The sequence below is a fragment of the Salvelinus namaycush genome, chromosome 4, assembly GCF_016432855.1.
Source record: "Salvelinus namaycush isolate Seneca chromosome 4, SaNama_1.0, whole genome shotgun sequence".
Lineage (NCBI taxonomy): Eukaryota > Metazoa > Chordata > Actinopteri > Salmoniformes > Salmonidae > Salvelinus > Salvelinus namaycush.
This window is the reverse complement of record NC_052310.1, coordinates 24,975,110-25,263,467: the sequence shown is the minus strand read 5'-3', so window position 1 is coordinate 25,263,467 and position 288,358 is coordinate 24,975,110. Positions and strand designations below refer to the sequence as shown.

The following is a 288,358-nucleotide window of genomic DNA, read 5'->3' as shown; positions in this document are numbered from 1 at the left end:
ATGTCCATTACTTATGTCTAAGTAGCTACTTTTGCTAGCATGTTTAGTGCACATGTCCAAACCCTCGCGCAGATGCAGGCAAACTCGGACGAAAACTTCAAAAAGTTATATAACAGGTCGAATAAACTGGTCAAACTAAGTAGAAAATCAATCTTCAAGATGTTGTTATCATATATATCCAATAACGTTCCAACCGGAGCATTCCTTCATGTCTGTAGAAGTTATGGAACGCAAGGCGATATCATGAGGAAAGCGCGTGACCAGGAACTGGCATTCTGCCAGACCAATGACTGAAACACCTCCAATCCGGCCCCACATCACAGTAGATGCTTCATTCCACGTTCTACAGACTGTTGACATCTAGTGGAAGGCGTAGGAAGTGCAAACAGATCCATATCTTACAGGGAATTGAATCGTCGATGAGTTGAACATTGACCAGTCTCAGAATTCTCACTTCCTGTTTGGATTTTTTCTCAGGTTTTTGCCTGCCATATGAGTTCTGTTATACTCACAGACATCATTCAAACAGTTTTAGAAATTTCAGAGTGTTTTATATCCAATAGTAATAATAATATGCATATAATAGCATCTGGGACAGAGTAGGAGGCAGTTCACTATGGGCACGCAATTCATCCAAAAGTGAAAATGCTGCCCCCTATCATAAAGAAGTTAAAGACAAAAATTAGCATTGCCAAAAGGCATGTGGGAGACTCCCGAAACATATGGAAGAAGGTACTCTGGTCAGATGGGACTAAAATTGAGCTTTTTGGCCATCAAGGAAAACGCTATGCCTGGCGCATACCCAACACCTCTCATCACCCCGAGAACACCATTCCCACAGTGAAGCATGGTAGTGGCAGCATCATTCTGTGGAGATGTTTTTCATCGGCAAGGACTGGGAAACTGGTCAGAATTGAAGGAATGATGGATGGGGTTAAATACAGGGAATTTCTTGAGGGAAACCTGTTTCAGTCTTCCAGAGATTTGAGCTGGGATGGAGGTTCACCTTCCAGCAGGACAATGACCCTAAGCATACTGCTAAAGCAACACGTGAGTGGTTTGAGGGGAAACATTTAAATGTTTTGGAATGGCCTAGTCAAAGCCCAGACCTCAATCAAATTGAGAATCTGTGGTATGACTTAAAGATTCCTGTACACCAGCGCAACCCATCCAACTTGAAGGAGCTGGAGCAGTTTTGCCTTGAAGAATTGGCAAAAATCCCAGTGGCTAGATGTGCCAAGCTTATAGAGACATACCCCAAGAGACTTTCAAGCTGTAATTGCTGAAAAAGGTGGCTCTTCAAAGTATTGACTTTGGGGGGGTGAATAGTTATGCACGCTAAAGTTTTCCGTTTTTTTTAATTATTTCTTGTTTGTTTCACCCCAAAAAATGTTTAGCATCTTCAAAGTGGTAGGCATGTTGTGTAAATCAAATTATACAAACCCCACAAAAATAAATTTTATTCCAGGTTGTAAGGCAACAAAATAGGAAAAATGCCAAGGGGGTTGAATACTTTCACAAGCCACTGTTACACCACATTTAATCATGGCAAGGCAACTGGAAACATGGCCGAATACAAACAGTGTAGTTATTTCCTCCGTAAGGCAATCAAACAAGCAAAGCATCAGTATAGAGACAAAGTGGAGTTGCAATTCAACGGCTCAAATACGAGACATATGTGGCAGGGTCTACAACAATCACAGATTACAAAAAGAAAACCAGCCCCATCGCAGACATCGACGTCTTACTCCCAGACAAATTAAACAACTTTGCACGCTTTGAGGACAATACAGTGCCACCGACACGGCCCGCTACCAAAGACTGTGGGCTCTCCTTCTCCTTGGCGGATGTGAGTAAAACATTTAAACGAGTTAACCCTCGCAAGGTTGCCGGCCCAGATGGCATCCCTAGCCACATCCTCAGACTATGCGCAGACCAGCTGGCTGGTGTGTTTACGGACATATTCAATCAATCTCTATTCCAGTCTGCTGTCCCCACATGCTTCAAGATGGGAACCATTGTTCCTGTACCCAAGAAAGCTAAGGTAACTGAACTAAATGTCTATCGCCCTATAGGGCTCACTTCCGTCATCCTGAAGTGCTTTGAGAGACTAGTCAAGGATCATATCACCTCCACCCTACCTGTCACCCTAGACCCACTCCAATTTGCTTACCGCCCAATAGGTCCACAGACGATGCAACCGCCATCACGCTGCACACTGCCCTATCCCATCTGGACAAGAGGAATACCTATGTAAGAATCGACTACAGCTCAGCATTCAACACCATAGTACCCTCCAAACTCATCATTAAGCTTGAGACCCTGGGTCTCGACCCCACCCTGTGCAACTAGGTCCTGGACTTCCTGATGGGCCACCCCCAGGTGGTGAAGGTAGGAAACAACATCTCCACTCCACTGATCCTCAACACTGGGGCCCCACAGGTTTGCTTTCTCAGCCCTCTCCTGTACTTCCTGTTCACCCACGACTGCGTGTCCATGCACGCCTCCAACTCAATCATCAAGTTTGCAGATGACACTACAGTGGTAGGTTTGATTACCAACAACGACGAGACAGACTACAGGGAGGAGGTGAGGGCTCTCGGAGTGTGGTGTCAGGAAAATAACCTCTCACTCAATGTCAGCAAAACAAAAGAGATGATTGTGGACTTCAGGAAACAGCGAAGGGAGCACCCCCCTATCCACATCGATGGGACAGCAGTGGAGAAGGTTTGTCGGTGTACATATCACGGACAAACTGAAATGGTCCACGCACACAGTGTGGTGATGAAGGCGCATCAGCACCTCTTCAACCTCAGGAGGCTGAAAAAATGTGGCTTGTCACCGAAAACCCTCACTAACTTTTACAGGTGCACAATTGCGAACATTCTGTCGGTCTGTATCACCTCCTGGTACTGCAACTGCACCGCCCACAACCGCAGGGCTCCCCAGAGGGTGGTGCAGTCTGCACAACGCATCACCGGAGGCAAACTAGCTGCCCTCCAGGACAACAGCAACACCCGATGTCACAGAAAGGCAAAAAAGATCATCAAGGACAATAACCACCCGAGCCACTACCTGTTCACCCCACTTACATCCAGAAGGCGAGGTCAGTACAGGTGCATCAAAGCTGGGACAGAGATTGAAAAACAGCTTCTATCTCAAGGCCATCATTGTTAAACAGCCGCCACTAGCACAGAGAGGTGGCTGACTACCAAAAGACTTGAAATCATTGGCCACTTTAATAAATGGAAGACTAGTCACTTTAATAATGCCACTTTTAAGAATGTTTACATATCTCGCATTACTTATCTCATATGTATATACTGTATCCTTTACTATCTATTGCGTCTTAGCCTCTCTGTCACTGCTCATCCATATATTTAATACTTATATATCCTCATCCCATTCCTTTACTAAATTGTGTGTGTTAGGTTTTGTTGTGGAATTTGTTAGATATTAGGTTTGTTTTGGAATTGTTAGATATAACCTGTTAGATACTGCTGCACTGTCGGATCTAGAAGCATAAGCATTTCGCTACACTCGCAATAACATCTGCTAACCATGTGTGTGACCAATAAAAGTTGATTTGATATATTAATATGGGCAATTTTCAGCTTTTTCCTGGGTAGCTTATATAACAGAGATAGACATAATATGGAAAAGAGCAAACAAAACAAGAGAGAAAAATATACATTAATCAGTTCATGTGTGTAAGTATGTGTGTGTTGCGGGGTTGAAGCTACAACCCATAGGCTTGGCTGTCTCAACACTTCCCAGCTTTTGGGAGGGAGGGTAGACAATGAGCCTGTCATAGCGGATGTAAAGCAATGTCCCCATGCGCTCTGGCATCTTTCATGGCTGGAATAAGTGCTTTCCTCTTCTGGCACACAGCTTCAGGATGATCCTTGTTGAGGAAGATATACTCTACGTTCCTCTCAAGTTCTTGGCTCTTTCCAGAACAGCTACCTTGACCTTGAACCTCAGGAACTTGACCAATATTGGCCTGGGCCTGTCACCTGGGCCAGTGGTGGGTTTTCCAGTCCTGTGGGCGAACTCCAACTCAATCTTCCTGTGGCCCATCTTCAGTTTCACCGAGATAATTTCCCTCACTTTGTCCTCAGACTCCGTCCAGGTCTCATGTGGAGATTCTGCAATTTTGTTTACAACCATGTTGTTCCGCCTTGATTGTCCCTCGATCTGATTTCCCTCGTTGTTATCATGGATTCACATACAGAAGTTATGTCCTCTCTCAATGACTTACAGATTGCGGCATCTTGCCTGTCTCCAGTTTAAACTCATCGAACTGACCCAAGGAGAACTGCAAACTGTTCTTTAGGTCCTGGACCTCTGGTCAGGTTGTCCATTCTTCTATTAGTTGACTCCACCAGGATTTGGACAAAACACTTGAATCTATTTTCTTGTTGTTGTAACAACTGCTTGTAGAAATATTTTTGTTTGTTTAAAAGATCCTTCAGCGTAGGTTACGCTGTTACTACTATCAGTTCCAGACAGGGCAGGTCGCAGGGAAAATAGAAAACAACAAGTATCTAGACAGCCACAAGCCCGGGAATATCCGTGGTCCCAGCCACAATGTCTAACCGCGTTGCCGGCTGCGTTCAAGCCCTCAAGAAAACCCTGCTAGCTTGATAGGCAGCTATGCCAAACAGCTCCTCAGATCCCACCCTTGGTCGGCAGGATCACTGGACAAATAGTAGCGGTCCGAGCAACTGATGCCAACCTCGTCGCGGGATCCAAACTCAAAATGTTTAGTATCCATTTCTACTGTGTTACAATTTAATTATAATCCATCAATGGTCACTGTAATATACAGTAAACTAGTGTTTTTCAACTCTTCTAGCTGGCATAATATGGGCTGTTATGCTTTGCAATGTTAATGACAATAGATTAGTGATCTACTAGTGGTACACATGACAAAATGTTTACCATCCATTTAAATGTGTTAAAATTGTATTATTATCACTCAAATTTAAATTGTAATAGGACAGAACAAGTATTATTCAAATGGTGTAGCTGGCAAATACAGACATGTTATGCTTTGCAATTGTATTGAGAATGTATTAGTGATCTACTATTGGCAGACGTGAAAAAAAACATTACCATCCATTTCTGCTGTGTTAAAATTGAATTTACTGTAATATACAGTAAACTAGTTCTTCCAATCTTGTAGCTGGCAAAATATGGGCATTTTATATTTTGAAATTATGAATGATATACTGGTGGTGCACGTGAATTTTTACCATCCATTTTTACTGTGTTCAAATTGAATTATAACCCCCCCAAAATCACTGTAATATACAGTAAACTATTTTTTTCCAATGTTGTAGCTGGCATATAATGGGCATATTATACATTGCAATTTTAATGACAATGGATTAGTGATCTACTAGTAGCACATGTTTACCATCCCTTTTTATTGTGTTAAAATGTATTTACAAATCCCTCAAAGCTCACTATATTAGGACAAAACAAGTATACTTCCAATGTTGTAGCTGGCATAATATGGGCATGTTATGCTTTGCAATGTTAACTCCAATACTGTATCAACCATTGTGTTACACAGCTTTTGTAGCTGGTTATGAATGTCTCAAATAACTCAGATTAATATCGGTCATTATCTTAATTTCCTGACTTTGAGACAATTACATTTCTATTTTCATTTGTTATGAATAAGGTAATGGTAGGTATGTTTTTCTTATTTAGTCATTTACTTTTATTTTTCAGTCAGTCTCGAGGCATGATCATGAACAGCATCTTAAAATACATCTTTGAAAATATATTTTATGAAACAGCATATTTCATAAATTAATGAACACAAGATTTCTTCAGAATAGGTCAACTTAAGTCAATTTTTTTCAGCTTTTACATTGCCATTGACTGTTCGATGGGCCATGGCTTATAAAATAATTTTTTTTATGCATTTTCACACACACACGAATACTTATTTATAGTATTTATTCTGTTCCTCCTTTCCCTTTACAATTAGAAATTGTAGACTTTTGTCTATAGCGTTTGTGCAGTGATGTCCTCTGATTTATTGAGCTGTGATGTCCTCTGACTGATATAACACTAACTACAGTAAGGTGAAACATTTTGGTCATAAAGTCTATCTTCTTCAAGGTCTTTATTTCAAAACCCCCCGAGCTTAGGTGAAAAATCTGTGGATGTGACCTTGAGCAAGGCATTTAACCCTAATTGCTCTGGATAAGAATGACTAAAATCTCAAATGTTATTAGTGATACCAGGACCTAGACAATTACGTGGTACCAACAGAAGGCTGGAGGTAGCCCAAGTTTTATGACAACACAAGAGCAATTGGGTTGTCAAGCAGGTTCACATATTCTGGATCTGGCTATACTGAGTATCTGCACATTATTGGATTCGAGGCTGAAGATGAGGCAGTCTATAGCTGCACTTGTCATACCTGGGTCACTGGCATACACCCAGTGCCACAATTGCATGAGCAGCTTGTACAAAAACCTAACTCCATTCAAAGCAGGAGAAACCTTCAAAGCTGTTGCTCATCACTACTGTCATTTCCACCACTTTCATCAAACTGACCAGACATTTATAATTTTAAATCAACATACACCAATGTGTCAATCATGTACATTTATCTAAAATATAATATTGATATGCATCTACATTATAATTCTCAACACCTGCATGCTAAAACAAGGGCCGGGATGATACCAATATTGAGATACACGGTAGAGAAGGGAAGTGTTATTTTTTTCATGATGTCTCTTTTAATTGTATGTGAGGGGACCTCTAATGAGGAATGCTGTATTGCAATCAGCATTTATTAACTTGCCTCTATTTGCTATTTCAACAACTAAAGCCATTCTGCCAAGTTTTTAAAGCAGACATTTACCATAAAATCACAAATCATGTTATATGTAAATCCCAGAGAGAAAGAGAGAGTGTTAAAGACTGGAGTGGGAGAATATGGGTCACTTGGACTGTACGTGGACATGCTTAAATCCACTGACAATAGCCGGCTGGGTTCACTGAAGACAGCAATGCTGCTAGTGTTTGGCGTTCTCTTGTGTAGCGATCGATTGCTACTGCCTGAGTCGTCTGATGTAAAGATGGATGCCTTCCGATATAGGTAAATAAAAAAACATTTATGGACTGGCATGTATCTAATTGTTGTGATCGTCAAGGCTAAAGGGAGCTACAACCGTGAAGTGATATTTTTCTTGTGACACTGTATCGAGTTTTTAAAACGATCAGCAGCAGTGCACTAAGCAAACCATAGCGTGCTTCGCAGTAATCTGTTTCTTGAAGTAACATTCAAAGTCTTACAATTGCTTCCGATTGCACCATATGTTAGGTTGATGATACATTTATTTCCAGTATTTTTTGTTATTTTCTGTAAATAATCACAAAATATCCCCCGTCTCTTTCTGCTAATCTGAAATCGACACGAATGCAATGGTGTCTATCTGCGTTATTTTCAATTGTGCATACTGGACAATGTTATGCCCCATAGTAGGGGCCGAGGACTTCTGTATGATTTTTAAAAAAGAATATAAGGAAAACATTTATTCAATGCTGTTCTGTACACGATATATGATGCAAAGCAGGAAACGTAGCATGTCGTTATCTGATTTGTACGACAAACAACGAATAATCCAATTATTTTTTGTCATAAATGACAGGTTATAAACGTGAATAGCCTAGATAACACTTTTTAATATAATTCATTGTGCATTTAGTTGTGTCACCCTTTGTTACAATGTTTCATTGCTTGTTGTTGCTCCCCACACTCCTTACCATGACTCATTAAAATATAGTTTACATTGTAAATGTAATGTATGAAGATTAAATTATGTGTTATGATATGTGTCTTCTCTCCTGTCTGGTCTAGCCCCGTCTTGGCCAATGCATGCTGCTTTACAGCATGAACACAGAAGTGTGGGCTCATCTTCTAATTCTGGCAAATGAAAATGGATGAGATTTCGATGTCCAGCCTGGACAACAGCAAGCTGGAGGTAAATATAGTAGTAGGTTTGGTTTAGTCCTGTGTGGACTATACATGAGGGTATCGTTTTTTCACCCACACATTTAATTTTAGTCTTAGACAAAGGCTTAAACATTTGGACTGTGTGTCATTTGGACTGCAGCTATGGCTGATGTGTAACCTGGCCAGCGCAATTCAGCTTGACTGTTTGGCCCTAGTGTGAATCCGTTCTGTAGCCAACTCTTCTCACAGTATCATTCCATAGAAAGGCTATATCCTGGTTCTATATAATAATGCTGTGGTGGTTGGCAGGGCGTAGCTCAGGACATCCTTTCTGACCTGGTGGAGGATGCTTGTCTGGGCCTGTGCTTTGAGGTACACCGGGCCGTTAAGCAGGGCTACTTTTTCCTGGAAGACACGGACCAAGAAACCATGAGGGACTTTGGTATGTATTTCTACTTTCTACTCACCTATTTTTTAAAATTATTGTTTAACAATGGTTAAGATAAAGACGTGTACAGAAGATATCATTCCACAATTCTTAATTTGCTAACTACACCACCATACAATGATTGCAATATATAATATATACCTTTACTATGTAAAGTGCTTTGAACTACAATTTTTCTTTCTCTTTATTTTTTGCATGAGTAGAAATTGTGGACCAGCCAGGAGTGGATGTGTTCGGGCAGGTGTACAACCAGTGGAAGAACAAGGAGTGTGTCTGTCCCAACTGCAGCCGGAGCATCGCTGCGTCGCGCTTCGCCCCTCACTTGGAGAAATGCCTGGGCATGGGGCGCAATAGCAGCCGCATAGCCAACCGCAGGTTAGCCACCTACCCGCCCTGCACAACTGAAACAATTGGCATGTTCCAGACCGTCCACAAAGAAGTCGCACTATGCAAATTAACCAATTATTTAATGCTATGTCATCTACATTGCAGTTGGGCAATACATGTACAGTTGAAGTCGGAAGTTTACATACACTTAGGTTGGAGTCATTAAAACTAGTTTTTCAACCGCTCCACAAATTTCTTGTTAACAAACTATAGTTTTGGCAAGTCGGTTAGGACATCTACTTTATGCATGACACAAGTCATTTTTCCAACAATTGTTTACAGACAGATTATTTCACTTATAATTCACTGTATTACAATTGCGGTGGGTCAGAAGTTTACATACACTAAGTTGACTGTCTTTTAAACAGCTTGGAACATTCCAGAAAATTATGTCATGGCTTTAGAAGCTTCTGATAGGCTAATTGACATAATTTGAGTCAATTGGAGGTGTACCTGTGGATGTATTTCAAGGCCTACCTTCAAACTCAGTGCCTCTTTGTTTGACATCATGGAAAAATCAGAAGAAATCAGCCAAGACCTCAGAAAAAAGGTGGAGACCTCCACAAGTCTGGTTCATCCTTGGGAGCAATTTCCAAACGCCTGAAGGTACCATGTTCATCTGTACAAACAATAGTACGCAAGTATAAACACCATGGGACCACGCAGCCGTCATACCGCTCAGGAAGGAGACATGTTCTGTCTCCTAGAGATGAACGTACTTTGGTGTGAAAAGTGCGAATCAATCCCAGAACAACAGCACAGACCTTGTGAAGATGCTGGAGGAAACGGGTACAAAAGTATCTATATCCACAGTAAAACAAGTCCTATATCGACATAACCTGAAAGGTCGCTCTGCAAAGAAGAAGCCACTGCTCCAAAACCACCATAAAAAAGCCAGACTACGGTTTGCAGCTGCACATGGGGACAAAGATTATACTTTTTGGAGAAATTTCCTCTGGTCTGATGAATCAAAAATAGAACTGTTTGGCCATAAGGACCATCGTTATGTTTGGAGGAAAAAGGGGGAGGCTTGCAAGCTGAAGAACACCATCCCAACCGTGAAGCACGGGGGTGGCAGCATCATGTTGTGGGGGTGCTTTGCTGCAGGAGGGACTGGTGCACTTCACAAAATAGATGGCATCATGAGGAGGAATATTATGTGGATATATTGAAGCAACTTCTCAAGACATCAGTCAGGAAGTTAAAGCTTGGTCGCAAATGGGTCTTCCAAATGGATAATGACCCCAAGCATACTTGCAAAATGGCTTAAGGAGAACAAAGTCAAGGTATTGGGGTGGCCATCACAAAGCCATGACCTCAATCCTATAAAAAATGTGTGGGCAGCACTGAAAAAACATGTGTGAGCAAGGAGGCCTACAATAAACCTGACTCAGTTACACCAGCTCTGTCAGGAGGAATGGGCCAAAATTCACCCAACTTATTGTGGAAGGCTACCCAAAACATTTGACCCAAGTTAAACAATTTTAAAGACAATGCTACCAAATACTAATTGAGTGTATGTAAACTTTTGACCCACTGGGAATGTGATGAAAGAAGTAAAAGCTGAAATAAATCATTCTCTCAACTATTATTCTGACATTTCACATTCTTAAAATAAAGTGTGGATCCTAACTGACCTAAGACAGGGAATTTTTTTACGAGGATTAAATGTCAGGAATTGTGATACTGAGTTTAAATGTATTTGGCGAAGGTGTATGTAAACTTCCGTCTTCAACTGTATGTCATATTGATGCGGTTAAAGGGGTGGCTGAACTCACTAATTTTGCCTCCCTTTTCCACATCCTTGTTATGAAATGCTAGAAGCCATGACTGAAGCAACGAGAGTTTGAAGTGGGAGTGTTATGTTCGCTAATAGCCTGGTGTTGTGTGTTCCTCTTTACTGATCCTAAACAGCAACCATACTTTACGAGATGGATGGCTTTAGCAACCACATGACGCAGCATGACAACGTGATTGGTCAAGAATCCTAAACCCTGAGCATTTCTTCCTTTCTAGAATACCTTTGATACTTGTGTTTATGATGCTAATGTTATCTCACGAATGTGAGGATGTTTGAGTTGGGGGGAAAAACAAGCCGTTTATAAAGACCAAGTCTCGTTCTTTCAACATAACATTGGCAACTATGTATTGTTTCATGTAAACAAGACTGAGGCGCTGCGTGCTAATGGGTATTTCTGTTGTCTGTAAAGAAATGGGCAGGCTGTAGGTTGATTCTGCTGCACTCAGCTCAGCTGCTTCTCCGTGCATGACAAATCTCCTTAGGCGTTACCATCCCCTTTTAGTGGGCAAGACTGGGCATGATTGAAATCAAAAACCAAATCATAAATATCCAAGGATTTAGGAATTTATGTCATAGTTTTGGAAGATATTGACTTAATGACCAAAATGATCCTATTTACACTTTGTATTACATTTTGGCACTAGAATAAATGTTTCTGACTAATGTCGATGCCTCATAGGCCGTTTTCAACCAGACAAGTATTTTTGTTTTGGTTGAGCTAACCTTTAAACACAGCTACCCTAAAACCAGTTGACATTGCAGTGCAGACAGCAATGTAATGAAGTTAAGACTGGAGTTGCTGCCTCGAATACCCAAGCCGACAAGGTGAAACATCTGATGTGCCCTTGAACAAAGCACTTAACCCTCATTTGCTTCAGTGGCGCTGTACTATTATGGCCGACCCTGTAAAACAACACATTTCACTGCATCTATCTGGTGTATGTGACAATAAAACATCTTTAAAAATATATGTTTTACCCTTTCCTCATACCACAACAGGGTATTATTATTTTCTAATCAAATATAGTTTGCACACTTTTAATTAAACTGTAGCCTTACTTTCTCAAGCAATCCTGAAGGAAGGATTCTTTCAAGTACTTTGCTTTAGCCTGCCTGGAGTAACAGATGGGCGGGGTTTGCCGTTTTGAGACTATTCTATTGGTCCATAAAACCACACAAGCTCAATTAAGCGCAGATTAAGTATTGGAAATGATTTCAAATAGTATTTTGAACCCAGGTCTGGCCATAAATCAATGGATCACTGACTGTCATTTCTTCCCCACACAGAATAGTCACCGGCAACAACACTAACAATAAATCAGAGAGCGACCAGGAGGATAATGATGACGTCAATGATAACGACTGGTCCTATGGGGCGGAAAAGAAAGGTAAAGGACTGGCTTTCACCCTCCTTTTCAAGGTGATCTGGGTCCTGTTTAGTAGGCAGAAAACAAGAGCAAACGTTGTGAAACAGAAAGGTACTACATGATCTTATCCAATAAGAACAGAGGTTAAATCAAATCACATTTTATTTGTCACGTGCTGAATACAATCAAATGCTTACTTACAAGCCCTTAACCAACTATGCAATTTTAAGAAAAAATACGTGTTAAGAAAGTATTTACTAAATAAACTGAAGTAAACAATAAATACATAAAAATTATAATGAAGAAAATAAGAAAATATAAAAAATAAATAAAGAGAAACAATAAAATGACAGTAACGAGGCTATATACAGGGGGTACCGACAGGGTTGGGTAGGTTACTTTCTAAATGTAATCCGTTAGTTACTAGTTACCTGTTCAAAATTGTAATCAGTAACATAACTTTTGGGTTACTCAAACTCAGTAACGTAATCTGATTACATTCCATTACTATTAGATTACTTTCTCCTTAAAAGGCATTAGAAGACAAAAATGTATGTTAGCAATTGAACAACAGCTATTGTAGGATAAATCAATGTTAAAGTTTACATAGCTGGCCATATATGGATGTAAAATTTTACTTTAAGGGTTGGTTATGTAGGCTTCTTCTAACCCATCACTTTCTACTACATATAATAATATGATTCAATTATATCTTTACATTAAAAACCAAAGTCTATCAGAATTCCAGTCATTCCAATAAATGTTTTACCCTTTGATCTTCAAGAATAGGACTTGGAAGTATAGATTAGCCAAATTGTTTTACCTGAGCATAACCCCAAAACTAAGGACTTATTAGCCAGCCCTACTCTGTTTCTGATTTTGTTGTCATGGAGGACTGATTGGGCTCATTGATTCGAGTTGAAAAATAAATGCTGCGCTCATGGAATGGCATACTTTGAGTGCTACTGAAAAGTGCTATTTACATGTGAAAAAGGAATGCCATATGCTGCATTTGCTATAGGCCTATTGTTTACCTTTTTGTTGGTAAGACTTTGATATCTTGATAATCTATAACTGTTTAAACGGTAAATCCACAGATGAAACAATAACAAAAAGGCTACCCCACCTCGGTTTTGGTAAAAAGCTGAGGGATGGGCCTGGAGAAATGTAACCACTCAGATTAATAGACAGAGCTATGGATGTAAGGACTGACCATCCATGTTATCAACATGTTTTAACCATGTTGTGAGGATATACAGTGTTTGTTTACATTTACAATGTTTACAAACGATGGAGAAAAACAAGCTTATATTTATATTTTGGGTTCTCGTGGAGTGTGGCAGTTGAACTAACTCATGAGGCATTTATAAATGATATTCTTCAAGAATCAATGGATATTGTAACGGTTTCTCTCCTGCTCTACGTCTGAAGAGGAGGAGTAGGGATCAGACCAAAATGCAGCGTGTTGTGAAGACATGATGAATATTTATTAAAGCAAAGACGAACACGAAAAAACTGGGCTATGTAGGCGAACCGGGGACACCATGCGTAAGGCTGGTGCCATGTCATGACATCCGGCTCAATACTCAATCTAGCCCTGCCAGTGCGGGGAGGTGGAATAACCGGCACCGGGCTAAGCACACGTACAGGAGACACCGTGCGCTTTCCCGCATAACACGGTGTCTGCCCGTACTCTCGCTCTCCACGGTAAGCTCGGGGAGTTGGCGCAGGTCTCCTACCTGACTTCGCCACACTCCCTTGTAGCCCCCCCAAGAAATGTTTGGGCTTGACTCACAGTCTTCCGTGCTAGCCGCGTACCCTCATAACGCCGGTTCCTCTCTCCTAATTGCCTCCAGCTGTTCCCATGGGAGGCGATCTTTACCAGCCAGGATCTCCTCCCATGTGTAGCAACCCTTGCCATCCAAAACATCCTCCCATGTTCATTCCTCCTTCGTGCGCTGTTGCTTTCTCCCACGCCGCTTGGTCCTTGGTTGGTGGGTAATTCTGTAACGGTTTCTCTCCTGCTCTACGTCTGAAGAGGAGGAGTAGGGATCAGACCAAAATGCAGCGTGTTGTGAAGACATGATGAATATTTATTAAAGCAAAGACGAACACGAAAAAACACTTGGAAAATTACAAAACAACAAAACGACGTAGACAGACCTGAACATGTGAACTTACATAAACACGAAGAACGCACGAACAGGAACAGACTAACCAAACGAACGAAAACGAAACAGTCCCGTGTGGTGCGACAGACACAGGAACAATCACCCACAAACAGTGAGAACAGCCTACCTTAATATGGTTCTCAATCAGAGGAAACGTAAAACACCTGTCCCTGATTGAGAACCATATCAAGCCAATAGACAAATAACCTAAACATAGAAACACATAACATAGAATGCCCACCCCAACTCACGCCCTGACCAACTAAACACATACAAAAACAAGGAAAACAGGTCAGGAACGTGACAGATATAACATGCTTTCTGAATTTAAAAGTAATCCTCGACGTAATCATCTAGTTTTTAAAAAGTAGCTGTAATCTGATTACAATATTTTTTATGGTAAAGTAACAGATTACAATTAAACATTTTTTAAAATCTTTTACTCCCCAACCCTGGCAACCGGTACAGAGTCAATGTGCGGGGGCACAGGTAGCCATTTGATTAGCTGTTCAGGACGCTTATGGCTTGGGGGTAGAAGCTGTTAAGAAGCCTTTTGGACCTGGACTTGGCTCTACGGTACCGCTTGCCATGCGGTAGCAGAGAGAACAGTCTATGACTTGGGAGTCTTTGGCAATTTTTAGGGCCTTCTGACACCGCCTGGTATAGAGGTCCTGGATGGCAGGAAGCTTTGCCCCAGTGATTTACTGGGCCGTACGCACTACCCTCTAGTGCCAGTTGCCATACCAGGCAGTGATGCAACCAGTCAGGATGCTCTTGATGGTGCAGCTGTATAACTTTTTGAGGATCTGAGGACCCATGCCAAATCTTTTCAGTCTCCTGAGTGGGAATAGGTTTTGTTTGCCCTCTGCCCTTGGTGTGTTTGGACCATGACAGTTCGTTAGTGATGGGAACACCAAGGAACTTGAAGCTCTCAACCTTTTCCACTACAACCCCGTCAATAAGAATGGGGGCGTGCTCGGCTCTCCTTTTCCTGTCGTCCACGATCATCTCCTTTGTTTTGATCACGTTGAGGGAGAGGTTTTTATTAGAGGTCGACCGATTATAATTTTCCACGCTGATACCGATTATTGGGGGACCAAAAAAAGCCGATACTGATTAATCGGACGATTTTTATATATATATGTGTGTGATATTGACAATTACAAAAATACTGAATGAACAATGAACACTTATTTTAACTAAATATAATACATAAATAAAATCAATTTAGTCTCAAATAAATAATGAAACATGTTCAATTTGGTTTAAATAATGCAAAAATACAGTGTTGGAGAAGAAAGTAAAACTAATGTTTAAGTTCCTTGCTCAGAACATGAGAACATATGAAAGCTGATGGTTCCTTTTAACATGAGTCTTCAATATTCCCATTTAAGAAGTTTTAGGTTGTCATTGTTATAGGCATTATGACGTGTCGACTATTTCTCTCTATACCATTTGTATTTCATATACCTTTGACTATTGGATGTTCTTATAGGCACTTTAGTATTGCCAGCCTAATCTCGGGAGTTGATAGGCTTGAAGTCATAAACAGCGCTGTGCCTCAAGTATTGCTAAGAGCTGCTGGCAAATGCAGTAAAATGCTGTTTGAATAAATGCTTACGAGCCTGCTGCTGACTGAGCGGTGGTAGGTAAACTGCTCTATCAAATATCAAATCATAGACTTAATTATAATATAATAAACACACAGCAAAATGAGCCTTTGGTCATTTATATGGTAAAATCCAGAAACTATCATTTCGAAAACAAAGCGTTTATTCTTTTGGTGAAATACGGAACTGTTCCGTATTTTATCGAACGGGTGGCAACCCTAAGTCTAAATATTGCAGTTACATTGCACAACCTTCAATGTTATGTCATAATTATGTAAAATTCTGGCAAATTAATTACGGTCTTTGTTAGGAAGAAATGGTCTTCACACAGTAACGAGCCAGGCGGCCCAAACTGCTGCATATACCCTGACTCTGCTTGCACAGAACGCAAGAGAAGTGACAATTTCTCTAGTTAATATTGCCTACTAACATGCATTTCTTTTAACTAAATATGCAGGTTTAAAAAAATATACTTCTGTGTATTGATTTTAAGAAAGGCATTGATGTTTATGGCTAGTTACTTTTGTGCAACGATTGTGCTTTTGTTAAATCATCACCCGTTTGGCGAAATTGAAGTAGGCTGTGATTCGATGATAAATTAACAGTCACCGCATTCATTATATGCAAAGCAGACAAGCTAGTTAACCTAGTAAAATCATCAACCATGTGTAGTTAACTAGTGATTATGTTAGGATTGATTGTTTTTTATAAGTTTAATGTTAGCTAGCAACTTACCTTGGCTCCTTGCAGCCACAGGTCCTCTTGATGCTGCACTCGTGTAACAGGTGGTCAGCCTGCCACGCAGTCTCCTCGTGGATTGCAATGTAATCGTCGTCCAAAAAGGCAGATTCTTCTGAAAACTTGAAATCGACCCTAATTAATCGGTCGACCTCTAGTTGTTATGCTGGAACCACACGGCCAGGTCTCTGACCTCCTCCCTATAGGCTGTCTCATCGTTGTCGGTGAAGTTAATGATGGTGTTGGAGTCGTGCTTGGCCATGCAGTCATGGGTGAACAGGGAGTAAAGGAGGGGACTGAGCATGTACCCCTGAGGGGCCCCCGTGTTGAGGATCAGTGTGGCATATGTGTTAATACTTACCCTTACCATCTGGGGGCGGCCTGTCAGGAAGTCCAGGATCCAGTTGCAGAGGGAGTTGTTTAGTCCCAGGGTCCTTAACTTAGTGATCCAATGAATAGCATTCTCACGTAGGTGTTCATTTTGTCCGGGTGGGAAAGGGCAATGTGGAGTGCAATAGAGATTGCGTCATCTGTTGATCTGTTGGGGCGGTATGCAAATTGGAGTGGGTCTAGGATTTCTGGGATAATGGTGTTGATGTGAGCCATGACCAGCCTTTCAAAGCACTTCATGACTACAGATGTGAGTGCTATGGGTCGGTAGTCATTTAGGCAGGTTACCTTGGTGTTCTTGGGCACAGGGACTATGGTGGTCTGCTTGAAACATGTTGTATTACAGACTCGGTCAGGGACAGGTTGAAAATGTCAGTGAAGAGACTTGCCAGTTGGTCAGCGCATGCTCAGAGTACACGCCCTGGTAATCCGTCTGGCCCTGTGTAACGGATGTGAAATGGCTAGCTAGTTAGCGGGTACGCGCTAATAGCGTTTCAATCAGTTACGTCACTTGCTCTGAAACCTAGAAGTAGTGGTTCCCCTTGCTCTGCAAGGGCCGCGGCCTTTGTGGAGCGATGGGTAACGATGCTTCGTGGGTAACGATGCTTCGTGGGTGACTGTTGTTGATGTGTGCAGAAGGTCCCTGGTTCGCGCCCGTGTCGGGGCGAGGGGACGGTCTAAAGTTAAACTGTTACACCTGCAGCCTTGTGAATGTTGACCTGTTTAAAGGTCTTACTCACATCGGCTATGGAGAGCGTGATCACAGTCATCCGGAACAGCTGGTGCTCTCCTGAATGCTTCAGTGTTGCTTGCCCAGATGCGCGCCTATAGAAATAATTTAGCTCGTCTGGTAGGCTCGTATCACTGGGCAGCTCACGGCTGTGCTTGCCTTTTGTAGTCCGTAATAGTTTGCAAGCCCTGCCACTTCCGACGAGCATCGGAGCCAGTGTAGTAGGATTCAATGTTAGTCCTGTATTGATGCTTTGCCTGTTTGATGGTTCATCGTTGGGCATCTGCGTCATCTGACAACTTCCGTATTGAGCGAGTCACTGGTACTTCCTTCTTTAGTTTTTGCTTGCTTATTATTTTCCATTGCAAAACGTTTTCCTACAGTGTGCCCTACTAAACACAACCCTGGTGACTGACAGTTATATAAAATGTATCTACTCATAAGAGAAGACAAATGGAAATTAGAATCCTATAATGGTGAATACCAGTAGTCAATCTCTACATTAATTTGAACTGAAACAGAGTTTACTTCAACTGTGTGCACATGCATCCAAAATGTAGTTGTACATGTTTGATCTAGTAGTTAAGAAATATTCTTTGAAGTGTTATCAATGTGCTTGGTTCTCTTTTGTATTTGTACATTATGATATCTTGTAAATCATTGAAAATTATGTCCAAGTGTCTTATAAAATGCTCTCATTTTTGCAGCGAAGAAGAGAAAATCAGATAAGGTATTTGCACTTTCCTTGAAACCACAATGAAATATTTTCTGTAATAACATAGTTTTGCCACTAGTTGATCATTCTGCTTTTCTTGATGCTTTATCTGAATAGAATCCAGTGCCACAGCTGAATTTCAAGTGAGAAATCGAAGGGAGAATGTTGATTGGCACTTGGGGTTTGTGTAGTTGTAACCAATCTAATAAAATTACTACAGGAAAGCACGACCAAAACAAACCATAAAAATAAAGTTATCTTAATATGTTCGTAAAGTTTCCAACAGTATGCAGCATGATCCTGAAAGGCGACGAGACCAAATTTTGATTTCTTCAATTTTAATGCTTGTTGTGATTGTCAAGCTTTCTGTTAAACAGAACATATTATTTTTATCGAATAAGACAATTAAATTACATATTTCTTATAGTTTTGTGTAAACTCTTTAAAACATATGTGTATATATATATATATTCCTTTTTTTATTGTAGAATCCAAACTCACCCAGGAGATCCAAATCATTTAAACATAAGAGTGGTAAGTTATCATCATTAGTCTGTAACTACTAAATGCATGGTAATTGTGACAAATGGGGCGATTGCTTTAGGCCTCATTCTTTGGATAGGCCTAATACACACTCTGGCATTAATTCAATAGTATGACAGTGTTATGACAAAGGATATACTGTATGCAAGTTGTCCCTGAGACGCTCTACCCTAGTTCTAGGTCATTGAGAATGAGAGATTAAGTAAGGTGTGGACTGTGGCGCATATGAAATATAAGTTTTAGGTCAGATGTTTTGCAGTTGCGCTGTGCACCTCAGAAGATATTGCTATTTTATATGAAGGTGGTTCCAGAGATCATTTGACGAGTGTAACTAAAATAAAAACCTCCTGGAACGTCCCCATAATCATAATTTCACAGCCACAGTATAATTTGCTTGGAGTGGAGAATGGAGATGACTTTGATAAATAGAGTCAGTCTGTCTCCACAGGTATGATGGGCCCCAGACGGCGTATGGACAACCAGGAGAGCCCACGCATGCTGATGAAAGATGAGGCCTTCCCTCAGTGACAGACACACAGGAAGACCATTCAGAGTCCACCCTGGCTCCTTTTGTTTTTCAATGGACCGTGACAGATGTGTAGTAGACTATTTCTAAATGGGTCGTGTTCATTAAGCACCACACTGAACAAAACTGACTGATACAGGGAGGTAGTGACTGAACTTCTCCAATAAGAAATGCTTGTTTGTTTTTTCCATTGTGAAACGTTTTAAAATGTTTTGTTACTGTGTGCCCTAATGAACACAACACTGCTGAAGCAGTCCAGAGACCCCCTGCACAGTGTGTCTCCTCCGTTTTTTTCCCCCCTCACCGAATCGTTGCACCAATAATCATTATTTTATATCATACATTATTTTATCGATAGGTAGCTCTTGGCTGGCATCTTTATGAAATATTGTGTTAGAATCTGTCAATGCACAGACAAGGAGTGAGGTCGTACAGTGGCTAGGCAGAGGCAGTCGAGGTCAGAGCAATGGATACCAAGGACCATTTGATTATGCACTGACATTTTGATGATATTATCAGTCAAGAAGTCTTTTCAACTATCATTTTTTTGACAAGAACATAATTATGGACAAATGGACAGTTAAAATCAGAAGTCACACAACTTACAGACAATAATAATTAATGGTTTGTCATTTTATTACTCCATATTCACAATGTCAACATCATGATTCTCCTACTGATGAGTATGCTGAAAGGACTCCCGTCACTTGTCATTCACCTGTGGAAATAGGTTTTGAAATAAACTGCAAACTCCTTGCAGTAGAACATGGGTTAATCTGTTTCATTGTAGATGAGTAGTTAGTTAGGCTTGTTTTCTAGCATTCAAAACATTCTTTATTATTTGTTTACATTGTAAAGGGTTATATGTGTCCTCAGTGTTGTGATAGTGTAAATATTTAAATAGTTGAAATGCTGCTATCATGGCTTTGTATTTGTTCATCTGTCAAGTAATAAACGATTGTCATCTGTCGATGTGTAATATTTGAACTGCGAGTATAGGAATTAAAATTATGTTTGGCTTGATGTGGGCTGATGCATACATCTGGGGAGGGGGGGTTGCAACAAAGTCAAGTTTTAGTAAACACTTTTCTGTTCAATGAACCTGAACATACCCTAAGCCTTCCCAGCCTTTAGTGCACTCAGTCGTGAGCAGGGGAGGCTGTTGATTGCCTGTTGTGGAAATTCAACTTTTTGGTGTGTGCCCAAAGTGATGTAGCTAGTAGGGCTTTTAGCTTGCTATGTGTTTTTGAAAATGTCTTGATTTTAAAGCCTATAGACTCAGACATTGTATTTGGCGTGAGGTTTGACATTGTAGCCTTCAGTCTCAGAGTAAAGTATCTTTGCTACAGTCGGAACAGTGACAAATAAAACCCATTCCCCCCATTCTTGCAGAAAGGGAGCTTTCAAAAGTTTCAGCTGTAGAGATAGGACTCATCTTTGTATCTGTGCCATTATAGCATCTGCATGGGCAGTGCCATTGAGGTGATCTCCATTTTGAAGTAGTCTATTTTATTCTTCACGATTGGCTGATCCCTTCTGATGACTGGGTTGGACATGACTCCAACAGGAGGGATCAGCCAATGAAGTTGGAAGTCTCACCCAGTTGACTAAATTAAAATAGTGGAAGCCCTCAATGGCGCTGCCCATGCTAACATAGCCTTTTGACCACTAGAGGCCTCTATCATCCTCTATGGTTTCAGCCAATCTGGCAACAACTAGCTAGTAGGAGGCGGCACTGGCAGTTGACACGGCGCACACACTTCTATCTTCAGACATTGGACAGACTCTTCAACATGCTCTTGTGACCATTAATATAAATTGGCCTGACAAATTCAACTATTTGGGGAGGGGATGATACAAATATACCACTTTGTAGGAAGGAGTAAAGCGACCGTCGGGCATCACTCGCAAATAAACACCCCGGAACTGGTTAGCTAGCTAACGTTAGTAACGTTACGCTCAGTTGGCTAGCTTTTTAGTGGCAATGTTTACTAGCTACACAACTGTCAACACGCGTGGAGAATAAACGTTTGGCCTGTGTACAATCAGCAAGACAGCTTGTTCTCAACACCGAAAACTTCACGGCGACCTACCACCACTTGTAGCTCCGAAAATGGCTTCAAGAGGGGGCTTTCCGGCTACTCAGATGAACCCCAGTGTTAACCCCATGAACGCTGGACATGCAGGCGGTGGAATGAGGATGCCAGGGATCCAACAGAATTCGGGTTTCCGAGCCATGAATGCCACTCCTCAGTACCATCAGGTAACTTGTCGAGAGGTTTCCCCTCGGCTAACTTGTAACTAATTGCATATCATTTACCGTGATAACGTTGCTTTATTGGCTAAAATATGGCAAGTAATATTACTTAGTGACAAGTTAAGCAACGTTACTGTATAACGTTATCATGTTACAAAAACAGTGTTGGGTTAGGCTAACTACTAGCTAGTAAAGTTAGCTAGACAATGCTGTAAGTGTCAGACAAGTGGCATTGCAGCTACTGTAGTTAGAAAATTAATTAGCGTTTCCTATTAATCTGTGGTATATTGACTTTTAATTTAATCTGGCAACTTCCGCATTTCAAGAAAGTGAAAAACTGACCGCGGCGTGAGTAGTTGATCATACCTATGTGAAGCTAGCCACAATAGTGTAATTTGCGGCTCGCCTTCAAAATAAACGTCCCCCTTTGAAAGTGATTCAAACGGATACAAATAGTGGAATAATGCCGTTTTTGGACTCGATAATGCTTAACAAAGTCGGAATGTTAAATAAATTCAACAAAAGACAATGAGTTAATTTTACACAAGTACAAATCTGTTAATTGCACTAACTGTGTTATACTTTATAATTGCATTAGGGCATACTCACGTGCACTGTACAGCCTAACCTATGGATGTTATACCTATGAAATGGGGTATCAGCCTACTCAGTCATACTCAAATAATAGCGTCTTATCTCTTATTGTGTGACTGTTAAAAACTGCTGTACAGTGCAATATGAATGTCCAATAGACTGATTGGAAGGGTGATCCCCTTCCATTCGAAATCCCACGGTAAGAGCTTATATTTGTGTGAACTCTATACAGTTGTGTTGTGTGAAACCCCATTTAATGGGTGCACAGTCCATAGGTTAGGCTTTACACTGCATGTAAATATGCCCCAATGCAATTCTAAAGTCTAATACATCCACAGTGTGATTTCAAATGAACTAATTGTCTTTTGTTTAATTTATATAAAAATATTCTAGCCTTATCTAGTCCAAATATGGCATGATATCACTATTTTCTATCCGTTTGAATTACTTTCAATTGGAGACTTTTATTTTAAAGGCCAACCGCAAATTAAACGATTGTGGATAATCCTTATTATGGCTAGCTTCATACAGCTAATCATACATCACGTGGTTGCTTGCTGGCTACTGTCAGTTGTTGGAAAACAAAGTTTGCAAATTAACAGGCAGCCGAAATGCAAGCTTTTTCATCACCGCCGTATGCATGACTATATGTAGCTAGTTCATGCATAATGTGTTAGGCTACGTAAACTTGTATTACTAATACATGGTTCCTCTTTGAAAGATATCATAACAAACATTGATCACTTTAGTGAGGAAGAAAGTTGTCAGTTTGCCATAAATGTAACCCCTTTCTGTCCCCCTGTGCTTTTAATTTCCAGCACCCTGGTATGCCACCCAACAGGGGGATCCCGATGGGGCCAATTGGGGGCCCTGGACCCTCTTATGGGGGCGGGAACATGCCCTTACGCATAGGAATGGGGCAATCAGCCATGGACGCCTCCCGAAAGCGATTCCTTCAACAACAACCGCAGGGGGGGCTGGGAGGCCCAAGGCGTGGGTGAGTTAGGGGGTGGGTTGGGTGGACTGTCTGGGGGGCACACAGTCTGTTTTTAAAAGGGGACATCAGGGTTGTTGTAGTGGTGGTGGGGTTTGTGGGGCACCATTGCACAGCATATTGATTAACCATGACTGAGGATTATGGCTGTACACAAATATATTTGGTCTTGCCAGACATTGGCCTTGTCTGAAATCTGTCATGCCTACTACTTACTTACTAAAACTACACACTATTTACTAATTGAACTACATACTATTTAGAACATACTGCTTAGTAAAAATGAATGCAGTAAGCAACAAATATCAACATACTAGGCTCACCCATCCTGAGAATGCATCATCTAATGTGAAATTGCGCTGATTCCCGCCATTCGTTCATTTGGGTACAACGTGTGCCCTTATCTCATTATCAGCTGTTGTCACACACACACGTGAGTCTGGAAATACTCTTTTATTCCTCAAAAATGTGCAGCGAATTCTACTAGATGAAAAGCCAAAAGGAAAATAACATCCTGGAATTTTAAGCATACTCGCTTTTCGAAATTTCACATACCTAAAAGGCCTACTATTTAGAAAGCTAGTATGATTATTCGGACACGGCTATTGTCTATACCAGGTTATCGTTCTTGGTGAATTCTCAGGCACAGTTATTTTTGAATGAATGATGCAGTTTGAATGCTGAATACTTCATGTCATGAAGACATGCAACCTAACTGCACTACTGTCAATGATAATGCATCTGGTAACCACAACTAATAGAGCACCATGTGATCCCCCACAAACAAGTACAAGCCCTTTATGACCATTAAGTGTACACCACAGTACTAGAAGTCAGCCGTGTGGTGGTACATTAATGACACACAAGACAGACGGTCACGGTCTTTTGGGATCCTTCCAGGGTCTTTGATAGTGACGGTGGTGTAGGGACACTACTGAAAGACTCTTTTGTACCCCTGTCCTCTCAGTCAGTGTTCTGTCTGTTGCTCCACACAATCTGCTGCACAGAGGAGTTAAAAACAAAGAAGACGTCCCATGACCACTGCCAGACAGAGCCACGTGGACAAGGGCATCTTTTTTTTTTTTTTTTTTACCTCAAAATGGAATGAGGTCATCTGCTTGTAAATGTTTGGGAGGATGGATTTCTGGTGGTTATTTCTATCATTTTGATTTACCGCAAGGGTCTTGTGTTTTTGAATGTAGTTTTCAAAATATACTGAACAAAAATGTAGATGCAACAATTTCAACGATTTTACTTAATACTACAGTTCATATAAGGAAATCGGTCAGTTGAAATACATTTAGGCCCTAATCTATTGATTTCACATGCCTGGGCAGGGGTGCAGCAATGGGTGGGACTGGGAGGGCATAGGCCCACCCACTGGGGAGCCAGGCCCAGGGAATTAGAATATGTTTTACCCCACACAAAAGGGCTTTTGTTACCGACAGAAATACTCCTCAGTTTCATCAGCGGTTTGGGTGGCTGGTCTCAGACGATCCCGCAGGGGAAAAAGCCGGTGTGGAGGTCCTGGGCTGGCGTAGTTACACGTGGTCTGCAGTTGAGGTCGGTTGGACGTACTGCCAAATTCTCTAAAATAACATTGGAGGCGGCTTATGGTAAAGAAATGAACATTCAATTCTCTGGCAACAGCTCTAGTGTTTAATCAGCTTCTTGATATGCCACACTTGTCAGGTGGATGGATTTTCTTGGCAAAGGAGAAATGCTCACTAATAGGGTTCTGGACAAATTTGTTCACATTTTTGCCAAATAAGCTTTTTGTGCATATGGAACATTTCTAGGATCTTTTATTTCAGCTCATGAAACATGGGACCAACACTTTACATGTTGCGTTTTATATTTTTACTCAGTATATATTAGATCCTTGGCACTTGATTAGCGAGTCGAACCAAGGGCTGACAGTGAAAGTCCCTGAATAATTGGATTTACTTTTAAGCAAGGTGGAGCTAGTTTAATTCGATCAAAGAAAACAAAAGCTTTTGTTGATTAAATTGTGATAAGTGTTAGCCTTTGGGTCCAAAGAGTTGTGAGCCTGAACAGGCATCAGGGTCATATTCAGTAGGCACGAAGCGGAAGAAAACATATTGAAACGTGGCGGTACCATCTGAAGTCGTCCAATAAGAAATGTTGCAAAACATTTTGGTACGTTTTACCTGAAGGAACACATCCCAATCCTCTAGCTTTTCCCTGTGTGGAATAGTGTAGCTATCATCATAAAGGTGTTTCTGTTTAAATAGCCAACATTCTAATTGCCTTACAATATGCCATTAAAGATGCGTGAAGATCTAACTCTTTGTCTCGATTTGTGTTTTTGCAGCAAAAGGCGCAGGATGGCCGACAAGGTGCTACCACAGAGGGTGAGTATAAACGTTGCCCCCTTGAAAAATAATAGTTTGATCTAAAACCATAGATATGCTTACAGTATATGGCTCTGGATCGATCCATTTATTCCCGAATGGGGAGGAAGACCCCATATCCCCCACATATTGAATCCTCCTTGTTCCAGATCCGAGACCTGGTTCCAGAGTCTGAGGCCTATATGGACCTGCTGGCCTTTGAGAGGAAGCTGGACCAGACCATCGCCCGCAAACGCATGGAGATCCAGGAAGCCATCAAAAAGCCCATTACGGTACAGCTCAAACTCATTTGTATGTATGGTATTGTAAGATAATAATCATACATTGATCAATTAACACAATTTGGTCTTCCAGTGTTTCCCTTAGATTCCTCTTCAGTCAGTATACAAAGGCTCCCAAAGCGAAATCCAGGGCAACATCCAGTTTATGTCAAATTATTTTAGTCTGTCTAGATCTGCAAAAATTATTTTAGATATGTCAGGCAAGAGAACTAGGAAGGGTGGCCTCCCCAACAGTGGTATAGGTATGGGAAACACTTTCTTTGTAAGGTTGTGATGTGTGCTCTTGTTTACCTCTCCCTCTCAGCAAAAGCGAAAGTTGAGGATCTACATATCCAACACCTACACACCCGGCAAGCCAGAAGGCGAAGAGGCAGAAAAAGTGTCATCCTGGGAACTAAGGGTGGAGGGAAAACTCCTTGAGGATGTAAGTGACCCAACTGTGTCTGTTTATCTGACGCCAGTGGTAGCTAGCCTAAAACTTGTGACGTCACCCACCTAAAACCACACAAGACAAATGAAGTCATATTTCTAGCCAAAGCTTAGTCGTAAGTCACAAGCCAGTAGGTATTGGTCGTCATCCACCATGTAGGGAAACATTTTTTTAAAGCGGAGGAAACGATACCTGAATAAAACTGCATCCATAGAGCTTGTTTGTTATACTCGTATAACAGCATGTTATTTTTGCGATGTACAATCAACACCATATGTAGTTGGACAGAACCTAAAATTTGGCTCTATGCTCCAGCGTTTTGGGTTTTGAGATGTTTCATGAGGCGACAGTACAAAATGTCACCTTTTCATTCGAGGGGATTTTCATACAAACTGTTTTACAGTTTAGAAATGAAAGCACTTTATACAGTGCCTTCGGAAAGTATTCAGACATTTTTAATTACCTTACAGCCTTATTCTGAAATTGATTAATTCAAAAATCCTCTGCAATCTACACACAATACCCCAAAATGACAAAGGGAAAACAGGCACAGATCTGTGGAAGGGTACCAAAACATTTGTGCAGCATTGAAGTTCCAAAGAACACCGTGCCCTCCATCATTCTTAAATGGAAGAAGTTTGGAACCACCAAGTCTCTTCCTAGAGCTGGCTGCCTGGCCAAACTGAGAAATCGGGGAGAAGGGCCTTGGTCAGGGAGGTGACCAAGAACCGAATGGTCACTCTGACAGAGCTCCAGAGTTCCTCTGTGGAGATGGGAGAACTTTCCAGAAGGACAACCATCTCTGCAGCACTCCACCAATCAGGCCTTTATGGTAGAGTGGCCAGATGGAAGCCACTCCTCAGTAAAAGGCACATGACAGCCCACTTGGAGTTTCCTAAAAGGCACCTAAAGACTCTGACCATGAGAAACAAGATTCTCTGGTCTGATGATAACAAGATTGAACTCTTTGGCATGAATGCCAAGCGTCATGTCTGGAGGAAAACGGGAGACTAGTCTGGATCAAGGGAAAGCTGAACGGAGCAAAGTCCAAAGAGATTATTGATGAAAACCTCCTCCTGAGGGCTCAGGACCTCAGACTGGGGCGAACGTTCACCTTCCAACGTGACAACGACCCTAAGCACACAGCCAAGACAATGCAGTGGCTTTGGGACAAGTCTCTGAATTTCCTTGAGTGGTCCAGCCAGAGCCTGGACTTGAACCTGATTGAATATCTCTGGAAAGACCTGAAAATAGCTGTGCAGCAACGCTCCCCATCCAACCTGACAGGATCTGCAGAGAAGAATGGGAGAAACCCCAAATACAGGTGTGCCAAGCTTGTAGCTTCATACCGAAGAAGACGCAAGGCTGTAATCGCTGCCAAAGGTGCTTCAACAAAGTACTGTGTAAAGGGTCTGAATACTTATGCAAGTGTGGTATTTAATTTTTTTAATTATAAATTAGCAAACATTTCCTGCCCTGTTCTTCCTTTGTCATTATGGGTTATCGTGTGTAGATACTGTATAGAAAAACAATTGAATCAATTTTAGAATAAGGCTGTAACATAACAAAATGTGGAAAAAGTCAAGGTCTGAATTCTTTCCGAATGCACTGTATATCTAGTCCCCCCCATTTGACGAAGTCGTAATTATTTGGGAAAATTCATTTTAGTAGTAAAAAATTGAGTATTTGTACCCATGTTCCTAGCACGCAATGAGTACGTCAAGCTTCTGACTCGACAAACTCGATTTAGGTTTGTGTTTTGAGTTATGTTTTGCCCAATAGGAGCAGAATATTGATTGATGACCAGAGTAATTTTCTTTCTAAATGAGTAGATAAGATGTTTCTGAACACCTTTTAAATAAACCTTGATAATGCCATGATTAAGAAAAATCATGATGACTGAGGTTGGCCTACAACAAACCATGCTAACCTCTCACCATTACAATAACAGGGGAGGTAAGCATTTTTCAGTGGGTATGGTCTTTGTGCCTCTACATTTCTCACTCATCATGATTCATTAATGACTTTCCATAATCATGGTAGAATCCACATTAATTTAGGAGTGTCCAGAAACATCTTCTATTCTTACTAACAATAAAAGTAACTTCAAAATGACACTACATTATTCACCATTCTGTTCCTACTGGGCAAAACATTATCTGAAACGCAACCAAAACAAACTATAAAAAAAGGAGTTATTTAACTAGGCAAGTCAGTTAAGAACAAATTCTTATTTACAATGACGGCCTACCAAAAGACAAAAGGCCTCCTGTGGGGACGGGGGGCTGGGACACAGCATGGTAGCGACACAGCATGGTAGCGACACATGACAACAACATGGTAGCAGCACAAAACATGGTACACACATTATTGGCCACAGACAACAGCACAAAGGGCAAGAAGGTAGAGACAACAAGACATCACGCGAAGCAGCCACAACTGTCAGTTAGTGTCCACGATTGAGTCTTTGAGTGAAGAGCTGGAGATAAAACTGTCCAGTTTGGTTTGCAGCTCGTTCCAGTCACTAGCTGCAGCAAACTGAAAAGATGAGCGACCCAGGGATGTGTGCGCTTTGGAAAATCTTTAGCAGAATGTGGATGGCAGAATGGGTGTTGTATGTGGAGGATGAGTGCTGCAGTAGATATCTCAGGTAGGGGTTAGTTGATAGTAATTTAACATTTGTTGATAGTTAATTGAGCAACTATAGACCATCTACAGATGGACTATCCAAATAGTGTCACTGAATGTTCTGTTGGAAATATTGTTTGTATAGGAGGCTGCAGCGATTAGACAGAAATGGGAAAATTGGAGCCACCCATTAAAGCTGCAGCCATGATCAAAAACCATTAACTGTTATAACTGTTGTAATACATACATTTTAGAAAATATGTTCCAGCTTTATTTTAGTGCGTATGACCTCTCTCTCGCTTATCTCCGTTACATTCAGAACATAGTGTATGTTACAACTTTATTTGGAGTGGATATCAAATCTCCACTACAAATGCATCCAAGTTTGTAGAGACACAAGCTTTATGTAGTCATTAACCACATTTCCTTACAACCATTTCATGCAGATGATTTGCCTGACGCATAAAAAAAATAAAAAGTAATGACAGGTCATTTGACCAGGAAATTTGGTAGATCATTTTGTTGTTGGTGAAATGGATTATGCGACATTTGCGGTGGATATGCTTTTATGCACAAATATTGATGTTAAAACCATCTCGCTGGGAAACTCAGGGTCGTGCGATTTTAAAATGGGGAGTTGCAGAGTTTATAGGCTGAAATAAGTTTTAAAGTTCATAAGTTTATGACTTATGGTGGATAAAGTGCACGGTAATGAGCTTTATGCAAATGTCCAATAAATATCGATACTACGTCGTCATGCACAGCTGTTTATCTGCAAAAAGTCAGTTTGATGGAAACCAATTTGCCTATTTTTCTTTACATACAGAATTTAGAATATTCACATGAAAATCTGTCGCCAATTGTATGGAACCCTGGCTACAGTGTATAAGGAATATGGTACCAAATACTAAACTTTTCACATTATCAGTGAATTCGACCTAATACTTATTACTTTGTATGGGGGGGAGATTAGTACATAAAGTGCCTTCATTTCTAAATGGTAATAGGAAACATTTGATCTCAAATCCAAAATGCTGGAGCATAGAGCCAAATTCAATTTTTTTTACTTAACTGTCCAAATACGTGTGGTGTTGAGTATGCTCAGAAATATTGTTTTCGCCCCCACCATTTCATCTGAATCTAATGCCCCTTTTTTACAATTTACTACCTGAGCCTGTCTCTAAAAATATTTTAGGCACTTAACTTCAGCGTTCTCCAATTCTGTTGGCCTGTGTCCTTGGCTTACACTACCCAGCCAGATGTTTTTTCCGTTTTTCTCTCATGTTCCTCTTTTCTCCGAAACAAGGAATTGAAACCATGGCTCGTTCTTTCTGCTACGTGCCATGAGTCGACATGCACGCTTCATACTTCTCATCTTCCAGCTGACAGTCATTGACTGCATCCCAAACGGCTCCCTATATAGTGAACTACTTTTAACCAGAGACCTATGGTAGTAGTGCACTATATATGGCATATGGTGCCATTTGGAACGCATGCGATGACTGGCTTGGCTGCAGCCACATTAAAAAGGGGGGGATTTATTTCTTGTTTTCCATTGCTTCAGTGGTTAGAGTGTGTGTAGGAAGGAGAGAGGGAAGGGGTGAGAGGGGACATGTTGCGCAAAAAGTAATTGGCAGGGGTGAGTTTTGTTGGGGGGGTGTAAACTTAGCCAACTTCTCCCAGAATGTTAGGTTTTCGCCAGCCACAGCCCCCTAATGTGGTAGGTACCAAACAATGCAGCTGTAGCAAAACACTGTAAAACAAAAAATACCTGTGTGAATGATTTTGTTTTCTATTCTTTCCGCACATGCTATTCCTAGCCTGGGAAACAGAAGAGGAAGTTTTCGTCTTTCTTTAAGAGTCTGGTCATTGAGCTCGACAAGGAACTGTATGGACCTGATAACCACTTGGTAGAGGTATGAAGGACACCAATACATACTTTGTCAACTACATTGACAACGTTTTTAGAATAGTACCCCTGAACAAGCGTTCAAATTGCCATTACTGTTCAATTGGTCAGACAAGCCTGGGTAATGAAAGGCTTACCGTAATGAAACTCCAATATAATAACACATGTAGCAGACAGCCATGTTGATCCTACAAATGGTGTGGAGGGATGGTTATGTAGAGAACGGATTGCATGAAGAAAATCTCAATAAAACCCACACTAAAGAAGAATAGATGTTAGTGTGCTGTTTTTGCACCTTGTCAAGTTCTTTTGGACACACAACGGAAAATGTTTTGCATCGGAAAAGATAATTAGTTTCTTATTGGACAAGTGCAGTTAGACCCTCCCTGTTTGTCCGTTTTCTACCATTTGGTGCCTAATGAACATGATTCTGGGTTATATTCAATAGGCACAAAACAAGCTGAATGTGGAGGGAGTTGCTAAACTTGTCCAATAAACAATTGTTTTGAATTTGGTTTGCAAAATGTCTTGCACTAATTAATATGACCCACAGTTCTAAACTCTCTTTGTATTCTCTCAGTGGCACAGGATGCCCACCACCCAGGAGACAGACGGCTTCCAGGTGAAGAGACCAGGGGACGTGAGCGTGAAATGCACCCTCCTCCTAATGCTGGACCACCAGGTATACACACACACACACCAGTGTATATTTTGTGCACTTAAATTTGATTTAGTCTATTAAGTCTTAGTCACATTTGTCATTTGAATAATGATTTAGTCTAGTTATTGTCAAAATGGCAGTTGGCCATTTTAGTCTACTATACATGCCTTTCATTTTAGTCACATCACATTTGTATTGCCTCATTAACCTATAGTAAACATAAATCACTGACTTCGATGTGCACAAACATCCATAGCCTTGTCCTACCAACATTTTTCTGCATAACATCCTATTCTCTTCCCAAAAAGAGAAATATGACATATACAGTACCAGTCCAAAGTTTGGACACACCTACTCATTCAAGGGTTTTTCTTTATTTTGACTATTTTCAACATTGTAGAATAATAGTGAAGACATCAAAACTATGAAATTACACATATGGAATCATGTAGTAACCAAAAAAGTGTTAATCAAAATATATTTTAGATTCTTCAAAGTAGCCACACTTTGCCTTTATGACAGCTTTGCACGCTCTTGGCATTCTCTCAACCAGCTTCACCTGGGATGCTTTTCCAACAGTCTCGAAGGAGTTCCCACATATGCTGAGCACTTGTTGGCTGCTTTTCCTTCACTCTGCTGTCCAACTCATCCCAAACCATCTCAGTTGGGTTGAGGTCGGGTGATTGTGGAGGTCAGGTCATCTGAAGCAGCATTCCATCACTCTCCTTGGTCAAATAGCCCTTACACAGCCTAGATGTGTGTTGGGTCATTGTCTTATATATATATTTTTTTACCTATTGTCCAGGCAGGGGAGGGTCATGTAATTGATGAAATGTTGATATTTCTCAGTGTTTCAGATTTAGTTGCTCATGAGGCTATATATCGATGTGTGCCGATGCCGCCCCTCATCTCTGATTCTCCACTGGGTGCTCAATATCAAGTGTGCCTATAGGCTAATTAGTGTGGTCTCAATCAAGTGATCCATAGCTTATAGGCTACAAAGTGCATGCTCAGAGGGACAGAGCAGAGTTATATTTCTAAGATTGCTGCTGGGATGGTGTAAATAAAACTAGGCTGCATTATACACGGCAATGGATATTCCAACCCTGAGCCCCAGCCTGCTCTGCTATTGCAGATCCAACACTTTTTTTGTGTGTGTGCTGCTTAACCAATGACTGTGCTGTTTAGGGCTACAGTGGCAGTTCAGGAGGAGAGTCAAAGGTTTCTTCCTAAAATCATTTTCGATTAGGCCAAGTCCAAAACATTCACTAACAATCTGTTAAGTTTTGAGAAGGAGAGCACGGAGATGAGGAGGACCGGAGGTCAACTTTGATAGCGTGCTACTGCTATACTTGATTTTATTAAAAACAATATGTTATTGACCTCCCAATAAGCTAGTTTCTTTGACGTTCAGAGGCCGACTTTGCTTGGGAAGTAATCTAATTCTGTCACTATGGATTGATTTAAGCTATTCACCCAGACAGCTTTTTGGGAAACACTTGTGACCTCTGATTGGGTTAAGCCACCGAAGAACAGTAGCCAGCAGTTAAAGCTTACGTTTATCTGTGTAGGTAGGCCTACCTTCTGGGGTGGAAAGGTAAGCCTAACTTTTGAAAGTACCATGCTCAGATTCATAATGACGTCTCAGATTAAATTAACTGCGGACAAGACACACGCTGATTTGGCATTGGGGAAATATGATAATATGAACACAGGCCTATATCTCTGTCCATTTCTTAGCCTGTAATTTTGTGTGGTATTAAAAAGATATTCAACTAATATGTAAAGTTACATAGAATTGCATGAAATGTTTATAGAAGACAAAAATTCTCGGGCCTGCAAATACGATGATCGATTCAGGCAATGCTTTTACTCTAAAGGAGATCTTTCCTCCCCTACTCTTGTCCATGGTGGTATGTGAACCCACAACCTTTTGGGCCGCAGCCCTGTGCGCTATAAAAATGCTTACAGGATGAAGAACCGTTTGTAAAACGGCATATCCAAGTCTCTGGTCTGTCCAAGAAGTGAGAGTATGTTCTCTGCTATCCACTTTGTTATAATTATTATTTTAGGTATAGGGGAGGGTTTAGGCCATTTTGCATTGTTCTACATAGAACTATGCTATCTGAAAGTTCCAAAACATTGTGTCCTGCTGAACAAGCCCTAGGCAGTTTACACTGCTGCTACTACTATAGTATCTATGCATAGTGACTTTACCCCTACCTACATGTACAAATGTCTTCAACTAACCTTTACCCCCACACATTGACTTGGTACCGGTTCCCCCGTATATAGTTTCATTATTTAGTTACAAAATAAAAAAATATCTACTTTAGTTTATATTTTTCTTAACTGCATTGTTGGTTAAGGGCTTGTAAGTAAGCATTTCACGGTAAGGTCTACACTTGTTGTATTCCGCGCATTTGACGAATAAAATTCTTAGATTTAAAGTTGGCTAATAAGAACATGACTGAACAAGGTGTAGCCTAAACAAATGGTTAACGGTCCAGTCCGCAAGAAGCATAGTCTTTGAACTGTCCCGCGCTATGCTTTATGAATATAAATGCGACCCGCCAGTGCGCTTGGGAAAGAAAACGCAACCGTACTATTGGTCATATCTTTTGAACGGTAAGGGCTAGAATCAGGCGGTGATCTGAGGAAAAGAGGGAGACTTGGCTACAGAACCTGGCTATGAAATGCAGTGGGGAATGTGGGAGGGTTGAGCGAGACTACACATTCAAAGCCAGCCTACTTTTCTATACTCAAGGGGGAGAAAAACTTAGCTAGACTGTTAACTATTAAACTCAATGCTGCTATTGTTTTTATTTCGTAAAGCAGCTTGTTTCCTAACCAGTCAAAGGGTAGCTAAATAAAGGCTGGTGGTGACTGGTTAGCTATGGGGAAGCAAGAGTATGATCAGAGGCGGCGCCAGAGCAGAGCCTGTCTGCCCACACTCATCCCTTGCTCCCCCGCAGCTCACCAGCTCTAGGCTGTGTGTAGAGTATCCTTCCCACTGTTGAACAGAGCGGTGCATCTGTGCTGCTAATATTAATTGTGCTTATCACTGAAAAGATCTCAATCTCTCCAAAAACTAAGTTAATACTGACACACAGACGTGTAATACGGCATGGTAACACATAGACATTACAGTACCAATAAACCAGAGTAGCTATGGTGAAATGTCACATGCGATCACAGGGTGACAATTTTGTTCATAAAATTGTGATGTATGTTTGACTGTTATTACTACGTAGTCACTCAGACGTTATCAGGGTCATGTTTGCCCGCAGCATACCACCCTGTATCCCATTACTGGTTCAACTCTGAACCTAAGCAGTGTCGGTCCTGGTAGGTCCCTGGATGGGAGACCAGATGCTGCTGGAAGTGGTGTTGAAGGGCTTCTGGTCTAAGGAGATCCAAATCGCCCAGGAGAGTGAAGGGGACATTGCCCTACGTAGTGTGCCATCTTTCGGATGGGACTTTAAATGGGTGTCCTGACTCACTGTGGTCATTAAAAATCCCATGGCATTACCGTAAGAGTAGGGGTGTTAACCCCGTTGTCATGGCTAAATTCCCAACCTGGCCCAATTCCATCATGGCCACCTAATCATCCCCCCCATTCCTAATTGGCAGATCACTCCTCACCTCTCCAACTGAATGCTGATGTGTGGTGAGCGTTCTGACACATAAATGGTCGCCGTGCATCACCCAGGTGGGTGCTACACATTGGTGGTGGATGAGGTGAGTTTCCCCCTACTACGTAAAGCACTTTGAGTACCTCAGTTGGTAGAAAAGTGCTATATAAATCCAATCAATAATTATTATTATTAATTAGGCACCAAACCAAAGAAAACTGACTGAAACAGGGAGGGACTAACTGTCCAGTAAGAAACACACATTTTTGTTTTCCGTTGCAAAATGTTTTAAAAGATTTTCCGTTGCTTTCCGTAATGAACATGATCCTGATAATAGATATGGGGGAAGGTCAACTGAAGGATGCATGGCAGATGTGTGACTGTCAGCCCTTTCGCAATATGTATTTCATTTTAGGGAAGTGGAGGCGTGCCAATTTTAAAAGCCAAACTGGCATTACCACATTTGAAGTATTATACTTCCAAACACGTGTTTTTAATATCTGCATGTTGATTTTGAGGGTTGAATAGTGATGTTTAAATTTCCAGTAACCCACAGAGACGACGTGATGGGAAAGTGTGTTTATCTGTTCTCCAATTGGCTATGTTGGCCTAAAGCCTTCATCTCCCTCTTCCTTTTCTCCTCTGCATTTTTCCTTCTCCCCTCCCTCCTTTACCTCTTCTTTCACCACCTCCTCTTCACACAGCCCCCACAGTACAAGCTGGACCCAAGACTGGCCAGGCTGCTAGGTGTACACACCCAGACACGGGCTAGCATCATGCAGGCGCTGTGGCTCTACATCAAGAACAACAAGCTGCAGGACAGCCACGAGAAGGAGTACATCAACTGCAACCGCTACTTCAGACAGGTGCTGGCCCTTAATGCTTAAAGGGATGACTTACTTATTCATGATGGCACCTAGTGGCGCAAAGGGCCTCGCGTCTTAAAGGGATAATTCATCTCAATTGAACATTGTCAGTGTTGACTTTGGATGTTCGCCAATGTTTTTTGAGGCCTGCAGAATTATCTTAATGTAGATATAGTATGATCAACAAACCACACAGTCCTAAATAGATTACAGCTCAAATGTAGACTTTTGTGGGATAAAAACAATAACAAAATGTGTTTTTTGGGGGGGTAAACTGTAATTTAAACATTACTTGTCATGTAGCCTTAGAGAGCAATTGTGAAAGCTCTCAACCATTTGTCAACTTAACTTGACATAAATACAACACAAACATGTAGAAATACCAGCAAACAAAAAGTAACTCCACAATGAATGAAACTCCTACGTAGAGCCCATTTAGGTTGGTGGAATGTGTGTGATAACAGTTGTCCTAAAGCAGGGATTTTCAAACCTCTCCGCGGTGACCTCCAGCCGTTAGCACACCTGGTTCAACTTGTCATCAAGCCCTTGACTACTGGGAATACAGATATGCATCAGTTTCTCACAGATACCTTTAAAAAAAAAAGCGGTCTAAGGCACTGCATCGCCGTGCATGGGGCATCACTACAGACCCGGGTTCGATCCCAGGCTGTGTCACAGACGACCGGGAGACCCATGAGGCGGGACACAATTGGTCGAGCGTCGCCGAGTTAGGGGAGGGTTTTGACAACCGGCATGTCCTAGCGACTCCTTGTGGTGGGCTGGGCGCCTGCAAGTGAACTTTGGTCGCTAGTTGTTCAGTGTTTCCTCCGACACATTGGTGTGGCTGGCTTCCGGGTTAAGCGAGCAGTGTGGCTTGGCAGGTTCGTGTTTCGAGGGACGCATAGCTCTCGACTTTCACCTCTCCTGAGTCCGTACGGGAGTTGCAGCGATGGGACAAGACTAAATACCAAGTGGATATCATGAAAAAGGAGTAAAAAATAACCACTCAGTATCTGGTGTGACCACCATTTTCCTCATGCAGCGCAACATCTCCTTTGCATTTGATTGTTGATTATGGCCTGTGGAATGTTGTCCCACTCCTATTCAATGGCTATGCAAAGTTGCTGGATATTGGCGGGAACTGGAACACGCTGTCTTACACGTCGATCCAGAGCATCACAAACATGCTCAATGGGTGACATGTCTGAGTATGCAGGCATTGGAAGAACTGGGAAGTTTTCAGCTTCCAGGAATTGTGTACAGATCCTTGCGACATGGGGTCGTGCATTATCATGTTGAAACATGAAACTGTCCTAAAGCACAGGTATCAAACTCTTTCCATGGAGGGCTGAGTGTCTGCGGGTTTTCACTCCTGCCTTGTACTTGAATGATCAATTATGGTCCCTGATCAGTTCGGAACATAATTGCACACAAATTAAGAAAATAACAAAACATCAAACTCTGCTTTCCATGGAATGAGTTTGACACCTCTGTCCTAAAGGATTTATTTTTTGTAAATCAAAAATAAGCTTTACTTAAACGGTTAACTATCCCTTTAACTTGTCTGAACTGCAGATTTTAGGCTGCACACGTATGCGGTTCTCTGAGATTCCCATGAAGCTGGCTGGCCTGCTGCAGCATCCTGACCCAATCATCATCAATCACATGATCAGGTGTGTATGAGTGGCTAATAACCAATCCCAAATCGACACTTACCCCTTGTGCTTGTATAGATCTGAGCGGAATGGATGGGAATATGCCAGAGATCTCAAACTTGCGGCCCACAAGCTGCTTTCTTGTTGTGGCCCCCATACTGATATCTAATACCTGTTGGAATCCGGCCCTATTGGAAGTGTTCCTAAACCCATGTTCATACACTGCTCAAAAAAATAAAGGGAACACTTAAACAACACAATGTAACTCCAAGTCAATCACACTTCTGTGAAATCAAACTGTCCACTTAGGAAGCAACACTGATTGACAATAAATTTCACATGCTGTTGTGCAAATGGAATAGACAAAAAGTGGAAATTATAGGCAATTAACAAGACACAATGCACATTTGTGGCCTGCTGGAGGTCATTTTGCAGGGCTCTGGCAGTGCTCCTCCTTGCACAAAGGCGGAGGTAGCGGTCCTGCTGCTGGGTTGTTGCCCTCCTACGGCCTCCTCCACATCTCCTGATGTACTGGCCTGTCTCCTGGTAGCGCCTCCATGCTCTGGACACTACGCTGACAGACACAGCAAACCTTCTTGCCACAGCTCGCATTGATGTGCCATCCTGGATGAGCTGTACTACCTGAGCCACTTGTGTGGGTTGTAGACTCCGTCCCATGCTACCACTAGAGTGAAAGCACCGCCAGCATTCAAAAGTGACCAAAACATCAGCCAGGAAGCATAGGAACTGAGAAGTGGTCTGTGGTCACCACCTGCAGAACCACTCCTTTATTGGGGGGTGTCTTGCTAATTGCCTATAATTTCCACCTTTTGTCTATTCCATTTGCACAACAGCATGTGAAATGTATTGTCAATCAGTGTTGCTTCCTAAGTGGACAGTTTGATTTCACAGAAGTGTGATTGACTTGGAGTTACATTGTGTTGTTTAAGTGTTCCCTTTATTTTTTTGAGCAGTGTAGTTTATTACTATAGCTTAGTAATATCAGTCAGACTAAAGTCTGGGATACCATTTCTTACATCTGTATTTAGTCATTTAATGTACTGTAACTTTTTGAAAGGGATTTTTCTATGTTCATCCCTTAAAACCGATCACGACTGTCTTAATACGTCTCTGTTCTATTCTCGCCACTCTGTAGCGTGGACCCGAACGACCAGAAGAAGACGGCGTGCTACGACATTGACGTGGAGGTGGACGATCCTCTGAAGGCCCAGATGAATAGTTTCCTGTCCTCAACTACCAATCAGCAGGAGATCGCCGCCCTGGAGATGAAGGTCGATTTGAATTGAATAAACTTTATTGATCCTTAGAGGTCTGGAACCCTGACCACTATAATGTCCGAATGTTTCAGACCCTTGCTTTAAGTCAGTGGGTTCTTTTGGCAATAACCCTTTCTTTTGAGTGGCTGCAGCCTGCAGTGTTTGCTTGTTTTCATTGAGTGACTAATAAAACTTCCATGACGGAACTAGTGAGTAGATATTTTCGTAAAATGGGAGCGCCTCTGTTGCTCAGGTCTTAGTTTGAAGTGCAATGTTTGAGCATCTGCCCATTTCTCTTATTAGGTGATGGATGAAGAAGTCATTGAATCAGCATGGCTAGTGCTTAGCCTGGTCCCAGATAGGATTGTGCTGTATAGCCAAGACAGTTGGCAAGACGGCATAAACAGAACTGGGTCCAGGCTTATTAGGGCTGGCCTTTCCAACTATAAAAACATGCAGCTCTTCATGTCATTTCTAGTATCTCATCAGGCATGTCCTCACTCGACTCTTCTCAGATCCACGAGACCATTGAGTCCATCAACCAGCTGAAGACCCAGCGAGACTTCATGTTGAGCTTCAGCAACAACCCGCAGGACTTCATCCAGGACTGGCTCAAGTCCCAGAGTCGAGACCTCAAGGTACTGACTGACTGTAAATAGCTTGGCATCAAGGGCTGCATTCCATTCCAAAATGCTGCTCCCTTCCCTCTCTCTCTTTGGTTCTTTCCGCACACTTCCATAGCCAAATATTTTCACAATGTAAATCCAATGGCTTGTGCATCTGTCCTACTTAATAGAATGTATGTATAGGAATCCAATGCCTTGAATGTAATGTACACAAAAGCATATCCTCTTCTCATGTTGTATAGAGGAGATTGAGATGGTGGACCAAGTTATTGAAATATTGTACACTTACCTGTAAATGTATTGTTGTTTTTCAGTTGATGACGGACGTGGCAGGTAACCCAGAGGAGGAGAGGAGGACTGAGTTTTACCAGGCCCCCTGGGTACCAGAAGCTGTAGGCCGATACGTCTACTCTAAGGTAGGCATCCAGCACCATCGGATGGGTGATGGGTCGCAATATTTTTCATTAGGGCTATATTTGTTGGATCCATGCAGTACACTCTGTATTGGTCTATCACTAAAAGGGAACAAGGTTGACACACCTGTATGAATACTTTTAGGATGTTTTATATAGGTAGGGCTGGTCGACGTTTATAAAGAAATGCTTACCATGCCATTTCACTGTTAAAGGAATAGTTCACCCAAATTACACATTGATTATTTCCTTACCCAGTAAGCGGTCTATGGACAAGGTATGACTGCAATCCATGCTTTGGTTTCATTTCCCTGGCACTGTTTCCAAAAATGCAAACGTTTTAGCATTTGTGCCACATCCCATTCAAGTCATGGTACCTACAGTGGGGCAAAAAAGTATTTAGTCAGCCACCAATTGTGCAAGTTCTCCCACTTAAAAAGATGAGAGAGGCCTGTAATTTTAATCATAGGTACACTTCAACTATGACATACAAAATGAGAAAAAAAAATCCAGAAAATCACATTGTAGGACTTTTAATGAATTTATTTGCAAATTATGGTGGAAAATAAGTATTTGGTCACCTACAAACAAGCAAGATTTCTGGCTCTCACAGACCTGTAACTTCTTCTTTGAGGCTCCTCTGTCCTCCACTCGTTACCTGTATTAATGGCACCTGTTTGAACTTGTTATCAGTATAAAAGACACCTGTCCACAACCTCAAACAGTCACACTCCAAACTCCACTATGGCCAAGACCAAAGAGCTGTCAAATGACACCAGAAACAAAATTGTAGACCTGCACCAGGCTGGGAAGACTGAATCTGCAATAGGTAAGCAGCTTGGTTTGAAGAAATCAACTGTGGGAGCAATTATTAGGAAATGGAAGACATACAAGACCACTGATAATCTCCCTCGATCTGGGGCTCCACGCAAGATCTCACCCCGTGGGGTCAAAATGATCACAAGAACGGTGAGCAAAAATCCCAGAACCACACGGGGGGACCTAGTGAATGACCTGCAGAGAGCTGGGACCAAAGTAACAAAGCCTACCATCAGTAACACACTACGCCGCCAGGGACTCAAATCCTGCAGTGCCAGACGTGTCCCCCTGCTTAAGCCAGTACATGTCCAGGCCCGTCTGAAGTTTGCTAGAGAGCATTTGGATGATCCAGAAGAAGATTGGGAGAATGTCAGATGAAACCAAAATATAACTTTTTGGTAAAAACTCAACTCGTCGTGTTTGGAGGACAAGGAATGCTGAGTTGCATCCAAAGAACACCATACCTACTGTGAAGCATGGGGGTGGAAACATCATGCTTTGGGGCTGTTTTTCTGCAAAGGGACCAGGACGACTGATCCGTGTAAAGGAAAGAATGAATGGGGCCATGTATCGTGAGATTTTGAGTGAAAACCTCCTTCCATGAGCAAGGGCATTGAAGATGAAACGTGGCTGGGTCTTTCAGCATGACAATGATCCCAAACACACCGCCCGGGCAATGAAGGAGTGGCTTCGTAAGAAGCATTTCAAGGTCCTGGAGTGGCCTAGCCAGTCTCCAGATCTCAACCCCATAGGAAATCTTTGGAGGGAGTTGAAAGTCCGTGTTGCCCAGCAACAGCCCCAAAACATCACTGCTCTAGAGGAGATCTGCATGGAGGAATGGGCCAAAATACCAGCAACAGTGTGTGAAAACCTTGTGAAGACTTACAGAAAACGTTTGACCTCTGTCATTGCCAACAAAGGGTATATAACAAAGTATTGAGAAACTTTTATTGACCAAATACTTATTTTCCACCATAATTTGCAAATAAATTCATAACAAATCCTACAATGTGATTTTCTGGATTTTTTTTTTTCTCATTTTGTCTGTCATAGTTGAAGTGTACCTATGATGAAAATTACAGGCCTCTCATCTTTTTAAGTGGGAGAACTTGCACAATTGGTGGCTGACTAAATACTTTTTTGCCCCACTGTATATTAGCGTTTTTCATATCCAAAAGTATCTCAAATTGAATTATGACTCAAAGTTGCTTAGATGATTTCGAAATGATGATACCGATATTAGCGTTTTTCGCACATCATTTTGAAATCATCTCAGCGACTTTGTTGAGCGTCACAATTTAATTTTAGATACTTATGGAGGATTTGGATATGAAAAAATGCTAATATCAATACCATGACTTGAATGTGATTTGTGTCACGAATGCTAAAATGTTAGCATTTAGAAACCGTACCAAGGAAACTAAACCAAAGCATGGATTTATGTCATACCTTGGCCATAGACTGTTAACAGGGTAAGTAAACCAATGTCATTTTTTAATTTGGGTGAACTATCCCTTTAAAAATATACACATTTCTGTGTCTTAGGTGCAGCAGAGAAGACAGGAGTTGGAGCAGGTGCTGGGAATTCGACTCACCTGAGTCCTTATGGGGCGTAGCACCCCAATCCACTAAAACAAAACAAGGCAAATTTTAAGATTGTCTTAAACTCCCAGTTTTACATGAATCATATCCAAAACACAACCACAGAACTGGAATCAGCTTCCATCAATTCGCAATGCCTTTTTCAACCACTTTGTAATAGCATATGTTTATATACGTTATTCTACAACTATTGCAGCTAATGTGTCTTTCAATCACAAAGCCTTATGTCCTTATGGGAACGGTTTGGTGCCATGGTTTCAGCAGGGTAAAGGCTTTTGAGTACTTGGCTGGTATCTGTTAGTAGCATTTTTTTTTTTACTTTGAGACCAAAGTAATGATTTACATGGTCTTGCTTATAGTCTCGTCTTTCTCCACATTACGAGGGATACTGTTTGACAGCCAGCTGATTCAAATATTTGCCTTATAATATTGCAAGATGTACAAATGAGTTTGTAGCTTTCTTCCCACGTTGGCTTATGATGTCTTAACTTGAGTCAAAACAGCTAGACAGTACCAAAGCTTATGTGCCATTTTTTGTGTGTTTTTACCATAGTTTTTCAAAGCTATGGAGATGATTGGTTAGGGAAAGTACCTAAAGCCTAGTAGCCTTTACACAAACAAAGCTTGTTAGAAATACAGAATAATATCCTAGAATCCATGTTTGGACAGGACACTCAGGAAATCGTAGTGCTGGTAAATCATGGTTAGGGGCTGTTCTATTCGCTAGGAAAGGAGCCCACTTTGTCCAGCTGTTGCAGTCAATTTGGATTTGTGTTTCTCTGTTTACATGCTGTTTTGATTGGTTGTTAGGGTATTTCACTGTCTGAATTCCAAGGGGGGGGAAGATTGGCAGTTTGGGTGGGTGCAAGGGGGTCTCCCTAAAAGGAATACTTTGGGATTTTGGCAATGAAGCTCTACTTCCCCAGAGTCAGATGAACTCATTCATACCGTTTGTCTCTGCATCCAGTATAAGGAAGTTAGGTAGTATCGCGAGCCAGTGATAACTAGCGTTAGCGAAGTGACTGTAAGTCTATGGTATCTACTAGCATGCTAATAGTTTCCATATACTTCCAGGCATTGCGCTAACGCTAGTTAGCAACTTCCAAACTGCACGCAGGAACATAACAGGGTATCCACAAGTTCATCTGACTCTGGGGAAGTAGATAAAGGGCTTCATTGCCAAAATCCTGAAGTATCCCTTTAACTTAATTTAGGAAGTCTGAAACTGTTATTTGAATTAATAGGAATCCAAACCATAGTAGTACTTCACAATGTGCATATGGTTGTCCACCATTGTATTTTCATGTAAGTCTTAAAGGGATAATCCACCACACATTCCTATGATTAACAGTTAAATAACACTATGTGAAGAAACATAATGCCAGTCAATATCAGCATGTGAAGTAGCTAGCTAGCTGTAAAATCACCTAGAGAAACTGCACTGTCAATTTAGGAGTCTTAAACAGAGTTAACTTGCAGTTCGTCTCTGCCCAGAGCTTCATACAGTCATTGGCTCACAGCAAGTGCAGAGCTTTCCCACAGACACACAGGGTGCATTGTGATATGGTACTTGAAGGAGAAACTGGGTCGAATAATTTGGTACACTGTTTAGATTGAGCACATCTAAGCAAAATATGTACTTTGTGATGACTGTATAAATGGATGGATGTGTTCAAGAGAAGTATGTCCATACCATCTATTGGCAGATTTGGCGAACTGGAGTGCAGGTAATTGTTTTAAAAGCACTATTAAATGTAATGGGGGATAACACTATCTCCAGTGACAAGAACCATGTAGCAATGATACGTTCCTACACGATTTTCACAGACTGACCTCTTAGGAGTTAAATCATGGGCCCATTTTTATTTTACCCACTGATAGAACAGGCTTTCCCCAAATTTACAGGTTTTACATGACTTTAATTTCTGGGGTTGGATTATCCCTTTAATCTATACTGAACAAAAATGTAAACACAACATGTAACAATTTCAAAGATTTTATTGAGTTAGTTCATATAAGGAAATTAGTCCATTTAAATAAATAAATTAGGCCCTAATCTATAGATTTCACATGACTGGGCAGGGGTGCAGCCACCCACTGTCGAGCCAGGCCCAGCCAATCAGAATGAGTTTTTCCCCACTAAAGGGCTTTATTACAGATGATCCTGCAGATGAAGAAGCTGCATGTGGCGTTCCTGGGCTGGCGTGGTTACACGAGGCCGGTTGGATGTACTGCCAAATTATCTATAAAAAAGATTACATTCCTGCACTCAGCACGCTCCCTCAACTCGAGACATCTGTGGCATTGTGTGACAACTGCACATTTTAAAGTGGTTTTTTATTGTACCCTGCACAAGGTGCACCTGTGTAATGATCATGCTGTTTAATCAGCTTCTTGATTTGCCACACCTGTCAGATGGATGGATTATCTTGACAAAGGAAAAATGCTCACTAACCTGGATGTGCAGAAACTGAGAGAAATCTGCTTTTTGTGTGTGTACAGGACTTTTTTTTCAAGCTCATGAAACACTTGCTGCGTTTAAAAAAAAAAATTGTTCAGTGTAGCTTGAATGTTTTATATGCAGGTTTTTACTTTAGGAAAATGTCTAAATGCCTATGAATGTTCCAAAAATCAGATTTTTGTCAGTGCCAAAATTGTTCTTGTGAAAGAGAGCAGTTACGCTGTGCCTGTTCTGCTTGATTTTCTACGACATCTTTGTAGAAGTTTGCATGTTTTGTATCCTCAATCGAAAGCTTTTATACAAATATACTCGGGGTGCCTTTGGAATATTTCGTAAAATAAATATACTTGAAACATTTCTACGTATTTATTTGGACAGTAAACCTTACACATTTTTGGTCTCTATTCTCCAGCATTTTGGATTTGAGATGTTTTATGAGGCGACAGTACAGAATGTCACTTTTTTATTTATTTGAGTGCGTGTTCATACATCTGTTTTACGTTTTAGAAATGCAAGAACTCTGTATATAGTCCCCCATTTTGAAGGTGTCATAAGTATTTGGACAAATTCACTTTAATGTATTAAAGTAGTCAAGTGAAGTATTTGGTCCCATATTCCTAGCATGCAGTGACATCAAGCTTGTGACTCCACAAACTTATTGGCTGCATTTTAAGTTTGTGTTGGTTGGGTTTCCGATTGTGCTGTGCCATTTAGAAATGAATGGTAAATATATTGTCATTTTGTAATCACTTATTATAAATATGTTTCTGAACACTAATACATTAATGTGGATACTACCATGATCATGACTAAATCGTGAATGAGTGAGAAAGTTTTACATTGGCACAAAGATCATACCCCCAAAACATTCTAAGCTCTCAGAATTACCAATAATGGGAGGTTTGAATTTTTGATACTTTTGGTCATGTAGTGTATGTGGACACCTGCTCGTCGAATATCTCATTCCAAAATCATGGGCATTAATATGGAGTTGGTCCTCCCTTTTGCTGCTATAACAGCCTCCACCTCTTCTGGGAAGGCTTTCCACTAGATGTTGGAACATTACAGCAGGGACTTGCTCCCGTTCAGCCAGAAGCGCATTAGTGAGGTCATGCACTGATGTTGGGCGATTAGGCCTGGTTCGCAGTCGGCATTCCAATTCATCCCAAAGGTATTCGATGGGGTTGAGGTCAGGACTCTGCAGCCCAGTCAAGTTCTTCCACACAGATCTCGACAAATCATTTCTGTATGGACCTCGCTTGTGCTGAAACAGGAAAGTGCCTTGCCCAAGCTGTTACCACAAAGTTGGAAGCAAAGAATCTAGAATGTCATTGTATACTGTTGCATTAAGATCTTCCTTCACTGGAACTAAGGGGTCTAGCCCGAACCATAAAAAACAGCCCCAGACCATTATTCCTCTTCCACCAAACTTTAGTTGGCAATCTGCATTGGGGTAGGTAGTTTTTTCCTTGCATCTGCCAAACTCAGATTCGTCTGTTGGACTGCCAGATGGTGAAGTGTGATTCATCACTCCAAAGAACTCGTTTCCACTGCTCTAGAGTCGAATGGTGGCAAGCTTTATACCACTCCAGCTGGCACTTCGGCATTGCACACGGTGATCTTAGGCTTGTGTGCGGCTGCTCGGCCATGGAAACCCATTTCATGAAGCTCCCGACAAACAGTTAGTGTTGATATTGCTTTGAGGCAGTTTGGAACTCAGGAGTGAGTGTTGCAACCGAGGACAAACTATTTTTACGTGCTTCAGCACTCGACAGTCCCTTTCTGTGAGCTTGTGTGGGTTACCACTTCATGGCTGAGCCATTGTTGCTCCTCAACGTTTCTCTTCACAATAACAGCACTTACAGTTGACCGGGACAGCTCTAGCAGGGCAGAAATGTTATGAACTGACTAGTTGAAAAGGTAGCATCCTATGACAGTGCCACGTTAAGTCACTGAGCTCTTCTGTAAGGCCGTTCTACTGCCAATGTTTGTCTATGGAGATTGCATGGTCAATTTTATACACCCATCAGCAACGGGTGTGGCTGAAATAGCCGAATCCACTAATTTGAAGACGTGTCCACATACTTTCTTGTGAATATATAGTGTATTTTTGCCTCTATCTTTCTCACTGGTCCTAGATCTGTTTGTACAGCAAACTCATATTGTCATTGCTAAACTTTAGCATGACAATGAACTTAAAGAAGTTTACTTTTTTACAACCAAATCGGAATTTTTGATGTGAATGGCATGTTGTAGAAGTATCCAATCTGTTGTTTTTTTGTTGTTGCTAGTTCACTTGCTTTTACTACACTTACCCCAACCAGCGATTTACTTTCTCATTCTGCCGTATGAGTGTGTAACCGATGTGAAATGGCTAGCTAGTTAGCGGGGTGCGCGCTAATAGCATTTCAATCGGTAACGTCACTCGCTCTGAGACCTTGCAGAGCAAGGGGAACAACTACTTCAAGGGCCGCGGCTTTTGTGGCGCGATGGGTAACGATGCTTCGAGGGTGGCTGTTGATGTGTGCAGAGGGTCCCTGGTTCGAGCCCAGGTAGGGGCGAGGAGAGAGACGGAAGCAATACTGTTACAACTGCTCAAATAAAACATTAACGAAAGTCATTTTAGAAATGGAAAGTACAGTGATGCAGGTCTTTCAGATGTTGTACATGTGAAATTGTCTCATTCCGAACTTTATCCACATTGTTAAATTCCATTTTGTGCGACTTGCCGATAAAGTTAATAACACAATTTCATGTGTACCACATATGCACCACTATACTGATAGTGTTCCCGTTTCTAAAAGGATGTATTTGGTTGTTTTTAATGCTTTTGTTTGTTTTTTTTCAAGCCCCCATACTGTAGAAGGAGGATGAGGAAGTATATTGTCGGTTGGTGTAAGTTTATCAAAAACATGTGAAATTGCAAAAAAAGTGTCTGAACACTTCCATAACATGCCATTTACATCCAAAATACAGATTTGTTTGTAAAAAAAAAAAAAATGGTTAACCTTTTAAATGTGTTGATTATACATCACAAACGAATCTGGGACCAGGCTATGTTTTAAGCTATACAGAGGAGGCTTAAGAGCTGGCCTCTCGTGCAAGCCCAATGTGTTCGTGTTCAGGCTGGTTAAGAAGCCTGTTGCCGTTTACAGAAAAGGATTGCTTAAACCGGTATGACTGGTCTTTCCTGTTTATTACTCTCCAATAACGGCCAAACTAACTACACATGTATGTCCTTGTGTGCTGCTAGGAGTTGGCTTGAACAAACTTGTGTTGGAATAGACAAGCCAGTCTGTTTAACTTATAAGTCGAAGAACATATACTCAATGCCAGTCTCTTTGAAATGCATTCAAAACTTAAATAATGATTTATCATATACACTGAGTGTACAAAATATTAGGAAAACCTTCCTAATACTGAGTTACACACCCTTTTGCTCTCAGAATTCAATTTGTCAGGGTTTGGACTCTACAAGGTGTCAAAAGCATTCCACAGGGATATTGGTCCTTGTTGACTTGAATGCTTCCCACGGTTGTGTCAAGTTGGCTGGGTGTCCTTTGGGTGGTGGACCATTCTTGATACACGCGGGAAACTGTTGAGTGTGAAAAGCCCAGCAGTGTTGCAGTTATTGACACACTCAAACCGGTGTGCCTGGCACCTACTCTATACCCCGTTCAATGGCACTTAAATGTTTTGTCTTGCCAATTCACCCTCAATGGCACACATACACATGTCTCAAGGCTTACAACTCTTTCAATAACCTGTCTCTTCCCCTTCATCTACACTGATTGAAGTAGATTTAACAGGTGACATCAATAAGGGATCATAGCTTTCACCTGGATTGACCTGATCAGTCTGTTATGGAAAGAGCAGGTGTTGCTAATGTTTTGTACACTCAGTGTATGTATATTGCACTGTATTGATATAGCTAATATGGTACATCAGGCCCACTCCAAGGACCATGCAAATTGATTTTACAGTCTTCAACAAATTTGGCTGGCACAGCTTCTCGAAATAGTTATGGTATTTGCAACAATGACAGAAAAAGATCATACACTTGCTTTTAATATTATATTATTACCTTCATTTCAGTTTAGTGTTTGACTGTACTACACCTCCAGTACAGCAGGCGGCAGTAAGCTCCAATTTTAATTATAAAACATTTACTGAAGAAGAGATTTGTATTTCGGAAGAACGCTTTCGTCCAACGGAAGTTTTGATTTTTAAGATGGCGCTGGACGGAATGGACCATAATGTAAGTGATTTTTTTTGTCCTTACTTTATTATGAATTGTTCACACTTGGGGGAATGTTGTAGATACGGCATTGAATAGAGACACTTAACATTGTGTTCTGTGAAGTTGGTACTTGTCAGAAGTTGATATAACCGTTTTGAAGAGACCAAAACAGTTGTCAAAATAGAGAATCCTGACTGTTTGCTGTCTCATTGTAAACTAACGTTAGCTAGCTAGTGATCTACTTTTAGCAAGCTAGAAAGCTAGCTAACGTTAACTAATCTAATTGATCGTTTGCTTCAGTGACATTACTTATTTGTGGCTATAAATGACTCCGCATAAGTTAAGTAAAATTAACAAAAGTATTGCTACCTAGCTATTACGCCTAACGCTTTAGCTTCTTTAGTAAAGATACTTTTAAATACTTTATGTTTTGTAGCTAGCTGACGTTAACTGCGTGTATTAACCATGTCAGTTAACTGTAGTACATATTTAGCCGGCTATATTTCCTAGAGGTGTATTTGGGAAATGTTAGGTTAGTTTCGGGTTTTGCTATATAATTAGGCCTGTACAGCTAGCTACAACGTTAGCCACCATGATGTTAGCTAATTAGCCAGCAAGCTAACATTAGCTAGCTACGTTGTTTACTTGACAACTTTACAACAAAGTTAAAGGATCTCACTGTTATTGCATGTCTGACTGTGTTTTGCAGATGGAGATGGAGGACAGTAAAGGTGGTTCTGGTCTCAGGCAATACTATCTGTCTAAAATCGAAGAGTTACAGGTAAGCAAACACAGATTTTCGTTAAATTTACTGTTAGCTAAACCTTGTCTATTGACACCATAGTGACACTGCTAATATCCTTTGTCAAGATTAGAAGTATCTGGTCTTTCTGCTTCCAGTTGACAGTGAATGACAAAAGTCAGAATCTCAGACGTCTACAGGCTCAGAGGAATGAACTCAATGCAAAAGGTAGGAATGATTGTTAGCTATCCAGCACTTTTTAATTGAAAAAAAGAAGAGCTGAACTTCAAACAGTGTAGCTAGCTAGTACTTAATTGTGACAACTTAATTGTAGCAGTAATTGTGGCTTATAAAATGTAAATGTTGTCAGACTAAGTAAATTGAAGGCACTCAAACAAAAAGGCACTCAGAAACATGCACTTTATGAATTGGCAGTCATTGTTCAAATCTATTTGCTTTGTCCCTAGTGCGTCTCCTTCGTGAGGAGCTGCAGTTGCTACAGGAGCAAGGTTCATATGTTGGAGAGGTGGTGAGGGCCATGGACAAAAAGAAAGTGCTGGTCAAGGTGTGTAGAGTATCCTTGTTTTGCGGAAATGTAGGCCTAACAAATTTTTACAGTTGTATACTGTAGTTGCATCTAGATGACACTGACAGTTTACTACTGTAACTACTTAATTGTCTCCAGGTCCATCCAGAGGGGAAATTTGTGGTGGATGTGGATAAGAACATTGACATCAATGATGTAAGTATGGACACGTTGTTGATATTTGACCCCAATGTGATGAGAACTTAATGTTTATATGTACAAAGGTACATGTACATCTGTGTACAGACAGATTAGTAACACACAACCAATAATTGAACTATAGTATTTGTTTTTGTCAAATTGGTTTGAGTGTTAAGGGAACAAAATTCAGTTGAATAACAAATATCCCCATCCAATTCAGGTGGCTGGACAGAAAGAAAAAACATAACACAACTGAAATTAGGAATAAATGCAACATACTTCCTCATGATTCAGGACTGTATCACACTAATTTACCCCGCTGCCCATTCCTACCAGGTGACTCCAAATTGCCGTGTGGCGCTGCGCAACGACAGCTACACCCTGCACAAGATCCTGCCCAACAAGGTGGACCCGCTGGTCTCACTCATGATGGTGGAGAAGGTACCTGACTCCACCTACGAGATGATTGGTGGCCTGGACAAGCAGATCAAGGAGATCAAGGAAGTGATCGAGCTGCCAGTCAAGCACCCAGAGCTCTTCGAGGCTCTCGGCATTGCACAGCCCAAGGTGGGTGGCCCTTTATTGGGTTATTGGTTAATTCACAGGTCATATCAACTGTATATGTTACCCAGTACGCACTATGAGCTTTGAAGGTGAACTCAAACAATTGCTTTTTGCATTTGAGTTGACCTTGTACTGTCTTAAAGGATACAACACTCCCAAAATCAAATGTTTGTCAGACTTTTTCATACCGTGTTGGTTGTCCTAAGGTATTGTTCTGTCAATGCCACACAGCATTTATCACATATTAACCTCAGTACTATTGATTCCCAGAAGGAACAGAAAAAAGTGACACCAGTTAATTCTAGTACAATTATACTAAAATACATCATGACATTTGAGATGCACTCTGTCATGTTTTGGGATGTCTAGCCTCCCTTGTGTGTCTCACCACCAGGGTGTGCTGCTGTACGGACCCCCAGGCACAGGGAAGACCCTGCTGGCCAGAGCCGTGGCCCACCACACCGACTGCACCTTTATCAGGGTTTCTGGCTCGGAGCTGGTGCAGAAGTTTATTGGAGAGGGTGAGTCATCAATGATCATTGTCAGCCATTTTGGTAACCGTTCGACAGGTTTCCCAAGTGTCTAGTAATTCCGTAATGTCGGGATTTCCAGAATCAGGGAGATATTTTGCTGCTTCCGTTCTCCAAACAGCCTGCTGTTTAGCCAGCTCCAGCACGTTTAAGCCCATTTCAGTCCATTTTCATGGAGCACTGAGTGATAGTGGGCTAAATGTTTCTCACCATGCAGTTGGTAAAACAAAAGTTGTTATTTGTTTTTCACTAACATCACACTGCTGGCTGTAACTTTGCTCTATCTTCCCCATCCCAGGTGCCCGCATGGTGCGCGAGCTGTTCGTCATGGCCCGCGAGCATGCGCCCTCTATCATCTTCATGGACGAGATTGACTCGATCGGCTCGTCACGTCTGGAGGGGGGCAGCGGGGGCGACAGCGAGGTGCAGAGGACCATGCTGGAGCTGCTGAACCAGCTGGATGGCTTCGAGGCCACCAAGAACATCAAAGTGGGTGACACGTACATACACACAGATACATCACTGTCGTCTTATGCTTTATGTGGCCTAATCTACAATAACACGATCACTCTATATAACACCACACACCCTCTCTGCCCCTTTACTTAATGTGTATCCTATTCCTCTGCTATAACACACTTGGCACCGCTTCTCTCCGCTGATTGATTTCTGTCACTCTCCTGTCGGTACTGTCTGACAACACTTTCTTTCTACGCTCATCATCAGTCACACTATAGCTACTCTATTGTCCTCTACTCACTGTCCTCCCACCCACTCTAGCCCTCTGCAACCTATCAATCTGTATTTGCATGTTCTCTGATGCTATAAACAGACAGAACTAGTTTTTTTTAATGAAGATGATTATATAGAAATGAGCAATAAATGCAGATAAAGAATATATTTCACCTCTAAATAAGAACAAAATAGTAAGAGTATTATACAGGGATGCAAACTCGTCTTTTTTCGGCTATATTCGCCGTGTTGATTTCAGAATAGGGGAATGGCCAAAAGTGTATCAGCCAATGAGCAAAATAAGAGGGGCACAAATAATCTTCTCCCTGTGTAATCACTAACATTACCTTCTCTGGCGGCTGTGTCATCGCACACTCCACGTAACAAACTTTGTTCCTGACTGGGCAATTTGCAATGCAACTCGAGATAAGCAACCTGTGTTCTAAGTAACGCTTTGGTTGTAGTTGATCAGAAGCACATTATAGTTGCATCTGTTTCAATAGCGCAAATTATTACACAAATCCAATTTATATAGCCCTTCGTACATCAACTGATCTCAGTGCTGTACAGAAACCCAGCCTAAAACCCCAAACAGCAAGCAATGCAGGTGTAGAAGCACGGTGGCTAGGAAAAACTCCCTAGAAAGGCCAAAATCTAGGAAGAAACCTAGAGAGGAACCAGGCTATGAGGGGTGGCCAGTCCTCTTCTGGCTGTGCCGGGTAGAGATTAATACAGAACATGGCCAAGATGTTCAAATGTTCATAAATGACCAGCATGGTCAAATAATAATAATCACAGTAGTTATCGAGGGTGCAGCAAGTCAGCACCTCAGGAGTAAATGTCAGTTGGCTTTTCATAGCTGATCATTAAGAGTATCTCTACCGCTCCTGCAGTCTCTAGAGAGTTGAAAACAGCAGGTCTGGGACAGGTAGCACGTCCGGTGAACAGGTCAGGGTTCCATAGCCGCAGGCAGAACAGTTGAATCTGGAGCAACAGCAAGGCCAGGTGGACTGGGGACAGCAAGGAGTCATGTCAGGTAGTCCTGACGCATGGTCCTAGGGCTCAGGTCCTCCTCCGAGAGAGAGAGAATTAGAGAGGGCATACTTAAATTCACACAGGATACCGGATAAGATAGGAGAAGTACTCCAGATATAACAAACTGACCCTAGCCCCCCGACACATTAACTACTGCAGCATAAATACTGGAGGCTGAAACAGGAGGGGTCAGGAGACACTGTGGCCCCATCCGATGATACCCCCGGACAGGGCCAAACATGAAGGTTATAACCCCACCCACTTTGCCAAAGCACAGCCCCCACACCACTAGAGGGATATCTTCAACCACCAACTTACCATCCTGAGACAAGGCCGAGTATAGCCCACAAAGATCTCCGCCACGGCACAAACCAAGGGGGGGCGCCAACCCAGACAGGAAGATCACGTCAGTGACTCAACCCACTCAAGTGACGCACCCCTCCTAGGGACGGAGTGTATGACACACACCGTTATAATAGATAAAGCAGATCGCATTCATAATTTTTCTCGTTAGATAATTTTTTATTATGAAGCTTACCGGTACTCAATATTTTCTCAAGAGGTTTGAGCCAGCCATGTGTGTTTTTTTATAAAGAAGCACAAAAAGCAAAATGGGAGCTTTGTGAGGTGAGTTCTCTCAGCAGTGCAACTTAAGTGAGGGGACACAAGTTACACTGTTTGCCAGCAATATATATTATAACTTAATTTAACTATCTAAGATGTGCCAAATCAATTTTCTCCAGCTGAGTTTTTGCTAATATTAGCTAAGTGGCTAACGTTAGCTTGCAAGATCAAGCATCTTCGTAACAGCAGCAGAGACAATCCCCTCCTGGATTAAGATATTTGTTTTTGTGTGTGCTGCAAACTGCGTTTTGAGATACTTGCATAATTTTATGAGCTGGGTTGTCTCATAGTATTAAATGTTTGCATGCGCTCATTAGTGTTTACCTAGCATCTGCTAATTCCTTAGTACGCTATATTTACAGAAGTATGTGGACACACCTTCAAATTAGTGGATTTGGCTATTTCAGCCACACCCGTTGTTGACGTGTATAAAATTGAGCACACCGCCATGCAATCTCCGTAGACAAACATTGGCAGTAGAATGGCCTTACTGAAGATCCCAGTGACTTTCAATGTGGCACCGTCATAGGATGCCACCTTTCCAACAAGTCAGTTCATAACATTTCTGCCCTGCTAGACCTGCCCCGGACAACTAAGTGCTGTTATTGTGAAGTGGAAACGTCTAGGAGCAACAACGGCCACATAAGCTCACAGAATGGGACTGCCGAGTGCTGAAGCGTGCCGTGCGTAAATATCTTCTGTACTCTGTTGCAACAATCACTAGAGTCCCAAACTGCCTCTGGAAGCAACGTCAGCACAAGAACTGTTCGTCGTAAGCTTCATGAAATGGGTTTCCATGGCCGAGCAGCCGCACACAAGCCTGAGATCATCATGCGCAATGCCAGGCATCGGCTGGAGTGGTGTAAAGCTCGCCGCCATTGGACTCTGGAGCAGTGGAAAAGCGTTCTCTGGGGTGATTAATCACACTTCACCATCTGGCAGTCCGACTGATAAATGTTTGTTTGTCGGATGCCAGGAGAACACTATCTGCCCCAATGCATAGTGCCAACTAAAGTTTGGAGGAAGGATAATGGTCTGGGGCTGTTTTTCATCACTGGAAATCTTAATGCTACAGCATACAATGACATTCTAGACGATTCTGTGCTTTCAACTTCGTGGCAACAGTTTGGGGAAGGCCCTTACCTGTTTCCCCATCGAACACCTTGGGATGAATTGGAACGCCGACTACAAGCCAAGCCTAATCTCCCAACATCAGTGCCCGACCTCACTAATGCTCTTGTGGCCGAATGGAAGCAGGTCCCTGCAGCAGTGCTCCAACATCTAGTGGAAAGACTTCCCAGAAGAGTGGAGGCTGCTATATCAGCAAAGCTGGACCAACTCCATATTAATGCCCATGATTTTGGAATGAGATGTTCGACGAGCAAGTGTCCACATACTTTTGGTCAAGTAGTGTACTTGTTAGCGTTTTGTCATTCTGGTAAGTAACTTTTTTTAGGCTTTTAAAAATAGCGCCCCTTATGCACTACCGGTAATACCGTATATCCTGGGATGGCCCATGCACAGTATGAAGGTATTGACATCTGGATACTGCCCAACCATACTTTTTAAGAGGCTAGTGTAATATTTAACATGTTCAGCTACTTAAGACGTTGGCGCGAATCTAGGTGTTGCCTTTTTAGAAATCAAGAAATTTAACAACTAAGGAATAATAATCTCATTGATTTCCCAAACTCAGGTCTGGTCTTTCGTGGCTGCTTTGCAAAGCGTTCTCGGAAGTATCGTGATGTTGGACCTCTGGGTTTAGAAACTCTTTGGTATAGTTTAAACAACATTACTGATTTTAATGTTTTCAAAATGAATATTTTAATGACTAAAAGCAATTGTGTCCATGTTGAGCACTTCAGTGTTTTTACCTCTTCTGAGGCTGCTGACGCACTGGCTCCAAACTGATGTCCACATCTATCTGGGGCAGATAGACGGGGAGACGTTGATCGTGAGACACTGTCAGCCAGCTGGTAAAGGCAGGGCACCATAGCGCCTCCCACAGCCTCGGACCCGTCAGCGTGGTTCCTCTCTAGGACGCTGGAGGGTGGAGGTGGACCGTATGTACAGTGCCTGTCAAAAGTTTGACCACCCACTCATTCAAGGGTCTATTTGTACTATTTTCCATATTGTAGAACTATGAAATAACACATGGAATCATGTAGTAACCAAAAAAGTCAAAATTTATTTGCGATTCTTCAAATAGCAACCCTTTGCTTTGATGACAGCTTTGCACACAATTCAAGGCAAAGGGTGGCTACTTTGAATAATATAAAATATATTTAGATTTAACACTTTTGGTTAAATGATTCAATATGTTTTGATTTCTTCACTCTCCTACAATGTAGAAAATGGTAATATAAAGAAAAACCCTTGAATAAGTAGGTGTCCAAACTTTTGACTGGTACTGTATGTACGGAGAGAGAGTAGTCCAACACCACACAGTATGACAGTCAGACCCTTAACTCTAGCAAATGGAAAATAGTTTGAGGGGCTCTAACAGCACAGTTGTATAGTACGGTGACATGACTCTACCTCGGCCATGAGAAGAGTTGCCCAGTTTGGTGAAGAACATGTTGGAGCTCGGCCTGGGGACGCTCCATCTAGAGGAGCGCTCTCCCTCACCCCTTCCCTGCCTCACCTTGTCGTCTCCCTGATCAAGAGCAAGTGCCCTCAGCCTGGTGACCATGGGCGTTGTGGGGTGCCTGGTCTCCACGCTGGGTCTCACGGTGGCAGCGGGGCCGAACCTGTAGTTTGACCTGGCAGACCAGTGGCGCAACATTGGAGGTGACTTCGCCCTCTCCACGCTGCTGCATGGCAATAGGCTGGAAGACCCAGTGGTGCTTTTGTAAACAGGAGCAAGTGAAGAGGGAAGAGACTCCTGGGAGGAGGTGGAACAAAGCTCTACCTTCTTTCACACTGTTGCCTGGTCAGCTAGCAACGTTTCCCAAGGGAGAGGCTTGCACCCTTCACAGTAGTCAACCTCATGCCTGGAGGAGCTACACTACTGAGGCAGTACTTCTCCATGGTTTGTGAAGAATTTAAATGAAGCTGCTCTTAGATTTTAGGATAAATATTTCAATCATTTATATATTTTTTTATTGAAATTCCATAAATTTTGAAGGATACAAATTCAAATGTTACAAAAATCTATACAGACCCCCTGACCCCTGGGGGTCAGCCTTGCACTACCCTGTGCTCTGTCCAGCTCGATGGGGCTCCTGTGCTTCCTGTAATCGCTGCCAAAAGTGCTTCAACAAAGTACTGAGTAAAGGTTCTGAATACTTATGTAAATGTGATATTTCTGTTTTTATTTTAATAATTTAGCAAAAATGTCGACCCCGACAACCCCCCCACCCCTCACTAAACCACATCTCTTCACTCTTATCAGTGCCTGCCACGTGATTTCCTTTACTCAATACGTTCCACCTACAGATAACCATTAACTTCTGGTGTAGAAACTAGACTGGTACTCAATATTCCAATAGAATACCTGATAATTAACAATATTTCAAGTTTAGAACTCATCACTCTCATGCAACTCTCATCACATCTCATACTTGTCTCTATTTTTCTGCTGCTTTGAATGATGCCCAGGTCCACATTGACTGCTAGCCAGTTACATTGCTAACTATTGTTTTCACTATATACTTGGATTTCAAAGGTTTCCATTTCTAGAGAGAACCTCTAAACAAAATGCACAGAAACTTGCACAATTGTAAATGCAAGGCTACTCGACTATAGTAATCAAAGTCATTGTGATTGAACTAACTAGCATATTTATTTATAGCTAGCATACTACATACTAGCATATTCTATTTATAGAACACATTTTTGGTCTAGAGTAGCTGGGAATCATTTCTGTGTTCAGGCATGTTAATTCCCTAAACCCTTTCTGTCCAATGTTCTTGCAATTTACAACCTACCTTTCTAACACTGCAATTATATTTTCGAACCCTTTACGTGAAGTAATGTATTGAACATGTTTTTTAAAGGTGATCACATAGGGTTAGCCTAACATGCTAACATATAGAAAAGTGCATACCGAAGAAGTCTATATGGAAAAGGCTGAATAAGACCAAAAGGACTAATACTGTGTTTGTGCTTTCTCAGGTCATCATGGCCACCAACCGTATTGACATCCTGGACTCTGCCCTGCTCCGGCCCGGCCGCATCGACAGGAAAATAGAGTTCCCACCTCCCAATGAAGAGGTCAGTACTGTTCCAGCATGTTTTTTTAGCCCCTCAAATATTATGATAAAACAAATATGAATAATATACAACTAGTAGAAATCTGCCTTTGGGCCGGGATTCTATCCGTCAGCTATGCACCTTTTTTAAAGGGAATGTTTGTTAAACCTCATTCACGGTAAACGTTGCATATGTCGTGTCAATCAGAAATTACCTTTAAATGCTGTGTGATATGAAGCAGATTCTTTGCTGATCGGAAAAAAATCGATAGTTACATATCGGGATATGATTTTTTACGATATCTTATGGTTTTGAAAATAGTGCAATATTATTTTTACTCTAGTTGGCTGTACCTGCACCAAAACGCCAGTATTTTTCCTTCATGGTTGTTCTCCATCTTTTTTAAAATCTGGAGGCAATTTGTTTTCAGCTCTTTTATTTCCATTACCGTTCAAAACTCGTTTCTTCATTGCTCTCTTGTACCTCTGCAGCAGACATATGATGAGCAATATGTTTGGTACATTGAATCGCAAAATCTGTATCTAATCGCAATACATAACATATCTTAACCTAATTATCGTGATCATATCTAATAGTGAGATCCCTTGCATTTTCCAGCCCTATTAGAATTTCATCAGGAATATAAAGTGTTGTATTCTGGCACCATTTTTTTTACAATTTTTTTTTTAAGTAAGATTTATTTTTTTAAATAAAGGATTTATACCATTGAGTCTAGTCCAGCATCCTCACTCTCTCCTCACGCACTGAAATGTGTGTGTGCGTTGACACTCGTTCAGTTTCATGTGAGCAGCTTGCTGCTACAGTGTCGTAATTCTAGCCCCGTCCCATTTATTTCTGCTCCACAGGCTCGTTTGGACATCCTGAAGATCCACTCAAGGAAGATGAACCTGACGCGTGGTATTAACCTGAGGAAGATTGCAGAGCTGATGCCAGGAGCCTCCGGGGCTGAGGTTAAGGTGAGAGACTGAGACACACGGTTTGGAATGGGGCCAACCATATGAAGGCTACCACAGGGCTGAGACACTTTGGAACGGGGTTCAGAGTATGAGGGCTAGTAAGGGAAGTATTTTAGCCTCTACCCATTAGGCCTGTGGTTCTCACTTTTTGACCCACTACCCCCCAAAAAGGAGTGCTTCGAAGCTCGAGACCCCTCCCGCAATCCCTGCACCAATGAAGCCTGTCATTACATGCATAAACGATGACGCATTTACAGAAATAAACTACATTTTACACCTGCATTTTGAGCTCAAGGCCATTCATGTTACAGTGCATGAATTGCTTTGAAAGTATTCAGACCCTTTGAGTTTTTTCACATTTTGTTACGTTCCAGCCTTATTCTGAAATGGACTAAAGTAATTTTCCCTCATCAATCTACACACAATATCTCATAAAAACAAAGCGAAAACAGTTTTTTTATGTTTGCACTTTTATTAAAAATAGTTACCTTATTTACATAAGTATTCAGACCCTTTGCTATAATATTCTAAATTGAGCTCAAGTGCATCCTGTTTCCATTGATCATCCTTGATGTTTCTACAACTTGATTGGAGTCCACTTGATGTGGAAAGGCACACACCTGTCTATGTAAGGTCCCAGAGTTGACAGTGCAGGCCAGAGCATAAACCAAGCCATGAGGTCGAAGGAATTGACCGTAGAGCTCCGAGACAGGATTGTGTCGGAACAGATCTGGGGGAGAGTACCAAAACATTTCTGCAGCATTAAAGGTCCCCAAGAACACAATGGCCTCCATCATTCTTAAATGGATGAAGTTTGGAACCAAAATTCAGAAGGCACTTGCACATCTGAGCAAACTTTTTGCAGGTGCATGGCAACAGTTGAACAAGATGAATGAAAAAGGAAACCGCACACTGCTCTTGATAGTATCACTGATCTTTTATAAGCTTACGTATCGGCCTCACGGACTTCGTCAGAGCTCTGAGCTCTTTTGTTGTTTTTCCCAAAAATTCTATTATGGGGTATTGTGTGTAGATTGATAACTAAAAAAAGCAATTTAGTCCATTTTAGAATAAAACGTAACAACATTTTGAAAAAGTCAAGGTGTCTGAATACTTTCCGAATGCATTGTATAATCACAAGTGCTTTATTTGCTTCAAAATGTTAAGCTAACAATGGGTAGGCCTATGCTTTTTGCAATTATCTTTAAAAAAAGTTTGGCCTATTGCCCTCATACACCACCATTTGAGTCTTGGTTTTAGCTTAATAGCCTACCTCCGTGTCAGTGGATGTCTATTTAAAGAGTTCATGGTGGTTGGAGGAAGTGACCAACAAATCTATGGATATAGCAGTCTATAGTCTAATTGTCTGTCAAACAGGTAGGCCTACCTCTTTTTTTTTCTTAAATAGAAGAAATCGTCTCCAACACATCTCTCTTGTTGTTAGTGAAGTCTAATTAAAATGAAGACTGTTGAAATGAATTATGCCTACTCGGATTTGACCACTTTCAGCACCATGAGCTGTCTATTTTCGGTTGATTGTGCCACGGCTGCTGCTTCAAGTTTCAGCACCACAATCTAAGTTACTCATCTGGCTTATTGTGAGGTCATTTTTAAATGACTACCCGATCTCTCGCTCTCTCTGTACCCGACACATATACTGTAAGATCTGTTAATTGAGCAGATTAAACCTCAAAGACCAGGGGAGGTTTTCCTATGGTTCGCAAACAAGGGCACCTATTGGTAGATGGGAAGAAAAAAGGCATTTAATATCCCTTTGAGCCCGGTGACGTGATTAATTACGCTTTGGATGGTGTATCAATACACCCAGTCACTACAAAGATAGAGGCACCCTTCCTAAATCGGTTGCCAGAGAAGGAAACAGCTCAGGGATTTCACCATCAGGTCAATGGGGATTTTTTAAATGGTTAGAGTTTAATGGCTGTGTTGGGAGGTTACTGAGGCTACGTCAACATTGTAATTACTCCACAATATCAACAAATGGCAGAGTGAAAATATGTAAACTTGTACAGAATAAAAATATTCCAGAACATGCATCGTGTTTGCAATAGGGCACTGAAGTAATGCTGCAAAAAATGTGGCAAAGAAACTGACTTTTCCTCCCCAATACAAAGTTTTGTTTTGGGCAAATCGAACACGAGTACCATTCATATATTCAAGATTGATGGTGGCTGCATCATGTTAGGGGTATACTTATCATCGTCAAGGACCAGGGAGTTTATTTAGGATAATAATAAATGGAATAGAGCTAAGCACAGGCAATATCCTAGAGGAAAACCTGTCCACTCTTCACCAGACACTAGGAGACAAATTTACCTTTCAGCAGGACAATAACCTAAAATGCCAAATATACATTGGAGTTGCTTACCAAGACAACGTTGAATGTTCCTGAGTGGCTCTGTATTTTCTGCTGACTTGCCCCACCACAGAAAGCACTGAGCTAGGCTGAAACACCTGCATTTTGGAGCTGCCTTACCCAATAAAGCAAAAAAGAGACCATGTTTGTATGCGGCTTTATTAACTCAATGATATACACTGCTCCAAAAAATAAAGGGTGACACTAAAATAACACATGCTAGATCTGAATGAATGAACTATTCTTATTAAATACTTTTTTCTTTACATAGTTGAATGTGCTGACAACAAAATCACACACAAATTATCAATGGAAATAAAATGTATCAACCCATGGAGGTCTGGATTTGGAGTCACACTCAAAATTAAAGTGGAAAACCACACTACAGGCTGATCCAACTTTGATGTAATGTCCTTAAAACAAGTCAAAATGAGGCTCAGTAGTCTGTATGACCTCCCTACAACGCCTGGGCATGCTCCTGATGAGGTGGCGGATGGTCTCCTGAGGGATCTCTCGGTACCTAATGGCAGTCAGGCTACCTCTGGCGAGCCCATGGAGGGCTGTGCGGCCCCCCAAAGAAATGCCACCCCACACCATGACTGACCCACCGCCAAACCGGTCATGCTGGAGGATGTTGCAGGCAGCAGAACGTTCTCCACGGCGTCTCCAGACTGTCACGTCTGTCACATGTGCTCAGTGTGAACCTGCTTTCATCTGTGAAGAGCACAGGGCGCCAGTGGCGAATTTGCCAATCTTGGTGTTCTCTGGCAAATGCCAAATGTCTTGCACGGTGTTGGGCTGTAAGCACAACCCCCACCTGTGGACGTCGGGTCCTCATACCACCCTCATGGAGTCTGTTTCTGACCGTTTGAGCAGACACATGCACATTTGTGGCCTGCTGGAGGTCATTTTGCTGGGCTCTGGCAGTGCTCCTCCTGCTCCTTCTTGAACAAAGGCGGAGGTAGCGGTCCTGCTGCTGGGTTGTTGGCCTCCTCCACGTCTCCTGATGTACTGGCCTGTCTCCTGGTAGCGCCTCCATGCTCTGGACACTACGCTGACAGACACAGCAAACCTTCTTGCCACAGCTCACATTGATGTGCCATCCTGGATGAGCTGCACTACCTGAGCCACTTGTGTGGGTTGTAGACTCCGTCTCATGCTACCACTAGAGTGAGAGCACCGCCAGCATTCAAAAGTGACCAAAACATCAGCCAGGAAGCATAGGAACTGAGAAGTGGTCTGTGGTCACCACCTGCAGAATCACTCCTTTATTGGGGGTGTCTTGCTAATTGCCTATAATTTCCACCTTTTGTCTATTCCATTTGCACAACAGCATGTGAAATTTATTGTCAATCAGTGTTGCTTCCTAAGTGGACAGTTTGATTTCACAGAAGTGTGATTGACTTGGAGTTACATTGTGTTGTTTAAGTGTTCCCTTTATTTTTTTGAGCAGTGTATTTTAAATTCTTCAAAGTAGCCACCCTTTGCCTTGAGTTTTTTTTGCACGCTCTTGGCATTCTGTCAACCAACTTCATAAGGAATGCTTTTCCAACAGTCTCGAAGGAGTTCCCACATATGCTGAGCACTTGTTGGCTGCTTTTCCTTCACTCTGCGGTCCAACTCATCCCAAACCTTCTCAATTGGGTTATCACTCTCCTTGGTGAAAGAGCCCTTACTCAGCCTGGAGGTGTGTTTTGGGTCATTGACCCAAAGCGCAAATCCGATGGGGTGGCGTATTGCTGTGGAAGTCATGCTAATTAAGTGTGCCTTATTCTAATTAAATCAGACAGTGTCACCAGCAAAGAATCATCACACCCACCTCCATGCTTCACGGTGGGAACTACACATGCGTTCACCTACTCTGCGTCTCATAAAGACACAGCGGTTGGAACCAAAAATCTCAGATTTGGACTCCAGACCAAAGGACTGATTTCCACCAGTCTTAATGTCCATTGCTCATGTTTCTTGGCCCAAGCCAGTGTCCTTTTAGTAGTGGTTTCTTTGCAGCAATGAAGGCCTGAATTCATGCAGTCTCCTCTGAACAGTTAATTAATGTTGATGTGTTTGTTACTTGAACTCTGCAGCCCAAATAAATGCTTCAATCTGAGGTGCAGTTAATTCCAATGAACTTACCCTCTGCAGCAGAGGTAACTCTGGGTCTTCCTTTCCTGTGGCGGTCCTCAGAGCCAGTTTCATCATAGCGCTTGATGGTTTTTGCGACTGCACTTGAGGATTGACTGACCTTCATGTCTTAAAGTAATGATGTACAGTCTTTTCTTTTTGCTTATTTGAGCTGTTCTTGTCGTAATATTGGACTTGTTCTTTTACCAAATAGGGCTATCTTCTGTATACCGGCCCTACCATGTCACAACACAACTGACTGGCTCAAACGCATTAAAAAGGAAAAATTCCACACAGTAACTTTTAACCAGGCACACCAGTTAATTGAAATGAATTCCAGGTGACTTCCTCATGAAGCTGGTTGAGAGAATGCTTGGTGTGCAAAGCTGTCATCAAGGCAAAGGGTGGCTACTTTGAAGAATCTCAAATATAAAATATATTTTGTTTAACACTTTAGTGGTTACTACATGATTCCATGTGTTATTTCATAGTTTTGATGTATTCACTATTCTACAATGTAGAAAAACAAAAACCCTGGAATGAGGTGTGTCCAAACGTTTGACTGGTACTGCACACAAACCATGTCTCAATTGTATCAAGTCTTAATCATTCTTTAACCTGTCTCTGCCCCTTCATCTATACTGATTTGAAGTGGATTTAACAGTGACATAAATAATCATAGCTTTCACCTGGTCAGTCTTTCATGGAAAGTGCAAGTGTTCCTAATGTTTTGTATTCTCTGTATATTAGTGTTTTTTATTTTTATTGCTATCTATTTTGTGTAGATCGTTGACAAATGATGACAATTTAAATCCGTCTTTATCCGACTTTTTGTAACACAACAAAATGTGAAAAAAATCTAGGGGTGTGAATACTGTATATGGACAATACAAACATGTACTCTGTTTTTGCCAGGCAAAACCGGAGAAGATGAAATGAGTGCTTGCTGGTCAACAGTCAAGACGCTCAACTTTTAGTTTTTGAAGCACAGATTCAGTAATTTTAAGACTAGTATTTGGTGCAACACCATAGGCCTATGTTAGTAACCAGATCAAATTGGCAAAGGTATATCAAATACAAATGGTGTAGCCTATTATGTGTATGAATATATTCAGTTTCACACTCACGAACCCCCCCCCCCCCCCCCCCCCCCCAAAACCTTCTGGGTCGGACCCCCAGTTTGGGAACCACTGCCTTATCCTGGAACCTCCCCTAGCCTAGGAATTTGTGACCCTGTTTTTGGAGTGCCTTAGTGTTCGACCACTGTGGGTCTTAATGACTTTGTCACTGTAGGCCATTGTGTTATTTCACCATGGTAAAACCTGTATTTGTTTCTGTTCCCTCTTACGTCTCAGGGTGTGTGCACAGAGTCTGGGATGTACGCCCTCAGGGAGAGGAGAGTGCACGTCAACCAGGAGGACTTTGAGATGGCTGTTGCCAAGGTTAGTCTTCTGTCCTGTTTATCTGTCTCTCTCACTGTCCATCACTCTCCAAGTGACGGTTTTACCTTATTCCTCTTATCCCCACATTCCTTATATATCGTTACTAACTAGTGTTGATCAGAGATTAGGTGTACATTCTTATATCTATACTGTTCTCAGATCTGTTTGTCTTTCCAACTACTGTGGTCATGCCAAAACTGACATGACAACAACTATATAAGAGTTGACTATACACAGCTCAAACAGATTTGGGTCAGACAAACTTACATCTATCTTATCATTAAAATGGACAGACAAATCCTTTTCCCCTTGATTTGTTTCATTTTGCTTATCACTGATAATAAAATAAAATGTTATTTGTCACATGCTTACTTATGGGCCCTTCCCAACAATGCAAAGAGAAAGAAAATAGAGAAATAATAGTAAAGTAAAACGTGCAATATAAGTAATAGATACACAATGAGTAACGCTGTGTACAAGGGTTAATAGTACTGAGTTGATGTGCAGGGCTAGGAGATAATTGAGGTAGGCACACAATATATACAATAGTATGTGGACACCTCTTCAAAACAGTGGATTCTGCCATTTCAGCCACACCCATTGCTGACAGGTGTATAAAATTGAGCACAGTCATGCAATCTCCATAGACAAACATTGTCAGTAGAATGGCCTTACTGAAGCACTCAGTGACTTTCAACGTGGCACTGTCATAAGATGCAACTTTTCCAACAAGTCAGTTTGTCAAATTTCTGCCCTGCTAGAGATTTCCCGGTCAACTAAGTGTTATTGTGAAATGGAAATGTCTAGGAGCAACAATGGCTCAGCCGCGAAGTGGTAGGCCACACAAGCTCACAGAACAGGACCGCCGAGTGCTGAAGCACATAAAAAAGCCTAAGATCACCATGCGCAATGCCAAGTGTCAGCTGGAGTGATGTAAAGCTCACCGCCATTGCGCTCTGGAGCAGTGGAAACGCCTTCTCTGGATTATGAATCATGCTTAACCATCTGGCAGTCTGACGGATGAATATGGGTTTGGCGGATGTCAGAAGAACGCTACCTGCGCCAATGCATAGTGCCAAGAGGAATGATGTTCTTGGACTGTCATGGTTCAGGCTAGGCCCCTTAGTTCCAGTGAAGGGAGACGCAACAGCATGCAATGACATTCTAGAGGACTCTGCGCGTCCAACTTTGTGGCAGCAGTTTGGGCAAGGCCCTTTCCTGTTCCAGCATCACAATACCCCTGTGTCCAAAGCGAGGTCCATACAGAAAAGGTTTGTCAAGATTGGTGTGGAAGAACTTGACTGGCCTGCACAGAGCCCTGACCTCAACTCCATCGAGCACCTTTGGGATAAATTGGAACGACAACTGCGAGCCAAGCCTAATCGCCCAACCTCACTAAATGCACTTGTGGCTGAATCGAAGTCAACGCAGCAATTTTCCAACTACTAGTGGAAAGCCTTCCCAGAAGAGTGGCGGCTATTGTAGCAGCAAATGCCCATGATTTTGGAACAAGATGTTCGGCGAGCAGGTGTCCACATCATTTTAGTTATGCAGTGTATGTACCGTGCATTCGGGAAAAGTATTCAGAACCCATGACTTTATCCTCCATTTTGTTACGTTACAACCTTATTCTAAAATTAAATTGTTTTTTCATCATCAATCTACACACACTACCCCATCATGACAAAGCAAAAACAGGTTTTTAGACATTTTTGCAAAGTTATTAAAAATAAAAAGCTGATATGACATTTACATACAGTTGAAGTCGGAAGTTTACATACACCTAGGTTGGAGTCATTGACTCGTTTTTCAACCACTAGTTTTGGCAAGTCGGTTAGGACGTCTTTGTGCATGACAAGTACTTTTTCCAACAATTGTTTACAGACATATTATTTCACGTATAATTCACTGTATCACAATTCCAGTGGGTCAGAAGTTTACATACACTAAGTTGACTGTGCCTTTAAACAGCTTGGAAAATTCCAGAAAATGTTGTCATGGCTTTAGAAGCTTCTGATAGACATCATTTGAGTCAATTGGAGGTGTTCCTGTGGATGTATTTCAAGGCCTACCTTCAAACTCAGTGCCTCTTTCCTTGACATCATGGGAAAATCGAAAGAAATCAGGCAAGACCTCATCAAAAAATTGTAGACCTCCGCAAGTCTGGTTCATCCTTGGGAGCAATTTCCAAACGCCTGAAGGTACCACATTCATCTGTACAAACAATGGTACGCAAGCATAAACACCATGGGACCACACAGCCGTCATACTGCTCAGGAAGGAGATGCGTTCTGTCTCCTAGAGATGAACGTACTTTGGTGCGAAAAGTGCAAATCAATCTCAGAACAACGGCAAAGGACCTTGTGAAGATGCTGGAGGAAACAGGTACAAAAGTATCTATATCCACACTATAACAAGTCCTATATCGACATAACCTGAAAGGCCGCTCAGCAAGGAAGAAGCCACTGCTCCAAAACTGCCATTAAAAAAGCAAGACTACGGTTTGCAACAACACATGGGGACAAAGATCATACTTTTTGGATAAATGTCCTCTGGTCAGAGGAAACACAAATAGAACTGTTTTGGCATAATGACCATTATGTTTGGAGGAAAAGGGGGAGGCTTGCAAGCCAAAAAACACCATCCCAACCGTGAAGCACGAGGGTGGCAGCATCATGTTCTGGGGGTGCTTTGCTGCAGGAGGGACTGGTGCACTTCACAAAATAGATGGCATCATAATGGAGGAAAATTGTGGATATATTGAAGCAACATCTCAAGACACCAGTCAGGAAGTTAAAGCTTGGTCTCAAATCGGTCTTCCAAATGGACAATGACCCCAAGCATACTTCCAAAGTTGTTGCAAAATGGCTTAAGGACAACAAAGTCAAGGTATTGGAGTGGCCATCACAAAGCCCTGACTTCAATCCTATAGAAAATTTGTGGGCAGAACTGAAAAAGCGTGTGTGAGCAAGGAGGCCTACGAACCTGACTCAGTTACACCAGCACTGTCTGGAGGAATGGGCCAAAATTCACCCAACTTATTGTGGGAAGCTTGTTGAAGGCTAGCCGAAACGCTTGACCTAAGTTAAACAATTTAAAGGCAATGCTACCAAATTTTTATTGAGTGTAAACTTCTGACAACAACTAAGTATTCATACCCTTCACTTTTAAGCACCTTTGGCAGCGATTACAGCCTCAAGTCTTCTTGGGGCGACGCTGTAAGCTTGTAACTCCTGTATTTGGAGAACCTCTCAAACTCGGTCAGGTTGGATTTCAGGTCTCTCCAGAGGTGTTTGATCGGGTCCGGGCTTTTGCAGGGTCACTCAAGGACATTGAAACTTGTCCCTAAGCCACTCCTGTCCGTTGAAGTTCACAAAGCAAATATTGCATTCAACAATTTATGACCTGCAACATGGTCAAGCAAGTGAAGGTTTTCGATAGGCGTTGTCGTGCCCTCTTCATGACTGTTGGGATGTTTGGACCATGATTTTTCATTAGTGATGTGGAAATGAGGAACTTGAAGCTCTCGGCCTGCTCCATTACAGCCCCGTCGACGTGTTGTCTTGGCTGTGTGCTTAGTGTCGTTGTCCTGTTGGAAGGTGATCCTTTGCCCCATTCTGAGATCCTGAGTGCTCTGGAGCAAATTTTCATCAAGGATCTCTCTGTACTTTGCTCCATCTTCCCCTCGATCCTGACTAGTCTCCCTGTCCCTGCTGTTGAAAAACATCCCCACAGTATGATGCTGCCATCACCATGCTTCACCGTAGGGATGGTGCCAGGTTTCCTCTAGATGTGACGCTTGGCATTAAGGCCAAAGAGTTCAATCTTTAAAAAAAAAAAAAATTCACCTTTATTTAACCAGGTTGGCCAGTTGAGAACAGGTTCTCATTTACAACTGCGACCTGGCCAAGATGAAGCAAACCAGTGCGACAAAAAACAACACATAGGATAAACAAAAGTACAGTCAATAACACAATAGAAAAATCTATATACAGTGTGCAAATGGAGTAAGGAGGTAAGGCAATAAATATGCCATAGTAGTGAAGCAATTAACTTAACCTCTAATTCCTCCCAAACCCGGATCCGGGAGCACCCCCATCAGTAAAAAAGCTGACTAGCATAGCATAGCCTAGCATAGCGTCACAAGTAAATACTAGCATCTAAATATCATTAAATCACAAGTCCAAGACACCAGATGAAAGATACACATCTTGTGAATCCAGCCATTTCTGATTTTTAAAATGTTTTACAGGGAAGACACAATATGTAAATCTATTAGCTAACCACGTTAGCAAAAGACACCACTTTTTTTACTCCATTTTTTTTACTGCATCAGTAGCTATCACAAATTCGACCAAATAAAGATATAAATAGCCACTAACCAAGAAACAACTTCATCAGATGACAGTCTGATAACATTTATTGTATAGCATATGTTTTGTTAGAAAAATGTGCATATTTCAGGTATAAATCATAGTTTACCATTGCAGCCACCATCACAACTCTCACCAAAGCGACTAGAATAACTACAGAGAGCAACGTGAATTACCTAAATACTCATCATAAAACATTTCTGAAAAATACACAGCGTACAGCAAATGAAAGACAAACATCTTGTGAATCCAGCCAATATTTCAGATTTAAGTGTTTTACAGCAAAAACACAATATAGCATTATATTAGCTTACCACAATAGCCAGAAACACAACACCATTTACCAGCAGCAAAGGTTAGCGATCGTAACAAGCAAGCAAAAGATATATAATTTGACTAACCTTCATAAACTTCTTCAGATGACAGTCCTGTAACATCATATTACACAATGCATATAGGGTTTGTTCGAAAATGTGCATATGTAGCGGCACAAATCGTGGTTATACAATGTGAGTAGTGGCCAAACTGCAAGCAATCTGTCCGGCGCCATCTTGGAGAGGCACCTAATCTAATCGAAAACTATTCATAAACTTGACTAAAAAATACAGGTTGGACAGCAAATGAAAGATACATTAGTTCTTAATGCAACTGCTGTGTTAGATTTTTAAAATTAACGTTACTGCGCATACAGCGTGCGCTAAAGCGAGACCGCACCGAAATTCATGGCGGAAATATTGTTTAACATTTGTCAACATAAATACGAATTAACAGCATAAAGACTTCTTACTATTTGACGAGCTTCCATCAGAATCTTGGGCAAGGTGTCCTTTCTCCAGAACAATCGTCTTTTGGTTGAAAGATGTCCTCTTCTCTTGTAGAAATAGCAGCTAACGCTAGCTATGTGCAGGAGAGGTGTCCAACTCGTGATAGCGCGTCACAAAGAAATCCCAGAAAATCGCAATAAACTGATATAAACTGCTATAAGTCGGTTTAAATTAACTAACTTATGAAGTTTTTAAGACAAAAATCAAATTAAATCAGAGCCGGAGATATAGAACTGCTAAAACGAAAGCTTTTCAGGACGCCATTGTGATGTCCCTCCTGCGCCAGGCGCCCCGTTGAAAAGGTCGGACCTTCCGTTCCACGGGCATTTATAGTGCCCCAGATGGTGCAATCCACTCCATTCAAATTCTCACCGCTTACTGACATCTAGAGGAAGGCGTATGCAGTGCATGTAGCCCCATAGCTTACATGGGAATTTATAAACTGACCCCAGAACAGAGACCTCGATTTCAGAAATCTCACTCCTTGACAGGAAGTGTGCTGCAGAATGAGTTCTGTTTCACTCAGAGAAATAATTCAAACGGTTTTAGAAACTAGTGTTTTCTATCCAATAGTAATAATAATATGCATATTGTACGAGCAAGAATTGAGTACGAGGCAGTTTAATTTGGGAACAAATTTTTACAAAGTCGAAATGGCGCCCCCCTATTGACAAGATTAACAAACTAACATGGATGTGCAGATGATGATGTGCAAGTAGAAATACTGGTGTGCAAAAAAGTAAATAAAATCAATATGGGGATGAGGTAGGTAGTTGGGTGTGCTAGTAACCAGAGAATCTTGTTTCTCATGGTCTGAGTCTTTAGGTGCCTTTTGACAAACTCTAACACGAAACCCAAATCGGCTGCGCCCGTACGCTATCGTGCATAAATTTATTTTGTCCCCCCACACCAAACGCGATCACGAGACGCAGGTTAAAATACCAAAACAAACTCTGAACCAATTACATAAAATTTGGGGACAGGTCGAAAAGCATTAAACATGTATGGCAATTTAGCTAGTTTGCACTGGCTAGCTAATTTGTCCTGGGATATAAACATTGAGTTATTTTACCTGAAATGCACAAGGTCTTCTACTCCGACAATTAATCCACACATAAAACGGCCAACCGAATCGTTTCTAGTCATCTCTCCTCCTTCCAGGCTTTTTCATCTTTGAACTTATATGGTGATTGGCATCTACACTTTTACCACGACAACCGGCAAAACATTTCGTCTTTCAATCACCCACGTGGGTATAACCAATGAGGAAGTGGCACGTGGGTACCTGCTTCTATAAACCAATGAGATGGGAGAGGCAGGACTTTCAGCGCGATCTGCGTCAGAAATAGAAAGCAGTTCTATTTTAGCCCTTGGCAACGCAGACGCTCGTTGGCGCACGTGAGCAGTGTGGGTGCAATAATTGAATAACATGGATTTCTAAATTTATTTTGCGGCGCACGCAATGTGTCCGGTCTGGTCAGCATGTAAGCGGGCTGTTGTGCCTTTTACTGAGGAGTGGCTTCTGTTTGACCACTCGACCATAAAGGCCTGATTTGGGTGAGTGCTACAGAGATGGTTGTCCTTCTGGAAGGTTCTGAACTTTGGGTGGCCTTTGGGTTCTTGGTCACCTCCCTGACCAAGGCCCTTCTCCACAGATTTCTCAGTTTGGCTGGGCGGCCAGCTCTAGGAAGAGTCTTGGTGGTTCCAAACTTCTTCCATTTAAGAATGATGGAGGCCACTGTGTTCTTGGGGACCTTCAATGCTGCAGACATTTTTTGGTGTCCTTCCCCAGATCAGTGCCTCGACAATCCGGTCTCGGAGCTCTACAGACAAATCCTTCGACCTCATGGCTTGGTTTTTGCTCTGACATGCACTGTCAACTGTGGGACTTGATATAGGCAGGTGTGCATTTCCAAATCATGTCCAATCAATTGAATTTACCACATTTGGACTCCAATCAAGTTGTACAAACATCTCAAGGATGATCAATGGAAACAGGACACACCTGAGCTCAATTTCAAGTCTTATAGCAAAGGGTCTGAATACTTATTATGTAAATAAGGTATTTCTATCTTTTTTTGCAAACAAAATGAAAACCAGTTTTCACTTTGTCATTATCAGCTATTGTGTGTAGATTGAGAAAATATTTTAATCATTTTAGAATAAGGCTGTAACATAACAAAATGTAAAGGTCTGACTACATTCCGAATACATTGCCAGTCAAAAGTTTGGACACCTACTCATTCAAGGATTTTTTTTATTTTTACTATTTTCTTTATTGTAGAGTAATAGTGAAGACACAACTATGAAATATCACAAATGGAATCTTGTAGTAACCAAAAAAGTGTTGAACACATTCAAATATATTTTATATTTGAGATTCTTCATATTAGCATCCCTTTGCCTTGATGACAGCGTTGCACACTCAACCAGCTTCATGAGGTAGTCACCTGGATTTCATTTCAGTTAACAGGTGTGCCTTGTTAAAAGTTTATTTGGGATTTATTTTGTTCTTAATGCGTTTGAGCCAATCAGTTTTGTTGTGACAAGGTGGGGGGGGTATACAGAAGATAGCCCTATTTGGTAAAAGACCAAGTCCATATTATGGCGAGAACAGCTAAAATAAGCAAAGCGAAACAACAGTCCATTACTTTAAGACATGGTCAGTCAATACGGATTTTTCTTTAAAGAACTTTGAAAGTTTCTTCAAGTGCAGTCGCATAAACCATCAAGCGCTATGATGAAACTGGCTCTCATGAGGACCGCCATAGGAATGGAAGACCCAGAGTTAACTCTAATGAACTTATCCTATGCAGCAGAGTTACCAGCCTCAGAAATTGCAGTCGAAATAAATGCTTCAGAGTTCAAGTAACAGACATCTCAACATCAACTGTTCAGATGAGACTGCGTGACTCAGGCCTTCATGGTCGAAATGCAGCAAAGAAACCACTACTAAAGGAAACAAATAAGAAGAGACTTGCTTGGCTCAAGAAACACGAGCAATTGACATTAGACCAGTGGACATCTGTCCTTTGTTCTGATGAGTCCAAATTTGAGATTTTTGGTTCCAAAGACATCAAAAAGACAAGTCACAGAGTAGCGGAATAAGTTATAAAAAAATAAACATAAGTTTGTTTCCTCAACAGCGGAGAGCAACACCTGTCCGTTGAAGTTCACAAAGCAAATATTGCATTCAACAATTTATGACCTGCAACATGGTCAAGCAAGTGAATGTTTTCGATAGGCGTTGTCGTGCCCTCTTCATGACTGTTGGGATGTTTGGACCATGATTTTTCATTAGTGATGTGGAAATGAGGAACTTGAAGCTCTCGGCCTGCTCCATTACAGCCCCGTCGACGTGAATGGGGGCGTGCTCAGCTCTCCGTTTCCTGTAGTCTACGATCAGTTCCATTGTCTTGCCGATGTTGAGGGAGAGGTTGTTGTCCTGGCACCACACTGCCTACCCTGACCACCTGGGGAAGTCCCATCAGGTCCCAGGGTTCTTAGCTTAGTGATGAGCTTGCAGGGCATTGTGGTGTTGAACGCTGAGCTGTAGTCAATGAACAGCATTCTCATGTAGTGTTCCTTTTTGACCAAGTAGGAAAGGGAAGTGTGGAGTGCAAGAAGGATTGTGTCATTTGTGGATCTGTTGGGGGCAGTATGCGAATTGGAGTGTGTCTGTGGTGTCTGGGATGATGGTGTGAGAATGTCTCCTTATAAGGTAAATGATCACTGGCTAATGACCCCTATCCTTTGTGTCTTTCCAGGTGATGCAGAAGGACAGCGAGAAGAACATGTCCATTAAGAAACTCTGGAAGTAGAACTTTGGGATTTTTTGGACCCCAACACAGATATTTACCCGCAAAGTCACACATGTATATTTTTCTTCTTTTGTTTAGGGTTGGTTTATAATTGTTACCTAGTTCATTCTAGTTCATTCTAAAATAAATTGTCTCCCCACTGAGAAACAAGTCCCCCATTTTTATTAAATTTGTTCTGCTGTAGCCTGGTTCTAGATCTGTTGTGCTGTATACCTAACAAGACCATAGGGGGTTGGCTATACAGCACAAACTGATCTGGGACAAGGCTACCTCTCCTGAGTCTTGAATATAATAGGTATTGTGTATTTTTTCGTAAGTCAAGACCAGAGGGGTATACTACAAACAGGATCAATGAGTTGACCAGCTGACTTTGATAAACAACCAGTGACGGTATGTGGGTAAAATAACTGAGGAAGCCAAGCCAGTAAAAAAGACATTATAACCTATGTTCTGATAATTGCGTTGTTTGCTCTATAACCCATTCGTTCATATGCCACCGTGATATTCAATAAGGCAAAGACATCAAAAAGACAAGTCACACAGTGGCGGAATAAATTAAACTACACATACGTTTGTTTCCTCACGAAACCGGAGAGAAACACCTGTCCGTTGAACTCCACAAAGCAAATATTGCATTCAACAATTTATGACCTGCAACATGGTCAAGCAAGAATGTTTGACAGTTTACTAAAACTCATTTAGAAACACGGAGTTACCGCAAATCAGCACAAAGACAACAGGAGCTCTGCCTCTGCGGTTCCAGCACCATTTTAACTTAAGAATGTAAACATCACATCAAGGCTATATATGCTTAGTTTAATAAACTGAAAAAAAGATATCAATGTTGCTAAGTATTATGTGGGTGTCCATGGTATGTTTGTGTAAGTTAAATATATATAATTAAAAAGTAGACTAGTTGAATGCCAATGCCATCATGTTGGCAAAACGAGCTATGACTGTCATACAGTACACTTTTAGTTTTTGTTGTCATAGGTTACCTAGCGAAGTTAACCTGAGCCTACTTAGCGACATCTAGGCTACTTATTGAATTTCAATTGTCTCAGGCCAGTGGCACAACATGTTCATTTATTGTTAGATCAGAATCACTATCATAATCATTGGCCTGTACAGAGAATTAAGTCAACCACAAGTCCAAAACCCCATCTCCATCCATGGTTTGGGAAGTTTTTCAGAAAATGTATTTTTCTTAGGAAGTGATTTAATTGGTCTGAAGCCAAATCCAAACTGGCCCCCCTTGGGTGTTTTTCTGCACCAGATCAGCTCAAAGCTGATTGGCTAATTATTACATTTTTTTTTTAATCAAGGGAGGCCAAATGCTGCAGCTGCAGCAGCAACATGTTATACTCTTTTTGTCCAGACAACATCAGATACATGGGCTACACATACTGAGACAGAGGCGGCGTCTCCCTCGCTCAGATGATTTCTCCGGTGAGATTCAGCAACGTGCGAATTTAATTGTAGTATACCTTTAAGGAAGGCCAAGTAAGCTCTGTTTATACCTGGTGTTAACGTGTCCTGATTTTGCCCGCATTTTTAGATGGGTATAGACAAGGTCTTCCTGACTACCACCCGGGGGTATCAGATCAGGTCTTTGCCAATAAACCTCAGAATTGAGCTGCCTGTGTATACACAGCCACCCTGAGAACCCAATTCTGATTATATTTTCATATCCACATTTTTTTCTTCTAACTTTTGTGACCCATGTCAGATTTAAGCATTCACACTGATGTAGCCTCCAAAGTAACACACAGATGCAATGCTCATTTCCTGTCACCGTTCCTTGAAATTGTGGTATTTATGCTAATGACAGGTCATGTTAAAACAAAACAAAACGAGTAAAAAAAAATTTGTGACTAGACTGAGGTCCCATATCCATCATCAGAATTGTATCAGGATTAAGATCCACATATGGATGTGGTTATAAATCTGAACTCAAGACCAGATTCCATGTGGTGTTTTGCTGTTTATCCATTAGGTAAAAGCTCAGATGGGTAGCAGATTGACAAAACATCTAAATTGGGAGACATTTTAATACCATGTGTAGACGTGGCAAACCTTGAACAGAAACCCTATTAAAACCATGCACCCTTTGTCCTGATCTTGTCTACATTCTGATTGTGACCATATTTTGTCAGATGCTAACATATGGAATTGTTGTAAGATGGTCATGCCAAGTATAATTTAGCTATTTGATTTGGAATTGTAAGACTCAAAGTATAAAAAATATTTCAACAATTTAAATTAATTTTGGCGTTACTGCTATTAGCCCATACAAACGCATTGAATAATATTCACTACATGGAACAACATAGTCAACAACAAATTCTAAAGGAAGTTTGTTCTGAAGTGTCTATCCTATATTTGAGTGAGATAAGAATGATCAGGAAAGTACACTGAACAAAAAATATAAGCGCAACATGTAAAGTGTTGGTCCCGTGTTTCAAATTTTCCATGCGCACAAAAAGCTCAAATATTGTGCGCAAATTTGTTTACATCACTCTTAGTGAGCATTTCTCCTTTGCCAAGATAATCCATCCACCTGACAGGTGTTGCATATCAAGAAGCTGATTAAACAGCATGATTATTACACAGGTGCACCTTTTGCTTGGGACACAATGCCACAGAGGTCTCACATTTTGAGGGAGTGTGCAATTGGCACGATGAATGCAGGAAATGTCCACCTGAGCTGTTGCTAGAGAATTGAATGTTAATTTCTCTACCATAAGCTGCCTCCAATGTCATTTTAGACAATCGCATGTAGCAAGGATCTGTACACAACCTGGAAGCTGAATGATGGTGCCGGAGAGAATGGCTGCCGTTTTACGGTCTCCTAACCGATGGTGCTATTGTGTTTTTTTTCTCATGTTATTTGTAACTTTTATTTGTACATAATGTTTATGCCACTGTCTCTTATGACTGAAAAGAGCTTCTGGAAATCAGGACAGCGATTGCTCACCTCGTATTGAAAGACGATTTTTTTCTTTAATGAGTCGGATGACAGGGATTTACTCCAGACACCCGACAAGGCCCTCATCCCCATCATTTGCAGGAGAACGAGATATCGAGGACGAAGGTCGGGTGCCTTGTAAGGATCCGGTGGCGAGTGGGTAATTTGCCTTTACCATCGGTCCTATTAGTCAACGTACAATCATTGGATAATAAAATAGACGAACTACAAGCACGTATATCCTACCAACGGGACATTAAAAATTGTAATATCTTATGTTTCACCGAGTTGTGGCTGAACGATGACATGAATAACATACAGCTGGCACTATCGGCAGGAAAGAGCAGTAGCCTCTGGTAAGACAAGGGGTGGCGGTCTATGTATATTTGTATGTATATTATAGCTGGTGAACTATCTAAGAAAGTCTCAAGGTTTTGCTCGCCTGAGGTAGAGTATCTCATGATAACCTGTAGACCACACTATTTACCAAGCGAGTTTTCATATATATTAGTTGCTGTCTATTTACCACCACAAACCAATGCTGGCACTTTAATGCAGGATAACTTTAAATCTGTTTAACCAACCAGAGGAAAAATAAACTCTTGACCATCTATACTCCACACACAGAGACTCATACAAAACTCTCCCTCTCCCTCAATTTGGGAAATCTAAATCTGACCATAATCCTATCCTGATTCCTGCTTACAAGCAAAACTAAGGCAGAAAGCACCAGTGACTCAGTCAATAAATAAAAGTGGTCAGGTGAAACAGATGCTAAGCTACAGGACTGTTTTGCTAACACAGACTGGAATATGTTCTGGGATTCTTCTGATGGCATTGATGAGTACACCAGATCAGTCACTGGCTTCATCAATAAGTGCATCGAGGACGTCGTCCCCACAGTGACTGTATGCACATACCTCAACCAGAAGCCATGGATTACAGGCAACATCCCCACTGAGCTAAAGGGTAGAGCTGCAGCTTTCAAGGAGCGGAAGTTTATAAGAAATCCCGCTATGCCCTCCGACAAACCATCAAACAGGCCAAGCTTCAATACAGGGCTAAGATTGAATCGTACTCCACCGGCTCCGACACTTGTCGGATGTGGCAGGGCTTGCAAACTACAAACGAAAGCACAATCACGAGCTGCCCAGTGTCACGAGCTGCCCAGTGACATGAGCCTGCTAGATGAGCTAAATTACTTCTATGCTCGCTTCGAGGCAAGTAACACTGAAACATGCAGGAGAGCATCAGCTGTTCTGGATGACTGATCGCGCAATCCGTAGCCGATGTAAGACCTTTTAAACAGGTCAACAGTCACAAGGCCACATGGCCAGACGGATTACCAGGAAGTGTACTCCGAGCATGCCATGACCAAATGGCAAATGTCTTCACTGACATTTTCAACCTCTCCCTGACTGAGTCTGTAATACCAACATGTTTCAAGCAGATCACCATAGCCCCTGTGCCCAAGAAACTCTAAGGTAACCTGCCTAAATGACTACCGACGAGTAGCACTCACGTCTGTAGCCATGAAGTGCATTTGAAAGGTTGGTTATGGCCCATATCAACACCATTATCCCAGAAACCCTAGACCCACATCAATTTGCATACCGCCCCAACAGATCCACAGATTATGCAATCTCTATTTCACTCCACACTGCCCTTTCCCACCTGGACAAAAGGAACACCTATGTGAGAATGCTATTCATTAACTACAGCTCAGCGTTCAACACCATAGTGCCTCAAAGCTCATCAATAAGCTAAGGACACTGGTACTAAACACCTCTCTCTGCAACAGTGTTATGGGAATTTTATGGATAATGACTAAATTATGTATACATTTAACGTATAATTATAACTAACAGAATTATATCCTGTCTGATGAATCATGTTTGTACATAAGAAAGGGGGACTGTTAGCAGACAAGGAACTGTGTCAGACATCTTGTGACCACTGTGGAACTGATAACAGAGAAGGAAACCTTGGGCTTGTAGTAGATTGTACAACAGGTGGCAGGCAATATATGAGGAGGACTTGTAAACTATATTATCATTGTATTAGAGGAGGAGAGACATTTATGACGAAATGAGAGGTATATAAACCAATGTACATGTAATGATTGGCAGAACGTTCCGTAAATAAACATTTGACTATTGTAGATTGGGCCTCTGTCTGTTTTTATTTCTATCAGTATCCTACAAATCCTGATATAGCAGACTGAGTAGTTTAATTGAATTGGTTAAAGAACATGAGAACTTAATTCTCTTATCAAACAGGATCCTGGTTTTCCTGCTGGGCAGCCCCGAGGTGGTAAGGGTCAGTAACGACACATCCGCCACGCTGATCCTCAACTCGGGTGCGTGCTCAGTCCCCTCCTGTACTCCCTGTTCACTCATGACGGCATGGCCAGGCACGACTCCACCACCACCATTAAGTTTGCTGATGACACAATAGTGGTAGGCCTGATCACCGACAACGATGAGACAGCCTATAGGGAGGAGGTCAGAGACCTGGCGGTGTGGTGCCAGGACAACAACCTCTCCCGCAACGTGATCAAGACAAAGGAGATGATTGTGGACTACAGGCAAGGAGGACAGAGCACTCCCCCATTCTCATGGGTGGGGCTGTAGTGGAACAGGTTGGGAGCTTCAGGTTCCTTGGCGTCCACATCACCAACAAACTATCATGGTCCATGCACACCAAGACAGTCGTGAAGAGGGCAGAACAAAACCTATTCCCCCTCAGAAGACTGAAAAGATTTGGCGTGGGTCCTCAGATCCTTAATGTTCTACAGCTGCACCATCGAGAGCATCCTGACTGGTTGCAGCACTTCCTGGTATGGCAACTGCTCGGCATACAGAGGGTACTGAGTACGGCCCGGTACATCACTGGGGCCAAGCTTCCTGCCATCCAGGACCTCTATACCAGGCGGTGTCAGAGGAAGGCCCTAAAAATTGTCAGTCACCCTAGTCATAGACTGTCCTCTCTGCTACCACACGGCAAGCGGTACCAGAGAGCCAAGTCTAGGTCCAAAAGGCTTCTAAACAGCTTCTATCCCCAAGCCATAAGACTCCTGAACAGCTAATCAAATGGCTACCCAGACTAATTGCATTGCCCCCCCTCTTTTACACTGCTGCTTTTCTCTGTTTATTGTCTACGCATAGTCACATTAACTCTACATACATGTACATATTACCTCGACTAACTCTGTACCGGTACCCCCTGTATATAGCCTCGCTGTTATTTTACTGCTGCTCTTTAATTCTTTGTTACTTTTATTTCTTATGTTTTCCTTATCTATTTTTTACTTAACACATTTTTTCTTAGCTGCATTGTTGGTTAAGGGCTTGTAAGTAAGCATTTCACTGTAAGGTTGTATTCGGCACATGTGACAAATTTGATTTGAAAATGTTCCAATTCTTCCATGGCCTGCATTCTCACCAGACGTGTCACCCATTGAGCGTGTTTGAGATGCTCTGGATCGACATTTACGACAGCATGTTCCAGTTCCCGCCAATATTCAGCAACTTCGCACAGCCATTGAAGAGGAGTTGGACAACATCTCCTTCGCATAGAGTTAATCAGGCTGTTGATTGTGGCCTGGGTCGTGCTGCATAAGACAAATGGTGGTCAGACCAAATACTGACTGGTTTTCTGATCCATGCCCCTACATTTTTTAAGGTATCTGTGACCAACAGATGCATTTCTGTAATCCCAGTCGTGAAATCCATAGATTAGGGCTTAATGAATTTATTTCAATTGATTGATTTCCTGCTATGGACTGTATCTCAGTATAATCTTTTGTTGCAGGTTGCGTTTAATATTGTTCAGTATATCTATCCCCTTATTTTAGGCACTAAACTATCTCCATATACTTCCATTCATTTTTTTAAATGGTACTGGGGAATATCTTTAAGTATTTTGGGTAAGGTTGGAAAACAAAAGTCACATTGGGATTCAAACTATCGACCTTGTGTATCACATACAGTATTCAACACCAATCAGCCTGTAACTAACCCTTAGTAAACTTTTGGATTTTTTTTGTTGACCAGATACAATGCTATTTTACTGTAAACAAATTGACAACAGACTTTCAGCACGCCTATATGGAAGGACATTTAACAATCACTGCACTTACACAAATTACAGGGTTCAGGGCAGCACGGCTGGCCCTTAAATGTACACAGAGAGCTAACATTAATCATATGCATGTAAATCTCTCATGGCTCAAAGTGGAGGAGAAATGTCCGGGAACTGGCAGGTGCCTTGGTGGAAGAGTGGGGTAACATCTCACAGCAAGAACTGGCAAATCTGGTGCAGTCCATGAGGAGGAGATGCATTGCAGTACTTAACGCAGCTGGTGGCCACACCAGATACTGACTGTTACTTTTGATTTTGACCCCCCTTTTGTTCAGGGACACATTATTCCATTAGTCACGTCTGTGGAACTTGTTCAGTTTATGTCTCAGTTGTTGAATCTTTTTTTTCTTATTTTTTTACTGAGTTTAACGCACAGCTTGGAAACCCATGCATATACATGCCACCAAAGGTCTCTTCACAATCCTCAAGAACAGAACATGGGAGACGCACAGTGCTACATGGAACTCTATTCCACATCAGGTAACTGATGCAAGCAGTAGAATCAGATTTATAAAACAGATAAAAATACACCTTATGGAACAGCGGGGACTGAAGAGACACACACACGGGGACAGACACATGATAAGGCATGCACTCAACACACACGTACACATGAATTTTGTATTGTAGATATGTGATAGTAGAGTAGTGACCTGAGGGAACACAATGTGTTGTGAAAACTGATATGGAATATGTCATGCAATTTTTAAAATTGTATATAACTGCTTCAATGTTACTGGACCCCAGGAAGAATAACTGCTGCCAAGTGGATCCTTAATAAATACAAATACCACCAGGGGCTGGCCCTGTATAGCCGTAACAGAAATGTTTGTGACCTTATTTGACCTTTTTATGCTGCTTTTGAGACACGGTTCAATCCCAGTTTGAGGCAATACTTGTTGAGTAATATTAATGATAAACCTTTTTTACTACACTCCAGTAAAGAAGGCCAAGATATTTTACAATGTATTTACATATTTACAGACTGTGTGTGTGCATGCTTTTCTGCTTCATTAAAATCTGAGGTCTGGAACTCCCTCCAGGTCATCTCTCTCTCCATTCCTTGGCCTTGGTTGCCTGATGACTCACCCTAAATTTTAATCGCTACATACATTCATTGTGGAGAACAAACGCCAGTTTGGCCAGAGCGATGTGGATGGTTTCCAGGGAATGGCCTTGGTACATAAAAAATAATTTTGCAGGACAATAAACATACAGTTGAAGTCGGAAGTTTACATACACTTCGGTTGGAGTCATTAAAACTCATTTTTCAACCACTCAACAAATTTCTTGTTAACAAAGTAGTTTTGGCAAGTCGGTTAGGGCATCTACTTTGTGCATGACACAAGTCATTTTTCCAACAATTGTTTACAGACAGATTATTTCACTTATAATTAATTGTATCACAATTCCAGTGGGTCAGAAGTTTACATACGCTAAGTTGACTGTGCCTTTAAACAGCTTGGAAAATTCCAGAAAATGATGTCATGGCTTTAGAAGCCTCTGATAGGCAAATTTTTTAATTTCACCTTTATTTAACCAGGTAAGCTAGTTGAGAACAAGTTCTCATTTACAACTGCGACCTGGCCAAGATAAAGCAAAGCAGTGCGACACAAACAACAACAGAGCGTTACACATGGAATAAACAAGCATACAGTCAATAACACAATAGAGAAAAAAAAGAAAGTCTATATACAGTGTGTGCAAATGGCGTGAGGAGGTAAGGCAATAAATAGGCCATAGTAGCGAAGTAATTACAATTTAGCAAATTAACACTGGAGTGATAGATGAGCAGATGGTGATGTGCAAGTAGAAATACTGGTGTGCAAAAGAGCAGAAAAGTAAATAAAAACAATATGGGGATGAGGTAGGTAGATTGGGTGGGCTATTTACAGATGGGCTATGTACAGCTGCAGCGATCTGTTAGCTGCTCAGATAGCTGATGTTTAAAGTTAGTGAGTGAAATATAAGTCTCCAGCTAACAGATCGAGTCTCCTTCTAATTGACATCATTTGAGTCAATTGGAGGTGTACCTGAGGATGTATTCCGATGCCTACCTTCAAACTTTGCTTGAAATCATGGGAAAATCAAAAGAAATCAGCCAAGACCTCAGAAAAATAATTGTAGACCTCCACAAGTCTGGTTCATTCTTGGGAGCAATTTCCAATCGCCTGAAGGTACCACGTTCATCTGTACAAACAATAGAACGCAAGTATAAACACCATGGAACCACGCAGCCGTCAAACCGCTCAGGAAGGAGACTCGTTCTGTCTCCTAGAGATGAACGTACTTTGGTGCGAAAAGTGCAAATGAATCCCAGAACAACAGCAAAGAACCTTGTGAAGATGCTGGAGGAAACAGGTACAAAAGTATCTATATCCACAGTAAAACGAGTCCTATATCGACATAACCTGAAAGGCCGCTCAGTAAGGAAAAAGCCACTGCTCCAAAACCGCCATAAAAAAGCCAGACTACGGTTTGCAGCTGCACATGGGGACAAAGATTGTCCTTTTTGGAGAAATATCTTCTGGTCTGATGAAACAAAAATAGAACTGTTTGGCCATAATGACCATCGTTATGTTTGGATGGAAAAGGGGGAGGCTTGCAAGCCGAAGAACACCATCCCAACCGTGAAGCACGAGGGTGGCAGCATCATGTTCTGGGGGTGCTTTGCTGCAGGAGGGACTGGTGCACTTCACAAAATAAATGGCAACATGAGGGAGGAAAATTATGTGGATATATTGAAGCAACATCTCAAGACATCAGTCAGGAAGTTAAAGCTTGGTCGCGAATGGGTCTTCCAAATGGACAATGACCCCAAGCATACTTCCAAAGTTGTGGCAAAATGGCTTAAGGACAACAAAGTCAAGGTATTGGAGTGGCCATCACAAAGCCCTGACCTCAATCCTATAGAAAATTTGAGGGCAGAACTGAAAAAGCATGTGCGAGCAAGGAGGCCTACGAACCTGACTCAGTTACACCAGCTCTGTCAGGAGGAATGCAACAAAATTCACCCAACTTATTGTGGGAAGCTTGCGGAAGGGTACCCGAAACGTTTGACCCAAGTTAAACAATTTAAAGTCAATGCTACCAAATACTAATTGAGTGTATGTGAACTTCTGATCCACTGGGAATGTGAAGAAAGAAATAAAAGCTGAAATAAATCATTTTCTCTACTATTATTCTGACATTTCACATTCTTAAAATAAAGTAGTGAACCTAACTGACTTCAGACAGGGAATTTTTATTAGGGTTAAATGTCAGGAATTGTGAAACTGAGACTTTGATTTCCTACTTCATGATGCCATCTATTTTGTGAAGTGCACCAGGCCCTCCTGCAGCAAAACTTCCGACTTCAACTGTAGGTGCCTGCCACTTCTGGGAACCCTGTACATATGTGAGGGCAGCTCCAGAAGACAAAACCTGCACACACAGAGGGTTGCAGGTTTGCCAACTTCCTTTTGGTCATTCATTTTAATCAGATAAATATCCAATAAACCAAACTGTTGCTTAACTGTGAATGTACTTTGTTGCACACAATCCTCAAATAAAACGTAGCATAAACATAAAATAAACAAATGTATTTACATTGGGTCTGATATGTGAGAGAGGGAGGCATGTTTTTCAGGCGTAGATATCTCCAATCCTAAAATAAAATGTAGCATACATAAAATAAACAAGTAATTACAATGTATTTACATTGGGGATCGTGAAAGTGTGTGTGTGTGTATGAGAGACAGAGGGAGTGTGTGCATGTTGTGTTTCATTTTTCCTTATCAGCCACGCATCTCTGCTTGGTCAGTCTTGATAGGCCCAGTGTTCGCACTACTAAGTGAGGCTGTCGGGCAGTGGTGGAGTGCATGGCAGATCTGAAAGAGAGATGCACAAAGTGACAGTAAGTAATCAGCTCAACAACATGTTTGCGTGTGCACTCCTGTTGGTGTGAGTGAGCATATGTGTATATAATATAATTCTGAATGACCTGTATCCATCTGGGAATCCTTAAAAGTTTCTCCCTTCATGGCCAGTGTGTTAGGAACTGGTGCAGCCGGTAAATTAAATACCACAGCAGAGGACTGCTGTGACTGCAGATCTGACAATAATCATACAACTAAACAGAGAATGAGTATAAGGCCTAGATTCAATCAGATCAAGCGTTAACCGCCGACACCCGCATAGCTGATGTTTTGCCAGTGTCTGAGGTGTGACTGTGTTGGATCTGTCAAATCATCGGTAAGCAGCCGCTTTTGATCATTGTCACGAAGCCACACCCATCCTACTCGAGCTACAAGTTCAGAACGAGGACGTGTAGGCTACACAGAAATAATGACTCAAATTCAAAATCATTAAATGAAATGAGGATTTCTATCAGCCTAATCAAAGTGTAGATTACATCTCACATTCCGGTGTTTAAACTTGTAAACAGGACTGCATTAGATTTCTGTTAATGCGACTTTAAGTATAATGCCAGGAGCCGCTTTTGGATTTGACAGCTCTAACACAGTTCCACCTCAGACCCCGCCAAAACAACCGCTATGCTGATGTCGGCTAAAGCGGATGTGATTAAATAGAGGGAGCGTATGCATGTGTGTGTTAATTATCTGTATCACCTTTTGCGGCCAGTGTAGCAGGTGCAGGGGTAGACTACTGCAGCTGTGAAGGCTGTGGTTGAACCAATAGGGATGTCAGATCTAGCATAGAAAGGCACCATTTTCTGAAGTTAAAATAATTACACAACAAAACAGAGTGAGTGAGTGTGTGTGATAATTACCTGGACCACATCACACTGCTTCAGGTGTACAAGCCTCTGGAAGTTTCAGCGTGCCTCTTCAACAACCACGCCGTCAATGTGAGCAAGACAAAGGAGCTGATCGTGGACTACAGAGGGTAATGCGAACGGCCCAGTACATCCCTGGGGCCAAGCGTCCTGCCATCAAGGACCTCTATACTAGGCGTTCAGAGGAAGGTCCAAAAAATGGTCAAAGACTCCAGTCACCCAAGTCATAGACTGTTCTCTCTGCTACCGCATGGCAAGCGGTAACGGAACTCCAAGTCTAGGTCCAAAAGGCTCCTTAACATCTTCTACCCCCCGAGCCATAAGAATTCTGAACAATTAATCAAATGGCCACCCAGACTATTTGCATTGACACCCTAGAAACTCTCTAGAAAGACAGGAACCTAGTAAGAAACCTAGAGAGGAGCCAGGCTCTGAGGGGTGGCCAGTCTACTGGCTGTGCTGGTGGAGATTATAAAATAGTACAGCCATTTACACCAGATTGATCTTCAAGACATTTCAACATTCATAGATGACCAGCAGGGTCAAATAATAATCACAGTTGTCTCTTCATAGCTGAGCATTTAGAAGTTGAGACAGCAGGTCCGGTAGAGAGAGACAGGATCAAACAGCAGGTCTGGGACAAGGTAGCACTTCCGGTGAGTCCTGAGCAGGCCAGGGTTCCATAGCCGCAGACAGAAACAGGATCAGCAGCACGACGAGGTGGACTGGGGACAGGGATAACCAAGAGTCATCAGGCCAAGTAGTCCTGAGGCATGGTCCTCGGGCTCAGGTCCTGCATCCTTTATTTAATTTGTGTAGACTAAGCCCTAGAGGTTTTGTAATTTAGCGTACTTGTCAATCCAGATCTGAACAATTGATATCCTTTTTCACACAGTTGTGCATGCTTCAGTGTTGCTTGCCTCGAAGCGAGCATAAAAAGGCATTTAGTCCATCTGGTAGGCTTACGTCACTGGGCAGCTCGCAGCTGGGTTTCGCTTTGTAGTCCATAATAGTTTGCCCTGCCACATCAGACGAGCGTCAGAGCCGGTGTAGTAGCATTCATTCTTAGTCCTGTATTGATGCTTTGCCTGTGGGGACGACATCATTAATGCACTTATTAATGAAGCCCGAGACTGAGGTGGTATACTCCTCAATGCCATTGGATGAATCCCGGAACATAGTCCAGACTGTGCTAGCAAAACAGTCCTGTAGCGTAGCATCCGCGTCATCTGACCACTTCCGTATTGAGCGAATAGAGGGCGAGGGAGATCTTTGTTCGCGTCTAGTAAAGAGTAAAGATGGTCTTGAGGTTTGTTTTCTGGTTACACATGTGACATGCTGGTAGAAATTAGGTAAAACTGATTTACATTTGCCTGCATTAAAGTCCCCGGCCACTAGGAGTGCCACTTCTGGATGAGCATTTACTTGTTTGCTTATGGCCTTATACAGCTCATTGAGTGCGGTCTTAGTGCCAGCATCGGTTTGTGGTGGTAAATAGACAGCTACGAAAAATATAGATCTCTCTTGGTAGGTAGTGTGGTCTACAGCTTTTCATGAGGTACTCTACCTCAGGCGAGCAATACCTCCAGACTTCCTTAATATTAGACATTGCGCACCAGCTGTTATTGCCAACTGGACACACACCAACACTCCTCATCTTACCACTTCTGTGACTCTTGCTGGGCGAAGAAATATGCACCTCTTCCAGTTTACAGTGTTCCCCATGCGAAATCAGACTGACTAATGCCACAAAACCAACCAGTGGCCAGAATTATATTACACCCGGTTTTGTTAAGAAACCCCATAGACAATGCATGGGAAATGGTTTAGGAGCCTACCTCCCTGCCAGCCTTGTCTTTATTTTACACTCACCCGTAAACTCCACCCACTGAGCTTTCATCAAACCAATAAATTTGACCTGCCCTGGGTGCGGAGTTGCCCTCAGAGCATAACTGAATGAGCTAAACCCCTCTGGGCAGAATTCCAGGGCTCTTTCTCAATTATTCTTTCCTCAATTTCTTGTCCTCTCCTGGTGTAACCACGGCTAGAAGGACATTGAAGAGTGAGGCCAAATCAACAGGGTCACCTTGTATCTTTAAGGAAGAGATTTTATTGAATTCCATTTGAGAGATTTATCACAAGCACACAGTCCTCAGTATTATTTTGCATTCAATGAGTAATCATAATTGATCATTCATAATGAAATCCTATCTCCATCTTGCCCACATCTGTTATGTATCATTGAAAACCAATATTTGTACTGCATTCTGTTTGATGTTCAGTACTTACTAGACTAATCTACTGTACACATTCTAGATTATTATAGGATGCATGGCTCTGATAAATAGTATACATTTTCAAGACCATTACTCTCACATGCAAGTATTATATGCTTTTTCATGGTTGTTGCCACATTGCCATATAGGAGTATTATGCTCTACTATAGATCAAGATGGCGTAGGCCTACTCACAATACAGGCGAATGCTCAGTAGGAGTGTGTGGATGCATTAAGTTATTGAGCTTATTTTGGCAGATTTCTGTGGAGTCTCTGAGGCTACAATATGTTACCCTTCCATTTGGGACTTACAGTATCTTAGCCTACTGATCAACAACATTTGATTACTATGCTTTCGTTCAGCCAGTATCCACAAGTCCCCATTGCGCATAGCCTCTATTAAAGATGAAGTAAACAGGACAAGCTCATACAATGAGGATGAATGAATAATACAAATGTTTAAACTGTCCACAATTCAGCAATGCAAAATAGACTGGATCTTGAGGTGACCACAGCCAATACTTCTGATCCAACGTGTAAAGGCAACGACAAGTCTCTTAAGAGTCCGTCAAGAGCCAGGCAACCCAAACTGCTTCAAATGATTCCACTGTATTCACTTGAGTCACCACCGGTAGCCGTTGTCCTAGTGGAATGGTCCCATTCCCAAGTTCCCTCTTTGTCCTCCACTCATCTCAATAGCAGTTTGCCACCACCAACACCATCACTCTGGCAGTGGTAGTCTCTCGTGACTGTTAACATAAGCGCATCTGAGATTTGGTTCTGGCCTGTGAGATTATGGTAGTGGTTGAACACAATGGCAGTAAAACACTTAAAAGTTCAAACCCATTCCCATTATCTCAACGTCACCCGCTAGTTTCTAATGGCATGGTTTTAATTGTATTATATGCAATAGCCCCTCTGTAGCGCCAGGGAGTGTATGCTAGGTGGTTCGGACCCAGCAAATAGGCACCCAGTGAACCTCCGTCTCAACCCTCTGCAAGATATCCCGGAGTTCTACACAGACACTGGCCAAGTCCTCCTTCACTAGTACCCGGTCCACCAGGTGGCCGTAGCGCTCGTCCATCAGCACGGCCGACTGCCTCATTTCCTGAAGGTCCTCCTCCTAACCATGGGGCAGAGAGAATGGAGAGAGATTCGGGACTATCAGATGTTTTAACAGCATTGGTTTTACTGTAGCTACATACCTATGTATTATCAATAGGATGTGACTGCCATCCATACGAGGTTGGGTGTGTCCATAGGGTGAGTTTGTCTTAAAGGTGTAGGTTGTCTATAGGATTGGTGGGTTGTCTATAGCATTGTTGTATTGATAGGGTGAATGTGTTTGTTTTTAAATGTATATTATGGTCTTCAGTCTGTAGTGTGTCTGGGGAAAAGGTTATGCCTAAGTGTGTGGCTATGTGTGTGGTTTTTCCTGGTTATGCAACCTGATCAGGAAAAACTCCTGTCCCTAGTGTGTGTGTGTGTGTGTGTGTGTGTGTGTGTGTGTGTGTGTGTGTGTGTGTGTGTGTGTGTAAGTGGAACTCACAGTGATGCCTACACTGAGTGACGAAGAGGAGCCGTGACGTTTGCAGTGGCTCTCATGGATACGAGGCTTCACAAATATGACATAAGGCTTAAACTCAGATGTCCATAGGACCTTCAGTGCCTGATGGAGAACAGAACACATTCCTCATCATGATGGTCATCCTGGATGGCACAATACACATGGTTCGGGTTGACCTCAAATGGTTTACACAGAAATAGCATAAGACACATGCACGTTGTGCCATAGTCACAAACTTCTGTTACGTAACGTATCAACACTGCAAGTAATAGCTTTGTTTTTCATTCAGTCGATTGTGTACATGTCACTGTACTTACAATATTTATGTGAATCTGTTGGTTGAGGTCAGTAGACGAGGGTGGAGTAAGGAAAAGGGGAGGACCGTTCCATTCCAGCCATTACAATGAGCCCATCGTCCCCATTTTTCCCTCCACTGGCTGATATACATACATACCTCTGGTTGTACATCCACCAAGCAAATCTTATTTCGATCCAGCACACTGCGGATGGCCTCCAGACTGGTGCCATAGAAGTTATCCTTGTACTCCCCATACTCTATAAAACTGAACAAACAAAACATAGCCTAACACAATGCAGTAGAAACAACATTTCTTTATTATTGATAAATACAAAGGGCCTCTATTCAATCTGTATCGCTGCGTCACAGATTCCGCAATAGAAATGTTAAGGTAATTTCCGATTGAGCCGGCATATGCAACCGTGAATGCAGTCTCAGCTAACGCGGGAACATTGCCTTTAAATTTCAATCAGGATTTAACGCTGAACTTCCGCAGATTGAATTGAGCCCAATATCTATCTTCACAACTTTCCTTTATTTCTTTTTTAAAATGATTAGCTAATCTATATAATGTTAGAAGTATGAACTAACATGTTGCTCTGAATGTCAGCCTCAAAGGCCTGTTTAGTGATGAAGTTGTACTCCACTCCCTCCCTCTCGTGACTCTTCTTGGCTCTAGTGGTGTCTAGGGTGGAAAGGAAATTCACAGATACAATACCAAGAATAACATGGACACAATGCCACTTACTCTGTGTGTGTGCGTCTGCGAGCGAAATGTAGTCGTGTGTGTGTGAGTGTGTGAGTGTGTGAGTGTGTGAGTGTGTGAGTGAGTGAGTGAGTGAGTGTGTGAGTGTGTGAGTGTGTGAGTGTGTGTGTGTGTGAGTGAGTGAGTGAGTGAGTGAGTGAGTGAGTGAGTGAGTGAGTGAGTGAGTGAGTGAGTGAGTGAGTGAGTGAGTGAGTGAGTGAGTGAGTGAGTGTGAGAGAGTGAGAGAGTGAGACTCACGCGGTACAGCCACACCAAAGTGGCAGGGATTCTCAGCAATCACCTTCTGTTTGAGCTCATTAATTCTGGCCCCAAGGGAACCTGTGGCCAGACAGACAATGATAGAACACCTTGTTTACCAACCGCCTGAACACTTGTCGTCAAGTCTACATTACATAGGCAGACATGTTTATAGTGCAGGTCAGTAGAGGCCAGTCCAGGTAGGAAGGACCCCCCTTGTAAATGAGACTCTCATGAAACAGGACTACCTTTCTAAATGTCTCTATAAGGGAGTGTGATAATGTCAGTAGCGGTCGGTGCCGTTTAAGATGAGGGATGGCGATTATTGTTTTATGAGCATGGCCTTATTTCTATTACAGCATATTGGATAACTGTCATTCATATTCCATTCACCCAGTTCAAAGTAACATCGCTAGGTTTAGGCTACTACATGATACTCAAATTTTCCCTATACCCATCATGAGGATGCTACAACCTAGTCTATGAATGAAAGTTTACAATGTAGGTGCAGAGGTCGAGAGCAAAATGTGAGTAATCAAGGTGACAGAGACACATTCAATACCGCTTTGCACAATCTTGCCTGTATCTAACTGATCTAGGGTGTAAACATTTGTCCAACAGTTGCAAACGAGAGTTTCTATTTGAGAAATTCAGGTATGTTTATCCCCGTTTGATTCTGTTCAGGGAAAGTTTTTCAACAGAATCAGCTGAAGGAATAGAACCCTGATCACACACAAACACCGTTCACTTTCATAGCAGCCATGTACAAACAGCATAATCACATAATTCCTTCTCGCATCTACGTGCTCCTCCTTTCACCTTTTCCCTTCGCTTGTGGACTTCAGTGCACAACAAATCAGCTGTCTGTGACCAGGTGAAAACACTGTTCCAAGCCAAACCTTCATATCATAACCGCTAACCGCTACACACAGCCTACATCATTGTCACCATATTCACTAACATCATAGTCAACATAGCTACTAGACCTATCGCGTTAGTTAACCCGCTACCATCATGCAGTACAATGTACAGTCAAATGCTTACATTGACTTGGAAAAGTTCCAGTGTTGGATAGCCATAACCAGCTAGCTAACATAGCATCTCTTTCTCTTCAAGCCGGGTGTTTGAGTAGGCTAAACTAGCTAGCTGCATTCACAAGCTAAGTGAAAGTGAAAAAAAATATGACATCGCTCTCTCTTTTGCTCTCTCGCTTCTCCTTCATTTTTGAAGAGTTCAAAACTGTTCAACTATTGTCTTTCTCTCTCTTTGAGTCAACTACTCACCACATATTATGAACTGCAGCAGTTAGCTAGCTGTAGCTTATGCTTTCAGTACTGATCCTGTGATTGTGTGGACAACATATCAGTTCATGCTGCAAGAGCTCTGATAGGTTGGAAGATGTCCTCTGGCAGTTGTCATAATTACTGTGTAAGTCTATGGAAGAGGGTGAGAACCATGAGCCTCCTAGGTTTTGTATTGAAGTCAATATACCCTGAGGTGGACGGAAACTAGCAGTCCTCCGGCTACACTATGGTGCTACACTACAGAGTGCTGTTTAGGCTACTGTAGACCTTCATTGCAAAACTGTGTGTTTTAATAAATTATTTGGTGACATTTGAATATTTTTAGTATAGTTTTATCTAAAAAGGATAACTTTTGTAATGTAACTATTTTTATTTTTATGAAATTCACTGTGGAGGATGGTCCTCCCCTTCCTACTCTGAGGAGCCTCCATTGGGTAATGTATATTTTTGATCAATTGTTGTAGATATTAATAATGCTTTCAATGACAAGCACACACAATTCAACCGATCAGCTAAGGTTCCTCAATAAAACAATGGCAGTATATATTCAGTACCAGTCAAACGTTTGGACGCACCTACTCATTCCAGGGTTTTTCTTTATTTTTACTATTTTCTACATTGTAGAATAATAGTGAATACATCAAAACTATTAAATAACACATATGGAATCATGTATTAACCAAAAAAGTGTTAAACAAATCAAAATATATTTCATATTTGAGATTCTTCAAAGTAGCTACTCTTTGCTTTGATGACAGCTTTGCATACTCTTGGCATTATCTCAACCAGCTTCATGAGGTAGTCACTTGGAATGCATTTCAATTCACAAGTGTGCCTTGTTAAAAGTTAATTTGTGGAATTTCTTTCCCTCTTAATGTGTTTCAGCCAATCAGTTGTGTTGTGGCAAGGTAGGGGTGGTATACAGAAGATAGCCCTATTTGGTAAAAGACCAAGTCTATATTATGGCAAGAACAGCTCAAATAAGCAAAAAGAAACGACAGTCCATCATTACTTTAAGACATGAAGGTCAGTCAATCTTCAAGTGCAGTCACAAAAACCATCAAGCGCTATGATGAAATTGGCTCTCATGAGGACCGCCACAGGAAAGGAAGCCCAGAGGCCTTTATGGTCGAATTGCTGCAAAGACATCAATAAGAAGAAAATACTTGCTTGGGCCAAGAAACACGAGCAATGGACATTAGACCGGTGGAAATCTGTCCTTTGGTCTGATGAATCCAAATTTGAGATTTTTGGTTCCAACCGACGTGTCTTTGTGAGACGCAGAGTAGGTAAACGGATTATCTCCGCATGTGTGGTTCCCACCGTGAAGCATGGAGGAGGAGGTGTGATGGTGCTTTGCTGGTGACTCTGTCATGATTTATTTAGAATTCAAGTGTTAACCAGCTTACCACACGTAACCAGCATGGCTACCACAACATTCTGCAGTGATACGCCATCCCATCTATTTTGCACTTAGTGGGACTATAATTTGTTTTTCTACAGGACAGTGACCCAAAACACATCTCCTGGCTCATGAAGCTGAAGCTGAGATAATGCCAAAAGAGTGTGCAAAAAACTGTCATCAAGGCAAAGGGTGGCTACTTTGAAGAATATAAAATGTATTTTGTTTAACACTTTTTTGGTTACTACATGATTCCATATGTGTTACTTCATAGTTTTGATGTCTTCACTATTATTCTACAATGTAGAAAATAGTAAAAATAAAGAAAAACCCTTGAATGAGTAGGTGTGTCCAAACTTTTGACTGGTATTGTATATATAGAGAGTATATTTTTAACACAACTAGCTAACATTATGGATTGGTAAATTCAGAAATCCTAAATCTCATACCTGTAGTTCAATATATCCCAAAACCATAGTCTGCTTGACACTAATAACCTACAGAGCCCTCATGTCCTTTACCTATCAGCACCACTAGGCGAGGCCTCTCGCTGGGGCGGGGCTGGTAGCGTGTCACTTCCTCATAGATTAGGAAGTCCAGCAGGGCCGAGTCTGGAGTGTGAGGCTCTCCCGGGGACCCCTGTCGATCTTTTCTACTCAGACAGAAACTTCTGCGTAGACCAGCTGAGGTAACAGTCACACGAAAAGACAGACAAATATGAGGGACAGACAGATACAAAATGCAAGAAAGAGCACTTAACACTTTAGTCTGGGTGCCTAAAATGAACACTTAAACCTTTTTGCTGTGTACCTGACTGTTTTTTAAATTAAATAACACAACATTGATGATTCATAATTTGCGAAAGCAGAGACAAAGTAGCACTCAGGCTAACTTCACAGTATAATTTAGAGAGAAGCTTTTTTCAGAAAAGGCTTCCAATCACAAAACGTTAGTTGCCTGATCAAAGGGCTCCAGATAAAATGATCAATTTCACCCTCCCCACAAAAAAATATGGAAGGAAAAAGCAACATAACACACACACTACGACGTGAATAAAAGTCTGTAACGGTACCTGAGTAAAAATCCAAGGAAAAAGCATGGCCACAGGAAGCAGGGGTCGCTTTACTCTTATTGGGAAAAACTACAACTAGCATTAGACCACTACTCAACCAGCCCCAGTGTTTGATATGGTGCAGCAAAGGAGCAGATCAGCTTGGTTGAGTTAGCCATGAGTCCAACGCAAGGCCTCTTTAAAGGCAAGCACCAATAGACAAAAACACAAGAAGCACCTATAGTGAGGCGCAAACACCAAGCACCACAAAAGTTCACAGCAATGGCGCTCAACAAAAGGCCACAGAGCATACTGAAAGTAGACAAGAAGCATACCATGCTAATAGCACTAACACATTGCTAACAGTTTGTTGAATTGGATGTGGATTTCTTTCCCCCATAGGAGCACAACTTTAATTCAACCAACCACAATTGAAAAGGAATTGATCCAACTCTGTTCCGGAAACCAAAAAGGAGGTGGCAAAAGTGTTCAGCAGCATTAAGCCACAGTAAGACACTTCTAACATAGTATGAAAGGTGGATCCTGTATTAGCAATTAGCAAAGCAGTAGAGATACTAGCTAGAAAGGTGGATGTGGGTTTGAGGACCGGGGAGTGCAGCAAAGTTGTCATATAGGCCACGTTCGAGGCCACCCACATTGCAGGTAACCACTTCAATATGATAATGTAATCTGACGCACGACTGCAATGGATATGATGTAGTATTCAATCATTGGTTAACGTGTGCAGTGCGACTGCTTTGCAGGCGGTCTGGAACATGGCCATAGTCACAATGAAGGGAAAGGTCAAGGTGAAGGAGATGTGGTGTGAGGGAGATCTTGTAAACCTTCACTTAAAACTCTCAAAAAGGGACTAGAGCTACATTGTAAAGACCTCATCAGGGTAAATAATGGTGTCGTAATGCATTAATTTGAACAAAATGTGTTTCAACAGCCCACATCGACCTTTCAGTGAGTGGATTAGCTTGGCCGCGAGGCTAGGTAAAGCTTAGCTTTAGCGTTGGTGGGCTAGAAATGAAGCGTGTTGGCGAGTGGAGCTTAGTCCGTGATGCCCTCACCTATGTCTTGTCCACTCTGAGAGCCCTCACTGTCACAGTCTGCTGTAGGGAGGCAAGCAGGGAGAGAAGACAGGGTGAGAGGGGGAGGGTAAGGAGGGAAGGGGTGTGTGGACTGTGGAGGTTTCTGAAGAGTCCAGGAGGTGAGCTAGGGTGGTAAAGCAAAGCAGGCAGGTGTGTTACAAGTATTGGGTCAAGGAAGGTAGGGTACGTAGGCAAAGAAAATAACATTCGACAAGTGTCTGTATGTGTGTGTGTGGGGCTCTCCACCTACCTTTTTCAGCCGGATCATCTGAGGTGAGCAGTAAAGGGGGGGAAATGAACACAACTCAAACAGGCAGTGCCCACATGATAAGTCATGCATTTTTGTCAAGGTACAGATAACATTAGAACATATCAAAATGTAAGACCTCCCAGTCAACACTCAGACAGATAAACATATAAGAGAGGACAGTTATATTAGCCTTTGTTTGCCCACCTACAGATTTGTTGTCACATTTGCTTCGGAATTGGATAAAAAGATGAACCATTGGAGGATCATTTTCAAATCCCTCCTCTCTTTTGATATCCTTTATCTTTTTTTCTATTTCTCTACATAAAGTATAAGAATTTCTAGAATGCAAATAATACAATGCAGACAAAACTGTTTTTATTACTAATGGTGTGAAATATAAGTGATCATTGGGAATCAGTGTATTGAGGGAGCTTACATGTGGGTGTTTTCGGTGACACAGGCGCCTGGTAAGTGCCCATCTTTATTCTGTATTTAAGACGCCTGGGAGAGGTGTAGATGGGATAAAAATCCCACAAAGTTAAAGGAGACTCAGCAATTTGACATCATACACAGCGAGGTGACTTCCAGTTTACAGAAAATCAACAATAACAAAATTCTAATCTGCCAAGACTAACACTACTGGCTCTTCCCAATATCATTGGCAATTATATCCCAACAGTGTTTGGAAAATGCAGAATACTCATACAAATCTATTTCTCAAATTAAAGGTAAATTCAGCAATATGACATCATATACAGCAGGGGCCTTAAGTAAGTTGTCCTTGAGGCATGTCCATTATTCTGTAGTCTTTAAGGTTTAAACCATTCTAAAAAATTCAGTCTTGCCTACCTCTCCTGAAACTGTGTAGAGGGGATTAGGGCGGCCCTCAGGTTGCTGTCGCCCACTCTCTTGGCCTGCCACCAGGTGGCATCGTCCTGGCTCACCACCTGCAGGATGTCCCCCCGCTTGAAAGGAAGTCCCGCCTCCTGGCAGGGCGTGGCCTTGTCCTCAAAGGGGGTGTAGTCAAACAGGGCCCTCAGGTAGACCTAGTACAGGAAGAGCTGGTTCAAATCATGACAGGGGTGCATAGACATTCTAAAGAGAAGAATAGGTCCATCTCTCACCACAATTAAAATATGTCTTATTTGAACTTACATTTAAGGGATGCCTTACAAGCCTCTATGGGTTTTCTACCCCTCTTTTCGTTTGCCTTTTAAACTCTCATCATATTGTTTTGTACTTTCTTGTGTGCCAATAAATAAATAGCATGAGCTGGCACACACCCAGAGAAAATGATTTTGTGTAGAGGTGCTGACTATATAAACTCCCAGTAATTTATTGGGTAAAGCACCAATGTTTCGGCATCACTGTGCCTTCAAGTTGGTGTTTTACCCAATAAATTACTGGGAGTTTGTATATCTTTATTTATTTTTATAGCTGCCAATACATAAATAAAAGCATAACATTCTGGCCATCAATGGCCTTCATAACGATTTGACTGTCAATGGACTATGAACATTCCTCAAAATGTTCATAGTACATAGAAGTATGCATTGTAATTCTATGGCTGGATACTCTCATAACAAATCAGGGTTGTGTTCAGCAGGGAGAAAACATTTTCACACTACCTGAACTGGGGCAATAAGAATGTAATGTTTTGGTGTTCCTCCTCACCTTGCTCTCCTTCAGCCTGTCTTCCTCTGCAATGGCAGGGATGATCTTCAAAGTGATGGAGCCTTGTGACTGGGACTGGTTAAATAAAAGTCAAAAGGATAAAGCATGAGGCTAACATTACCTTGATAATCAATTACTGCAGTTCATTGTCTTCAATGAAAACAATGATAGCCTGTATAGTAGCTAGATTAGAGAGCAAAGCATTACACCTACCAGAATCTGACTGATCTCATCTGGTCTTTTGTGAATGATCAAGTTTCCGTTGACCTCTCGAAGTTCATCTCCCACATGCACCAGACCTTGAGGGAGGGAGGGAGGGAGGGAGGGAGGGAGGGAGGGAGGGAGGGAGGCAGACAGACAGACAGGCAGACAGGCAGACAGACAGACAGACAGACAGACAGGCAGACAGGCAGACAGGCAGACAGACAGACAGACAGACAGACAGACAGACAGACAGACAGACAGACAGGCAGACAGGCAGACATACATACATACATACATACATACATACATACATACATACAGGAAACAACACAAGCAGTACCAGTCAGTCAAACACCAACATGTGCATTTACTTTCTAAAATATATGAGCTAAACCAAACACAGACAGCGTCAATAACATTTCCATGGCAATGGCAGTGACCAGCTTTGACTGCAACCCCGCTCAGTAATAATCTGCAAAATGCAATCTTGTGGCACACGCCTAATCGCAAGGATTTGATGTCTAGTCTATATACAGTAGTGACTAGTTTTATTTCTGTGAGGCCATGACATATAATCCCTTCTCCTATCAGCATTTCAATATTTGTTCAACTTCAAATTTGGGTATAAATCGGAAGTTCTTCCTTCTCTGTCTTCAGAATGTCGTGGTTGAGAGAGATGGATTTGCTGCCTTGAGTCATCCAGTTGACTTAAACCAAGAAGTTTGACTTTTGAGGTGAGGACTTTATGACCATGAATAACCTTCATTATGTTGTAATAGGTTGGGATGCTGTCCAATAGATAGGCTTGAGTTGAGTAAAGTGGAACTGTAGTTTCAGCCAGGTCTCATAGAATAGACCTAACATAGTACATTTAAATCCGGCACACTCAAATTAGTATGATATGATGCGTTTGGTATTGTTAGGTTCTAAATGAACCGTGTAAAAACTCACGGACGATTATTAAAGCTCAAACCAAGTTTATACACCCAAAGGGTCAGACAGCTGAACAGACCAAGACATGTTCCCACTAGCACAAGTATATAAACCCTAATTTGGGTGAAATCTCCTCCTTCCCTCTAAACATTACATATTTATTGCTAGGCAGGAAGTTAAGTGATGGGGGTAATAAACTCCCTTAATCTGACCTGACCTCGGCCCACACTCCTCACTAATCCACAGCTCTCCACCCTTATCAGTAACCGCAACCATGTGATTGCCTTTCCTTTACTCAGTACATTCCAAGCCCATGGCTCATATCCAACCTTAATTGACTCCACCATACACATTCCTCCTACAGATAATCATTAACTTTTGGTGTCGAAACCAGACTGTGGCCCTTCTCATTTCCATAGGATACCTGATGATTAACAGTATTTCAAGTTTAGAAGTCAGAACCCATCAGTATGGTTACAGAAGACAGAAGGTTACTTAAGGCTGGTTGGTCAGGATGGGTGGGCGTATAACGCGAACGTCTAGCAACCCAAAGGTTCCGTGTTTGAATCTCCACACAGACAACTTAAGCATTTTAGCAACTTTGGAACTACTTAGCATGTTAGCTAACCCTTTAACTCCTAACTCCGTAACCTAACTCCTAACCCTAACCTTAACCCTAGCTAACGTTAGCACTAGCCACCTAGCTAATGTTAGCCACAACAAAATGGAATTAGTAACATATCATACTTTTTGCAAATTCGTTACAAATTGTACGAATTGCAATTCGTAACATATCATACGAATTGTAATTCGTAGCTCATCATAGGATGGACATCCACACATTAATACATACCATACGAAATACTAATACGAATCACACTAATTGGAGTGTCTCGGATTTATATTTACTATGTTACGTCTACCCCTGAGTCCAGGTTGGTAGTTTATGAGGGTGGGTATGAATGTGGATGAAAAATGGAGGAGGTAGGGTACTTTGGTGGTGTCGGTACGGGGAAGGATCTAAGATATGGTTGGTACAGTACCAAATGAGCGGTAGGGCATTGTTGTGGGAGTGAGGGTTTGTGCTGTGTGTGTGTACACGTGCTTACACATGCTGCTCTCTTACCACTGCGGTCCGCAGCCCCTCCCCTCATGATCCTGGCCACTATTACAGCCCCTGTCACCTCATCTCTGCGGATGGTCGCCCCCTGGAAAATGTCAACAGGTGATGCTCTTAATTATAGCTCCCAGACACTTAACTATGTCACAGACACTTAACTAGCTCGCAGACACTTAACTAGCTCACAGAAGACAATCGCAAAACATGACACCTACCTACTTATAGCCTTTCAAATTCTAAATGGTTGAGTATGGTTGTGCATATTATATTTTAAATGTACCACTGGCCTCTCAAAATGAATTGCCATGAAATGAGGGTCAGAATCTCATGCACCCACAATAAAGTATTGTAACGTATATTGTAAGCTAACGTAAATTGTACTGCATATTGTATCATATCACATCATATCCTATCAAGACTCACCAGGGGCTCCTTGTTCTTCACCAACCGGACGATCTTCACAGACTCTTCCTCCAGCTCGTCGTCCACTTCGTCTGGCAGCGGGGGCAGCACGGGGTCAAAGTTCTTCTGGGCCACCGTGTCATGGGCTGCCAGGATAGCCTATAGGTCAGAGAGAGACAGACCATAGTGAGATGGGACACATCCTAAACAATGACGATGATAATAAATATTTTGTTTCCACTAAAACTGAGTGGGACAGACAATCCGTTGATTCAATGAGCAAGGCACGGAAAGAGAGAAAGGATGAAAGAGAGGCACAAAGAAATTGAGACTGAAGAACCTTGAGAAGAGATTGAAAGAGAGAGACAAAATCCCCCCAGGCTATTGTGCAAACGAGCGTGTATAATGAAGATATTACTATACTAATGTCATGAGCTGTGATTTCTTCCCTAGCTGTTAGACATAAAAAGCCATTAAATTGAGCATAATGACCTTGATTAATGTGACTGAAGAGGACTGTCTGTGGTTGCCTCCGAAATGGCACCCTATTCCCTATGTAGTGCACTACCTTTTCACAATATGTAAGGAATAGGGTGCCATTTGGGACTCAGCCTGTGTCTGTAAAAAGGCTGAGTGCTTGCTTTTGATGATGTTGAAGAGATAAAAAACAAGAAAGAAAGAAAGAAAGAAAGAGAGAGAGAGAGAGAGAGAGAGAGAGAGAGAGAGAGAGAGAGAGAGAGAGAGAGAGAGAGAGAGAGAGAGAGAGAGAGAGAGAGAGAGAGAGAGAGAGCGAGAGAGAGAGAGAGAGAGAGAGAGAGAGAGAGAGAGGAGAGAGAGAGAGGCGCGCGTGTGTGTGTGTGTGTGAGGCGAGAGAGAGACGCACAAGCGTGTGTGTGTGTGTGTGAGACATGTGTACCTTGAGATGAGGAGCACTCAGAAGCAGAAGCAGTTCCCTCTCATCACCTTCCATCGGTCCATTCTGAATCTCCTCAGCCAACTGTCAACCAGGGCATTAGGATGTCATCATAAGTAGGCCTAAGACATATTGCTGGTGACTCAACACAACTGAATCTATCTTCCTCCATCTTCACTGACATTTATTAACTGGGTAGGTGAGAGCAAAGTTCCAGGAGGCATCCACCATATCTTCTTCACCTGCCCTGTGTTTTCAACTCAGTGGGTGTACTTACATCCTCTGCCAGACAGGAGGCGCTGTGGAGAACTGGAGTAGGGCTCTGCCGCTCATACTGCCGCAACTTCTCATGGATCTGTGGTACAACACATCAGAGGCTGGTGGGAGGAGCTATAGGAGGACAGGCTCATAGTAATGGCTGAAATGGTATCAAACACATCAAGCATATGGAAACCACGTTTGACTTTGTTCCGTTAATTAAATTCCAGACATTACAACGAGCCCGTCCTCCTATACCTCCTCCCACCAGCCTTCTCTGCAACACACATAGTATGAAGATCAAATTCAGCCTGCTTTGCCTATAAGACCTGAATACTTAAGTTAGCTCCCAGAGCCTAGGCTATACAGCATTAACACAACTTTGAACCCAGTGGGTTACATAAGGGGGACACATCTTTAGGGTTGTACCTTCATCAGATACGCCAGGCTCTTCTCGCTGAAGACATCCTTGAGGAACACCAGGTCTTCTTTGTGTTTGGCATCAGGGTGGAGCTGAGAGGTGAGAAGGGCCAGAGTCTCATGCAACCCTACAGTGAGAAAAGCATGATCCCATTACAGGGCAACAGTGGTGGAAAAAGTACCCAATTGTCATACTTGAGTAAAAGTAAAGATACCTTTAATAGAAAATGACTCAAGTAAAAGTAAAAGTCACCCAGTAAAATTCTACTTGAGTTAAAGTCTAAAAGTATTTGGTTTAAAATATACTTAAGTATCAAAAGTAAAAGTATAAATCATTTCAAATTCCTTATATTAAGCAAACCAGACGGCAACATTTTCTTGTTTTTTTTAATTTACGGATAGCCAGGGCCATACTCCAACATTCAGACATAATTTACAAACGAAGCATGTGTGTTTAGTGAGTACGCCGAATCAAAGGCAGTAGGGATGACAAGGGATGTTCTCTTGATAAGTGTGTGAATTAAACAATTTCTCGTGTCCCGCTAAGCATTCAAAATGTAACGAGTACTTTTGGATGTCAAGGAAAATGTATGGAGTAAAAAGTATAATATTTTCTTAAGGAATGTAGTGAAGTAAAAGTAAAAGTTGTCAAATATATAAATAGTAAAGTAAAGTACAGATACCCCAAAAAACTACTTAAGTCAAAATACTTTAAAGTACTACTTAAGTCTTTTACACCACTGCAGGACAAGCACACTACCTCCTCTGCCATCAAGGTTAAAACCTCTTGGCAGAGGCTGTACTACCTTATAGGCCTTTTCATATTGCATGCTGTAGCCCAGTGCTAACGACAATTAATATTCAAATTAAGGGACAACAGAACTCTGTGATTGGCTGGGCCCAAAATGCTGGTACTAAGAAGAGCACTCTTAGCTCCCAAGTGGCAGGGGGCTCCCGAGTGGCGCAGCGGTCTATGGAACAACATCTCAGTGTAAGAGGTGACACTACAGTCACTGGTTTAAATCCAGGCTGAATCACATCCAGCCGGGATTGGGCAGCGCACAATTGGCCCAGCGTCGTCCGGGTTTGGCTGGGGTAGGCCGTCATTGTAAATAAGAATTTGTTCTTAACTGACTTGCCAAGTTAAATTAAAAATAAAAATAATGTAGTAACATGAACATTATACATGAGTCTTAGCCATGTGTCTGCCCTTACCTGTGCTTCCAGAGAGGTGAGGCATGGCTTCAATCATTTAGAAGCTGGAAGGGCCAGCTAGTGTAGAATCAGGATGGACAGAAAAGGAAGATAGAATTGCTGGAGCTTCTTTCTCTGCCTCCTTTTTCTTATTATCCAGATTTATACTGTAGGATGTCAATCCTACAGGAAATAAAACAACAACAACAAAACAAACGGCTAGTTCTTCTTTATTTAATTAAATTAGATTTTACATACAAAATCAAAAGGTATCCATCTCAAATTAGTCTTCATGCAAAACAGAACATAGATCACTTGATAAAAAAAAACTTAGGGGCTTTCAAATGCAAGCCCTGCTGCTCTCGAATGTGTCTCTCTTAACCTCTTAAATGTAACTAAATGTAATCGAAAATGTAATCTACGTAAACCCCAAAAGTAATTATTGAGCCATTAACAATAGTATTGTTGCATACTCCAAGAAAGGTTAAAATCTCACCTTTCTGGTAAAAAAAAAAAGTTAAAAATTGCTGAGGTGTAGTCATTTTTGAGGACCCAAGCTCAAGTACACCGTACAAACATGATGAAAATATGAAATATTTTATATGATGCATTTCCTACTCAACAAAACTGTATGAATTAGGCTTGAAATGACTTTTTTTCTAAATATAGTATAATTAATTTATAAAACGACTAACTATAATATTTCACCTTCCTGTAAAATACATAATTTGTATATTTAGTGTGCATACTTTCTCAAGTTCTCTCTTGATCAAAAAGTCTGCCCCCATCGCTGTGAACCTCTCACAGAACTCAAGCTTGGCTTCCTGAACTTGTTAGGAACTCGCCTTTCATCTCATATTAATCTTGTCCGTCTATGACAAATGACTGACATGTATGTAGTTCTGTCCTTGAGCTGTTCTTGTCTATTAATGTTCTGTATTATGTCATGTTTTATGTGGACCCCAGGAAGAGTAGCTGCTGCTTTCGCAACAGCTAATGGGGAACCTAATAAAATACCTAAAATAACAAATACTAAACGTGTTTGTTTCAAATCTATGAATTATTTTAGATTACTGGCTATAAATCGATCCACAGTGCTACAGTGATGAAACCACTCTCTCCTGATGTGTTATGATGTAAGGATTCCAGGCATAAGTGGCGACAGGTAGCCTAGTGGTTAGATCGTTGGACCAGTAACCAAAAGTTTGCTAGATTGAATCCCTGAGCTGACAAGGTAAAAACATGTCGTTCTACCCCTGAACAAGGCAGTTAACCCACTGTTCCTAGGCCGTCGTAAATAAGAATTTGTTGTTAGTAAAAAAATTATAATATTTGTTGTTAGTGGCAATGAGGTAGGTTTCAGCCAGGAATTGATGGACAGTTGGAAGAGCAAATTAAATGGTAGGAGGGACATCCCAGCTTCAAGTGGTGTCAGATTTCATATTCTGCTTCACACAGGCAGAAGATACATACTCGTGTCCATGAGAATCAGGGCTACTGCTCAACGCACATATCGATTTATAAGCGAAAATGACGATGGGAACCGGTACTCGACCACGCAGGTCCCCAAAATAGGGGACTTTACAAGCAGTTTAAAAAAAATCTTAATACTAAGAGTTAAAGGTCCAATGCAGTTGTTTTTATTTATTTTTATCTAAATATCTAAATAATTTCTGGGTAACAATTTCTTAAGCAAGAATTTTCTAGGACTTTCTGGGAGTGGTCTGAGTGGGGAGGGGGAAACTGAAAATTAGATGTTATTTGCAGAGAGGTTTGGAACTCTCTTATTGGTCTAATTTACTGCATGGTGATGTCACCATGGAAGGCCAAAACTCCATCCCACCAAAGCAGGCTGAAATGTCAGGTAGTCTTTGTTAGACAGCTCTTACACTAAAAGGGCATTATCATTATTTTCACAATTTCACAGTGTTATTTCACCCCAAGTGTGGAAATACATAAAATCACATTTTTGACTGCACTGGGCCTTTAATGTGCTGTGTTCAGTTTCTTGATGAAGTGGGGCCAGCAGAGCTGATCGGGAATGGGAAAACTTTCACACCTGTGCACCAATATGGCTGACTGTGGAGTCATGGGAAGTGTAGTGTGGGTTTTCTAAAAGGGAGAGGACAGCATTTCCCTAAGGCTGCACCTGTTGACACTATAGCCTACATAGTTATGGACTTATGATTGAAATGGACATACCAATTAAAATACTGTATAGTACTCACTTCTCATCCCTCACAGGCATAGGCGCACAATAGCTCTGTTTCGAATGCCACACGAGCATACTACTTAGAATTAAATAATGTCTTGTGCATGCATCCAAAATAGTATGCTAATATAGACATTGGAGCGTAGCCATTTCCTCATGCGTGACATAGTCAACCTGAGAAATAAGTGTGGGAGGTCAGGAAACCCGTACCACCTTCTTTCATGGAAACGTCAGTCCATGCTCCATCATACAGCCTGCAGTGATTGACACTAACTGTGTGTGTGTGTGTGAGAGAGACACACCACCCTGTGCTGAACCAAAAAAAGCAGTTGGAAACGAGACAAAAAACTGTTACTATTCCCTGTTACGTATACGGTTGACCTTTCTTATCTGTTAATTATATTTCATTTATTTATTTGATCATTAAAAGTACATTAAAAGGCTCTGGTTTACTACGGTATACCTAAAAAAATACATTATTGAGGACAATATACATTAAAGAACAAAAGCTTATTTCCATTGTGGTCCTCTAAATACCAAATTGCCCCATTAACGTTTTTGGCTGATTTGTATGTGTTATCTATCCTTGGTAATCATGTAATCCTATAGATCGTGTAATCCATCGTGTAATCCTATAGATGGTGCTGAAATAATCTGTAGAAAACGACACCACGGCATCTTTTCCCACCATGGAAAATGACTCACAGATAACAGAAGGGCGCTCTGTGTGTGTATGTATGTATGTATGTATGTATGTATGTATGTATGTATGTATGTGTGTGTGTGTGTGTTTGAAAGAGGGAGAGAGATTGTGTTTGTGTGTGTGACTGAAGGTGTGTGTGTGTGTAACCTGCATTACATGATTATCCCGTAATATAAACAAAAGCACGCATCAATCTTCTCCATTAACTTACAAACCCAAACAACATAATCATACAAATGAAAAGTTGAATCCAAACAACATGATGATTGCATGCCTGCACCATACACTGCATCTTACTTTATCTTCCCTGGAAAAACTAACTGTGTGTGTGTGTGTGTGTGTGTGTTACCCATAAGTTAAGTAACATAGCTTGCATGCTAACATGAAATACAGTAATGAAAGTTTAGAGAATGTTATGGCTAGTGTCTACCAATTGGGGTCAGATTCCTTTTAAATTCAGAAGGTAAACTGCCATTTCTCAATGCTTCTCAATGAGAACATTTTGAATTTGAGTTGAATTCCTGAAATGACTGAATTGAAATGGCATTGACCCTAACCATGGTACCTAATTGTTCACCCCGCTCCCACCTAGGAGGAGGAGACAGTACAGGTGCATCAAAACTGGGACCGAGAGTTTGATAAGCAGCTTATAACTTCAGGCCATCATACTGTTAAACAGCCACCACTAGCCGGCCTCCGCCCAGTTCCCTGCCCTGAACCTTAGTCACTTTAACTAGCCGGCTACCCCCCCGGTGATCTACCCTGCACTTTAGAGACTGCTTTGCGCTGAGTTGCAGTTCATATAAGTCAGTCAGTCAATTTAAATAAATAAATTAGATCCTAATCTACAGATTTCACATGACTTGGCAGGGGTGCAGCCATGGGTGGGCCTGCGAGGTCATAGGCCCCACCCCCCCTTAGACAATCCCACAGGTGACAAAGCCGGATGTGGTGCTGGCGTGGTTACATGTGGTCTGCGTTTGCGAGTCCGGTTGGATGTACTGCCAAATTCTCTAAAACAACGTTGGAGGCAGCTTATGGTAGAAAAATGTACATTCAATTCTCTGGCAACAGCTCTGGTGGACATTCCTGTAGTCAGCATGCCAATTGCACGCTCCCTCGAAACTTGAGACATCTGTGGCATTGTGTTGTGTGACAAAACTGCACATTTTAAAGTGGCCTTTTATTGTCCCCAGCACAATGCGCACCTATGTAATGATCATGCTGTTTAATCAGCTTCTTGATATGCCACACCTGTCAGGTGGATTATCTTGGCAATGGATAAATGCTCACTAACAGGGATATAAATACATTGATGCACAACATTTGAGAGAAATAAGGTTTCTGTGCATATGGAAAATTTTGGGGATTTTCTATTTCAGCTCATGAAACTTGGGACCAACACTTTACGTGTTGCGTTTATATTTTTTTCTTCAGTGTACACTGTATATACACAGTTATACAGTGCATTCAGAAAGTATTCAGACACCTTTACTTTTTCCACATTGTGTTACGTTACAGCCTTATTCTAAAATTAATTACATTGATGAGGGGGAGAACAATCTGCACACAATACACCATAATGACAAAGCAAAACCCATTTTTTCCCAGAAATGTTTGCATATTTATAAAAATAAATCAACGGAAACATCACATTTGCATAAGTATTCCGACTCTTTACTCAGTACTTTGTTTAAGCACCTTTGGCAGTGATTACAGCCCTGAGTCTTCTTGGGTATCATGATAAAAGCTTGGCACAACTGTTTTTGGGGTGTTTCTCCCATTCTTCTCTGCAGATCCTCTCAAACTCTGTCAGGTTGGATTGGGAGTATCGCTGCACAACTATTTTCAGGTCTCTCCAGAGATGTTCGACCGGGCTCAAGTCCGGGCTCTGGCTGGGCCACTCAAGGGCATTCAGAGACATTCCGAAACCACTCCTGCTTTGTTTTGCATGTGTGCTTATGGTTGTTGTCCTGTTGACAGGTGAACCTTTGACCCAGTCTGAGGTCCTGAGCGCTCTTGAGCAGGTTTTCATCAAGGATCTTTCTGTACTTTGCTCCATTCATCTTCCACTCGATCCTGACTAGTCTCCCAGTCCCTGCCACTGAAAAACATCCCCACAGAATGATGCTGCCACCACCATGCTTCACCTTAGGGACGGTGCCAGGTTTCCTCCAGACGTGATGCTTGGCATTAATGCCAAAGTGTTCAATCTTGGTTTCATCAGACCAGAGAATCTTGTTTCTCCTTTACGTGCCTTTTGGCAAACTCCAAGCGGGCTGTCATGTGCCTTTTACCGAGGAGTGGCTTCCTTCTGGTCACTCTACCATAAAGGCCTGATTGGTGGAGTGCTGCAGAGATGGTTGTCCTTCTGGAAGGTTCTCCCATCTCCACAGAGGAACTCCGGAGCTCTGTCAAAGTGACCATCGGGTTCTTGTTCACCTCCCTGACCAAGGCCCTTCATCCCCAATTGCTCAGTTTGGCCAGGCGGCCAGCTCTAGGAAGAGCCTTGGTGGTTCCAAACTTCTTCCATTTAAGAATGATTGAGGCCACTGTGTTCTTGGGGACCTTCAATGCTGCAGACAATTTTGGGTACCTTCCCCAGATCTGTGCCAAGACACAATCCTGTCTCGGAGCTCTACGGACAATTTATTGTTGTTTTTTGCTCTGACATGCACTGTCAACTGTGGGATCTTATATAGACAGGTGTGTGCCTTTCCAAATCATGTCCAATCAATTCAATTTACCACAGGTGGACTCCGATCAAGTTGTAGAAACATCTGAAAGATGGCCAATGGAAACAGGATGCATCTGAGCTCAATTTCAAGTCTCATAACAAAGGGTCTGATTACTTATGTAATTAAGATATGTTTTTTATTTTTAATACATTTGCAAAATTTTCTAAAACCTGTTTTCGCTTTGTCATTTTGGGGTATTATGTGTATATATATATATATATATATATATATATATATATATATATATATATATATATATATAAATATCAGAACGAAATTGCTCGCTCTGATATTTTGTAATTTCTTTATTAGAACTTGTTTGGTTATTTGTGTATTGTTTAGTAATTGTTATTTGCTAGGTATTATTAATGCACTGCTGGAACTAGAAGCACAAGCATTTTGCTGCACCTGCAATAACATCTGCAAATCTGTGTACGCCATTGGAGGCTCCTCAGAGGAAGAAGGGGAGGACCATCCTCCCCAGTGAATTTCATAAAAATCAAAATGTTAAAACATTGAAAAAGTAATCATTTTTAGATAAAACTATACAAAATATGTTCACGTCACAAAATAATTTATTAAAACACACTGTTTTGCAACGAAGGTCTACAGTAGCCTCAACATCACTCTACATAAACCTTCACCGTACATAAACCTAACAGGGGTATTACATATCAAGAATCATTTTCAATTTGTTAAATACTTTTATGGTGCGTATTGCTTTTTTGTTTTTACATTTACTGAGCATTTAAATATTATTTTTAATGATATCTTAAATAATGTGAAGAGGGGTTTGTTCTCTGCCCACTTCATTTTATGGATACAGAATCTTCCATGAAAGATAAACAAATTAACAATGAAAGTTAAATCAGGGTCCATATCATTTGGATCAAAATAAAAAACGTAACATCAGAGTCTCTCAAATTAAAATTAATAGTCGTTTCTTTTAAATAAAATCTTTTAACTCACTCCAAAATCTTCTGACATAAGAGCAGTCCCAAAATAAATGGTCAAGAGTTTCTGGGTCACAACCACAAAATACACATTTGTTATCAATAGCTATTTTAAATCTGTGTATAATAAAGGTCTTTACAGGGTGGATTCTATGAATGAGTTTGTATGATACTTCTTTCACCTTATTAGATATACAATATTTACCAGACAACAACGAAACTTTGTTCCAGTTCACTTGTCCTAGGGCTGCATTCCAGTACATTTTAGCAGAGGGAATAGTAACATATTGACAAAGTTTCCTTATATACATGTTATTACATTTATAGTTTAAAATGTAAATTCCTTCTAATTGTATTGAGGCTACAAATTCCTCAATAGTTGCACTTGGAGTAGTGTTATATTCTCCTAAAAGAAGAATATCACCTTTAGGGACAGCTCTAACAACAATTTGATACTCCTCAGGAGTGAATGTAACAATGTGTGTTCTCATAAATGCTGGATAATCATATAGTTGTCCATCATTATTCAATAATTGTTTAATCCAAATAATGTTGTTGTATTTCATGTCTTTATTATTCCAGATTGTATACCTATGTGGTGAAAAATGTTTGTACATGAGGTTCCAAGTTAGAAGTACTTGTTTATGAAAGTGTGCATGCTTAATAGGGATTTTACCCATATCAAAGTTGCATTTTAGTAAGAATTCTAGACCACCAATCTGTTGGAATATTAAATTAGGGATGATATTCCAAATGCAATCCTTATTTCTTAAATAGTTTTGTATCCATTTAATCTTAAATATTCTATTTTTTTTATAGTTTTAAAGTTTTATAGATTTAAAATCCAGAGCATTCAACACTCCTTCACTTTGGGTACTTCATATTACCGCTTTTCTTAAATAATGAGGTTTATTCCTCCATATGTAGTTAAATAATTTAGTATCAACCATTTTAGTTACTGACAGAGGAACATCCAAGGCAAGGGAGGTATAAACTAATATGGACAGACCTTCAGATTTTGATAAAAGTACACGTCCAGATAAAGAAAGATCTCTTAATAACCAGGAGTTAAATCTCTTTCCAATTTTCTCTACAATAGGAGAGAAACTTAAGTTGGCCCTTTCTTTCTGATCTTTGCTAACTTTAATACCAAGATATGTGTCACGATCGTCAAAGGGACTGAGAGAGGACCAAGGCGCAGCGCGTGGAAAGTACATCTTCTTTTTTATTTAAAGAAGGAACAAACAAAACAAAACAACAAACAGACGACCGTGAAGCTATAAATACAAAATGGTGCTGACACTGACCATTACACACTGACATAGACAATTCCCCACAAACAGCTAAAGCCTATGGTTGCCTTAAATATGGCTCCCAATCAGAGACAACAATAACCAGCTGTCTCTAATTGAGACCCAATTCAGGCAACCATAGACTTTCCTAGATACCTACACTCAACCATAGACACAGCTAGACTACTATACTAAACATAAACCCAACTACTCTAATAAACCCCCTAAACCTTACAACCACCCTAGACACTACAAAAAACACATACATTCCCCATGTCACACCCTGACCTAACTAAAATAATTAAGAAAACAAAGAATACTAAGGCCAGGGCGTGACATAACCCCCCCCTTAAGGTGCGAACTCCGGGCGCACCAGCACATAGTCTAGGGGAGGGTCTGGGTGGGCGTCCCTCCACGGCGGCGGCTCCGGCACTGGTCGTGGTCCCCACCCCACCATAGTCACTACCCGCTTACGTAGCCTCCTCCAAATGGCCACCCTCCACATTAACCCCACTGGATTAAGGGGCAGCACCGGACTAAGGGGCAGCACCGGACTAAGGGGCAGCACCGGACTAAGGGGCAGCACCGGACTAAGGGGCAGCACCGGACTAAGGGGCAGCACCGGACTAAGGGGCAGCACCGGACTAAGGGGCAGCACCGGACTAAGGGGCAGCACCGGACTAAGGGGCAGCACCGGACTAAGGGGCAGCACCGGACTAAGGGGCAGCACCGGGATAAGGGGCAGCACCGGGATAAGGGGCAGCACCGGGATAAGGGGCAGCTCCGGACTGAGGGACGGCAGCTCCGGACTGAGGGACGGATCCTGGCTGGATGACTGCTCTGGCGGATCTTGGCTGGACGGCTCTGGCGGATCCTGGCTGGACGGCTCATGGCTGGCTGACGGATCTGGACGCTCATGGCTGGCTGGCGACTCTGGACGCTCATGGCTGGCTGGCGACTCTGGACGCTCATGGCTGGCTGGCGACTCTGGACGCTCATGGCTGGCTGGCGACTCTGGACGCTCATGGCTGGCTGGCGACTCTGGACGCTCATGGCTGGCTGGCGACTCTGGACGCTCATGGCTGGCTGGCGACTCTGGACGCTCATGGCTGGCTGGCGACTCTGGACGCTCATGGCTGGCTGGCGACTCTGGACGCTCATGGCTGGCTGGCGACTCTGGACGCTCATGGCTGGCTGGCGACTCTGGACGCTCATGGCTGGCTGGCGACTCTGGACGCTCATGGCTGGCTGGCGACTCTGGACGCTCATGGCTGGCTGGCGACTCTGGACGCTCATGGCTGGCTGGCGACTCTGGACGCTCATGGCTGGCTGGCGACTCTGGACGCTCATGGCTGGCTGGCGACTCTGGACGCTCATGGCTGGCTGGCGACTCTGGACGCTCATGGCTGGCTGGCGACTCTGGACGCTCATGGCTGGCTGGCGACTCTGGACGCTCATGGCTGGCTGGCGGCTCTGGCAGATCCTGTCTGGCTGGCGGCTCTGGCAGATCCTGTCTGGTTGGCGGCTCTGGCAGATCCTGTCTGGTTGGCGGCTCTGGCAGATCCTGTCTGGTTGGCGGCTCTGGCAGATCCTGTCTGGTTGGCGGCTCTGGCAGATCCTGTCTGGTTGGCGGCTCTGGCAGATCCTGACTGACGAATGGCTCTAGCGGCTCCTGACTGACTAACGGCTCTGACGGCTCGGGACAGACGGGCGGCTCTAATGGCTCGGGACAGACGGATGGCTCAGACGGCACTGGGCAGACGGATGGCTCAGATGGCGCTGGGGAGACGGATGGCTCAGATGGCGCTGGGGAGACGGATGGCTCAGATGGCGCTGGGGAGACGGATGGCTCAGATGGCGCTGGGGAAATGGATGGCTCAGATGGCACTGGGCAGACGGATGGCTCTGGCCGGAATAGGCGCACTGTAGGCCTGGTGCGTGGTGCCGGAACTGGAGGCACCGGGCTAAGGACACGCACCTTCAGGCTAGTGCGGGGAGAAGGAACAGGGCATACTGGACCCTGGGGACGCACATTAGGCCTAGTGCGTGGTGCCGGAACTGGTGGTACCGGGCTGGGGACACGCATCTCAGGGCTAATGCGGGGAGCAGCAACAGGATGCACAGGACTCTGGAGACGCACAGGAGGCTTGGTGCGTGGTGCCGGAATTGGTGGTACCGGGCTGGAGACACGCACCATAGGACGAGTGCGTGGAGGAGGAACAGGGCTCTGGAGACACACTGGAAGCCTGGTGCGTGGTGTAGGCACTGGTGGAACTGGACTGGGGCGGGGAGGTGGTGCCGGAAATACCGGACCGTGCAGGCGTACTGGTTCCCTTGAACACCGAGCCTGTCCAACCTTACCTGGTTGAATGCTCCCCGTCGCCCGACCAGTGCGGGGAGGTGGAATAACCCGCACCGGGCTATGTAGGCGAACCGGGGACACCATGCGTAAGGCTGGTGCCATGTATGCCGGCCCGAGGAGACGCACTGGAGACCAGACGCGTTGAGCCGGCATCATGGCACCTGGCTCAATGCCCAATCTAGCCCTACCAGTGCGGGGAGGTGGAATAACCCACACCGGGCTATGAACACGTACAGGAGACACCATGCGCTCTACTGCGTAACACGGTGTTCGCCCGTACTCCCGCTCTCCACGGTTAGCCTGTGAAGTGGGCGCAGGTCTCCTACCTGCCCTCGGCCCACTACCTCTAAGCCCCCCCCCCAATACATTTTTTGGGCTGACTCACAGGCTTTCTACCGCGTCGTCGTGCTGCCTCCATTCGCCGGTATCCCTCCTCACACTGCGCCAGAGAATCCCAGGCTGGCTCCGGCACTCGCCCTGGGTCGATCGCCCACCTGTCGATCTCCTCCCACGTAGTGTAGTCCATATTATGCTCCCATTTCCATTCCGCTGCTCCTGTTGCCGCTTTTCACGCTGCTTGATCCCGCATTGGTGGGGAATTCTATCACGATCGTCAAAGGGACTGAGAGAGGACCAAGGCGCAGCGCGTGGAAAGTACATCTTCTTTTTTATTTAAAGAAGGAACAAACAAAACAAAACAACAAACAGACAACCGTGAAGCTATAAATACAAAATGGTGCTGACACTGACCATTACACACTGACATAGACAATTCCCCACAATCAGCTAAAGCCTATGGTTGCCTTAAATATGGCTCCCAATCAGAGACAACAATAACCAGCTGTCTCTAATTGAGACCCAATTCAGGCAACAATAGACTTTCCTAGATACCTACACTCAACCATAGACACAGCTAGACTACTATACTAAACATAAACCCAACTACTCTAATAAACCCCCTAAACCTTACAACCACCCTAGACACTACAAAAAACACATACATTCCCCATGTCACACCCTGACCTAACTAAAATAATTAAGAAAACAAAGAATACTAAGGCCAGGGCGTGACAATATGTGATCACATCTTTTACAGGGATATTACATACTGAGTTTAAGTCACATCTTTTCAACGCAAATAATTCACATTTCCTAATATTCAGAGATAAACCTGATACATGTGAGAAGGCATTAATACAATCAATAGGTTTCCTGACTTCATTATGATCTTTCAAAAAAACAGTGGTGTCGTCAGCCAATTGTGAACATTTTATCTCTTTGTCTTGTATCTGAATACCCCTAAAACTATCCTTATTTATATGAAGTGCCATAACTTGTGTGACCAATAAAAATAAGAAAGGAGAAATTAGGCATCCATGTTTAATTCCACGTCTAATGTCGAATCTCTGTGAAGTACCATCGGATAATTTAACAGAGCTGTTACTATTATTGTAAAGTGTCTTAATTACACCTTGAAAATATTGACCAAAACCCCAAAAATCAGTCTCAAATTTTTCTTTTTCTCAACTGTATCAAATGCCTTGTAAAAGACTACAAATAAAATAAAGCTATCTTCCATAATGTGCTCATTGTAGTCTATCAAGTCCAATACTAGTAGAATATTATTACATATATGTCTGCCCTTCATAAAACCAGACTGGGTACCATCAATGATTTGGTCAAGACCTTTTTTTAAGTCTTTCTGCAAAGATGGATGCAAGTAGCTTTTCATCATTGTTCATTAATGTGATTGGTCTCCAATTTTCTAACATCATAGAATCTTTGTTTGGTTTGGGTATTACAGAAATGAGGCCTTGTGTCATAGAAACAGGCAGGACCCCTAAATCAATTGCCTCCTTAAAAACATTAAATATAAATTCAATAATATCCTCCTGAAAATATTTATAGAATTCACTAATAATGCCATCATTCCCTGGAGATTTGTTCTCTTTTATCTTGCTGCTGACTATGACTATCCAACATAACACTGGAACTCTTCCAAGTCAAGTTAAGGTAAGCTTTAGGTTTTATTAATTTATTGCCACTGGGGCCCGCCAGTGTAACTGCTTACTGACTATACACTAACGTTACTGCATGATTGGAGTGGGTTTACTAACGCATTAGTTCTATTAGCTATGTTGACTAGGACGTTACTTGAGCTAATATGTTCATTGAAGTCCACAAATGAAGGGAAAATTGAGAGGAGGACAGTGCATAGAGGCTAGAATGAATACAACGTGGCTGCTATGAAAGTGAACTGTGTTTATGCGTGATCAATGGTGTATACATTCCACCGATTCTGTTGAAAAACGTTTCTTAAACGGGAAAAAAAACTAAAAACGGGGACAAAAATACCAGAATTTGTCCAATAGAAATTCTTGTTTGCAACTGTTGGACTAATCATTACACCCTAGATAAACTAGATGCAGGCAAGAGTGTGCAAGGCGGTATTGAATGTGTCACTGTCTGTCCATGTGTCACTGTCATCTAAAATTTCTCTCGACCTCTGTGCACCTACATTGAAAACTTTAATTCATAGGCTAGGTTGTAGCATCCTCATGATGGGTATAGGGAAAATTAGAGTATCATGTAGTAGCCTAAACCTAGCGATGTTACTTTGAACTTGGTGAATGGAATATGAATGACAGTCATCCAACATGCTGTAGTAGAAATAAGGTCATGCACATTAAAGAAAATATCATCCTCCCTCATCATAAACAGAACCGACCGCCACTGGTGTAAAAAATGCTAAAAATTCTACTTTTGATATTAATTTGACAAAAGCTGGATCCCTTCTCTCTCCTCACTTCGCCCTCTCCATTCCTCTTCGTTACCTCCCAACCCATCTTTCTATCCCTCCCTCCCTCCTATCCCTCCTTCATCCTCCCCATCCCTCTTCTTTCTTTCTCCCTACATCTCCTCCCTACCCCTCTCCCTCTTACCCTTCTTTCATGTCCACATCTTTCCCTCTCTCTTACTCCCTACCATCCTCTCTGCCCTTCCCCCCTACCTTCTTTCTCTCCCTCGCCATCTTCTCTGTCCATCCCCTACATTCCTCCATCCCTCCCCTCTCCAGGACTCGGATAACAAGCAGTGGAGGAGAGCTTAGAGTGGACAGCCTTCTCCCACTGACATTTGTCTGCCTGCCACTGAACAACATAACATTTCTTACTGGCTATATGGTCCGGGACAAGAGGAATGCCTTTGGTAGTACTTTCTAATACAGAGTGGTATGTAGAATAGTAGTGGGACTACAATCTGTTAGTACCATCTGTGGCATGGTACTCTGTTACATGAACACTGTACTATATTGCTGCATGCAGTAGTTTTGTAGTGAGGGTGGTGAGAGGATTATCATCTGGTCCAGAAGACTAAGCATTAGACAAAGAGGTCTGTACTTTTAGCCAAGTCCCTAAGCGTCGGGCTAATGGACATGGTTCCAACAGTGTTAAAAGCCAAAATCATTGTCTGTTTCAACTTGAGAGACCTAAATGATAAGCAGTGTGAACAGATTTTAAAGAGATCGTTAAGATATTTTCTTCAAATCTGTTATAGCTCACTCCTGTAGTTAAGGTCTTGTGTCTCAGGACCACATCAGCCTATTGAGACAAAGCCTATAAGTATTAGCTCTGACACAAGTCTTCAGGTCTCAGGCAAGGTTACTCATCATTACGTTGCGTAGACATACAATAGCCTTTCAAAGTGCCTGTCTCTATGACAGATGGTGAACCCCCTCAGCTATGCTATCTAAGGTCACAGTATCATATGATAGCACGGTCTTCATTCAGCAGATTTTGACCCCTTGTTGTTGACCTCTCCCTCTCTCTTCCTCCCTCTCCCTCACTCTCTCTCTCTCCTCCATCTCTCTCCATTCCCCATCTCTGTCAATGCCAAGGGTGGTGTCACGCACAAACACACATGCACTCTCCTCTCTTTCTTCTCTCTCGCCATCCCTTTTTCTCTCCCTCACCACCTGTTTGTCTGCCTGTAGAGTCGGATGAAGAGTGGATGATTTATCTGTTGTTGTGGGTGATGCCAGAGAGGGGGAAGGCAAGGTCACTCAAAACACAGACCTGGCACCATCTGCCCATCTACCCAGTGTGTGTGTGTGTGTGTGTGTGTTGGTGCGTGACACAGCCCATGGCCTCACCTGTTATCCTTAGGTAATGGTTGACTGCCTGGTCTGCAAACAAACCTCTTTCCTCTGTCCGTTAAAGTGTCTGAAAAGCAACGAGTTGGTGTAAGCAATGTGATGGCTTATGGCAAGTGGTTTAAAAATATGCTGTAGTATTTAAAAAATAAATACCGTGAGATGACCAGATCACTCTAAGGTCATGTATTGAATCATTCCAGACCAAAGAGAGCAGGGGCGGTCATGTAAGGTAAGAATGCAATGTGTGTCCTTGCTATGCCACTACTGATGTTTCATAATACTTGCTCATCTTTGCAATTCAAATGCAATTTGTATGAACGGATATAATTTGTCTGAGAAGTTGACTTTGCATTAACACAGCACACGCTTATCAACATGGACCCCCCCCCCCCCCTACAGAACACAAAGACATACTAAATGTATCATTCAACCTACAGTTCCATGGCAGTTCCAATGGTACCTCTAATTCCAAATCAAACACAAAGCAGCTATAGCAAACTAAATTGATTGGATTTAAAGATTACATATGGCAATCTATAAACCCACTACACTTGTTTTTGTCAAATCTAGCATTTGGAGAATCCTAGCAGGTTTCACAAGAACACACACAAGGCTGAGCATCCCTGCAGCTTTCACATAAATAGGCACACACGTTGTATCCCTCAATCTCTTTCATTGCTGAATCCTTCCCTCCTGCTGAGACAACGTCTGCCAGAATAATTATAAATGAAACAGAATAAGATCCTTACCTTATTCATACTCTGCTCTGTCTGTGGTGTGTATCTGTGTGGGCGTGTGTGCATTGGCAATCCCTCCCTTTTACTCCTTTGGGTTGGTGCCTAGCGCTGTCTTCATTCCTGTGTAAACCTGCCATTAGCTTCCCTGCTAGCTGTATCACTCTCTCCTCCTCCTCACACAGACACGCGTGCAGCACTGCACTTCTCTGGTCCTCCCTTTCTATCTCTCGCTCAGTCTCCTCCCTCCCTCCCCCTCCCCCTTGTCTATCTTCATTATATCACTCACGCCGTTCCTCTCTCTCTCTCTCACATACAGACGCATGGATGCAGGATCTGTGGTCCACCCCTTGCCTCTCTCTCTTTCTCTAACTGCTTCACCAATGCTGCTGATTGTGACATGCTTGAGCTGATAAGCAGATTTGACATGTGGGGGTAGTAGAACTAAAACATGCCTATGAATCATTATGGGGTGGCAGGTTGCCTAGCGGTTAAGAGCGTTGGGTCAGTAGCTGAAAGGCCGCTGGTTCGAATCCCAAGCAGGCTAGGTGAAAAATCTGTCGATGTGCCCTTGAGCAAGGCACTTAACCCTAATTGCTCCTGTAAATCGATCTGGATAAGAGTGTCTGCTAAATGACACACTTAGAAAAATGGGTTCCAAAAGGGTTCTTTGGCTGTCCCTATAGGGAGAACCTTTTTGGTTCCAGGTACATGGAACCCCAAAGGGTTCTACTTGGAACCAAAAGGGTTCTACCTGGAAATGAAAAAGGGTTCTTCAAAGGGTTCTCCTATGGGGACAGCCTAAAAACCCTTTTCGGTTCTAGATAGCACCTTTTTGGTTCTAAATTTACCAGTCCCCCTACTTCACTCCTTTTCTGCCCCCCATCCCTCCACTCTTCCATCACCGCACCATCACTCCACTCTGTCCTCCATCTACTCCCTCTCTCTCTTTTAGTGCCCTACACTCATAGGAGAACCCTTTGAAGAACCCTTTGTGGTTCCAGGTAGAACCCTTTTGGTTCCAGGTATAATTTTTGGGGGTTCCAGGTAGAACCCTTTCCACAGAGGGTTCTACCTGGAACCAAATAGGGTTCTCCTATGGGGACAGTCGAAGAACCCTTTTGGAGTGTAGTTACAGTCCACTCAGTCAAAGGGGAAACCTTGATGTGATAAGACATTTATGATGGCAGGATGAGAGGAGGGAAAGGTAGAGGAGGACAGGGGAGGAGAGGTGAGAAGAGGAAAGGAAGGGAGTTGCAAAGTGCTGTCGTCATTGCTTTTGTTCCCCCATCAGTAATCATTAAGGCGTGGCTATGTGGTTAGTGTAGGGCTTTAGGCTTTTATGGCTGAGCAGGGAGCACAGCAGCCAAGTTCAGTGGGTCACAGCAAACACTACATGGGAATCAGGGTCATCCTACTCAGATGATACCAGGGTGAGTCTCTATGCTGATTGCTTGGCAAATATGTGTGGAGTGGACAGACACAAACACAAAAAAGGGATGCAGAGAATGGGGGAGGGGAAGGAGAGAGAAAGGGAGAGAGTATATATGTATATGTAGCCTACTGTATTGTGGTGTGGTGGCCAATGTCTTATTGTTAATACTAACATAATTACCATCCATATTGACCTTCATCCAAACAATTCAACAGATTATTGGTCAGATTATTACACTTTTATTGATCTCATAATTAGGGCCCTGTGTTTTGGTTAATCATGTCACATGACCTGGATTTTTAAAGCCTTTTCTAGAAATGAGAATTATACCAAAAATGAAAGAAACTGTCTGGGGATGGTGCTGGACCATCTGACATAAAAAAAAGGGGACAGTTTGATGAAAAAGCTTTAAATAAAGTTTAAAATTCAGGTCATGTGACATTATTAAGCAATACACAGGGCCCTACTCATAATAGCTAGGATGAAGATATCGAAGGCCTGATTGCCAAGGTTCATCGCCAAGAACGCTTTTGAAACTCGACAACAAACGGTTTAATCATACAGTATCAAACAAGATAATTTACAACATCATATACATCAACAGTCTGTTTCGCTGTATGACGAGAGTCAATCAAATATAATTAATCACAGATTGTAATCTTATATACTTATAACTAAGGCACATCATTCTAGAAACATCTACCGTTCTACCGTTCACCCACTATCGCATCACTTCCTTCAACTGCTCTGGGCCCAGTTTCCCAACAGCGATGGAACTCGTGAGTGTATTAACGATGCATTGTTCTTACAACGGCTCAAGGTGTAACACGCGTTTCCAGAACACCACGTAGAGTTAATGTTCACTCGGTGTTACGTTGGAGAATATGTCCATATCGATAGGATCAAAAGAAAGGCAGCGCTGCTCTCGGATCAGCTTTCTCCATTCAAATCTTACCTTTTAAATTATAAATATTCCACAACACTGACGAGGGATCAGCTCCTACAGAGAAATTAGTCTAATGCTTACCCAATAATAATCCACTAAATCACATCATTGCGCACATCATGAAATATATTGAGGGGAAAAAATGACAGTAGGTTAGCTTTAATAACCCATTTTCCAACCAGGGAGAGGTGGGGGAGGCATGATTAGTCCAGTGTTAGTCCTAGTGTTCAGTTTAGTCCCGTGTTTAGTCCTGTTGTTTTGTCCACTGATTTGCCTGGTGTGGAGGTCAAATGAAGGAGTCTGCTGGGGTGGATGGGTAAGTGGGATCCTGTCGAAAGAGCATTAGAATGAAGACAGACAGTATTTGATCTGGTGTGGTTAAAGATCTGAAAGTGTTTGAGGTGTGCTTGATGTAGCTTGGAGTTTATTTGAAACTAGAAAGTATTATTAAGTATTCTACCTAGGTCTACAACTTATATTACACTCCATTATGCATAAAGACGACATCAATACACCGAAGCGCATACGAAAACAATAAAACACACATTCTACTGTAGAATGCAGAGATGGATTGCACACTTATTTCTTGAACACTCACCGAGAACATTGGGTTTATGAAACTGTCGTCGGCATTGTCATCAGGAATGGGTTCGAACTGAAGAGGGTGGTGTGAAAGAAACAATTATTGTCATTCAGGTAAATTAACATGAATTTATATCTCAAACATAGACATCATATGACCATATTCAAGTACGCATAACACTTACAGTATTTTCATAGTACGGTATACACAGTGAGAGCTGTACACTACAATTAAAACATGAGAGTACTCATCATCATATATAATTTTCACAAAGTACAGAGTCGTAGCCATGTCTAATTGTCCTTTATCTCCATGGATACCTTTAGTGACTCGTCGGCGACTGGTTCCTCGGGAGTCAGTTCCTCATCTGGATTCTCAAAGCCCCCCTAAAATGGCAGCCAGAAAAAAAAGGTATAAAAGCCTGAACTGTAAAGATCTTACTCTATTGTCTGATATTTTAAAGGGAGAGTTCACCTCAAAATCAAAACGTGTCAGTCTGTTTGAGTTAAGACCACATTTAAAGGGATAATTCACCCTATGTCAAAAGTCAGCAAAAACTTTAAAAAGTTAACTATCCCATGAAAATGAAAACAAGCTGACCAGCTTTTATTTTATATGTGAACTATAACTAGCTCCTTAATGTGTTTTTTTTCAAAATGGTGCCAACCTCGACTGATACAGTATTAGCAGGTGTGGCGCTAGCGTCGGGCTCAGGGTCAGGCTCAGGGTCAGGCTCAGCTACCACACGTACCTCAGCATACAACGGGTTCTCAATGTTCTCCTATAGAACCAAGGACAACGTAAAGAACAGTTCAGAACTACACGCAAGATACAGTCGACAGGGTGGTCTTCCTCATGTCTGAATGACATTGGCATACTGCCCAGTGCATGTCCCTAAAAACAATAATAATACACTTTTTAACTAGCTCTCAATTGAAACTCCAAAACAAGGGTCTTCAATCTGGCCCACAAGCTGATTGGATGTGACCCGCCAGTGTTGTCTTAGTAAAACTAAAATCATAGAACTGCTGAAATCCACATTGGGATGATTTAACAGAATACAGTACATTATAGGGCTCCCAAGTGCGCAACGGTCTAAGGCACTGCATCCCTAGTTCGATTCCAGGCTGTATCACATCCGGCCGTGATTGGGCGGCTCACAATTGGCCCAGCATCGTCCGGGTTTGGCCGGGGTAGGCCGTCATTGTAAATAAGAATTTGTTCATAACTGACTTGCCTAGTTAAATAAAAGGTTACATAGTACATATATTAGCTAATAAAGTATATTTGGTGTATTGACCATTGCTGTCCCATTGGGCACAAGGGTGGCAGTAGTGATACCGTTAGGGGCAGGTCTCTCAACCCCCTCAGCTGCATAGGCGGGGTTCTCAAAACTCTTCCCCCCTGCCTCCTCCATAGGAACAGCAGTACAGGGCTCCTGATGAGACATTAAAGAGTCAAAGATGAGACAAGACTATGTAAAGAGACCACTTGCATGAACATAAGCTAACCACAGTACTGTAGGCGTCTGTGTGCTGGAAAATACTGATTGAAATACTTTAATGTTTTTGTTTTATGGATTATTAAGAAATCATGATCAGACAAACCGCTTTGATGCTTGGGCCCGGGTCATTCCCCTCCTCAGATGGGTCAGAGCTTTGATTTGGGGCACCCCTGAAAATATCCAATAAAAGTACACTTGGTATGAATGAAAGGATTAGGATACAGATATTAGCTCTGTATTATGAGGAATCTTAGCTTTAGCATTAACATCCCTTTAGAATCGAATGGGTTGTTGGGCTAGCTTTAGCATTAGCATCCCTTTAGATTTAGAATCTAATGAGATGGGGGGCTAGCTTTAGCATTAGCATCCATTTAGAATCTAGTGGGCTAGTGGACAAGATATAGTGCGGCAGTACCTGTGGAACTGTGGCTCACCTGAAGCTAGGCATACTTGGCATGATGTGGCTTATTGTCTCCATGACACTGGCCTTCCTCTGGGCAGCATAGACAAGACCCCCAAGGAGAAGAACTATCAGTACAGTCACCCCGATGGCTATACCCACTGGGAGGGAGGGAGGGAAGGAGAGGGGGTTTGGGTGAGGGAGAGGAGAGGAGAGAATGAGAGAGAGGGTGAAAGAGAAGGGAGAGAAGGATGTGAGGTGAAATGGATAAAGATAGAGACAAAGGGGAGACGGAAAGACATTGAGATCTTGTGGTATGGAAAGAAATATGTATGAACAAAATAACGATGGATCGTGGATATACTGTAGCATGTACCTGAAGACGCGACCACCCCAAATATATTTATCTCGCAAAAGTCTCCCCGCCATTCTGGAGGACATCTGAGGAAAAAAATGTAACCAATGTTATACAGAGAGAGGTAACACCGGCAGGGCTCGTACGCCATCCATAATAAGGACAAAGTCACACGTTATGTTCAGGTTATTTGTTTAATTTAAGACTTTTTAATGCCACTTGGAATGCAAATCAATAGCAATTTTGAGGTTTGCAAGCGCCACACACCTGCTAATATTCCACTCCACGTTGGCAAAAAGTAGTACTTTTATGTTTGAATTTCACCAAAGGCTATAACCTACGGTACATGGCTCATAATATTATCAGGCAGGTGTGCTATTTTAGCAATGCGCATTCTCCTGTAGCCTAACGGATGTAGTAGCATAGTAGCTAGGATATAGATGGCTGAAGCATGGGGTTGCCCATCTATATTTGTTTAGGCTACCCCAATGGGCAAATCATTAGCTAAATCACAAACTCTAGGCCTAAGTGTTCAGAATTTTGGCTTCAATACCAATATCAGTTTAGTATAATGATGCTCAATATCATAACGAAACCATGTGTGAAAATGCCTTAAAGTCAAATATACAGCTATGTTACTGTATAAAACACGTGGTCAACTCTCCATCTGGAAATCCAAGCCACTGGGTGTGCAGGCTTTTGATCCAGCACTGCTCAAACATATTGTGTTTTCGCTGTAAAACACTTAATAAATCGGAAATATTGGCTGGAATCACAAGATGCCTGTCTTTCATTTGCTGTACACTATGTATTTTTCAGAAATGTTTTATGATGAGTAATTAGGTATTTGACGTTGGTGTCTGTAATTATTCTGGCTGCTTTCGGTGCAATTTCTGATTGTAGCTGCAATGTAAACTATGATTTATACCTGAAATATGCACATTTTTCGAACAAAACATAGATTTATTGAATAACATGTTATATGACTGTCATCTGATGAAGTTGTTTCTTGGTTAGTTTGGTTGGTTCTTGGTTAGTTAGGTTGGCTTTGTGCATGCTACCTGTGCTGTGAAAAATGTCTGTCCTTTTTTGTATTTGGTGGTGAGCTAACATAAATATACGTGGTGTTTTCGCTGTAAAACATTTTAAAAATCGGACATGTTGGCTGGATTCACAAGATGTGTACCTTTCATATGCTGTATTGGACTTGTTAATGTGTGAAAGTTAAATATTTCTAAAAAATATCTTTTGAATTTCGCGCCCTGCACTTGAGCTGGCTGTTGTCATAAGTGTACCGACGTCGGGCTTGCAGCCATAAGAAGTTTTAAGTAAAGTTGTTTTTCGGACTAAAGCCTACCTGTCTCTGTGTCAATCTCTGCACGCTCAACCCAACACCCCACGGTTTACCACACAAGTAAGACATGAAACAAGTTTAATCTAAAATGTTAATGGAATGCATGATGGATATTTTGATTTGTAATGTTTTTTGTGCATATTGACCGGGGGCAATTGTATGATTAAACAGTACAAATACGACCTACGCAGATCGATCAAGATGATGAGTATAGGGACAAAGTGGAGGAAAAGAGGTGGATACGAGGTGCATGAGACGGGCTTCTAACGATCACGGATTACCACCAACGCCGCCCTACCGGATGAGCTATACACCTTTTTCTCACGCTTTGAGCAAAACGACTCTGAGCTGTTGAGTATAGCCCTTGACGACAACAAGAGCTATGTGCTTACAGTCTTCACGGAGGATGTATGCAAGTCATTCAAGCGTGTTAACCCTCACAAGGCTGCCGGCCCATACGGCATCCCTAGCCGTGCCCTCAGAACATGTGCAGACCAGTTAGCTGTTGATGGCGCCGACAGACATGGCAGCTCTGCTTCTAGCTCCTAAGCAACTCTGCAGTGTTTTGTTTTTTTGTGTGTTATTTCTTACATTATTAGCCCAGAATGTTTTTTCTGTTATTACATACAGCCGGAAATAACTTTTGGATATCAGAGGGCGGTAACTCAAGAGTATTACGACCAGGAATATGACTTTCCCGAATTGGATCCTTCGTTCGTAGCCCCCCAGGGCAATTGAACTTATCCCAGAGGCGGCTCCAAGATGCCGCCGGCGGAGAAGAGGTATTCGGAGTAGACTTCTCGTCCGACTCAGGTGTGCACACCATCCACCGCTTCCAAGTATATTACTTGCTAATGTTCAGTCTTGGACAACAAAGTAGGCGAGCTCAGGGCGAGGATCTCCTTCCAGAGAGACATCAGGGACTGTAACAGTCTGTTTCACGGAATCATGTCTCTCTCGGGATATACTGTCCCCGTCCATACAGCCAGCTCGGTTCTCAGTTCATCATACAGACAGGAATAAAGAACTCTCCGGGAAGAAGAAAGGTGGGGGTGTATGTTTCATGAACTACTCATGGTGTGATAGTGTTAACATACAGAAACTCAAGTCCATTTGTTCACCCGACTTAGAATATCTCACAATAAAATGCTGACTGTATTACCTCCCAAGAGAATTCCCTTCAGTTACAGTCCCAGACGTGTATGTTCCCCCTCAAGCCGATACCACGTCGGCCCTCAAGGAACTACACTGGACTTTATGCAAACTGGAAATCACATATCCTGATTTATTGTAGCTGGGGATTTTAACAAAGCAAATTTGAGGAAAACGCTACCGAAGTTCTGTCAACATATTGACTGTAGTACTCGCTTAGGAAAAACATTAGATCACTGCTTCTCGCCTTTTCGAGACGCCAACAAGGCCCTCCCCCACCCTCCCTTCGGCAAATCAGATCACAACTCCATTTTGCTCCTCCCTTCCTATAGGCAGAAACTCAAACAGGAAGTACCCGTGCTAAGGTCTATTCAACGCTGGTCTGACCAATCAGAATCCATGCTTCAAGGTTGTTTTGATCACTCGGACTGGGATATGTTCCGGGTAGCCTCAGAGAATAACATTGACGTTTACCCGGACACGGTGACTGAGTTCATCAGGAAGTGTATAGGGGATGTTGTTCCCACGGTGTCTACTAAAATCTACCCAAACCAGAAACCGTGGATAGATGGCAGCATTCACGCAAAACTCAGGGCGCGAACCACCGCATTTAACTATGGCAAGGTGACTGGGAATATGGTTGAATACAAACAGTGTAGTTATTCCCTCCGTTAGGCAATCAAACAAAGCAAAACGCCAGTACAGAGACAAAGTGGAGTTGCAATTCAACGGCTCAGACACAAGACATATGTGGTAGGGTTTACAGACAATCACGGATTACAAAGGGAAAACCAGCCACGTCACGGACACCGACGTCTTGCTCCCAGACGAGCTAAACACCTTCTTCGCCCGTTTTGAGGATAACAGTGCCACCGACGCGGCCCGCTCCCAAGGACTGTGGGCTCTCTTTCTCCGTGGCTGACGTGAGTAAGACAATTAAGCGTGTTACCCCTTGCAAGGCTGCCGGCCCAGACGACATCCCTAGCCGCTTCCTCAGAGCAGGCGCAGACCAACTGGCTGTAGTGTTTACAAACATATTCAATCTCTCCCTATCCCAGTCTGCTGTCCCCACTTGCTTCAAGATGCCCAGCATTGTTCCTGTACCCAAGAAAGCAAATGTAACTGAACTAAATGACTATCGTCCCGTAGCACTCACTTCTGTCATCATGAAGTGCTTTGAGAGGCTAGTTACCTGACACCCTAAACCCACTTCAATTTGCTTACCGCCCCAATAGATCCATCAAGGCAAAGGGTGGCTACTTTGAAGAATCTAAAATATGATTAACACTACATGATTCTATATGTGTTATTTAATAGTTTTGATGTCTTCACTGCAATGTAGAAAATAGTAAAAATAAAGAAAAACCCTTGAATGAGTAGATGTGTCCAAACTTTTGACTGGTACTGTATGTGAGGATGCTTTTTATCGACTACAACTCGGCCTTCAAAACCATTGTTCCCTCTAAGCTCACCACAAAGCAAAGCTAAGCTCACCACCACAGCCCTGGGACTGAACTCCTCCCTATGCAACTGAGTCCTGGACTTCCTGACGGGCCGCCCACCAAATGATGAAGGTAGGCAACATTACCTCCTCCACATGGGGGTCCCACAAGAGTATGTCATGTTTCCCCTCCAGTACTCCATGTATACCCACGACTGCATGGCCTCACACAGTTCCAACTCCATCATCAAGAGTGCTGACGACACAACAGTAGTAGGCCTGATTACCAACAACGATGAGATGGCCTACAGGGAGGAGGTAGGCACTGACGGTGTGGTGCCAGGTAAAAAACCTCTTAACGTCAGCAAAACAAAGGAGCCGATTGTGGACTTCCGGAGGAACCAGGCTGGGCACGCCCCCATCCTCATCAATGGGGCCGCTGTGAAGACTGTCAAAAACTTCAAGTTCCTCAGTGTACACATCTCCAAGGAGCTGAAATGGTCAGACCACACTAACACTGTGGTGAAGGAACGACAGCCACTCTAACCTCAGGAGGCTGAAGAAATTCGGCCTGTCCCAGAAGGCCCTCACATCAAAAGCATACTGTCGGACTGCATCACAGTCTGGTACAACGACTCCACCGCCGCTGACCGCAAGGCTCTACAGAGGGTGGTACGCTCAGCTGAATGCACCATTGGTTGCACACTGCCTGCTCTCCAAGACACCTTCCAGACCAGGTGTCGCAGGAAGGCCAAGAAGTTTATCAGGGACCCCAGCCACCCGAACAACGGCCTGTTCTCCCAGCTTCCATCACTCAGATGCGGGCAGTACAGGAGCATCATGGATCAAACTAACAGACTGGCCAATAGATTCTACCCCCAGACCATCAGGCTGCTGAATAGCCACCACTAGCCAGCTACCTGCTCTCAATGACATACTCTGTAAAGTGGTGTTATTTCCTTTGTATTGGCAGTTGAGAAATAATTTTTATACTCACATAAAGAGACTCTTTTTTAACAACAGTATCTGTAGTTATTGAAAAAAAACTGTCTTTCACACAATTACATTTTGAAATGTGGCTCAACTGTCAGTATGTTTGCACTTATCAGAATGCATCTCTCCCTTCACTCCATGTTTAAATAGGTGAGCGGAAGTGAGAGCCAGGACAATACAGGGACAGGGCAGATACATACTTTCATTGCAGGAAGCAGATTCATTAAAGCACATTATTGTTGACCAAATAATGGTTTTAGAGCCAAAACATCTGCAGGAACTTGTGTAGCCTAATCATCGAAATTACAGATGTAAGCAAATTTGCTTCGATAAGAGGGCAATGTTAGTGTTGTCTATCAAATTGAAAAGGCTCATTAGGCTACCTTGCTCTCATCTCTCTTCTCTGGCAACGGACCGACTCGCACTGGCACACGCACCTGACGAGCTATCCAACCACGTCTGTGTGTGCACTTCTACATCTTGAAAGTGTGCCTCGACTATTATTTGATGTTCAATTTTGTTTATTTTTTTGCCGTGGTGGCAACAATTAATAAATCCTCTACAGGACCGGTAGGTCCCCCACGGGACGGTTGAGCTAACGTAGGCTAATGCGATTAGCATAAGGTTGTAAGTAACAAGAACATTTCCCAGGACATAGACATATCTGATATTGGAAGAAAGCTTAAATTCTTGTTAATCTAACTGCACTGTCCAATTTACAGTAGCTATTACAGTGAAAGAATATCATGATATTGTTTGAGGAGAGTGCACAGTTATGAACTTGAAAAGTTATTAATAAACCAATTAGGCACATTTGGGCAGTCTTGATACAACATTTTTAACAGAAATACAATGGTTCATTGTATCAGTCTAAAACTTTGCACATACACTGCTGCCATCTAGTGGCCAAAATCTAAATTGCGCCTGGGCTGGAATAATACATTATGGCCTTTCCCTTGCATTTCAAAGATGATGGTACAAAAAAAATACAAAAAAAAACGCATTGTTTTTTCTTTGTATTATCTTTTACCAAATCTAATGTGTTATATTGTACTACATTAATTTCACATTTCCAAAAACTTCAAAGTGTTTCCTTTGAAATGGTATCAAGAATATGCATATCCTTGCTTCAGGTCCTAAGCTACAGCTAGTTAGATTTGGCTATGTCATTTTAGGCGAAAATTGAAAAAAAGGGCCGGATCCTTAGCAGCGGCACAATCTAAAGGAAACACTCTAGTCCTCTCCGTCACATTTGTTAAGACGTTTGAAGACTGAATTGAAGACATTTTAGGACTTATTAAGGCTTTTAAATCATATAAATTCATTTAAGACTTTAATACTTTTTAGGACCCGTGGACATTTAAAAATTGCACTAATAGGACAAGTTAATGTAACAGCCAACTTACATGCACATGGCCTTGTTGTCATCAAAGTAGCATGTTCCGCCATTTATACACTGACATGGAGGGGGCATGGTGGGTGGGGGGTCAAATCCTGACAGAGGTCAGAGTTCAAAGGTTAATACATGGTCAACACTAGTCAGCACAATTTCCTTCAAAGTGTTACTTCCTGTTTAAGGTATTACATCATATCCTGTCTCTGCCCAATACTAAAGTTTGGAACGGTGTCTCTCAAAAACATGTATTTTTGACCCACCTACAGCTATTCCAATTTTGTTGTGGCACACAAAATTTATTAGAAACCTAATGTGGCTAACCACAACAGTCAAACCAAGAGGAACAAGATACAGATAATTGACATTTATGATACAAGACAGGGCCATCAGTCCAAGATGGAGGAGGCTATGGTACCTGCATCACAGTCTGTGTTGCTGCCAGAGACAAAGCTGGTTCCCTCAGGGCAGGCGCAGGTGTAGCCTCCAGGTCTGAGCAGACACAAGTGACTACAGATCCCTTTGCAAGGGTTTTTCACTGACAGACACAAGTAAACAATGTCACTTAAACCTAGACTGCATTTTAATATATATCAAACAGGAAACACAGATGTTTGAAGTGTCACTCACTGCCTATTGAGTTGTATCTCTGCTGCTGGTACACGCTGATCTGGGTGAGCCAGGGCCCAGCGGTGAGCAGCTTGGTCTTGGTGCCACGGCCAAACTTGTCCTGCCGGAACACTTCCCCTTTCTCTTGCGTGCTCCAGTAAATGTGGTCCTCAAACACACTCACACTGAAAGGGTACCGCACATCTGGGCCCACAGAGACAAACACAGGGGTTAGAAATTACAGGTTATCGGTTAAAGAAAATAGGGTTAGAAACCATGTAATGTACCACCTTCATTTCTGTTCATTTTCAGACCTATAAGTAATCTAATGTCAAAACGAACCAATTCTCCACAAACTTAGATTGAGTGTAATGCCCCTTTTAAAGAATAAAAAAAGCATCAAGTTTGAATAGTAAGTCAGCTGACTGTCACAGAGAGGCATGGCAATCGTATGATAGAGTTTTGTACAATTAAAGCAAACAATAAAAAATATACTATTTTCAGGCCTCATGTGTTTCCCTCCACCCCATGGTGTATTACTCCGCCCTCCAGCCTCACCAATATACAGTGCAGTGCGGCGGTCTTCTCCGGAAGGTAGCACCGACTCAATGCGACTCTCCTTGGCATCGGACCAGTAGACCCGGTCACCGTTGGCGTAGTCGATTGACAGGCCTGTTGGAAAACCCAGGCCGTCGGGCACCAGGACATTCCGGTGCTGCCCGTCCAACCATGAGTACTCGATCCTGGCCGCGGTTCCGCGGTCCGCCCAGTACAGCATCCTGGACGAAGAAAGTAAAGTGGAAAAGGAAAATGAGGGATAAGTGTTTCACCTTCAGTAGATTTATTTTGTAAGGGGCTTTTCAGACAATGTCCGATTTTTTTGTCCAAAGAATTCCGAGGTCAACAACAAATATGACCATGTCGCATCCATGACTGCTTGCACATCAATTGTGAAAACTGTCGTACTGCGATGATCCATCAATTTGTAGTTGAAACCAGTTCACATATTCTATTTGTATGAATTGTTTGGGACAAAACAATTGTGAGCCTCTCGAAGCATCATCCACAGCTTCTATTACAAGCCCCAGACTCATTGCAGCCGACAATGATTCTCACCCCAGTCGAGGATTGACAGCCACAGCAGAGGGATGGTCAATGTCCGTCTTGACCAGGTGCTTCCTGTAGCGCCCATCCAGCATGGCCACCTCTATCCTCTTGACTCTCGAGTCCGCCCAGTACAGGTTCCTATTCACAGGAAAATAAAGAACATGTTATGTCCCAAGCATGTTATAGCACTGCATATCAAAGTCATTCACAGCCATTAACATAAATAGAACAAGTAATGTGTAGATACCACTGCCGTGACAATTTCAGTGATCAATATATTAGCTAACAGATTGCATTACATTTCCATAATGTGAACATTTCAGAATATGAATGAAACACAAAACCACACAGTAGGGGAGTATGCCCAGTTCTGCATTACAAGGGAAGCTGAACAACAAACAAACAAACAAATAAATAGGCGCAGCCATGCCATCCTACCTTCCGACCCAGTCAACAGCGATGCCATCTGGCGTGGTAATGTATTTGATGCCCAGGTCGACAGCGGCGGCTATATTGTTGCTATTGTCGTCCACTGTGGGTATATATGCCCTCTTGATGGCGCCTGCCGCATTGTCCTTCCCCTCCACCGTGAAATACACCATACCTGAGAAAGACATGGAGAGCTTAATCAGCTCTCTTTTAACATGGATACCTTATTTTTGTCAGGATTATTATTTTTGCATTATTTAGTCACTTTTGATTATAATTAGTAACTTTTTTATGATATTGATGATAATTTAGGTTTTCCATGTACGTTTAACTAACATGTTAAACACGTATTTGAATATGCATTCCTGACTTTGATAAGTAAGGTTTCTTTAGAAACATAATGTTTCTTTGGGAACTTCATGTTTCTTTGTAAAATTAAAACAAATATATATATATAGAAAAAAAAAGAAAAGAAAAGAAAAGAAAAGAAAAAAAATAGTATTTTAGTATTATCGTAGCTATTTTGTCTGGGTCATAGGAGGCAGCTAATTTTGTTTGTGTGACATACTGAGTCCAGTGTTGTTGTGGTCCCAGTCATAGTCCAGAGCCATGATGTGCTCCTGCTCCTCGAGGAAGTCATGGTAGGCCTCCATCTGCAAGTTGAACTTCCGGATACGGATATTCTCTGGGAGCAACAGGAGAGGCCCGGCACCTGGTAAGTTTGTGTTGAAGTAGGAAAAAGTACATTTTTTAAGTTTCCCCATAAAACGTTTCTCCAGAAACATCGATAAATTAATAGGAACTGTAATAACAACAATATTGTTACTCTTTGTTCATAATAGTTTTAATTATTTTGAAATCCCAAACACTCAATTTATAGGCCTAAACAGTACTACAATTAGATAAAACCAAACTGTTAATTTGCAAATTAGACAACTGGTTTTTAATTAGCAAAATACTTAGCAATTAGCATATTTCTCAAGCAAAGCTTTAGGTCTCAGGTCTAAACAACAGTATGGTAGAGGTGTGAACTCACCCTCAGCTTCACACTGGTTGCCATTACCCACTTTGCGGTACCCGGGGGCACACTCACATTCGTACCCGCCCTTGGTGTTCTTGCAGATCTGCGGGCAAGTCCCATGTACCTCACACTCATTGATATCTGGGGAAAATGTTGGTAGAAAGTTAAGTAACTATATGTGCTTGTTATTGTTTATAGGGTAGCAAGGTCTAGGTAGGGGTGGGTGGATGTTAGGAAGTGAGTTTGCCCTCCATATTGTAAACATTGACTTAAATCTTTTTTTTGGACAAAGAATTGACCAATAGTGTATATAACCACAAAAATGAGTTGTACTAATGCTGCTTTTTACAACAAACACTTTGATTCATGTTCTTTCAGAGGGTCATCTACGCTTCCTTGATTGTGTTTCATTGTCTTCAGTGAACAACAACTCCACAAGGAAGAGATGGAATGAAGGCAATGATCCAGTTAATAAACAATATTCATGTTGTTTATGTCTGTGTGGGTGTAGTGTAAGTTGAATGTTGTTTAAGTGAATGTTGGAGTGTGTGTGGTGTGTATGTGTGTGCGCAAGCATTAGGGCTGTCCCGGACTCCAAAACATCTTGATTGGTCGAAATTTTTGAAATGTGTATTTTTCCATATATAGACACATCCTATGTGTTTTAATCAAATCAACTATATGCACTGAGCTTGTCTAGTGCTTCAAGCGCTCTGTTTGATTAAATAGTTAACCTAAGGTCGATGTCCGCGCCCTCGTGGAAATCAAAGTCGCATAATACAAAAAATCCCCATAAAAAAAGTCTGTCACTTTAAGCTAGAGATATCAATTTTGCATTGGATGCCTCTCGGTCAACCGCATCCGCCTAAGTAACACTTCCGTAACCGCAGTGGAAGGTGATAGAACGGTGTTTGTCAGAACATGGCGACCCGAAGATCGGTATACTCACAAAATAGTCTGTAGCGTCCGAACGGATTGGCCTAGAAACTATTATGACCCCTCTATGGAAAGATGAGAATCTTGCTCTATGACACCCCCCACAAGCGTCTTGGGACTCATCTGCAGTCGGTACAACCGATTTGCCAACGTCTGTCTGTAGCATCCAAACGGTTTGGGCTACACACTAATATGACCCCTCTGTGTAAAGGTGAGACTCTTGTTTTGCTCGAGGCCTCAAAAGACTTGTCTGAAGGTCCCATTGTACTAGTTGAAACAATTTATGGAAGTACAGTATATGGACACTGTTTAGTGACAAAAATAAGGGGTTAAATACATGTACAAAAAATACAACAAATGTTTCCTGATCTTTCTTACATCTCTCAAATATAGGATAGACACTTCAGAACAAACTTCCTTTAGATTTTGTTGTTGACTATGTTGTTCCATGTACTGAATCTGTTATTCAATGCGTTTGTATGGGCTAATAGCAGTAACGCACAAAAATTCTTTTTGTAATATTTTCAAGGGGTCTTAAAATTCAAAAAAATCTAATAGCAAAATGATCCTTGGTATGACCTTCTTAAAACAATTCCATATAGCTTATAAACTACTAACCCTACTAATGATAATGACATTACTTATAATGATGATCATGAAAATAGCAATAACAAGGAGATCAAGAAAAGGAGGCTTATTGTTATTATAAATATTATTTTCCTGACAATTTGGAACAGTATAAACACTAAATAAACAAGTAATACCAGAGAGTCTGTGCTAATGAAAAAAATTATAGCACAGCAAATATTAAAAACAGCCGAATTTGTGAAATTGTTTATCCGACATGTTGTGTTGCATGAGGCTTGGTACTGACGGAATCAGTAGGCTATTAAACAAACACTTAAACAGGCAACACAAGCAGGATCTGTCTTATTTCTGTAGATAAAGTATGTATGGATGATTTTAAAAAAACAGGCACATTTAACAGTTAGGCTATTGATTATAGACCTAATTAAGTTCGGGTTTCCTCTCTCCTCACTTTTCAGAGACAATTAAGGCAAGGGCTGTTTTCTCGTCTCCTAACTCCGCTGCTGCCTCCAGCACATTGTTCTCAACACCAATATACTGGTTAACTTTGCTATTATGCACATAGCAACATGGTCTAGGAAAAGGCACCAATTCAAAGGCGCACTCACGTTTCAGAACTGCGGACAGCAACCGCTATCAAACGAGGGAGAAAGCGCATTTGTTATAAAATATATATACTTTTTATTAGTGTTGTACCATTGTCCTTAACCATATACAATTTCAGTAGCACATGCCTTAGTGATGGACTGCGCCACCCCCACAGCCCCCACAATGGAGTAGTCCACTCAGACAGGTGTCTTGTACACCATGATTTATATATTTTTTGCTCAACTAAAGAAATCTCGGTCAAACAACAAACAGCCTATCGACCAGACGACTAAATTGGATCAACCCTAGTGAGCGTGTCTCTATATGTGTGTACCTTTGCAGTTGAAGGTGCTGTCCGGGTCCACTCTGTATCCAGGTCTACAGGAGCAGATGAAGCCGGTCTTGTTCAGGTTGGTACACTCGTGCTGACACAGTTTCTCCTCACAGGTCCGGTCATGGCCAAAATCTGAAACAGGGCACACAATGGGTCACTTTCTCCATTTGTCTAAATCAGCTTTTGATAATATCACAGTAATAAACAATCGTTTAAAGGTAAGGATTCTGGTTCAGGCTATGAAAGTAGGATTAAAGTAAGGTAGAGCAGCCTTTCTCAACCCAATCCTCGAGGCCCACCAGTCATTCCATCATTTAGTTGTACTCCAACACCTGCACACCCCTCGCTGATTAGTTCACTAGTTTCAGTGGTGTTTGAATACATCAAATACATGGAATTGCGGTTGAGAAAGGCTGAGGTAAATGACCTACTTACATTACATAATAGATACTGTGAAGATAGCATCTGCATAAGGACAATCCATCTTCACTTATACATTTGAAATGTGTTAGTTTGTCAAATATGTTGTGTAATTCCGCCCAAATTGTGTTTCATATCATTCAAACCTTGCTATACATGTACCATCAACTTCACCTTCAACAGTTTCAAGTGTTTGTCTTGTCAGTTTGAGTGTGTTCAAATGTGTTGATTTTAATTACTGTGTTAATTATTGACCTTAATTATTGTGTGTTGCTTTAGAATGGTGTCTGTTTGAACAGTGTAGGAGAAATACTTAATGAAAGGAGGTAGACATGCTTTTATGCTCGGCAGGAAAGTTTGTTGATTTTATAACCTTTAGCATAGTTTTTTATTTTTGTTTTTTATTTCACCTTTATTTAACCAGGTAGGCCAGTTGAGAACAAGTTCTCATTTACAACTGCGACCTGGCCAAGATAAAGCAAAGCAGTGCTGATTTGTAGGGATCCAGGTTTTGCAGCTCTTTCAGAACATCAGCTGTCTGGATTTGGGTGAAGGAGAAGCGGGTGGGGCTTGGGCAAGTTGCTGCAGGGGGTGCAGAGCTGTTGCCCGGGGTAGGGGTAGCCAGGTGGAAAGCATGGCCAGCCGTAGAAAAATGCTTGTTGAAATGATCGATTATCGTAGATTTATCGGTGGTGACAGTGTTTATTAGCCTCAGTGCAGTGGGCAGCTGTGAGGAGGTGCTCTTATTCTCCATGGATTTTAGTGTCCCAATACTTTTTGGAATTAGTGCTACAGGATGCACATTTATGTTTGAAAAAGCTAGCCTTAGCTTTCCTAACTGACTGTTTATATTGGTTCCGGACTTCCCTGAAAAATTGCATATCGCGGGGGCTATTCGATGCTAATGCAGAACGCCACAGGATGTTTGCGTGCTGGTCAAGGGCAGTCAAGTCTGGGGTGAACCAAGGGCTATATCTGTTCTTAGTTCTCCATTTTTTTTAATGGGGCATGCTTATTTAAGATGGTGAGGAAAGCACTTTTAAAGAGCAACCAGGCATCCTATACTGACGGGATGAGGTCAATATATCTGAAGTGTTTTAGGGAGCGTTTGATAGTGATGAGGGGTGGTCGTTTGACCGCGGACCCATTACTGAGGCAGTGATCGCTGAGATCCTGGTTGAAGACAGCAGAGGTGTATTTAGAGGGCAAGTTGGTCAGGATGATATCTAAGAGGGTGCCCATGGTTACGGATTTAGGGTTGTACCTGGTAGGTTCCTTGATAATTTGTGTGAGATTGAGGGCATCTAGCTTAGATTGTAGGACGGCCAGGGTGTTATACATATCCCAGTATAGGTCACCTATCAGTACAAACTCTGAAGATAGATGGGGGGCAATCAATTCACATATGGTCTCCAGGGCACAGCTAGGGGCTGAGGGGGGTCTATAACAAGTGGCAACGGTGGGAGACTTGTTTCTGGAAAGGTGGATTTTTAAAAGTAGAAGCTCAAATTGTTTGGGCACAGACCTGGATAGTATGACAGAACTCTGCAGGCTATCTCTACAGTAGATTGCAACTCCGCCCCCTTTGGAAGTTCTATCTTGTCGGAAAATGCTGTAGTTGGGGATGGAAATGTCAGAATTTTTGGTGGCCTTCCTAAGCCAGGATTCGGACACGGCTAGGACATCAGGGTTGCCGGAGTGTGCTAAAGCAGTGAATAAAACAAACTTAGGGAGGAGGCTTCTGATGTTAACATGCATAAAACCAAGGCTTTTATTGTTACAGAAGTCAACAAATGAGAGCGCCTGGGGAACAGGTGTGGTGCTGGGGGCTGCTAAAGGTTATAAGAACTGGTCGCCTAGTGCGTTCGGAACAGAGAGTAAAAGGGGCAGATTTCTGGGCGTGGTAGAATAGATTCAGTGCATAATGTACAGACAAGGGTATGGTAGGATGTGGGAACAGTGGAGGTAAACCTAGGCATTGAGTGACGATGAGAGGTTTTGTCTCTAGAGGCACCAGTTAAGCCATGTGAGGTCACCGCATGTGTGGGGGGTGGGACAAAAGGGCTATCTAAGGCATGTTGGGCGGGGGGCTCTACAGTAAAATAAGACAATAATAACTAACCAAAACAACAATAGACAAGGCATATTGACATTAGGGAGCGGCATGTGTATCCGAGTGATCATAGGGTCCAATGAGCAGCAATAGGTGAGTCAGGGAGCCTTCGGTAGTCGCTACTACGCTAGGCGAGCTGAGACACGGCGATTCAGAGAGCTAGTGAGCCGGTGATAGCAGATGGGCTTCGGCGATGTTGCAACGGAAAAGCCTGTTGACAACACCTCGGACGATTACGTCGGCAGACCAGTCGTGATAGATCGGCAGGGTTCCGTGTCGGCAATAAAGAGTCCAGGCCAATTGGCAAAAGAGATATAGTAGCCCAAGAATTAGCTGGTAGACCTCTTCGGCTAGCCGGGAGAAGGCCTAGCTCGAGGCTAGCTCAAGGCTAACTGGTGCTTGCTTCGGGACAGAGGTGTTAGCCAGCAATAGCCACCCGATTGCAGCTAGCTAGCTGTGACGATCCGGTGTAATGGTCCAGGGCTTGCTGCAGGAATCCGGTGATGAGGTAGAAAAAGCAGTCCGATAAGTTCTGGGTAAATATCGCGCTGTGCAGACTGGCAGATATTGACCGAGCTGAAGCTGGCTGGTGTCCGAGTTAACGGTGAAGACCGCTAGCAGTGGCTAACTGACTACTAGCTAGTAGCTAGTTAGTTGGCTAGCTTCTGATGGGGGTTCCGATTAGCAGAACCGCACCACATTGGGTGAGGCGGGTTGCAGGAAAGTCTATTCAGTTCGTAGATGGAAAGTGAGATTAAAATATATACGAAAAAAATGAGGAAAACTACTATTTACACGGGACAAGACAAACACGTCCGACTGCTACGCCATCTTGGATCAATCGTCTGTATTTTAACCTCTTTTTTAACCCATCAGTTTTATAATAATTATTTTCAGATTTAGAAAATGTTTCCAGTCCAGTTACCATTTTAATTAACCTCTTAGTGTGCATCGGTACGGCCAGTTCCTTCACAGATACAGTTGAAGTCGGAAGTTTACATAAACCTTAGCCAAATACATTTCAACTCTGTTTTTCACAATTCCTGACATTTAATCCTTTTAAAAATTGCCTGTCTTAGGTCAGTTAGGATCCCCACTTTATTTTAAGAATGTGAAATGTCAGAATAATAGTAGAGAGAATTATTTATTTCAGCTTTTATTTCTTTTATCACATTCCCAGTGGGTCAGAAGTTTATATACAGTCAATTAGTATTTGGTAGTATTGCCTTTAAATTGTTTAACTTGGGTCAAACGTTTCGGGTAGCCTTCCACAATAATGACAGAGCTGATGTAACTGAGTCAGGTGTGTAGGCCTCCTTGCTCGCACACGCCTTTTCAGTTCTGCCCACACATTTTCTATAGGATTGAGATCATGGCTTTGTGATGGCCACTCCAATACCTTGACATTGTTGTCCTTAAGCCATTTTGCCACAACTTTGGAAGTATGCTTGGGGTCATTGTCCATTTGGAAGACCCATTTGAGACCAAGCTTTAACTTCCTGACTGATGTCTTGAGATGTTGCTTCAATATATCCACATAATTTCCTCCCTCATGTTGCCATCTATTTTGTGAAGTGCACCAGTCCCTCCTGCAGCAAAGCACCCCCACAACATGATGCTGCCACCCCCGTGCTTCACGGTGTTCTTCGGCTTGCTTTTCCCTCCAAACATAATGATGGTCATTATAGCCAAACAGTTCTATTTTTGTTTCATCAGACCAGAGGACATTTCTCCAAAAAGTACGATGTTTGTCCCCATGTGCAGTTGCAAACCGTAGTCTGGCTTTTTTATAGCGGTTTTGGAGCAGTGGCTTCTTCCTTGCTGAGTGGCCTTTCATGTAGGACTCGTTTCACTGTAGATATAGATAATTTCGTACCCGTTTCCTCCAGCATCTTCACAAGGTCCTTTGCTGTTGTACTGGGATTGATTTGCACTTTTTGCACCAAAGTATGTTCATCTCTAGGAGACAGAACGTGTCTTCTTCCTGAGCGGTATGACAGCTGCGTGGTCCCATGGTGTTTATGCTTGCGTACTATTGTTTGTACAGATGAACGTGGTACCTTCATGCGTTTGGAAATTGCTCCCAGGGATGAACCAGACTTGTGGAGGTCTACAATTTTTTTCTGAGGTCTTGGCTGATTTCTTTTCATTTTCCCATGATGTCAAGCAAAGAGGCACTGAGTTTGAAGGTAGGCCTTGAAATACACCCACAATTACACCTCCAATTGACTCAAATTATGTCAATAAGCCTATCAACAGCCTCTAAAGCCATGACATCATTTTATGTAATTTTCCAAGCTGTTTAAAGGCATAGTCAATTTAGTGTATGTAAACTTCTGACCCACTGGAATTGTGATACAGTGAATTATAAGTGAAATAATCTGTCTGTAAACAATTGTTGGAAAAATTACTAGTGTCATGCAAGGTACTGTAGATGTCCTAACCGACTTGCAAAACTACAGTTTGTTATAGTTTGATAACAAGAAACTTGTGGAGTGGTTGAAAAACGAGTTTCAATGACTCCAACCTAAGTGTATGGAAACTTCCGACTTCAAATGTACATTGCAGATGATGGTTACTCATTTGTAATGTATCAATAATGTAATACAAATAATTATGAGCAACGGGGTTTTGCTCTCTCAGAAGATTCATGTTGTGAGAGAATGATGTTGAACTCACTGCAGCCTATCTCGTCAGTGAGGTCCCCACAGTTGTCATTGTGGTCACACACATAGGGCAGGGCTACACACTGTCCATTGGTACATTTGAACTCCTGGAGGGTGCAAGGAGCCAGGGTGGGCTCACGGCCTGTAAGGAAACACACACACACACTAGGATGAACACACACACACACACGCTAGGATGAGTACACACACACACACACTAGGATGAACACACACACACACACACTAGGATGAGTACACACACATACACAAGCATGAACGCAAACACACAGGCACACACAAATATTTAAAACACAATCAAAGGTGCATTCAACTCTTAATTTATCTTTTGTCTCATCCTGTTGTACCCCCAAAAATATTACAAAACTACCTAAATTCATAACAAAACAACAGCCGGATTGTACAACAATCAAACAAATAACTACTTTTTTATTTTTTAAATCTCTAATATTGTTATTTCAATAGTCATAAATGCTGCGCCTCTTGCCTTTCACCCTTAATTTGAGATTAAATCACTGAGTGCCTGTCCAACTGCACTTTAACATAGAGGGTAATCTAACAAAGTCATTATCCATGGAATGTTCGGGAAGATTCCATTTGAAAAAGTACACAGTGTACAAAACATGCTCATTCCATGACATGACCAGCTGAATCGAAGTGAAAGCTATGATCCCTTATTGATGTCACCTGTTAAATACACTTCAATCAGTGTAGATGAAGGGGAGGAGACAGGTTAAAGAAGGATTTTTGAGACAATTGAGATATGGATTGTGTATGTGTGCAATTCAGAGGGCGAATGGTCAAGACAAAAGATTTAAGTGCCTTTGAACGGGGTATGGAAGTTGGTGCCAGGCGCATTGGCTTTGAGTGTGCCAAGAACTACAACGCTGCTAGGTCTTTCATGTTCAACAGTTTCCTGTGTGTATCAAGAATGGTCCACTACCCAACTTGACACAACTGTGGGACGCATCGGAGCCAACATGTGCCAGCATCCCTGTGGAACGCTTTCGACACCTTGTAGTCCTTGGCCCAACAAATTGTATATGTTCTGGGGGCAAAAGTGGATTAAACTCAATATTAAGAAGGTGTTCCTAATGTTTTGTACACTCAGTGCATATTGCAATACATTTTCAAATATAAGGGCTGTGTTCACGGAACCTTAACCTAATGAATATTTGGGTTAGGGCTACGTTCACTTCACTAAACATCACTACAGGTTGCATTATTTCTGCGTCTACTGAACCTAACCTCCACAACACATTGCATTAGGGCAGCATTCACAAATGTTGCGTTGGGGGGTGCGTTGCTTACAGAGGTCCTCCTTCTCATCACTTCCGTCCCCACAGTCGTCCTTCTGGTTACACAGATTCCCAGAGTAGATGCAGTAGCCGTTAGCGCAGCGGAACCTTGATGGCATCTCACAGGTGATGTTCACTGGCAAGCAACACCAAAGGAGGAAATGGGTATGAATTAATTTGACAAACAGACACACATACACGACTGTATTTCTACAGTTATATTGGTTGCCCTGAGCTCTATACTACGAATTTGGCTTGAGGATTTAACGAGGTAACTTTGGTCAACTCTAAGTTCAACTCGGGATAACCGATGACACGAAAGTGGCTCACCTTTAAGCCAGTTAAATTTCTATGGCAACGAATCCTTCAGAACTAACCTGCTCCGGAGCAGGCTATCTCCGGGATAGCTCCAATTATTCTGAATGAAGGGTTTGAGCCGTGAGTTGGGGACCAATCAAATTAGATTCCCTCCCGTTTGCAAAGAGTGCATCATCATCCCATCAGACGACTGATTAAATATTTTTGTGTGTTAAAAATATAAATATTGAAATACATACAGTGGGGTCTGAAATCATTGACAGCCTTGATAAAGATAATTGATAAAAATGACTGTAAAAACAAACAATTAATATACTGAGGGCTTTATTTTCGGCTGGCGGTAGGAAGCTCAAGTGTCAAACGCATATTAGTTTCAAATCAAATTAAATGTTATGTTATTAGTCACATGCACCAAATACAGTGAAACGCTTACTTACAAGCCCCTAACTAACAATGTAGTTTAAAAAATATGAATAAGAAATAAAAGGAACAAGTAATTATAGAGCAGTAGTAAAATAACAATAACGAGACTATATACAAGGGGTACCGGTACAGAGTCAATGTGCGGGGGTACCGGTTAGTCAATAAAAAAGTGGTCAGATGAAGCAGATGCTAAGCTACAGGACTATTTTGCTAGCACAGACTGGAATATGTTCCGGGATTCTTCCGATGGCATTGCGGAGTACACCACATCAGTCAGTGGCTTCATCAATAAGTGCATCGATGACGTCGTCCCCACAGTGACCGTACGTACATATCCCAACCAGAAGCCATGGATTACAGGCAACATCCGCACTGAGCTAAAGGCTAGAGCTGCTGCTTTCAAGGAGCGGGACTCTAAACCGGAAGCTTATAAGAAATCCCGCTATGCCCTCCGACAAACCATCAAACAGGCAAAGCATTAATATAGGACTAAGATCGAATCGTACTACACCGGGTCCGATGCTTGTCATATGTGGCAGGGCTTGCAAAACCATTACAGACTACAAAGGGAAGCACAGCCGAGAGCTGCCCAGTGACACGCTGACCAACTAGCAAGTGTCCTCACTGACATTTTCAACCTCTCCCTGTCCGAGTCTAATACCAGCATGTGTTAAGCAGACCACCATGGTGCCTGTGTCCAAGAACACTAAGGTAACCTGCCTAAATGACTACCGACCCCTAGCACTCACATCTCTAACCATGAAGTGCTTTGAAAGGCTGGCCATGGCTCACATCAACACCATCATCCCAGAAACCCTAGACCCACTCCAATTTGCATACCGCCCCAACAGATCCACAGATGATGCAATCTCTATTGCACTCCACACTGCCCTTTCCCACCTGGACAAAAGGAATACCTATGTGAGAATGCTATTCATTGACTACAGCTCAGCGTTCAACATCATAGTGCACTCAAATCTCATCAATAAGCTAAGGACCCGGGGACTAATCACCTCCCTCTGCAACTGGATCCTGGACTTGCTGACGGACCACCCCCAGGTGGTAAGGGTAGGTAACAACACATCCACCACGCTGATCCTCAACACAGGGGCCCCTCAAGGGTGCGTGCTCAGTCCCCTCCTGTACTTCCTGTTCACTCATGACTGCACGGCCAGGCACGATTCCAACACCATCATTAAATTTGCCGATGACACAACAGTAGTAGGCCTGATCACAGACAACGACGAGACAGCCTATAGGGAGGAGGTCAGAGACCTGGCCGTGTGGTGCCAGGATAACTACCCCTCCCTCAATGTGATCAAGACAAAGGAGATGATTGTGGACTACAGGAAAAGGAGGACCGAGCACGCCCCCATTCTCATCGATGCAGCTGTAGTCGAGCAGGTTGAGAGCTTCAAGTTCCTTGGTGTCCACATCACCAACAAACTAACATGGTCCAAGCACACCAAGACAGTCGTGAAGAGGGCACGACAAAACCTATTCCCCCTCAGGAGACTGAAAAGATTTGGCATGGGTCCTCAGATCCTCAAAAGGTTCTACAGCTGCACCATCGAGAGCATCCTGACTGGTTGCATCACTACCTGGTATGGCAACTGCTCGGCCTCCAACCGCAAGGTACTACAGAGGGTAGTGCGTATGGCCCAAGCTTCCTTCCATCCATGACCTCTATGCCAGGCGATGTCAGAGGAAGACCCTAAAAATGGACAAAGACTCCAGCCACCCTAGTCATAGACTGTTCTCTCTGCTACCGCATGGCAAGCGGTACCCGGGCGCCAAGTCTAGGTCCAAGAGGCTTCTAAACAGCTTCTTCCTCAAGCCATAAGACTCCTGAACATCTAGTCAAATGGCTACCCAGACTATTTGCATTGCGCCCCCCCCCCCCTTCTCCCCCTTTTTACTCCACTGCTACTCTCTGTTGTCATGTATGCATAGTCACTTTAATAACTCTACTTATATGTACATACTACCTCAACTAACCGGTGCTCCCGCACATTGACTCTGTATCAGTACCCCCCCTGTATATAGTCTCGCTATTGATATTTTACTGCTGTTCTTTAGTTGCTTGTTACTTTTATCTCTTATTCTTATCTGTATTTTTATTATAACTGCATTGTTGGTTAGGGGCTCGTAAGTAAGCATTTCACTGTATTCGGCGCATGTGACTAATACAATTTTATTTTATTTCTAGTCATCTCTCCTCCTTCCAGGCTTCTTTTTCTTCTTTGGACTTTATATGGCGATTGGCAACTAAACTTTCATGATAAGGTGCATTACCACAACCGACCTCAGTTCATCTTTCAATCACCCACGTGGGTATAACCAATGAGGAGATATCACGTGGGTATATGCTTCTGAAAACTAATGAGGAGATGAGAGAGGCAGGACTCGCAGCACGTCACAAATAGAATCAACTTCTATTTTAGCGCCTGGAAACGCTCGTTGGTGCGCGAGCAGTGCTGGTGCAATGATTGAATAACATGTATGTGTACATTTATTTTTGCAATGTGTGATTTAACCCCACTGACACTCCCCATAACCCCACGTACAAATAAGAGAGCAGGTCTGGAATCAGTGTGGTAGATAGGATGACTACATGGAAGGATCACCGCGCTTTCAGAAATGATGGTCTTTCTGGGGGGCGGGAGAAATAACGAGGAGGCAATTTGATTTAATGCTGATGATCGTTTTTATTAGAAATGTCTAGAGTGCGAACAGTGAAATAATTAATAAATCATGTTGCGAGAGGTACCGGATCTGGGCAAATAGGCGCAGGAACAAACAAAGTCAAATCTGAGAGGTACCGGATCCAGTTCCGGCAGATCCGGCTCAAATTAAGCACTGACTGGACAATAACGTAAAACACAAGGCCAAATATAGACTGGAGTTGCTTACCAAGAAGACGAATGTTCCTGAGGGACCGAGTTATAGTTTTGACTTAAATCTGCTTGAAAATCTATGACAATAATTTTGAAAAGAATAGTGGGCAAATATTGTAATATTATACATCCAGGTGTACAAAGCGCTTAGAGACTTACCCAGAAAGACTCACAGCTGTAATCACTGTCAAAGGTGATTCTAACATGCATTGCTTTATGTAAATTGGATATTTCTGTATTTCATGTTCAATACATTTGCAAACATTTCTAAAAACAAGTTTTCACTTTGTCATGATGGGTATTGTGTTTAGATGGGTGAGAGAGAAAAATATATTTGATCCATTTTGAATTCGGGCTGTAAGAACAAAATGTGGAATAAGTCGAGGGGTAATGACAGGATGCATTTTAAAATTCACGCACAGTTAAACTTTCGTATAACTTAATACAGTTATGGGGAAAACGGGACTTGTTCATTGATAAGCACACCAAAGAAACAATATGTGTAAGACAGCATTTCTAATAGCCCGTTTCACACCATAGCCTGATGAATTTGCAGGATAACTTTTCTTTAATTTTGGCAAATATTAAAATGTGGCACTGACTTGCCCATGAATTGATGTTACAGCATTGTCTCAATGAAGAGTTCGGCGTTCGTCTAGTCAAATGCAACATGTATGTGCAGTTTCATGCCCGGCTCGAGCAGGCTTGAGTAAGTGGCGGGTGCACAATCAATATCTACCTTCGTAACATGGATTAAGCCTGTGCTGGAATGTGAAGCTAACTGAAGTTAGCTAATTTCAGAAAAGCCTGAGTACATCTAGCTTGATTCGTAGTATAATCCTCAGGTAAGAACATTAAGGTAAATCTCTCATACCAGTGTCTACAAATGTGAAAGTGGCACATTTCTACAATTTGTATTAAAAAAGGTAAAAGTGCCATTTGATGATGTTATCAAAAGTGAAACATTTTTAAAATCAGTGATTTTAAAACACTGAGATTCACAATGACAAGGGGAGCAAGAAAATGCTTTTCCCCTGGCAAAAAACTCATTGCAGGTTTTGAAAATCACCGTTTTTTAAAAACTTCTAATCCTACTCGATGATGTCATAGAGTAGGACTTAATGTCCTTTCTTTTTATATTTTTAACCAAAGAAAGTAGAAATGTGCCGTTTTCACATTATATTATATGTTATGTAGACACGGGTATGGTGCTGGAGATAATGAATAGGCAGTTGAAAAGTGATGGAATTTCCCTTTAAGTAGTCTGCCATGAAAAGGAGACCAGAAGACACAAATACATGCCATTATGTTAGAGAGTTTTTGTGTGTGTGTGTGAGGGAGCACTTGCATGTGTGTGTGTGTCTTACAACATAAGATGAGCTCCTCGTCGGAGTGGTCTCCACAGTCGTTGTTGCCGTCACACACCCAGTTCTCATACACACACAGCTTGTTCGCACACTGGAACTGGTGGTTGGGACACCAGCGGCCCCCTGGGTAACGGGTCGCTATGGTTTGGGGAAAAGGTAGGGATTGAGAGATGTATTTGCATATATTTTTTTTTAAATAGCGAAATGGCTAGCATTGGTGTGGCAAAATGGCTGGTAAAGGTGTAGAGAAATGGCTAGCATTGGATAAGCAAAATAGCAAAATGGCTAGCATTGGGGTAGCGAAATGGCTCGCTAACTGAAACAGTTCCTCTTGTAGAGACTTACGACAGGAGCTCTCGTCAGAGATGTCCAAGCAGTCTGGTCGTCCGTCACATTGAAGAGCGGCGGGGATACAGTGACCCGACAGACACTGGAAATACCCTGGACGACATGTCTTCAACTCTGTGTGTGAGAGGAAGGTAGAGTGACCAGGTGAGTGTGTGTATGTGAGATGTAGAATGAGAGAAAAGAGAGCGAGAAAGTGGGAGAAGAGAGAGGAGAGAAGAGATATAGTGGTCCATCTCACCACAGTCGCGCTCGTCTGAGTTGTCCCCACAGTCGTTGTCATGGTCACACACCCAGTTTCCAGGTATGCACTGCTGGTTGTCACAGCGATACTCGCTCTCCGAGCACGGCCTTGGCACTGTGAATGAACACGCAGACACAAGAACTCTTCACTGTTTGTCTCTTTACACTCTATATTGAAGGATTATATGGTTACAGAGGTTAACTCTATTTGATGGTTACGGAGTTGAAACCTATTAGATGGTTATGGAGTTTATTTAATTTAATTAGGATCCCCATTAGCTTCTGCACATGCAGCAGCTACTCTTCTTGGGGTCCACATAAAATGTAAAAATACATTAAAAAAATACAGAACGGTAATAGACAAAAACAATATATGATATTACAATTAAAAAAACATTCAAAAATAAAATATTGTCACGTCTACTCCCGCTCCGGTGCTCGACGTCGCCGGTTTGCTAACCACCTGTCCTGGCAACCCATCATTAAGCACACCTGGCAACCTTTATTACGCACACCTGCGCCTCATCATTAGGCACACCTGGACTTCATCACTTCCCTGATTACTTCCCCTTTATGTTCATCAGTCCTTAGGTGTTATTGATTGTCTCTCACGTTCACTACGCTTCCCATGTTTGAACTCACGTTCCGCACCTGCTTTCTGACTCCTGGCGTATACGTCTCACACACACACACACACACACACACACACACACACACACACACACACACACACACACACACACACTCAAAAGTGTGGGGACACTTAGAAATGTCCTTTAAAAAAAAAAAAGAACAGCACAGTATTTGTCCTTTAAAATAACATCAAATTGGCCTCCTGGGTGGTGCAGTGGTCTAAGGCAGTGCTAGCTGTGCCACCAGAGATACTGGGTTCGAGCCCAGGCTCTGTCGCAGCCGGCCGCGACCAGGAGGTCCATGGGGTGACGCACCATTGGCCCAGCGTCGTCCGGGTTAGGGAGGGTTTGGCCGGCAGGGATATCCTTGTCTCATCGCACACTACCGACACCTGTGGCGGGCCGGGCGCAGTGCGCGCTGACCAGGTCACCAGGTGTACGGTGTTTCCTCCGACACATCGGTGCGGCTGGCTTCCGGGTTGGATGTGAGTTGTGTCAAGAAGCAGTGCGGCCAGGTTGTGTTTCGGAGGACCGTACGGGAGTCCGTACGGGAGTTGCAGCGATGAGACAAGACTGTACTACCAATTGGGGAGAAAAAAGGGGTATAAATAAAATAACATCAAATTGATCATAAATACATTGTTAATGTTGTAAATGACTTTTGTAGCTGGAAACGGCTGATTTTAAAATAAAATAAAGTTATGGAATATCTACAGAGGCCCATTATCAGCAACAATCCCTCCTGTGTTCCAATGGCACATTGTTAGCTAATTCCAATGTATCATTTTAAAAGGCTAATTGATCATTAGAAAACCCTTTTGCAATTTAGCACAGCTGAAAACTAATAAGCAATTAAACTGGTCTTTTTTAGACTAGTTGAGTATCTGGTGCATTAGCATTTGTGGGTTTGATTATAGGCTCAAAATGGCCAGAAACAAAACTTTCTTCTGAAACTCGTCAGTTTATTCTTGTTCTGAGAAATTAAGGCTATTCAATGCGAGAAATTGCCAAGAAACAAGAAACTGAAGATCTTGTACAACGCTGTGTTCTACTCCCTTCACAGAACAGCGCAAATTGGCTCTGACTGAAAATAGAAAGAGTGGGAGGCCCCGGTGCACAACTGAGCAAGAGGACAAGTTTGAGAAAGACGCCTCAACAGCTTCATTCAATAGTACCCGCAAAACACCAGTCTCAACATCAACAGTGAAGAGGGGACTCCATTGTGGCGTACTGTGTACAAGCCACCAGGGGGAGACTCATCAAAGCCTGGTGACAGACAGATTCTACATCACACAGCAGTGGCTCCTTCTGCTGGACGTGCCAGGTCTCGATGGGTCCTCTGGCCAGGACTAATTGGGGCTGATTGAGGCTTGTGAGTAATCAAGGGGCTGATTGCTCACCACCCGTATGGGGCCCATAAAGCTGCCAGGAGGCCAGCACATGGGAGGGTTGGATGTAGTGAGAGGTTGCTACCGGATAGACGTCCTCACGGTCTGCTAGAACCGAGGGGCTCGGTGTTCCACCGCAGAGGAGACAGCATTCCCCAGAGCCCAGAAGATGGTAACCCGGAAGAGGTCTCCTGTAGTTTTAAATAAACACCCGTGAAACTGAGGTATCACACTTGTGTCCATGTCTGATCTGTGTAAACATCTAGATCAAACCCCTGGTCTGCGAGTGATGGAGAATGCAGGAATTTGACAATGGGGTCAGACCAAGGTTGACGTTTACGCAGTATCAACATGGACGAGTTGAAAGTTCAGTTCTTTCGGAAACGAATGCTGGAAGAACAGCGTCTACAGAATATCCGCCTGCTTGAGGAAGTCAGGAAGCTGCGAGGAGAAATGCAGACCGAATCGCATCCCAATCAGTTTTTAATCAACCTAAAGGAGGATGATGACATCGAGACCTACCTCTGTACGTTTGAACGGACAGCGCTCCTTGAAGGATGGCCCAACGTGAAGTGGGCGAGTCTGCTAGCCCCGTTCCTGTCCGGAGATGCCCAAAAGTCGTCATGACCTCAACACTAAATAGGCGGCTAACTACGATGGTCTCAAGAGGGGGGTACTCAGCTGCTACGGGTACAGCCTGGCACCGTCGGGCCCAACTGATCCACGACTGGAGGTTCATGGGTAAAGCTTCCCCTGTGCCCAGATGAGCGACCTACTGTGCATCACCAGGGCATTGCTCCTACCTGACGTAGCCACCCTCCCCGTTATCGACAAAGTGGTCATGGATCTCTTCTTACGGGCACTACCTCACGACATGAAGAGGACAGTGAGCCTACGCGTGCACCAGACCTTGGAGGACCTCTTGGGAGCCGTGGAGACACACCAGAATACCGAGGCCCTGCTGAAGGGGATGCAGTCTGAGTCTGTGAGCTGTCAGAGGGGACAGAAGGACGACGCCACCACGTACTCCCAATCTGAAAGTCCGCTGTGCTAAAGGACTGCAGACACACGGAAAGAGCCGGGGGAGAGTCGACCCACCACCGAAAATCCCAGGTTGAGCAAGACCAAAGGAGGTGTTTTGAGTGTGGTGCCCGGGGATACCTCGAATGGAATTGCCCGGTTCGAGAAGAGTCGATGACATCAGCGGGCCCCGGAGACGAGCCGGGCCACGCAGTAAACTACGTCACCTCCTGTTGGGCCCACAGCGAACCACCAGCACCTATGGTCATGGTGAAAGTTGACGGTCATGACACCCACGCTCTGTTGGATCCCGTGAGTGTGGTAATGCTCATACAAGCGCGCGTGCTGTTCCATCCGACCGACCATGGTACGGAGATGTCTGTCTCCTGTGTCCATGGCAACACCAAGTGGTATTCGACTGGGGAGGCCACCATCATGATGCCACAAAGTAGCTACCAGATGGTGGTGTGTGCCGTACTTGAGTTGCCGGTACCCCTCCTCGTGGGATGAGATTGTCCGCTGTTCGTGGCACTGCGGAGGCATGAGCTGGGGAAAAAAGAGTCAGAGCCAGCGACAGACAACAGCAGGGAGGGATCGTCACCTGCGCGGCCCGGGAAGCAAGCATTTGCCAATCCCGTGTCTACGGATACACCTGCCCTGAGCCCCGAGGGAACAGTTTGGGACCGCCCAGTGGGAGGATCCGAACTTGAAAGCCGCTGCAGCCCAAATGATAACGGTGGATGGCCAGCTTCTTCCGGGGGTGAGTGACTGGAGATACCCCCATTTCCAAATAAAAAATAACCTGTTGTATCAGTTGGGCGCTGTTGCTGCCCCGCCGGTACGTCGGAACCGTTCTGCAGCTGGCCTACACCCATTTGTTGGGGGTCACCTGGGAATGGAGAGGACCCGGGAATGGATCGCCGCCCGGTTCCACTGGCCCGGGATGAGGCAGGCCATGGAAGACTATTGTCTCAGCTGCCCGGAGTGTCAAATCACCGCCCCAAATGCACACTTCCGGGAACCCGCTGGTTCCCCTACCGATCATCAGAGTGCCGTTTGAATGTATCGCCATGGCTCGAGGGCACCGGGCTATCCTGGTAATAGAAGATTATGCCACCCAGTATCCCAAGGCCCATTACCCTATGGGTGGTAGTCTCCAAGGGAATCGCCCGGGAACTATTCCACCTCTTCAGCCGGCTGGGCATCCCGAACGAGATCCTGATCGACCAAGGTACCGAGTTCATGTCCTGACTAATGAAATATTTGTGTGCTCTCCTACAGCTAAAGTAGATTCGGACCTCAGTCTTTCATCCACAGATGGATGGACTCAAACAAATGCTGTGGAAGGTCATCGAGCAGGACGGGAACAACTGGGACCAGCTACTACCCTACCTAATGTTCTCGATCTGAGAAGTGCCCCAGGCCTCCACTGGGTTTTCCCCTTTTGAACTCCTCTACGGGAGGAATCCACGCACCATACTGGATCTTGCCAAGGAGGTGTGGGCCAGTGGTAAGGGAACATATGGAGAAGGCCCAGCGCACCCAAGCCAAAGTCTACAATCGGGGTATCCAGCCTCGAGAGTTCCATGACGGTGACAAGGTTCTAGTTTTAATCCCCACCGCAGAAAGTAAGTTCCTGGCAATATGGCACGGGCCGTACGAGGTGACAGAAAAGCTGGGACCTGTAAACTACCGCTTACCGTAGCCGGGGAGACAGAAACCCCAACAGATTTACGTGAACCTATTGAAGAGATGGCACGTGAGGACAGCCTTGGCCATGTTGTGGTCAAAACCCAGGACGTCAACGGGACCAGTGGTGGTCCCGAGCAATGAGGACCCCTTTCTAGGTGCGCCCCCAACAATATACATGACACAACAAAAATACTATTTACACACATAGTGGGGCAAAAAAGTATTTAGTCAGCCACCAATTGTGCAAGTTCTCCCACTTAAAAAAGATGAGAGAGGCCTGTAATTTTCATCATATGTACACTTCAACTATGACAGACAAAATGAGAAAAAAAAAATCCAGAAAATCACATTGTAGGATTTTTTATGAATTTATTTGCAAATTATGGTGGAAAATAAGTATTTGGTCAATAACAAAAGTTTCTCAATACTTTGTTATATACCCTTTGTTGGCAATGACAGAGGTCAAACGTTTTCTGTAAGTCTTCACAAGGTTTTCACACACTGTTGCTGGTATTTTGGCCCATTCCTCCATGCAGATCTCCTCTAGAGCAGTGATGTTTTGGGGCTGTTGCTGGGCAACACGGACTTTCAACTCCCTCCAAAGATTTTCTATGGGGTTGAGATCTGGAGACTAGCTAGGCCACTCCAGGACCTTGAAATGCTTCTTACGAAGCCACTCCTTCGTTGCCCGGGCGGTGTGTTTGGGATCATTGTCATGCTGAAAGACCCAGCCACGTTTCATCTTCAATGCCCTTGCTGGTGGAAGGAGGTTTTCACTCAAAATCTCACGATACATGGCCCCATTCATTCTTTCCTTTACACGGATCAGTCGTCCTGGTCCCTTTGCAGAAAAACAGCCCCAAAGCATGATGTTTCCACCCCCATGCTTCACAGTAGGTATGGTGTTCTTTGGATGCAACTCAGCATTCTTTGTCCTCCAAACACGACGAGTTGAGTTTTTACCAAAAAGTTATATTTTGGTTTCATCTGACCATATGACATTCTCCCAATCTTCTTCTAGATCATCCAAATGCTCTCTAGCAAACTTCAGATGGGCCTGGACATGTACTGGCTTAAGCAGGGGGACACGTCTGGCACTGCAGGATTTGAGTCCCTGGCGGCGTAGTGTGTTACTGATGGTAGGCTTTGTTACTTTGGTCCCAGCTCTCTGCAGGTCATTCACTAGGTCCCCCCGTGGGGTTCTGGGATTTTTGCTCACCGTTCTTGTGATCATTTTGACCCCACTGGGTGAGATCTTGCGTGGAGCCCCAGATCGAGGGAGATTATCAGTGGTCTTGTATGTCTTCCATTTCCTAATAATTGCTCCCACAGTGGATTTCTTCAAACCAAGCTGCTTACCTATTGCAGATTCAGTCTTCCCAGCCTGGTGCAGGTCTACAATTTTGTTTCTGGTGTCCTTTGACAGCTCTTTGGTCTTGGCCATAGTGGAGTTTGGAGTGTGACTGTTTGAGGTTGTGGATAGGTGTCTTTTATACTGATAACAAGTTCAAACAGATGCCATTAATACAGGTAACGAGTGGAGGACAGAGGAGCCTCTTAAAGAAGTTACAGGTCTGTGAGAGCCAGAAATCTTGCTTGTTTGTAGGTGACCAAATGCTTATTTTCCACCATAATTTGCAAATAAATTCATTAAAAATCCTACAATGTGATTTTCTGGATTTTTTTTCTCATTTTGTCTGTCATAGTTGAAGTGTACCTATGATGAAAATTACAGGCCTCTCTCATCTTTTTAAGTGGGAGAACTTGCACAATTGGTGGCTGACTAAATACTTTTTTGCCCCACTGTATATTCATATTCTTATATACAGTACAGTTAAATCAGATCTTGAGAAAGAGGAGAGACGATGTGATACAAGATGTTTTTTAAAGCTAATCTTGCTTTTTGCTTGAGTACCCTCTGGTGGCAGAGCATTCCATGCACAATGACATGGCTCTTTACATAACTGAGCGACGCTTTAAATCTGTTTTTGGTTTAGGTACCGTGAAGCAACCCATAGTCGTGTGTCTGTTGGCGTATGTATGTCTGTCTGTTTGAAGTGTATGCATCTATATTATACAAGTGGTTAGGCATTTTCAATACATAAATGTTTCTTAAAAATACAAGAAGTGAAGTAGTCCCGTGTGGCTCAGTTGGTAGAGCATGGCGCTTGCAACGCCAGGGTTGTGGGTTCAATTCCCATGGGGGGACCAGGATGAATATGTATGAACTTTCCAATTTGTAAGTCGCTCTGGATAAGAGCGCCTGCTAAATGACTTAAATGTAAATGTAGTCAATTTCGCCTCAACCCGCAACCATGAAAGACTATCATGCATGTTGTTGATGTTAGTTATGTATGTGCAGTTAAGAACAAGGCGTGCTGGTTTGTTTTGAGCCAGCTGCAGCTTTGCTAGGTCTATCTTTGCTGCACCTGACCATATTACCAGACAGTAATCAAGATGGGACAAGGTCAAAACCTGAACTAGTACAGTTGATCTGTGTCAAAAACACATTTTTATAACAGACATACTGTACCTCCCCCCCATCTTCACAATAATTTTGTAAACATGACTTGACCATAACAACTGACCATCCAATGTTACTCCTAGGAGTTCAGCTCCTTCAACTTGTTCAATTGAAACACCATGAGGATCGTACCCTTTTTTCCCCCAATTTTCACCTAAAATGACATACCCAACTCTAACTGCCTTTAGCTCAGCACCTGAAGCAAGGATATGCATATTCTTATTCTTGATATATTTGGCCCACAGTTGCTGGTGTAGCTGCGGGATACCACACTGTACATATCTGATGTTAGGGAAGCTTCCATTGAAGAATACACTCTGGGTTCTATAAGTAACTCTCCGACCATGTGATGGCAAGTGATGTAAAGCCATAACAAGTGAGTTTCTTAAAACAAATTATGATCAATAACATCAAAGGCTGCACTGAAATCTAACAATACAGCACCTACTATCATCTTATTATACATTAATGTGAGTCAGTGCAGTACAAGTTGAGTGCCCTTCCCTACATGCATGCTAAAAGTCAGTAGTTAACTTGGTTCTTTAAAAAATATCATTGCATTTGTTCAAACACAATTCTCTCCATTAGATTACTAAGAACAGGCAGCAAACTGATTGGGCGGCTGTTAGAGCCAGCAAAGGGTGCTTTACTATTTTTAGGTAGCATAATTACTTTAGCTTCCTTCCACACCTGTGGACACACATTCCTTTAGGCTTTGGTTAAAGACATGGCAAATAGGGGTACCAATACAGTCTGCTAATGATTGGCTTTATCAAAAAGTTTTGTTATCAATTATCCATCAACTTCAATGAACGATGGAGATAACATTTGGTTTTCTGCCCATAATATAATTTAAGGTGCTCAAGTCTTTTCCCATTGTTTAGGTTGTTTATCTTATTTTGGTAATATCATTAATTTAAAAAAAGTTTAGTCACAACATTTCTCAATTGACAGTATGTAAACTAAATCAGCTGAGTAGTCTGACTTGTTTCCCACCTTTCTTGCATAATTTCTTTGAACCCTGTTAGATGGTTATGGAGATTAACTGTATTAGATGGCTATGGAGTTGAATTCTATTAGAGGGTGACAGAGTTGAACTCTATTGGATGGTTACAGAGTTGAGCCGCATGAGAGGGCTACGAAGTTGATCCCTATTAGATGGTTATGTAGTTGACCTCAACTCACCGCAGTCCCTCTCATCAGAGCCGTCACCACAGTCGTTGCTGCCGTCACACTTCCAGCGGATGGGCACACAGCGGTGATTGTCACAACGGAAGTCGCCCAGGGGGTCACAGGTCAACGCCTCTGTGAATGGGTCAGGTTAATGAGGGGTCAAATAGTTTGAAATGATCTATTTGAAGATATTTCGTGAAATGTAAGGATACTATTTAGTGTAGACTTCCTAGCATCGTTTTGGGATTCTGACTACTTGGTCAACCATCAATGACTTGAATTTAGTCTACTCAAAGTCTTCATTGTGTGTCTAAGCATAAAACCAGAACAAGATCAGCATTTAAAAGTGGAATATGAAGGAAAAAGCAGGACCTGGAGGTTACGGAAATATGATTGGTAGCCTACTATTCATTTTCTGTATCCATATTCAGACAATGTAACTTTGCCCTAATATCACAAGCATACACAAACACACACCGCAGTTCTGCTCGTCGGTGTTGTCGATGCAGTCATTGGAGCCATCGCACACGGCCCAGGTGGGGATACAGCGGTAGTTGGTCTTACAGGAGAACTCCGTGAGCTCGTCGCAGTTATGTTCTGGCCCCACTACAGAGGGAGGAGACAAAGGGATGAAGGGATAGATAGAGAAAAAAGATGGACGAAGTGAGTGTTTCTTAAATTTATTAAGCACTATGCAGATGACAGAGCCCAATTCTCTCCTGATCCTATAAGTGCCACTGTTTCTGTACATAAAATTCATAATTTTTCATAATTAGCACCAAACGAAAAATCCAGACTTATACAAATACAGCAAACTCACTGCAGATCTCGTAGGGCTCATCGGATCTATCTCCGCAGTCGTTCTGAGCGTCACACACATAGTTGGGCGGGATACACACTCCGTTTGCGCACGTGAACTGGCCCGGTCGGCATGTCTTCTGGGCACAGCCATCAGTGTCCTCGTCACTCCCATCAGAACAGTCGATGATGCCGTCACAGTGCAATGACACAGGGATGCACTGCTTGTTCTTACACTGGAACTGATTTTCTGCACACCTGTGGTCACCTAGGGGATTGAAGGATTCGGTGTTTTGATTCTAAGGCCACATCTCTGAAAGTTTTTGTTTATCTTGAGGGATCAGACTGGGTTGCCCTTTCCCTCCCCCCCATGTTTGTTCGTAATCGAAATTAAAGACACTACAACCGAAAAATAGAGCAATGAGAGCAGTTGAACAATCACACTGTGGGTGTCTGACGCTAGTAGAAAATAAGCGCTACATTGTCTGATGGATGGAAGTAGAATGGTAAAAAATAGGTAGAATAGGGTTTTCGTACTGCAGAGGGCAGCGTCCTCATCTGAATTATCACGGCAGTCAGCGTGTCCGTCACACAGGAAGCCAGGATACGTGCAGTTCCTATCCTGGCACTGGAACTGACCAATTGGACAGTAGCGGGGCGGGCAGGTGAGGGGTTCGTCGGACCCGTCACCACAGTCGGACTGACCATCACACTTCCACCAGATAGAGACACACCTAGGGGATTAGAAGGAGAGATGGAGGGAGGTGGGAGAGTAAAGAGTCAACTAATTCCCTTAATGAATTTAGACAACTGTGCAACCACAGCAAATAGCAAATATCAAGCAAATAGTCACATGGCTCCAAATACCCTTTTCATACTTACCGAACCAAACTGTGCTTGCTCAAATATTTCACATTGTCCTTTTCAAGCAAGCTTAGTACAGCTTAGTTTGACTCAGCTCGGTAGTGTGAAAAGGCCTAAATTGTACGGTTGTGTCAGTTTCTGAATTATACTAATATTATACTAAATTATACTACATGGAAAACAAATATTCCTGATAAGTGACATAAGTGACAAATTCAGACTGACTTTTCGTTGTCTCCGCAGCGGAACTGGGTGCTGGAACAGTCGGCCACACACTGGACCTTGAAGCCCACGGAGAGGCCAATGAAGTGGTCTGGACACTCACACGTAGCGCTGGTCCCACCAGGACCAATCAGACACAGGTGGCTACAGGTTAGGTGGTGTGTTGCGCAAGGGTTATCACCTAGGAAACACCAATCAGCAGCCATAAGAATCGACGCATCTATGAAGGAAAGCTAATAATATTGTCTCGATGGACATTCAAGCCATTTAGCAAATGCTGTTATCCAGTAAGTGCATTCAACTAAGGTAGAGGAAAACAACCACATATCAAAGTCATTGCAAGTAAAAATATATTTGAAATAAGCTGCTATCTACAAAATCAGGGCCAGTAAGAAAATACAAATATGAGTGTAAATGCAGGAAGGACAAGTACAACAGTAATGTGTATACAAATGAAAATTAAGCAAGCAATGTATGGGAATTCCAAACGGTCAAAGGGCACAGTACTAATACATACTGCGAGGCTGCCTGTAGGGATGGTATACATGGATGTCATTTGGCCGGTGTGTGTTGTTGCCCATAACGACGCGTCCGGTGCCAGTGTACTTGTGGGCCTTCTCAACGGTGTGGGTGTTCCAGTCAGTCCAGTAGACCCAGTCTTCAAACAGGGTGACGGCAAAGGGGTGAGGCAGGGAGCCTGCTATGGCCCGGTGGCGGTTCTCCCCGTCCATATCAGCAAAACTTTAGATTGTTAGAGAGAGGGCATACACTTTAGTGTTTAAATCACTGTACTTTTCTGTTGTCTTTATTTTGTTCTCGTCTATTGTTTTTTAAATGTTTTTTTTTTTGTGCACACCAAGAAGAATAGCTGGGGATCCAAATAAACAATGTATATCAATGTAAAGTTCTGTAGGGTAGCTCCTGTCTGACCTCGTTGATCATGATCTCTGGTCTCCAAACAGGCAAGCTTGAGAAGGATGGGGCCGGGTTCCTTGCTTTCTTCCTAACTAAATCGTTGTTTCCTCCATTGCCTTTCTCTACTAGGGGTTTCCTTACTACTGTGTTTTTTTCTTCAACTGAACATGATTCTCATTCAACCCTGATACTCAAGGCATAGATGTGATGGGGTCATAATGCCTTATTTTTCTGCCCTACGACACTTTCATGATAAAGCACGATAGTACTACATAGAAAAGTATTAAAAGTGAATTATTAAGTTCATCTCTGAAGACAGTGTTGTGTTGATGTCTCACTCTAGGAAATTGAGGTGGGAGTCGGCGAAGAAGATCTTGTTGGTGGTGTAGTCAATGGTCAGGGCACTGGGCCACTCCAGCTTGGTGGTGATGAGGGCAGTGGCGTTGGTACCATCCATACCAACCCTGCCAATGTAGGCGGTGTCCCCCCAGTCTGTCCAATATAGCCAGCTGCAGGCAGAGAGAATAAAATGGAGAGTAAATTAAAAAAGTGAACAAAAAATTTGATGTAATTTGTTAACTGGTATTACTCAATAATATATATTTTTTTAATGATTATCGAAAAATGCCTCAATATCTGCCATTAATTAAGAATGGCCACTCTTCCTCTATCGTGCAGGTGGGGATGTGTGGGACCTCGTATGTTTGTGTGTATGCATGTGTATGTGCATGTCAGTACCACAGGAGGTTGGTGGCACCTTAATTGGGGAGAACGGGCTTGTGGTAATAGCTGGAGCAGATTAGGTGGAATGGTATCAACTGGGGCCAAGCTTCCTGCCATCTAGGACTTCTATACAGTACCAGGCGGTGTCAGAGGAAGGCCCAAAAATTGTCAAAGACTCCAGCCACCCTAGTCATAGACTGTTCTCTCTGCTACCGCACGGCAAGTGGTACCGGAGCACCAAGTCTAGGTCCAAGAGGCTTCTAAACAGCTTCTACCCCCAAGCCATAAGACTCCTGAACATCTAATCAAATGGCTACTCAGACTATTTGCATTGCCCCCCCTCCCCCTCTTTTACACCGCTGCTACTCTGTTATCATCTATGCATAGTCACTTTAAGAACTCTACCTACATGTACATATTACCTCAACTAACCGGTGCCCCCGCACATTGATCCTGTACCGGTACCCACCTGTATATAGTCTCGCTATTGTTATTTTACTGCTGCTCTTTAATTACTTGTTACTTTTATTTCTTATTCAGATTTTTTTTAAACTGTATTGTTGGTTAGGGGCTCGTTAGTAAGCATTTCACTGTAAGTTCTACACCTGTTGTATTCGGCGCATGTGACTAATAAAATTTTATTCGATTTGAAATACATCAAACACATGATTTCCATGTGTTTGATGCCATTCCATTCGCTCTGTTCCAGCCATTATTATGAGCCGTCCTCCCCTCAGCAGCCTCCACTGGTTAGTACCCATATTTGGGGTTGACGGCTACGGCACGGGGCCGGACAAAGCAGTAGGTGGCGTTAGGCCCCATGCAGCCACTCAGCAACTTCTTCTGGAAACGACCATCCAGCTCTGACACGTGGAGAGAGCCGTAGTAACTGTCTACCCAGTAGAGCTTCCTTTGGGATACACACACATAAACATACAAGAATGACTATGGGCATATGCATAGATACAATATCATACAAGTGGCAAGAAAAAGTATGTGAACCCTTTGGAATTACCTGGATTTCTGCATAAATTGGTCATAGAATTTGATCTGATCTTCATCTAAGTCACAACCATAGATAAACACAGTGTGCTTAAAGTAATAACACACACATTATTGCATTTTTCTTGTCTATATTGAATACATCACCAACCTGAATACATCAGGTTGGAAAAAGTATGTGAACCCCTAGGCTAATGACTTCTCCAAAAGCTAATTGGAGTCAGGAGTCCGCTAGCCTGGAATCCAATCAATGATACGAGATTGGAGATGTTGGTTAGAGCTGCCCTACCCTATAAAAACACTCACAAAATTTGAGTTTGCTATTCACAAGAAGCATTGCCTGATGTGAACCATGCATTGAACAAATGAGATCTCAAAGACCTAAGATTAAGAATTGTTAACTTGCATAAAACTGAAAATGGTTACATAAGTATCTCTAAAAACTTTAGTGTTCATCAGTCCATGGTAAAACAAATGATCTATAAATGGAGAAAGTTCAGCACTGTTGCTACTCTTCCTAGGAGTGGACATCACGCAAAGATGACTGCAAGAGCACAGCGCAGAATGCTCAATGAGGTTAAGAAGAATCCTAGAGTGTCAGCTAAAGACTTACAGAAATCTCTGGAACATGCTAATTTCTCTGTTGACGAGTCTACTAAGTGTAAAAAACTAAACAAGTATGGTGTTCATGGGAGGACACCATGGAAGAAGCCACTGCTGTCCAGAAAAAACATTACTGCACGTCCGAGGTTCGCAAAAGAGCACCTGGATGTTCCACAGCGCTACTGGCAAAATATTCTGTGGACAGATGAAACTAAAGTTGAGTTGTTGGGAAGGAACACACAACACTATGTGTGGAGAAAAAAAGGCACAGCAGAGCAACATCAAAACCTCATCCCCACTGTAAAGTATGTTGGAGGGAGCATCATGTTTTGGGGCTGCTTTGCTGCCTCAGGGCCTGGACAGCTTGCTATCATTGACGGAAAAATGAATTCCCAAGATTATCAAGACATTTTGCAGGAGAATGTAAGGCTATCTGTCCGCCAATTGAAGCTCAACAGAAGTTGGGTGATGCAACAGGACAACGACCCAAAACACAGAAGTAAATGAACAACAGAATGGCTTCAACAGAAGAAAATACACCTTCTAGAGTGGCCCAGTAAGAGTCCTGTCCTCCAACCCGATTGAGATGCTGAGGCATCAGCTCAAGAAATTGGTTCACACCTGACATCCCAAGAAAATCCTAAATTCCTCCTGACTGTTGTGCAGTTCTGATCCGCAGCTATAGAAAATGTTTGGTTGAGGTTATTGCTGCAAAAAGGAGGGTCAGCCAGTTCTTAAATCCAAGAGTTCACATACTTTTCCCACCCTGCACTGTGAATGTTTAGACAGTGTGTTCAGTAAAGACATGAAAACGTATAATTGTTTTTGTGTCATTAGTTTAAGCAGACTGCGTTTGTCTATTGTTGTGGCCTAGATGAAGAACAGATCAAATTTTATGACAAATTTATGCAGAAATCCAGGTAATTCCAAAGGGTTCACATACTTTTTCTTGCCACTGTATATACAGACCTACATATAATTGTAAGGAGATACAAATGTGTCATTATCAGCCAACTGTAGGCTCTAATCAAAATGTGAATTGTGAGAGATTTATTAAGCTTTGAACACAACACATATTACATCGTGAAATGATTCACACTCACAGTTTTCCCTCACCTGTCCTTTGCAATTGAGGTGCCGGAGATAAAGGAAACTGTGTCGCCATGAGGCCAATGATTTTAAAAGTACAATCAAGCTCTGATGCCCCTCCCCCTTCACTCACCTGCCAACCCAATCCACCGCCAGCCCCTCGGCCCCTACCACGTTGTTATCCACTATCGTCTCCCTCTCACTGCCGTCAAATCGCATCCTCTCAATCCGCACCATTCCCGCATCCAACCAGTACAGCCTTTTTTCGTCATGGTCAAAATCCAGCGCCACCACATTTGACAGCCCTTGCAGAACCACGCTCAGCTGCGAACCGTCAGTCGTCAAATTACGAATGTAATAGCGATTACTGTACAGCAGATAAGGGGCGATGGCGCTGTTCTGGCGGCACGTGCGCCCGTCTGGCTCACGCACGTAGCCCGGGGCGCATTTGCAGTGGAAGGAGCCGGCGGAGTTCTCGCAGATCTGGCTACAGACGGCGGGCGTGTCGCGGCACTCGTCCAGGTCTGCGCACGCCTTACCATCAGGCATGAGGTGGTAGCCGGCATTACATGAGCAGTAGTAACCTGTCAGGGTGTCGGTGCAGACCTGGGCACACTTGTGGACTGACGGGTCTTGGCATTCGTTAATTCCTGCACAGAGTAGAGAGGGAAGGAGATAGAGAGAGGTAGGATGAGTTCTGTAAGATTAGTCTAGGAATCCAAATCAAAGTTCCCCTTTCCTACTCTAAATTCGAATGTTCTGACTGCAAATACTAATTTCATACTCCACATACTTACAGTATTTCCTACTCCAAATGCAGTGTACGTCTTGAAATATCATAGATTTAGTGTGGTTACATTCGCATACCTATTGTACAACTGACACAACCTCCATTCACTCAAAGAAAATAAATCCATCCCTTCCCCATTGTGTTACATCCTTCGCTGTACGAGAGATCTTACCGCATCCCTTCTCATCACTGTTATCCGAGCAGTCCTTCTGTGAGTTGCAGACCTTGTGGATATCAATACACTCGCCCGACTTGCACAAGTACTCTCCCGGGGCACAGGTAGGCTGGGGGGTGCTGCACACGCCTTCTGCCTCGTCAGAACCGTCCAGACAGTCGGCCTCGCCATCGCAGACAAAGGTGGCTGGGATGCAGGCGCCGTTTTGGCAGGTGAACTGGTAGCTGGTGCAGGTGTCGTAGGAACAGCCGAACTCGTCGCTGCCGTCCCCGCAGTCGTTGACTCGGTCACAGCTAACAGGAGGGGAGGTAAACAATGGGTTATGAAGTCTTTGTGTAAGTACTCCTACTCTTCAATATACGAGAGAGAGAGAGAGACAGTCAACAAAAATACAGTGCATCCGGAAAGTATTCAGACCCCTTGACCTTTTCCATATTTTGTTACGTTACAGCCTTATTCTAAAACAGATGAAAAAATTCTACACAATACCCCATAACTATTCAGACACTTTGCTATGAAACTCGAAATTGAGCTCAGATGCATCCTGTTTCCATTGATCATCCTTGAGATCTTTCTGCAACTTGATTGGAGTCCACCTGTGGTAAATTCAATTGATCGTCCATGATTTGGAAAGGCACACACCTGTCTATAAGATCCTACAGTTAACAGTGCATGTCAGAGCAAAAACCAAGCCATGAGGTCGAATGAATTGTCAGTAGAGCTCCGAGACAGGATTGTGTTGAGGCACAGATCTGGGGAAGGGTACCAAAACATTTCTGCAGCATTGAATGTCCCCAAGAACACAGTAGCCTCCATCATTCTTAAATGGAAGAAGATTGGAACCACCTAGACTCTTCCTAGAGCTGGCCTCCCGGCCAAACTGAGCAATCGGGGGAGAAGGGCCTTGGTAAGGGAGGTGACCAAGAACCAAATGGTCACTGACAGAGCTCCAGAGTTCCTCTGTGGAGATGGGAGAACCTTCCAGAAGGACAACCATCTCTGCAACACTCCACTAAATCAGGCCTTTATGGTTGAGTGGCCTTCACCCGCTAGTACACTTGAACTGAATCACCAAGTTCTGCCCATTATTGTGCTGTCTAGGCTTGGGCGGTGTACCGTATAACAAGCTACTTGGAAATAGCAACGGGATGGTTTTTTAATACCGTCAAAACCGTTGAAACTATTTCTTTAAGTTTTTCAATAAATTGTAATATTTGTAGCTACTGTTTAAGTAAATACCTGCAGTCAAGTTGTGCAATATGTTAGGAGATAAAGAATATTGGGTTCTTCATTTCACCCATCACATGATTTTACATTATGAAGCTTACCATAGTTTCCCTGAACAGTTGAGCCAGATTGTAACTAGCACAACAGGAGAAAGCGGGAGCAGGTGAGTCCAGCTTTGTATCGACAGGGGTCGCGTTTTATATTAAAAGTCAAGTGTTTTTTTTTGCAACTATAGTTTTCATTTACAGAAAATACATTAGCGCATGACATTTGGCCGAAAATGTAAATGGATGAAAATTAAGCTAACAGAAGTGCAACGCTATTTAGCTGGCAGTCACAAGTAAATGAGCTTACAATGAAAAAGCATGGTATTTTTTGCTAAAACGATGCACGGCCATCATATAATCGGGGCAGCAGGTAGCTTAGTGGTTAGAGCGTTGGTCCAGTAACCGAAAGGTGGTTAAATCGAATCCCTGAGCTGACAAGGTCAAACATCTGTCGTTCTGCCCCTGAACAAGGCAGTTAACCCACTGTTCCTAGGCCGTCATAGTAAATAAGAATTTGTTCTTAACTGACTTGCCTAGTTAAATAAATACAAATATTTCAAATGTTTATCACAGAAAGAATTTTCATTTTACCAGAGAAAAGTAGGCTGGCTAAACCAAGAGAAAAGTACTGGAGAAAGTATCTATCAGTCAGAGCGCTGTTTGCTGATAGAATGCCCCCGTTCATGAATTCTCATCCAAGTGGAGAAGTGCAACTGAAGCACAAAATTTGTCCGATGCCGAGCCGAAATTACAATAAGAATTTTACATTTGCGTTTTTTCCTGCGTGAAAAAACTAAGAATTCTGACATTCAGTCGCTCCTACCTATATATTGTATGTATGTATAACTTCATGACCTGGATTGGCGGTCTTTGCAATTTGTTTATATTTGTTAGCGCTCGTTAGCATCTTTAGCTAGCAGTCTCCATGGGAATTTGCTAATACTTTTGCTAATTTTGTTAGAATTCTGGTAATAGATGCCCAATTGGCTTTTTTGCTGTTTCTGGTACCCCCTTGTGTACCAAGTCAGTAATGCCGTAAATCCTGGGAAGAGAGGACGACGGTATGACGATATGAAAATCTACATACTGCACAACCCTAGTGCTGTCCGGTCAGAACATGATGTTGAGGCCCATGCCACACACGCACAGACACAGCTGATTCCATTGGAAGTTATTTATATTGTTGTGTGGTTTTAAAAGGGGAAACAATACAATAATTAGTATCCATTAGTATCCACGCTTTAAAACTCTTAAAGTATGGCCGTTAAAGTTAATAATTATGCTGTGGATTATACACTGAGGTATTTCTAACATGTATTAACTCAGGGAGCTGAATATTTATGCAACGACTATTTTAGTCTATTAACATCAAATCAAATGTAATTTGTCAAATGCGCCGAGTACAACAGGTATTGTAGACCTTACCGTGAAATGCTTAATTACAAGCCCTTAACCAACATAACAATAACGAGGCTATATACAGGGGGTACCGGTACCGAGCATATGTGCAGGGGTACAGGTTAGTCGAGGTAATTTGTAAAGGGACTATGCATAGATAATAGACAGCAAGTAGCAGAAGTGTAAAAACAAAGGGGGGGGGGGGGGGGGGGGGGGGTCAATGTAAATAGTCCGGGTGGCCATTTGATTAATTGTTCAGCAGTCTTATGGCTTTTGGGGTAGAAGCTGTTAACCTTTACGGGGTAGGGGGCAGTATTTTCACATCCGGATGAAAAGCGTGCCCAAAGTAAACTGCCTGCTACTCAGGCCCAGAAGCTAGGATATGCATATAGAAAATACTCTGACGTTTTTAAAACTGTTTGAATGATGTCTGTGAGTATAACATAACTTATTTGGCAGGCAAAACCCCGAGGACAAACCATCCAGGATTTCTTTTTTTAGGTCACTCTCTTTTCAATGGGTTTTCATTGAAGGCAGTTGCTTGCAGTTCCTATCCCTTCCACTGGATGTCAACAGTTTTTAGAAATTGGTTGATGTTTTTCCTTTGAGAAATGAAGAAGTAGCCCTGTTCAGAACGAGGGTCGAGTGAAGTCTACTGTTTGATAGAGGCGCGTGATCTGAAAAGCACGCTCCACTTTGTTTCCTCCAGTATTGAACGCAGTTTATCCCGTCTTAAATTCTATCGATTATTTACGTTAAAAAATACCGAAAGTTCTATTAGGAAAGTTGTTTGAAATGTTTGGACAAAGATTACAGGTAACTTATGAGATATTTTGTAGTCATGTTGCGCGAGTTGGAACCAGTGTTTTTCTGGATCAGAGTGCCAAATAAATTGACATTTTGGATATATAACGACGGAATTAATCGAACAAAAGGACCATTTGTGATGTTTATGGGACATATTGGAGTGCCAACAGAAGAAGCTCGTCAAAGGTAAGGCATGAATTATATCTTTAGTCTGAGTTTCGTGTCGTGCCTGGCGGGTTGAATTATGATTGTCTGTTTTTGTTTGATGGGGTGCTGTCCTCAGATAATAGCATGGTTTGCTTTCGCCGTAAAGCCTTTTTGAAATCTGACACAGCGGCTGGATTAACAAGAAGTTTATCTTTAATCCTATGTATAACACTTGTATCATCAATGTTTATGATGAGTATCTCTGTAATTTGATTTGGCTCTCTGCAATTTCACCGGATGTTATTTGAGACAATGCATTACTGAACATAACGTGCCAATTTAAACTGAGGTTTTTGGACATAAAGAGGGACTTTATTGAACAAAACAAACATTTGTGTAACATGGAGTCCTGGGAGTGCTACCAGATGAAGATCATCAAAGGTTAGCAATTTTTGACTTTTGTGAGCCCTCTCCTTGGCTGGAAAATGTCTGTATGGTTTTTGTGGCTAGGCGCTGTCCTAACATAATCGCATGGTGTGCTTTCGCCGTAGCGCCTTTTTGAAATCTGACACGGTGGCTAGATTAACAAGAAGTTAAGCTTTAATTTGGTGTTTTGCACTTGTGAATGTATGAAAGTAAAATATTTCTAATAATTTGTTTTGAATTTCGCTCTCTGCTACTTCACCGGATGTTGTCGAAACGTTCCCCTAGCGGGAACCCCTAGCCGTAAAAGGTTTATTAAGGAGCCTTTTGGTCCTAGACTTGGTGCTCCGGTACTGCTTGCCGTACGGTAGCAGAGAAACAGTCTATGACTTGAGTGACTGGAGTGTTTGACAATTTTTGGGGCATTCCTCTGACACCACCTAGTATATACAGTACAGTTGAAGTCGAAAGTTTACATACACCTTAGCCAAATACATTTAAACTCAGTTTTTCCCGACATTGAATCCTAGTAAAAATTCCCTGTCTTATGTCAGTTAGGATCACCACTTTATTTTAAGTTGAGAGAATTATTTATTTCAGTTTTTATTTCTTTCATCACATTTCCAGTGAGTCAGAAGTTTACATACACTCAATTAGCATTTGGTAGCAATGCTTTTAAATTGTTTAACTTGGGTCAAACGTTTCAGGTAGCCTTCCACAAGCTTCCCACAATAAGTTGGGTGAATTTTGGTCCATTCCTCCTGACAGAGCTGGTGTAACTGAGTCGCATTTGTAGGCCTCCTTGCTTGCACACGCTTTTTCAGTTCTGCCCACAAATTTTCTATGGGATTGAAGTCAGGGCTTTGTGATGGCCACTCCAATACCTTGACTTTGTTGTCCTTAAGCCATTTTGCCACAACTTTGGAAGTATGCTTGGGGTCATTGTCCATTTGGAAGACCCATTTGCGACCAAGCTTGAACTTCCTGACTGATGTCTTGAGATGTTGCTTCAATATATCCACATAATTTTCCTCCCCCATGATGCCATCTATTTTGTGAAGTGCACCAGTCCCTCCTGCAACAAAGCACCCCCACAACATGATGCTGCCACCTTCGTGCTTCCTGGTTGGGATGGTGTTCTTTGGCTAGCAAGCCTCCAACTTTTTCCTCCAAACATAACGATGGTCATTATGGCCAAACAGGTCTATTTATGTATCATCAGACCAGAGGACATTTCTCCAAAAAGTACAATCTTTGTCCCCATGTGCAGTTGCAAACCGTAGTCTTGCTTTTTTATGGCGGTTTTGAGCAGTGGCTTCTTCCTTGCTGAGAGGCTTTCAGGTTATGTCGATATAGGACTTGTTTTACTGTGGATATAGATACTTTTGTACCTGTTTCCTCCAGCATCTTCACAAGGTCCTTTACTGTTGTTCTGGGATTGATTTGCACTTTTCGCACCAAAGTATGTTCGTCTCTAGGAGACTGAACACGTCTCCTTCCTGAGCGGTATGATGGCTGTGTGGTCCCATGGTGTTTATACTTGCGTACTATTGTTTGTACAGATGAACGTGGTACCTTCAGGCGTTCGGAAATTGCTCCCAAGGATGAACCAGACTTGTGGAGGTCTACATTTTCTTTCTGAGGTCTTGGCTGATTTCTTTAGATTTTCCCATGATGTCAAGCAAAGAGGCACTGAGATTGAAGGTAGGCCTTGAAATACATCCACAGGTACACCTCCAATTGACTCGAATGAAGTCAATTAGCCTATCAGAAGCTTCTAAAGCCATGACATAATTTTCTGGAATTTTCCAAGCTGTTTAAAGGCACACTCAACTTAGTGTATGTAAACGTCTGACCCACTGGAATTATGATACGGTGAATTATAAGTGAAATAATCTGTCTGTAAACAATTGTTGGAAAAATTACTTGTGTCATGCAAAGTAGATGTCCTAACCGACTTGCCAAAACTATAGTTTGTTAACAAGAACTTTGTGGAGTGGTTGAAAAACTAGTTTTAATGACTCCAACCAAAGTGTATGTAAACTTCCGACTTCAACTGTAGTTCCTGGATGTCAGGAAGCTTGGCATATGGCCCAGTGATGTACTGGGCCATATGCACTACCCTGTAGTGCCTTACGGTCAGATCCCGAGCAGTTGCCATACCAAGAGGTGATGCAGCCGGTCAGGATGCTCTCGATGGTGCAGCTGTAGAACTTTAAGGATCTAGGGACCCATGCCAAATCTTTTCAGTCTCCTGAGGGGGAAAAGGTGTTGTCATGCCCTCTTCACAACTGTCTTGGTGTGTTTAGACCATGTTAGTTTGTTGGTGATGTGGACACCAAGGAACTTGAAACTCGACCCGCTCCACTTCAGCCCCGTCGATGTTAATGGGGGCCTGTTCGGCCCTCCTTTTCCTGTAGTCCACGATCAGTTCCTATGTCTTGCTCACATTGAGGGAGAGGTTGTTGTCCTGGGACCCCCTCCCTATAGGCTGTTTCATCGTTGTCAGTGATCAAGCCTACCACCATTGTGTCGTCAGCAAATTTAATGATGGTGTTGGAGTTGTGCTTGGCCATGCAGTCATGGGTGAACAGGGAGTACAGGAGGGGACTAAGCACGCACGCACCCCTGAGGGGCCCCAGTGTTGAGGATCCGCATGGCAGATATATTGTTGCCTACCCTTACCACCTGGGGGCGGCCTGTCAGCAAGTCCAGGATCCATTTGCAGAGGGAGTCGTTTAGTCCAAGGGTCCTTAGCTTAATGATGTGCTTTGTGGGCACTATGGTGTTGAATGCTGAGCTGTAGTCAATGAACAGCATTCTCACATAGGTGTTCCTTTTGTCCAAGTGGGAAAGGGCAGTGTGAAGTGTGATTGAGATTGCGTCATCTGCGGATCTGTTGGGGCGGTATGCGAATTAGAGTGGGTCTAGGGTTTCCGTCATGATGGTGTTGATGTGAACCATGACCAGTCTTTCAAAGCACTTCATGGCTACCGACATGAGTGCTACGGGGCGGTAATCATAATACAGTATTTTGTTTAGATCGTTGACAAAAAAATGACAAATACGTTTTAATCCCACTTTGTGACACAATAAAATGTGAAGAAATCCAAGGGGTCTGAATACATTTTGCAAAGGCACTGTACATGGCCAGAGAGAGAGAAATAGAAGGCTAAGGCCATGGAGCTGTATGGCTCTCTCTCTGGCCTGGCTGAGATCTTAACTTAGGGCTAGTGCACATGTGCTTGCGCACAGAAAGAGCTAGAACATTCTGGGAACTTCTAGAATCTGTAGAATGACACCAGCTACTATAAAAGCAACACAAGAGGCTATACATATTGCAGATATAAATATATTGCAGCGGTAGCATGCATATAATATAAACATATTGCAGCGGGAGCATGCAAGTAATACAAAACATTGCTAATACTTACTAATGAGTAGGCTAGTCGGACTCAATAAACACACTTGTAGCAATGAATAAAGATACTAGACGAAGTAGCATGCACAGGGCAGGGTACATACAAATTAACTGGAGCTAGCATTAACACGAGACCTAGCAAACAACACTGCAACTTCTTACTTGCAAACTTATCTATGCCGTTACAGTACACTGCACAATAAGGTACCGTAACTTATTACTATTGCACCCCCTATTAGCACAATACCATTCCCAACACACACTTGTCAATGGACGCTTCAGTTAGGAAACAGCATGTCCAAAGGTCCGTCTGCAACACAAAACTTGCTTGTTCTCAGGATGGTATATGCCGGACACTAACGTGAAGTGATAGGAGGCGGAGCCCTAAAGTGCGTCCAAGCGCCCTGATTGGTTGGGATGAATAAGTGATTTATAGATCTGAAGGCCAATCAGATTGAGAGGGCCGGCCTTTTTTTTTACACAGATACAGAGGCAAATTTGCACAAAATACACACACGTTTGTTTTACTACGCTTGTGGGGACCAAACAATTGATTCCCATTCAAAATCCCATTTTCCCTAACCCTAATTCTTACCCTAACCCTAATTGTAACACTAACCCCTAAGCCTAACATAGCCTTTTTCCTTGTGGGGACTGGCGAAATGTCCCCACTTTTCTGAATTCTCCTAATTTTCCTATCCTTGTGAGGATTTCTGGTCAACACAAGGATAGTAAAACAAAAAAACACAAACACACCTTATTTTTACAGTATATGACTGACACACACACACTCACTGGAAGGGGATGAGGATACACAGGCCATTGGCGCAGGCGAACTCATTCATGTGGCAGGTGCGGTTGGGGCAGTTTTGAAGCTCATCAGCTGCGTCGGCACAGTCCTTCTCCCCATCACACACATAGCTCAGGGCGATACAGCGCGGGTGGCCAGGACGCCATGGAGGGGGGCAGGTGAACTGATGAGATGCGCATGCCCGCTCTCCTGAAATGGGAGAGGTAAGTGAAGATGCACACACAATATTTTGAAGACCATTTGTCTTGCGCCAGTCAGTCAGAGTAGAAACAAACTCCAAATGAGACATCTGAAGCATGGTGAAGCAAAACACATGGCTCTCTTTGCTGAACCGTCTTTTTACGCTTTGAGAATATGTCAAATGTTTTTACGCACTGTGAAGCAACTCTGAAGCATACACAATTGTTACAGAAATGATTGCTTTCATTTCCTGCCTCCGTGACATGCTTCTGGTGTAGCACCCCCATTATAAAAGTTGATAAACCAATAGTGTCACGCTTATGTGTTGTTTGTGGTTTGTAAATTCTGAGTTGCAGTGCCTTCGGGAAGTGTTCAGACCCCTTGACTTTTTCCACATTTTGTTACATTACAGCCTTATTCTAAAATGGATTAAATAAATAATCGTCAGCAATCTACACACAATACCCCATAATGACAAAGTGAAAACAGGTTTATAGTAATATTTAATTTTTTAAAAACTTTATTTACATAAGTATTCAGACCCTTTGCTATGACTTGAAATTGAGCTCAGGTGCATCCTGTTTATATTGATCATCCTTGAGATGTTTCTACAACTTGATTGGATTCCACCTGTGGTAAATTCAATTGATTGGACATGATTTGAAAAGGCACACATCTGTCTGTATAAGGTCCCACAGTTGACAGTGCCAGAGCAAAAACCAAGCCATGAGGTCAAAGGAATTGTCCGTAGAGCGCAGAGACAGGATTGTGTCGAGGCACAGATCTGAGGAAGGATACCAAAAAATGTCTGCAGCATTGAAGGTCCAAGAACACAGTGGCCTCCATCATTATTAAATGGAAGAAGTATGGAACCATCAAGACTCTTTCTAGAACTGGCCACCTGGCCAAACTAAGCAATCCAGGGAGAAGGGCCTTGGTCAGGGAGGTGACCAAGAACCCGATGGTCACTGAAATAGCTCTAGAGTTCCTCTGTAGAGATGGGAGAACCTTCCAGAAGGACAGCCATCTCTGATGCACTCCACCAATCAGGCCTTTATGGTAGAGTGGCCAGACGGAAACCTCTCCTCAGTAAAAGGCACGACAGCCCGCTTGGAGTTTGCCAAAAGGCACCCACTCTCAGACTATGAGAAACAAGATTCTCTGGTCTGATAACACCAAGATTTAACTATTTTGACTGAATGCCAAGCGTCACATCTGGAGGAAACCTGGCACCATCCCTACAGTGAAGCATAGTGGTGGCAGCATCATGCTGTGGGGATGTTTTTCAGCAGCAGGGTCTGGGAGTCTAGTCAGGAAAGATGAATGGAGCAAACAAAGTACAGAGAGATCCTTGATGAAAACCTGCCCCAGAGCACTCAGGACCTCAGACTGGGGCAAAGGTTCACCTTCCAACAGGACAACAACCCTAAGCACATTTAAACATTTTAATAAATTAGCAAAAATTCTAAAAACCAGTTTTTGCTTTGTCATTATGGGGTATTTTGTGTAGATTGATGAGGGGGGAAAAAATCAACAATACATTTTAGAATAAGGCTGTAACCTAACAAAATGTGGAAAAAGTCAAGGGTTCTGAATACTTTCCGAAAGCACTGTATACTGTAATGTCTCACCACATTGGAGTTCCAGTGCCTCGTCACTATTGTCCCAACAGTCGTTGTTGCCGTCACACGTCAGTGACATGGGGATACAATTCCCGTTGGTGCATGTGAACTGGTCAGGGTGACAGGTGTTTATTTGGTCCTCTGGAGGAAAGAGAGAGAGGGGGACAATTTAACAGCTATTGTTTTCACTACATTGTTGAATATTCAGATAGAAATGTGTTACATCAAACAAATGTGCCTCTCTGTCTTGTAGAATAAGGAATCAAAACAGTTTTACAAAATTACATTATTTGCAACAGTCCGCAAAGTTTGCCTTCTGAATGTGGCCATGATCTAGGGTGCACTGTTGCAAAACATTTTGAAGTGGAAAACGAACATTTTCATTTCTTATTGGAAAAGTCCAGGTAATCTCTCCCTGTTTCAGTCTGTTTTCTTGCCTTTGGTGCCTGAACATGGCCCAGGTTCGGTAGTACTCACGGCAGGAGGGGGGCTCGTCGGTCCCGTCGACACAGTCTCTGATCCAGTCACACACCCAGGAGCTGGGGATACACTTCCCCTCGTCACAACGGAACTGGTCGGGTGAGCACGTCCGGCCCGCTGTAACACACACACACACAAACGCGCATGCACACACACACACGCATGTATGCCCAAACACACACAAGGGCACAGTATATAGTGAACAGACTGTGGAGAGTGACAGAAAACTGAAAAAACATACATGTGCAAAACCACAGCAGGTACAGGCATGATATACAGTGTACAAAACATTAGGAACACCTTAATATTAAGTTGCACCCTCTTTTGCTCTCGGAACAGCCTCAATTCGGGGCATGGACCCTACAAGGTGTCGAAAGCGTTCCACAGGGATGCTGACCCATGTTGACTCCAATGCATCCCACAGTTATGTCAAGTTGGCTGGATGTCCTTTGGGGGGCGGACTATTCTTGACATACACAGGAAACTGTTGAGCGTGGAAAACCGAGCAGCGTTGCAGCTCTTCACACACTCAAACCGGCGCGCCTGGCACCTACTACCATATCCTGTTCAAAGGCACTTAAATATTTTGTCTTGCCCATTCACCCTCTGAATGGCACACATACACAATCCATGTCTCAATTGTCTCAAGGCTTAAAAATCCTTATTTAACCTGTCTCCTCCCCTTCATTTACACTGACTGAAGTGGATTTAACAAGTGACATCAATAAGGGATCATAGCTTTCACCTGGATTCACCTGGTCGGTCTAAGTCATGGAAAGAGGATGCGCACTCATTGTATAAAACAAAAACACACATCATAGCTAGACTTACCACAGAACAAAGGGTTCTCGTCACTGTTGTCCCCACAATTGTTGTAACCGTCGCACAGTTGGCTAGCGTAGATACAGATGTTTGTGCTGTCACACTTGGTTTGTCCGGAGGGACACGTTCGGGGCGCTACGGAAACAGAGTAAAGTAGAAAAGGTTTCAGAGGGTTAAAGGTAGATTCAACGATATGACGTTACAATAAGTAGCGGGGTAACTTCTGACATAAACAAAGAGAGTTTGAATAAAGAGGTCAAACTTTACTTATGTCACACAGCTAATATGTTGTTGGACAGAGCGAACTCCTAAGCACATGTGCAGATGCTTAACAGTATATTTTGTGGCACTCTTGCTAATATCTTTGTTTCGACTCTACTTAAAATCAACTCTATTCACAGCAGTTATCACTCACGACAGTTGATCTCGTCTGAGGTGTCGTTGTCGCGGCAGTCATTGTAGCCGTCGCAGACGAAGGCGGCGGAGATGCAGCGTCCATTGGTGCAAGTGAACTCGGTGGCGGAGGCACAGGTGGGGAACGGGCAGCCCAGCTCGTCACTGTTGTCGCCGCAGTCATTCGTGTAGTCACAAACGTAGGACAGGGCCACACAGCGGCCGTTGTCACAAGTGAAGTCCTGGGCCGAGCACTCGTGGAAGGCTGAGAGGTGGAAGTAAGAGAGGGTGAGCACAACTGGTTTCTCTTGAAGTTTCTTCCTTGCCATTGTGCTTTTCAAATCAAATTGTATTTGTCACATGCGCGGAATACAACAGGTGAAGACCTTAGTGAAATTCTTACTTACAAGCCCTTAACCAACAATGCAGTTAAAAAATAAATAAAATATACCTAAAAAAAATAAGAATAAGAAATAAAAATCACAAATAATTAAAGAGCAGCAGTAAAATAACAATAGCGAGGCTATATATAGCGGGTACCGGTACAGAGTCAATGTGCGGGGACACTGGTTAGTCTTTGGGGTCTACGCCAGGTTACTGTAAATCACTGTGACAATTGATCTAAACAGGGCTTTATAAATACATTTGATTAATTGATTGAGCAAGTGTGGAAATCTATGGGAAATCTATGGGGGAAATACCAATAATGATGGAGTCTTTTTAACAAGGTTGCTAGGTGCAGGGAAATGACTGTACAGGGAGCACACTTGAGCTATAAAACATTTGACATGACTGCTGAGTTTGAAAGATTCCAAACTTAAGAGCATTTGGCTTTGCTGTTGCTGGGTCTTGACTAAAATGGCGGCAAAAAACAGACTGAGGTAAATACACTCACCGCACACTCTCTCCAGCTCGTCTGAGTTGTCCTGGCAGTCTCTGTAGCCGTCACACTTCAAACGCACTGAGATACAGCCACCGTTCAGACAGGTGAACTGCTCGGGCTGGCAACGGTTACCGTTGTCATGGATACAATCCCTGCCATTGTTGGCCAAATACCAGTTACCCGATACAGGACACTGACACTCTGGACCAGACGGACCTATAGGCAGAGGGAACCATCATCAAGGTCAGGGGTGATAGACATTGGCATGATGGATGGACATTAGTAGCTGTTGCTTTAGTTGCTCAATATTATTGTGAGTAACTGTGTGACTACCCACTGGGAACAAACTGGTTGATTCAACTTTGTTTCAGTTTGTCAACTTATTGTGACGTGGAAAATACACTGCTCAAAAAAATAAAGGGAACACTTAAACAACACAATGTAACTCCAAGTCAATCACACTTCTGTGAAATCAAACTGTCCACTTAGGAAGCAACACTGATTGACAATAAATTTCACATGCTGTTGTGCAAATGGAATAGACAAAAGGTGGAAATTATAGGCAATTAGCAAGACACCCCCAAAAAAGGAGTGATTCTGCAGGTGGTGACCACAGACCACTTCTCAGTTCCTATGCTTCCTGGCTGATGTTTTGGTCACTTTTGAATGCTGGCGGTGATCTCACTCTAGTGGTAGCATGAGACGGAGTCTACAACCCACACAAGTGGCTCAGGTAGTGCAGTTCATCCAGGATGGCACATCAATGCGAGCTGTGGCAAAAAGGTTTGCTGTGTCTGTCAGCGTAGTGTCCAGAGCATGGAGGCGCTACCAGGAGACAGGCCAGTACATCAGGAGACGTGGAGGAGGCCGTAGGAGGGCAACAACCCAGCAGCAGGACCGCTACCTCCGCCTTTGTGCAAGGAGGTGCACTGCCAGCGCCCTGCAAAATGACCTCCAGCAGGCCACAAATGTGCATGTGTCTGCTCAAACGGTCAGAAACAGACTCCATGAGGGTGGTATGAGGGCCCGACGTCCACAGGTGGGGGTTGTGCTTACAGCCCAACACCGTGCAGGACGTTTGGCATTTGCCAGAGAACACCAAGATTGGCAAATTCGCCACTGGCGCCCTGTGCTCTTCACAGATGAAAGCAGGTTCACACTGAGCACATGAGCACATGTGACAGACGTGACAGAGTCTGGAGACGCCGTGGAGAACGTTCTGCTGCCTGCAACATCCTCCAGCATGACCGGTTTGGCGATGGGTCAGTCATGGTGTGGGGTGGCATTTCTTTGTGGGGCCGCACAGCCCTCCATGTGCTCGCCAGAGGTAGCCTGACTGCCAATAGGTACCGAGATGAGATCCTCAGACCCCTTGTGAGACCATATGCTGACACATGCACATTTGTGGCCTGCTGGAGGTCATTTTGCAGGGCTCTGGCAGTGCACCTCCTTGCACAAAGGCGGAGGTAGCGGTCCTGCTGCTGGGTTGTTGCCCTCCTACGGCCTCCTCCACGTCTCCTGATGTACTGGCCTGTCTCCTGGTAGTGCCTCCATGCTCTGGACACTACGCTGACAGACACAGCAAACCTTTTTGCCACAGCTCGCATTGATGTGCCATCCTGGATGAACTGCACTACCTGAGCCACTTGTGTGGGTTGTAGACTCCGTCTCATGCTACCACTAGAGTGAAAGCACCGCCAGCATTCAAAAGTGACCAAAACATCAGCCAGGAAGCAAAGGAACTGAGAAGTGGTCTGTGGTCACCACCTGCAGAATCACTCCTTTTTTGGGGGTGTCTTGCTAATTGCCTATAATTTCCACCTTTTGTCTATTCCATTTGCACAACAGCATGTGAAATTTATTGTCAATCAGTGTTGCTTCCTAAGTGGACAGTTTGATTTCACAGAAGTGTGATTGACTTGAAGTTACATTGTGTTGTTTAAGTGTTCCCTTTATTTTTTTGAGCAGTGTATATATATATATATATATATTTTTTTTTTTAAACAGAACAGGAAAATGGTTTCTGTTTGTCTGTTGCCAGTTTGTCATGTCCCACCAGCGTGTTCCCTGTGCACTAGTTTTTCCCTAGTCTTCCCAGTGCTGACCTTTCTGCCTGTCCTGTACCTGCCTGACTCTGATTTGGATTACAACTCTTTGCCTGCCTTGACCTACTGATTGCCTGCTGTCCTGTACCTGCCTGACTCTGATTTGGATTACGACTCTTTGCCTGCCTTGATTTACCTTTTGCCTGCCCCTTGTACTGTAATAAACACTGAGACTCGTACTGTCCGCCTCCTGTGTCTGGATCTAGGGTCTTAGCCTCAGCCGTCATAACTAAACACAAATGCTTCATTTGTAAATGTGCCCCTGACAATCTGTATATTAAAAAAACAAGAACATTGTGCCGTCTAGTTTGCCTAATATAATGAATTTTAAATGATTCTTAAATATATTTAAAATCAAATATGAACAGCTATTGTTTCAATTCAACCCAGGATTCAACAATAAATAGGCAATGCATAGGCATAGGGTTTCAAGCTCTGGCTAACTTCAAATGTAATGATATTTAGTGATATTGAATTGTGTTTGGTTGTCAACGCAACAACAAAAAAAATCAACATTTGAAGGAGATATACAGGTAACAGACAAAATAAAGGAAAGACCAACATAAAGCTTCTTAATAAGGAGTTGGGCCACCACGATCCGCCAGAACAGCTTCAATGCGCCTTGGCATACAGTGCATTTCGAAAGTTCAGACCCCTTGACTTTTTCCACATTTTGTTATGTTACAGCGATATTCTAAAATCAATTTAAAATAACGAATCGTCATCAAATCAAAAAACAGGTTTTTACAATGTTAGCAAATGTATATAAAAAAACAAATACCTTATATACATAAGTATTCAGACCCTTTGCTATGAGACTCGAAATTGAGCTCAGGTGCATCCTGTTTCCATTGATCATCCTTGAGATCTTTCTACAACTTGATTGGAGTCCACCTGTGATAAATTGGACATGATTTGGAAAGGTACACCTGTCTATATAAGCACCCACAGTTGACAGTGCATGTCAGAGCAAAAACCAAGCCATGAGGTTGAAGGAATTGTCCGGAGAGCACCGAGACAGGATATTGTTGAGGCACAGATCTGGGGAAGGGTGCGAAAATTTCTGCAGCATTAAAAGGTCCCCAAGAACACAGTGGCTTCCATCATTCTTAAATGGAAGAAGTTTGGAACCAACAAGACTCCTAGAGCTGGCTGCCCAGCCAAATTGTGCAATTGGGGGAGAAGGGCCTTGGTCAGGGAGGTGACCAAGAAACCGATGGTCACTCTGACAGAGCTTCAGAGTTCCTCTGTGGAGATGGGAGAACTTTCCAGAAGGACAACCATCTCTGCAGCAGTCCACCAATCAGGCCTTTATGGTAGAGTGGCCAGACGGAAGCCACTCTTCAGGAAAAGGCACATGACAGCCTGCTTGGTGTTAGCCAAAAGGCACCTAAAGGTCTCTCAGAACATGACAAACAAGATTCTCTGGTCTGATGAAACCAAGATTGAGGCGACTGGGAGACTAGTCAGGATCAAGGGAAAGATGAACGGAGCAAAGTACAGAGACTGGACCTCAGACTGGGGCGAAGGTTCACCTTCTAAGCACACAGCCAAGACAACACAGGAGTGGCTTCGAGACAAAGTCTCTGAATGTCCTTGAGTTGCCCAGCCAGAGGCCGGACTCGAACCCGAACGAACATCTCTGGAGAGACCTGAAAATACATGTGCAGCAACACTCCCTGTCCAACCTGACAGAGCTTGAGAGGAAAATGCAGAGAAAAATGGGAGAAACTCCCCAAATATAGGTGTGCCAAGCTTGTAGCGTCATACCCAAGAAGACTAGAGGCTGTAATCACTGCCAAAGGTGCTTCAACAAGGTACTGAGTAAAGGGTCTGAATATTCATGTAAATGTAATATTTCAGTTTTTTATTTTATTTTATAAATTTTCCAAAATGTCTAAAAGCGTGTTTTTGCTTTGTCATTATGGGGTATTGTGTGTATATTGATGATGGGGAAAAAACGTTTTAATTAATTTTAGAATAAGGCTGTAATGTAACAAAATGTGGAAAAAGTCAAGCGGTCTAAATACTTTCAGAATGGACTGTAGATTCTACAAGCGTCTGTAACTCTATGGAAGGGATGACACCATTCTTCCACCAGAAATTCCATCATTTAGTGTTTTGTTGATGGTGGTGGAACAACGCTGTCCCAGGAGCCGCTCCAGAATCTCCCATAAGTGTTCAATTGAGTTGAGATCTGGTGACTGAGATGGCCATGGCATATGGTTTACATTGTTTTCATGCTCATCAAACGATTCTGTGACCACTTGTTCCCTGTGGATGGGGTTCTTGTCATCCTGGAAGAAACCATTCCCATCAGGATAGAAATGTTTCACCATATGTTGAAGCTGATCGCTCACAATGGCTGTGTATTTATAGGTGTTTACCTCTCCCTCTAAGGGGTTGAGTGGACCTAAACCATGCCAGGAAAATGCACCCCACACCAGCTCAAACAACTCAAATGTTCCCTTTATTTTGGCAGTTACCTCTATCTTCTGCTTGGACAGTTCCATATGTGCCATTGTCTGGCCTTAATTCCAGTTTGATTGATATGTTGGATTCACGTCTCCATCGCAACCAAAAATCTAGTTAAATAATCAAACTAAATCAAATCAAACTTTATTTAAAGTGCATTTAAAGTTTGATTTGATTTAGTCCAATTCTTAAACTTAAGATTTTTGGGGTTGAGATGGAGATGTGAATCCAACATATCAATAATTAATTTGTAGACAAACTGGAATTAAAGCCAGACAGTGGCACAGATGGAACTATCCAAGCAGAAGATACATCTTCAAATATTGATATTTGGTTGCGTTGACAACCAAACACAATTCATTATCACATTTGAAATATGATAAATAGCCTATTAAAAAGTTAACCAATTAGATGTTGGATTCTCATCTCCAATTTAACCAAAAATCAAAGTTAAAGAATTGGATTAAGCCAGTGGTTCAGATGGAACTATCCAGGCAGTAGATACATCTCCTTTAAATGTTGATATTCGGGTGGCGTTGTCAACCAAACACAATTCAATATTACTTTTGTAATACCGTAAATAGCCTAAAGTTAAGGCTATCTTACAAACTAATGCAACATTCAACCTTGAAATGGCCTCATTTTGAGGTTACTAACTATAAATGTGTTATGTCATCATATAAAGCATAAATAGACAGTGAGTAACGAATAAAAATAACAAGTAAAAATAACATGGCTATACAGTATAAAGGGAGTAGAAAATAACATGGCTATATAAAAAAAGGGCTACCAGTACCGAGTCGACGTGCAGGGGTACAAGGTAATTGAGGAAGCTATGTACTGTACATATACTGTAGGTAGGGGTAAAGTTACTAGCAGCAGCGTATGTGGTTAGTGTGTGTGTGGCGTCAGTGTGCATTTTATGTATGTGTGGGCGTATGTAGTGTGTGTGTGTGTGTTAGAGTCCAGTGTGCGTTCATAGTCTGTGCAAGAGAAGGGTAAAAAGGGTAAATACTGGTCGTCTGGGTTGCCATTTGATTAGCTATTTATCAATCTTGTTTAGAAGTCATATGGCTTGGGAGAAGAGCTGTTCAGAGTCCTGTTGGTTCCAGACTTGGTGCATTGGTACCACTTGCCATGCGGTAGCAGAGAGAACAGTCTGTGCTTTGGGTGGCTGGAGACTTTTACAATTTTTTGTGTCTTCCACTGACACTGCCTGGTATATAGGTCATAGATGATGTACTGGGCTGTACGCATTATCCTCTGTATAGCTCCTTGCAGTCGGATGCCAAGCAGTTGCCATACCAAGTGGTTACGCAGCCAGTCAAGATGCTCTCGATGGTGCAGCTGTAAAACTTTTTGAGGATATGAGGGCCCATGCCAAATCTTTTCAGCCTCCTGATGGGGAAGAGGCATTCTCGTGACCTCTTCACGACTTTATTGGTGTGTTTGGACCATGATAGATCCTTAATGATGTGGACACAGAGGACCTTGAAGCTCTCGACCAGCTCCACTACAGCCCTGTCAATGTGAATGAGGGCGTGCTCGGCCCTCAGTTTCCTGTAGTCCATGATCAGTTTAGGGAGAGGTTGTAGTCCTGCTCCCTAGGGGTTGTCTCATCGTCATCGGTGATCAGGCCTACCACCATCGTGTCATCGGCAAACTTAATGGTGTTGGAGTCGTGCAGGGCCACGCAGTTGTGGGTGAACAGGGAGTACAGAAGGGACTAAGCACGCACCCCTATGTTTAGGGTCAGCATGGCAGATGTGTTGTTGCCTACCCTCACCACCTGACCTGGGGGTGGCCCGTCGGGAAGTCCAGGATCCAGTTGCAGAGGGAGATGTTCAGTCCCAGGGACCTTAGCTTAGTGATGAACTTCGAGGGCACTACGGTGTGGAATGCTGAGTTGTAGTCAATGAACAGCATTCTCACGTAGGTATTCCTTTTGTCCAAGTGGGAAAGGGCAGTGTGGACTGCAATAGAGATTGCGTCATCTGTCGATCAGTTGGGGCGGTATGTGAATTGGAGTGGGTCCAGGTCGTCGCAGGTCTGTGAAGATCTTCACAATTGCTGTAATAATCTGTGCAGAATCTCGAACTGCAATGATCACTTGCACCATGTACTTTTAATGTCATCTAAACTGCAATCCAGGTAATGTGATTCTGCTGTTAGATGAAGCACAGTGATAGCACATTAAACAAAATATCTGACATTGTATTCCCATTTAAACTTTGCTGTACTTTTAAATGGTTGAAAGCGCAGTGATAGACATTTGGGTGACAATTAAACCAAAAATCAGACATTGTTTTTCCGTAAAAATGTGGTTGTGCTTTTAGATGGTTGAAAGCATAGTGATTGGAAATTGAAATAACTTTTGGCTGTCTTTTTGAGTGGGTGAATATAGGTTGTAATCTCAATGATCAACGTCTCAACCAAATACTGTGTTACGAAACTATACATGTTGAAATAATGCAGTGTGCCCAGTGGGTATTGTTGTTCTCAGACTTTCACCTGAATCATTAATTGATGTCAATGAGAGATGAGAAATTTGAGTTTAGCGTGTGGATCTCAAGCCCTCTAAGAACTCCAAGACACTGAAAGCAAATGTTTTGTTATTCAAACTCCTGACCTGGCACACAGACGTGACTACACCCTCCGTTAAACTGCTGACAGGGGCTTGAGCAAGCCTCCTGCTTGGACCCGGCGTACACGTGGATGTCGTTGGGCCTGTACTGTAGTTCCTGGACCAGGACCGTGAACCCTGACCCGTCGTCCTTCCCGGCACGGTAGATCGCTTGCGTGGTCCAGTCAGTCCAGTATATGTCCTGCTGGAACACGGTCAAAGCGTAGGGGTACTGGACCCCCCTCATGATCACCTGGCGGCTCTCCCCGGTCAGGGTGGAACGCTCAATCTTATCTCTAATGTTGAGAGGGAAGGGAGTGGAGATGGAGAAAAATAATGGATGGGTGGGTGAGTGAGTGAGTGAGTGAGTGAGTGAGTGAGTGAGTGAGTGAGTCGGTGGATGGATGCATAGATGGATGGATATATGGATGGAAGGATGAATGGATGGATGGAGAGTTAGAATGCTAAGAGATCATGAGAAATGGGTGCATAGAAAAACAGTGTAGCCTACTGCTTTTAAATATTTAAGGAAGTGGAGAATTGTTCAACACTTTTCTGGGTAAAAAAAATAAATTGTGTCACAAATGGCACATGATTTGGACTTATTGATTCCACCTCATTTCCAACTAAGCGACCAGGTACATTCTAAGAAATGACACGGTCAAATGGTAATTACCTATGAGTTACTTTCTTTCTTTGAGATTCATTCAAACTATGGTACAAAAATGTTTAGTGCTGTACATTATAACACAAAACAAACAACAGCTGAAACATTACAGAATGTTACAAATGATCGTGTTCTTACAGGGAAGCGTCGGCCCAGTAGAGCATCCTTTCCTCGTAGTCTATGGAAAGTCCGTTGGGCTGGGACAGACTGGTGCTGATGATGGGCACCCGGAAGTTTCCACCCAGAGTAGCTCTCTCTATCTTAGCAGGGCTCCCCCAGTCAGTCCAGTATAGGTAGCTACAGAGAGAGAGAGTAAGAGAGAAATGTTATCCTAGCATCTTAGCTTAGCCAAGGCCCCTATGAAGGGGTATCTGTACATTACTTTACTATTTAGATTTTTGACAACTTTTACGCCACTACATTCCTAAAGAAAATAAATCTGCTTTTTACTCCATACATTTTCCCTGACACCCAAAAGTACTCGTTACATTTTGAATGCTTAGCAGGACAGGGAAATTGTCTAATTCACGCACTTATCAAGAGAACATCCCTGGTCATCCCTATTGCCTCTGATCTGGTAGACTCACTAAAAACTTAGTTCGTAGTTTAGTTTGTAAATTATGTGTTGACCCTGGCTATCCGTAAATAAAAAAAACAAGAACATCGTGTCGTCTGGTTTGCTTAATATAAGACATTTAAAATGATTTATACTTTTACTTTTGATACTTAAGTACATTTAAAACCTAATACTTTTAGACTTTTACTCCAGTACTATTTTACTGGCTGACTTTTACTTGAGTCATTTTCTTTAAGGTGTCTTTACTTTTACTCAAGTAGGAAAAATGGGTACTTTTTCCACCACTGCTGACCGCAAGGCGCTACAGAGGGTGGTGAGTAATGCCCAGTACATCACAGTGGAAGGCCCCCAAAAACCTCCAGCCACCCAAGCCATCGACTGTTCTCACTGCTACCACACGGCAAGCGGTAACGTTATACCAAGTCTGGAACCAACAGGACCCTGAACAGCTTCTACCCCCAATCCATAAGAATGCTAGACAAGACTGCTAAATAGCTAATCAAATCAAATTTTATTGGTCACATACACATGGTTAGCAGATGTTAATACGAGTGTAGCAAAATGCTTATGCTCTAGTTCCGACCGTGCAGTAATATCTAACAATTTCACAACAACTACCTTATACACACAAGTGTAAAGGAATGAATAAGAATATGTACATATAAATATATGGATGAGCGATGGCCGAACGGCATAGGCAAGATGCAGTAGATGGTATAGAGTACAGTATATACATATGAGATGAGTAATGTAGGGTATGTAAACATTATATAAAGTGACATTGTTTAAAGTGACTGGTGATACATTTATTAGAGCCAATTTGTATTGTTAAATTGGCTAGAGATTTGAGTCAGTATGTTGGCAGCAGCCACTCAATGTTAGCGATGGCTGTTTAACAGTCTGATGGCCTTGAGATAGAAGCTGTTTTTCAGTCTCTCGGTCCCCGCTTTGATGCACCTGTACTGACCTCGACTTCTGGATGATAGCGGGGTGAACAGGCAGTGGCTCGGGTGGTTGTTGCGCCTTCTTCACCACGCTGTCTGTGTGGGTGGACCATTTCAGTTTGTCCGTGCCGTGTACGCCGAGGAACTTTCCACCTTCTCCACAACTGTCCCATCGATGTGGACAGGGGGGTGCTCCCTCTGCTGTTTCATGAAGTCCACGATCATCTCCTTTGTTTTGTTGACGTTACTTTCCTGACACCACACTCCGAGGGCCCTCACCTCCTCCCTGTAGGCCGTTTCGTCGTTGTTGGTAATCAAGCCTACCACTGCAGTGTCGTCTAGAAACTTGATGATTGAGTTGGAGGCGTGCATGGCCACGCAGCCATGGATGAACAGAGAGTACAAGAGAGGGCTGAGAACGCACCCTTGTGGGGCCCCAGGGTTGAGGATCAGCGGGGTGGAGATGTTGTTTCCTACCCTCACCACCTGGGGGCGGCCCGTCAGAAAGTCCTGGACCCAGTTCCACAGGGCGGGGTCGAGACCCAGGGTCTCGATCTTAATGACGAGCTTTGAGGGTACTATGGTGTTAAATGCTGAGCTGTAATCGATGAACCACATTCTTGCATAGGTGTTCCTCTTGTCCAGATGGGTTAGGGCAGTGTGTAGTGTGATTGCGATTGCGTCGTCTGTGGACCTATTGGGGTGGTAAGGAAATTGGAGTGGGTCTAGGGTGTCAGGTAGGGTGGAGGTGATATGGTCCTTGACTAGTCTCTCAAAGCACTTCATGATGACGGAAGTGAGTGCTATGGGGCGATAGTCATTTAGCTCAGTTACCTTAGCTTTCTTGGGAACAAGAACAATGGTGGCCCTCTTGAAGCATGTGGGAACAGCAGACTGGGATAGGGATTGATTGAATATGTCCATAAACACACCAGCCAGCTGGTCTGCGCATGCTCTGAGGACGCGGCTAGGGATGCCGTCTGGACCGGCAGCCTTGCGAGGGTTAACATGTTTAAATGTTTTACTCACGTTGACTGCAGTGAAGGAGAGCCCACAGGTTTTGGTAGCGGGCTGTGTCAGTGGCACTATATTGCGAGCAAAGAAGTTGTTTACTTTGTCTGGGAGCAAGACGTCGGTGTCCGCAACGGGGCTGGTTTTCTTTTTGTAATCCGTGATTGACTGTAGACCCTGCCACATACATCTCGTGTCTGAGCCTTTGAATTGCGACTCTACTTTGTCTCTATACTGACGCTTAGCTTGTTTGATTGCTTTGCAGAGGGAATAGCTACACTGTTTATATTTGGTCATGTTTCCGGTCACCTTGCCATGATTAAAAGCAGTGGTTCGATCCATGGTTTCTGGTTTGGGAAGGTTTTAAAAGTCACCTTGGATCCAATATCACTGATGCACTTGCTAATAAACTCACTCACCGAATACATCAATGTTGTTGTCTGAGGCTATCCAGAACATATCCCAGTCCACGTGATCGAAGCAATCTTGAAGCGTGGAATCAGATTGGTCGGACCAGCGTTGAACAGACCTGAGCACGGGCGTTTCCTGTTTTAGTTTCTGTCTATAGGCTGGGAGCAACAAAATGGAGTCGTGGTCAGATTTGCCTAAAGGAGGGCGAGAGAGGGCTTTGTATGCGTCGCGGACCTTTGTTAAAATCCCCAGCTACAATAAATGCAGCCTCAGTATATGGGGTTTCCAGTTAACATAGAGTCCAATGAAGTTCTTTCAGGGCTGTTGAAGTGTCTGCTTGGGGGGGGGATATACACGGCTGTGATTGTAATTGAAGAGAATTCTCTTGGTAGATAATGCGGTCCGCATTTGATTGTAAGGAATTCTAGGTCAGGTGAACAAAAGGACTTGAGTTCCAGTATGTTGTTATGATCACACCACGACTCGTTAATCATAAGGCATACACCCCCGTCCTTCTTCTTACCAGAGAGATGTTTGTTTCTGTCGGCGGGATGCGTGAAGAAACCGGGTGGCTGTACCGACTCTGATAATGCATCCCGAGTGAGCTATGTTTCCATGAAACAGAGAATATTACAATCTCTACTGTCTCTCTGGAAAGCAACCCTTGCTCGAATTTCGTCTACCTTGTTGTCAAGAGACTGGACATTGGCGAGTAGTATACTCGGGACAGCTCCGTCTGCCCCTTCTGCGCCGCCGTTGTTTTGGGTCGCCTACTAGGATCCGATCCATTGTTCTGGGTGGTGGTCCAAACAGAGGATCCGCTTCAGGAAAGTCGTATTCCTGGTTGTAATGTTGGTAAGTTGATGTTGCTCTTATATCCAATACTTCGTCCCGACTGTATGTAATAAGACTTACGATTTCCTGGGGTAACAGTGTAAGAAATAAAATATAAAGAAACGAATACTGCATAGTTTCTTAAGAACGCGAAGCGAGGCGATCATCTCTGTCGGCGCCATACCTGTTTTAGAAAGCGTCTATGACAAATCAGGAGAGGTCGTTTCACTGAGCAGGTATAACAAACACCCGGCTGTAAAACAGTGATCACTAAGGTCATTACAGAAAACACCAGATTGATACCGACCAGGAGAGTAGCCTTTTCTGGGTGTTTGGAGTCACGTTGTGGGATTGCTAATAATCTGAGAGAGATTTAGGGAGTCCCAATGCTTTAGGACTTGGTCAGGTGGTTTAAGCATGTTCCAGTTTAGGTCAACTAGCAGGACAAATTCAGACTTAAGGTAAGGGGCCAGGAGAGAGCTCAGGGCAGGTAGGGTACAGGCCGGTGCTGATGAAGGACGATAACATCCGGCAACAGTCAAAGAGTTATTTGGAAGTTTAATGCTTTAAACCACAGACTTGGTGGAGACAACCGAGCCAACCGAGCACTGAAGGTGTTCCTTGGTAAAGATAGCCACTCCACCACCTTTGGAAGATCTGTCTTCCAAAAAAAGATTATAACCAGAAAGGTTAACATCAGTGTTCAAAACACTCTTCCTTAACCATGTCTCAATAATGACCAACACATCTGGATTGGAGCTGTGAACCAACACTCAATTGATCCATTTTAGGTAATTAGCTTCTAGTGTTAACATGCAGAAAACCCAGTCTTTTACGAGAGCAGAAATCAGTGAAGCAGATATCAGAGCACAAGTCAGAATTGGGGCTAGCAACAGTAGATGGGCCAGGGTGTACATGCATATTTCCAGATATCATCAGCAGTAATCAAAATAATTGATATTAGTGTTCCAAGACAATTGTTCCTATCTTGCTCGAAGCACCAAATTGTGGAAAACCTGGATGGGATTTGTAAAATTAGCGATCAATGTATGCAAACATCTCAGTTGATTTTACCCATAGCAGGGATCCACAATGATGCCAAGAGGGCGGTTGGCATGGGCTATCAAGGAGCGGTTCTGCCCGTCCACCCCCATGGCCTGGACACTTCTATTGTAGTAGTCGGTGAAGTAAAGGCGCTTGTGAACCCAGTCATAGGCCAGCCCCTGTGGATAATTTAAATCTGAGAGAGAGAGAGAGAAAGAGAGAAGGAACATTTAAAAGAAAGAGGGGAGAGAAATAGAGAGAGAAAAGAGTCAGTGGGAAAAGATAAAAGTGAGGATGGAGACAACCTAAGTCACCAAGGTAACTAATACTGCAACTTATAGATGTTAACAGTTACACTCAATACTGCAACAAGACATTAAAGGCCCAATGCAGCCGTTTTTGTATCAACATCAAATCATTTCTGGGTAGCAATTAAGTACCTTACTGTAATAGTTTTCCATGGTCAAAATAGATTTTTTGCAAAAAACTATTTCTCAAGACAGAATTTTGCAAAGACTGTCTGGAAGTAGGAAAGGGGAAACTGAATAGTATCTGTTATTGGCAGAGAGCTTTGGAACTCTTTATTATTGGTCTATTAAAGGAAAACAAAAACATATTTTGGCATTTCTTTCATTATGCAAAATGCATCATACTGGCTGTATTTCTGTATTTTGAAAGTTATATATTTTGAAAACTTGATTGCTGACATGCATAACATTTTTAGACTAAATCAACAATGGACTAATGAAACAAATACCAAAATATAGTTTAACTAATTTACCATCTGGTGATGTCACCAGGCAAGCCAAAACTCCACCCATGCAAAACTTGCTAGATAGAAGGTCCTATGTACACTGAACAAAAATATAAACAAAACATGTAGTGTTGGTCCCATGTTCATGAGCTGAAATAAAATATCCCCAAAATGTTCCATAAGCACAAAAAGCTTATTTCAAAAACAAAACAAAAAAATACACAGCTGTACCTTGTGCTGGGGACACTAAAAGACCACTCTAAAATGTGCAGTTTTGTCACACAACACAATGCCACAGATGTCTCAAGTTTTGAGTGAGCGTGCAATTGACATGCTGACTGCAGGAATGTCCACCAGAGCTGTTGCCAGAGAATTTAGTGTTAATTTCTCTCCGTCTCCATCGTTGTTTTAGAGAATTTGGCAGTACGTCTAACCGGCCTCACAACCACACGCCACATGTAACCACGTGTATGGCGTCGTGTGGGTGAGCAGTTTGCTAATGTCAACGTTGTGAACTGTGTGCCCCATGGTGGCAGTGGGGTTAATGTATGGGCAGGCATAAGCTACGGACAATGAACACAATTGCATTTTATCGATGGAAATTTTAATGCAGAGATACAGTGACGAGATCCTGAGGCCAAATGTCGTGCCATTCATCCGCCACCATCACCTCATGTTTCAGCATGATAATGCATGGTCCCATGTCGCAAGGATCTGTACACAATTCCTGATAGCTGAAAATGTCCCAATTCTTCCACGGCCTGCATACTTACCAGACATGTCACCCATTGAGCAGTTTGGGATGCTCTGGATCCCACCAGATACTGACTGGTTTTCTGATCCACACCCCTACCTGATCCACGCCCCTACCTGATCCAGACCCTTATCCACTCCCCTACCAGGTATCTGTGACCAACACATGCATACCTGTATTACCCGTCATATGAAATGCATAGATTAGGGCCTAATTTATTTATTTAAATTCACTGATTTCCTTATATGAACTGTAAAATCTTAGAAATATTTGCATGTCATATATATATTTTTTGTTCAGTGTAAATTGTACTTTCAACCAGCAAATATCAGGAAATAACAATGATAAAATTATTTCACACTTTCACAGTGTTAATTTCATCAAAATGAGGAAAACTTAATTTTGACTGTACTGGGTCTTAAAGGCCCCCTTTTTAAAATTATTTTATGTTCAAATCACAGTATATCTAATAAATAAAATGTGTGTTAATTTCATAAAAATAATTCCAAATATATTTGTTATCATTTATTTCCCTGAGCCTCCTTTTGCCATTGAAATGCTCAGTCTGATCGCATGGGCGTGTCGATACACATTTCAATATATTTACATACACAGCCCTGATTCGCGGATAGGAGCGTCTAGACCAGTGGTCACCGGTCACCGGTCACCAACCTTTTCTGAGTCAAGATCACTTTCTGAGTCCAAACTGAAGCTGAGATCATGACTTAAAAAACGTATTAGGCCTATGCAACATTCACCAATTAAAAACAGTTATGTATCAATGAGGTTTGTGCAGTAGGCTATAGGCCGAATATATTATCACTGCATATTGGCTATGCTTCAATTGCCCTGCCAATGTTGTTCTTCTCAGACAATTTTGAAATTATATATTTTTTTAAATGGTATATGATCACACTGGTAATAGACAATTTGTAGTATTACTTGTGAGGCACACCTGAGGGGGCATAATAATTCACTTTTTTTTTAATAGACCGATGGCCTGGATAGATAGTCTGAGGGGAGGGAGCAATGGTGAGGCTGCCTCTCACCTGACTCACCGTCCCTTTGCTCTCCCTCCCTCCGCAGAGAAAAGGGGACAGTCTTCCAGCTGATGGCGAAAGTCAAGTAACACTGCATTATTTCTGCCTAATGCACCAATTCATGTTGTCACTTCTATGACCAGAGAAAGTGAAATATTCCTCGATATTAAAAAAGACACACTAATAATAACAATGCAAGCTTATCGAAACACTTCGAAATACTCATTCATTGCAGCTGCAGTGCTGGTTGTAGCGTAAATGGAAGTAGGGAGAACGCACATTTTATGGCTTATACAATATTGAGCAAAGTGTTGACAGTGCTGAATAACAACATAAACATGAAGTTACTCATAAAAACAGCAGCTCTTTGCTGTAATTCCTTGTCTCTCTCTAGTCATGGTTTTAAATGTTTCGAAATCTCACAGTATCAACTTTGCTGTGCGTTCAAGGTTTCTTTTTACAGTCTAATGTCTGCAGTTTCCTCGAGCCACGGGGATCTGAGCTTTCTGATTGGCCAGCAGTAAACCTATAGGTGCACTTGATTTGTTCTCTTGGCCTGCCGGGTAGGCAGAGATCTACCTTCAGACACATGAAATGGTTCAAAGTGGGAATACTTTGCCTTCCCGGTGCGATAGCTGCTGAATCAAGTGCACCTATCGGCAAGAGCGCGAAAAAATAAAAATAAAATAGGAACGCAAACAGGAAGGCAAGGCTTTATCGTTTGGTTTTAACATAAATGTTTGGTGATCGATTAGGAATGCCTTGGAGATCGACCACTGGCATAGACTCTACAGCCTAACGTTTACCCTTAAAAGTAGGAGGATACATATGCAAATAAAGGATGACTGGTCATTGATCAGAATAATCAGATCCGATTGTGATGTCACAATCTGAGCAGGCTGAAATTCCAGGCATTTTTTTCAAACTCTTCCACAAAAAGGGAATTATCATCATTTTCACAATTTCATCATTTTCACAATCATTACAAAAACTGGAAAAACCACACTATACATTGTCTTCCCCAACCCTCGGATTCACAACACTTACCGTCGGCTATGATGACAGGTGCACCGGTAACCGTGGTGATGACATAGCCTATCCTGCTTCGGCCTATCCCCATGTACTGAGTAAAAAATATCCTCTTGTCTGCAAAGTCGAAATCCAGCGCCACCACATTATAGCCCAGGTTGATAGTAGGGTAGGGGCTAGTGTGATCGGAGGGGTCTAAACGTAAACTATTCATGGTGTAGTCCGTGGTGAATACCAGGAACTCGTCCAGACCGTAGCCGCACGACACTCCATTGTTGAGGAGCGAACCGTGGGCGCAGGCACAAGTGGGTTTCTCCTGCTCGGGCAGGGCGAAGCAGAGCTGCTGGCAGCGCCCATTGTCCTCCTGGCACGGGTTGAAGCCCACCAGGTTGGCAGCGGTGGGCTGCACGTGGGAGTTGAAGACCACCACGTCCGTGAGCCCGTCAATGCCGTCGCGGATCACCTGGTGATGACAGTGACGTTGTTTTTTCAGTCTTTGAATGTGAAAGACACTATTTTGTGCAGCTTGTTGTGTCAATATCTAGGAGTTGTATGTTGTGGGTTTACCCGTTGCATACATTGTTGCGTACATTAATTAGAATTATTTTGTTATGTTACTTTGATAAGAAGTTTTTCAAAAAAGTGAAAGAGACACTAAGCAAAATAAAGCTACTTCATAATCACCTCTGGCTGGGTCGTATTCGCTGGATCCTTGCTGGCCTGGAAAAGCTTCCCGAGCTTTCTATCCACCCACAACATAGAATTCCCAAATATCGACAATCCGTACGGAGCCGGGTATCGACTCCCATAACGGACAATCTCCCTCTGTGTCCCATCGGGCGCCATGCGCGAAATCATATCCAGCACATCGTCTGTCCAGTACAGGAAATCGTTGGTGTAGTCGACCGTGAGGCCGCGTGGCGATGCCAGGCTCTCGGAGGCTAACACGGTACGGTTGGCACCATCTAGCTGGGCACGTTCTAGAATAGAAAATAATACATTTGTTACACACACATTGAAAGGCACAGGGTTTAGGCACAGGTTTAGGATGCAGCACCACTGGATGGAAAGATATTTTGGGGGTTAAGGGCCTTGCTCAAGGGCACAACAGTAGTGGTAGTAATGACACCAGCAGCCCTCCAGTAGCCAGTTCAATTCTCACTTTTCCTTTAATTTTGTATATTGTAAGGTGTTTTCTGAAATTATTGAACAGATAGAGAGAGAGGGTGAGTGGGGAAAGATAGAGGTTGTTTCAAAGGGCAATAGGTCGGATTCAAACCTATGCCGACCCTTTAGACGTGTGCCGGAGACAGCGGCTTAGACCGCTAGGTCACTGTTCTCATCGGCCAGCCCGGGACTTGAAGCGGCAACCTTTCAGTTACTGGTCAACCTCTATAACCTCTGGACTACCTACCAATTTTGGGGTTCTGGCCTCCGTCGGCCCAGAAGAGAAAACGGAGCTTGGGGCTGACGGCAAGGTCACTGGGCCGGTCCTCAGTGGACTTGAGGAGGACCGTGCGGTAGGGGGTTTCGAGGCGGGTCACTTCCAAGTAGGTCTGGGCCTCAATAGCGTTGGTGAAGTAGAGGTTGCCTAAGGGGGAGGGGATGGGAGAAAGAACATTTAGGGAGTGAACAATATTTATATTGAGGGATACCTGGACCTCTTTGAAATGAAAATGGATGGCCCTTCCCCTGAGGAAAAATATTTTTACCTGGCCCTCCCCGAGCATAAAAAAACTAAACATGTAACCCCCCTCCAAAAAGTATTATTAAGACAAAATATCAGGGAATATTAAATCCCTTTTTAGTAGGCTAACAATGTTGCAGGCGTGCTTTCTATCAAATCAACCTGTGGTTGAGAAGCACTGCTGTATTCGTAAGCACTGCCCAATTTGTAAGTCGCTCTGGATAAGAGCGTCTGCTAAATGACTTAAATGTAAATGTAAATGTATTCATACCATATTCATGTTATCCGCTAGAAGGGGGCATTTACCAATTTAAGCCTTAAGGGCCGTCCACACCAAGGACGATAAATCTAACGACATATTATACATAACTATAAAATGTTGGCAAGCATCCACACTAGAAGAAAGTTTACATTCTACAGTAGCCTACACCTGTCAATCAACTATCAACGCATCCTACTGCACGCTGTAGGCCTATTAATAAGGTGATAACACAGACCATTCAGTGCTTCAAAGTGTGTTCATTGTTATAATGACAACTGCAAATAATACTTCAATGTAGGCTACATGTAGCCTAATGAAAATGTTAATCAAATGTTGAAATTCAACAACAAACGCGGTTTAGCCTGCACATCTTTTGCATCGTGTCATTGATTGCCTCGTTGCTCATGTGGTTTGAAAGTGATTTCCATTTTTCGAATGGATGTAAATTCATTTGGATCTTCTTTCTCGCCGTCTATCTGTCCTGTGCAACCATTTAAGTAGCAATAAAGCCTTCTTCTCTCCACAAAAAGCCTATTGTGCCTAATATAAAAAATGCAACAGCAAAAAAAGCTCCTATAGTTTTTGTAGCCTATAGCTTTTCGTGAGATTTCATGAGAAGAGGAATAGCAGAGGCTTGCGTCCGTAGCCTATAGCCTATTGCGCACGGGAATAGCTGGAAGAGAGAGGCTAGAATTCTAAAAACAAAAAGTGATTCAATCAGTCTCTCCTTTACTTTTAGCCAAGAGAGACTGGCATGCATAGTATTGATATTAGCCCTCTGATTAGAGTGAACCAAATAACATTTTTGTCACATCGAATACAACTGGTGTAGACTTTAGCGTGAAATTCTTGCTTGCGAGCCCTTCCGAACGATGCAGAGTAAAATAGTAACACGAGGAATAAAATAAAATTCACAAGAATGGAGGTATATACAGGGAGTGCCATACAGCCTAGGCCTGATTATGCAATCATTTGGATCAGTTATGGGTCTATTCTCGACAGTTTACAAGGTCCTGAAAGGTATATTAGCAGGCTACTCATGTGGTGTATTTTGATCACACCACTGCGCAGTCTCTCAATTCAATTCAATTCAAGGGGCTTTATTGGCATGGGAAACATGTGTTAACATTGCCAAAGCAAGTGAGGTAGATAATATACAAAAGTGAAATAAACAATAAAAATTAACAGTAAAGTGCTGTTTCAAATTCCCAGCCAGGGGTGTATTCATTTCGGAAACCGTTTACTGTTGATAACCAAACGAAAACAAAAAGTTTCTATTTGTAGGTCGCTACCCGTTTCGTTCGCTTCCGTTTAAGAAAGGTTTTGCAACAGAACCATCGTAATGAATACGCCCCAGTTCTTTTGGGTTGTACGTCAAAGTTACAGAGTCGAATTCAATACGTAAATTCCAAAATCCTGACAAATACTAACATTCAATCGATTCGAAATTACTTGACCCTCCCCTGGACTAAATAAAAAAAATACTAAACCAACCCCCATTTTCCTCCAGGTAACAATTGCATAAAGTCATTTCAACCAGTTTTGCCTGCTGGATGTGGTTTATAGATGAGGATCTGTACCAGAACTATTTACAACTTGGAGTATGTCTCTCCACTCTTTACATCATGGATCCTAACCTGAGATCCAGTCCACAGCCATCCCTTGTATGCCTCCTCGGCCGATGCCTTGGTTGACGACGGGAGTGAAGCTTCCACCGTCTGTCTGGGCCCTGAAGATCCCTCTGTAAGAGCTGGAAGTGCTGTTGTCGATCCAGTAGATGTACCTAGAGGCGACGTGGAGATCCAGCTTGTCCATCACAGAGTAAGAGTCTGCAGTGGGTAAAGACATGTTAGCTTATCGAGATACTCAGTTACAGTATAAGTTAGTAACAACGTTGGGTATAGATTTGTGAAAGAGGATTCATGACAAGATCTGTTTCAGACATAGACTTAGGGTATATTTAGGTCTGGTTACTTTAGAGTTAGAGTTAGGGTTACGTACATCCAGCAACAGGCACCATGGCCTCCGAGTGGTCGGAGCTGTTGATGTGGAAGCCTCGGATAAGTCTGGGGGTGGAGACCACTGCGTAGGAGTCGTACTGCACGCAGGTGGTGCCATCCTGGGAAGGCACTAAGCCCGTGGTGCAGACACATGTCTTCTGGCCCCCAGGCTTGGGCAAACACAGGTGGGGACAGGCCCCATTGTTGGTGCTGCAGGCGTTGGTTGTGCCGGCCGAGTCTGGGGAAGAAGATAAAGGGTGAGAAATTAACTTGAGATATAATGCCTGTGTGGAACACATTATGTTCACAAAAATCTCCCACTGACACCAACTTGCATGATTACATGAAAATTCAAGGACCTTTAAATCTGCTGACAATCTACTTGGTGGCAAATGTACCAAATATCAGATCAGTAAAACGTTCAGTATCATACTCTACATACTGTCGCTCTCTGTTGAAAAAAGACTAGCGGATGAAGACTAGAAGGTTAGCTGTAGGTAGCCACACTCACTGTCTCGGGCGTGGACTTTGAGGGCTCGGACTCCTGTCATCCCACTCCTCAGCACCACCATGTTGGCCCCGGTGTCCTTGTCCACCCTCTCGATGACCTCGTAGTCCAGGTCGGTGTAGTAGAGGTAATTCTGGTGCACTGTGAGGCCCCAGGGGTGGGACAGCTGGCTCACTATGGTCACCCTGCTGACCCCGTCCATCGTACCACACTCAATCTGTTCACAGGGAAAGGGAGAGTAACGGGAGTCAGGGACATTTAGAGTTACTGTATGTTTCAGTTGCAGCACTATTCAATACAATTCAGTACAACCTTATTTGTGCCCTTAGGGTAATTATTACTAGGGCTAGTGGTGTTTCAGACACATACAACAACACATCAGTATATGATATGCAATAAAGTTGTGTGCACTAAATGAGAAATTAATACGACAGTGGTTGTGCGCGTTCGCCCATGTATGTATGTCCGTCCGTCCGTGTGGTCCTTTGTAGCTCAGTTGGTAGAACATGGCGTTTGTAACGACAGGGTAGTGGGTTCGATTCCCAGGACCACCAATACATAACATGTATGCACACATAAGTCGCTTTAGCGTTTCCTAAATGGCATATATTCTCCTCAAGTTTGCAGACGACACAACAGTAGTAGGCCTGATTACCAACAATGACGAGACAGCCTACAGGAAGGATGTGAGGGGAGTGGTGCCAGGAAAATAACCTCCCCCTCAAAGTCATCAAAACGAAGGAGCTGATCGTGGACTTCAGGAAACAGCAGAGGGAGCACGCCCCTATCCACATCGACGGAACCACAGTGGAGAAGGTGGAAAGATTCAAGTTCCACAGCGTATACATCACTGGCAATCTGAAATGGTCCACCCACACAGACAGTGTGGTGAAGAAGGCGCAGCAGTGCCTCTTCAACCTCAGGAGGCTGTAGAAATTCGGCTTGGCCCCTAAGACCCTAACAAACTTTCATAGATGCCCAATTGAGCGCATCCTGTCGGGCTGTATCACCGCCTGTTAAGGTAACTGCACCGCCCGCAACCGCAGGGCTCTCAAGAGGGTGGTGCTGTAACGGCTGTCTAATTCCTCCTCCTCGGATGAGGAGAAGGAGTAAGGGTCGGACCAAAACGCAGCGTTGAATGAAGACATAATGAATATTGAATATATAATGAACGACAAGACGAACACGAAAAAACACTTGGAAAATACAAAACAACAAAACGACTAGACTAGACCTAAACTTGAGAACTTACATATACACGAAGAACGCACGAACAGGTACAGACTACACAAACGAACGAAAACACGAAACAGTCCCGTGTGGAGCATACAGACACAGACACAGGAACAATCACCCACAAACAAACAGTGAGAACAGCCTACCTTAATATGGTTCTCAATCAGAGGAAACGTCAAACACCTGCCTCTAATTGAGAACCATATCAGGCAACACATTTAACCCAACATAGAAACACATAACATAGAATGCCCACCCCAACTCACGCCCTGACCAACTAAACACATACAAAAACAAGGAAAACAGGTCAGGAACGTGACAGAACCCCCCCCCTCAAGGTGCGAACTCCGGGCGCACCACCTAAAGTCTAGGGGAGGGTCTGGGTGGGCATCTGTCCACGGTGGCGGCTCCGGCTCCGGACGTGGTCCCCACCCCACCATAGTCAAACCCCGCTTCCGTAGCCTCCTCCAAATGGCCACCCTCCAAATTAACCCCACTGGATTAAGGGGCAGCTCCCGGACTAAGGGGCAACACCGGACTGAGGGGCAGCTCCGGACTGAGGGGCAGCTCCGGACTGAGGGGCAGCTCCGGACTGAGGGTCAGCTCCGGACTGAGGGGCAGCTCCGGACTGAGGGGCAGCTCCGGACTGAGGGGCAGCTCCGGACTGAGGGACAGCTCCGGACTGAGGGGCTGCTCCGGACTGAGGGGCTGCTCATGGCTGGCTGGCGGCTCTGGCTGCTCATGGCTGGCTGGCGGCTCTGGCTGCTCATGGCTGGCTGGCGGCTCTGGCTGCTCATGGCTGGCTGGCGGCTCTGGCTGCTCATGGCTGGCTGGCGGCTCTGGCTGCTCATGGCTGGCTGGCGGCTCTGGCTGCTCATGGCTGGCTGGCGGCTCTGGCTGCTCATGGCTGGCTGGCGGCTCTGGCTGCTCATGGCTGGCTGGCGGCTCTGGCTGCTCATGGCTGGCTGGCGGCTCTGGCTGCTCATGGCTGGCTGGCGGCTCTGGCTGCTCCTGTCTGGCTGGCGGCTCTGGCTGCTCCTGTCTGGCGGAAGGCTCTGGCTGCTCATGTCTGGCGGAAGGCTCTGGCTGCTCCTGTCTGGCGGAAGGCTCTGGCTGCTCCTGTCTGGCGGAAGGCTCTGGCTGCTCCTGTCTGGCGGAAGGCTCTGGCTGCTCCTGTCTGGCGGAAGGCTCTGGCTGCTCCTGTCTGGCGGAATGCTCTAGCGGCTCCTGTCTGGCGGAAGGTTCTAGCGGCTCCTGTCTGGCGGAAGGTTCTAGCGGCTCCTGTCTGGCGGAAGGCTCTAGCGGCTCCTGTCTGGCGGACGGCTCTAGCGGCTCCTGTCTGGCGGACGGCTCTGAAGGCTCAGGACAGACGGGCGGCTTTGAAGGCTCAGTACAGACGGGCGTTTTTGAAGGCTCAGTACAGACGGGCGGCTTTGAAGGCTCAGTACAGACGGGCGGCTTTGAAGGCTCAGTACAGACGGGCGGCTTTGAAGGCTCAGGACAGACGGGCGGCTTTGAAGGCTCAGGACAGACGGGCAGTTCTGGCTGCGCTTGGCACCCGATGTCACAGGAAGGCCAAAAATATCATCAAGAACATCAACCCCCCAACCCACGGCCTTTTCACCCAGCTATCATCCAGAAGGCGAGTTCAGTACAGGTGCATCAAATCTGGGACTGAGAGACTGAAAAACAGCTTCTATCTCAAGGCCATCAGACTGTTAAATAGCCATCATTAGCCGGCAACCACCCGGTTACTCAACCCTGCACCTTAGAGGCTGCTGCCCTAAATACATAGACATGGAATCACTGGCCACTTTAATAATGGAACACTAGTCACTTTAATAATGTTTACATACTGCTTTACTCATCTCATATGTATATACTGTATTCTATTATACTGTATTTTAGTCAGTGCCACTTCGACATTGCTCGTCCTAATATTCATTTATTTCTTAATTCCATTCTTCTACTTTTAGATTTGTGTGTATTGTTGTGAATTGTTAGATAGTACTGCACTGTTGGAGCTAGGAACACAAGCATTTCGCTACACCGGTAATAACATCTGCAAATATGTGTATGCGACCAATCAAATTTGATATATTTGTTTCTGTGTAACTCGGTACCCACCACTCCGGTGCTGGCTACGCCCCAGTACAGCTTGCTCACAGCGATGTCTGCGGTGATGAACCCAATGATCCCCTGGTTGACGGTGTAGAGGTTCCTCAGGTTGCCTCCATCCATGTCAGCACTGGCAACCTTAGGAGGTACGCCACTGTCTGTCCCCCGGTCTGTCCAGAACAATTTACTATCAAGCAGGAAGTCAGAAAGTTTAGTATTAATTAGTATTAGCGTTAGTATTAATCCACTGATGATGACATGGAATGAAGACTAACAATTCAAAATATGTCTGGTGTTGTCGTTGACTTTCCCCTATAACGTTATGAAATGCTTGGTACAATGTTGGTATAAAGTCAAATTGATTATTTTACTTCCTAAATAGATCAGTAGCCAACAAACTGTACAGTATTATTACTTGCCAATTAAGCACACACTACATACGCAGGACGGCACACACACATACAGTACTACTTCTTTGTCAGTATTACATTTATTTAGTTGTATCCTTTGTAACTAGTAATAATGATACACAGATGAGTGTTTACCCTCTGGCTGGGTCCAGGGCTATTCCAATAGGCTCCCCTGCTCCCTCTGGCTTCCCTGTGTTTGTGATGAGGGTCTTCCTGTAGAGTTGAACTCCATCCACACGAATGACCTACAGTAGATGAGAAACTTGCTATATCATGTTCAATTAATACATTATAACCATGTCACTACCAACGCAGTGAAAAGACTACAGTATGCAAAGTAAAGAGATATAGTCACAATTAGCGTGAAACCACTCGGTTGTCATCTCTATATTGGATCCAATAACACCTTGAGCCAAGTAATGATATTGCACTTCTACAAAAGCAAGTCAGATATAGTCTATACATAATTTACAATGAGGACATGATACGCTACCTCTATTGCTTTATTAGTTGGGTTCGTGTAGTACATCATGCGAGTTATCCAATCAAAAGCCAGACCAGAGGGCGAGCCAATGATTGCAGATGGAGCAAACAGAGTCCTATTGGTTCCATCAGTTTTCACCCTGTAAATGGAGCTCTGCGAGTGGGAGACAGCAAACAATGAAATTATATTAGACTCGAATCCAGACTTGAAATAAGTGAGTTTGGGGGTGTTGGGTTCTAACTTGAAATATCCTTATTCGTGTTACCATATTAGACCTGGGTGTATGGAAATCTACTAAGTGAGAAAGGGGAGCCCAGAAAATGTACATTCTGTCAGAACATGTTATTGTCAAGTCTCGTGCATCCTATGGAGAGAGGGAAAGAGTAACAGTCTGGTTTCAGTCACTGATAAGGTTGTATAGCCGTGGATGAGGGAGAAGTGAGGAATGTGGGCCGAGGTCAGGTCAGATGTAGTGAGCAGGAACAGTCCTATGACATACACACATAGGAGGCAAGGCCGTGACTACACCCATGAGAGGAACCACTTAAGTTCCTGCCCAGCAACAGAGATGTATTGGCTGTCTAGATGTGCAAGAAGTTGACTCTGCCCAGTAGAGGGTATAAATATATGTACTTGTGTAAACATGTCTTTGTCTTTTCAGCTGTTGGACCCAGTGGGTGAATACACTTGGTTTAAGCATTTTCCTAGTCGTCTGTTTGAGTTTTTACTCTTTGTCAGAACATGGTTAAAATTTAAAGGTTAAAAATGGTTAAAGTTGCAAAATTCCAGTAACCGTCAAATTTTTTTCCCCCAGAAATCCTGGTTGGAGGATTCCAGATTCTCTGTTTTTTCCTGCCCTATTACGGGAATCTCACAACCGGGAAATTTCTGGAAATCCTGAAAATTTTGCAAAACCAGAATTTTGCAACCCTTAAAATAGTAGTGGCTTATTTACTGTGAGCAACTTGTCACTCACCGAGTCCTGCACCCAATAGACAAACTGCTCCTGGTCGTCAAAGTCAATGTCCCGCCCCTGAGTGATGCCAGACACGGGTGCCATGGCGTTGTTGGAGGGGTCGGCCGGGTCCACAGGGATGCCGAAGATCACAGTCTCCCTCACCACCATCAGGAACGGAGTGTCATCTGAGGTAGAGACAGAGTAGGATAGAAAGGGATGAGGTGGAATGGAGTGGAATAGAATTGAATAGAATGTGAAAGAGACAGAAAAGCAAAATCTACCAGTGTTTTGTTCTGATTGGCCTTTGCGATATCATTATCTCCATTTATCATGTTATGACAAATACGTAACACATTTGCCTTCATACAGAATAGTATAAATCAGAGTGGTATAGAAAAAAATACAATTGATTAGGAATATAAAAATTCCCTTGTACTGTACTATGACAGCAATAATTAATCGGGTCAAATAGATGAGCTAAGAGAGAGGCTACAAGCCTATCATTAGAGCTGCTGTTAGGGTACCTTTGATGCAGGTGCGCCCATCACTGTTGAGGTTCCAGCCAGACTGGCAGTGGCAGGTGTAGTACCTGGGCCTAAAGCCAGACAGTAGGCACAGCTGACTGCACAGGTGCTCCGCGCATGGGTTGATTGCTGCATAGTGGAAAACAATGGAACAATAATGTCAATGGAACTATAAAGTAATGCTTTATCCACTACTAGTGCTGAGCGATTAGTGCTTTTTGAGGTCAGTTCGGTTTCGGTTCGATTATTAAAAAATAATCAAGCTTTTCGATTTTGGTTTTGATTATACTTTTTTTTTTTTACTTTAAATGCCTTATGCATTACATTTATGTCGGTTGAAAGCTGTAACAACACAGAATAAAACAATTAATACAAGTCCAATGATGGTAGTGGCTGCCCATTACTGCTTATTACTTATTAACCATAATTTATTCACATTACTTTAATAAAATATTTCAGTTGTTATGTATATTACATTTGTTTTATTTTATTACTTTATTATTTCATTTCCAAGTCATCATCTCATCTCTATAGAGCTGCTGCCTATGCGGTCTGACAAAATCACTGTTTTAGTAGTTCTTCAAAGTAAATAAGGCTAAATACCAACTATCAACCACTTATATCATGTATTTTCAGGTAGAGATACCTCACGAAGCTCTCTATCCCTCTCGCTTGCGCCTTCTTCTGTCACTTCTCTCCATCTCAGACCGGACAATGAGGTGCGCAATGGGTTATGGTTATAGTTAATTATAGTACATTTCCTGCGCTAAATTACGTAGAACTCCCTACTACAACGCACAGTTCAGGCTTGATCTGATTTAGCTCTAGAGAAACTGCGCATTGCGCTCACAAAAAAAAAGAACGAAATGGAATTCAATTCATTCAACTGACATCATTCAATAACCGGAATTTATTGTAATTGTTCAGCACTATCCACTATAAACAAATGGTAAGTTTGAATGTTTTATGGACGTATTTTGAATGTTACCCGCTGGTTGTTAGAATGTTATCCAGAAGTTGTTGAACAGTACCTACTGTTTGTTTGAATGTTATCTGGACGTTGTTTGAACGTTACCTGCTGGTTGTTTGATGGGGTGGTCCATGACAATGCCCATGGGCTGGTAGACGTTGGTGATCACGGTGGTCGTGTTTCCCCCGTGGAACTTGTTGGTCCTCAGGACCTGGGAAGTATAGCGCTCCGACCAGTAGATGTGGTCCTCGAAGATGGTCATACCGTGGGGGTGTTGAAGAACCTACAGAGAGGTAGGGGGAAGGACAGAGTGGTGGAGAAACCGGGATTTATAAAGGATAAAAGGGTGACACTTTACTTAAAGCCAACGTGTTCAATCCTTTATTACATGTTATTGTTTGAGCCTTTATAATATCTTATTATACAACTTATTACAACGTATTACATGTTATAGTTTGAGCCTTTATAATGTCTTATTATACAACTTATTACAACTCATTACATGTTATTGTTTGAGCCTTTATAATGTCTTATTATACAACTTATCATGTATTTATATAGCAGTTATTTAGCCACAAACATGAGATGATACTAAGACATTATAAAGGGTCATAAATGCTTATGCTCAAGTCTTACGATGCATTATAACAGCATTACAATGCATTACCGTCTGCATTAAGTGTTACCAATGAATGCGATACTGTAGGAAGTAGTGCCATGAGAACAAATTATTCATGGGCCCTTACAATAAGAATAAGATACTAGTGTACACTGTACATTTTAGGACAACCTCAGCCTGCTGGTTTTAACCATGCTCACCATATCACTGGCCATGACCTGGAAGCGGTTGTTGCCGTTGTAATCGCAGTAGTCAATGTACTTGAGGTAGGCGTCAGCAAAGTAGACCCGGCGCGTGGTGTAGTCCAGGGCCAGACCGTTGGGCCAGTAGAGCTTGGTGGTGACAATGGCCTGTCTCCCGGTGCCGTCCATGTAGGCCATCTCTATCCTCGGGTTCTGACCCCAGTCTGACCAGAACATTACGTTGGTGCTGGGAAAGGTCAAATGCCATATCAATTATGATACTTTTTTTTAACCTTTGCTGTGCTGTGATTTTGCAGTGAATAAGGTAGATGTCGAGAACTCAACAGAGAGAAAAATAATGCACAACAATGATTCAAAGAACAACATGTAAAGTAAAATGCAGTGATGCAGGCTAATTTAGCAATTATTTATTTGAAGGGTTCCTAAAAAGGGACAGCATAACACATTCATAAGCAGTAATTAAATAACTTAATTAAGTAATTCATAATTTTAGCATTTGTTGACAGGAATTTAATGAATTATTGTCTACTGCTCATGAATGTGCTATGTATGGTTAATGAATGTGCTATGTATGGTTAATGAATGTGTTATGTATGGTTAATGAATGTGTTATGTATGGTTAATGAATGTTCTATGTATGGTTAATGAATGTGCTATAAAATCCTTATGTAGGTACCTTTCAGTGTTACTGATCATTCAATCATTGCTGTGTTCCTATGGTTAGCAGTGAAAGGCCTTACTGGTTTCGGGGGTCCAGAGCCAGTCCACGGGGGCTGGTGACGTTCTTGGTGAGGAGGACCTTCCTGAAGCGGCCGTCCAGAGTGGACACCTCGATGTTCTCCATCACCGAGTCGGTCCAGTAAAGGTTCCTGGCCACCCAGTCCACAGCTATGCTCTCCGGTACCATTAGACCAGTGGAGAACACCTAGAACCACAGAAGAACAAAGTGCGGTATATTAGAACACTGTAGACCATAGTGGAGTTCAATTTCATGTGCTTGAATTCTTGCCGTTACAACACACTGTATTTTGGAGTTTCAGCACGTCATATAGGTCATACTGTTATATTGTGTTAATATGGATGAAATATTAAGAATCCTAATAAGGCACAGCATTCTGATGTATATTAAATAACCATATTTGTTATTAAAAACTGGACAAAGGCTTTTTCTTGAAGCAATAACCGAAAAATAACCATCATTCAGCGTGTTCTCAGACCTCTCGTCTGTCCGTGCCGTTCTGAAAGGAGGTAAAGATCTTCTTCAGCGAGGCGTCGGCCCAGTAGATTCTGCTGGTCAAGCGGTCAAAGTCAACGGTCACGATGTCTGAACCGCTGACCACAGGGTGGATGAGGGGCGGTCGGAGGTTGACTTTGTTGGAGATGATCTGACTGCGCTTGGCAACTAGGAGCGTGGCTGCTGTGGGGTCTGCAGGTAAACCAATAAGTAGTAAATACAAAAAAAGTATTTCACAATAGATTAGAGGGAGTTAGCATTTAGATGAATACAAATATATTGTAATAAAAATATTTGCTAACATTACATGGCTAAAATGTTTCCATGACAATATCTTACTTTGTATACGCCAATAAAAACGATTGGGATTCTTTTTTTTACTGTAACGCCAAAATAATCACATCACTTTCACCTCAAAATTCCAAAGATAAATATATTATTTCGAAGTGCAAATAGCGACGAACGAACAGCCACAATGTTAGGTTGCACCCTTACCGGTGGCTTTGCAGGAGCGACTATCGGCCTCGAGCAGGTAGCCGTCTGAGCAGGAGCAGCGGAAGGAGCCTCTCTCGTTGTAGCACTGCTGGCTACACCAGCCTGGGATGGAACACTCGTCGATGTCGTCGCAGGTCTTGGAGTCGTTGAGGAGCTGGTAGCCTGGTTGACAAGTACACTCTGCTCCGAAAGGACCCTGGATACAGCTGTCACTGCAGCCCCCGTTGTTCAATGCACAGTCCTCCTGGTCTATGGAGGAACAAACATGGAGGCATGTTTATTGTTCACCTGCTCAGGGACAGTAGATATAAATGACCTGTTTAGCTAAATCTAGTACAATGCATCAAATTTCTCCTTGAGAGTTATGTTTTAATTACAGTATATGTGTCACTGTTAAATAAACGTAATATTTAAACATATTAAATGTTAGACCAAAAGTATCTGGACACCTGCTTGTCGAACATCTCATTCTAAAATCATGGGCATTAATATGGAGTTGGTCCACACTTTGCTGCTCTAACAGCCTCCACTCTTCTGGGAAGGCTTTCCACAAGATGTTGGAACATTGCTGCGGGGACTTGCTTCCATTCAGTCACAAGAGCATTAGTAAGGTCAGGCACTGATGTTGGGCGATTAGGCCTGGCTCGCTGTCGGCGTTCCAATTCATCCCAAATGTGTTCGATCAGGTTGAGGTCAAGTCTCTACGCAGGCCAGTCAAGTTCTTCCACACAGATCTCGACAAATAATTTCTGTATTGACCTCACTATGTGCACAGGGGCATTGTCATGCTGAAACAGGAAAGGGTCTTTCCCAAACTGCTGCCACAAAGTTGGAAGCACAGAATCGTCTAGAATGTCATTGTATGCTGTAACGTTAAAATTCCCCTTCACTGGAACTAAGGGGCCTAGCCCGAACTATGAAAAACAGCCCCAGACCATTACAGTTTGCACTATGCATTCGGGCAGGTAGCATTCTCCTGGCATCTGCCAAACCCAGATTCTTACGTCGGACTGCCAGATGGTGAAGCGTGATTCATCACTCCAGAGAACGCGTTTCCACCACTCCAGCCGACGCTTGGCTTTGCGCATGGTGATCTTAGGCTTGTGTGCGGCTGCTCGGCCATGGAAACCCATTTCATGAAGCTCCCGATGAACAGTTATTGTGCTGACGTTGCTTCCAGAGGCAGTTTGGAACTTGGTATGGAGTGTTGCAACCGAGGACAGACAATTTTTACGCGCTTCAGCAATCGGCGCTCCCGTTCTGTGAGCTTGTTTGGCCTACCACTTTGCGGCTGAGCCGTTGTTGCTCTTAGAAGTTTCCGCTTCACAATAACAGCACAATGCCACAGTTGACCGTGGCAGCTCTAGCAGGGCAGAAATTTGACGAACTGACTTGTTGGAAAGGTGGCATCGTATGACGGTGAAAAGTCACTGAAAAAGTCACTGAGCTCTTCAGTAAGGCCATTTTACTGCCAATGTTTGTCTATGGAGATTGCATGGCTGTGTGCTCGGTTTTATACACCTGTCAGCAACGGTTGTGGCTGAAATAGCCAAATCCACTCATTTGAAGGGGTGTCCACATACACTATATATGCAGAAGTATGTTGTCACATGTTAAAGTCACGCTAGTACCACTACTACTTATTGCATGGCGCCCTCACCTAACATGGACAGACTAAAACAAGTCTTCACTCAACATCCATAACCATTTTAAAAATGTATATCACATGTCAATCTTAACATCAACACTTAAGGCGCTAGTCAATATACCCTAGGAAAATGGAGAAAACACATAACGTGACTTTTCAAGAGACAGGTCAGTAATGTCTATTCACACCCCATCACTTGTCTCGTTGAGCAATTTCTTTCATTTTGTAATTTTCCTGTTCAAATGAATACAACTTCAATCCCCGAAACAGACAGGCAAAGTCAGAGACAACTGCGTGTAACATCATTGTCAGCCTGACTAAGACCTTCAGGTAGTGCTGAGCATTTTTAAACAATTAATTGACCTATATTTAAACAATATTGACCTCAGTTCAATTTGTCATTTTTTTTGTGAAATCAGATCAAGCCCGAACTGTGCGATGTACACTGAACAAAAATATAAACGCAACATGCAACCATTTCAAAGATTTTACTGAGTTAAAGTTCATATAAGGAAATCAGGCAATTGAAATACATTCATTAGGTACTAATCTATGGATTTCACATGACTGGGAATACAGATATGCATCTGTTGGTCACAGATATCTTTTTAAAAAAGTAGGGGCGTGGATCAGAAAACCAGTCAGTATCTGGTGTGACCACCATTTGACTCATGCAGCGCGACACATCTCATTGGCATAGAGTTGATCAGGCAGTTCATTGCAGCCTGTGGAATGTTGTCCCACTCCTCTTCCATGCCTTTGCGGAGTTGCTGAATATTGGCGGGAACTGGAACACGTTGTCTTACACGTCCAGAGAACCCCAAACATGCTCAATGGGTAGACATGTCTGGTGAGAATGCAGGCCATAGAAGAACTGGGATATTTTCAGCTTCCAGAATTGTGTACAGACATGGGGCCATGCATTATCATACTGAAACATGAGGTGATGGTGACGGATGAATGGCACGAAAATTGGCCTCATGATCTCATCACGGTATGTCTGTGCACTCAAATTGCCATCGATAAAATGCAATCTTAGCTTATGCCTGCCCTACCATAACCCCACTGCCACCATTGGGCACTCTGTTCACGACATTGACATCAGAAAACCGCTCACTCACATGACGCCATACTCGCTTTCTGCCATCTGCCCGGTACAGTTGAAACCGGGATTTATCCGTGAAGAGCACACTTCTCCAGCGTGCCATTGGCCATCGAAGGTGAGCATTTACACACTGAAGTTGGTTACTACGCCGAATTGCAGTCAGGTCGAGATCCTGGGAGGACGACGAGCACGCAGATGAGCTTCTCTGAGACGGCTTTGTGCAGAAATGATTTGGTTGTGCAAACCCACAGTTTCATCAACTGTCGGGGTGGCGGTATCAGACGATCCCGCAGGTGAAGAAGTCGGATGTAGAGGTCCTGGACTGGTGTGGTTACATGTGGTCTGCGGTTGTGATTCTCTAAAACAACATTGGAGACACCTTATGGTAGAGAAATTAACATTAAATTCTCTGGCAACAGCTCTGGTGGATATTCCTGCATCATGCCAATTGCATGCTCCCTCAAAACTTTGTGGCATTGTGTTGTGTGACCGAAATGCTCGTTTTAGAGTGGCCTTTTGTTGTACCCAGCACAAGGTGCACCTGTGTAATGATCATGCTGATTAATCAGATTCTTATGATATGACACACCTTTTAGGTGGATGGAGCATTTTGGCAAAGGAGAAATGCTCAATAAAAGGGATGTAATGAATTTGTGTGCAACATTTTAGAGAAAAAAGCTTATGGAACATTTCTGGGATCTTTTATTTCAGGTCAAGAAACATGGGACCAACACGTTAATATTTTTGTTCAGTGTAGTAGTGAGTTGTAGTTTCCAACAGGCATATATTCTACATAGTTTAGCGCAGAAAACGTGGTAATTTTGATTTGATTTCAATTGAATTAACTACAATGACCATACTCCATTGCGAGTCTACTTGTGCGGTCTGTCTGGGGCAGACACATAGAGGGAGAGAAAAGATAGAAGAATGCACAAATAAAACAAATTTAATACACACAACTGAAATATTTTATAAAAAATTAATATGAATAAATTATGGTTAATATTACCTATAAAAGTCATATCACTTAGTGATAAGCAGTAATGGGCTGTCACTACCCTCACGGGACTTTAATTCATATTTTTATTCTGTATTGTTACAGCATTCAACCCACATAATGCATAGTGCATTTAATGTAAAAGAAAAATCTGCAATTTTATTTTAATAATCTAACCGAAACCGAACCGAACTCAAAAAGCATTCATCTCTCAGCACTACCTTCAGGTCAAAACGTTGCACAATAACACTGCAGGAGCACTCAACAGTGTGCAGGCATCTTTCTTAATGACTTCACTTGTGTACCTGAAAGTTATTACATGTCATACACTACTTCTAAACTAGAAACGTCCTTGTCACTCACTGCAGAGGGGTGACTCATCAGCTCCATTGGGACAGTCCCGCTGTCCGTCGCACACCTTCCCTAGGACGATGCACACCTGGTCGGTGGGGCACAGCCACTGGCCTGAGGGGCACATGAAAGGAGGCGTGGGGCAGTTCTGCTCATCGCTCATGTCCCTGCAGTCGTTGTCGCCGTCGCACACCTGATAATAACAACGACTGCAATGGAAACAAGGCGATTCACTCCCGTGCGTTTAGAATTTGTCTAATCAAATTCATTCATTCACTTGTTTCATTCACTCACTCACCCATTCACCCACCCACTCACTCACCCAGCTCGGAGAGATGCAGTTGCCGTTGGCGCACTGGAAATAGTTGCTGTGGCATGTTACAGGCGGGCACGAGTTGTGTTCGTCAGAGCCGTCCTCGCAGTCGTGGTGCCCGTCACACTCCCACTCGTCGGGCACGCACAGGCCGTCCGTCTGGCACTGGAACTCATCATTGTGGCAGAGGCCAGGTCCTCGCGTGGCTGCAGACGTAAGCAATTAACACATTGATTGAGGAGTCCATAAAGGACATTGGAGGGCTGAATATTATACAATTAATATATGATTAAATCTCAGATAAGCACAAATATTTGGCTTGATAAGTCCTTGCAATAAAATTAAAACACAGCCATACTCAAAGTTAGGAAGTATAAAGCAATTATTTTTCCTACAGGAAAAACAAAACTGAATTTGTCATATGACTTGAGTCAACCCAGGATGATGGTACAGGAAGCAGGTAGAGTTGACTTACGGCAGCCGCTCTCATCCGATTGGTCCCGACAGTCAAAGACCCCGTCGCAGCGGTAGATGCTACTGACACAATGGTCACCACTGGCACAGGCAAACTCATAGGATGAACAGGAGAACTCTGAGAGGAGAGGAAGAGAAGAGGAGGTGTGGTAAAGGAGAAGAGGTAAAGGGGGGTTTGTGAGGGGAGGAGAAGGGAGAGTAGGAAAATGAGAGGCAAAAAAGAGCATAGTTGAGAAATAGAAAGGGTGGGGAAAAACATTGCACAATATTGCAAAATACAAAACTTAGATTAACAAGAGTACTTAAAGAAATAGACGCTTATTAAAAAGAAATAGAAGCTTATTGAATAGAACTAATTCTCTCTTATACATCACAGTGGCAGAGCACACGGAGGAGGATAGTCTTAGATTACTCATCGTACCACAGTCCTTCTCATCGGAGCCATCCATACAGTCCTGGTCTCCGTCACACACGTAGGAGCTGTAGATGCAGCGGTGGTCGGGACAGAAGAAGTACCCAGGCTCACACGTAGCGATGGTCCCGTCTGTCAGAAGAGACAGAGCAGGGTTTTTTCTGAATCAAAACGGGGATTGGGTGGTCGACGTGACACGGGTGTGGCAGGGGGCACGGTTGGCCCATCGACACGACTGAATTTTAGAGACATTTCAGAGGCCTCCCATCTTGGCGGTGTAGAGAAATGTTTGCATTTTTAAACGTATTTCCTGCAGTTCAACACATTTTGCCATGCAATTGAGAGAAAATGTTGCAGTTTTAAAGCAAATTTCCTGCCATTACATGCATTTTGCCACGGCTAATGCTGTGTTCTTTTGTTCAAACATAATTACAAAATATATACTGCTAAATTCATTGTTTTTGGAATTTTCATTACTCCCTGACTGTCTAGCTTTTATTGTAGAGATTGTTAGTTAAAATATATAGGTCCATTATATTTTCTACATACTTTATATCTGGTATAGTCGTTTAAAGGTGCATTATGCAGAAATCGCTCTGCCATTTCCTGGTTGCGAAAATTCAAATAGTTCGCCTGATTTCAGTTTATGGGACAAAACAAGCAAGTATAGTGTAGAGAATCATTGTACCATCTAAACCCCTGTGAAATATATTTTCCATAACCAAAAATATAGCATTTTCAGCTGTTTGAAGCTGGTGTACAAAATCAAAGTAAAAGCACACATATAACAGATCTAGCGCTTCTTAGACTTGCTTTCAATGAGAATGACAGATCTATAATTCACATTTCTATGTTCATTTGGTGAGTCGCCTCCAAAAGTTACATATTGCAGCTTTAAGTTTACATTAAAAGTGTTTTTCCATCCCGGGAGAAATCTCAGCCCAAAAAAAGTTTAAACAGTTTGGACTTAAAGGCGACCTGAAAAAAGGCCCGTCCACGGATTTCAATGGCAGAACAATCCCTGACAGATTTATTAAGACAGAGGTCAATCCTTATAGTTCACATTTTAGTTTATTCAAAAAAATGTAACTATCCCTTTAACATCATGTCTGTTTGCTAAAGGTATGAGAGGGTAAAGGCTTGAGAAATTAGAAGTTAGGACTTTATGAGTCTGCCCCTTCAAATAAAATAACACACAAATCAACAATATAGTTCAGTACAATTCCGCAAGGCAATCATATACTGTGAAATATTTTCCTGGCTACCCAAATTCCTTGCTCCGGCCGAACGCTACGCCACGCCAACGGATGTTAATTTCTTGTCCGCAATGAATCTGGATCTGAGTACCTCCCTGACCATTTCTACAACGCAAACACATTCTAACCATTCTGATTGGTCCCAGAAACAGATGGGTTCGGCCAGAGTCAGAAGTTGAACACACCTAGGTAAAGCAGCATTTAGAAAAATCATCATTGGCTTTGATACACTGATTGGTTAGAGATGATCCAATCGCTGATTCATTTGTTTTGTACAACACCCCTCATTTTGACATCAACACAAACGACTTCAATGATGGCAGTCTCAGATTTAAGTATGTAGCGAACATATAGCAGCAGAAGAATTCCGTTTGAGTCATCAGGCAAGTAAACATATCCCTAGTCAAATAATCCTATAGGATTTGAATGAAAAAAATCCTATTAGAATCTAATACAAAATCCTATCATATTTTGGAACCTATCCTATATGATTTTATCTAATTCAGATTTTTCTATTGGATTCTTGTATTGTGTTACTGTAGGTAAACGTATTTTATTTCTACATATAAGAAATGTAAAGATGCTATGCATTCTATAGGGAAACCCCCTACATTCTTGTGTTATGGTAACATTGTACATAGTATTGTATGTCACATTGTAATGTCTAATTCACAGACAAGTTGCATGAATAAGAATCAAATCAAATAACTGAGAGTTTTGTCGAAAAAGGTGTGCTGTTCTGGTGGTCATACTTCAAATGAACACCCTTGAATCTCTCCCATATTGTGGTGGTGAACAAAACCAGAAATTAATATAGAACTGTTGTTTTCCAATCAACTAAAAATGTTGTCAATTACATGATTTTATTGTACTGGAACACGTGAGAACAAACTATAACTTAATGTGTTAAATTAAGAAAACACTTCTACGAAACCTATAGGATCCACTATGCAAAATCCTACGAAACCTATAGGATCCACTATGATTACTTTGGATTGGAAAAAAGTAGTCCAATAGGATTCCAATAGGATTGTGATAGTTGACACAAAATCCTATAGGATTGTGTTAATCCCATAGTATCCAATAGGATTACTTTTGATTTGCAATGGGAAAAAGTACTCCAACAGGATTCCAAAAGGATTCTGATAGAGGTGCCAACATCCAATAGGATTGTGTTAATGCCATAGGATCCAATAGGATTACTTTTGATTTCCATTAGGAAAAAAGTAGTGCAATAGGATTCCAATAGAAAAACAACTAATCTTATAGGATTTTTTGACTAGGGATACTTCTTGTCAATAGGGGGACGCTGTTTTCACTTTGGAAAAAATCGTGCCCAAATGAAACGGCCTCGTACTCTTTTCTAGATCATACAATATGCATATTATTATTACTATTGGATAGAAAACACTCAGAAGTTTCTAAAACTGTTTGAATTATGTCTGTGAGTAAAACAGAACTCATTTTGCAGCAAACTTCCATGCAGGAAGTGAAAAATCTGAAAACGAGGCTCTGTTTCAGGGCCTGCCTATTCAATTGCCTTATATTTATCGATATGCATGCACTTCATACGCCTTCCACTAGATGTCAACAGGCAGTGGAAGGTGGAATGGGGTGTCTAGCTTGATCTGAGGTCGAACAAGAGCTTTTGGAGTGGCAGGTCAGGAATTTCCTTTGTCTACCAAGGCGCGCAAAGCACCTCGATATTGTCTTCTGATAAGCGTTCGGTTTACACGGCGAATATCTCCGGCTCTGATTTTATTTGATATATGTGATAATAACATCGTAAAGTAGGTTTTTTCAACCGAGTTTTATCAGATTATTCAACGTTTATTGGGACTTTTGGAGTTTTCCGTTCTTTGCGTCGAGAGAAAATGGGAACGTTATCAACATTGGCTAGCATTGTGGCGCGAATTCGACAGAAGAAAAGGACATTCTAAAACCAAACAACGATTTATTCTGGACCAAGGACTCCTTGTACAAGATTCTGATGGAAGCTCAGCAAAAGTAAGAACAATTTATGATGTTATTTCGTATTTCTGTGGAAAATGTTGATTTCTATTCTCCGCCGTTTTGGCGAGCGCTGTCTCGCAATAACGCAAGCTGTTTGTTATGGTAAAGTTATTTTTAAAAATCTAACACGGCGGTTGCATTAAGAACCAGTGTATCTTTCATTTGCCATACAACAAGTATTTTTATGTAAAGTTTAGTTCTTTGGTCAGATTAGGTGAGTGTCCAAAATAGCTCCGGACATTCTGGGGAAGTGTTGCTACATATTCACAATGTATAACCACGGTTTGCAGCTCTAAATATGCACATTTTCGAACAAAACATAAGTGTATTGTATAACCTGATGTTATAAGACTGTCATCTGATGAAGTTGTTCAAGGTTAGTGATTCATTTTATATCTTTTGCTGGTTTTTGCGATAGCTACCTTTTGCGGTGAATAAATGCATTTGTGTGTTTGGCTATTGTGGTAAGCTAATATAATTCTATATTGTGTTTTCGCTGTAAAACACTTAAAAAATCGGAAATATTGGCTGGATTCACAAGATGTTTATCTTTCATTTGCTGTACACCATGTATTTTTCATAAATATTTTATGATGAGTATTTAGGTATTTCACGTTGCTCTCTGTAATTATTCTGGCTGCTTTGGTGATATTTTTGATGGTAGCTGCAATGTAAAACTATGATTTATACCTCAAATATGCACATTTTCGAACAAAACATACATTTATTGTATAACATGTTATAAGACTGTCATCTGATGAAGTTGTTTCTTGGTTAGTGACTAATTGTATCTCTATTTTGTCGGTTTTGTGAAAGCTACCTATGCGGTGGAAACATGGTGAAAATATGCGGTTGTGTGTTTGGCTATTGTGGTTAGCTAATAGAAATACATATTGTGTTTTCGCTGTAAAACATTTTAAAAATCGGAAATGATGGCTGGATTCACAAGCTGTTTATCTTTCATTTGCTGTATTGGACTTGTGATTTCATGAAAATTATATGATATCCCTGTCCCGTTAGGCTAGGCTATGCTAGTCAGCTTTTTTGATGAGGAGGATCCCGGATCCGGGAGGGTGATGAAGTAGAGGTTTTTAAGTAACAGTATGTTTATAAAACTCTATCCGCCCCTAACAATCCTGCCCCCTCCCACTTTTACTCACTGCAGTTTCTCTCATCCGAGCCATCGCTGCAGTCCTTGTCGGCATCACACGTCCAGGCTTTGGGGATGCATCTGCTGCCGTCAGTGCAGGCGAACTGCTCTGAACTGCAGGTGAAGGGCAGACGTGTGGGGCAGTTGACCTCGTCTGAGCCATCGCCACAGTCTTCGTGGCCGTCACAGCGCCAGCCGGACAGGATGCAGTGCTTGTTGTCGCAGGTGAACGCCCACGGGGAGCAGGTCATGCCTGGTAAACAGGTAAAGGAAGGAGAAGAGGAAAGAAGCATGATGAGGAGGACAGAGGTAAAACTTGTTGGGTTGTCTGTGTTTGTTTGCTTTGGGAGCACGATCGGATACAGTTACATGATGCTGATTATCTCACACACAAACATGTTTTCTATGTTAGCACAACACTTTGACACACGCTCGTACAGTTTTCATTATTTCACACAAACACACACACTAATGAAAACCACAAACAATCTTGCACATGTACGTTCGCACACTCCCACTCAAACACAAAATGCCTGCACTGTCCCCCACTCATAGAGATATAAAACAAAAGAATCCCTGACCGAGATGGCCTCCGTTTTAGTCACATTGCCAGGATGCAAACGTGCATTCTAGTGCCACCACCTGTGTCAGTGCAGTTGGCCTCATCCGTCTGGTCCATGCAGTCTTTAACCCCGTCGCAGCGGTACGAGTTGGGCATGCAGCGGCCCCCGTCGCAGGGGAAGGAGTAGTCTCCGCAGCTGGTGTCTATAGGGGGTTCTGAGTCGTCCTTCACGCAGTTCCTCTGGTTCTCCTGGAGCTTCATTCCATAGGGGCAGCCACACACGCGGCTAGAGGAGGGCGCGGGGAAGCAGAAGTGGCTGCAGCGGCCATTTGGTACCATGTTGCACCGGCTGTTGAACACTTTGAGGCAGAGAGGAGAAGAACAGATGTGCAAAAAAGACATGCAGAAACATATTTGGGTCTTTAAAACCCATGTATTATTTTATTATTAGAAAGAGAGAGAAATAGTGTCTGGTTTATAGCACCCAGATGAAATGCTGCAGAACAATGTCAAAAGCTTTTATAAGCACAAATCAATGCAGCAATGTCTGTGTTTAACTTGTGTGACTTGAGGCTCAGTTGATTTTTAAAAGAACAATGGTAAAAGACACAGCACAGCTGTAGTTTAGCAGTGCATCAAAATAAGCCTTTCTTTCACCAGCCCCCTAACCAGGGATATAGTGTTAAAAAAAAACGAGGATGGTTTAACCGAATGGCAGTATTAAATTAGCATTAAGGTTACTCGCGAAATGTCATCTCTACTAGCCTGGGTACCGGTCTTTTTTAGCTAACATTACACTCCATTTGTCAGGAGTGGCAAGGAGTGGAATGTTAACTAAAAAGACTGGTACCCAGGCTAGTAGAGATGACATTTCGCGAGTAACCTAAATGCTAATGCTAATTTTGCGTACTAGGTGCATAAACTCTATTCACAAAACAAAATAGTTTGTAAAATGGCTTATTTTTCACTCACAGCCATGAAGGTCAGCTGTGTAAGCCTTGACACTCAGGATTCCGGAGATTCCCTTTCGGATAGGGGTAATTTCACCCCCGTCCCTCTTCCGCATCCGGAACACCGACCTGGTCCTCGAGTCTGACACAAACAGGTAATCTGGAAGAAGAGAGGGAAAAAAGGGAGAGGAAGAGAGAGAGAAATAGAGAGTGAGAGATGAAAAAGTGAAAGAGAAAATTTTGCAAAAGGAACAGTAATCATGAATGATGCAGCTCCCCGCTTGGGCCAATTAGTGCCAATTATTAAAACTTATGTTGTGTGGATTAATGGGAGAGAGAAAAAAAAAGTATTTTGTCCCTCGTTGGAAATCAAAACTTGATAGCTCTCAATGGCTGGGATGTCAGAGAAAGGATTCCACGCTTGATATGGAGATGCATTACAGGATAAAGGAAAGACATCAAACTTAGTGGCATGTGGGAAAATACATTCATTTCACCGGTAGATGTGTCAGAGCTGTTGCGAAATCGTGCTATGTGGTTATTTTTGGGTTTAAATCTGAATGTCAATTATCCAGAAATATAGCTGCAAGTAGCAATTCCAGGGGCCAAGCACGCAATAGCCACATTTAAGATACCATGTGGTCAATCGGAGTGACCTTGGAGTGACCTTCTATCTTCTGATCTTCTATCATTGTGCAATCAAGTTTTGTGACAAAAGACCAGGTGGTAATGTAGTGTCATTAAATCGTATAGGGAGGAAGAGTAGCAGCATTTTATTCCCCCACACAATCGTGTTGGACAAAAAGTCTAATTTGCAGAAATCTTATAGGCAGAGTTTATAGGTCCTTGTGGGAAACTTTTTTGTTTATCATGAGGAGATGCATATGTATAAACATTACATGACTGTAGGTCAAACAGGGCAGGAGACATGTTTTTTCAAAGTTTGGTGGGGGACAAAAAAATTCTGAAAATCTAATGGACAGAGCTTATTTTTATTTAACTAGGCAAATATGTTAAGAACAAAATCTTGTTTTACAATGACGGCCTACCCCGGCCAAACCCGGACGATGCTGGCCAATTGTGCGCCGCCCTATGGGACTCCCGATCACGGCCGGTTGTGATACAGCCCGGGATCGAACCAGGGTCTGTAGTGACACCTCTAGCACTGAGATGCGGTGCCTTAGACCGCTGCGCTACTCGGGAGCCTTAAAACCTATACTGTAGGACCTTACGGGAACATGTTACTCATGAGCGTCCTGCATATATGTATAATATTTCATGGCTGTAGCTCAAACGGGACAGGAGATATGCTCGTTCAAAGATTTCAGATGAGTACTATGGCACCCCCCTTGGGCCAATCAGTGTAATCTTGCAAATGTCAGATCTTCATGGCAAGACGCACCATTCACTCAAGTTTCGTCAAAATCGGGCCATGGTCTCTGAGATATTGTGTGTGACTAACGTACGTATGAATGGATGGAGACAGATCCATAGTCACCCCCCCCCCCCCCAATAAACTAAATTAAAATATGTTATTTGTAACCCACATGTTAACATGTAAATGTACATGTAGTTCAATTCACAGTCACACAAATAAAGATAAGAGTCATGGGCTCATCTGACTGTGCCCACCTGCATGGATAGTGATGGAGAAGGGTTGGGTGATCTGCCCGATGTTGGAGAACTTCTGTCTGTCGTACCCGTCAATGCCCACGTGGCCTATCTGGTCTAGAAGGGCATCCGCCCAATACAGCCTGTCATTCCTGCCAACCGGAACCAAGTCAGAAGAGATCAGGTTGTTATTTAGGCGCCGGATCATCATAGGAATCAGCTATGCATCTTTACGTTGATGAGACAAATATTCCTGTGACATGCTAGCAGAGATCTTATCAATTCCATATAAAATGCCAGTTGTTTTAAAAACATGTCAACTGACTAAAAGTGTGAAGGAAGCGCCCATTACTATAAGAGCAGGAGTGAAATCTTAGGGGACGACCTGCAATTCTCTGAAAAGTGTGCATTTGTGTACTCTTCCCCCTTACATTTAAAAGCATTGGATTGGTAAAGGCATGGGCTAGAGGCAGTTTCCACTTTACTTCATATACCAGTCCTTTCCTTTTAAATCCATGAAGGGAAGTCTTCATCGGCAATCACTCCAGTCGAGTATGATTGGGCAGAAGGGTGGAAAATTGGGACGCATAGAAACACCTAAACAAACAGATGTGTATAGTATTCCTCCTTACATGTAGTCAATAGTGAGTCCGTTGGGCCAGCCCAATGTGGTGTTGATGAGGGGAACAGCGTTGCTGCCGTCAGTCCAGGACCTCATGATCACTGCTGGCCGGTACCAGTCAGTCCAGAACAGATATCTGTGGGCCAATATCTTTGTTATAGGACTGTCTCGAGAGAAAGCCCCCCTGTCCATGTATTCTTATTCTGTGGTCTACGAGGCAAAACTGATCCTAAATTGTTTATGACGTGTTGTTATGTCTGACATTTATTTGAAACATTATTCCCCGCTGCTGTTGTCTTGGTTGAACCAGGTCTCTCTTCAAAAATAGATTTTATCTCAATGAAACTAACCTGAATAAATAAAGATTACGTTTAAGTAAAAATTCTGGTTCTCACCCGGCACTGGGGTGCACAGCGAGACCCCTGGGGCTCTTCAGGCCTGTCACGATGTCCCGCCTGGACTTGTCGGTCACTCTGAAGGCCACCACCACCCTGTAGGAGCTGGATGTCCAGAAGAGGACCTTGGAGGTCCAGTCGTACGCCATGGACTCCGCATGGCCCACCCTGTAGCCTGTCAGGATCTCTGTGTCTGGAGAACAAAACATTAAATTCCCGGCATGAAAAATTTCATGTCCACAACTCTTATGTTTTCTTTGTCCGTCGCCTGACAATGGGATGTGGTATTTTTCCTTTTTAATACCAGAGAACAAAACAGATATGTTGAAATGTTACGTATCAGTAACTTCAATGAAGCTTGTTGTAGTAAATGAAAGAGTAGAATTAGTGAGTTGGAGAAATAAATCACTTTAAGGTAGCAACGCAGACTTAAACTAGCAATGTAGAAGGTGTAAAGGTGAAGTCTAATGTGTAAAGTCCTCTTCAGCCTTCTACCTCTTCAGTGCAATCTTTTTCCTACTACAAAATCACTTATGTGCATAAAGACAGGAATCTATTTTTCTATGTCTACACTAACATCTCACTTAGGATGCAGGTCCAATAAATCCCTTCATTCTAAGTAGTATGCTAAGTGAATATTGGAACAGAGCTGATATTGCAGTACAACACATTGCAATCTTCACCGCCACCTTGTGGTAAAGACAGGACATGACAGAACGCATTCAGCCAGACCTGGGTAGCTCAGAATAGGAGCACTGATCTAGGATACATTTTCCCCATTAGATCATAATGAATAAGATTATACGGACAGGAAAGACCTGACCCTAGATCAGGAAACCTATTCTGAAACGCTTTGTGAACACGGGCCCTGAAAGACTACAAACTCACTGGAGCCGTTGGTGTTGGACTTGTAGATGATCTGCCTGCTGCGGTCATTGTAGAACACGGCCTCCTCGTTGCCGTCGAACTCCACGGCCGATGAGGAGAAGGTGACCCCCAGGCCGGTCAGCGGGAGGGTCACATCCTCCTGGAGGGACACGTTCAGGGGGATCCCACGCACTGCGTATTGGGTGGCCAGTAGGAGGTAGTCTCTCACCTCTGGAGGGGGGACAGAACAATCAAAAACTCTTTATTATTAAACTTTTTACCAAGTGGCAGAACTGTCATTTTGTTATTTTACGAATTAATTGGGCGTTTAATAATTTATGCGACCCCCTCCGTCCCAGTCACTCACTGAAGCAGCTGTGGCGGTCTTCATGGAGGTCGTAACCCAGGCGACACTTGCAGCGGAAGCCCAGGCCATCATTGTCGGAGAGGTGACTCAGGACGCAGATGTGCTGACAGCCCCCGTTGTTTCGACCGCATGGACTCATCACTGTGGGAGCGAGAGAGAGAGAGCAGAGTTGAACCGCACACGGTCAATTACAACAATGTTAAAAGCCCACAAAAAAATATATTAAAGATGTAGTGATTTTTATTTTATTTATTTATTTATTTTTATTTTTTTTGGGGGTGGATCAGCTTAATATTGCGGAAAGAATGTTGCTTCCAATGTAATTGTCTGCATCATTTCCAATCCCCCATATTTTTTTGGGTAAATATATATATCCATTCACGTATGCATACATATACACATATATACATACACATACCTACATAGACATACATACTTTTTTAAAGAGTATACCTTTATTATTATTCCCCGCAAACCCTACCACCGATCCCCCAATTGGAGTAAACTGATAAACATTTCTGTTTTTACCTTCAATTTATACATCTTATACACATTTTACAGACACAGTCTACTTTATAATAGTTCTCTCTTGTTTGTTCTTAGTCCTTCCTCTATTTCTGTTGTCCATCCAGTTTGATTTCCACTTGTAACTGTGCTATTTCACAATAGCTCCGCACCTATACACATTTCACAGATCCCGTATGCCCTACATTGTTTATCTTGTTATTAGTCCCACCCTTCAGCTCCACTCAACCTTTCCCATCTATCTTCCAACATCATCCATTTCGGATTTTTATTTGCCATATATTTTTCAACTGTGCTGTGATGCTTCACAAAAGATTTGAATCTTCCTATTCTCATAGCTTCCACGGATTGTAAATTAAAAATAAACATTTTTGCTAAAATAATTATTATATTATTGATTGATTGACTATGGCTTTTCAAATCCCCCAGTATTGCTATCTGTAGCGTTAGTTCTACGCAAATGTTGCAATTCTTCAACCATTCCTGGACCTGTGACCAAAAACGAGCTACATGCGGACAATACCAAAATAAATGGTCTAATGACTCTGCCTCCTCACAGCAGAATCTACAGAGCTGGGAAGATTGTATCCCCCATATATATAACATTCTATTAGTTGCAAGAATTTTGTACAATAATTTAAATTGAAAAATTCGAAGTTTTGAATCCGGCGTTGTTTTGCGTATCAATTCATACACCATGTGCCATGGAATGGGTACATCGAAAATCTCTTCCCAACTATTTTGCAATTTATATGGCACAGCTGTAAGTTTTTTGGTCCTTAAATGAAATTGGTATATGTTTTTATTTATCACACTTTTCTTTAACCATTTATGTTCTTTAATATAAGGCCGACATACAAGTTCCTTACTTTTATCCCCTTCCACCTGCCTCTTCCATTTTTGTGGTAATGCTGCAATTAATTGGTTGTAATTTTGGGTAGAGCAGACATTTCCATATGTCTGTGTTAGCTGCATGTGTGACATTACTCCACCAGTCCTATTTATGATATCATTCACAAAAATTATACCTTTTTTAAACATTTCTTCGATAAATACAGTTTTTTTATCAATTACTATATTTGAATTTAACCACAAGATTTGTTGTACTATTTGTTCCGTCCTTTCAGGTGGATTAAACTGAAATTGCAACCAACTTTCTAAGGCTTGCTTAAAAAATAAAGATATTTTGGAGATTATTTCCTTTTCAAGCAACCGAAAGTGAGCAGGTGTAATCTGAATAAAGGGAAAAAGGCCCTTCTTGAACATAGGATGAGACATTCGTACCAATCTACTAGAGAACCAGTTTGGATTTAAGTATAACTTTTGTATGACTGATGCCTTTAGTGAGAGGTCTAATGCTTTAATATTTAATAATTTCTGCCCTCCGAATTCATATTCGTTATATAAATAGGCCCTTTTAATTTTATCTGGCTTGCCGTTCCAAATAAAATTGAATATTTTTTGTTCATATAATTTAAAAAGCAGGTCACTAGGTGTAGGCAAAACCATAAGCAAATAGGTAAACTGTGATATGATTAAAGAGTTAATCAGGGTGATTTTCCCACAAATAGACAGGTATTTTCCTTTCCATGGTAGCAAGATCTTATCTATTTTTGCTAACTTTCTATAAAAATTTATTGGAGTGAGATCATTTCTTTCTTTTGGGATTTGTATACCGAGTATGTCCACATCACCGTCAGACCATTTAATTGGTAAACTACATGGCAATGTAAAATGTGTATTTTTTAGTGATCCAATACGTAATATGGTACATTTATCATAATTTGGTTTTAATCCAGAGAGGATAGCAAATGTATCTAGATCCTCTAAGAGGCCGTGGAGAGATTCTAGTTGTGGTTTTAAAAGAAAACATGAATCATCAGCGTACAATGACACCTTAGTTTTTAGGCCCTGGATTTCTAATCCCTTAATATTAATGTTTGATCTAATTTTAACAGCTAACATTTCGATGGCAATAATAAATAGATATGCCGATAGTGGACAACCTTGTTTTACTCCTCTAGATAGTTTAAAACTTTCTGAGATGTAGCCATTATTTACTATTTTACACCTAGGGTTACTATACATAATTTTTACCCATTTTATAAGAGATTCCCCAAAATTGAAATATTCTAGGCATTTATATATAAACTCCAGTCGTACTTTATCAAAAGCCTTTTCAAAATCAGCTATGAAAACCAGGCCTGGTGTCCCCGATATTTCATAGTGTTCTATTGTTTCCAGTACTTGCCTTATATTATCTCCAATGTATCGTCCATGTAAAAAACCTGTCTGATTAGGATGAATAATATCTGACAAAACTTTTTTTATTCTATGCGCCAAGCATTTTGCTAGGATTTTTGCATCACAACACTGAAGTGTAAGAGGTCTCCAATTTTTTAAATGGACTGGATCTTTATATATACCACTTGGGTCCTGTTTCAGTAATAATGATATCACACCTTCTTGTTGCGTGTCCGATAATCTATCATTTATATAGGAGTGGTTAAAACAAGCTAATAATGGTCCTTTGAGTATATCAAAAAAATGTTTGTATACTTCCACTGGTATGCCATCCAGTCCTGGAGTTTTCCCATCCTTAAAGGCCCCAATTGCATCAAGTAGTTCCTCCTCTGTAATTAGGCCTTCACATGAGTCTTTCTGTACAGATGTTAATTTTACATTATTATTAGGGAAAAAATCCATACAATTAGTTTCAGTTAGTGGAGATGGAGGAGCCTGAAACGAAAATATATTCTTAAAGTACTTTACTTCCTCTTTCAAAATATCATTTGGTGAATCATGCGTGACTCCATCATTTGTAACAAGTTTTAATACGTTTTTTTTGGTAGCATTTCTATATTGAAGATTGAAAAAGAATTTGGTGCATTTTTCCCCATATTCCATCCAGTTCGCTTTATTTTTGTAATATATTACACTGGATCTTTCTTGAATAAGTTCCTCCATTTCTTTTTGTTTTTCCTCTAACTTATTCTGTGCCTCTATGGTACCGTTTTTATTGTTATCTAACTGTACTGTTAGTCCTTCAATTTCCTTTGTTAATATGGACTCTTTTGATCGAAATTGCTTTTGTTTTATAGATGAGTACTGAATTGCATGGCTTCTAAAGCCACACTTAAAAGTGTCCCATACAATATGGGGATCTGCTGTACCTATGTTATGTCTAAAAAAGTCAGTTATAAATTCTTCTGTCCTAGTTCTAAACAATTTATCATCTAGTAGGCTTTGATTAAATTTCCAATATCCTCGCCCACGTGGAAATTCTGTAAGAGTAATATATATGCCAATTATGTGATGGTCCGACCGCATTCTGTCCCCTATCAAACACTTTTTAACTTTTGGTGCCAGAGAGAATGATATAAGAAAGTAGTCAAGGCGACTAGCTTGATTAAGCCTCCGCCATGTATATCTCACTAGGTCAGGGTATTTAAGTCTCCATATATCCACTAATTCCAATATATCCATGACATTCCTGATTTCCTTAAGTGCCTGAGGGTGATAGTTTGTAGTGTGATTTCCTTTCCGGTCCATAGAGGTATTTAAGACCGTATTAAAATCTCCCACTATAATAATAGAGTCTAGTGTTGCTTGTAGAGTTGATACATTCTTATATATATTGTCAAAGAAGCTTGGATCATCATTATTCGGACCGTATAGGTTAATAAGCCATATATGTTTATTGTCCAATAACATATTTAAAATAATCCATCTACCTTGAGGATCTATTTGGACAAGTTGCACATTTGGATCAAAGTTATTATTAATTAAAACCATCACCCCTTTTGAATTTCTTTGCCCATGGGAGAAATATATTTCGCCCCCCCAGTTCTTTTTCCACAAAACTTCATCTAAAACTGTCGAATGGGTTTCCTGTAAACAGTAGATATTATAATCCTTCTCTTTTAGCCAGGTAAATACTGATCGTCTTTTCTTATTATCTGCTAAGCCATTACAATTGTAACTGGCTATACTTATTTCACCACTTACCATAATGAGACACACCTTTCAATTATTTTTATCAAAATATATGTTTGTAAACGTCCTATTAAAAAGTAACATAATGATTGAGTGTCTATATAGTTGTACCATGACATTTGCATCTCCACTAAGCAAACCTCCAATTGGTCCCCACTATTCCACCCGCCAAAAGCCCCCATCTCGAGTTGGGTTGTCATCCCAATGACCGGCAGACCACCCCCGACCCCCCGCATCGCACAGCCCCGGACCGACTGGGATCCATCCTTCGAAAAGTGCACACAGCGCCATCCACCGAACCGAAGCAGATCCATTGCCAAATGCATTTCCATCGCCCTCACCTCTATTTTTATTACATATTGCTGTGAATCATCCTCTATAGTCCCTAACATCTTTTACTTCTTCCTTCGCAACAGTTGTGGGATACACACATACACCCACACACATTCAGCCCTTACCCCCACACAACCATAAGCTCACCCTCTCAACAATTGCACCATCCCAGAGCCCAACTCAAGATGGATCATGATTTACAAATGTACTTGCAGTTGCAGCTGCATGAGAAGGCCTGCAAGACCGCGCAAAAAATGAGCATAAATGTAGAGATTTAATTACCATTGTCACATCCTAAATGATGGAGGTCAAATGTACACCTTCTTCCTGAAACACCCACAATACGGTCATCCATTTTGACCATGTTCCCAAGCATCTCCATGCAGTCCGACTTGATTTCGTGCCACCAGGGCCACAATAATATACCCCCTCTCTGAATGTCCGAGTGTGACCCCCTCCCCATGGGTTACTGCAGCTAGTGTTGCCAGCACTGCCACAGCCTGGGTGGGGGCACCCCACCGGAATCCCCACCGGCTAGGTACAAGGTCGTCAAGGTTCTCATTAGCAGCTTTGAGAATTTTCTTGTTTATTATGCTCTCCCTTTAGGGGGCTTTGGCTTTGCAGGACCAACCCTGCCAAGCAGGCTCAGAATCTTGAGGGGGCAGTGCTGCTCTTGGTCCCTGACCTCATTTTGGCTGCATACAGACCGCTTACAGCATGCACATAAAACAGTTAGGGACTTCTCCTTAGTATCTGGGCCATTCATGTGGGTGTCTAGGGTATAGGGCCATGGACCGTACCATTAAAATAGGATAATAAATAATTAGATATAATTTATTTTAAAAATGTAGTTCCCCATGATAGGACAATAAATAAATAAGACGTATAATTCATTATAAAAGTATATCCATCATCTGAACAACATTGAAAGCCCTCTCATACCCGGCCCACAGCAATACACTGGCTCTGGGATATGCAACTATTTCATTACTCACTCACTCAACTTTCCAAACATAACAAATAAAAATAAACACACACCACACCATCCACACATACTGTGCCTTCTGTTTACTTAGTTTTTATCTTCACTATGTAGAAATAGTGCTTGTGTTCAATTAGTTATATATGAAGATTTATAGAAAAGCTATATTTTGTATTGTATTGTTACAATCAATAACCGGGCTTGAATTGTGTTTATTTTCCTCATCTATGAGAACTTTGTAATTTTTTAAAATAACCATGGAGTAGTCTTTGTGTCTCTGAACAACTGGTTATCAATATATAGTTTATCAACGACGAGAGCTACTCGTTTCGCTTTTAATCTATTTTCTTTGAAAATTGGATACAGAACTTTGCGCCGTTCTGCAATTTCTTTCGGAAACTGATCATTCATGCCAATTTTGGTCCCAGCAAGTCTTTTACCCAGGCTTTTAACCATTATTTTATCTTTAAATGAAGCAAATTTGGCAACGATTGGGCGTTCGTACCTCTGCCCTCTCTGTCCGAGGCGGTGTACACGTTCAAGTTGGATCTTATCGATAACTTCGCGTGGAATCTGAAGCGCTGCAAAAAGGAACTCTCTAACTACAGATTCAGGAACCTCTCCTTCTTTCTCTTGGATACCTGTAAGTACCAAATTCTCTCTCATGGATCTAGTTTGTATGTCTAGTAAGCATTCCTTCAGAACGGTGTTCTCCTTTTTAATTTCATTCATTTCGGTTTCAATTTTATTGACTGTCCCTTTTAGCGCGTGTGTTTCCTTCTCCAATGTCGCAGCTTTTTCATCACTCATCTCTAGGCTTGCCTTCAACTCTTTTATATCTTTACTAACTAATTCAAGTATACCCAGTTTGTCATTTATTGATTTTAACAGATCGGTTTCGACCTTTACCATTGCCGGTGGTGAGAATATTAAATCATCAGTGTCGGTTGAGGAGTCACGTTTTCGTTTTTGAATCGGTTCCCCTGTCTTACTCTCCGTCATGTTTGGGTGTTGCTTGTTTTCGTAATATTTGTCGATAAATGTCTCTAATCTTAGGATTTGTTTTGTGTTATTATCCAGATTGAAGGTTATCACCCACCAGATTATTTAGTGCTAATATTTTAGTCTAATTTAGCAGATATTTCGAATATTATGTTTTATCTTGAGGTGCTCTACATAACTTCGTTCAGTCCGCCATTACCTTTACGTTACCTTTACGTCCGCCGTCCTACGTCTACCCGCTCTCCCAAAATGTAGTGACTTTTGACGACCATCAAATATCTCTTAAAAAGTTAGATTCGTAAATGCGAGTAAGGATGTTCATGTTCAAAGTCAAACCATCTTAAATATCCCCAAGGTTGTATATGCTGTGATATCATTGTGTGATGATCAAATCTCACAATGCCTATGGACTTTACTGCAACCAGACAGAGAAACATGCTCTCAACCTCCTGCAGAGGTCCATGCCAGGCAGAATCGGGCACATTCCAATCTAGCAAAAGTACATTCATTGGTAAGATATACTGTATAAAGTACTAGCCTGATTTTAGATCTGTTTGTGCTGTTTCTATCAACTCCTGAACATGAAAATGACCCTAGCGGTTGGCTATACAACACAAACAAATCTGGAACCAGGCTTATAAAGTACTGTAACACTGGAGAAAACCATGTGCTTTATTGATAGGCAGTCTGCTGTTCTTCTACTCACCAATGGGTTGCAGGACAGGGTGCGCGACCACAATGTGACCGGGTCTGTCTGTGGTGCGGTAGATGAGGTTCGGGTCGCTACCGTTGAAGCGGTTGGTCCGTATTACCCCCATTTTGGTCCAGTCGGTGAAGAACAAATGGTTTTCAAAAACAGAGATGCCAAACGGGTATGGAACCTGGGTGCCACCGTTGAGCACCGTTTTCCTGTGGAGAATTAGCAAACATGGCTAACACTGTAGACGGCAATGATTTTTATATATGAAAGCATGCTAGTGTAAAGGTGGTGGTTCGGTAAAAAAAACACTTTATTATTCATTGTCAATTTGAGCTCATGCAAATGTGTGAGCTGTTTTGAGGTTAAGGACATATAGGCAGGATATGGCATCTAGGATACCTATCATTTTTCCTGTCTGGCTTGGGATTTGGACCAGCAACCCTCCAGTTGCAGATCCACCTCGCTAACTAGTAGGACCTTGCCTGAGACCTGAGGACTTGCATGCATACCTCTCCAGACCACTGTAGGTGACCGTTTCCACCATGTTAAAGTGGCTGTCGGACCAATAGACCCTTTGGGTGACAATATCCAGGGTGACGCCAGTCGGCATCCCCAGCCTGGTCTTCACCAGCTCCACACGGTTACTACCATCCATGTAAGCCCTCTCCAGCTTCATGTCCTCACTGATGTAGCCGCTGTCCGTGAAGAACATGTACCTTCAAAAAGCAGGAGCCAAGTTAGATTTTGAGGGTTAGCATTGAGTTGATTAACTTGCGTTAGACAGTGCTAGTTAGCAGTTATTAATAATACTATGGGCATTACAGTGTGGGAGAGTAACTGAATTCATGATGTAAGCTTGGTTAGGACCAAGATAGCATAACTGTGCTCAAAAACAGTGTTGGTTTTACATACATGTAAGGAGAGTTGAAAAGGTTGACAATCAAATGTCTTTTTCAATCTCCTTGTCCTTGTTTTTCAATGGGTTTGTTTGTCAATGGGTTATATTCATGTAAAGGGGATGGGTTCCATGTTTCATTTCTTTGGTGGTGAGACGTTCAAAGTTCAAAGTTCTTACCCCACTGTGGGGTCCAGAGCCAGCCCGTGGGGAGTCAAAAGGTTCTCGGCCACAAGGGTGACCCGGTTGCCTCCGTCAAAGTCACACATGTCGATGCGCTCCACCCTGGCCTCTAGGACGTAGAGCTTGAAGTTGATCCAGTCCACAGCGATGTTCTGGGCACTGTGAACGGCCTCGTTCAGCACTTCTTGGATGTCACCTCCATCAAAGTTGGCAGAGTACACCTATAGGGAGAGAGTGACACTAATTTAAGATACAATCTGGGATTCTTGAAGAATAAATAGGTATATCATTCATTGCAATTGTTCAAAAACAGCTGCATATATCCCAGATTGCACCATTAACCTGAGTGCAGTTTCAAGGGACACGCCATACTAGAAATGATTGCATGACAAATGTGTTAAAAAATGTATTTGTTGTATTAATATTGTGTTGCAACGGTAATTTAAAGACAAGTCTGATTCAGCAAACACAAACAAAGCTGGTTTGACGTGCGTTTTTAGTTTGTGAGTTTATTACATATAGCAAATATGTCAATCTTATTCTCAACATTTAGACTTCGGGAGGAAAATGGGGGATGCTTTTTCAATTTCATTCAAGGAGAGGGTTTAGTTTTTTATTCAATCTGCAGTGTTTTAGAATTAGTGGCTTATTAGGCTTTATATCGCCCCTCATTTCTGATTCTCTGCTGAGCACACAATATCAAGTGTGCCTATAGGCTATTTAGTGTGGTCTCAAATTATCCACAGCCTTTAGGCTATAGGCTAGGAACTGCATGCTCAGAGAAGTACAGAGCAAAGTTATATTTCTAAGAAAATTAATTTCCTTCCTGAGTCTTTTGCGTTGCTGGGATTGTGTAAATAAAACTAGGCTGCATTACACACTGCAGTGGATATTCCAAACCTGAGCCCATGACCTGCTCTGCTCTTGCTGATCAAAACTTTTGTGCTGCCTAACCAATGGTGTACTGCTACAGTGGCAGTTCAGGAGGAGAGTCAAAGAATTCTTCTGAAAAAATGCTGGGATCTATATCTTGCGGGCGGTCTAGCATATAGCCTACGTGCTTTTCAATTTGAGAATGAGGACCCGAAGAGGAGAAGGAGGTAAACTTTGATAGCTTGCTACTACTATAAAAATTTGAATAAAAACAAGATGTTTCTTGCCCATGATGTATTTATGAGAGTTATTTACCAGATTCGAGTAACTTACATTGTGGTGCTGAAACTAGAAGCAGCAACTGCTGCACAATCAATCGGAAGTGGACAGCTCATGGTGCTGAAAGTAGCCAAATTCAAGTTGACATAATTCATTTCAAACATCTTCATTTTAATTAGACTTGACTAACAAGAGGGCTTAGTGTTGAAGCCTATTGTGTTGGAGCCTACCTGTTTGATCGACGAAATTAGGCTATATGCTGCTATATCCATAGATGTGTCTGCCAATTCCTCCACCCACCATGCACTCTTTAAATAGCTTACCTCCGTGTCAGTGAAGGACTGTTAAGTTAAAACCAGGACTCTAATTGAGGCGGTATGAGAGGGTATGCCATAGACCTACCTTTTATTGAAGAAAATGTCCAAAAAAAGCACAGGCCTACCTATTGTTAGATTAAGATTTTGAAGAAAATAAAACAGATCCGATTATCTAAAGTGATCTACAGCACTTTGGTCCGTGCTGCTTTATGCTAGAAAGAAGCTGTAAAATACCAGGGAAAACGTGGCTAAGATGCATATGGGGTTATCATTGTTTCGTTTCTTTGACATTCAGAGGCTGAGCTACAACCTTCTATAGCCGAGGAGACAACAACTTTACTAGGGAATCAATCAAATTCTGTTACCATCAATTGATTAAGCTATTCACTTTCTGTACAATAGAAGATGTTTAAACCCAGACAGCTTTTAGGGAAACTCTTGTGACCTTCTCTCGTTGGGTTAAGCCACGGAAGAAAAGTAGCCAGCAGTTAATTAAAGCTTAAATGTTTATGTGTCAGTAGGCCTGCGGTCTGGGGTGGAAAGGTAAGCCTAACTTTTGAAAGTACCGTGCTCAGATTCCTAATGAGGTCTCAGATGTAATTATTTGCAAACCGGGACAGTTTCATTGCAAACAAGGCACACTGATTTGGCATTGGAGAAATATGACAAGATGAACAAATAGGCCTATATCTCTGTCCGTTCTTAACCTTTAATTGCGGTAGTTTGTTTGGTATAAAAAAATATTCTGCTAAAATGTCAAATGATGTAGAATTGCATGAAATGTTTATAAAAGACCTGCAAATATGATGATAGATTCATGCCATGTTTTTACTATAAAGGAGATCTTTCCATCCATACTTGTCCAGGGTGGTCTGTGAACCCACAAGCTTCTGGCCAGCAGCCCTGCATGCTATAAAAATTCTGTAACGCTTACAGGATGAAGAACAGTTTTCTAAAACGGCATATCCAAGGCTTTGGTCTGTCCAAGAAGTGACTGTAAATGGTAGACATGTTCACTGCCATCCACTTTATGTTTTATTGGGTTATAGGGGAGGGTCACTTTTTTTTTCAAGCGTTCAGTGAGGGTTTAGGTCAAATATATAAGGGAAGGACATCAATTTTAATTTCAGAGAGGTCCGATTTTCTCCATGTAACCCTTATTATAAATAACGTTCACTCCCTTACTTGTATGAATCTTGTGTGACATTTTCATTATTGGATACCAAACAGAGACATTGATTTTTCTAACATTTAAAAATGAGCTATTTCTTTAAGGCATGACACACAAGTATGTTTTTTTGGGGCCTATATTCATACAAATGTTCACACATTTAGATGTTAGGTCTCCCCTGATTGGCTGCTTCTTTTTCAGACAATGGTCAAACATTTTCTCTGGCAAAGTCACCTGCACTGTGAGCTAATGCACTGTAAGCGATTTATGTCGTAACTTTTCTTTGACAATTTCCGTTAGAGGGAACGTTAGTTTAACCAGAAATGTAGTAAACAGTGCACTACATGCGCCAAAACCAATGCAATTGCTCTGAGGCATTGGAGCTCCCCTTATTTAGATCATTGCATTAGTTCACAGCGCAGTCCTGTTTTAGCGTGAGGAAAATGTCACCCACAAGCAGTAAATACAACCCACCTTCTGAGTGTTAGTGTCTGTCCAAAAGACCCTCTGACTGTGCCAGTGGTACCCCACACCCACCGAGCTACCTCTGCCCTGTGAAGGGACCAGGGTTCTGATAAAGCGCCCATGAATGTCTGCCATCATCACGTCACCACCATTGGTGAAGATGAGCTGCGGCAAGCCAACTACAGGGTAGATATAAAGCATAGGTTGTTATCCTGTAAAGCAGGGGTGGGCAACTCCAGTCCTCGAGGGCCTGATTGCTGTCATACTTTTTTTCCATCCCTAGCAAACACAGCTGATTAATCAAATTGCATTCTAAACAGAAGATCATGATTAGGTGATTATTGGAGTCAGGTGTGTTTGCTGGGACTGGGGCAACACTGTGACACCAATCAGGCCCTCGAGGACTGGAATTGCCCACCCCTGCTGTAAAGGGTTCATTCTGATCCTACTTCTAACACCATGTTAAGTTATTATCTATGGATTAGACAGAGACCTGAGTTCAAGTTAACATGTTTTCTGAGAAGATAATTGAAAAGAGTACAGGGCTTACATCCAGGTCCTTGAACTTGATCATAATGGAGATAACCCTATATAGGACAGTCATTTTATATTTTGGAATGATAACTGGTACATTTACTGTAAGTTTACATAAGCACAATTATGCACACAAGGAAGGTCTTTTCACAATGACCCTTTTGTAATAATGACCTTCAATGGAACTTCCACAATTAAGCGCATCACTTTCACACAATGCTCACTCGTGCTAGCTCATTAGCCACACCACAACTTATCACAAAAAACTACAGTTCCCTAAATATAAGTTTCATGAATGTTTGTTTGACGTTTATTTGATTCATCACACAATTAAGATATCAATTATAGTCTGCATGTGAACGAATTAAATTAACTTGAACCTGAGCAAAAATACAGTAGTGCGCCCACGTGATCACGAGTGACGCTAGTGGTGTCACATCCTCTACCTGAGATGTTGGCCCTGCAGCGGTTGCCCTGTTCCAGGAAGTATCCATCTGCACAGCTGCAGCGGTGGGTCCCGGGGCGGTCCTCACACAGCTGGTCACAGATCCCCCAGATGTCACAGTCGTCATAGTCTGGGTAACACAAAACCACAGTGTTGTCATGTAGCCTAAACCTGCACGTAACTGCCAAAATAAAATAAACACTTGAGTAAATGAGGGATACGAAGATTATAGAAAGCAGGTGCTTCCACACAGCGTAGGGCCATGCATTAAAATGCTTAGTTGCCCATTCTTTTTGGCTACCGTGGCTAGAAGAAGAGATCTCATTGACTTTGAAAGGAGCTTTTCAAAGGAGCATAGGGAGTCTGAAGGGTGTGTGTGTGTGACCAGATCTCAACCCAATTGAACACTTATGGGAGATTCTGGAGCGGCGCCCGAGACAGCGTTTTCCACCACCATCAATTAAAACAGCAAATTATGGAATTTCTTGTGGAAGAATGGTGCCGCATCTCTCCTAGCTAAGATGGGGAGAAGTCTGTCCATCATAAAGTGTTGCTCTACCTTCTTAACTGCACTATCAACAAAGCAGGTCCTACAGAACATAGTTTTGTCGCACCCGGACTACTGTTCAGTCGTGTGTTCAGGTGCCACAAATAGGGACTCGGGGAAAATTGCAATTGGCTTAGAACAGGGGTGCACGGCTGGCCCTTGGATGTACATTAATATTATGCATGTCAATCTCTCCTGGCTCAAAGTGGAGGAGAGAATGACTTCATCACACCTTGTATTTGTGAGAGGTATTGACATGTTGAATGCTCTGAGCTGTCTGTTTAAACTACTAGCACACAGCTCGGACACCCATGCATACTCAACAAGACATGCCACCAGAGGTCTCTTCACAGTTCCCAAGTCCATAACAGACTATGGGAGGCGCACAGTACTACATACAGCCATGACAACATGGAATTCTATTCCACATCAAGTAACTAATGCAAGCAGTAAAATTCGATTTAAAAAACTGATAAAAATAAACCTTATGGAACAGCAGGGACTGTGAAGCAACACAAACATAGGCACAGACACATGCATACACACACATGATAACATAAGGACTATACACACACGTACACATGGATTTTGGGTTATGTGGTAGTGGAGTAGGGTCCTGAGGGCACACGCTTAGTGTATTGTGAAATCTGTTATGAATGTATTGTAATGTTTTTAAAATTGCAAAACTGACTTAATTTTGCTGGACCCCAGGAAGAGCTAATGGGGATCCATAATAAATACAAAAATGCAAAATAGAGTTCAGGACATTTGTAGAATCTAGGTGCATTGAAGCTGTTCTGGCGGCTCGTGGTTTCCCAACGCCCTATTAAGACACTTTATGTCGGTGTTTACTTTATTTTGGAAGTTACCTGTACCTACACTAACATAATAGAATTGAATAGAATAGAATAGAACAGACCTCTGTGTGTCTATGTTAAAGAATGGTAATTTTTGTTAATTTCTCTGGCCTACATCTGTTTCTATTTAGTCATCTGTATGTGGATTCATTCATAGTGTTTGTCACATCACTGCTAGTGGCCCTGTTTCCTTCCTCACTTCCTTCAGCTGTTTCTGTCCTTACTACTCACCACCAATCCAACCGTTCACACTCAGACTCACCCACACAGGAGCGGCTGTCATTGGCCACGGTGAAGCCACTTGGGCAGTAGCAGGCTCCGCCCTGTGGGGTGAGGTGACACAGGTACTCACAGCTCAGCGCTGAGCACTGGTCCAGGCCTGGGAGAGGGAAAGAGATGGGAGATAGTGGTGGAAATGGGCTAGACTGCAACAGGAAATATCATCTACTACACCCCCAATGCTGTACTAACACTTTTAGTTCTCAAACACTTTTTTAACACTTTTAGATTGTGCGTCCCTAATGGCAGCCTATTCCCTATAGTCACTACTTTTGACCAGTAGCACAGGAAATAGGGAGTAGGGTGCCATTTGGGTAGCAGCCGTTGAGGGGCCATTTCCTGGACACAGATCAAGCCTAGTCCTGGACTAAGAAGAATGTTGAATGGAGATTCTAAAAAATGATTAAACTTAATCTCTGTTGGGGGAAACTGTCTCTGAATGTCCACAATCCAACTTCTACTGGCTGCCTATGACTTACACTATAACACCAGTAAAATTACTAAAGAGGACATTTTTTATGTAGTTGTGCACAGTAGTAAGTAAAAGTGCAAAGGTAAATATTTAACAAAGAGTGTGCATGCTGCATGCTGATGAAGGGATAAGGGAAGGTGAGAGTTAAAACCATAAATGTGACGACAGCGGTCGTAACAGGTGAGCTTGGAGGAACATTAAAACATTCAAGAGTACAGTCTTGTTGCATGACCACAGGACCGTGGCTTTACTGCCCAATTTAACATCACACAGCATTGAGCTGACTGTACGCTACTGACCGTTTAAGTGTGTGCGTGTCCGTATGTGTGTGTCAGATCTGGGTTTAAATACATGTGTATTTTATGTATCTGATGTTGAAAATACTTTTTCTGTGTATTTGAGTATTTTCAAAATACACAGCCCAAAACAAGTACTTTTATTTGCGTATTTGAATGGTTATTGGTAAAAAAAATAAAAATAGTCAACACAAATTGTATTTAAGAGGGTTTCAAAATACATATTTTAAATACTATTTTCAAATAGCTTGGTTAAACGCATGGGAGTGTATTTGAGTCAGTGTATTTGACATTTTCAAATAGCTTTCCAAGTGTATTTCCAAATACATGAAAATGTTAAACTACTTGTCTTTTCAAATGAAAGATATCTGAATACTTACTTCGAATGTATGTAAAAGTAATTGAGATATTTGAAATAGTATTTGAACCCAGATCTGGTGTGTGTGCGTGTGTGTTTGTGTGAGCGAGTAAATGCGAGAGTATGAGAGCATGTGCGTGCGTGCCTGTGTCCATGCCCACGTTCCGAACACATTTCGAGAAGGTCATGCTGACCAAATTGTTAACCTCATAAAACCCAGTACAAAGGTGTGCCCTGTAGTAAAACGTGTCAGATAGAAGAAGAGACTCACTGCAGGTTTGCTGTGCGGTGGTGTTGGTCTCATCTGTTCCTCTGGGGCAGTCTGGTTTGCCGTCACACACCTTGCCCACTGGCACACACATGGAGGAGCCTGGACAAGGCCACTCACCAGGGTAACAGTCTCGGGAGTTACTATCTGAAAGAGAAAAGACAACACATTTTATTTACCACCTTTTGCTGGGTAGGCCTCAATGGCACAGTTATTTTTATCCAATAATTATACATTTCACTCAGCTTTGACTAAAATGTCCATATAATTATTTCCTGGATAACCTTATTTACTATTATGTATTGATTTATGTTTCACTCTTTATGCAGCGTGCACTGAATTATCACTGAATTATCACTGAATTATCACTGAATTATCACTGAATTATCACTGAATTATCACAGTGAATTATTGTAACGTTTGTTTATGTGTCAATTAATCCCGTAAGGAATGGGTTGCCAACTGGCGACATAACATGAAAATAAAATGTAATTCATTCATTTGTCATTTATTCATTCATTCGTCAATGTTTTAGGGCTGATGAAACAGTATGCTTAAAAAAAAAAACGTTTCCATTCACTTCATTTAGTATGACCACTACTTAGAATATTTACTTTGCTACACATACAGCTACAATGTTATTTGTTCCTCTTTTATGTTCCTCTCTGTCACTTATTACATATTACCGTTTAGATTTCCAAATCAACAATGTCTCAGTCTTCATAGTCAGTGACATAATAAACTGTCCAAGATTTCCTAGTGAATTTCTCACCACATCCGTTCTCGTCGCTGTAGTCCCCACAGTCGTTGAACTCATCACACACCCAGTTCTGAGGGATGCAGCGGCCACTGGGGCAGGTGAACTGAGTTCCACTACAGCTCTGGTACACTAAGGGGAAGAATATGATGCAATACAATACAAAACAATACAATGTGTGTGTGTGTGTGTGTGTGTGTGTGTGTGTGTGTGTGTGTGTGTGTGTGTGTGTGTGTGTGTGCGTGTGTGCGTGTGTGTGTGTGTGTCATTTAACAAAGCCATGAATACCCATCAAATCTGAACGGCTGCTCCCAACATTAAAAAATATTACAGTTTACTGTAGAATACTACAGTACTTACTGTAGTAAACTGAAGAATATTATACTTCACACTGTAGTATCCCTCGATCATTTGCAGTGTTTACTATAGCATTTTGTAAATACTACAGTATTATCTGCAAAAATAACGCTGTAGTAAATGCTACAGTAATGTCCGCAAATAACACAACAGTGAATACTATTATATTTATACCATAGTATACTATAGCATTTTTTTTTCATGTGGGCTCATAACAATAGGCACGAGGAAACCTCCATTAGATTCTGTATGGTTGATATTGTTGAGTTGATTTAGCCAGAGGTACAAAGGTTTGAAATAGCAATCTCAGATTAACACATATTTACACCAATGTTTTAGGACTTCAACGTGTTTATGTTGTGAGGTAAGAATATCCTGTGTACTGCGGGTGGTCTATGTGCTTCTTACCACAGCCTTGCTCATCGCTGTTGTCCCCGCAGTCGTCCCAGTGGTCACAGAGAAAGGACATAGGGATACAGTAGCCATTGGTGCACTGGAACTGGTGCAGAGGACATTGCTGTGTCGCTAAGAGACACAATGTAATATACTCAGCAAAAGAGCAGACATATAGGAAAATGTAATAAATTCATGAATCTTATGTCAACCCATATGCCTGACATATATTTAGTATATATTTTGTGTCTTCATTTGTTATTGTCATTAAAAATGGGAAGAAATGCATGACTATTTGATTATGTCAATCTGCCATTTCTTAATTGGGCCATATATTTGATCATCCTGCAAGGTGTCTTTGGTGTTTCGGGTCAAGACTACTCCCTCAAACAGACCATTATGTGACGGTTATATTCAGTTGAATTTTCAGACTCTCTTGATCCACTGAAGTTCAATTAACTAACTCGATTGACGCTGTCGAGTTCGATTCCCCTGACCCATTTGACTTACTGCAGTTGGATTCGTCTGAGCCGTCCCGGCAGTTCTGCAGCCCGTTGCAGTGCTGCGAGTTATTGTAGCAAGCTCCATTGGCACAGGTTTTCTCAGTGCAGCTGGGGTAGTCTGGAGAATAACACACACACAAGGGTCGGGGTCAGTTTCAAATTGAAATCAGTCAATTCAGGAAGTAAACTGAAATCATAATTCAATAAGTGAGAATAGGCCATTTATGCTCAATTCATTCTCAATAAACTCGAAAGGAGAAGAACTTTACTGCAAAAGTTTAATTTTTTTGTATTTTAATCACTCCTTGAATTGGCTGACTTCAACTTGAGATGACCCCAACCTTGACACACACACACACACACACATGCTTCTACTTCCGGCGCCGACCGAGATGGCCGCCTCGCTTCGCGTTCCTAGGAAACTATGCAGTATTTTGTTTTTTATGTGTTATTCCTTACATTGGTACCCCAGGTAATCTTAGGTTTCATTACATACAGTCGGGAGGAACTACTGAATATAAGAGCAACGTCAACTCACCATCGTTACAACCAGGAATATGACTCTCCCGAAGCGGATCCTGTGTTTTGCCTTCCACCCAATACAATGGATCTGATCCCAGCCGGTGACCCTAAACAACGACGCCGTAAAAGGGGCAAACGAGGCGGTCTCCTGGTCAGGCTTCGGAGACGGGCACATCGCGCTCCACTCCCTAGCATACTACTCGCCAATGTCCAGTCTCTTGACAATAAGGTTGATGAAATCCGAGCACGGGTAACATTCCAGAGAGACATCAGGGATTGTAACGTTCTTTGCTTCATGGAAACATGGCTCACTCAAGAGACGCTAACGGAATCGGTGCAGCCAGCTGGTTTCTTCACGCATCGCGCCGACAGAAACAAACATCTTTCTGGTAAGAAGAGGGGTGGGGGTGTATGCCTTATGATCAACGAGACGTGGTGTGATCATAACAACATACAGGAACTCAAGTCATTCTGTTCACCAGATTTAGAATTCCTCACAATCAAATGTCGACCGCATTATCTACCAAGGGAATTCTCTTCGATTATAATCACAGCCGTATATATTCCCCCCCAAGCAGACACATCGATGGCCCTGAACGAACTTTATCTGACTCTTTGTAAACTGGAAACCACACACCCTGAGGCTGCATTCATCGTAGCTGGGGATTTTAACAAGGCTAATCTGAAAACAAAACTCCCTAAATTCTATCAGCATATCGATTGTACTACCAGGGCTGGTAAAACCTTGGATCATTGTTATACTAACTTCCGCGACGCATATAAGGCCCTCCCCCGCCCTCCTTTCGGAAAAGCTGACCACGACTCCATTTTGTTGCTTCCAGCCTACAAACAGAAACTAAAACAGCAAGCTCCCGCGCTCAGGTCTGTTCAACGCTGGTCCGACCAATCTGATTCCACGCTTCAAGACTGCTTCGATCACGTGGATTGGGATATGTTCCGCATTGCGTCCAACAACAACATTGACGAATACGCTGATTCGGTGAGCGAGTTCATTAGAAAGTGCATTGACGATGTCGTACCCACAGCAACGATTAAAACATTCCCAAACCAGAAACCGTGGATTGATGGCAGCATTCGCGTGAAACTGAAAGCGCGAACCACTGCTTTTAACCAGGGCAAGGTGACCGGAAACATGACCGAATACAAACAGTGTAGCTATTCCCTCCGCAAGGCAATCAAACAAGCTAAGTCCCAGTATAGAGACAAAGTAGAGTCGCAATTCAACAGCTCAGACACAAGAGGTATGTGGCAGGGTCTACAGTCAATCACGGATTACAAAAAGAAAACCAGCCCCGTCGCGGACCAGGATGTCTTGCTCCCAGACAGACTAAATAACTTTTTTGCTCGCTTTGAGGACAATACAGTGCCACTGACACGGCCCGCTACCAAAACCTGCGGGCTCTCCTTCACTGCAGCCGAGGTGAGTAAAACATTTAAACGTGTTAACCCTCGCAAGGCTGCAGGCCCAGACGGCATTCCCAGCCGCGTCCTCAGAGCATGCGCAGACCAGCTGGCTGGTGTGTTTAAGGACATATTCAATCAATCCTTATCCCAGTCTGCTGTTCCCACATGCTTCAAGAGGGCCACCATTGTTCCTGTTCCCAAGAACGCTAAGGTAACTGAGCTAAACGACTATCGCCCCGTAGCACTCACTTCCGTCATCATGAAGTGCTTTGAGAGACTAGTCAAGGACCATATCACCTCCACCCTACCTGACACCCTAGACCCACTCCAATTTGCTTACCGACCCGATAGGTCCACAGACGACGCAATCGCAACCACACTGCACACTGCCCTAACCCATCTGGACAAGAGGAATACCTATGTGAGAATGCTGTTCATCGACTACAGCTCAGCATTTAACACCATAGTACCCTCCAAACTCGTCATCAAGCTCGAGACCCTGGGTCTCGACCCCGCCCTGTGCAACTGGGTCCTGGACTTCCTGACGGGCCGCCCCCAGGTGGTGAGGGTAGGTAACAACATCTCCACCCCGCTGATCCTCAACACTGGGGCCCCACAAGGGTGCGTTCTGAGCCCTCTCCTGTACTCCCTGTTCACCCACGACTGCGTGGCCATGCACGCCTCCAACTCAATCATCAAGTTTGCGGACGACACTACAGTGGTAGGCTTGATTACCAACAACGATGAGACGGCCTACAGGGAGGAGGTGAGGGCTCTCGGAGTGTGGTGTCAGGAAAATAACCTCACACTCAACGTCAACAAAACAAAGGAGATGATTGTGGACTTCAGGAAACAGCAGAGGGAGCACCCCCCTATCCACATCGACGGGACAGTAGTGGAGAAGGTGGAAAGTTTTAAGTTCCTCTGTGTACACATCACGGACAAACTGAATTGGTCCACCCACACAGACAGCGTTGTGAAGAAGGCGCAGCAGCGCCTTCAACCTCAGGAGGCTGAAGAAATTCGGCTTGTCACCAAAAGCACTCACAAACTTCTACAGATGCACAATCGAGAGCATCCTGTCGGGCTGTATCACCGCCTGGTACGGCAACTGCTCCGCCCACAACCGTAAGGCTCTCCAGAGAGTAGTGAGGTCTGCACAACGCATCACCGGGGGCAAACTACCTGCCCTCCAGGACACCTACACCACCCGATGTCACAGGAAGGCCATAAAGATCATCAAGGACAACAACCACCCGAGCCACTGCCTGTTCACCCCGCTATCATCCAGAAGGCAAGGTCAGTACAGGTGCATCAAAGCAGGGACAGAGAGACTGAAAAACAGCTTCTATCTCAAGGCCATCAGACTGTTAAACAGCCACCACTAACATTTAGTGGCCGCTGCCAACATACTGACTCAACTCCAGCCACTTTAATAATGGGAATTGATGGAAATTATGTAAAAATGTATCACTAGCCACTTTAAACAATGCCACTTAATATAATGTTTACATACCCTACATTACTCATCTCATATGTATATGTATATACTGTACTGTATATCATCCACTGCATCTTGCCATCTTTATGTAATACATGTATCACTAGCCACTTTAAACTATGCCACTTTATGTTTACATACCCTACATTACTCATCTCATATGTATAGACTGTACACTATACCATCTACTGCATCTTGCCTATGCCGTTCTGTACCATCACTCATTCATATATCTTTATGTACATATTCTTTATCCCTTTACACTTGTGTGTATAAGGTAGTAGTTGTGGAATTGTTAGTTTAGATTACTTGTTGGTTATTACTGCATTGTCGGAACTAGAAGCACAAGCATTTCGCTACACTCGCATTAACATCTGCTAACCATGTGTATGTGACAAATAAAATTTGATTTGATTTGATTTGATGCTAACAAGGTAGATTGTTATGTTGCCCATTTTCTCACAAGATCTCAAAATGGTTGTGGGGACAAAATTGTGACAAAGCAATGACTTCAATGTGACAATGTGACTGAGGATTATATAGTTGAACTATGATAGACTTGAACAACTTTCTTGTTAAAAAAGGAATAGAGAATAAAGTCTACTTCTGTATTGCCACATTAAGATGAACAGCGGCCTGTAATAGGAGGTGCAATCTGAGTTAACAACATAACCACCCCTAATTAAAAATCAAACCCTTTGGTGACTAATGCATATCTAGCAGGAACAAAACTGGAATGATTATTTTATTTGTAATACGAAAGGTTGTAAAGGTAGTCCCATATACAATAGAACAGTCTGACTTTGCACATTTGCAAATCCCACAAATTGCAGTATCATTCACTATGAACATACAGTACATACATAAGTCCTACATCTATCATACAGTACATCACAAGCATCTATAGCACTAAATCAAGAGAAAATGCGTTATGGTCAAAATAGACAAATGTCCACAACCTCTGCTTGCAGCAGAAATGATCTACCGCAAAATTAACCAGACAAGTTTTTAGAACCGTAAACTACAGACCAATCTTATTAAGGAATGTGGATTTAAAAATTCTTACTGCAGTTGTTCTCATCTGAGTTGTCCAAGCAATCCTTCACACGGTCACATCGGTACACTTTGGGAACACACTGGCCCTCCTGGCACGTGAACTGGTGTGGTCCACAAGTCTGCTCTCCTGAAAACGTAGGAGAACACGAGCACAGAAATCATAAGGTATGTCAATGTAATGTCAAATGGATCAGGAGGGAATTCACATTCCTGTCACTTTATTGTTAATGTCTTATTTTATTTATTGGTACTTTTTACACCCTTTTTCTCCCCAATTAGTAGTTACAGTCTCGTCCCATCGCTGCAACACCCGTACAGATTTGCGTGACGCGAAAGACGAGAGCCAAGCGTCCTCCGAAACACGACCCCGCCAAGCCACACTGCTTCTTGACACACTGCTCGCTTAACCCGGAAGCCAGGTGTGCTTGCGCCCAGCCGCCACAAGGAGTAGCTAGAGCGTGATGGGACAAAGACCTCCCAGCTGGCCAAACCCTCCCCTTAGCCGGACGACGCTGGGCCAACTGTGCCCCGCCCGATGGTTCTCCCGGTCGGGCCCGGCTGCGACACAGCCCAGGTTCGAACACAGATCTGTAGTGACGCCTCTAGCACTGCACTATGGTGCTGTAGACCACTGCGCCACACGGGAGACTAATATCTTATTTTGGGGGCAAGGCGTTATTAAACAAAATTTAAACGTAACATGCAACAATTTCAAAGATTTGACTGAGTTACAGTTCATATCAGGAAATCAGTCAATTGAAATAAATGAGTTAGGCCCTAATCTATGGATTTCACATGACTGGGAATACAGGTATGCATCTGTTGGTCACAGATACCTTAACAAAAAGGTAGGGGTGTGGATCAGAAAACCACTCAGTATCTGCTGTGACCACCATTTGCCTCATGCAGCGCGACACATCTCCTTCACATAGAGTTGCTCAAGCTGTTGATTATGGCCTGTGGAATTTTGTCCCACACCTCTTCAATGGCTGTGTGAAGTTGCTGGATATTGGCGGGAACTTGAACACTCTGTCATACACGTCGACCCAGAGCATCCCAAACAGGGCTCAATGGGTGAGATGTCTAGTGAGTATGCAGGCCATGGAACATCTGGGACATGTTCAGCTTCCAGGAATTGTGTACAGATCCTTGCGACATGGGCCCGTTCATTATCATGCTGAAACATGAGATGATGGAGGTGGAAAAATGTTGCATTTATATTTTTGTTTAGTACATACAGTGCATTCGGGAAGTATTCAGACCCCTTCCCTTTTTCCACATTGTGTTACATTACAGCCTTATTCTAAAAAACAGAAATATCTAATTTACAGAAATATTCAGACCCTTTGCTATGAGACTCGAAATTGAGTTCAGGTGCCTCCTATTTCCATTGATCATCCTTGAGACGTTTCTACAACTTGATTGGAGTCCACCTGTGGTAAATACAATTGATTGGACATGATTTGGAGAGGCACACACCTGTCTATATAAGGTCCTACAGATGACAATGCATGTCAGAGCAAAAACCAAGCCATGAGGTCGAAGGTATTGTCAGTAGAGCTCACAGGCAGGACTGTGTCGAGGCACAGATCTGGGGAAGGGTTCCAAAAAATGTCTGCAGCATTGACAGCATTGGGGGAGAATGGCCTTGGTCAGGGAGGTGACCAAGAACCTGATGGTCACTCTGACAGAGCTCCAGAGTTCCTCTGTGGAGATGGGATAACCTTCCAGAACGACAACCATCTCTGCAGCACTCCATCAATCAGGCTTTTATGGTAGTGGCTAGACGGAAGCCACTCTTCAGTAAAAGGCACAAGACAGCCCGCTTGGAGTTTGCCAGAAGGCACGTAAAGTACTGTCAGACCATGAGAAACAAGATTCTCTGGTCTGATGAAACCAAGATTGCCTATGTACATTTTGACGCTTTGGCCTGAATGCCAAGCGTCACGTCTGGAGGAAACCTGGCACCATCGCTACGGTGAAGCATGGTGCTGGCATCCTCATGACGTGGGGATGTTTTTCAGCAGCGGGGTCTGGAAGACTAGTCAGGATCGAGGGGAAGATGAACGGAGAAAAGTAAAAAGTGATCCTTGATGAAAACCTGCTCAAGAGCGCTCAGGACCTCAGACTGGGGCAAAGGTTCACCTTCCAACAGGATAACAACCCTAAACACTCAGCCAAGACAGCGCAGGAGTGGCTTCGGGACAAGTCTCTGAATGTCCTTGAGTGGCCCAGCCAGAGCCTGGACTGGAACCCGATCGAACATCTCTGGAGAGACCTGAAAATAGCTGTGCAGTGTCGCTCCCCATCCAACCTGACAGAGCTTTACAGGATCTGCAGAGAAGAATGGGAGAAACTCCCCAAAAATAGGTGTGCCAAGCTTGTAGCGCAATACCCAAGAAGACTCGAGGCTGTAATCGTTGCCAAAGGTGTTTCAACAAAGTACTGATTAAAGAGTCTGAATACTTATGTAAATATTTGTGTTTAATATTTTTTTTTATCATTTTGCAAAAAAGATTTTTTTGCTTTGTCATTATGGGGTCTTGTGTGTAGATAATGGGGGAAAACAATGATTTAATCATTTTTAGAATAAGGCTGTAACGTAAAAAAACGTGGAAAAAGTCAATGGGTCTGATTACTTTCAGAATGCATTTTACACCAGGGTAAAATTAGTTTTATATTGGATATTCCGTGGATATTCGGTTTTCTCTCGTCAATAGCAATTGAACCAAGCATGCCATAACTATGAAGATGGTATATTATGAATCAGGGGGGATGGAGAAAAATTCACACTCTTTTCATGAATTTCTTGTAAATAATACGATTTTGGATTTCAATCTTCAATAGTCTTAAACAAAGCATGACATGACTATGAAAATGACATGTTCAGAATCAGGGGAGAATGTACAAAAATCCACGTCTTTCTTTTTTGTAATATCTTTTTTTGTTCATTTTTTTGCTTTCAATCTTCAATAGCTCTTACACAAATCGTGACATGACTAAGAAAATAATATATTCAGAATCATGGGAGGATGGACAAAAATCCACTGCTTTTTTCCCAATCATATATCATATATATCATATAAAGTACCAGTCAAAATTTTGGACACACCTACTCATTCAAATTTTTGGACTATTTTCTATATTGTAGAATAATAGTTAAGTTATCAACACTATGAAATAACACATATGGAATCATGTAGTAACCAAAAAGTGTTAAACAAATCAAAATATATTCTTTTTAGATTTTTCAAAGTAGCCACCCTTTGCCTTGATGACAGCTTTGCACACTCTTGGCATTCTCTCAACCAGCTTCACCTGGAATGCTTTTCCAACAGTCTTGAAGGAGTTACCACATATGCTGAGCACTTGTTGGCTGCTTTTCCTTCACTCTGCGGTCCAACTCATCCCAAACCATCTCAATTGGGTTAAGGTCGGGTGATTGTGGAGGAAAGGTCATCTGATGCAGCACTCCATCACTCTCCTTCTTGGTCAAATAGCCCTAAGCGCAAACCAGATGAGATGGCGTATCGCTGCTGTGGTAGCCATGCTGGTTAAGTGTGCCTTGAATTCTAAATAACAGACAGTGTCACCAGCAAAGCACCGCCACATAGCACACCTCCTCCTCTATGCTTCCTGGTGGGAACCACACATGCGGAGATTATCCATTCACCTACTCTGCATCTCACAAAGACACAGAGGTTGAAACCAAAAATCTCAAATTTGGACTCATCAGACCAAAGGACAGATTTCCACCGGTCTCATGTCCATTACTCGTGTTTCTTGGCCCAAGCAAGTCTCTTCTTATTATTGGTGTCCTTTAGTAGTGGTTTCTTTGCAGCCATTTGACCATGAAGGCCTGATTCACACAGTCTCCTCTGAACAGTTGATGTTGAGATGTGTTTGTTACTTGAACTCTGTGAAGCATTTATTTGGGAAGCAATTTCTGAGGCTGGTAACTCTAATGAACTTATCCTCTGCAGCAGAGGTAACTCTTGGTCTTCCTTTCCTGTAAGGAAAGGTACGTAGTACTCATAAGAGCCAGTTTCATCATAGCGCTTGATGGTTTTTGCTACTGCACTTGAAGAAACTTTCAAAGTTCTTGAAATGTTCCATATTGACTGACCTTCATGTCTTAAAGTCATGATGCACTTTTGTTTCTCTTTGCTTATTTGAGCTGTTCTTGCCATAATATGGACTTGGTCTTTTACCAAATAGGGCTATTCTACAATGTAGAAAATAGTAAAAATAAAGAAACACAATGGAATGAGTAGCTGTGTCCAAACTTTTGACTGGTACTGTACACACATATACAGTATATATATATATATTTTTTTTTTGCATAGTGATGGCATGCTTTGTTCAAGAGCTATTGAAGGTTGAAAGCAACATTTTATTATTTTTGTTACAGTGTATTTTTCTCCATCCACCTGTGATTCAGAATTTACCATTTTCAAAGTTATGGCATGGTTGGTTCAATAGCTATTGATACGAGAAAACCGAATATCCAATACAAACACATTTTACCTCAGGATTATAAACATTGAGAGAGATATGCAACAGCTTTGTCTTAATCCCCAGGAATAAGACATTACTACATTTGAGAATATTTGAGCTGTTGAGATGCAGAAACTCTGCTGCCTTGTTATTTTTAAATAAAGTCCAATTGTAAGATTGTGGCCGACATTACTCCTGACACTTGATATGAAATTGTGATGCAAGTGTAACACCCCCATACGTTTTGCAAATGCGTGACATATTGTACGGTTTTCAAATTCATAACATATAACACGTTTTGCTAATTCGTAACTTATCATACAAAATGGCTGATGGACATCCACAAATTAATACATACCATACGAAACGTAACATATCATACTTATGGAGTGTCTCAGATTTATGTACAGAATAATACGAAATTCTCTGAGACCAGGTTGAGATAAGACCACACTGTGTGAGGTCAGGGCCTGTATGTTTAAAGTGTCTCAGAGCAAAATGTTGGTCTTAAGTGAGTGATATCCAGAGGAAACTGGCACCCCATGTAACCCAAAGTGAAGCCTTGTGAACTTGTACGTACTGCAGGTTCTCTGTTCGTCTGAGCCGTCAGTGCAGTCCTCCTCCCCATCGCAGACAAACTGGAGGGAGATACACTCGCCTCCCGTCACACACTTGAACTGCTGGGAGCTACAGGATGGAGGTGCTGCCACACAAAAATACACAAGGGCCCATAATCACAAAGCGTCTCAGAATATGATGTAGGATCAGTTTTCCCTTTTAGATTACAATGGCAAAGTGTCACACCCTGATCTGTTTCACCTGTCCTTGTGATTGTCTCCACCCCCTCCAGGTGTCGCTTATTTTCCCTGGTGTATTTATTCCTGTGTTTCCTGTCTCTCTGTGCCAGTTCGTCTTGTATGTTCAAGTCAACCAGCGTGTTTTCCCGTGCTTTTCTATTATCTTCTACTAGTCCTCCCGGTTTTGACCTTTGCCTGTTTTTCTGGACTCCATTCCTGCCTGCCCTGACCTCGAGCCTGCCTGCTATTCTGTACCTCTGGAACTTTGAACTGGTTTTGACCTTTTTCCTTTCCACAACCATTATCCTGCCTACCCCTTTTGGATTGTTAATAAACATCTTGGACTCTAACCATCTGCCTCCTGTGTCTGCATCTGGGTCTTGCCTTGTGCCCTGATACAAAGATTATATGGACAGGGAAGACCTGATCCTAGATCATGACTCTTACTCTGTGACGCTTCATGAATAAGGCCCAGGACAAGTTATGCATAGGGAACTATTCAATCAAAACCTATAACCCAGTGCCTGGCGTTTTCAAACACACTCAATCAAATTTGAATTGAATTTTATCTGGTACAGTTAGCATCATGTTCAACATGTATAAGAGCAAACTTGAAGCCATGTACAGTATATGGAATTCCAAGATCATGGTACCGGTCATACTCACGACAGTTGAGCTCATCAGAGTCGTCTGTGCAGTCCTTGGTTCCATCACACCTCCAGTCTAAGTCAATGCACTGACCGTTGGCACACTGAAACTTACCACTGTCACATTGGCCTTTAAAAAAGAGAGTGCAGCGGTCAGTAGCACAGTTAGTGTGGTAACTGCAGTATGGTTGACTTGTTAAAAAAGAAATAGCTTAGGGCCCCCAAAAGGCTAGGGCCATCTCTGACTGCACATGTGGTTATGGATGTGGGTACGCAGACCCGGGAGCCACTGCGGCCCCTCATGATGAGTTCCGATTTTTTGTGACCCCCCCACCCCATCACTTATCTAAACCATTAGAATATCAAATTGTACACTCCTGGATAGTCTACAGAACTAGAGAACCTTTATCATTTCATGTCTTAATACTAATGATATGTTGTACTTTTCGATAGACAACATGACATGATGTGAAGGGAAAAAATTATAGTCTTCCGTGCATTTCAACAAAACTGACATTGAGATGGACTATCTATTTATAACACATCTTTGAATCTCTTCATCTGGTAGAATTTGCTAGAAAAAAATAACGTTTTACTGTTTCCCTGAACAATAAGTAACAGCGTTTATGACAACTACAGCTACTGTTTCGTCTACTTTGTACGGCATTTGAACCCTACACATGTGACGGACCTTTAAAAATAGAGTTAATTATTGCCCATAAATGCAGTCAGGGCACATCCTATGACCTTGAAACTCATGAAAGATGAGTCCTTGATCATATAGCTGGCTTTAGATAACCAAATCATGTCATCATGTAATACTTTTCAGAGGAAATACATATTCATACATATTGATAATCAATCAGCTACTCCGTTTTAAAAAAACAATCATTTGATGACTTCTTTAACGCTCTAAAGCAGACATATTTTACATTCATATAAAACTAAATGTGTGCAGTTTTTAGTCAATCTAACGATTCATACTGTTTGTCTATATAAATAACAACCAAGAAATGTTTCAAAACATATTTGGATCCCCCCTCTAATGCTAAACTTAACATGTCTACACGATTGCACATTATATCTCATGACATTCTTTGCTGAAGGAACCTGTGGTATAATAGAATAAGGTCAGCCCACCTATGGTTAGGCCTGTGGTAAAAACATATATTTTTTATGTTTGGGGGTTTGGGCTGCACGTTGCATTCTGGAAAGCATATTGAGCTGTTCAACAACTAAGAGGACACTTTTCAAATCATGTAGAAAGACAATGATTCAATAAATTCAATAAAATATAAAATATTGCATAATCTCTGTGCCATAAATGCAATACGTGTACTATAACAATTTGTTAAAGTAAATTAAAACAAACAAATTTTTCAAATCATACATACCGTGAGTAAGCTGAATTCCTTGAGAGAGCAGTAAGAGAGACAGAACATTTAGACCTAAGAGGTCCATCTTCAAGCACCCTCTCCCTTTAGTCAATACTCTCTTTTTTTTTGGTTTGGGTATAAAGTAGTATGATGAACAAAATGTATTCCTACTCAATCTTAACTATCACTTCTCTTCCCTCTAAGCCCAGTGTAAACTAGAGTGTCTTTTGGATGAAGTATTCTAAACCCAAATGACATAGGGTCCAATTTGAAGTACACAGCTTTTTATGACTCTCTTTTACATGAAATTCATCTAAGATTAACTTGTACTGGAGGAGATGTTGTCCACATCAGCAAGAAAACCTCCCCAGTCATTGTTGTGCAACAGGAAGACAGGAATTGTTATTTTAATCCTTGTTTTGTAAGATCAGATCCCACCAATCAAGACCCATTTTTAACTGTACAGTCGTGGCCAAAAGTTTTGAGAATGACACAAATATTAATTTTCACAAAGTCTGCTGCCTCAGTGTCTTTAGATATTTTTGTCAGATGTTACTATGGAATACTGAAGTATAATTACAAGCATTTCATAAGTGTCAAAGGCTTTTATTGACAATTACATGAAGTTGATGCAAAGAGTCAATATTTGCAGTATTGACCCTTCTTTCTCAAGACCTCTGCAATCCGCCCTGGCATGCTGTCAATTAACTTGTGGGCCACATCCTGACTGATGGCAACCCATTCTTGCATAAGCAATGCTTGGAGTTTGTCAGAATTTGTGTGTTTTTTTTGTCCACCCGCCTCTTGAGGATTGATCACAAGTTCTCAATAGGATTCAGGTCTGGGGAGTTTCCTGGCCATGGACCCAAAATATATATGTTTTGTTCCCTGAGCCACTTAGTTATCACTTTTGCCTTATGCCAAGGTACTCCATCATGCTGGAAAAGGCATTGTTCGTTACCAAACTGTTCCTGGATGGTTGGGAGAAGTTGCTCTCGGAGGATGTGTTGATACCATTCTTTATTCATGGCTGTGTTCTTAGGCAAAATTGTGAGTGAGCCCACTCCAATCCCTGTACCTTTTGCAGAATATCAGTCTGTCCCTGATGTTTTTACTGGAGAGAAGTGGCTTCTTTGCTGCCCTTCTTGACACCAGGCCATCCTCCAAAAGTCTTCGCCTCACTGTGCGTCCAGATGCACTCACACCTGCCTGCTGCCATTCCTGAGCAAGCTCTGTACTGGTGGTGCCCCGATCCCGCAGCTGAATCAACTTTAGGAGACGTCCTGGCGCTTGCTGGACTTTCTTGGGCGCCCTGAAGCCTTCTTCACAACAATTGAACCGCTCTCCTTGAAGTTCTTGATGATCCGATAAATGGTTGATTTAGGTGCAATCTTACTGGCAGCAATATCCTTGCCTGTGAAGCCCTTTTTGTGCAAAGCAATGATGACGGCGCGTGTTTCCTTGCAGGTAACCATGGTTGACAGAGGAAGAACAATGATTCCAAGCACCACCCTCCATTTGAAGCTTCCAGTCTGTTATTCGAACTCAATCAGCATGACAGAGTGATCTCCAGCCTTGTCCTCGTCAACACTCACACCTGTGTTAACGAGAGAATCACTGACATGATGTCAGCTGGTCCTTTTGTGGCAGGGCTGAAATGTAGTGGAAATGGTTTTTGGGGATTCAGTTCATTTGCATGGCAAAGAGGGACTTTACAAAGACACATTGGAAAAACAAGAATTTGGGGATACGAATAGATATAAAATCTGACACGTCAAAAGGTAGAGGGAGGGAGAAATCTGGAAACCTTTACAAACTCCCCTGCTGACCTCAAACCTAGCCTGGGTTATGTACCCACGGGCTATTTTTTACAGAAATACTAATAATTCCACCTAAACACATTTCTAAGATGGAAGCATGTACCTTTACACTTTACAGACATTATTCAGAAGTGTTATTAAATATCCTAGATGCCATTGCGCCCTTGAGCAAGGCACCTGACCCCTCCCCTCCCTCCCCAGTAACTGCTCCACGGGGGCCCAGTGTGGCAGCCCCAAACCCCAAAGTGGGTGTGCCTTTCGGAGGGGTTGGGATAAAGCGAAAGCCCAATTTCGGGTGGACCTTGTGTACAATTGTTGAATAAAGTGATCTTAATCTTAAAATACAGATCTGCTTCCTGACAGCACACGTTACATATTTGCAAAATGATACACTCTCACTATTAAAATTCCATTTTTATGTACAGAAACACACAAACTCTGTCTGTCTGAATTAATAACCAAACACAGTTGTACAATCAAAATGGATTTATTTTCCTTTTCTTTATTCCAACATCGAGAAGCCAGTCTCATTTACAAAATGTATTGTGTAAAAGTCATCATACTGAACTGTGTGTATCATTGAACAATTTTACACACATTCTGTTTATTTATATTTGACTATATTTATATTACATATACAATATGTATTAAGATGGCACATTAAGGATAAAAGGCATTATTTGCTATTTCTAAATCCTGATCTAGATGTACAAGAGATCAAATAGATAATGGCGAACCACACCAATAAATTTCCTTAACATCAATTTAACTGGGTTCGTCCATATTCAAATAAATTAACAAGAAACATTTAAAATGACAGACCCATGCAATCATAATGTAATAATGATTTAGCACGCAAAACTTGGGCCTTTCATGTTATAACATCTTGCATTGTTGCATTGATGTTAATGTAAGATTTGCATAAGTCACAGATTAGGCCGTCATGTATCACACATGAATACAGTATTGGATTGATATTAGAAAATACATTAATTACAGTTATACAATATAATCAGGACATGAGAATGGATTAACTGATACTTAAAAACATAAGAAAAACTGAGCGACAATACATTAGTTGCCTTTTGGCTACATCAATTTCAGGAGCTTGGATACACCGCCCACTCTTGGACAGAATGGACACTGCAACTCAACTATCATCTATTGTACAAAAAAAAAGATTGATACACAGTGCATAAAAGTTGAGTAGAACATAGGGAAGAATCACAAGTAGGACTATTTAAAAAGACATTGTTATTGCTTTCTGATTTCTAAGCATTTGTGTTGTGAAGAAAATGGTTTCCTTAGTTGACTGTTCCAGTGGGTCTTCAGTTTCTTCTTCCATTGTCGTGTGTAAAGTAAGGGTTGTCCTAGCCTCGGCTCTGGTAGGGGTTGTTGCCCTGACCTCCGCTCTGATAGGGGTTGTTGCCCTGACCTCCGCTCTGGTAGGGGTTGTTGCCCTGACCTCCGCTCTGGTAGGGGTTGTTGCCCTGACCTCCGCTCTGGTAGGGGTTGTTGCCTTGACCTCCGCTCTGGTAGGGGTTGTTGCCTTGACCTCCGCTCTGGTAGGGGTTGTTGCCTTGACCTCCGCTCTGGTAGGGGTTGTTGCCCTGACCTCCGCTCTGGTAGGGGTTCCTGTTGTTGAAGCTCCTTGTGTCATCAGGGTTCTGGTAGCCGCCAATCTAAAACACAAAACAACATCTGTATCTGACAGTCTCAGTCCTGGGGGTCTTGGTCTTTACCCAGCGGGAAAGATTTGGCACCAGACATTTTAATGGTGTCATTTTCTGGTTGTAACTAGTGTTCTGTTTGAGAAGACATCATATTACAACCAATACAAATTTTCATAAAATAAAATAAAAATTGTATACTTTAATGCATAATTAATGTTGAATGCAAGTGCTTGAAATGTTTCTTCAATAATTGTTTTTCGTGGGGTTAAATTGTCCCAGTTCTTTGTACTATTTGGTACTTTATATGTACTTCACATCTTAAGATACTTCACTCTTAATATACTTTTTGTTCATATTTTTTATGATTTAATATAATTCATGGATACACAGAATACAAAACACATTTTAAACATTTCCTCAAATTATTGGTAAGAAAATCCTCTGTTGATCAAATAAAATTATTCCGTTTTACATTAAATAATTCTGTCACTTATCTTATAGTAAGTGGCAGCATAAGGGCATTAAGGTACTACTTCAAGACATGATATACGTTGCCAAGAGGTGGCATTTTTGTAGTTGGGCATATAATGGTTACACTCATCACCAACTTGTATCAAATGATAACTGACATTTCAATATTTGACAATTTAGCAATAACCTTGCATGAGCATTTCCCTCCCAGAATTCCACACACTGATCAAATAGATAAATCAGCGGACATGTTGACCATAGACTTGCCTAAAACTGGCTGAGCATTTCGGTTTAGAGAGGTGGAGACTTCGCTAGTCTCGTTAGTAGATTTTCTAACACGTTTACCCCCAGAACTTAATCGAGCATCTGGTGCAATTACGCAAGATGTTCGTTCTGAATGTCCGAGATTAGACATAAAGTCATATTTTGGTAGTTATCTGGCCAGATGAACTCTTGTGTCTTCCCCACCCTCCTTTCTCACTCATTCTTCCTCTCTCCCTTCCCGAGGTTCTTACCCCTCCTTTGTCTCCCCTGGTCACCAGTGCCTGTCTGCTACCGCTCTCCGTCATCTCCAGGTTGCTGCCACGGTCCAAGCTGTTGTTGTTGGGCATGGCCCGGGGGATCTTGGGTACACCCACAAAACCTGAACTGACATTGGTCACCCCCCCATTGGTTAAAGCCGATGCCCTGAAGTCCTTGGCGTTATAGGGGCTGGTGTAGGTAGGAACCTCAGCGTTCTTCGAGGACTTCTTGGAGGAGCTCTTCTTGGACGTCCTATAGAAGACGACAATACACATACGATTTAACAACTACATTTTATACTCCATTAGGGTCAATCGTGGAATCGTAACAAGATTAAAGATGAAGGTATATATTTAATTGTATTTGATGTGATTAAAATATTACGGTGTAAATGTTGTCCTCTGTGTGTGTGTTGACTTACTTGCGTGCAACTACTGGCAGCATGATTAGTGTGATGAGTAGCAGTGCACCAAGAACAGTGCCGACAATCACCAGCATCAACTTCCATGCTGCAGAGAGACAGAGAGTGAGAGAGAGAGAGCAAGAGAGAGGGGGGAGAGAGAGAGAGAGAGAGGTGTTAAAAAACCTGCAAACACCAGTATACTCAATACCACTATTACAGGAAACACCACATGAAAGGAGAGAACAACACCTATTGCGAAGGCCAGAGGTAGCCTAGTGTCAAATCCTTGGAAGGAAGAATCATACCATAATATGGTATGTTATACTTACATTCATTGCAGTTTAAACCCGAATAACCAAATGAACAACTGAAAGAAAAAAAAGTTTTTTTTTCAATCTTTGCACAGACCAATAATGCAAGTTAACCATTGCAATGTATCCAAACTCACAGTTGAAAGACATTGTTTACGTGAAAATAGATATGACTGAATAAATGAATTGATGGAAAATGACTAAATTGATTAAATGTTTTAAGTACTTACTCATTACACACACCGTCCTCTGCTTTCTTCCCACTTTCACAAGCTGCAGACAGAGAGGGTAAAGTAAGTCTATCACACACACACACACACACACACACACACACACACACACACACACACACACACACACACACACACACACACACACACACACACACACACACACACACACACACACACACACACACACACACACACACACACACACACACACCACCAAGCCTCAATCTCTTTTTACCCTCTCTTACACAAACCCCCAGAGTCTATTGTAAGAGGAACAATCGGTACCACTCACCTTTGCATGTTCTGATAGAGTATTCCGATTTCACGTAATTGTTCTGACAACTACATTTAGGTATACCACTCTCAGAAGTACAAGTAGTTGACGTGTCATCACAAGGTTTCCGATACGAATCACACAGATTGGTTTCTGTATAGACAGTGCCACAGGGAGAGGATTACATACAGTAAGAATGTACATCCATTCAGCATTGTGGTAGGGGCAAATAGTGTTCAATTCCATCAATTCAATCAATTTCCTGATATGACGCAATTGTCCCCCCCCCCCCCTCATGTCTTCATTACCCCCCGGAGGCCTGAATGCATCGCATCCAAAAGACATGACTAAGCATTACAAACATTACAGTGACATAGTAATGTGGATAGTGTTCAGAATTCATTGACTAGTTAACAATATAGTTGCCTAGTCTACTGAATGCTCCAGATGTCTATCAATGGGAGTTACAGTGACAAACCTTTTTCTACTGTTCAACTCCTCTTTTACATATTTTCCTAGAACACTAATCCTCAATCCTGCTCCTGGGGAGCTGCAGTACTGCACGTTTTTTATTGTAGCTCAGCAGTGAAACACCGGATTCAGCTAGTGAAGGGGTTGAAGATCAGATTAAAAGTTGAATCATGGAACAAAATACAGGTACAGCTCTCCAGCAACAGGATTTAGGAGGATCACTACTCTAGTGTGAAGTTACATCATACTACCAATGTCATATGACAGCATCATGATTGTGATTGATTGCATACTTAGTTCTCTGCAGTGGTGTAAAAGACTTAAGTAAAAGTACTTTATTAAAGTACTACTTAAGTCATTTTTGGGGGTATCTGTACTTTACTTTACTATTTATATTTTTGGCAACTTTTACTTTTACTCCACTACATTCCTAAAGAAAATAATGTACTTTCTACTACATACATTTTCCCTGACACCCAAAAGTACTCATTACATTTTGACAGGAAAATGGTCAAATTCACACACTTATCAAGAGAACATCCCTTGTCATCCCTACAGCCTCTGATCTGGTGGACTCACTAAACACAAATGCTTCGTTTGTAAATTATGTTTGAGTGTTGGTGTGTGCCCCTGGCTATCCGTAAATAAAATAAAAACAAGAAAATTATGCTGTCTGGTTTGCTTAATATAAAGAAGTTGAAATTATTTATACTTTTACTTTTGATACTTAAGTACATTTGAGCAATTCCATTTACTGTTGATACTTAAGTATATTTAAAACCAAACACTGTTAGACTTTTAATCAAGAAGGATTTTACTCAGTGACTCACTTTTACGTCAGTCATTTTCTATTAAGTTATCTCTACTTTTACTCAAGTATGACAATTGAGTACTTTTTCCACCACTGGTTCTCTGTCTTCCCCTTGACATTCATTGTAGCTATGCCCACAATATTGCCTCCTAGCTTATGTTAAACCACAGTCATTATACATCAAGGGAATAGTGTGTTACTATTACTATAGGTGACATACCTTTGTATGCTGCATTTTTAAGTAGAGTATCTATACAAGAGGCATGCATTGCGTTACAGTTTGCAATAGCACCCTGTATCTTTTCATTGATGACGGCTTCTGTGATGCTGGAGTCGAGTTCAAAATTGTTCTCCATGGCCACGTTGACGCCACCTGACTTAAGTGACGAGAAGGTACGAGCCGGACCCGTAGCCATTTTGCTAGGAGGCAAATTAGTGTCAGTGTTTTTAGAATTATGATCATCATAATCACATACTCATGAAAGTAGTGATAGCAACAGCATCAATCTTCTGTCAATAGTTGTCGTGGGCGTGTGATATCTTCCAAATCAAAATGATACATTATCATGATGGTTATAATAATCTGGACTGACACAATAAATTAGGTTCAAAAAATGAAATTAGACATTAACTTCAAGGATGAAGGTAGTTTGTTAGAATCAAACCAACAACAAACAAATTGTAGTGTAGCCTATAGCGTGAGTGGTATTGCAAAATTACAGTTTATTGGTAAAAACAGGGACCACAGTAACTACATTAACACTGACCTGAAATTCAGCACTGTGGAATCAATGTAGCCATGTTGACTCCGTAAAACATCCCCCATCTGTATTTTGGACAGACAAATGCTAATTAGTTCACAATATACATTTACTGGACAGTTCATCATTATTAGCCTAGTACAGCTAAATAAAGGAGACTGTTGTTTGCTACCAACATTGTCGAAGATGGGGTATGGTTCGATCATGGTGAATCGAATAATTTGACTTCAAATAATCATTTGTGAATTGCGAACAGCAAAAGGAAAAAGATAAGATGTAGCCTACTGAAAAGTTGCAAGATAACAGCAAACATGCTCTCAGGCTTCCAGTAAATATCTCAAGCTTTCTTTTGGATTATATAGCGGTAAAACATGTCTTGTATAAATTGATTTGAGCAATATATTGATGGGACATTCCAACACTCAATAGATGCTAGTCAGCCTGCAAAGTAGACATGGGCTTATGGTGGATGACGTCACTACTGACATAATACACTGCTCAAAAAAATAAAGGGAACCCTTAAACAACACAATGTAACTCCAAGTCAATCACACTTCTGTGAAATCAAACTGTCCACTTAGGAAGCAACACTGATTGACAATAAATTTCACATGCTGTTGTGCAAATGGAATAGACAACAGGTGGAAATTATAGGCAATTAGCAAGACACCCCCAATAAAGGAGTGGTTCTGCAGGTGGTGACCACAGACCACTTCTCAGTTCCTATGCTTCCTGGCTGATGTTTTGATAACTTATGAATGCTGCCGGTGCTTTCACTCTAACGGTAGCATGAGACGGAGTCTACAACCAACACAAGTGGCTCAGGTAGTGCAGCTCATCCAGGATGGCACATCAATGCGAGCTGTGGCAAGAAGGTTTGCTGTGTCTGTCAGCGTAGTGTCCAGAGCATGGAGGCGCTACCAGGAGAAAGGGCAGTACATCAGGAGACGTGGAGGAGGCCGTAGGAGGGCAACAACCCAGCAGCAGGACCGCTCCCTCCGCCTTTGTGCAAGGAGGAGCACTGCCAGAGCCCTGCAAAATGACCTCCAGCAGGCCACAAATGTGCATGTGTCTGCTCAAACGGTCAGAAACAGACTCCATGAGGGTGGTATGAGGGCCCGACGTCCACAGGTGGGGGTTGTGCTTACAGCCCAACACCGTGCAGGAGGTTTGGCATTTGCCAGAGAACACCAAGATTGGCAAATTCGCCACTGGCGACCTGTGCTCTTCACAGATGAAAGCAGGTTCACACTGAGCACATGTGACAGACGTGACAGAGTCTGGAGACGCCGTGGAGAACGTTCTGCTGCCTGCAACATCCTCCAGCATGACCGGTTTGGCGGTGGGTCAGTCATGGTGTGGGGTGGCATTTCTTTGGGGGGCCGCACAGCCCTCCATGTGCTCGCCAGAGGTAGCCTGACTGCCATTAGGTACCGAGATGAGATCCTCAGACCCCTTGTGAGACCATATGCTGGTGCGGTTGGCCCTGGATTCCTCCTAATGCAAGACAACGCTAGACCTCATGTGGCTGGAGTGTGTCAGCAGTTCCTGCAAGAGGAAGGCATTGATGCTATGGACTGGCCATCCCGTTCCCCAGACCTGAATTCAATTGAGCACATCTGGGACATCATGTCTCGCTCCATCCACCAACGCCACGTTGCACCACAGACTGTCCAGGAGTTGGCGGATGCTTTAGTCCAGGTCTGGGAGGAGATCCCTCGGGAGACCATCCGCCACCTCATCAGGAGCATGCCCAGGCGTTGTAGGGAGGTCATACAGGCACGTGGAGGCCACACACACTACTGAGCCTCATTTTGACTTGTTTTAAGGACATTACATCAAAGTTGGATCAGCCTGTAGTGTGGTTTTACACTTTAATTTTGAGTGTGACTCCAAATCCAGACCTCCATGGGTTGATAAATTTGATTTCCATTGATAATTTTTGTGTGATTTTGTTGTCAGCACATTCAACTATGTAAAGAAAAAAGTATTTAATAAGAATATTTCATTCATTCAGATCTAGGATGTGTTATTTTAGTGTTCCCTTTATTTTTTTGAGCAGTGTACTTCTAAGGTAAGATAAATATTTCTTAAACGGTACATTTCCCGAAGAAATGTGTGTGTTTACTTCAGCTGTCTAAAAACAGTTTTTATAGTTGTGAGATGTAGAATTCAAGCTGAATAGCAACTAAGGCATTTCAATATAGTGAGAATAGCTCTGATTACTTTGTAATGCATGCACACTAACAACCAAAAATAGCTATGCCTCAGAAAACTATACTGTGGCCCAGACTTGCTAGGGACATGCTTCCAATGGTAATAACCACTTCCTACACCAATGTAGTTAATTAGGTGGGTAACCCGACCAGAAGCCTAACACTAGCCCCTGTGACTGCCATTCCAAAACCTGATCCATTATACCAAGATGGTAAAAACCCTAGGTGCTGTAATGGTCGTCGTTATCATATTTTTACATGGGGTTCCATCTTTATTAGCATATTTCGAGGCCATTACAGTAGCTGATACTGACTGAAGGATACCCACTCACACATTAAATTGTATCCCATCATGTTAATTAGAAAATGTTTAAAATAGACAGCATTTCTTTATCAATGTCATCTCATATGTGAGATTAAGTAAGTAAATGAGAATGTTCATATTACTACAGTAGATGTTCACTGATTAAACGGGACAACATGGATGCTCCTTGGAAGATCAAGTTAACCCATATTTTCTCCTCGGAATTACTGCACTAACTGTTCTGAAAATACCTGCTTGGAAAAATTCTACAACTTCTACGACCTGGGTTGACTGGGACAGTTTCCAAGGACTTAGGAATACGTGTAATGCAGCGGTCACCCAGCTCACACGTTGTCAAAATGTCACAAACACCTTGGTAATGACCTATGTAACATTGCAGAAAAGTTGTGATTTTGAACTACAGCCAGACATACATACAGTGTAAAAAGTATAATATCTATTTTTACCATATTAATTAAAATGTCAGCTGTGTTATTGAAACTTTCTGATTGTGGTTTGGTCATGTCTTCGTTGAAGGCCATACTAGGGAGGGTCAGAGATCCTGGGAAGACCTTGGCTGAAAATCAGAATCAACACATGACAAATAAGAATTACAAGCACTTATTGAAAATGGTGGGGGTGTAGCATTGTGTTAAAAAGCCCACAGAGGAGATGGTACATGAGATCCAATATACATGTATAGATGCTACAGCTAATATCTTATATCTTTAACCGAGTTTGACTCCTCTAGCCACTGTCATCTAGGTTGCTCTCATTTATGTATTCATACATTTATAAATATATAAATTTATTGGCCAAAACCAAAGCCTATCCGATTGCTTCACGTGGAAGCTAAATACAAATCTAGTACCAGTTTATCCACACTTAACCATACTCAGGACAAAACACTCACAACTGGTCTTAAATCAGAATAGTTTCTAAAGTTCCTAACTTTTCATTGCAGATGGTGAAACTCTCCTCCCTATCAATCAGAGCTATTTAGGCCTATATTGCTCTGTCTTCCATGGTATTGTAGCACCCACTAGTGGTGGCAGACAGGAGATACCCACCTTCCTCACATCGCCCTCTAGCCTCAGAGTATATTTGGCCAGCCAGACAGAGACAGGTGAAGTGGGAGTCATAGCCTGGCTGACAGCTGCTGCCACCTTTGCATGGGTTTGGGACACAGGGATCTTAAAATCAAAGAGAAACACAGTTCTTCAGAACATACGTGGCACTTTGTGATGCATTTATTAATGCAAAATAATTTGTGTAGAATCGATGGTACAGAGCAAGTCTTGGGAAGACTTTCTGTCCACTAAACAGCAAAATTCCCCTACACCTGGGGTGTACAACTGGTTTGGCTTGATGCATTGCAACGAGGTACAGATGTCTAGCAGGGAAACCAAGGGTGAGTTGAGTTCTATACATTTTTCATTTTCCTATTTTAGTTGTAGTTAAAATATGATAACAAAAAGTGTAGTTAATATAGTTAATTTTATAAGTGGTTTATATACAGTCATGGCCAAAGGTTTTGAGAATGACACAAATATTAATTTTCACAAAGTCTGCTGCCTCAGTGTCTTTAGATATTTTTGTCAGATGTTACTATGGAATAGTGAAGTATAATTACAAGCATTTCATAAGTGTCAAAGGCTTTTATTGACAATTACATGAAGTTGATGCAAAGAGTCAATATTTGCAGTGTTGACCCTTCTTTCTCAAGACCTCTGCAATCTGCCCTGGCATGCTGTCAATTAATTTCTGGGCCACATCCTGACTGATGGCAGCCCATTCTTGCATAATCAATACTTGCAGTTTGTCAGAATTTGTGGGTTTTGTTTGTCCACCCGCCTCTTGAGGATTGACCACAAATTCTCAATGGGATTAAGGTCTGGGGAGTTTCCTGGCCATGGACCCAAAATATCGATGTTTTGTTCCCCGAGCCACTTAGTTATCACTTTTGCCTTATGGCAAGGTGCTCCATCATGCTGGAAAAGGCATTGTTCGTCACCAAACGGTTCCTGAATGGTTGGGAGAAGTTGCTCTCGGAGGATATGTTCGTACCATTCTTCATTCATGGCTGTGTTCTTAGGCAAAATTGTGAGTGAGCCCACTCCCTTGGCTGAGAAGCAACCCCGCACATGAATGGTCTCAGGATGCTTTACTGTTGGCATGACACAGGACTGATGGTAGCGCTCACCTTATCTTCTCCAGACAAGCTTTTTTCCGGATGCCCCAAACAATCGGAAAGGGGATTCATCAGAAAAAATGACTTTATCCCAGTCCTCAGCAGTCCAATCCCTGTACCTTTTGCAGAATATCAGTCTGTCCCTGATGTTTTTCCTGGAGAGAAGGGGCTTCTTTGCTGCCCTTCTTGACACCAGGCCATCCTCCAAAAGTCTTCGCCTCACTGTGCGTGCAGATGCACTCACACCTGCCTGCTGTCATTCTTGAGCAAGCTCTGTACTGGTGGTGCCCCGATCCCGCAGCTGAATCAACTTTAGGAGACGGTCCTGGCGCTTGCTGGACTTTCTTGGGCACCCTGAAGCCTTCTTCGCAACAATTGAACCGCTCTCCTTAAAGTTCTTGATGATCCGATAAATGGTTGATTTAGGTTGCTGTTTAAGCCAATCAGCATTCAGGACCCAAACTACCGGGTTTATCAATCTTACTGGCAATATCCTTGCCTGTGAAGCCCTTTTTGTGCAAAGCAATGATGACGGCGCGTGTTTCCTTGCAGGTAACCATATTTGACAGAGGAAGAACAATGATTCCAAGCAACTCAATCAGCATGACAGAGTGATCGCCAGCCTTGTCCTCGTCAACACTCTCACCTGTGTTAACGAGAGAATCACTGACATGATGTCAGCTGGTCCTATTGTGGCAGGGCTGAAATGCAGTGGAAATGTTTTGGGGGGATTCAGTTCATTTGCATGGCAAAGAGAGACTTTGCAATTAATTGCAATTCATCTGATCACTCTTCAAAACATTCTGGAGTATATGCAAATTGCCATCATACAAACTGAGGCAGCAGACTTTGTGAAAATGTATATTTGTGTCATTCTCAAAACTTTTGGCCACGACTGTGTAAGCTGTCACCATGTTACTTTTGTCTTTTTACATGTTGCAAAAATAAAGGTTTGTGCAAATAAATGTTTGGTTACATTTGCAACAGTACGTACTAATTAAGTTTTCTTAAGTGCTCTTGAAATTGCCAGCAGCATATCACCCTGCTTCCAAATCACTGCTGGCTTGCCTTTGAACCTAAGCAGTATCAGTCCTGGTCAATCCCTGGATGGGAGACCAGATGCTGCTGGAAGTGGTGTTGGAAGGCCAGTAGGGGGCACTCTTCAATCTGGTCAAAGGAGATCCAAATTCCCCAGGGCAGTGACGTTATCACTGCCCTGCGTCGGGTGCCTTTATTCGGATGGAATGTTAAAACGGGTGTCCTGACTCATCGTAAGAGTAGAGATGATAACCCCGGTGTCCTGGCTAAATTCCCAATCTGGCCCTCATACCATCATGGCCACCTAATCATCCCCTGCATCCAATTGTCTCATTCATCCCCTCTCCTCCCCCCTGTAACTATTCCTCAGGTCGTTGATGTAAAAAATGATATGTTCTCAATCAACTTACCTGGTAAAATAAGGGTAAATAAAAAATGTAAACGTTGCACACAGTTATTCAACTTTCATCGAGGTCTGTTTGCTTCTGGTGCTCGGGGTGTCCTCAGGGTGACCACGCACTACTATTCAAATGTGACCCAAATAGCAATAGTCATGGAGCAGCTCACCTTACACAATTGCCATGTTAGCCACAATAATAACTTTCCTCCACTGGTTGATCAAAACAGCACCATTACCAAATACTTAAAATGTTTACTGCCTGTCCTTCATCCTAAACACAGCCCTTGTGTGTGCACTTCCCAGCCAATCAGTGGCATCAATTAATCAAAGCAGAAGGGAAAACCAACACGACTGCCGAACTCGAGGGCTGAGTTATGAGTTACTGATTTAAATATGGAACAGCAAGAGGATCTGCCCCTCCCAACCTTCAAGCTATTCTCAAACCCTAAACCCCAACCCGAGCATGCCGTTCTGCCAATTTCAGTGAGTCAGAAGTTTACATACACTAAGTTGAGTATGCCTTTAAACAGCTTGGAAAATTCCAGAAAATGATGTCAAGGCTTTAGAAGCTTCTGATAGGCTAATTGACATCATTTGAGTCAATTGGAGGTGTACTTGTGGATGTATTTCAAGGCCTACCTTCAAACTCAGTGCCTCTTTGCTTGACATCATGGGAAAATCAAAAGAAATCAGCCAAGTCCTAAGAAAAAAAATTGTTGACCTCCAAAAGTCTGGTTCATCCTTGGGAGCAATTTCCAAACGCCTGAAGGTACCACACTCATCTGTACAAACAATAGTACTCAAGTTTAAACACCATGGGACCATGCAGCCGTCATACCGCTCAGGAAGGAGACGCGTTCTGTCTCCTACAGATGAACATACTTTGGTGCGAAAAGTGCAAATCAATCCCAGAACAACATCAAAGGACCTTGTGAAGATGCTGGAGGAAACAGGTACAAAAATATCTATATCCACAATAAAACGAGTCCTATATCGACATAACCTGAAAGGCCGATCAGCAAGGAAGAACCAAATTTGCAAATGCACAAGGTAACAAAGATCGTACTTTTTGGAGAAATGTTAACTGGTCTGATGAAACAAAAATAGAACAATTTGGTCATAATGACCACCGTTATGTTTGAAGGAAAAAGGGGGAGACCTGCAAGCCGAAGAACACCATCGCAACCGTGAAGCACAGCAGTGGCAGCATCATGTTTTGTGGGTGCTTTTCTGCAGGAGGAACTGGTGCACTTCACAAAATAGATGGCATCATGAGGTAGGAAAATGATGTCGGTATATTGAAGCAACATCTGAAGACGTCAGTCAGGAAGTTAAAGCTTGGTCGCAAATGTGTCTTCCAAATGGACAATGACCCCAAGCATACCTCCAAAGTTGTGGCAAAATGGCTTAAGGACAACATAGTCAAGGTATTGGAGTGCCCATCACAAAGCCCTGACCTCAATCCTATACAAAATTTGTGCACAGAACTGAAAAAAGCATGTGCGAGCAAGGAGGCCTACAAACCTGACTCAGTAACACCAGCTCTGACAGGAGGAATGGGCCAAAATTCACCCAACTTATTGTGGGAAGCTTGTTACCAAATACTAGTTGAGTGTATGTAAACTTCTGACCCACTGGGAATGTGATGAAATTAATAAAAGCTGAAATATATCATTCTCTCAACTATTATTCTGACATTTCACATTCTTAAAATAAAGTGGTGATTCTAACTGACCTAAGATAGGGAATTTTTACTCGGGTTAAATGTCAGGAATTGTGAAAAACTGAGTTTAAATGTATTGGGCTAAGGTGTATGTAAACTTCCGACTTCAACTGTATCTTAAGATGAATGCACTAACTGTAAGTCGCTCTGGACAAGAGCGTCTGCTAAATGACTCAAATTAAAAATATATACACTGCTCAAAAAAATAAAGGGAACACTTAAACAACACAATGTAACTCCAAGTCAATCACACTTATGTGAAAACAAACTGTCCACTTAGGAAGCAACACTGATTGACAATAAATTTCACATGCTGTTGTGCAAATGGAATAGACAAAAGGTGAAAATTATAGGCAATTAGCAAGACACCCCCAAAAAAGGAGTGATTCTGCAGGTGGTGACCACAGACCACTTCTCAGTTCCTATGCTTCCTGGCTGATGTTTTGGTCACTTTTGAATGCTGGCGGTGCTCTCACTCTAGTGGTAGCATGAGGCGGAGTCTACAACCCACACAAGTGGCTCAGGTAGTGCAGTTCATCCAGGATGGCACATCAATGCGAGCTGTGGCAAAAAGGTTTGCTGTGTCTGTCAGCATAGTGTCCAGAGCATGGAGGCGCTACCAGGAGACAGGCCAGTACATCAGGAGACGTGGAGGAGGCCGTAGGAGGGCAACAACCCAGCAGCAGGACCGCTACCTCCGCCTTTGTGCAAGGAGGTGCACTGCCAGAGCCCTGCAAAATGACCTCCAGCAGGCCACAAATGTGCATGTGTCAGCATATGGTCTCACAAGGGGTCTGAGGATCTTATCTCGGTACCTAATAGCAGTCAGGCTACCTCTGGCGAGCACATGGAGGGCTGTGCGGCCCCACAAAGAAATGCCACCCCACACCATGACTGACCCATCGCCAAACCGGTCATGCTGGAGGATGTTGCAGGCAGCAGAACGTTCTCCACGGCGTCTCCAGACTCTGTCACGTCTGTCACATGTGCTCATGTGCTCAGTGTGAACCTGCTTTCATCTGTGAAGAGCACAGGGCGCCAGTGGCGAATTTGCCAATCTTGGTGTTCTCTGGCAAATGCCAAACGTCCTGCACGGTGTTGGGCTGTAAGCACAACCCCCACCTGTGGACGTCGGGCCCTCATACCACCCTCATGGAGTCTGTTTCTGACCGTTTGAGCAGACACATGCACATTTGTGGCCTGCTGGAGGTCATTTTGCAGGGCTCTGTTAGTGCTCCTCCTTGCACAAAGGCGGAGGTAGCGGTCCTGCTGCTGGGTTGTTGCCCTCCTACGGCCTCCTCCACGTCTCCTGATGTACTGGCCTGTCTCCTGGTAGCGCCTCCATGCTCTGGACACTACGCTGACAGACACAGCAAACCTTTTTGCCACAGCTCGCATTGATGTGCCATCCTGGATGAACTGCACTACCTGAGCCACTTGTGTGGGTTGTAGACTCCATCTCATGCTACCACTAGAGTGAGAGCACTGCCAGCATTCAAAAGTGACCAAAACATCAGCCAGGAAGCATAAGAACTGAGAAGTGGTTTGTGGTCACCACCTGCAGAATCACTCCTTTTTTGGGGGTGTCTTGTTAATTGCCTATAATTTCCACCTTTTGTCTATTCCATTTGCACAACAGCATGTGAAATGTATTGTCAATCAGTGTTGCTTCCTAAGTGGACAGTTTGATTTCACAGAAGTGTGATTGACTTGGAGTTACATTGTGTTGTTTAAGTGTTCCCTTTATTTTTTTGAGCAGTGTACAACAAACCCAGGAGGTGCCTTATTGCTATTCTAAACTGGTTACCAACATAAATAGAACAGTAAACAAGTATCTTTGCGTCATACCCGTGGTATATTGTCTGATATACTCATGGCTGAAATGCTTCTTAAGCCAATCAGCATTCAGGACCCAAACTACCGGGTTTATCATTTTAAATTCCACTGCAAGTACTGTGATATGGCATTTTTTGCAAGCAAATTTTTAGCACAGATTCTGTTACTTGAAACCTTACTATTTACTCTAAAATAGGAGTTGTATTGATATGTTTTGTAACTATTTACTTGCATTAATTTATTACAATTTATAAAAACGCTAATAAATAAGCCATTATAAATGCTTAAAAATGGTTTGTAAATTATTATGTATACGTCCTTGCAATGCAGTGCTTATGAATGCTTAATAAATATGTATAAATGTTTACAAATAACAAAATCATGTATTTTGTAGTTGAATACTGTAGTTGAATACTTGTTATAGAGAGTGTATTAATGCTTAAAAAAGTAAAACGTTTTTTACATTTTAGTCATTTAGCAGCTGCTCTTATCCAGAGTGATTTAAAGGAGCAATTAGTGTTAAGTGCCTTGATCAAGGGCACAGAACAATTTTTTATCTAGTCGGCTTGGAGGTTCGAACCAGCAACCTTTCGGTTACTGGCCCAATGCTCTTAACCTTTAGGCTACCTGCCACCACACCAGGTGTCAATTATTCATCTCTGAATCCTGAAAATGATGTACAAAATGTAATTACCTTTTTAAATTCTTACTCTGAAAATAATGTACATAAATAATGCATGTTTTGAAATATTTTTTATTCCGTATTCTTCCTTCTTTTATTAGGTTAGTATTGTGGAGTAACTACAATGTTATTGACCCATCCTCAGTTTTCTTCTATCACAGCGGTTAAACTCTGTTTTAAAAAGTCACCATTTAAAAAAAACTGTTTTAAAAAGTCACCATTGGCCTCATGGTGAAATCTCTTAGCGGTTTCCTTCCTCTCCGGCAACTGAGTTATTGTTATTAGCAGGTAGACTAGTGGTTAGAGCGTTGGACCAGTAACCGAAAGGTTGCTAGATTGAATCCCCGAGCTGACAAGTAAAAAATCTGTCATTCTGCCCCTGAACAAGGCAGTTAAACCACTGTTCCTAGGCCGTCATTGTAAATAAGAATTTGTTCTTAACTGAATTGCCTAGTTAAATAAAGGTTAAATGAAATAAAATACCAATATGTGCTCATCTTTGCGAGGCATTGGAAAACCTCCCATGCTTTGTGGTTGAATCTGTTTGAAATTCACTGTTCAACTGAGGGACCTTACAGGAAATTGTATGTGTGGGGTACAGAGATGAGGTAGTCCTTCAAAAATCATGTTAAACACTATTATTGCACACAGAGTGAGTCCATGCAACTTATTATATGACTTGTTAACCACATTTTTACTCCTGAATTTATTTAGGCTTGCCATAAGAAAGGGGATGAATACTTTCTGACTCAAGACATTTCAGCTTTTCATTTTTAAAATGTCACTGTTACATTATAGAGTATTGTGTGTAGGCAAGTGACAAAACATCTATATTTAATCCATTTTAAATTCAGGCTGTAACACAACAAAATGTGTAATAAGTCAAGTGGCGTGAATACATTCTGAAGGCGCTGTATATGTGCATGAAATAATTGCCTGAAATCTAATCATGTCATCAGATAACTTTTCTAGGTCTGATAATGGTGTTAACCCAATCCATACCCTATTCCAGTCAATTTAGGGAGATGCCATTCTGTCATCTAAACAACTAAGTAATTTCGCCCCAAGAGCCTTCACTGATGTCTAGAGGGCAGCAATGAAAATGGGTTGTATTGCCTTGCCGTCACAGTTTGAAAAATATACTCCTCTATCCATAGTCTTTGGAATTTCTGATGCTCAATGACTCTAGCTTTTGTTTTATCATCAAAATCTGCAAAACAATTACTCCTCTTTCAATAAATGTTCCCTGACTGTCTAGCTTTCGTTTCAGCGATTGCTAAGTTAAAAATCATCGAAAATCCATCATCCTGTCAAGGTATGCGTGAAGGGCTGTAGGAAGTCAGGCGCAGGAGAGCAGATATTTGGTAGTAAAACTGAGCCTTTTATTTGGCGAACCAAAAGCACACGGCACAAACGAACACGAAATACAAATACGGGTTGAACATAACCCAGCGCAACCAGCCTAACGTGCACATACATGAAAACAGATAAACAATACCACACAAAGACATGGGGGAAACAGAGGGTTATATACACAACACATAATGAGGGGAATGAGATCCAGGTGTGTGGGAAAACAAGACAAAACAAATGGAAAATAAAAAATGGATCGGCGATGGCTAGAAGACCGGCGACGTCGACCGCCGAACACCGAACACCGCCCGAACAAGGAGAGGCATCGACTTCGGCAGAAGTCGTGACACAGCCATTATCATTTCTACAAGCTATATGGCTTTAGTCATTCAATTTGTTTTTTTTAAAGAAAAAAATCTTACCAAGCCAACATGACGGTCCATATGAAATTGGGCCTGCTGTTTGACACCCCTGGTCATGGAAAAACAAGAAGGTTAGCTGGACGACTATAATGAGCCTACCTGATTTTGATGGTGTTGTAGTGGCCTGCGGTGTTGGTGTTGGTGCCGCAGTAGACGGGGGAGCTGCAGTAGACGGAGGAGCTGCAGTAGACGGGGGAGCCGCAGTAGACGGGGGAGCCGCAGTAGACGGAGGAGCCGCAGTAGATGGAGGAGCCGTAGTAGACGGGGGAGCCGCAGTAGACGAGGGAGCCGCAGTAGACTGGGGAGCCTCTGTTGACTGGGGAGCCTCTGTTGACTGGGGAGCCTCTGTTGACTGGGGAGCCTCTGTTGACTGGGGAGCCTCTGTTGACTGGGGAGCCTCTGTAGACGAGGGAGCCGCAGTAGACTGGGGAGCCTCTGTTGACTGGGGAGCCTCTGTTGACTGGGGAGCCTCTGTTGACTGGGGAGCCTCTGTAGACGGGGGAGCCGCAGTAGACGTGGGAGCCGCAGTAGCTGGGGGTTCAGAATTGGGATTAGCGTCTGAAGGGTATAGATTTAAAAAAAGATTAAAGTGCAATTGCACCACTTTTCAAAACCTGCAATTATTTTTTGCCAGTGGATGGCATTTCACCAATCCATTTCAGTGTCATAGCAAATCTCATATTGTTAGAAAATCAATGTTTTTACTTTTGATGTCGTTGAGTAAAACATTTTAACTTCATATTTTTAACTACAAAACGTAGAAATGTGCCGTTTTCACATACGTAGACACTGGTATTGGTATTGTACTGGAGATAATGAATATGAGTTTGAAAAGTGGTGGAATTGCCCTTTGAGATAATTACTGTAGCAAAAACTACTTTCAGTGGCTGACTGGAAAGGTCTGTGTCCCATAAAAAAGTTGACACTAGTTTTTACTGCAGCTAATGTATAACAATCTGTTACAAAAACTTTTTCATTCTAAAAAATTCTATATAATGAAATTGGACAGGAAATATTGTCAATGGTGAGGTACTGTGACGGGTAGAGAAGACCAGTTCATTCTTGATTTACTGTCACACAATGGAAACAAGGCTGTACTGCCACAGCCAGACTCTCTTCCTCCCCTCTCTAATCAGCCCAGCTGGGAAGACTCCCATAACCTACTGGCATGGGCCCTGGAAAAACATTCTTCCTATCCTCTATGTTCCACCCTAGCCCAATATGGTTTATCCCCCTTCTCCCTGAGGTGACGGTATCTATTCATTCACTCCCCCTCAAGGATTTCAAAGAATTGGACTGGTGTAAGAAATATGGTACTTGAACAAGTGCACACTTCAGGTAGAAGGGGTGTGGGAAGAACCCTTATCCCATGTCCCTTAGGTATTTCTGTAGAGCTAAAGGCTTAGACAGGTGTAACTCGGTCGAAAAGGTGAAAGTACAATATTGCTTATACCTATCCAATCCTTTCAGATCTACATGAAGTGCCTAAGGGTAGGGCCTAGGGGTCAATTCGGAATTCAGAAAGGTTCTCCACCCTCCCCACCATCTTTCCCTCCACCAACCCTGAAACTCATAATATAGCACGTCAATAACAGGGTTTCCAAACACAGGATGTGTCCACTTCAGCAGACTGCGTCACCTTGATCATAAGACCATCGGGATGATAAACATTGCGTTATGTTTAAGTTTCAGGTGCAATCCAGGGCACGTAACAGCAAGCTGTGAACAAATAAAAGTGCAGCATTGGGCATGTACAGTTAACACCACAAACTAAGTCCATATACAGTATAGGCTAGGTCCCTATGCGACTTAAGCCATTGCCACTTAATGCTACGATAAAATCTATAATATGCCATTCATTTGGATAATTGTAGTCGGCAGGATAAGACAGATCCAAGTCCACCAAGATAAATAGACACTGATTAAACGGTCATATTTCATAACTGAAGCAGACACCAACCCCTACACACAGACAATGCAGACACAAACACCCACATCCTTTCATTCACTGTCCACCGTGATGCTCTTGCAGAAGAGCAGCAGCAAAGAATAGGGTCTTTATTTGGAGTCTTGTGGGTTCAGCCCTTGGCTGTATACAGCTCAACCCTGTCCCAAGAGAACTACAGGGGCCCCTGAAAGAGAACAAAGCTATCCAGCCAGCAACACTTGAGGCACTATGGCTAAAGTTTCACTCTACATTGTATATGCATACTCTGTCAGAGGAAACAGATTTACAGGTATCACTCAGAGAAAAAGCAGGTAATGTAATAAAATACGCAAGAGTCCACTGTCCAAGGCCATAACTACTAGGCGTAGACAATGCCATTATTTGTACTGTAGGTAGGTAACCTGCTCTGTACTTTGTGTTGTGTGACTAAATAGATTTATCGCTTGGTTACCAGTCTTCACTGGGGGGCGAGCAGCCAGGAAAGGGGATGAATTTCACTGTCTCTTCCTCTTTCGTGTCACAGTAAAATTATATAATGATTCACGTCCACCCATAAAACACACAAGACAATTCGGGACATGAATTTGCCCTACAATGAAACTACTTTGTAATGGTTAGGGAAGTAAATTGCAAAATATTCATGGCACTTGCACTTAAATACTTCTGATAAGTTCCTATACTGCTTTAACCAACTCCTTTTAATGATCAGTGGCGACCCGTCATTGAGTGCAGGTTTGTCTGTTTTGCATGTTATTTTGTCATTAATACGTGTCACATATCAGTTTGCAAACAATGGAGAAAAAACCCCAACATATTTGAGTTAATAAAGCCGCATACAAACACTCTTTTTTGCTTTCTTGAGTAATGCAGGTGTTTCAGCCTAGCTCAGTGCTTTTTGTGGTGGTGGGTTAGCCAGAGGAAAATACGGAAAAATTATAGTTAAAACGTATCTGTGCTCATCGGCCATTGGACATAAACATTACACTACAAGTTGGAAATCGCAAATTCAACAATGAGTGGTTTGGAAGGTATCAGTGGCTGATTAACTGCAAACATTGTAAAGCAATCACTAGCCTGCTATTCATTGGAGTGGATGCATGGTCCAAGTCTGTGTTTAAAGGTCTCTTTTCCAAGCTTAAAAGGATAAACATTCAACATTGGCCATGCTGTCATGATTTCTGTCGTGTTCAAAACAACTGGAAAATCGGAACTGGGAAATCTCAGACAACTGGGAACTCTAGAAAAAAAACAAGCTTAGACTGGGAAAATACATTTTGAACTGTCATCCAACTCGGAATTCCAAGGCGGGAACTTGGGCCTCTTTCTAAAGCTCCGACCTGAAGATCACTAACGTCATGATTCAACCTTGTTTTTTTTCCGGAGTTCCCAGTTGTCTTGAAAGCGCCATAAATCCAGATAATGACTTTGATGACAAAGCCTGATGACAAAATTCGCCCCAGAGCAGAGCACAACAACAGGGTGAGTCCAACACTGTCTTGTATGCTGCTGCATAAATGATGTAATATGCCAGGGAGATATGTATACTGTAGCTAAGAAAGTAATACTAAGTTTACAATGCATTCTGAAAGTATTCAGACCTTTTCTCCTCAATCTACACACAATACCCCATAATGACAAAGAAAAGTGTATTTTCTGCAAATGTAAACTCAGAAAAATAAATAAGCGTCCTCTCACTGTCAACTGTGTTAATTTTCAGCAAACTTAAGATGTGTAAATATTTCTCACCAAGTGGTGAGACAAAACCGCAACTCGTCAGTGAAGAGCACTTTTTGCCAGTCCTGTCTGGTCCAGCGACGGTGGATTTGTGCCCATAGGCGATGTTGTTGCCGGTGATGTCTGGTGAGGACCTGCCTTACAACAGGCCTACAAACCCTCAGTCCAGTCTATCTCAGCCTATTGCGGACAGTCTGAGCACTGATGGAGGGATTGTGCGTTCCTGAGCACGCATGCCTAAGGCACGTTCATGCAGATGAGCAGGGACCCTGGGCATCTTTCTTTTGGTGTTTTTCAGAGAGAGTAGAAAGGCCTCTTTAGCAGCATCTCAATCGGGTTGAGGTCAGGACTCTGACTGGGCCACTCCAGAAGGTGTATTTTCTTCTGTTGAAGCCATTCTGTTGTTGATTTACTTCTGTGTTTTGGGTCGTTGTCCTGTCGCATCACCCAACTTCTGTTGACCTTCAACTGTTGACCTTCAAATGTCTTGATAAACTTGGGAATTCATTTTTCCGTCGATGATAGCAAGCTGTCCAGGCCCTGAGGCGGCAAAGCAGCCCCAAAACATGATGCTCCCACCACCATACTTTATGGGACGAGGTTGATGTTGGTGTGCTGTACCTTTTTTTCATCCTCACATAGTGTTTTGTGTTCCTTCCTAACAACTCAACTGTAGTTTCATCTGTCCACAGAATATTTTGCCAGTAGTGCTGTGGAACTTCCAGGTGCACTTTTGCAAACTTCAGACGTGCAGCAATGTTTTCTTTGGACAGCAGTGGCTTCTTCCGTGGTGTCCTCCTATGAACACCATTCTTACTTAGTGTTTTACGTATCGTAGACTCACCAACAGAGATGTTAGCAAGTTCCAGATATTTCTGTAAGTCTTTAGCTGACACTCTAGGATTCTTCTTAACCTCATTGAGCATTCTGCGCTGTGCTCTTGCAGTCATCTTTGCAGGACGGCCACTCCTAGGGAGAGTAGCAACAGTGCTGAACTTTCTCCATTTATAGACAATTTGTCTTACCGTGGACTGATGAACATCAAGGCTTTTAGAGATACTTTTGTAACCCTTTCCAGCTTTATGCAAGTCAACAATTCTTAATCTTAGGTCTTCTGAGATCTATTTTGTTTGAGGTATGGTTCACATCAGGCAATGCTTCTTGTGAATAGCAAACTCAAATTTTGTGAGTGTTTTTTATAGGGCAAGGCAGCTCTAACCAACATCTCCAATCTTGTGTCATTGGTTGGTTAGCTGACTCCTGACTTTTGGAGAAGTCATTAGCCTAGGGGTTCACATACTTTTTCCAACCTACACTGTGGATGTTTAAATGATGTATTACATATAGACAAGAAAAATACAATAATTTGTGTGTTATTTGATTGTTGATTAGATGAAGATCGGATCAAATTTGATGACCAATTTATGCAGAAATCCAGGTAATTCCAAAGGGTTCACATACTTTTCCTTGCTACTGTGCATACTTTTGGCCATGTAGTGTACGTTAGAGAAAGACCCCACTGAACGATTCAGAAGATCAATAATCATATGTCTTGGTAAGGAAGTGACATTTCATCACCAAAGCACATTTTCACCCACACTGGGTAGTGTGGGTAGACATGCTACAATACTATTCCATAGAGCCTGATCCGGATAGGAGGGACGGCCCACCAACACAATGGTTGGGGAAACACACAAACGTTGAGAACTCTGATAAAAAAAGTTTAAGTTAGTGATTGTAAGACCCATGAGAAAGTAACTGACTGACCTTTATCACCAACTCTCAGATGGATAGAATATTAACTAAAAGGGAATCTTTTGCCAAGTTTGAATCCCTCTATGTGACGTGTTGTTTTTTCTCATATTATGTCAATTATTCTAGTTTTGTGATTGAATTCAATGCAAGCAACTTATTGTACTCAAAATTACATCTAGGTCAGAGGCCTACATTATCCAGACATTCTATCACTACAGATGTAAAATTGACCATCTTGTTGAGACATTTCTTTAACAGCCTTTTTAATCAAGTCATGACTTGCAACCGAGAGCACTTAAAACGTTATTAATTGACAGGGACGATAAGACAGTGTGTGTGTGTGTGTGTGTGTGGACATACCTGAAAACACAATCCCACTGATTTCTGAAAGACCCCCATTAAAACCTCACATCTGACCTCCAAGCAACCCACCCCACACTCTCCTCTCCTCTCCTACCCACACACACACCTTCACATGCACAGTCGTACTTGCACATTCCCACTGAAAGTGTATGAAGAAGACCAACACAGTGGGGTCCCATTTCAACTTTCTGAGTCCCTGTCTCATAATCCAAATGTTTGTCCATGTCAATCATTTTCTATCAGGGCACTAATGGCTGAGTGGAATGAGTCAATTTAAGACTACTATGGATGACTATCCTCAATTAAGGCTCTTGTTGTGATGAGACAAATATGACCTGAGACATTTAGGCCTACTCAGTGAACACCCACTTGTTCGTCCTGATCACTGTAGTCAACAATATATTGTACCTTGGCCTTTTTTGTGATGGTTTCTTTCTAGAGAAACGAAAAGACACATCAGTGTCAATGAGTAGTTGTTATACAACACACATCAGTGTCATTGAGTAGTTATAAAAGCAATGCATATGAATCGACTCCACTATCTAAGGTCAACTGATCATCAAAACGACAAGGAAAATATACGCCTATCAGCATGACAAGAACATAATGTTCGAGAAGCCTAGGTATTTATGAGTTCATGGACTTTGCCTTTTCGTTTCTCTAGAAAGAAACCATCACAAAAAAGGCCAAGGTACAATATATTGTTGACAACAGTGATCATGACAAACAAGTGGGTGTTCACTGAGTAGGCCTAAATGTCTCAGGTCATATTTGTCTCATCACAACAAGAGCCTTAATTGAGGATAGTCATCCATAGTAGTCTTAAATTGACTCATTCCAGACTGAATTAGATCATTAGAGTCTGAATCAAGCAATATGATTCCTCACTGTGCTAAGTCAATGGAGTTGGAATTATGCCAGTGTAACGGATGTGAAATGGCTAGCTAGTTAGCGGGTGCGCGCTAGTAGCATTTCAATCAGTTACGTCACTTGCTCTGAGACATTAAGTAGGGTTGCCCCTTGCTCTGCAAGGGCCGCGGCCTTTGTGGAGCGATGGGTAACGATGCTTCGTGGGCAACCGTTGTTGATGTGTGCAGAGGTTCCCTGGTTCGCGCCCGTGTCGGGGCGAGGGGACGACGTAAAGTTATACTGTTACATTGATGCTGTTGACCCGGATCACTGGTTGCTGCGGAAAAGGAGGAGGTTGAAAGGGGGGTGAGTGTAACGGATGTGAAATGGCTAGCTAGTTAGCGGGTGCGCGCTAGTAGCATTTCAATCAGTTACGTCACTTGCTCGGAGACATTAAGTAGGGTTGCCCCTTGCTCTGCAAGGGCCGCGGCTTTTGTGGAGCGATGGGTAACGATGCTTCGTGGGTGTCAGTTGTTGATGTGTGCAGAGGTTCCCTGGTTCGCGCCCGTGTCGGGGCGAGGGGACGACGTAAAGTTACATCTGTTACACCAGGACATTGGATTCCCTGAAACACTGGACTTGTCATTTGAGTCCTCACTGAGCAAAAAAACAAGGATATTTTCTGTGCTGAGTCATTTGAGTCTCAATCAAGCCAAGTCATGTGATATCCCAATGAGCGAGAAACTCAGGGGTCTTCACTGTGCAGTGTCACTTGGCCTAGCCATCGCTCTCCTGGGTTACTGTGGTAACATCTCCCGGCTTACTCAGGGGGATTAGGGGCGCATTCCTGAAATAGTCATTATCCCATCAAGCAGTGCAGGTTGCAGTCCTAGACTACAAAAAAAAACAGAGATGGGCAATCAGTGGGCCACAGCTGTATCATCTCCTCTCAGAACAGAACATCCCAGTTTGACATTTACGGGTTGGATGAAGATTTCAATGACCAACTCGATGCAATTTCTTGATATGATCAACTGGGGGTTCAAAACTGGCTTTTCTTATAGATGCGAAGAAGAACCAACTTAAATTTGTATTCCCTTATGTTATCCTTCCTAACAATTAAACTTTCCAGAGCCACAGTAATTCAAGCAATGACATTAAAAACATTGTTTCAGGTGGCATGCCACCATAGAAAATGAGTAACCACTTCATATACAGTAGTAAATACTGTAGACCAGGATCAAAGTGTGAAGGCAAACCATTTGAAAGGTTCAAATATGACACAACGGCATTTCAGCGATTGGAAAGAAATCTAATGGTGACGTGGTTGAGCTAGCACCATCTCTTAAGCCTGGCATGCTAGCAGATCCCAGATCAGCCAAACTCTGTAAGGACCAGACTCAAATATAGGAACTAAACAGCCTGACTGACATGGAATCTGTGTGGCATCTGCAACAGTTGCAAACACTGAGAATTAGCCAAAATATCTATTCAAAAGCTTAGGGTCACCCAAATGACTCTTCGGGAGCAAAGGCAGACTGGTCCTTTACAAAATGAATACTGTATATGCATGGATTTGATGAAAACTATTTGTTTCCTTCCTTGGTAAGGATTCAATCTACAGCAGTAGCAAAACAATTATGAATGTCTTTATAATAAAAAATGTTGCAATCGCCAATACATTTCAGCTTAGCTCACCAGACTCCCAACCCATTTGTATGGCAGTGTACCATCTGAGGGAAATTAAATTACAGTAGAACATTCCTGGGGGAAATCCTTCAAGTAGCACTCCTTAATCTCACATACTGGTCCACAAGACAACGCTTGGGGGGGAAATGCTTTTAGACATGTATCAATCCAAGCCAATTATGGATAAGAGGTGACTATAGAGATGCTCTCTGGCACACGGAACTCTTCCCCAAATTGATGGTGTGAAAAATAGCTAGTTAATGTTTGCTGTAGTCTACTGCTTGTCTTCAATTGCAGAGATACAGAATTACATATTACCTTTGAACAATATAAAGATGCACAGAAGGGTATGAAAAAAACTAAAATGTTGACAAATGAGCAAATGCAGATGTTTCAACAATGACAATTAGAGGCCTACTAATTTCTTTGAATTTGTGTGAGTAAATTAGTATTGGAAGTTAGAAGTGACCATTGAACAGGAGATTGAGTGCTCACTCTTCAGAGGCAACTTGAAAGCATTACAGCCTTTTACCAATGATAGCCTGCTTTCCTTAACTTCAGTCTTACTCCTGATTTATGAGAATGGAAGGATAACTCAGGATAACTTAGTCTTATGATTTAATTGTAACTTTTACTGAATTTAAATTTATTTTTAATTTTTTACGTGTTTAAACTCAAGCTCATAACCCATAACCCCTTTCCGTTTCTTTAAAACTAGAATCATTAGTTCCTACATCCATTTTTCGACGTATACATTTATGTTTGTGAACTTTGTAAACGTAAACAAACACTGTATAGCCTCAAAACATGGTTAAACTCAAATGTTGATATCATGGATGGTCAGTCCTTTCATCCATAGCTCAGTCTATACATTTGATTGTTCTCCAGGCCCATCTCTCAGTTTTTTAGCAAAACAGAGGCAGGGAGTCGCTTTGTTATTGTTTCGATTAAGGATTCTAGCTTTAAGACTAACTAAACTGGTTTGAAATGCTTTGTTCGACAAGACATTCAATAGACTATATAATGACAACCTGTTGTCCAAAATGGGAAAGGAACCGTTAAACTTACTTGGTATCTCTCCGAAAACGGCCACTGCAAGGCATAAGAAGAGAATAAGTCTAACGACGAACATCTTGCTCAGCTCATGAAATCAAATTAATATAAAAGGAAAAAGTTTCTTCAGGCCAAAAAAACGGAGACAGGCGATCAATACGATGAGTTCTAGGTGCGTCGCCAGGTGGTCTTCCTCGTTGTGTGAATACTAATGTCTCAGGTGTCTTTGACCACTCATCGCGAGGGCGGCACTTATTTTATGAGTATGTTAATGCACTATGATCACTTAATAACCTCGTCATTCTTAGTACATTTTTTTTTTGAATAGAAGGACACAATCAAACCGCTCGCCTACTTTCGTGTTTAGGGTAATTGTCATACTAGGAATAAATTCCGCGCCGCTAAAAGAAGCCGATCGGTTACTTAATAAAAATATACATTTATTTATAAGGCTCTGGGTTTTGCCATGAAAAGTAGTGGGAAAGACTAAATGGCGTATTTTGGACATATAATCAAAGTGAGTCAATCTATTTCGCAATATGAGCCTAGTAGAAAACTAGGCTACATACAATAGGCTGTCTGGCCAGATATAAGTAATTTATGTATGACCCCATTCTAATGTAATATCATCAAAATAATATATATCATAATGATTATGACTAAAGACCAGACATTATGAGTAAGTTTAACATTTCTGACATAACTATAAGCTTAATAAGAGGCTCATGCATAACAAGTTATAAATCAACACTGGACAAAATATGCAACAATTTCAAAGATTTGACTGAGTTACAGTTCATATAAGGAAAACAGTCGATTGAAATAAATTCATTAGGCGCTAATCTATAGATTTCACATTACTGGGAATACAAAACATAGGTAGTGGCATGGATCAGAAAACCAGTCAGTATCTGGTGTGACCACAATTTGACAAATGCAGCAGGACATCTCCTTCGCATAGAGTTGATCAGGCTGTTGATTGTGGCCTGTGGAATGTTAACACACTCCTCTTCAATGGTTGTGCGAAGTTACTGGATATTGGCTGGAACTGGAACACTGTCGTACACGTGGATCCAGAGCATCCCAAACTCAATGGGTGACATGTCTCAATGGGTGACATGTCTGGTGAGTTTGCAGGCCAGAAGAAGAACTGGGACATTTTCAGATTCCAGGAATTGCGTACAGATCCTTGCAACGTGGGGCTCTGCATTATCATGCTGAAAGATGAGGTGATGGCGGCGGACGAATGGCACGACAATGGGCATCAGGATCTCGTCACAATATCTCTGTCCATTCAAATTACCATTGATGAAATGCAATTGTGTTTGTTGAGCGTAGCTTATACCTGCCCATACCATAACCCCACCGACACCATGGGGCACTCTGTTCACCACATTGACATCAGCAAACCGCTCACCCACACGACGCAATACACGTTGTCTGCCATCTGCCCGGTACAGTTGAAACCAGGATTCATTGGTGAAGAGCGCACTTCTCCAGCGTGTCAGTGGCCATCGAAGGTGAGAATTTGCCCACTGAAGTCGGTTACGACGCAGAACTGCAGTCAGATCAAGACCCTGGTGTCACGCCCTGACCTTAGTTATCTATGTTTTCTTTATTATTTTGGTTAGGTCAGGGTGTGACTAGGGTGGGTATGCTAGTTGTGTATTGTCTAGGGTTTTTGTAAGTCTAGGGTATGTAGGTCTAGGTGATGTGTAGGTTTATGGTGGCCTGATATGGTTCCCAATCAGAGGCAGCTGTTTATCGTTGTCTCTGATTGGGGATCATATTTAGGTAGCCATTTTCCCTTTTGTGTTCGTGGGTTCTTGTCTATGTGTAGTTGCCTGTTCAGCGCTCATTTGTATAGCTTCACAGTTCGTTTTGTTATTTTGTTAGTTTTGTTCAGTGTTCATTCTTAGAATAAAGAAGAATGTACGCATACCACGCTGCCCCTTGGTCTCTTCCTTTTGACGGCCGTGAAACCTGGTGAGGACGAGGAACACGCAGATGAGCTTCCCTGAGACGGTTTCTGACAGTTTGTGCAGAAATTCTTCGGTTGTGCAAACCCACAGTTTCATCAGCTGTCTGGGTGACTGGTCTCAGACGATCCCGCAGGTGAAGAAGCCGGATGTGGAGGTCCTGGGCTGGCGTGGCTACACGTGGTCTGCGTTTGTGAGGCCGGTTGAACTTACTGCCAAATTCAAAAAAAATCTTATTTACAATGACTGCCTACCCCGGCCAAACCTGGATGATGCTGGGCCATTTGTGCGCCGCCCTATGGGACTCCCATTCACAGCCGGATGTGATACAGCCTGGATACAAATCAGGGACTGTAGTGACGCCTCTTGCACTGAGATGCAGTGCCTTAGACCGCTGCACCACTCGGGAGCTGTTCTGGAGGCAAAGTGGGGTCAAACATGGTTTATTAGAAGGTTGTACTAAATAAACTGTCCAGTGATATTTCCATACTATGAGGTTGGAATAATACTGTGAAAATGATGCCAATGCCCTTTTCGTGTAAGAAAAAGTATTGCTTGAGAAACTGCTCTTTGCTAAGAAGCTATTTTTGTTTATTTTTGACCATTTTAATTGAAAACAATCACAATAAGGTAACTTAATTGTTACCCAGAAATGATTTGATATTGAGATAAAAACGGCTGCATTGGACCTTTAATAGAGTTCTTGGAAATGTGGTCTCATCAAAAACTGAGGGAGATTTTACCGTCATTCTGTTACCAAACTTTGCATATGCACTGTTCCTCAAGTAAGTGTGTCTTTATAAAATAGTCACTGACAATTGTTAAAAGTAGACATCCTGCATATTGGTGTATGGGTTGTTGAACTTTGCAGGCAAGGGTTTTTGCTTGGCATACATTTTAAAGTGAAAAGGTAAAGTCTCAGCGGCATTCGTTTATCGTGGAATTGCCCTTCACTCGATGTTGACATTTTCGACATAATATTCAGTAGTGTGCAGCTATTGTAGAAGGGAATTTCCATATAAAATCTGAGTGTTCTGATCATTCCAAATTCCAAAAAAGTAAACAAACATATCAACTTTATTTGGGATGATTTATGATAGGGAACAGCCGGGAATAGGAATTTGGCAATCCGGGTTCCTGCTTCACCAGCCTTGTAACATGAAACGTTTCTCCATCACATGCACAAAAATTAGTTTGTCAATTTAGTCAATCGAATTGCACCAATTCATTTAGTTTGACCCCAATTCAGTGGATCTGACCCTAATTATCATATGCATGATCAATGTTTGACGATTACATGAAAATTCTATCAATACATGGTTTGGGTTCATTCAAGTTCAGTTCTATTAATACATTTTTTATTCATGTGGGGCTAAATGGAATGGATCTAATTTCTATAAATGATTGATATAATCACCCTGATATAAGATTGGCTTCCTTGTTAATGACCAATGAAGATTTCAGACCATCCACATTTTCAAGGCTCTGTGGTGAACCCCTACAAATTATAGGGCTATACTTGTCTAGCAAAGGGGCACTGTACCAATGATTTACAGTACATTGACCACTCCGGGTGGCGCAGTGGTCAAGGGCACTGCATTGCAGTGCTAGCTGCGCCACCAGAGTCTCTGGGTTCGCGCCCAGGCTGGGCTGGGTTCGCGCCCAGGCTCTGTCGCAGCCGGCCGCAACCGGGAGGTCCGTGGGGCGACGCACAATTGGCATAGCGTCGTCCGGGTTAGGGAGGGTTTGGCCGGTAGGGATATCCTTGTCTCAGTATGTAAAATGTAATAAAAAATGTATGCACTCTACTGTAAGTCGCTCTGGATAAGAGCGTCTGCTAAATGACTAAAATGTAAAATGTAATGTACATTCAGAAAGTATTCAGACCCCTTGACTTTTTCCACATTTAGTTACGTTACAGCCTTATTTTAAAATAGATTAAATTATTTATCCTCATCAATCTACACACAATACTCCATAACGACAAAGCAATAACGCGTTTGCACAATAAAAAAAAAAATCTATTAAAAAATCAATCTGAAATATCACATTTACATACAGTGGGGCAAAAAAGTATTTAGTCAGCCACCAATTGTGCAAGTTCTCCCACTTAAAAATATGAGAGAGGCCTGTAATTTTCATCATAGGTACACTTCAACTATGACAGACAAAATGAGAAAAAAAATCCAGAAAATCACATTGTAGGATTTTTAATGAATTTATTTGCAAATTATGGTGGAAAATAAGTATTTGGTCAATAACAAAAGTTTATCTCAATACTTTGTTATATACCCTTTGTTGGCAATGACAGAGGTCAAACGTTTTCTGTAAGTCTTCACAAGGTTTTCACACACTGTTGCTGGTATTTTGGCCCATTCCTCCATGCAGATCTCCTCTAGAGCAGTGATGTTTTGGGGCTGTTGCTGGGCAACACGGACTTTCAACTCCCTCCAAAGATTTTCTATGGGGTTGAGATCTGGAGACTGGCTAGGCCACTCCAGGACCTTGAAATGCTTCTTACGAAGCCACTCCTTCGTTGCCCGGGCGGTGTGTTTGGGATCATTGTCATGCTGAAAGACCCAGCCATGTTTCATCTTCAATGCCCTTGCTGATGGAAGGAGGTTTTCACTCAAAATCTCACGATACATGGCCCCATTCATTCTTTCCTTTACACGGATCAGTCGTCCTGGTCCCTTTGCAGAAAAACAGCCCCAAAGCATGATGTTTCCACCCCCATGCTTCACAGTAAGTATGGTGTTCTTTGGATGCAACTCAGCATTCTTTGTCCTCCAAACACGACGAGTTGAGTTTTTACCAAAAAGTTCTATTTTGGTTTCATCTGACCATATGACATTCTCCAAATCTTCTTCTGGATCATCCAAATGCTCTCTAGCAAACTTCAGACGGGCCTGGACATGTACTGGCTTAAGCAGGGAGACACGTCTGGCACTGCAGGATTTGAGTCCCTGGCGGCGTAGTGTGTTACTGATGGTAGGCTTTGTTACTTTGGTCCCAGCTCTCTGCAGGTCATTCACTAGGTCCCCCCGTGTGGTTCTGGGATTTTTGCTCACCGTTCTTGTGATCATTTTGACCCCACGGGGTGAGATCTTGCGTGGAGCCCCAGATCGAGGGAGATTATCAGTGGTCTTGTATGTCTTCCATTTCCTAATAATTGCTCCCACAGTTGATTTCTTCAAACCAAGCTGCTTACCTATTGCAGATTCAGTCTTCCCAGCCTGGTGCATGTCTACAATTTTGTTTCTGGTGTCCTTTGACAGCTCTTTGGTCTTGGCCATAGTGGAGTTTGGAGTGTGACTGTTTGAGGTTGTGGACAGGTGTCTTTTATACTGATAACAAGTTCAAACAGGTGCCATTAATACAGGTAACGAGTGGAGGACAGAGGAGCCTCTTAAAGAAGAAGTTACAGGTCTGTGAGAGCCAGAAATCTTGCTTGTTTGTAGGTGACCAAATACTTATTTTCCACCATAATTTGCAAATAAATTCATTAAAAATCCTACAATGTGATTTTCTGGATTTTTTTTCCTCATTTTGTCTGTCATAGTTGAAGTGTACATATGATGAAAATTATAGGCCTCTCTCATCTTTTTAAGTGGGAGAACTTGCACAATTGGTGGCTGACTAAATACTTTTTTGCCCCACTGTAAGTATTCAGACCCTTTATTCAGTACTTTGTTGAAGCACCTTTGGCAGCGATTACAGCCTCGCCCGGGCTCTGGCTAGGCCACTCAAGGACATTCAGAGACCTGTCCCAAAGCCACTCCCGTGTTGTCTTGGCTATGTGCTTAAGGTCGTTGTCCTATTGGAAGGGGAACCTTTGCCCCAGTCTGAGGTCCTGAGTCTTCTGGAAAAAAGTTTTCATCAAGGATCTCTCTGTATTTTGCAACGTTCATCTTTGCCTCCTGACTAGTCTTCCAGTCCCTTCCACTGAAAAACATCCCCACACCGGAGTGATGGTGCCAGGTTTCTCCAGATGTGACGCTTGGCATTCAGGCCAAAGAGTTCCATCTTGGTTTCATCAGACCAGAGAATCTTGTTTCTCATGGTCTGAGAGTCCTTTAGGTGCCTTCTGGCAAACTCCAAGCGGGATGTTTGTTTTTTATTTGGGTATATATTTTGGGGGGGTCTATATATTTTTGGGATATAGACATGTGTGTGCCTTTCCAAATCATGTCCAATCAATTGAATTTACCACAGGTGGACTCCAATCAAGTTGTAGAAACATATCAAGGATGATCAATGGAAACAGGACACACCTAGCTCAATTTTGAGTCTGATGTTATTTTTTTTTAATTGCAAAAATTTCTAAAAACCTGTTTTCTCTTCGTCATTAAACGGGTATTGTGTGTAGAAAACATTTATTTCATCCATTTCAGAATAAGGCTGTAACGTAACAAAATGTGTTAAAAGTCAAGGGGTCTGAATAATTTCCGAAAGCACTGTGTCACGTTCTGACCATAGTTCTTGTGTGTTGTGCTTGATTTAGTGTTGGTCAGGACGTGAGCTGGGTGGGCATTCTATGTTGTGTGTCTAGTTTGTCTGTTTCTGTGTTTCTGTGTTCGGCCTAATATGGTTCTCAATCAGAGGCAGCTGTCAATCGTTGTCCCTGATTGAGAATCATATATAGGTGGCTTGTTTTGTGTTGGGGGTGTGGGTGGTTGTTTCCTGTCTCTGTGTTTTCTCTGCACCAGATAGGGCTGTATCGGTAAGCTACGTTTGTTATTTTGTAAGTGTTCACAGTTTTGTCTTGTTTATTAAAATCATGTTGAACACAAGCTCCGCTGCGTCTTGGTCCGATCCCTGCTACACCTCCTCTTCAGACGAAGAGGAGGAAGGCTGCCGTTACACACTGATACATATATATATATATATGACACACACACACACACTAGAACACGTGTCAAACTCATTCCATGGAGGGCAGTGTCTGCAAATTTTCGCTCCTCCCTTGTACTTGAGCGATTAATTAAATCACTAATTAGTAAAGAACTACCATCACCAGGTTGTCTAGGTCTTAATTGAAAGGAAAAAACTCAAACCTGCAGACACTAGGCCCTCCATGGAATGAGTTTGACACCCCTGGTGCGCTGCTTTGAAGCCACCGCGCCGCCATCTTGGCACTCCAACATCTTTGTTAAAAAAAATGTAGAAGCTATAGAAATGCATTTACTAATGTCTATATTTGTTTTTGACACGATTATTCTATTACAGACACCTTCATGCATACTTTTAAATTATATTACAGTACCAGTCAAAAGTTTGGACACCTACTCATTCCAGGGTTTTTCTTTATTTTTTTACTATTTTCTACATTGTAGAATAATATTGAAGACATCAAAACTATGAAATAACACAAAAAAGTGTAAAACAAATCTAAATACACTGCTCAAAAAAATAAAGGGAACACTTAAACAACACAATGTAACTCCAAGTCAATCACACTTCTGTGAAATCAAACTGTCCACTTAGGAAGCAACACTGATTGACAATAAATTTCACATGCTGTTGTGCAAATGGAATAGACAAAAGGTGGAAATTATAGGCAATTAGCAAGACACCCCCAATAAAGGAATGGTTCTGCAGGTGGTGACCACAGACCACTTCTCAGTTCCTATGCTTCCTAGCTGATGTTTTGGTCACTTTTGAATGCTGGCGGTGCTCTCACTCTAGTGGTAGCATGAGACGGAGTCTACAACCCACACAAGTGGCTCAGGTAGTGCAGCTCATCCAGGATGGCACGTCAATGCGAGCTGTGGCAAAAAGGTTTGCTGTGTCTGTCAGCGTAGTGTCCAGAGCATGGAGGCGCTACCAGGAGACAGGCCAGTACATCAGGAGACGTGGAGGAGGCCGTAGGAGGGCAACAACCCAGCAGCAGGACCGCTACCTCCGCCTTTGTGCAAGGAGGTGCACTGCCAGAGCCCTGCAAAATGACCTCCAGCAGGCCACAAATGTGCATGTGTCTGCTCAAACGGTGAGAAACAGACTCCATGAGGGTGGTATGAGGGCCCGACGTCCACAGGTGGGGGTTGTGCTTACAGCCCAACACCGTGCAGGACGTTTGGCATTTGCCAGAGAACACCAAGATTGGCAAATTCGCCACTGGTGCCCTGTGCTCTTCACAGATGAAAGCAGGTTCACACTGAGCACATGAGCACATGTGACAGACGTGACAGAGTCTGGAGACGCCGTGGAGAACGTTCTGCTGCCTGCAACA

The 288,358-nt window shown here is 42.5% G+C and overlaps 5 protein-coding genes and 1 pseudogene across 7 annotated transcripts; 3 read left to right on the top strand and 3 right to left on the bottom strand.

Annotated features, from left to right (window-relative positions):
- The first annotated feature begins 7,041 nt into the window (after positions 1–7,041).
- Positions 7,042–20,383, top strand: LOC120046374 (ataxin-7-like protein 3). Of its 3 annotated transcripts, XM_038991554.1 has the most exons (8): positions 7,042–7,129; positions 7,892–8,015; positions 8,297–8,429; positions 8,639–8,810; positions 11,911–12,011; positions 18,337–18,359; positions 18,833–18,878; positions 19,336–20,383. In XM_038991554.1, the coding sequence occupies exons 2-8, from the start codon at positions 7,965–7,967 to the stop codon at positions 19,413–19,415; spliced, it is 606 nt and encodes a 201-aa protein (XP_038847482.1). In that variant the 5' UTR covers positions 7,042–7,129; positions 7,892–7,964; the 3' UTR covers positions 19,416–20,383. The 3 variants fall into 3 exon arrangements, with proteins under 3 accessions (XP_038847482.1, XP_038847484.1, XP_038847483.1); XM_038991556.1 differs by lacking the exon at positions 18,337–18,359; XM_038991555.1 differs by lacking the exons at positions 18,337–18,359; positions 18,833–18,878.
- Positions 20,384–21,137: 754 nt separating this feature from the next.
- Positions 21,138–44,480, top strand: smarcd2 (SWI/SNF related, matrix associated, actin dependent regulator of chromatin, subfamily d, member 2). Its single transcript, XM_038991553.1, has 13 exons — positions 21,138–21,676; positions 23,083–23,261; positions 25,594–25,633; positions 25,783–25,905; positions 26,219–26,338; positions 30,793–30,888; positions 31,462–31,563; positions 35,882–36,043; positions 37,619–37,716; positions 38,855–38,990; positions 39,491–39,613; positions 39,916–40,017; positions 42,379–44,480. The coding sequence occupies exons 1-13, from the start codon at positions 21,527–21,529 to the stop codon at positions 42,430–42,432; spliced, it is 1,485 nt and encodes a 494-aa protein (XP_038847481.1). The 5' UTR covers positions 21,138–21,526; the 3' UTR covers positions 42,433–44,480.
- Positions 44,481–49,090: 4,610 nt separating this feature from the next.
- On the top strand, positions 49,091–74,366 carry LOC120046372 (26S proteasome regulatory subunit 8). The gene is made up of 12 exons (XM_038991552.1): positions 49,091–49,154; positions 49,846–49,917; positions 50,037–50,106; positions 50,346–50,443; positions 50,564–50,620; positions 50,942–51,172; positions 51,564–51,690; positions 51,998–52,188; positions 58,207–58,305; positions 59,151–59,261; positions 65,112–65,198; positions 74,163–74,366. The coding sequence occupies exons 1-12, from the start codon at positions 49,128–49,130 to the stop codon at positions 74,214–74,216; spliced, it is 1,224 nt and encodes a 407-aa protein (XP_038847480.1). The 5' UTR covers positions 49,091–49,127; the 3' UTR covers positions 74,217–74,366.
- Positions 74,367–88,237: 13,871 nt separating this feature from the next.
- LOC120046371 lies at positions 88,238–118,799 on the bottom strand (annotated as a pseudogene).
- A 4,365-nt stretch (positions 118,800–123,164) lies between these two features.
- On the bottom strand, positions 123,165–250,926 carry lrp2b (low density lipoprotein receptor-related protein 2b). Its single transcript, XM_038990738.1, has 76 exons — positions 250,860–250,926; positions 249,485–249,595; positions 248,602–248,724; positions 243,535–243,651; positions 239,028–239,138; positions 238,533–238,649; positions 237,783–237,899; positions 237,014–237,157; positions 235,600–235,716; positions 233,935–234,063; positions 232,964–233,133; positions 229,847–230,070; positions 229,281–229,487; positions 228,778–228,980; positions 221,234–221,374; positions 220,888–221,097; positions 220,000–220,192; positions 219,615–219,740; positions 219,004–219,134; positions 217,394–217,531; positions 216,502–216,780; positions 215,870–216,112; positions 211,450–211,572; positions 211,030–211,146; positions 210,564–210,760; positions 210,254–210,434; positions 206,141–206,389; positions 205,629–205,837; positions 205,152–205,336; positions 204,409–204,637; positions 203,695–203,872; positions 202,620–202,748; positions 202,114–202,280; positions 201,147–201,290; positions 200,789–200,898; positions 200,253–200,430; positions 196,893–197,106; positions 196,383–196,619; positions 196,019–196,210; positions 193,847–194,023; positions 193,117–193,412; positions 192,451–192,895; positions 188,886–189,051; positions 184,173–184,331; positions 183,374–183,663; positions 176,177–176,380; positions 175,304–175,546; positions 174,898–175,023; positions 174,064–174,183; positions 173,596–173,727; positions 171,769–171,973; positions 163,501–163,796; positions 162,672–163,188; positions 160,602–160,754; positions 159,460–159,630; positions 158,724–158,947; positions 158,210–158,387; positions 157,658–157,854; positions 157,143–157,388; positions 156,800–156,928; positions 156,335–156,454; positions 147,892–148,008; positions 147,651–147,767; positions 147,306–147,443; positions 142,314–142,436; positions 140,998–141,126; positions 135,786–135,917; positions 133,355–133,480; positions 132,887–133,030; positions 132,328–132,493; positions 131,899–132,027; positions 131,341–131,561; positions 130,804–130,986; positions 130,592–130,711; positions 123,520–123,646; positions 123,165–123,255 (listed from the first exon to the last, which is right to left on the bottom strand). Exons 1-76 carry the CDS (start codon positions 250,924–250,926, stop codon positions 123,165–123,167), a joined length of 13,314 nt encoding a protein of 4,437 aa, XP_038846666.1.
- Positions 250,927–253,174: 2,248 nt separating this feature from the next.
- muc13b (mucin 13b, cell surface associated) lies at positions 253,175–280,328 on the bottom strand. Its single transcript, XM_038990451.1, has 12 exons — positions 280,163–280,328; positions 270,856–271,287; positions 262,182–262,304; positions 261,579–261,688; positions 258,598–258,656; positions 258,051–258,250; positions 256,567–256,701; positions 256,272–256,314; positions 256,060–256,097; positions 255,749–255,836; positions 255,321–255,579; positions 253,175–254,343 (listed from the first exon to the last, which is right to left on the bottom strand). The coding sequence occupies exons 1-12, from the start codon at positions 280,224–280,226 to the stop codon at positions 254,032–254,034; spliced, it is 1,863 nt and encodes a 620-aa protein (XP_038846379.1). The 5' UTR covers positions 280,227–280,328; the 3' UTR covers positions 253,175–254,031.
- Positions 280,329–288,358: the final 8,030 nt, after the last annotated feature.

Excerpts from the sequence above, each read along its gene's own strand:
- LOC120046372 (XM_038991552.1), top strand. The coding sequence starts at position 49,128 with ATGGCGCTGGACGGAATGGACCATAAT. Across the intron at positions 49,155-49,845 it reads TGGACGGAATGGACCATAAT|ATGGAGATGGAGGACAGTAA; the intron begins GTAAGTGATTTT and ends TGTGTTTTGCAG. Across the intron at positions 52,189-58,206 it reads AGGCCACCAAGAACATCAAA|GTCATCATGGCCACCAACCG; the intron begins GTGGGTGACACG and ends GTGCTTTCTCAG.
- lrp2b (XM_038990738.1), bottom strand. The coding sequence starts at position 250,926 with ATGGACCTCTTAGGTCTAAATGTTCTGTCTCTCTTACTGCTCTCTCAA. Across the intron at positions 237,900-238,532 it reads CAGCGATGAGCAAGGCTGTG|TGTACCAGAGCTGTAGTGGA; the intron begins GTAAGAAGCACA and ends TCTTCCCCTTAG. Across the intron at positions 202,749-203,694 it reads CCCCATCAAACAACCAGCAG|CAATCAACCCATGCGCGGAG; the intron begins GTAACGTTCAAA and ends TCCACTATGCAG.
- LOC120046374 (XM_038991554.1), top strand. The coding sequence starts at position 7,965 with ATGAAAATGGATGAGATTTCGATGTCCAGCCTGGACAACAGCAAGCTG. Across the intron at positions 8,016-8,296 it reads TGGACAACAGCAAGCTGGAG|GGCGTAGCTCAGGACATCCT; the intron begins GTAAATATAGTA and ends GGTGGTTGGCAG. Across the intron at positions 8,430-8,638 it reads AGAAACCATGAGGGACTTTG|AAATTGTGGACCAGCCAGGA; the intron begins GTATGTATTTCT and ends TTGCATGAGTAG.
- muc13b (XM_038990451.1), bottom strand. The coding sequence starts at position 280,226 with ATGTTCGTCGTTAGACTTATTCTCTTCTTATGCCTTGCAGTGGCCGTT. Across the intron at positions 271,288-280,162 it reads CGTTTTCGGAGAGATACCAA|CTACTGCGGCTCCCACGTCT; the intron begins GTAAGTTTAACG and ends CTGAACCCCCAG. Across the intron at positions 262,305-270,855 it reads TACAACACCATCAAAATCAG|ATCCCTGTGTCCCAAACCCA; the intron begins GTAGGCTCATTA and ends TTTGATTTTAAG.
- smarcd2 (XM_038991553.1), top strand. The coding sequence starts at position 21,527 with ATGGCTTCAAGAGGGGGCTTTCCGGCTACTCAGATGAACCCCAGTGTT. Across the intron at positions 21,677-23,082 it reads CCACTCCTCAGTACCATCAG|CACCCTGGTATGCCACCCAA; the intron begins GTAACTTGTCGA and ends TTTAATTTCCAG. Across the intron at positions 39,614-39,915 it reads CCCAGAGTCGAGACCTCAAG|TTGATGACGGACGTGGCAGG; the intron begins GTACTGACTGAC and ends GTTGTTTTTCAG.